Source organism: Acipenser ruthenus, chromosome 10 (genome assembly GCF_902713425.1).
Source record: "Acipenser ruthenus chromosome 10, fAciRut3.2 maternal haplotype, whole genome shotgun sequence".
NCBI lineage: Eukaryota > Metazoa > Chordata > Actinopteri > Acipenseriformes > Acipenseridae > Acipenser > Acipenser ruthenus.
In genome coordinates, this window is record NC_081198.1 from 21,705,282 (window position 1) to 21,984,099 (window position 278,818).

General features: G+C 48.1%; 55 non-coding genes and 35 pseudogenes across 55 annotated transcripts; all 90 read right to left on the reverse strand.

Moving 5' to 3' along the window:
• Positions 1 to 6,004: 6,004 nt before the first annotated feature.
• On the reverse strand, positions 6,005 to 6,195 carry LOC131738959 (U2 spliceosomal RNA). Its single transcript, XR_009330127.1, has one exon. It is a non-coding gene; the product is annotated as a U2 spliceosomal RNA (small nuclear RNA).
• Positions 6,196 to 6,795: 600 nt separating this feature from the next.
• On the reverse strand, positions 6,796 to 6,986 carry LOC131738960 (U2 spliceosomal RNA). The gene has a single exon (XR_009330128.1). It is a non-coding gene; the product is annotated as a U2 spliceosomal RNA (small nuclear RNA).
• A 599-nt stretch (positions 6,987 to 7,585) lies between these two features.
• Positions 7,586 to 7,772, reverse strand: LOC131738438 (U2 spliceosomal RNA). The gene has a single exon (XR_009329965.1). It is a non-coding gene; the product is annotated as a U2 spliceosomal RNA (small nuclear RNA).
• A 7,044-nt stretch (positions 7,773 to 14,816) lies between these two features.
• LOC131738335 (U2 spliceosomal RNA) lies at positions 14,817 to 15,007 on the reverse strand. The gene has a single exon (XR_009329899.1). It is a non-coding gene; the product is annotated as a U2 spliceosomal RNA (small nuclear RNA).
• Positions 15,008 to 15,610: 603 nt separating this feature from the next.
• On the reverse strand, positions 15,611 to 15,801 carry LOC131738961 (U2 spliceosomal RNA). Its single transcript, XR_009330129.1, has one exon. It is a non-coding gene; the product is annotated as a U2 spliceosomal RNA (small nuclear RNA).
• A 599-nt stretch (positions 15,802 to 16,400) lies between these two features.
• On the reverse strand, positions 16,401 to 16,570 carry LOC131738388 (U2 spliceosomal RNA; annotated as a pseudogene).
• Positions 16,571 to 23,614: 7,044 nt separating this feature from the next.
• On the reverse strand, positions 23,615 to 23,805 carry LOC131738963 (U2 spliceosomal RNA). Its single transcript, XR_009330131.1, has one exon. It is a non-coding gene; the product is annotated as a U2 spliceosomal RNA (small nuclear RNA).
• Positions 23,806 to 24,402: 597 nt separating this feature from the next.
• On the reverse strand, positions 24,403 to 24,593 carry LOC131738964 (U2 spliceosomal RNA). The gene has a single exon (XR_009330132.1). It is a non-coding gene; the product is annotated as a U2 spliceosomal RNA (small nuclear RNA).
• Positions 24,594 to 25,190: 597 nt separating this feature from the next.
• Positions 25,191 to 25,381, reverse strand: LOC131738298 (U2 spliceosomal RNA). Its single transcript, XR_009329862.1, has one exon. It is a non-coding gene; the product is annotated as a U2 spliceosomal RNA (small nuclear RNA).
• Positions 25,382 to 29,496: 4,115 nt separating this feature from the next.
• On the reverse strand, positions 29,497 to 29,651 carry LOC131738755 (U2 spliceosomal RNA; annotated as a pseudogene).
• A 7,031-nt stretch (positions 29,652 to 36,682) lies between these two features.
• On the reverse strand, positions 36,683 to 36,852 carry LOC131738418 (U2 spliceosomal RNA; annotated as a pseudogene).
• A 6,382-nt stretch (positions 36,853 to 43,234) lies between these two features.
• Positions 43,235 to 43,384, reverse strand: LOC131738773 (U2 spliceosomal RNA; annotated as a pseudogene).
• A 597-nt stretch (positions 43,385 to 43,981) lies between these two features.
• On the reverse strand, positions 43,982 to 44,172 carry LOC131738965 (U2 spliceosomal RNA). Its single transcript, XR_009330133.1, has one exon. It is a non-coding gene; the product is annotated as a U2 spliceosomal RNA (small nuclear RNA).
• A 600-nt stretch (positions 44,173 to 44,772) lies between these two features.
• On the reverse strand, positions 44,773 to 44,963 carry LOC131738966 (U2 spliceosomal RNA). The gene has a single exon (XR_009330134.1). It is a non-coding gene; the product is annotated as a U2 spliceosomal RNA (small nuclear RNA).
• A 583-nt stretch (positions 44,964 to 45,546) lies between these two features.
• Positions 45,547 to 45,679, reverse strand: LOC131738844 (U2 spliceosomal RNA; annotated as a pseudogene).
• Positions 45,680 to 54,114: 8,435 nt separating this feature from the next.
• On the reverse strand, positions 54,115 to 54,305 carry LOC131739266 (U2 spliceosomal RNA). Its single transcript, XR_009330434.1, has one exon. It is a non-coding gene; the product is annotated as a U2 spliceosomal RNA (small nuclear RNA).
• A 580-nt stretch (positions 54,306 to 54,885) lies between these two features.
• Positions 54,886 to 55,042, reverse strand: LOC131738605 (U2 spliceosomal RNA; annotated as a pseudogene).
• A 13,510-nt stretch (positions 55,043 to 68,552) lies between these two features.
• Positions 68,553 to 68,650, reverse strand: LOC131738586 (U2 spliceosomal RNA; annotated as a pseudogene).
• Positions 68,651 to 69,269: 619 nt separating this feature from the next.
• On the reverse strand, positions 69,270 to 69,460 carry LOC131738967 (U2 spliceosomal RNA). Its single transcript, XR_009330135.1, has one exon. It is a non-coding gene; the product is annotated as a U2 spliceosomal RNA (small nuclear RNA).
• Positions 69,461 to 70,034: 574 nt separating this feature from the next.
• LOC131738968 (U2 spliceosomal RNA) lies at positions 70,035 to 70,225 on the reverse strand. Its single transcript, XR_009330136.1, has one exon. It is a non-coding gene; the product is annotated as a U2 spliceosomal RNA (small nuclear RNA).
• Positions 70,226 to 70,809: 584 nt separating this feature from the next.
• On the reverse strand, positions 70,810 to 70,964 carry LOC131738645 (U2 spliceosomal RNA; annotated as a pseudogene).
• Positions 70,965 to 75,961: 4,997 nt separating this feature from the next.
• On the reverse strand, positions 75,962 to 76,064 carry LOC131738552 (U2 spliceosomal RNA; annotated as a pseudogene).
• A 584-nt stretch (positions 76,065 to 76,648) lies between these two features.
• Positions 76,649 to 76,839, reverse strand: LOC131738302 (U2 spliceosomal RNA). Its single transcript, XR_009329866.1, has one exon. It is a non-coding gene; the product is annotated as a U2 spliceosomal RNA (small nuclear RNA).
• Positions 76,840 to 77,429: 590 nt separating this feature from the next.
• LOC131738969 (U2 spliceosomal RNA) lies at positions 77,430 to 77,620 on the reverse strand. Its single transcript, XR_009330137.1, has one exon. It is a non-coding gene; the product is annotated as a U2 spliceosomal RNA (small nuclear RNA).
• Positions 77,621 to 78,184: 564 nt separating this feature from the next.
• LOC131738970 (U2 spliceosomal RNA) lies at positions 78,185 to 78,375 on the reverse strand. The gene has a single exon (XR_009330138.1). It is a non-coding gene; the product is annotated as a U2 spliceosomal RNA (small nuclear RNA).
• Positions 78,376 to 78,952: 577 nt separating this feature from the next.
• LOC131738358 (U2 spliceosomal RNA) lies at positions 78,953 to 79,135 on the reverse strand. The gene has a single exon (XR_009329919.1). It is a non-coding gene; the product is annotated as a U2 spliceosomal RNA (small nuclear RNA).
• A 13,823-nt stretch (positions 79,136 to 92,958) lies between these two features.
• Positions 92,959 to 93,149, reverse strand: LOC131739301 (U2 spliceosomal RNA). Its single transcript, XR_009330469.1, has one exon. It is a non-coding gene; the product is annotated as a U2 spliceosomal RNA (small nuclear RNA).
• A 590-nt stretch (positions 93,150 to 93,739) lies between these two features.
• Positions 93,740 to 93,930, reverse strand: LOC131738971 (U2 spliceosomal RNA). Its single transcript, XR_009330139.1, has one exon. It is a non-coding gene; the product is annotated as a U2 spliceosomal RNA (small nuclear RNA).
• Positions 93,931 to 94,524: 594 nt separating this feature from the next.
• LOC131738972 (U2 spliceosomal RNA) lies at positions 94,525 to 94,715 on the reverse strand. Its single transcript, XR_009330140.1, has one exon. It is a non-coding gene; the product is annotated as a U2 spliceosomal RNA (small nuclear RNA).
• A 4,115-nt stretch (positions 94,716 to 98,830) lies between these two features.
• On the reverse strand, positions 98,831 to 99,021 carry LOC131738282 (U2 spliceosomal RNA). The gene has a single exon (XR_009329846.1). It is a non-coding gene; the product is annotated as a U2 spliceosomal RNA (small nuclear RNA).
• Positions 99,022 to 99,619: 598 nt separating this feature from the next.
• LOC131738683 (U2 spliceosomal RNA) lies at positions 99,620 to 99,774 on the reverse strand (annotated as a pseudogene).
• Positions 99,775 to 106,831: 7,057 nt separating this feature from the next.
• Positions 106,832 to 106,986, reverse strand: LOC131738762 (U2 spliceosomal RNA; annotated as a pseudogene).
• Positions 106,987 to 116,441: 9,455 nt separating this feature from the next.
• On the reverse strand, positions 116,442 to 116,539 carry LOC131738560 (U2 spliceosomal RNA; annotated as a pseudogene).
• A 583-nt stretch (positions 116,540 to 117,122) lies between these two features.
• On the reverse strand, positions 117,123 to 117,335 carry LOC131738509 (U2 spliceosomal RNA; annotated as a pseudogene).
• A 5,931-nt stretch (positions 117,336 to 123,266) lies between these two features.
• Positions 123,267 to 123,469, reverse strand: LOC131738526 (U2 spliceosomal RNA; annotated as a pseudogene).
• Positions 123,470 to 129,073: 5,604 nt separating this feature from the next.
• On the reverse strand, positions 129,074 to 129,264 carry LOC131738974 (U2 spliceosomal RNA). Its single transcript, XR_009330142.1, has one exon. It is a non-coding gene; the product is annotated as a U2 spliceosomal RNA (small nuclear RNA).
• A 612-nt stretch (positions 129,265 to 129,876) lies between these two features.
• LOC131738975 (U2 spliceosomal RNA) lies at positions 129,877 to 130,067 on the reverse strand. Its single transcript, XR_009330143.1, has one exon. It is a non-coding gene; the product is annotated as a U2 spliceosomal RNA (small nuclear RNA).
• A 586-nt stretch (positions 130,068 to 130,653) lies between these two features.
• On the reverse strand, positions 130,654 to 130,844 carry LOC131738976 (U2 spliceosomal RNA). Its single transcript, XR_009330144.1, has one exon. It is a non-coding gene; the product is annotated as a U2 spliceosomal RNA (small nuclear RNA).
• Positions 130,845 to 131,438: 594 nt separating this feature from the next.
• Positions 131,439 to 131,629, reverse strand: LOC131738256 (U2 spliceosomal RNA). Its single transcript, XR_009329820.1, has one exon. It is a non-coding gene; the product is annotated as a U2 spliceosomal RNA (small nuclear RNA).
• Positions 131,630 to 132,216: 587 nt separating this feature from the next.
• LOC131738497 (U2 spliceosomal RNA) lies at positions 132,217 to 132,399 on the reverse strand. The gene has a single exon (XR_009329997.1). It is a non-coding gene; the product is annotated as a U2 spliceosomal RNA (small nuclear RNA).
• A 5,579-nt stretch (positions 132,400 to 137,978) lies between these two features.
• Positions 137,979 to 138,188, reverse strand: LOC131738515 (U2 spliceosomal RNA; annotated as a pseudogene).
• A 6,147-nt stretch (positions 138,189 to 144,335) lies between these two features.
• LOC131738977 (U2 spliceosomal RNA) lies at positions 144,336 to 144,526 on the reverse strand. The gene has a single exon (XR_009330145.1). It is a non-coding gene; the product is annotated as a U2 spliceosomal RNA (small nuclear RNA).
• Positions 144,527 to 145,109: 583 nt separating this feature from the next.
• On the reverse strand, positions 145,110 to 145,264 carry LOC131738609 (U2 spliceosomal RNA; annotated as a pseudogene).
• A 6,130-nt stretch (positions 145,265 to 151,394) lies between these two features.
• On the reverse strand, positions 151,395 to 151,586 carry LOC131738374 (U2 spliceosomal RNA). The gene has a single exon (XR_009329935.1). It is a non-coding gene; the product is annotated as a U2 spliceosomal RNA (small nuclear RNA).
• A 603-nt stretch (positions 151,587 to 152,189) lies between these two features.
• Positions 152,190 to 152,380, reverse strand: LOC131738978 (U2 spliceosomal RNA). The gene has a single exon (XR_009330146.1). It is a non-coding gene; the product is annotated as a U2 spliceosomal RNA (small nuclear RNA).
• Positions 152,381 to 152,979: 599 nt separating this feature from the next.
• Positions 152,980 to 153,134, reverse strand: LOC131738723 (U2 spliceosomal RNA; annotated as a pseudogene).
• Positions 153,135 to 159,446: 6,312 nt separating this feature from the next.
• Positions 159,447 to 159,547, reverse strand: LOC131738616 (U2 spliceosomal RNA; annotated as a pseudogene).
• A 599-nt stretch (positions 159,548 to 160,146) lies between these two features.
• Positions 160,147 to 160,302, reverse strand: LOC131738622 (U2 spliceosomal RNA; annotated as a pseudogene).
• Positions 160,303 to 170,942: 10,640 nt separating this feature from the next.
• On the reverse strand, positions 170,943 to 171,098 carry LOC131738623 (U2 spliceosomal RNA; annotated as a pseudogene).
• Positions 171,099 to 176,023: 4,925 nt separating this feature from the next.
• Positions 176,024 to 176,118, reverse strand: LOC131738556 (U2 spliceosomal RNA; annotated as a pseudogene).
• A 599-nt stretch (positions 176,119 to 176,717) lies between these two features.
• Positions 176,718 to 176,908, reverse strand: LOC131738979 (U2 spliceosomal RNA). Its single transcript, XR_009330147.1, has one exon. It is a non-coding gene; the product is annotated as a U2 spliceosomal RNA (small nuclear RNA).
• Positions 176,909 to 177,501: 593 nt separating this feature from the next.
• Positions 177,502 to 177,709, reverse strand: LOC131738495 (U2 spliceosomal RNA; annotated as a pseudogene).
• A 5,657-nt stretch (positions 177,710 to 183,366) lies between these two features.
• Positions 183,367 to 183,557, reverse strand: LOC131738896 (U2 spliceosomal RNA). Its single transcript, XR_009330064.1, has one exon. It is a non-coding gene; the product is annotated as a U2 spliceosomal RNA (small nuclear RNA).
• A 602-nt stretch (positions 183,558 to 184,159) lies between these two features.
• Positions 184,160 to 184,371, reverse strand: LOC131738473 (U2 spliceosomal RNA; annotated as a pseudogene).
• A 1,912-nt stretch (positions 184,372 to 186,283) lies between these two features.
• Positions 186,284 to 186,474, reverse strand: LOC131738980 (U2 spliceosomal RNA). The gene has a single exon (XR_009330148.1). It is a non-coding gene; the product is annotated as a U2 spliceosomal RNA (small nuclear RNA).
• Positions 186,475 to 187,074: 600 nt separating this feature from the next.
• On the reverse strand, positions 187,075 to 187,229 carry LOC131738724 (U2 spliceosomal RNA; annotated as a pseudogene).
• Positions 187,230 to 193,770: 6,541 nt separating this feature from the next.
• On the reverse strand, positions 193,771 to 193,976 carry LOC131738610 (U2 spliceosomal RNA; annotated as a pseudogene).
• A 598-nt stretch (positions 193,977 to 194,574) lies between these two features.
• On the reverse strand, positions 194,575 to 194,765 carry LOC131739038 (U2 spliceosomal RNA). The gene has a single exon (XR_009330206.1). It is a non-coding gene; the product is annotated as a U2 spliceosomal RNA (small nuclear RNA).
• A 603-nt stretch (positions 194,766 to 195,368) lies between these two features.
• On the reverse strand, positions 195,369 to 195,538 carry LOC131738423 (U2 spliceosomal RNA; annotated as a pseudogene).
• A 7,052-nt stretch (positions 195,539 to 202,590) lies between these two features.
• On the reverse strand, positions 202,591 to 202,781 carry LOC131738981 (U2 spliceosomal RNA). The gene has a single exon (XR_009330149.1). It is a non-coding gene; the product is annotated as a U2 spliceosomal RNA (small nuclear RNA).
• Positions 202,782 to 206,894: 4,113 nt separating this feature from the next.
• On the reverse strand, positions 206,895 to 207,085 carry LOC131738982 (U2 spliceosomal RNA). The gene has a single exon (XR_009330150.1). It is a non-coding gene; the product is annotated as a U2 spliceosomal RNA (small nuclear RNA).
• A 588-nt stretch (positions 207,086 to 207,673) lies between these two features.
• Positions 207,674 to 207,864, reverse strand: LOC131739236 (U2 spliceosomal RNA). The gene has a single exon (XR_009330403.1). It is a non-coding gene; the product is annotated as a U2 spliceosomal RNA (small nuclear RNA).
• Positions 207,865 to 215,396: 7,532 nt separating this feature from the next.
• Positions 215,397 to 215,587, reverse strand: LOC131738983 (U2 spliceosomal RNA). Its single transcript, XR_009330151.1, has one exon. It is a non-coding gene; the product is annotated as a U2 spliceosomal RNA (small nuclear RNA).
• A 611-nt stretch (positions 215,588 to 216,198) lies between these two features.
• On the reverse strand, positions 216,199 to 216,389 carry LOC131738985 (U2 spliceosomal RNA). Its single transcript, XR_009330153.1, has one exon. It is a non-coding gene; the product is annotated as a U2 spliceosomal RNA (small nuclear RNA).
• A 596-nt stretch (positions 216,390 to 216,985) lies between these two features.
• LOC131738466 (U2 spliceosomal RNA) lies at positions 216,986 to 217,188 on the reverse strand (annotated as a pseudogene).
• Positions 217,189 to 222,824: 5,636 nt separating this feature from the next.
• Positions 222,825 to 223,015, reverse strand: LOC131738986 (U2 spliceosomal RNA). Its single transcript, XR_009330154.1, has one exon. It is a non-coding gene; the product is annotated as a U2 spliceosomal RNA (small nuclear RNA).
• A 566-nt stretch (positions 223,016 to 223,581) lies between these two features.
• On the reverse strand, positions 223,582 to 223,772 carry LOC131738987 (U2 spliceosomal RNA). The gene has a single exon (XR_009330155.1). It is a non-coding gene; the product is annotated as a U2 spliceosomal RNA (small nuclear RNA).
• A 599-nt stretch (positions 223,773 to 224,371) lies between these two features.
• Positions 224,372 to 224,562, reverse strand: LOC131738988 (U2 spliceosomal RNA). The gene has a single exon (XR_009330156.1). It is a non-coding gene; the product is annotated as a U2 spliceosomal RNA (small nuclear RNA).
• Positions 224,563 to 225,164: 602 nt separating this feature from the next.
• LOC131738989 (U2 spliceosomal RNA) lies at positions 225,165 to 225,355 on the reverse strand. Its single transcript, XR_009330157.1, has one exon. It is a non-coding gene; the product is annotated as a U2 spliceosomal RNA (small nuclear RNA).
• A 587-nt stretch (positions 225,356 to 225,942) lies between these two features.
• On the reverse strand, positions 225,943 to 226,146 carry LOC131738491 (U2 spliceosomal RNA; annotated as a pseudogene).
• A 5,644-nt stretch (positions 226,147 to 231,790) lies between these two features.
• On the reverse strand, positions 231,791 to 231,981 carry LOC131738990 (U2 spliceosomal RNA). The gene has a single exon (XR_009330158.1). It is a non-coding gene; the product is annotated as a U2 spliceosomal RNA (small nuclear RNA).
• Positions 231,982 to 232,588: 607 nt separating this feature from the next.
• On the reverse strand, positions 232,589 to 232,779 carry LOC131738991 (U2 spliceosomal RNA). Its single transcript, XR_009330159.1, has one exon. It is a non-coding gene; the product is annotated as a U2 spliceosomal RNA (small nuclear RNA).
• A 607-nt stretch (positions 232,780 to 233,386) lies between these two features.
• Positions 233,387 to 233,577, reverse strand: LOC131738992 (U2 spliceosomal RNA). The gene has a single exon (XR_009330160.1). It is a non-coding gene; the product is annotated as a U2 spliceosomal RNA (small nuclear RNA).
• A 599-nt stretch (positions 233,578 to 234,176) lies between these two features.
• On the reverse strand, positions 234,177 to 234,367 carry LOC131738993 (U2 spliceosomal RNA). The gene has a single exon (XR_009330161.1). It is a non-coding gene; the product is annotated as a U2 spliceosomal RNA (small nuclear RNA).
• Positions 234,368 to 234,957: 590 nt separating this feature from the next.
• LOC131738994 (U2 spliceosomal RNA) lies at positions 234,958 to 235,148 on the reverse strand. The gene has a single exon (XR_009330162.1). It is a non-coding gene; the product is annotated as a U2 spliceosomal RNA (small nuclear RNA).
• Positions 235,149 to 235,734: 586 nt separating this feature from the next.
• LOC131738449 (U2 spliceosomal RNA) lies at positions 235,735 to 235,937 on the reverse strand (annotated as a pseudogene).
• A 2,209-nt stretch (positions 235,938 to 238,146) lies between these two features.
• On the reverse strand, positions 238,147 to 238,337 carry LOC131738996 (U2 spliceosomal RNA). Its single transcript, XR_009330164.1, has one exon. It is a non-coding gene; the product is annotated as a U2 spliceosomal RNA (small nuclear RNA).
• A 610-nt stretch (positions 238,338 to 238,947) lies between these two features.
• On the reverse strand, positions 238,948 to 239,073 carry LOC131738832 (U2 spliceosomal RNA; annotated as a pseudogene).
• A 6,626-nt stretch (positions 239,074 to 245,699) lies between these two features.
• On the reverse strand, positions 245,700 to 245,890 carry LOC131739260 (U2 spliceosomal RNA). Its single transcript, XR_009330428.1, has one exon. It is a non-coding gene; the product is annotated as a U2 spliceosomal RNA (small nuclear RNA).
• A 597-nt stretch (positions 245,891 to 246,487) lies between these two features.
• On the reverse strand, positions 246,488 to 246,678 carry LOC131739288 (U2 spliceosomal RNA). The gene has a single exon (XR_009330456.1). It is a non-coding gene; the product is annotated as a U2 spliceosomal RNA (small nuclear RNA).
• Positions 246,679 to 247,269: 591 nt separating this feature from the next.
• On the reverse strand, positions 247,270 to 247,460 carry LOC131738997 (U2 spliceosomal RNA). The gene has a single exon (XR_009330165.1). It is a non-coding gene; the product is annotated as a U2 spliceosomal RNA (small nuclear RNA).
• Positions 247,461 to 248,036: 576 nt separating this feature from the next.
• LOC131738359 (U2 spliceosomal RNA) lies at positions 248,037 to 248,219 on the reverse strand. The gene has a single exon (XR_009329920.1). It is a non-coding gene; the product is annotated as a U2 spliceosomal RNA (small nuclear RNA).
• Positions 248,220 to 255,291: 7,072 nt separating this feature from the next.
• On the reverse strand, positions 255,292 to 255,482 carry LOC131738253 (U2 spliceosomal RNA). Its single transcript, XR_009329817.1, has one exon. It is a non-coding gene; the product is annotated as a U2 spliceosomal RNA (small nuclear RNA).
• A 598-nt stretch (positions 255,483 to 256,080) lies between these two features.
• LOC131738725 (U2 spliceosomal RNA) lies at positions 256,081 to 256,235 on the reverse strand (annotated as a pseudogene).
• Positions 256,236 to 261,791: 5,556 nt separating this feature from the next.
• On the reverse strand, positions 261,792 to 261,888 carry LOC131738579 (U2 spliceosomal RNA; annotated as a pseudogene).
• A 7,548-nt stretch (positions 261,889 to 269,436) lies between these two features.
• On the reverse strand, positions 269,437 to 269,591 carry LOC131738685 (U2 spliceosomal RNA; annotated as a pseudogene).
• A 5,036-nt stretch (positions 269,592 to 274,627) lies between these two features.
• On the reverse strand, positions 274,628 to 274,724 carry LOC131738805 (U2 spliceosomal RNA; annotated as a pseudogene).
• A 611-nt stretch (positions 274,725 to 275,335) lies between these two features.
• On the reverse strand, positions 275,336 to 275,526 carry LOC131738275 (U2 spliceosomal RNA). The gene has a single exon (XR_009329839.1). It is a non-coding gene; the product is annotated as a U2 spliceosomal RNA (small nuclear RNA).
• Positions 275,527 to 276,122: 596 nt separating this feature from the next.
• On the reverse strand, positions 276,123 to 276,335 carry LOC131738519 (U2 spliceosomal RNA; annotated as a pseudogene).
• A 2,203-nt stretch (positions 276,336 to 278,538) lies between these two features.
• Positions 278,539 to 278,729, reverse strand: LOC131738998 (U2 spliceosomal RNA). The gene has a single exon (XR_009330166.1). It is a non-coding gene; the product is annotated as a U2 spliceosomal RNA (small nuclear RNA).
• Between the last annotated feature and the right edge of the window lie 89 nt (positions 278,730 to 278,818).

Genomic DNA, 278,818 nt, shown 5'->3' on the forward strand with positions numbered 1-278,818 from the left:
CCTCCTGAACATGAACGCTCGAGTGGGGAGTGCACTGTGGACGGTGTTCCATGCTATATCCTTCTGGACATTACTGAGGCAGCTGTGAGACACATTCTCCCAGATTTTTTGGCTTTGGGTGAGGGAGAAAGTAGCTACTTTTTCAATTTCCTGGGAACCGGCAAGATATTTAGTTACAGCCTTGTATTCCCAGGAGGCCAATTTTGCTTTATCTAAGCCCAATTTATATATAGTGTCCCTTAAGGTTCTATAATACAATGGGGGGTCCCAGGAGTACGGCACGGTGTTATCAATAGTGCAGAGGCCCAAGGCCCTGAGACAGGTGGCAAAATAGAAACGATTCATGTAACATACCTTCCTGTCCAGGGCCTGGATGTTCTTGATAGTTTGCGTGAGCCCCTGCACTCGGGTGAGCTGCACAACGTCCGGGACCCCCTTACCTCCCTTCTTGTCGGCTTTACTCAGGGTGGCTCGCTTTACCCTCTCCATCTTGCTGCCCCAGATAAAGCGGTGGATAATGCGGTCCACCACTTTTTTGGTGGTCCTGTCTGGGGGAAAGATTTTTCCTACATAAGAGAGGATGGGGAACAGTATAGACTTGGTTATTAATACTCTACCCGTCATTGTTAAGGATCTTGTGCTCCATCCGCCAATCTTTTTACGGACCTGGTTAATGGCCGCCGTCCAGCTCTGGGCCCCCGAGCTATTGTTCTCGAAAATGAGGCCCAGAATCTTGATTTTGTCCTTTTTGACAGGGTACATGTCCGACAGTTCCCTATCTACCTGCCAATTTTTAGACACGTAGACTTCGCTCTTGGACTTATTAATCACTGCCCCGGTCGCCGTGCAGTACTTCTCAAGGATATTACTAATCCGAGGTACCGACGATGTGTTGGTGCAAATGAGTGACACATCGTCCATATATGCTGTTGTTTTGACCTGGACCCCGTTGGATCCAGGCAGCTGGAAACCAGTTATATTGGTATCCCTACGAATTGCCTGCAGGAGGGGTTCAATGCACACGACATATAGCAGTGGGGATAGTGGGCAACCCTGTCTGACCCCTGACTGGATAGATATTTTACCAGTCAGGTGCCTGTTCACCAAGACTCGGGTACTAATGTTTGTATATATGGTTTTAACCCACTCCCTAAGTCCAGGAGCGAATTTCATCTGGTCCATCACTTTGTACATATATTCATGGCTTACCCTATCGAACGCCTTCTCCTGGTCAAGGTTGAACAGGCAGAGGGGATGGTTCCGTTCTCTAGAATAAGCCAGAATGTCCCTTGTTAACATTAAAATATCCGTGATGGACCTCCCTGGGACGCCACAAGCCTGGTCGGGGCCAATGACCAAAGGGAGGTGTACTTGTAGCCGGAGCATCAGAGCTTTGGCTAGTATCTTGTAATCCACGCAAAGGAGGCTGATTGGGCGCCAATTCCGTAGATCTTTAACTTCCCCTTTCTTATGAAGGAGAGTAATTACACTCTCCCGCATAGAAGGGCCCAACCGCTTCTCCCTGTAGACCGCTCTGTAGACCTCCGCTAAATGGACTTTTAGCATGTCCCAAAAAAGATGGTAATACTCACCCGGGATGCCATCTGGACCTGGCGTCTTACCGGTGTTCATGGTCTTAACCGCCTGGGTGAGCTCCTCCAGCGTGAGTTCTGGGTCCTTCTCCTCCTCCTCGTCGTCCCGCACTGAGTCAGGCTCCAACTGGCTCAGGAACCACTCTATCAGGGTGTCATCTGTAGCTTTGATGTTATATAGGTCCCTATAGAAGTTCTCTACCACTTTTTTCACTCCCTCACTATCCTCTACTATCCTCCCCCTGCTGTCGAGCATGGAGGACATCAAGTGCCGCTTCTCCCTCGTTTTCTGGAAGAAGAAGCGAGTACACTTTTCGTCTTCCTCCATTTTTTGCACTTTTGCATTGTGCATGACCTTTCGTTGTTCCTCCCTACAAAGCACTGAAAGATCTAGCTTGGTCTGGGCTATCTCGTCGCTTACAGGGAACCCCCGAAGCTGAAGCAGGCTCAGATGCTGGAGGGCAGCATTCAGGTGTTTATATTTGGCCCTCCTTTCTTTTGCTTTCCTCTTGCCTGCTGCTATGAAATAACCCTTAGTTCTGATTTTGACCATCTCCCACCACTCTATAGGGGAGTTGAATAGGTCACGCAAAGTGGTCCACTCAACAAGCCTGCTCTTATAGGCTGCAGCTATGGAGGGGTCATCGAGTAAGGAGGTGTTTAATTTCCAAACCCCTGACCCCATCTGGGAGGTCTGAGGGACCTGCAATGTTACCTGCAGGAGCCTATGGTCAGAGAAGAAGACGGCCTGGGTGTCTACTGCCGTCTTCGTAAGGGAGCTGGTATGCAGGACGAGATCTATACGGGAGAAGGAGGTCCCAGATGAGCTCACCCAGGTAAAGGGAGGCACCAGGTCCTTACCTGCATCACACAGGGAGAAATCAGATATTACGGAGGACAAAACTCTACTAGAGCGGTTGTTGCGTGGCCTGCTCCGGTCTACGTCCCTCAGAGCACAATTGAAGTCACCTGACACGATGACGGGTACGTTCCTCAGCAGGAGTGGACGCAGCTGTGGAAAAAATTGAACTCTTTTGTTTTGGTTAGTGGGTGCGTAGACATTGACCAGTCTGAGGGGAGTGTTGTTGTATGTCACATCCACGCTCAGAATTCTACCAGGTTCTACCTCCCTGCTGCTGCGGGAGGTAATAAATGGGTTTTTAAACAGGATACCTACTCCGTCGGCTCTGGCTATGTTGGAGCCCGACCAGAAGGAGTCCCCCAGGGTCCAACTCTCCTTCAGGTCCCTATAATCAGGGCTCGACGAAATACCACACTCCTGCAGAAAGATGAGATCTGCTTTCAAGTTAGCTAGATAGTTTAGTACATCAAATCTTTTTTGTGTCTCCCTGATGCTCCTGACATTAACAGACACACATATCAGGGCCATCAGGGTAGCTAACAAGAAAAGGAGTCGCTGCGTCCACCCCATAGCGACTATGATTGGGAGGTCGGGACACTCTTCCTACTCTTAGCTCTACGCTTGCTTCGAGGGGGCTTGGGCTTATTTGCAACTCCCATCACCCCTGAGAAGGTACTCACTGCTGCCTCGTCCAAGAAGGCACCGTCTTTATATGCACAGTACGTGGAGTTGTTGGGGCTATTCAACTCCCCACAAGGTAAGTCTGGTGGAACTTGCTCAGGGCCCCTCGGAACGTGTGGGTCAGCTTTGTCCTGGGGGGGGGGTTATGACAGACAGCATTCTTTGGCTGTTACCGTCTGTTGAATTGGAGCTGTTAGCAGACTTCTGGTTTACCGTGTCCAGGGGTATTCCCATGTCCTCCATTGCTGTATCTAGGAGGACCTCTAGGGGGCCCCTGGTTTTGCCCATACAAGGGAGGGGGTCAAGGATGCTTTGAAGGGAGGCCCTTCGCTTGAAGAGGGTCATTGCTACAGAGGTACTGCTGGTCAGGGAAGGTGTTGACCCCGACCTCTCCCTCGGTGCATTAGTGAACACCTCTTCTGCGAGGTGTGCTAGGGTTTGTGCCAACGACTGGGAAGGCTGGCTGGGGATGCCCTGGCTGGCTGCTACCTGCCCACTAGGTGGCAGTGTAGCCGTCCCACTCGCCTCCGTCTCTGCCTGCGAGGGCAAGACTGGGGACTTTGTGTGGACATTAGCTGGTTTTGGATCTATGGGGGCCACCTGCAACTTGCTGTCTTTGATCCTGATCTTCTTTCTTTCCCCCCTCGTCTCTACCCTTTCTTTTCCCCACCCTCTGCTGGTTCTTCACTCCCTTCCCCTCCTTCTCACTCTCACTTTCACTGTCGCTTTTGCTTTCCTCCCCCACGGACTCAATCCTTATGGCGTCATAACGAGAGCCGAGGGGGAGTGCTGGCGCTGAGAGGGCCCTACTCAGGGGGGGGCCGCTGCTGGGTCCGGGCTCCCTCCCTGACTCGTGTTCTGCATCAGAGGAGCTACTGGAGGAGCTAGTGGAGTGGCTGTTGTACTCTCTCTCTGGGCTGGGGGAAGGGGTCCTCGTAAAACGGGACATGTCTCGGGGGCGGGGGGGTGAGGGGGTGCTGGTGATGATGGTGGTGCTGGAGTCTGGGTCTTGGATACTGTTGGTGGTGATGTGGACTGATCTTTGTTACTTGCTCCCTCTTCCTGCTCAGGCCTAGGCTTGTTCATGTTTGCCTTGCTGGCTCTGGCCATGTTGGCATAGGAAGAGGGGCAGTCCTTAAACAGGTGCCCCTTCTTTCCACACAAATTGCACTGCCTCTCTTCTCTGCAGTGGCTGGTCTCGTGGGGGGCGCCGCAGTTCCTGCACTTGACTACAGTACACGCGGCCGCCAGGTGTCCTAATTCCCCACATTTCCTGCAGAGTTTTGGCATCCCATTATAGAATACCAGCCCTCTGTTGGGCCCTAACACTATGGAGTTTGGAATGTGGCGGACGCCTCCAATGCCCGATGGATCAACATTAAGGCGTACCAGCCACTTTCTGGCTCCTGTCCAAACCCCATCTTCATCTGTAATTTTCCTCCCTTCTGATGACACCCTCCCATAGCGGTTAAGCCATGTTGTAATATCATAGTCGCTAACAGCCTCATTGAAAAATTGGACAGTAACAACTTTCATTTCTCTGTCTGTCAGTGCATCCACACAAAATTCTTTGTATGGAGCGAGATATTTATTCTCCCCCCAAAAGGACCACATTTCTTGTAACTTTTGGGGGTTCCTAAAACTGACCTCAAACACTTCCTTAAGCCCTGGCAATTTCACCAAACAATTCAAGTCAGAAGGGGAAAAACCCATACCCCTCTGAAGAATGGTCCGGCTGAACTCCAGTCTCGTCAGTCCTGGTTCCGTTTCATCTTGCTTGTTTCTTGTGAAGCGCACCGCATTGTGCCTCCTGGTTTCCTGGGTTGGCCGGAACGCCATCCTTCAGCTGGCTCCTCCGATTGGGGTGGGAGAAGCCTCTGGACATCCGGGTTGTCTCTCTCTACGGAAAAGAGACAACGTAAGCAGCAAATCTGGGCAGTTGAAGGAACTATTACTTTAGTCCCTGAGGAGATGGTCGCCTCGCAAGAGGGACCCCCTCCCCAGGTGAACGGTGTCCTTCCCTGGCGGAGTAGGGGGCGCTGCTTGGCACCGAGACCACGTAGGAAGAATCGTGGCTGTGACGCCTCCTCGGGGTCCGGGGCCGCCCTCTGCTCCTCCCAGATGGCGCCCTCTGCTGGGCACCTGCTGCTCTCTCGGTCTGGATCTCGATTACAATCAAGGGCTGGGGATGAGGTCGTCTAGGTCATCAAAGGGTCCTCAAAGGTCGTCTGGATGGTAGGTCCTCCTTCTCTCTAACTCCAGGAACGTCTGGAAAAGCCGGAACCGCCTGAAAAAGAAAAAAACGGGAACCGCCTGAAAAAGAAAAAACTGCTCTCAACAGTCAACAAAATCTTGAAAGACCCTCGGCCTGGATTGGGCAAGCCAAAACCAGACTGAGCATTAGTCTTCCAAAAAGTTGCCGAGCTGAAGAAAGCCAGTCAAAAATAAAAAAAATTCTGTTCCTCCTCACCCGAACAAACCTCTCACAGACCCTCGGAGGGAGCGGGCAATGCCACTACCCTCTAAACCTTAGTCTTAGAAAGATTTATTCGAACTGAAGAGAAGCCAGAGTATATGGCTGGCTAAGAAGGACCTGGCATAGGGACATGTTCCACCACACTTGTCTGGTTAGCTGCATGCTCCCAGGAAACAAACTGCTGCTGTCTACATCATCACCACATGTGAATAAAAGAAAGAAAGACAGCAAGAAAGAAAGAGAGAAAGAAAGAGAAAGAAAGAAAGAGAGAAAGAAAAAAAAAGAAGTAAAACGGCGGGAAATCTTGCATCAACACTGGCACTCTCCCTCCAGCAGGGGTAGACAAAATGCTCACAGGAGAGATCCAGATCTGACTTTGACCAACGTTAGAGAAAGGTGTGCACCGTTCCCGGAGGTACTGCAATACCGGGCCGATGCGTGGAGTGGACGGAGCAAGCCCCTGTTCCATCTCCCGATTCCAAAAATCAATTTAATATATGGTCCCCTGATAGGGGACGTATCAGATATTAAACTGATAAGAACAGATACTACACTTGATCTTAGCCAAAAGGCCGAGAAGCGATGGCGACTTGGCCCTTGCCCGGGGCCCCCCAGCCCGGACAGCACAGGGGGATTCAAAGGTGGGTGCAAAATTCCAAGCACAAGCAGACCCCCAAAAAACGGGCTGCTGCTTCCAGAGGGGAAATGTGCAATTTAAGCAGGAGGAAACAAAACAAAGCAAAAACACACACATAACACCAAAAACAAAACATAAACTGGCGGAGTGCGTCTTACAAATAGTCATGCCAAGCTGCTATGCTGTGCAAGGTGCCTTGGGTAACTACAACTGTGCCTCGCTGGCTGGCTGGCTTGCTAAGAAGGTCCTGGCATAGGGACATGTTCCACCACACTTGTCTGGTTAGCTGCATGCTCCCAGGAAACAACCTGCTGCTGTCTACATCATCACCACATGTGAATAAAAGAAAGAAAGACAGCAAGAAAGAAAGAGAGAAAGAAAGAGAGAAAGAGAGAAAGAAAGAGAGAAAGAAAGAAAGAGAGAAAGAAGAAAAAAAAGAAGTAAAACGGCGGGAAAACTTGCATCAACACTGGCACTCTCCCTCCAGCAGGGGTAGACAAAATGCTCACAGGAGAGATCCAGATCTGACTTTGACCAACGTTAGAGAAAGGTGTGCACCGTTCCCGGAGGTACTGCAATACCGGGCCGATGCGTGGAGTGGACGGAGCAAGCCCCTGTTCCATCTCCCGATTCCAAAAATCAATTTAATATATGGTCCCCTGATAGGGGACGTATCAGATATTAAACTGATAAGAACAGATACTACACTTGATCTTAGCCAAAAGGCCGAGAAGCGATGGCGACTTGGCCCTTGCCCGGGGCCCCCCAGCCCGGACGGCACAGGGGGATTCAAAGGTGGGTGCAAAATTCCAAGCACAAGCAGACCCCCAAAAAACGGGCTGCTGCTTCCAGAGGGGAAATGTACAATTTAAGCAGGAGGAAACAAAACAAAGCAAAAACACACACATAACACCAAAAACAAAACATAAACTGGCGGAGTGCGTCTTACAAATAGTCATGCCAAGCTGCTATGCTGTGCAAGGTGCCTTGGGTAACTACAACTGTGCCTCGCTGGCTGGCTGGCTTGCTAAGAAGGTCCTGGCATAGGGACATGTTCCACCACACTTGTCTGGTTAGCTGCATGCTCCCAGGAAACAACCTGCTGCTGTCTACATCATCACCACATGTGAATAAAAGAAAGAAAGACAGCAAGAAAGAAAGAGAGAAAGAAAGAGAGAAAGAGAGAAAGAAAGAGAGAAAGAAAGAAAGAGAGAAAGAAAAAAAAAAGAAGTAAAACGGCGGGAAAACTTGCATCAACACTGGCACTCTCCCTCCAGCAGGGGTAGACAAAATGCTCACAGGAGAGATCCAGATCTGACTTTGACCAACGTTAGAGAAAGGTGTGCACCGTTCCCGGAGGTACTGCAATACCGGGCCGATGCGTGGAGTGGACAGAGCAAGCCCCTGTTCCATCTCCCGATTCCAAAAATCAATTTAATATATGGTCCCCTGATAGGGGACGTATCAGATATTAAACTGATAAGAACAGATACGAGAAAGAGAGAAAGAAAGAGAGAAAGAGATTTTACATTTTTTACATTTACACCCATTCGTTTTTTTCATTCATTTTACATTTCTTTTAAAGATGACATTCATGCATACAGACATACATTTTGTTTTAAAAGCATTTAAAATACATTTAAAAACACCAAGACAATTGTGCTTTGTACATGGTTAAAACATACACAGATTAAAATCAACATGAAAAAAACCTGTGCTGCTTTAAAAGTGACTGGAAAAAAAGAACCATCTATAAAAAACCAGTGTTTGTGAGGGCCGGGGAGTGCTCTCTAAAAAAGTTCAAAAGTGAACATAAAACTAGATCTAAAACAGGGACAGGGGAAAAGGGACAGTGTATAGAACAGTGAGTTAAAATTCTAAAATTTTAAAACACTTAAAATGTAACTTTTAATAGTTTACATTAAAAATCTTAAAGATACATAAAACAAAACAAAACAAAATCAAATAAAACATTCAACGTAAATCAAATAAAAGTCCATAAAACTGAAACAAAAAGACTACATAAAACCAGGGCACCGTTGAAAAAACGGTCATGCCAGCTAAAAAGGGCGGAATGCTGGCATGACAAAATAAATAAAAGGCTTAGCGGTGCCCCGTAGTCCCGCTCCTAGGAGCTAGCGGTTCCAGTTTTTTCCTTTATTCCATCTTCACGTCCTGAAGTCCGGCGATCCTCCACTCCGCGCAGGCCTTGTCCTTCCCGAGGGTCCGGATGTCCAGAATTACAAAGTCCTTGATAAGAGTTTGTGCCCTTCTGGTCGTGGTGATAGTGTCTAGCTCCTGCTTGTGATAGACACAGACGTTACGGCCTTCCCACAGGATCTGCTTGACAACATTGATGACACGCCAAACGCACTTAGCTGTGCTGGTATCGATTCCTCCCGCAGGCCCATAGAGCACAGTCTCAGCGGTCATCTTGGCCGTGTCAGCAAACCTGTTTAGGAAGACAGAGACAGAGAGCCAGACACTGCCAGCCACATCACACTCCCAGAAGATATGGGCTGGTGTTTCTCTCTTGCGGCACATTGCATAGGGGCATGTTTCTACTTGGGCTAGTCCCCTCCTGAACATGAACGCTCGAGTGGGGAATGCACTGTGGACGGTGTTCCATGCTATATCCTTCTGGACATTACTGAGGCAGCTGTGAGACACATTCTCCCAGATTTTTTGGCTTTGGGTGAGGGAGAAAGTAGCTACTTTTTCAATTTCCTGGGAAGCGGCAAGATATTTAGTTACAGCCTTGTATTCCCAGGAGGCCAATTTTGCTTTATCTAAGCCCAATTTATATATAGTGTCCCTTAAGGTTCTATAATACAATGGGGGGTCCCAGGAGTACGGCACGGTGTTATCAATAGTGCAGAGGCCCAAGGCCCTGAGACAGGTGGCAAAATAGAAACGATTCATGTAACATACCTTCCTGTCCAGGGCCTGGATGTTCTTGATAGTTTGCGTGAGCCCCTGCACTCGGGTGAGCTGCACAACGTCCGGGACCCCCTTACCTCCCTTCTTGTCGGCTTTACTCAGGGTGGCTCGCTTTACCCTCTCCATCTTGCTGCCCCAGATAAAGCGGTGGATAATGCGGTCCACCACTTTTTTGGTGGTCCTGTCTGGGGGAAAGATTTTTCCTACATAAGAGAGGATGGGGAACAGTATAGACTTTGTTATTAATACTCTACCCGTCATTGTTAAGGATCTTGTGCTCCATCCGCCAATCTTTTTACGGACCTGGTTAATGGCCGCCGTCCAGCTCTGGGCCCCCGAGCTATTGTTCTCGAAAATGAGGCCCAGAATCTTGATTTTGTCCTTTTTGACAGGGTACATGTCCGACAGTTCCCTATCTACCTGCCAATTTTTAGACACGTAGACTTCGCTCTTGGACTTATTAATCACTGCCCCGGTCGCCGTGCAGTACTTCTCAAGGATATTACTAATCCGAGGTACCGACGATGTGTTGGTGCAAATGAGTGACACATCGTCCATATATGCTGTTGTTTTGACCTGGACCCCGTTGGATCCAGGCAGCTGGAAACCAGTTATATTGGTATCCCTACGAATTGCCTGCAGGAGGGGTTCAATGCACACGACATATAGCAGTGGGGATAGTGGGCAACCCTGTCTGACCCCTGACTGGATAGATATTTTACCAGTCAGGTGCCTGTTCACCAAGACTCGGGTACTAATGTTTGTATAGATGGTTTTAACCCACTCCCTAAGTCCAGGAGCGAATTTCATCTGGTCCATCACTTTGTACATATATTCATGGCTTACCCTATCGAACGCCTTCTCCTGGTCAAGGTTGAACAGGCAGAGGGGATGGTTCCGTTCTCTAGAATAAGCCAGAATGTCCCTTGTTAACATTAAAATATCCGTGATGGACCTCCCTGGGACGCCACAAGCCTGGTCGGGGCCAATGACCAAAGGGAGGTGTACTTGTAGCCGGAGCATCAGAGCTTTGGCTAGTATCTTGTAATCCACGCAAAGGAGGCTGATTGGGCGCCAATTCCGTAGATCTTTAACTTCCCCTTTCTTATGAAGGAGAGTAATTACACTCTCCCGCATAGAAGGGCCCAACCGCTTCTCCCTGTAGACCGCTCTGTAGACCTCCGCTAAATGGACTTTTAGCATGTCCCAAAAAAGATGGTAATACTCACCCGGGATGCCATCTGGACCTGGCGTCTTACCGGTGTTCATGGTCTTAACCGCCTGGGTGAGCTCCTCCAGCGTGAGTTCTGGGTCCTTCTCCTCCTCCTCGTCGTCCCGCACTGAGTCAGGCTCCAACTGGCTCAGGAACCACTCTATCAGGGTGTCATCTGTAGCTTTGATGTTATATAGGTCCCTATAGAAGTTCTCTACCACTTTTTTCACTCCCTCACTATCCTCTACTATCCTCCCCCTGCTGTCGAGCATGGAGGACATCAAGTGCCGCTTCTCCCTCGTTTTCTGGAAGAAGAAGCGAGTACACTTTTCGTCTTCCTCCATTTTTTGCACTTTTGCATTGTGCATGACCTTTCGTTGTTCCTCCCTACAAAGCACTGAAAGATCTAGCTTGGTCTGGGCTATCTCGTCGCTTACAGGGAACCCCCGAAGCTGAAGCAGGCTCAGATGCTGGAGGGCAGCATTCAGGTGTTTATATTTGGCCCTCCTTTCTTTTGCTTTCCTCTTGCCTGCTGCTATGAAATAACCCTTAGTTCTGATTTTGACCATCTCCCACCACTCTATAGGGGAGTTGAATAGGTCACGCAAAGTGGTCCACTCAACAAGCCTGCTCTTATAGGCTGCAGCTATGGAGGGGTCATCGAGTAAGGAGGTGTTTAATTTCCAAACCCCTGACCCCATCTGGGAGGTCTGAGGGACCTGCAATGTTACCTGCAGGAGCCTATGGTCAGAGAAGAAGACGGCCTGGGTGTCTACTGCCGTCTTCGTAAGGGAGCTGGTATGCAGGACGAGATCTATACGGGAGAAGGAGGTCCCAGATGAGCTCACCCAGGTAAAGGGAGGCACCAGGTCCTTACCTGCATCACACAGGGAGAAATCAGATATTACGGAGGACAAAACTCTACTAGAGCGGTCGTTGCGTGGCCTGCTCCGGTCTACGTCCCTCAGAGCACAATTGAAGTCACCTGACACGATGACGGGTACGTTCCCCAGCAGGAGTGGACGCAGCTGTGGAAAAAATTGAACTCTTTCGTTTTGGTTAGTGGGTGCGTAGACATTGACCAGTCTGAGGGGAGTGTTGTTGTATGTCACATCCACGCTCAGAATTCTACCAGGTTCTACCTCCCTGCTGCTGCGGGAGGTAATAAATGGGTTTTTAAACAGGATACCTACTCCGTCGGCTCTGGCTATGTTGGAGCCCGACCAGAAGGAGTCCCCCAGGGTCCAACTCTCCTTCAGGTTCCTATAATCAGGGCTCGACGAAATACCACACTCCTGCAGAAAGATGAGATCTGCTTTCAAGTTAGCTAGATAGTTTAGTACATCAAATCTTTTTTGTGTCTCCCTGATGCTCCTGACATTAACAGACACACATATCAGGGCCATCAGGGTAGCTAACAAGAAAAGGAGTCGCTGCGTCCACCCCATAGCGACTATGATTGGGAGGTCGGGACACTCTTCCTACTCTTAGCTCTACGCTTGCTTCGAGGGGGCTTGGGCTTATTTGCAACTCCCATCACCCCTGAGAAGGTACTCACTGCTGCCTCGTCCAAGAAGGCACCGTCTTTATATGCACAGTACGTGGAGTTGTTGGGGCTATTCAACTCCCCACAAGGTAAGTCTGGTGGAACTTGCTCAGGGCCCCTCGGAACGTGTGGGTCAGCTTTGTCCTGGGGGGGGTTATGACAGACAGCATTCTTTGGCTGTTACCGTCTGTTGAATTGGAGCTGTTAGCAGACTTCTGGCTTACCGCGTCCAGGGGTATTCCCATGTCCTCCAGTGCTGTATCTAGGAGGACCTCTAGGGGGCCCCTGGTTTTGCCCATACAAGGGAGGGGGTCAAGGATGCTTTGAAGGGAGGCCCTTCGCTTGAAGAGGGTCATTGCTACCGAGGTACTGCTGGTCAGGGAAGGTGTTGACCCCGACCTCTCCCTCGGTGCATTAGTGAACACCTCTTCTGCGAGGTGTGCTAGGGTTTGTGCCAACGACTGGGAAGGCTGGCTGGGGATGCCCTGGCTGGCTGCTACCTGCCCACTAGGCGGCAGTGTAGCCGTCCCACTCGCCTCCGTCTCTGCCTGCGAGGGCAAGACTGGGGACTTTGTGTGGACATTAGCTGGTTTTGGATCTATGGGGGCCACCTGCAACTTGCTGTCTTTGATCCTGATCTTCTTTCTTTTCCCCCCCTCGTCTCTACCCTTTCTTTTCCCCACCCTCTGCTGGTTCTTCACTCCCTTCCCCTCCTTCTCACTCTCACTTTCACTGTCGCTTTCGCTTTCCTCCCCCACGGACTCAATCCTTATGGCGTCATAACGAGAGCCGAGGGGGAGTGCTGGCGCTGAGAGGGCCCTACTCAGGGGGGGGCCGCTGCTGGGTCCGGGCTCCCTCCCTGACTCGTGTTCTGCATCAGAGGAGCTACTGGAGGAGCTAGTGGAGTGGCTGTTGTACTCTCTCTCTGGGCTGGGGGAAGGGGTCCTCGTAAAACGGGACATGTCTCGGGGGCGGGGGGGTGAGGGGGTGCTGGTGATGATGGTGGTGCTGGAGTCTGGGTCTTGGATACTGTTGGTGGTGATGTGGACTGATCTTTGTTACTTGCTCCCTCTTCCTGCTCAGGCCTAGGCTTGTTCATGTTTGCCTTGCTGGCTCTGGCCATGTTGGCATAGGAAGAGGGGCAGTCCTTAAACAGGTGCCCCTTCTTTCCACACAAATTGCACTGCCTCTCTTCTCTGCAGTGGCTGGTCTCGTGGGGGGCGCCGCAGTTCCTGCACTTGACTACAGTACACGCGGCCGTCAGGTGTCCTAATTCCCCACATTTCCTGCAGAGTTTTGGCATCCCATTATAGAATACCAGCCCTCTGTTGGGCCCTAACACTATGGAGTTTGGAATGTGGCGGACGCCTCCAATGCCCGATGGATCAACATTAAGGCGTACCAGCCACTTTCTGGCTCCTGTCCAAACCCCATCTTCGTCTGTAATTTTCCTCCCTTCTGATGACACCCTCCCATAGCGGTTAAGCCATGTTGTAATATCATAGTCGCTAACAGCCTCATTGAAAAATTGGACAGTAACAACTTTCATTTCTCTGTCTGTCAGTGCATCCACACAAAATTCTTTGTATGGAGCGAGATATTTATTCTCCCCCCAAAAGGACCACATTTCTTGTAACTTTTGGGGGTTCCTAAAACTGACCTCAAACACTTCCTTAAGCCCTGGCAATTTCACCAAACAATTCAAGTCAGAAGGGGAAAAACCCATACCCCTCTGAAGAATGGTCCGGCTGAACTCCAGTCTCGTCAGTCCTGGTTCCGTTTCATCTTGCTTGTTTCTTGTGAAGCGCACCGCATTGTGCCTCCTGGTTTCCTGGGTTGGCCGGAACGCCATCCTTCAGCTGGCTCCTCCGATTGGGGTGGGAGAAGCCTCTGGACGTCCGGGTTGTCTCTCTCTACGGAAAAGAGACAACGTAAGCAGCAAATCTGGGCAGTTGAAGGAACTATTACTTTAGTCCCTGAGGAGATGGTCGCCTCTCAAGAGGGACCCCCTCCCCAGGTGAACGGTGTCCTTCCCTGGCGGAGTAGGGGGCGCTGCTTGGCACCGAGACCACGTAGGAAGAATCGTGGCTGTGACGCCTCCTCGGGGTCCGGGGCCGCCCTCTGCTCCTCCCAGATGGCGCCCTCTGCTGGGCGCCTGCTGCTCTCTCGGTCTGGATCTCGATTACAATCAAGGGCTGGGGATGAGGTCGTCTAGGTCATCAAAGGGTCCTCAAAGGTCGTCTGGATGGTAGGTCCTCCTTCTCTCTAACTCCAGGAACGTCTGGAAAAGCCGGAACCGCCTGAAAAAGAAAAAAACGGGAACCGCCTGAAAAAGAAAAAACTGCTCTCAACAGTCAACAAAATCTTGAAAGACCCTCGGCCTGGATTGGGCAAGCCAAAACCAGACTGAGCATTAGTCTTCCAAAAAGTTGCCGAGCTGAAGAAAGCCAGTCAAAAATAAAAAAAATTCTGTTCCTCCTCACCCGAACAAACCTCTCACAGACCCTCGGAGGGAGCGGGCAATGCCACTACCCTCTAAGCCTTAGTCTTAGAAAGATTTATTCGAACTGAAGAGAAGCCAGAGTATATGGCTGGCTAAGAAGGACCTGGCATAGGGACATGTTCCACCACACTTGTCTGGTTAGCTGCATGCTCCCAGGAAACAAACTGCTGCTGTCTACATCATCATCACATGTGAATAAAAGAAAGAAAGACAGCAAGAAAGAAAGAGAAAGAAAGAAAGAGAGAAAGAAAAAAAAGAAGTAAAACGGCGGGAAAACTTGCATCAACACTGGCACTCTCCCTCCAGCAGGGGTAGACAAAATGCTCACAGGAGAGATCCAGATCTGACTTTGACCAACGTTAGAGAAAGGTGTGCACCGTTCCCGGAGGTACTGCAATACCGGGCCGATGCGTGGAGTGGACGGAGCAAGCCCCTGTTCCATCTCCCGATTCCAAAAATCAATTTAATATATGGTCCAATGATAGGGGACGTATCAGATATTAAACTGATAAGAACAGATACTACACTTGATCTTAGCCAAAAGGCCGAGAAGCGATGGCGACTTGGCCCTTGCCCGGGGCCCCCCAGCCCGGACGGCACAGGGGGATTCAAAGGTGGGTGCAAAATTTCAAGCACAAGCAGACCCCAAAAAAACGGGCTGCTGCTTCCAGAGGGGAAATGTGCAATTTAAGCAGGAGAAAACAAAACAAAGCAAAAACACACACATAACACCAAAAACAAAACATAAACTGGCGGAGTGCGTCTTACAAATAGTCATGCCAAGCTGCTATGCTGTGCAAGGTGCCTTGGGTAACTACAACTGTGCCTCGCTGGCTGGCTGGCTTGCTAAGAAGGTCCTGGCATAGGGACATGTTCCACCACACTTGTCTGGTTAGCTGCATGCTCCCAGGAAACAAACTGCTGCTGTCTACATCATCACCACATGTGAATAAAAGAAAGAAAGACAGCAAGAAAGAAAGAGAGAAAGAAAGAGAGAAAGAGAGAAAGAAAGAGAGAAAGAAAGAAAGAGAGAGAGAAAGAAAAAAAAAAGAAGTAAAACGGCGGGAAAACTTGCATCAACACTGGCACTCTCCCTCCAGCAGGGGTAGACAAAATGCTCACAGGAGAGATCCAGATCTGACTTTGACCAACGTTAGAGAAAGGTGTGCACCGTTCCCGGAGGTACTGCAATACCGGGCCGATGCGTGGAGTGGACGGAGCAAGCCCCTGTTCCATCTCCCGATTCCAAAAATCAATTTAATATATGGTCCCCTGATAGGGGACGTATCAGATATTAAACTGATAAGAACAGATACTACACTTGATCTTAGCCAAAAGGCCGAGAAGCGATGGCGACTTGGCCCTTGCCCGGGGCCCCCCAGCCCGGACGGCACAGGGGGATTCAAAGGTGGGTGCAAAATTTCAAGCACAAGCAGACCCCCAAAACACGGGCTGCTGCTTCCAGAGGGGAAATGTGCAATTTAAGCAGGAGAAAACAAAACAAAGCAAAAACACACACATAACACCAAAAACAAAACATAAACTGGCGGAGTGCGTTTTACAAATAGTCATGCCAAGCTGCTATGCTGTGCAAGGTGCCTTGGGTAACTACAACTGTGCCTCGCTGGCTGGCTGGCTTGCTAAGAAGGTCCTGGCATAGGGACATGTTCCACCACACTTGTCTGGTTAGCTGCATGCTCCCAGGAAACAACCTGCTGCTGTCTACATCATCACCACATGTGAATAAAAGAAAGAAAGACAGCAAGAAAGAAAGAGAGAAAGAAAGAGAGAAAGAGAGAAAGAAAGAGAGAAAGAAAGAAAGAGAGAAAGAAAAAAAAAAGAAGTAAAACGGCGGGAAAACTTGCATCAACACTGGCACTCTCCCTCCAGCAGGGGTAGACAAAATGCTCACAGGAGAGATCCAGATCTGACTTTGACCAACGTTAGAGAAAGGTGTGCACCGTTCCCGGAGGTACTGCAATACCGGGCCGATGCGTGGAGTGGACGGAGCAAGCCCCTGTTCCATCTCCCGATTCCAAAAATCAATTTAATATATGGTCCCCTGATAGGGGACGTATCAGATATTAAACTGATAAGAACAGATACTCTTTTATTGAGATTTTACATTTTTTACATTTACACCCATTCGTTTTTTCATTCATTTTACATTTCTTTTAAAGATGACATTCATGCATACAGACATACATTTTGTTTTAAAAGCATTTAAAATACATTTAAAAACACCAAGACAATTGTGCTTTGTACATGGTTAAAACAGACACAGATTAAAATCAACATGAAAAAAACCTGTGCTGTTTTAAAAGTGACTGGAAAAAAAGAACCATCTATAAAAAACCAGTGCTTGTGAGGGCCGGGGAGTGCTCTCTAAAAAAGTTCAAAAGTGAACATAAACCTAGATCTAAAACAGGGACAGGGGAAAAGGGACAGTGTATAGAACAGTGAGTTAAAATTCTAAAATTTTAAAACACTTAAAATGTAACTTTTAATAGTTTACATTAAAAATCTTAAAGATACATAAAACAAAACAAAACAAAATCAAATAAAACATTCAACGTAAATCAAATAAAAGTCCATAAAACTGAAACAAAAAGACTACATAAAACCAGGGCACCGTTGAAAAAACGGTCATGCCAGCTAAAAAGGGCGGAATGCTGGCATGACAAAATAAATAAAAGGCTTAGCGGTGCCCCGTAGTCCCGCTCCTAGGAGCTAGCGGTTCCAGTTTTTTCCTTTATTCCATCTTCACGTCCTGAAGTCCGGCGATCCTCCACTCCGCGCAGGCCTTGTCCTTCCCGAGGGTCCGGATGTCCAGAATTACAAAGTCCTTGATAAGAGTTTGTGCCCTTCTGGTCGTGGTGATAGTGTCTAGCTCCTGCTTGTGATAGACACAGACGTTACGGCCTTCCCACAGGATCTGCTTGACAACATTGATGACACGCCAAACGCACTTAGCTGTGCTGGTATCGATTCCTCCCGCAGGCCCATAGAGCACAGTCTCAGCGGTCATCTTGGCCGTGTCAGCAAACCTGTTTAGGAAGACAGAGACAGAGAGCCAGACACTGCCAGCCACATCACACTCCCAGAAGATATGGGCTGGTGTTTCTCTCTTGCGGCACTTTGCATAGGGGCATGTTTCTACTTGGGCTAGTCCCCTCCTGAACATGAACGCTCGAGTGGGGAGTGCACTGTGGACGGTGTTCCATGCTATATCCTTCTGGACATTACTGAGGCAGCTGTGAGACACATTCTCCCAGATTTTTTGGCTTTGGGTGAGGGAGAAAGTAGCTACTTTTTCAATTTCCTGGGAACCGGCAAGATATTTAGTTACAGCCTTGTATTCCCAGGAGGCCAATTTTGCTTTATCTAAGCCCAATTTATATATAGTGTCCCTTAAGGTTCTATAATACAATGGGGGGTCCCAGGAGTACGGCACGGTGTTATCAATAGTGCAGAGGCCCAAGGCCCTGAGACAGGTGGCAAAATAGAAACGATTCATGTAACATACCTTCCTGTCCAGGGCCTGGATGTTCTTGATAGTTTGCGTGAGCCCCTGCACTCGGGTGAGCTGCACAACGTCCGGGACCCCCTTACCTCCCTTCTTGTCGGCTTTACTCAGGGTGGCTCGCTTTACCCTCTCCATCTTGCTGCCCCAGATAAAGCGGTGGATAATGCGGTCCACCACTTTTTTGGTGGTCCTGTCTGGGGGAAAGATTTTTCCTACATAAGAGAGGATGGGGAACAGTATAGACTTGGTTATTAATACTCTACCCGTCATTGTTAAGGATCTTGTGCTCCATCCGCCAATCTTTTTACGGACCTGGTTAATGGCCGCCGTCCAGCTCTGGGCCCCCGAGCTATTGTTCTCGAAAATGAGGCCCAGAATCTTGATTTTGTCCTTTTTGACAGAGTACATGTCCGACAGTTCCCTATCTACCTGCCAATTTTTAGACACGTAGACTTCGCTCTTGGACTTATTAATCACTGCCCCGGTCGCCGTGCAGTACTTCTCAAGGATATTACTAATCCGAGGTACCGACGATGTGTTGGTGCAAATGAGTGACACATCGTCCATATATGCTGTTGTTTTGACCTGGACCCCGTTGGATCCAGGCAGCTGGAAACCAGTTATATTGGTATCCCTACGAATTGCCTGCAGGAGGGGTTCAATGCACACGACATATAGCAGTGGGGATAGTGGGCAACCCTGTCTGACCCCTGACTGGATAGATATTTTACCAGTCAGGTGCCTGTTCACCAAGACTCGGGTACTAATGTTTGTATATATGGTTTTAACCCACTCCCTAAGTCCAGGAGCGAATTTCATCTGGTCCATCACTTTGTACATATATTCATGGCTTACCCTATCGAACGCCTTCTCCTGGTCAAGGTTGAACAGGCAGAGGGGATGGTTCCGTTCTCTAGAATAAGCCAGAATGTCCCTTGTTAACATTAAAATATCCGTGATGGACCTCCCTGGGACGCCACAAGCCTGGTCGGGGCCAATGACCAAAGGGAGGTGTACTTGTAGCCGGAGCATCAGAGCTTTGGCTAGTATCTTGTAATCCACGCAAAGGAGGCTGATTGGGCGCCAATTCCGTAGATCTTTAACTTCCCCTTTCTTATGAAGGAGAGTAATTACACTCTCCCGCATAGAAGGGCCCAACCGCTTCTCCCTGTAGACCGCTCTGTAGACCTCCGCTAAATGGACTTTTAGCATGTCCCAAAAAAGATGGTAATACTCACCCGGGATGCCATCTGGACCTGGCGTCTTACCGGTGTTCATGGTCTTAACCGCCTGGGTGAGCTCCTCCAGCGTGAGTTCTGGGTCCTTCTCCTCCTCCTCGTCGTCCCGCACTGAGTCAGGCTCCAACTGGCTCAGGAACCACTCTATCAGGGTGTCATCTGTAGCTTTGATGTTATATAGGTCCCTATAGAAGTTCTCTACCACTTTTTTCACTCCCTCACTATCCTCTACTATCCTCCCCCTGCTGTCGAGCATGGAGGACATCAAGTGCCGCTTCTCCCTCATTTTCTGGAAGAAGAAGCGAGTACACTTTTCGTCTTCCTCCATTTTTTGCACTTTTGCATTGTGCATGACCTTTCGTTGTTCCTCCCTACAAAGCACTGAAAGATCTAGCTTGGTCTGGGCTATCTCGTCGCTTACAGGGAACCCCCGAAGCTGAAGCAGGCTCAGATGCTGGAGGGCAGCATTCAGGTGTTTATATTTGGCCCTCCTTTCTTTTGCTTTCCTCTTGCCTGCTGCTATGAAATAACCCTTAGTTCTGATTTTGACCATCTCCCACCACTCTATAGGGGAGTTGAATAGGTCACGCAAAGTGGTCCACTCAACAAGCCTGCTCTTATAGGCTGCAGCTATGGAGGGGTCATCGAGTAAGGAGGTGTTTAATTTCCAAACCCCTGACCCCATCTGGGAGGTCTGAGGGACCTGCAATGTTACCTGCAGGAGCCTATGGTCAGAGAAGAAGACGGCCTGGGTGTCTACTGCCGTCTTCGTAAGGGAGCTGGTATGCAGGACGAGATCTATACGGGAGAAGGAGGTCCCAGATGAGCTCACCCAGGTAAAGTGAGGCACCAGGTCCTTACCTGCATCACACAGGGAGAAATCAGATATTACGGAGGACAAAACTCTACTAGAGCGGTCGTTGCGTGGCCTGCTCCGGTCTACGTCCCTCAGAGCACAATTGAAGTCACCTGACACGATGACGGGTACGTTCCCCAGCAGGAGTGGACGCAGCTGTGGAAAAAATTGAACTCTTTCGTTTTGGTTAGTGGGTGCGTAGACATTGACCAGTCTGAGGGGAGTGTTGTTGTATGTCACATCCACGCTCAGAATTCTACCAGGTTCTACCTCCCTGCTGCTGCGGGAGGTAATAAATGGGTTTTTAAACAGGATACCTACTCCGTCGGCTCTGGCTATGTTGGAGCCCGACCAGAAGGAGTCCCCCAGGGTCCAACTCTCCTTCAGGTCCCTATAATCAGGGCTCGACGAAATACCACACTCCTGCAGAAAGATGAGATCTGCTTTCAAGTTAGCTAGATAGTTTAGTACATCAAATCTTTTTTGTGTCTCCCTGATGCTCCTGACATTAACAGACACACATATCAGGGCCATCAGGGTAGCTAACAAGAAAAGGAGTCGCTGCGTCCACCCCATAGCGACTATGATTGGGAGGTCGGGACACTCTTCCTACTCTTAGCTCTACGCTTGCTTCGAGGGGGCTTGGGCTTATTTGCAACTCCCATCACCCCTGAGAAGGTACTCACTGCTGCCTCGTCCAAGAAGGCACCGTCTTTATATGCACAGTACGTGGAGTTGTTGGGGCTATTCAACTCCCCACAAGGTAAGTCTGGTGGAACTTGCTCAGGGCCCCTCGGAACGTGTGGGTCAGCTTTGTCCTGGGGGGGGGTTATGACAGACAGCATTCTTTGGCTGTTACCGTCTGTTGAATTGGAGCTGTTAGCAGACTTCTGGCTTACCGCGTCCAGGGGTATTCCCATGTCCTCCAGTGCTGTATCTAGGAGGACCTCTAGGGGGCCCCTGGTTTTGCCCATACAAGGGAGGGGGTCAAGGATGCTTTGAAGGGAGGCCCTTCGCTTGAAGAGGGTCATTGCTACCGAGGTACTGCTGGTCAGGGAAGGTGTTGACCCCGACCTCTCCCTCGGTGCATTAGTGAACACCTCTTCTGCGAGGTGTGCTAGGGTTTGTGCCAACGACTGGGAAGGCTGGCTGGGGATGCCCTGGCTGGCTGCTACCTGCCCACTAGGCGGCAGTGTAGCCGTCCCACTCGCCTCCGTCTCTGCCTGCGAGGGCAAGACTGGGGACTTTGTGTGGACATTAGCTGGTTTTGGATCTATGGGGGCCACCTGCAACTTGCTGTCTTTGATCCTGATCTTCTTTCTTTTCCCCCCCTCGTCTCTACCCTTTCTTTTCCCCACCCTCTGCTGGTTCTTCACTCCCTTCCCCTCCTTCTCACTCTCACTTTCACTGTCGCTTTCGCTTTCCTCCCCCACGGACTCAATCCTTATGGCGTCATAACGAGAGCCGAGGGGGAGTGCTGGCGCTGAGAGGGCCCTACTCAGGGGGGGGCCGCTGCTGGGTCCGGGCTCCCTCCCTGACTCGTGTTCTGCATCAGAGGAGCTACTGGAGGAGCTAGTGGAGTGGCTGTTGTACTCTCTCTCTGGGCTGGGGGAAGGGGTCCTCGTAAAACGGGACATGTCTCGGGGGCGGGGGGGTGAGGGGGTGCTGGTGATGATGGTGGTGCTGGAGTCTGGGTCTTGGATACTGTTGGTGGTGATGTGGACTGATCTTTGTTACTTGCTCCCTCTTCCTGCTCAGGCCTAGGCTTGTTCATGTTTGCCTTCATGGCTCTGGCCATGTTGGCATAGGAAGAGGGGCAGTCCTTAAACAGGTGCCCCTTCTTTCCACACAAATTGCACTGCCTCTCTTCTCTGCAGTGGCTGGTCTCGTGGGGGGCGCCGCAGTTCCTGCACTTGACTACAGTACACGCGGCCGTCAGGTGTCCTAATTCCCCACATTTCCTGCAGAGTTTTGGCATCCCATTATAGAATACCAGCCCTCTGTTGGGCCCTAACACTATGGAGTTTGGAATGTGGCGGACGCCTCCAATGCCCGATGGATCAACATTAAGGCGTACCAGCCACTTTCTGGCTCCTGTCCAAACCCCATCTTCGTCTGTAATTTTCCTCCCTTCTGATGACACCCTCCCATAGCGGTTAAGCCATGTTGTAATATCATAGTCGCTAACAGCCTCATTGAAAAATTGGACAGTAACAACTTTCATTTCTCTGTCTGTCAGTGCATCCACACAAAATTCTTTGTATGGAGCGAGATATTTATTCTCCCCCCAAAAGGACCACATTTCTTGTAACTTTTGGGGGTTCCTAAAACTGACCTCAAACACTTCCTTAAGCCCTGGCAATTTCACCAAACAATTCAAGTCAGAAGGGGAAAAACCCATACCCCTCTGAAGAATGGTCCGGCTGAACTCCAGTCTCGTCAGTCCTGGTTCCGTTTCATCTTGCTTGTTTCTTGTGAAGCGCACCGCATTGTGCCTCCTGGTTTCCTGGGTTGGCCAGAACGCCATCCTTCAGCTGGCTCCTCCGATTGGGGTGGGAGAAGCCTCTGGACGTCCGGGTTGTCTCTCTCTACGGAAAAGAGACAACGTAAGCAGCAAATCTGGGCAGTTGAAGGAACTATTACTTTAGTCCCTGAGGAGATGGTCGCCTCTCAAGAGGGACCCCCTCCCCAGGTGAACGGTGTCCTTCCCTGGCGGAGTAGGGGGCGCTGCTTGGCACCGAGACCACGTAGGAAGAATCGTGGCTGTGACGCCTCCTCGGGGTCCGGGGCCGCCCTCTGCTCCTCCCAGATGGCGCCCTCTGCTGGGCGCCTGCTGCTCTCTCGGTCTGGATCTCGATTACAATCAAGGGCTGGGGATGAGGTCGTCTAGGTCATCAAAGGGTCCTCAAAGGTCGTCTGGATGGTAGGTCCTCCTTCTCTCTAACTCCAGGAACGTCTGGAAAAGCCGGAACCGCCTGAAAAAGAAAAAAACGGGAACCGCCTGAAAAAGAAAAAACTGCTCTCAACAGTCAACAAAATCTTGAAAGACCCTCGGCCTGGATTGGGCAAGCCAAAACCAGACTGAGCATTAGTCTTCCAAAAAGTTGCCGAGCTGAAGAAAGCCAGTCAAAAATAAAAAAAATTCTGTTCCTCCTCACCCGAACAAACCTCTCACAGACCCTCGGAGGGAGCGGGCAATGCCACTACCCTCTAAGCCTTAGTCTTAGAAAGATTTATTCGAACTGAAGAGAAGCCAGAGTATATGGCTGGCTAAGAAGGACCTGGCATAGGGACATGTTCCACCACACTTGTCTGGTTAGCTGCATGCTCCCAGGAAACAAACTGCTGCTGTCTACATCATCATCACATGTGAATAAAAGAAAGAAAGACAGCAAGAAAGAAAGAGAAAGAAAGAAAGAGAGAAAGAAAAAAAAGAAGTAAAACGGCGGGAAAACTTGCATCAACACTGGCACTCTCCCTCCAGCAGGGGTAGACAAAATGCTCACAGGAGAGATCCAGATCTGACTTTGACCAACGTTAGAGAAAGGTGTGCACCGTTCCCGGAGGTACTGCAATACCGGGCCGATGCGTGGAGTGGACGGAGCAAGCCCCTGTTCCATCTCCCGATTCCAAAAATCAATTTAATATATGGTCCCCTGATAGGGGACGTATCAGATATTAAACTGATAAGAACAGATACTACACTTGATCTTAGCCAAAAGGCCGAGAAGCGATGGCGACTTGGCCCTTGCCCGGGGCCCCCCAGCCCGGACGGCACAGGGGGATTCAAAGGTGGGTGCAAAATTCCAAGCACAAGCAGACCCCCAAAAAACGGGCTGCTGCTTCCAGAGGGGAAATGTTCAATTTAAGCAGGAGAAAACAAAACAAAGCAAAAACACACACATAACACCAAAAACAAAACATAAACTGGCGGAGTGCGTCTTACAAATAGTCATGCCAAGCTGCTATGCTGTGCAAGGTGCCTTGGGTAACTACAACTGTGCCTCGCTGGCTGGCTGGCTTGCTAAGAAGGTCCTGGCATAGGGACATGTTCCACCACACTTGTCTGGTTAGCTGCATGCTCCCAGGAAACAACCTGCTGCTGTCTACATCATCACCACATGTGAATAAAAGAAAGAAAGACAGCAAGAAAGAAAGAGAGAAAGAAAGAGAGAAAGAGAGAAAGAAAGAGAGAAAGAAAGAAAGAGAGAAAGAAAAAAAAGAAGTAAAACGGCGGGAAAACTTGCATCAACACTGGCACTCTCCCTCCAGCAGGGGTAGACAAAATGCTCACAGGAGAGATCCAGATCTGACTTTGACCAACGTTAGAGAAAGGTGTGCACCGTTCCCGGAGGTACTGCAATACCGGGCCGATGCGTGGAGTGGACGGAGCAAGCCCCTGTTCCATCTCCCGATTCCAAAAATCAATTTAATATATGGTCCCCTGATAGGGGACGTATCAGATATTAAACTGATAAGAACAGATACTACACTTGATCTTAGCCAAAAGGCCGAGAAGCGATGGCAACTTGGCCCTTGCCCGGGGCCCCCCAGCCCGGACGGCACAGGGGGATTCAAAGGTGGGTGCAAAATTCCAAGCACAAGCAGACCCCCAAAAAACGGGCTGCTGCTTCCAGAGGGGAAATGTTCAATTTAAGCAGGAGAAAACAAAACAAAGCAAAAACACACACATAACACCAAAAACAAAACATAAACTGGCGGAGTGCGTCTTACAAATAGTCATGCCAAGCTGCTATGCTGTGCAAGGTGCCTTGGGTAACTACAACTGTGCCTCGCTGGCTGGCTGGCTTGCTAAGAAGGTCCTGGCATAGGGACATGTTCCACCACACTTGTCTGGTTAGCTGCATGCTCCCAGGAAACAACCTGCTGCTGTCTACATCATCACCACATGTGAATAAAAGAAAGAAAGACAGCAAGAAAGAAAGAGAGAAAGAAAGAGAGAAAGAGAGAAAGAAAGAGAGAAAGAAAGAAAGAGAGAAAGAAAAAAAAGAAGTAAAACGGCGGGAAAACTTGCATCAACACTGGCACTCTCCCTCCAGCAGGGGTAGACAAAATGCTCACAGGAGAGATCCAGATCTGACTTTGACCAACGTTAGAGAAAGGTGTGCACCGTTCCCGGAGGTACTGCAATACCGGGCCGATGCGTGGAGTGGACGGAGCAAGCCCCTGTTCCATCTCCCGATTCCAAAAATCAATTTAATATATGGTCCCCTGATAGGGGACGTATCAGATATTCAACTGATAAGAACAGATACTACACTTGATCTTAGCCAAAAGGCCGAGAAGCGATGGCGACTTGGCCCTTGCCCGGGGCCCCCCAGCCCGGACGGCACAGGGGGATTCAAAGGTGGGTGCAAAATTCCAAGCACAAGCAGAACCCCAAAAAACGGGCTGCTGCTTCCAGAGGGGAAATGTTCAATTTAAGCAGGAGGAAACAAAACAAAGCAAAAACACACACATAACACCAAAAACAAAACATAAACTGGCGGAGTGCGTCTTACAAATAGTCATGCCAAGCTGCTATGCTGTGCAAGGTGCCTTGGGTAACTACAACTGTGCCTCGCTGGCTGGCTGGCTTGCTAAGAAGGTCCTGGCATAGGGACATGTTCCACCACACTTGTCTGGTTAGCTGCATGCTCCCAGGAAACAACCTGCTGCTGTCTACATCATCACCACATGTGAATAAAAGAAAGAAAGACAGCAAGAAAGAAAGAGAGAAAGAAAGAGAGAAAGAGAGAAAGAAAGAGAGAAAGAAAGAAAGAGAGAAAGAAAAAAAAAGAAGTAAAACGGCGGGAAAACTTGCATCAACACTGGCACTCTCCCTCCAGCAGGGGTAGACAAAATGCTCACAGGAGAGATCCAGATCTGACTTTGACCAACGTTAGAGAAAGGTGTGCACCGTTCCACGTCGTTACGTGGCCTGCTCCGGTCTACGTCCCTCAGAGCACAATTGAAGTCACCTGACACGATGACGGGTACGTTCCCCAGCAGGAGTGGACGCAGCTGTGGAAAAAATTAAACTCTTTCGTTTTGGTTAGTGGGTGCGTAGACATTGACCAGTCTGAGGGGAGTGTTGTTGTATGTCACATCCACGCTCAGAATTCTACCAGGTTCTACCTCCCTGCTGCTGCGGGAGGTAATAAATGGGTTTTTAAACAGGATACCTACTCCGTCGGCTCTGGCTATGTTGGAGCCCGACCAGAAGGAGTCCCCCAGGGTCCAACTCTCCTTCAGGTCCCTATAATCAGGGCTCGACGAAATACCACACTCCTGCAGAAAGATGAGTTCTGCTTTCAAGTTAGCTAGATAGTTTAGTACATCAAATCTTTTTTGTGTCTCCCTGATGCTCCTGACATTAACAGACACACATATCAGGGCCATCAGGGTAGCTAACAAGAAAAGGAGTCGCTGCGTCCACCCCATAGCGACTATGATTGGGAGGTCGGGACACTCTTCCTACTCTTAGCTCTACGCTTGCTTCGAGGGGGCTTGGGCTTATTTGCAACTCCCATCACCCCTGAGAAGGTACTCACTGCTGCCTCGTCCAAGAAGGCACCGTCTTTATATGCACAGTACGTGGAGTTGTTGGGGCTATTCAACTCCCCACAAGGTAAGTCTGGTGGAACTTGCTCAGGGCCCCTCGGAACGTGTGGGTCAGCTTTGTCCTGGGGGGGGGTTATGACAGACAGCATTCTTTGGCTGTTACCGTCTGTTGAATTGGAGCTGTTAGCAGACTTCTGGCTTACCGCGTCCAGGGGTATTCCCATGTCCTCCAGTGCTGTATCTAGGAGGACCTCTAGGGGGCCCCTGGTTTTGCCCATACAAGGGAGGGGGTCAAGGATGCTTTGAAGGGAGGCCCTTCGCTTGAAGAGGGTCATTGCTACAGAGGTACTGCTGGTCAGGGAAGGTGTTGACCCCGACCTCTCCCTCGGTGCATTAGTGAACACCTCTTCTGCGAGGTGTGCTAGGGTTTGTGCCAACGACTGGGAAGGCTGGCTGGGGATGCCCTGGCTGGCTGCTACCTGCCCACTAGGCGGCAGTGTAGCCGTCCCACTCGCCTCCGTCTCTGCCTGCGAGGGCAAGACTGGGGACTTTGTGTGGACATTAGCTGGTTTTGGATCTATGGGGGCCACCTGCAACTTGCTGTCTTTGATCCTGATCTTCTTTCTTTTCCCCCCCTCGTCTCTACCCTTTCTTTTCCCCACCCTCTGCTGGTTCTTCACTCCCTTCCCCTCCTTCTCACTCTCACTTTCACTGTCGCTTTCGCTTTCCTCCCCCACGGACTCAATCCTTATGGCGTCATAACGAGAGCCGAGGGGGAGTGCTGGCGCTGAGAGGGCCCTACTCAGGGGGGGGCCGCTGCTGGGTCCGGGCTCCCTCCCTGCCTCGTGTTCTGCATCAGAGGAGCTACTGGAGGAGCTAGTGGAGTGGCTGTTGTACTCTCTCTCTGGGCTGGGGGAAGGGGTCCTCGTAAAACGGGACATGTCTCGGGGGCGGGGGGGTGAGGGGGGTGCTGGTGATGATGGTGGTGCTGGAGTCTGGGTCTTGGATACTGTTGGTGGTGATGTGGACTGATCTTTGTTACTTGCTCCCTCTTCCTGCTCAGGCCTAGGCTTGTTCATGTTTGCCTTGCTGGCTCTGGCCATGTTGGCATAGGAAGAGGGGCAGTCCTTAAACAGGTGCCCCTTCTTTCCACACAAATTGCACTGCCTCTCTTCTCTGCAGTGGCTGGTCTCGTGGGGGGCGCCGCAATTCCTGCACTTGACTACAGTACACGCGGCCGCCAGGTGTCCTAATTCCCCACATTTCCTGCAGAGTTTTGGCATCCCATTATAGAATACCAGCCCTCTGTTGGGCCCTAACACTATGGAGTTTGGAATGTGGCGGACGCCTCCAATGCCCGATGGATCAACATTAAGGCGTACCAGCCACTTTCTGGCTCCTGTCCAAACCCCATCTTCGTCTGTAATTTTCCTCCCTTCTGATGACACCCTCCCATAGCGGTTAAGCCATGTTGTAATATCATAGTCGCTAACAGCCTCATTGAAAAATTGGACAGTAACAACTTTCATTTATCTGTCTGTCAGTGCATCCACACAAAATTCTTTGTATGGAGCAAGATATTTATTCTCCCCCCAAAAGGACCACATTTCTTGTAACTTTTGGGGGTTCCTAAAACTGACCTCAAACACTTCCTTAAGCCCTGGCAATTTCACCAAACAATTCAAGTCAGAAGGGGAAAAACCCATACCCCTCTGAAGAATGGTCCGGCTGAACTCCAGTCTCGTCAGTCCTGGTTCCGTTTCATCTTGCTTGTTTCTTGTGAAGCGCACCGCATTGTGCCTCCTGGTTTCCTGGGTTGGCCGGAACGCCATCCTTCAGCTGGCTCCTCCGATTGGGGTGGGAGAAGCCTCTGGACGTCCGGGTTGTCTCTCTCTACGGAAAAGAGACAACGTAAGCAGCAAATCTGGGCAGTTGAAGGAACTATTACTTTAGTCCCTGAGGAGATGGTCGCCTCGCAAGAGGGACCCCCTCCCCAGGTGAACGGTGTCCTTCCCTGGCGGAGTAGGGGGCGCTGCTTGGCACCGAGACCACGTAGGAAGAATCGTGGCTGTGACGCCTCCTCGGGGTCCGGGGCCGCCCTCTGCTCCTCCCAGATGGCGCCCTCTGCTGGGCGCCTGCTGCTCTCTCGGTCTGGATCTCGATTACAATCAAGGGCTGGGGATGAGGTCGTCTAGGTCATCAAAGGGTCCTCAAAGGTCGTCTGGATGGTAGGTCCTCCTTCTCTCTAACTCCAGGAACGCCTGGAAAAGCCGGAACCGCCTGAAAAAGAAAAAAACGGGAACCGCCTGAAAAAGAAAAAATTGCTCTCAACAGTCAACAAAATCTTGAAAGACCCTCGGCCTGGATTGGGCAAGCCAAAACCAGACTGAGCATTAGTCTTCCAAAAAGTTGCCGAGCTGAAGAAAGCCAGTCAAAAATAAAAAAAATTCTGTTCCTCCTCACCCGAACAAACCTCTCACAGACCCTCGGAGGGAGCGGGCAATGCCACTACCCTCTAAGCCTTAGTCTTAGAAAGATTTATTCGAACTGTAGAGAAGCCAGAGTATATGGCTGGCTAAGAAGGACCTGGCATAGGGACATGTTCCACCACACTTGTCTGGTTAGTTGCATGCTCCCAGGAAACAAACTGCTGCTGTCTACATCATCACCACATGTGAATAAAAGAAAGAAAGACAGCAAGAAAGAAAGAGAGAAAGAAAGAGAAAGAAAGAAAGAGAGAAAGAAAAAAAAAGAAGTAAAACGGCGGGAAAACTTGCATCAACACTGGCACTCTCCCTCCAGCAGGGGTAGACAAAATGCTCACAGGAGAGATCCAGATCTGACTTTGACCAACGTTAGAGAAAGGTGTGCACCGTTCCCGGAGGAACTGCAATACCGGGCCGATGCGTGGAGTGGACGGAGCAAGCCCCTGTTCCATCTCCCGATTCCAAAAATCAATTTAATATATGGTCCCCTGATAGGGAACGTATCAGATATTAATACTCTTTTATTGAGATTTTACATTTTTTACATTTACACCCATTCGTTTTTTTCATTCATTTTACATTTCTTTTAAAGATGACATTCATGCATACAGACATACATTTTGTTTTAAAAGCATTTAAAATACATTTAAAAACACCAAGACAATTGTGCTTTGTACATGGTTAAAACAGACACAGATTAAAATCAACATGAAAAAAACCTGTGCTGTTTTAAAAGTGACTGGAAAAAAAGAACCATCTATAAAAAACCAGTGCTTGTGAGGGCCGGGGAGTGCTCTCTAAAAGGTTCAAAAGTGAACATAAAACTAGATCTAAAACAGGGACAGGGGAAAAGGGACAGTGTATAAAACAGTGAGTTAAAATTCTAAAATTTTAAAACACTTAAAATGTAACTTTTAATAGTTTACATTAAAAATCTTAAAGATACATAAAACAAAACAAAACAAAATCAAATAAAACATTCAACGTAAATCAAATAAAAGTCCATAAAACTGAAACAAAAGACTACATAAAACCAGGGCACCGTTGAAAAACGGTCATGCCAGCTAAAAAGGGCGGAATGCTGGCATGACAAAATAAATAAAAGGCTTAGCGGTGCCCCGTAGTCCCGCTCCTAGGAGCTAGCGGTTCCAGTTTTTTCCTTTATTCCATCTTCACGTCCTGAAGTCCGGCGATCCTCCACTCCGCGCAGGCCTTGTCCTTCCCGAGGGTCCGGATGTCCAGAATTACAAAGTCCTTGATAAGAGTTTGTGCCCTTCTGGTCGTGGTGATAGTGTCTAGCTCCTGCTTGTGATAGACACAGACGTTACGGCCTTCCCACAGGATCTGCTTGACAACATTGATGACACGCCAAACGCACTTAGCTGTGCTGGTAGTGATTCCTCCCGCAGGCCCATAGAGCACAGTCTCAGCGGTCATCTTGGCCGTGTCAGCAAACCTGTTTAGGAAGACAGAGACAGAGAGCCAGACACTGCCAGCCACATCACACTCCCAGAAGATATGGGCTGGTGTTTCTCTCTTGCGGCACTTTGCATAGGGGCATGTTTCTACTTGGGCTAGTCCCCTCCTGAACATGAACGCTCGAGTGGGGAGTGCACTGTGGACGGTGTTCCATGCTATATCCTTCTGGACATTACTGAGGCAGCTGTGAGACACATTCTCCCAGATTTTTTGGCTTTGGGTGAGGGAGAAAGTAGCTACTTTTTCAATTTCCTGGGAACCGGCAAGATATTTAGTTACAGCCTTGTATTCCCAGGAGGCCAATTTTGCTTTATCTAAGCCCAATTTATATATAGTGTCCCTTAAGGTTCTATAATACAATGGGGGGTCCCAGGAGTACGGCACGGTGTTATCAATAGTGCAGAGGCCCAAGGCCCTGAGACAGGTGGCAAAATAGAAACGATTCATGTAACATACCTTCCTGTCCAGGGCCTGGATGTTCTTGATAGTTTGCGTGAGCCCCTGCACTCGGGTGAGCTGCACAACGTCCGGGACCCCCTTACCTCCCTTCTTGTCGGCTTTACTCAGGGTGGCTCGTTTTACCCTCTCCATCTTGCTGCCCCAGATAAAGCGGTGGATAATGCGGTCCACCACTTTTTTGGTGGTCCTGTCTGGGGGAAAGATTTTTCCTACATAAGAGAGGATGGGGAACAGTATAGACTTGGTTATTAATACTCTACCCGTCATTGTTAAGGATCTTGTGCTCCATCCGCCAATCTTTTTACGGACCTGGTTAATGGCCGCCGTCCAGCTCTGGGCCCCCGAGCTATTGTTCTCGAAAATGAGGCCCAGAATCTTGATTTTGTCCTTTTTGACAGGGTACATGTCCGACAGTTCCCTATCTACCTGCCAATTTTTAGACACGTAGACTTCGCTCTTGGACTTATTAATCACTGCCCCGGTCGCCGTGCAGTACTTCCCAAGGATATTACTAATCCGAGGTACCGACGATGTGTTGGTGCAAATGAGTGACACATTGTCCATATATGCTGTTGTTTTGACCTGGACCCCGTTGGATCCAGGCAGCTGGAAACCAGTTATATTGGTATCCCTACGAATTGCCTGCAGGAGGGGTTCAATGCACACGACATATAGCAGTGGGGATAGTGGGCAACCCTGTCTGACCCCTGACTGGATAGATATTTTACCAGTCAGGTGCCTGTTCACCAAGACTCGGGTACTAATGTTTGTATAGATGGTTTTAACCCACCCCCTAAGTCCAGGAGCGAATTTCATCTGGTCCATCACTTTGTACATATATTCATGGCTTACCCTATCGAACGCCTTCTCCTGGTCAAGGTTGAACAGGCAGAGGGGATGGTTCCGTTCTCTAGAATAAGCCAGAATGTCCCTTGTTAACATTAAAATATCCGTGATGGACCTCCCTGGGACGCCACAAGCCTGGTCGGGGCCAATGACCAAAGGGAGGTGTACTTGTAGCCGGAGCATCAGAGCTTTGGCTAGTATCTTGTAATCCACGCAAAGGAGGCTGATTGGGCGCCAATTCCGTAGATCTTTAACTTCCCCTTTCTTATGAAGGAGAGTAATTACACTCTCCCGCATAGAAGGGCCCAACCGCTTCTCCCTGTAGACCGCTCTGTAGACCTCCGCTAAATGGACTTTTAGCGTGTCCCAAAAAAGATGGTAATACTCACCCGGGATGCCATCTGGACCTGGCGTCTTACCGGTGTTCATGGTCTTAACCGCCTGGGTGAGCTCCTCCAGCGTGAGTTCTGGGTCCTTCTCCTCCTCCTCGTCGTCCTGCACTGAGTCAGGCTCCAACTGGCTCAGGAACCACTCTATCAGGGTGTCATCTGTAGCTTTGATGTTATACAGGTCCCTATAGAAGTTCTCTACCACTTTTTTCACTCCCTCACTATCCTCTACTATCCTCCCCCTGCTGTCGAGCATGGAGGACATCAAGTGCCGCTTCTCCCTCGTTTTCTGGAAGAAGAAGCGAGTACACTTTTCATCTTCCTCCATTTTTTGCACTTTTGCATTGTGCATGACCTTTCGTTGTTCCTCCCTACAAAGCACTGAAAGATCTAGCTTGGTCTGGGCTATCTCGTCGCTTACAGGGAACCCCCGAAGCTGAAGCAGGCTCAGACGCTGGAGGGCAGCATTCAGGTATTTATATTTGGCTCTCCTTTCTTTTGCTTTCCTCTTGCCTGCTGCTATGAAATAACCCTTAGTTCTCATTTTGACCATCTCCCACCACTCTATAGGGGAGTTGAATAGGTCACGCAAAGTGGTCCACTCAACAAGCCTGCTCTTATAGGCTGCAGCTATGGAGGGGTCATCGAGTAAGGAGGTGTTTAATTTCCAGACCCCTGACCCCATCTGGGAGGTCTGAGGGACCTGCAATGTTACCTGCAGGAGCCTATGGTCAGAGAAGAAGACGGCCTGGGTGTCTACTGCCGTCTTCGTAAGGGAGCTGGTATGCAGGACGAGATCTATATGGGAGAAGGAGGTCCCAGATGAGCTCACCCAGGTAAAGGGAGGCACCAGGTCCTTACCTGCATCACACAGGGAGAAATCAGATATTATGGAGGACAAAACTCTACTAGAGCGGTCGTTGCGTGGCCTGCTCCGGTCTACGTCCCTCAGAGCACAATTGAAGTCACCTGACACGATGACAGGTACGTTCCCCAGCAGGAGTGGACGCAGCTGTGGAAAAAATTGAACTCTTTCGTTTTGGTTAGTGGGTGCGTAGACATTGACCAGTCTGAGGGGAGTGTTGTTGTATGTCACATCCACGCTCAGAATTCTACCAGGTTCTACCTCCCTGCTGCTGCGGGAGGTAATAAATGGGTTTTTAAACAGGATACCTACTCCGTCGGCTCTGGCTATGTTGGAGCCCGACCAGAAGGAGTCCCCCAGGGTCCAACTCTCCTTCAGGTCCCTATAATCAGGGCTCGACGAAATACCACACTCCTGCAGAAAGATGAGATCTGCTTTCAAGTTAGCTAGATAGTTTAGTACATCAAATCTTTTTTGTGTCTCCCTGATGCTCCTGACATTAACAGACACACATATCAGGGCCATCAGGGTAGCTAACAAGAAAAGGAGTCGCTGCGTCCACCCCATAGCGACTATGATTGGGAGGTCGGGACACTCTTCCTACTCTTAGCTCTACGCTTGCTTCGAGGGGGCTTGGGCTTATTTGCAACTCCCATCACCCCTGAGAAGGTACTCACTGCTGCCTCGTCCAAGAAGGCACCGTCTTTATATGCACAGTACGTGGAGTTGTTGGGGCTATTCAACTCCCCACAAGGTAAGTCTGGTGGAACTTGCTCAGGGCCCCTCGGAACGTGTGGGACAGCTTTGTCCTGGGGTGGGGTTATGACAGACAGCATTCTTTGGCTGTTACCGTCTGCTGAATTGGAGCTGTTAGCAGACTTCTGGCTTACCGCGTCCAGGGGTATTCCCATGTCCTCCAGTGCTGTATCTAGGAGGACCTCTAGGGGGCCCCTGGTTTTGCCCATACAAGGGAGGGGGTCAAGGATGCTTTGAAGGGAGGCCCTTCACTTGAAGAGGGTCATTGCTACCGAGGTACTGCTGGTCAGGGAAGGTGTTGACCCCGACCTCTCCCTCGGTGCATTAGTGAACACCTCTTCTGCGAGGTGTGCTAGGGTTTGTGCCAACGACTGGGAAGGCTGGCTGGGGATGCCCTGGCTGGCTGCTACCTGCCCACTAGACGGCAGTGTAGCCGTCCCACTCGCCTCCGTCTCTGCCTGCGAGGGCAAGACTGGGGACTTTGTGTGGACATTATCTGGTTTTGGATCTATGGGGGCCACCTGCAACTTGCTGTCTTTGATCTTGATCTTCTTTCTTTTCCCCCCATCGTCTCTACCCTTTCTTTTCCCCACCCTCTGCTGGTTCTTCATTCCCTTCCCCTCCTTTTCACTCTCACTTTCACTGTCGCTTTCGCTTTCCTCCCCCACGGACTCAATCCTTATGGCGTCATAACGAGAGCCGAGGGGGAGTGCTGGCGCTGAGAGGGCCCTACTCAGGGGGGGGCCGCTGCTGGGTCCGGGCTCCCTCCCTGCCTCGTGTTCTGTATCAGAGGAGCTACTGGAGGAGCTAGTGGAGTAGCTGTTGTACTCTCTCTCTGGGTTGGGAGAAGGGGTCCTCGTAAAACGGGACATGTCTCGGGGGCGGGGGGGTGAGTGGGGTGCTGGTGATGATGGTGGTGCTGGAGTCTGGGTTTTGGATACTGTTGGTGGTGATGTGGACTGATCTTTGTTATTTGTTCCCTCTTCCTGCTCAGGCCTAGGCTTGTTCGTATTTGCCTTGCTGGCTCTGGCCATGTTGGCATAGGAAGAGGGGCAGTCCTTAAACAGGTGCCCCTTCTTTCCACACAAATTGCACTGCCTCTCTTCTCTGCAGTGGCTGGTCTCGTGGGGGGCGCCGCAGTTCCTGCACTTGACTACAGTACATGCGGCCGCCAGGTGTCCTAATTCCCCACATTTCCTGCAGAGTTTTGGCATCCCATTATAGAATACCAGCCCTCTGTTGGGCCCTAACACTATGGAGTTTGGAATGTGGCGGACGCCTCCAATGCCCGATGGATCAACATTAAGGCGTACCAGCCACTTTCTGGCTCCTGTCCAAACCCCATCTTCGTCTGTAATTTTCCTCCCTTCTGATGACACCCTCCCATAGCGGTTAAGCCATGTTGTAATATCATAGTCGCTAACAGCCTCATTGAAAAATTGGACAGTAACAACTTTCATTTCTCTGTCTGTCAGTGCATCCACACAAAATTCTTTGTATGGAGCGAGATATTTATTCTCCCCCCAAAAGGACCACATTTCTTGTAACTTTTGGGGGTTCCTAAAACTGACCTCAAACACTTCCTTAAGCCCTGGCAATTTCACCAAACAATTCAAGTCAGAAGGGGAAAAACCCATACCCCTCTGAAGAATGGTCCGGCTGAACTCCAGTCTCGTCAGTCCTGGTTCCGTTTCATCTTGCTTGTTTCTTGTGAAGCGCACCACATTGTGCCTCCTGGTTTCCTGGGTTGGCCGGAACGCCATCCTTCAGCTGGCTCCTCCGATTGGGGTGGGAGAAGCCTCTGGACGTCCGGGTTGTCTCTCTCTACGGAAAAGAGACAACGTAAGCAGCAAATCTGGGCAGTTGAAGGAACTATTACTTTAGTCCCTGAGGAGATGGTCGCCTCGCAAGAGGGACCCCCTCCCCAGGTGAACGGTGTCCTTCCCTGGCGGAGTAGGGGGCGCTGCTTGGCACCGAGACCACGTAGGAAGAATCGTGGCTGTGACGCCTCCTCGGGGTCCGGGGCCGCCCTCTGCTCCTCCCAGATGGCGCCCTCTGCTGGGCGCCTGCTGCTCTCTCGGTCTGGATCTCGATTACAATCAAGGGCTGGGGATGAGGTCGTCTAGGTCATCAAAGGGTCCTCAAAGGTCGTCTGGATGGTAGGTCCTCCTTCTCTCTAACTCCAGGAACGTCTGGAAAAGCCGGAACCGCCTGAAAAAGAAAAAACTGCTCTCAACAGTCAACAAAATCTTGAAAGACCCTCGGCCTGGATTGGGCAAGCCAAAACCAGACTGAGCATTAGTCTTCCAAAAAGTTGCCGAGCTGAAGAAAGCCAGTCAAAAATAAAAAAAATTCTGTTCCTCCTCACCCGAACAAACCTCTCACAGACCCTCGGAGGGAGCGGGCAATGCCACTACCCTCTAAGCCTTAGTCTTAGAAAGATTTATTCGAACTGAAGAGAAGCCAGAGTATATGGCTGGCTAAGAAGGACCTGGCATAGGGACATGTTCCACCACACTTGTCTGGTTAGCTGCATGCTCCCAGGAAACAAACTGCTGCTGTCTACATCATCATCACATGTGAATAAAAGAAAGAAAGACAGCAAGAAAGAAAGAGAGAAAGAAAGAGAAAGAAAGAAAGAGAGAAAGAAAAAAAAAAGAAGTAAAACGTTGGGAAAACTTGCATCAACACTGGCACTCTCCCTCCAGCAGGGGTAGACAAAATGCTCACAGGAGAGATCCAGATCTGACTTTGACCAACGTTAGAGAAAGGTGTGCACCATTCCCGGAGGTACTGCAATACCGGGCCGATGCGTGGAGTGGACGGAGCAAGCCCCTGTTCCATCTCCCGATTCCAAAAATCAATTTAATATATGGTCCCCTGATAGGGGACGTATCAGATATTAAACTGATAAGAACAGATACTCTTTTATTGAGATTTTACATTTTTTACATTTACACCCATTCGTTTTTTCATTCATTTTACATTTCTTTTAAAGATGACATTCATGCATACAGACATACATTTTGTTTTAAAAGCATTTAAAATACATTTAAAAACACCAAGACAATTGTGCTTTGTACATGGTTAAAACAGACACAGATTAAAATCAACATGAAAAAAACCTGTGCTGTTTTAAAAGTGACTGGAAAAAAAGAACCATCTATAAAAAACCAGTGCTTGTGAGGGCCGGGGAGTGCTCTCTAAAAAAGTGAACATAAACCTAGATCTAAAACAGGGACAGGGGAAAAGGGACAGTGTATAAACAGTGAGTTAAAATTCTAAAATTTTAAAACACTTAAAATGTAACTTTTAATAGTTTACATTAAAAATCTTAAAGATACATAAAACAAAACAAAACAAAATCAAATAAAACATTCAAATTAAATCAAAGGTCCATAAAACTGAAACAAAAAGACTACATAAAACCAGGGCACCGTTGAAAAACGGTCATGCCAGCTAAAAAGGGCGGAATGCTGGCATGACAAAATAAATAAAAGGCTTAGCGGTGCCCCGTAGTCCCGCTCCTAGGAGCTAGCGGTTCCAGTTTTTTCCTTTATTCCATCTTCACGTCCTGAAGTCCGGCGATCCTCTACTCCGCGCAGGCCTTGTCCTTCCCAAGGGTCCGGATGTCCAGAATTACAAAGTCCTTGATAAGAGTTTGTGCCCTTCTGGTCGTGGTGATAGTGTCTAGCTCCTGCTTGTGATAGACACAGACGTTACGGCCTTCCCACAGGATCTGCTTGACAACATTGATGACACGCCAAACGCACTTAGCTGTGCTGGTAGTGATTCCTCCCGCAGGCCCATAGAGCACAGTCTCAGCGGTCATCTTGGCCGTGTCAGCAAACCTGTTTAGGAAGACAGAGACAGAGAGCCAGACACTGCCAGCCACATCACACTCCCAGAAGATATGGGCTGGTGTTTCTCTCTTGCGGCACTTTGCATAGGGGCATGTTTCTACTTGGGCTAGTCCCCTCCTGAACATGAACGCTCGAGTGGGGAGTGCACTGTGGACGGTGTTCCATGCTATATCCTTCTGGACATTACTGAGGCAGCTGTGAGACACATTCTCCCAGATTTTTTGGCTTTGGGTGAGGGAGAAAGTAGCTACTTTTTCAATTTCCTGGGAACCGGCAAGATATTTAGTTACAGCCTTGTATTCCCAGGAGGCCAATTTTGCTTTATCTAAGCCCAATTTATATATAGTGTCCCTTAAGGTTCTATAATACAATGGGGGGTCCCAGGAGTACGGCACGGTGTTATCAATAGTGCAGAGGCCCAAGGCCCTGAGACAGGTGGCAAAATAGAAACGATTCATGTAACATACCTTCCTGTCCAGGGCCTGGATGTTCTTGATAGTTTGCGTGAGCCCCTGCACTCGGGTGAGCTGCACAACGTCCGGGACCCCCTTACCTCCCTTCTTGTCGACTTTACTCAGAGTGGCTCGCTTTACCCTCTCCATCTTGCTGCCCCAGATAAAGCGGTGGATAATGTGGTCCACCACTTTTTTGGTGGTCCTGTCTGGGGGAAAGATTTTTCCTACATAAGAGAGGATGGGGAACAGTATAGACTTGGTTATTAGTACTCTACCCGTCATTGTTAAGGATCTTGTGCTCCATCCGCCAATCTTTTTACGGACCTGGTTAATGGCCGCCGTCCAGCTCTGGGCCCCCGAGCTATTGTTCTCGAAAATGAGGCCCAGAATCTTGATTTTGTCCTTTTTGACAGAGTACATGTCCGACAGTTCCCTATCTACCTGCCAATTTTTAGACACGTAGACTTCGCTCTTGGACTTATTAATCACTGCCCCGGTCGCCGTGCAGTACTTCTCAAGGATATTACTAATCCGAGGTACCGACGATGTGTTGGTGCAAATGAGTGACACATCGTCCATATATGCTGTTGTTTTGACCTGGACCCCGTTGGATCCAGGCAGCTGGAAACCAGTTATATTGGTATCCCTACGAATTGCCTGCAGGAGGGGTTCAATGCACACGACATATAGCAGTGGGGATAGTGGGCAACCCTGTCTGACCCCTGACTGGATAGATATTTTACCAGTCAGGTGCCTGTTCACCAAGACTCGGGTACTAATGTTTGTATATATGGTTTTAACCCACTCCCTAAGTCCAGGAGCGAATTTCATCTGGTCCATCACTTTGTACATATATTCATGGCTTACCCTATCGAACGCCTTCTCCTGGTCAAGGTTGAACAGGCAGAGGGGATGGTTCCGTTCTCTAGAATAAGCCAGAATGTCCCTTGTTAACATTAAAATATCCGTGATGGACCTCCCTGGGACGCCACAAGCCTGGTCAGGGCCAATGACCAAAGGGAGGTGTACTTGTAGCCGGAGCATCAGAGCTTTGGCTAGTATCTTGTAATCCACGCAAAGGAGGCTGATTGGGCGCCAATTCCGTAGATCTTTAACTTCCCCTTTCTTATGAAGGAGAGTAATTACACTCTCCCGCATAGAAGGGCCCAACCGCTTCTCCCTGTAGACCGCTCTGTAGACCTCCGCTAAATGGACTTTTAGCAGTCCCAAAAAAGATGGTAATACTCACCCGGGATGCCATCTGGACCTGGCGTCTTACCGGTGTTCATGGTCTTAACCGCCTGGGTGAGCTCCTCCAGCGTGAGTTCTGGGTCCTTCTCCTCCTCCTCGTCGTCCCGCACTGAGTCAGGCTCCAACTGGCTCAGGAACCACTCTATCAGGGTGTCATCTGTAGCTTTGATGTTATATAGGTCCCTATAGAAGTTCTCTACCACTTTTTTCACTCCCTCACTATCCTCTACTATCCTCCCCCTGCTGTCGAGCATGGAGGACATCAAGTGCCGCTTCTCCCTCGTTTTCTGGAAGAAGAAGCGAGTACACTTTTCGTCTTCCTCCATTTTTTGCACTTTTGCATTGTGCATGACCTTTCGTTGTTCCTCCCTACAAAGCACTGAAAGATCTAGCTTGGTCTGGGCTATCTCGTCGCTTACAGGGAACCCCCGAAGCTGAAGCAGGCTCAGATGCTGGAGGGCAGCATTCAGGTGTTTATATTTGGCCCTCCTTTCTTTTGCTTTCCTCTTGCCTGCTGCTATGAAATAACCCTTAGTTCTCATTTTGACCATCTCCCACCACTCTATAGGGGAGTTGAATAGGTCACGCAAAGTGGTCCACTCAACAAGCCTGCTCTTATAGGCTGCAGCTATGGAGGGGTCATCGAGTAAGGAGGTGTTTAATTTCCAGACCCCTGACCCCATCTGGGAGGTCTGAGGGACCTGCAATGTTACCTGCAGGAGCCTATGGTCAGAGAAGAAGACGGCCTGGGTGTCTACTGCCGTCTTCGTAAGGGAGCTGGTATGCAGGACGAGATCTATACGGGAGAAGGAGGTCCCAGATGAGCTCACCCAGGTAAAGGGAGGCACCAGGTCCTTACCTGCATCACACAGGGAGAAATCAAATATTACGGAGGACAAAACTCTACTAGAGCGGTCGTTGCGTGGCCTGCTCCGGTCTACGTCCCTCAGAGCACAATTGAAGTCACCTGACACGATGACGGGTACGTTCCCCAGCAGGAGTGGACGCAGCTGTGGAAAAAATTGAACTCTTTCGTTTTGGTTAGTGGGTGCGTAGACATTGACCAGTCTGAGGGGAGTGTTGTTGTATGTCACATCCACGCTCAGAATTCTACCAGGTTCTACCTCCCTGCTGCTGCGGGAGGTAATAAATGTGTTTTTAAACAGGATACCTACTCCGTCGGCTCTGGCTATGTTGGAGCCCGACCAGAAGGAGTCCCCCAGGGTCCAACTCTCCTTCAGGTCCCTATAATCAGGGCTCGACGAAATACCACACTCCTGCAGAAAGATGAGATCTGCTTTCAAGTTAGCTAGATAGTTTAGTACATCAAATCTTTTTTGTGTCTCCCTGATGCTCCTGACATTAACAGACACACATATCAGGGCCATCAGGGTAGCTAACAAGAAAAGGAGTCGCTGCGTCCACCCCATAGCGACTATGATTGGGAGGTCGGGACACTCTTCCTACTCTTAGCTCTACGCTTGCTTCGAGGGGGCTTGGGCTTATTTGCAACTCCCATCACCCCTGAGAAGGTACTCACTGCTGCCTCGTCCAAGAAGGCACCGTCTTTATATGCACAGTACGTAGAGTTGTTGGGGCTATTCAACTCCCCACAAGGTAAGTCTGGTGGAACTTGCTCAGGGCCCCTCGGAACATGTGGGTCAGCTTTGTCCTGGGGGGGGGTTATGACAGACAGCATTCTTTGGCTGTTACCGTCTGTTGAATTGGAGCTGTTAGCAGACTTCTGGCTTACCGCGTCCAGGGGTATTCCCATGTCCTCCAGTGCTGTATCTAGGAGGACCTCTAGGGGGCCCCTGGTTTTGCCCATACAAGGGAGGGGGTCAAGGATGCTTTGAAGGGAGGCCCTTCGCTTGAAGAGGGTCATTGCTACCGAGGTACTGCTGGTCAGGGAAGGTGTTGACCCCGACCTCTCCCTCGGTGCATTAGTGAACACCTCTTCTGCGAGGTGTGCTAGGGTTTGTGCCAACGACTGGGAAGGCTGGCTGGGGATGCCCTGGCTGGCTGCTACCTGCCCACTAGGCGGCAGTGTAGCCGTCCCACTCGCCTCCGTCTCTGCCTGCGAGGGCAAGACTGGGGACTTTGTGTGGACATTAGCTGGTTTTGGATCTATGGGGGCCACCTGCAACTTGCTGTCTTTGATCCTGATCTTCTTTCTTTTCCCCCCCTCGTCTCTACCCTTTCTTTTCCCCACCCTCTGCTGGTTCTTCACTCCCTTCCCCTCCTTCTCACTCTCACTTTCACTGTCGCTTTCGCTTTCCTCCCCCACGGACTCAATCCTTATGGCGTCATAACGAGAGCCGAGGGGGAGTGCTGGCGCTGAGAGGGCCCTACTCAGGGGGGGGCCGCTGCTGGGTCCGGGCTCCCTCCCTGCCTCGTGTTCTGCATCAGAGGAGCTACTGGAGGAGCTAGTGGAGTAGCTGTTGTACTCTCTCTCTGGGCTGGGGGAAGGGGTCCTCGTAAAACGGGACATGTCTCGGGGGCGGGGGGGTGAGGGGGGTGCTGGTGATGATGGTGGTGCTGGAGTCTGGGTCTTGAATACTGTTGGTGGTGATGTGGACTGATCTTTGTTACTTGCTCCCTCTTCCTGCTCAGGCCTAGGCTTGTTCGTACTTGCCTTGCTGGCTCTGGCCATGTTGGCATAGGAAGAGGGGCAGTCCTTAAACAGGTGCCCCTTCTTTCCACACAAATTGCACTGCCTCTCTTCTCTGCAGTGGCTGGTCTCGTGGGGGGCGCCGCAGTTCCTGCACTTGACTACAGTACATGCGGCCGCCAGGTGTCCTAATTCCCCACATTTCCTGCAGAGTTTTGGCATCCCATTATAGAATACCAGCCCTCTGTTGGGCCCTAACACTATGGAGTTTGGAATGTGGCGGACGCCTCCAATGCCCGATGGATCAACATTAAGGCGTACCAGCCACTTTCTGGCTCCTGTCCAAACCCCATCTTCGTCTGTAATTTTCCTCCCTTCTGATGACACCCTCCCATAGCGGTTAAGCCATGTTGTAATATCATAGTCGCTAACAGCCTCATTGAAAAATTGGACAGTAACAACTTTCATTTCTCTGTCTGTCAGTGCATCCACACAAAATTCTTTGTATGGAGCGAGATATTTATTCTCCCCCCAAAAGGACCACATTTCTTGTAACTTTTGGGGGTTCCTAAAACTGACCTCAAACACTTCCTTAAGCCCTGGCAATTTCACCAAACAATTCAAGTCAGAAGGGGAAAAACCCATACCCCTCTGAAGAATGGTCCGGCTGAACTCCAGTCTCGTCAGTCCTGGTTCCGTTTCATCTTGCTGGGTCCTTGTGAAGCGCACCGCATTGTGCCTCCTGGTCTCCTGGGTTGGCCGGAACGCCATCCTTCAGCTGGCTCCTCCGATTGGGGTGGGAGAAGCCTCTGGACGTCCGGGTTGTCTCTCTCTACGGAAAAGAAACAACGTAAGCAGCAAATCTGGGCAGTTGAAGGAACTATTACTTTAGTCCCTGAGGAGATGGTTGCCTCGCAAGAGGGACCCCCTCCCCAGGTGAACGGTGTCCTTCCCTGGCGGAGTAGGGGGCGCTGCTTGGCACCGAGACCACGTAGGAAGAATCGTGGCTGTGACGCCTCCTCGGGGTCCGGGGCCGCCCTCTGCTCCTCCCAGATGGCGCCCTCTGCTGGGCGCCTGCTGCTCTCTCGGTCTGGATCTCGATTACAATCAAGGGCTGGGGATGAGGTCGTCTAGGTCATCAAAGGGTCCTCAAAGGTCGTCTGGATGGTAGGTCCTCCTTCTCTCTAACTCCAGGAACGTCTGGAAAAGCCTGAAAAAGAAAAAAAACTGGTATTAAACTGATAAGAACAGATACTACACTTGATCTTAGCCAAAAGGCCGAGAAGCGATGGCGACTTGGCCCTTGCCCGGGGCCCCCCAGCCCGGACGGCACAGGGGGATTCATTGGTGGGTGCAAAATTCCAAGCACAAGCAGACCCCCAAAAAACGGGCTGCTGCTTCCAGAGGGGAAATGTGCAATTTAAGCAGGAGAAAACAAAACAAAGCAAAAACACACACATAACACCAAAAACAAAACATAAACTGGCGGAGTGCGTCTTACAAATAGTCATGCCAAGCTGCTATGCTGTGCAAGGTGCCTTGGGTAACTACAACTGTGCCTCGCTGGCTGGCTGGCTTGCTAAGAAGGTCCTGGCATAGGGACATGTTCCACCACACTTGTCTGGTTAGCTGCATGCTCCCAGGAAACAACCTGCTGCTGTCTACATCATCACCACATGTGAATAAAAGAAAGAAAGACAGCAAGAAAGAAAGAGAGAAAGAAAGAGAGAAAGAGAGAAAGAAAGAGAGAAAGAAAGAAAGAGAGAAAGAAAAAAAAGAAGTAAAACGGCGGGAAAACTTGCATGAACACTGGCACTCTCCCTCCAGCAGGGGTAGACAAAATGCTCACAGGAGAGATCCAGATCTGACTTTGACCAACGTTAGAGAAAGGTGTGCACCGTTCCCGGAGGTACTGCAATACCGGGCCGATGCGTGGAGTGGACGGAGCAAGCCCCTGTTCCATCTCCCGATTCCAAAAATCAATTTAATATATGGTCCCCTGATAGGGGACGTATCAGATATTAAACTGATAAGAACAGATACTACACTTGATCTTAGCCAAAAGGCCGAGAAGCGATGGCGACTTGGCCCTTGCCCGGGGCCCCCCAGCCCGGACGGCACAGGGGGATTCAAAAGGTGGGTGCAAAATTCCAAGCACAAGCAGACCCCCAAAAAACGGGCTGCTGCTTCCAGAGGGGAAATGTGCAATTTAAGCAGGAGAAAACAAAACAAAGCAAAAACACACACATAACACCAAAAACAAAACATAAACTGGCGGAGTGCGTCTTACAAATAGTCATGCCAAGCTGCAATGCTGTACAAGGTGCCTTGGGTAACTACAACTGTGCCTCGCTGGCTGGCTGGCTTGCTAAGAAGGTCCTGGCATAGGGACATGTTCCACCACACTTGTCTGGTTAGCTGCATGCTCCCAGGAAACAACCTGCTGCTGTCTACATCATCACCACATGTGAATAAAAGAAAGAAAGACAGCAAGAAAGAAAGAGAGAAAGAAAGAGAGAAAGAGAGAAAGAAAGAGAGAAAGAAAGAAAGAGAGAAAGAAAAAAAAAAGAAGTAAAACGGCGGGAAAACTTGCATCAACACTGGCACTCTCCCTCCAGCAGGGGTAGACAAAATGCTCACAGGAGAGATCCAGATCTGACTTTGACCAACGTTAGAGAAAGGTGTGCACCGTTCCCGGAGGTACTGCAATACCGGGCCGATGCGTGGAGTGGACGGAGCAAGCCCCTGTTCCATCTCCCGATTCCAAAAATCAATTTAATATATGGTCCCCTGATAGGGGACGTATCAGATATTAAACTGATAAGAACAGATACTACACTTGATCTTAGCCAAAAGGCCGAGAAGCGATGGCGACTTGGCCCTTGCCCGGGGCCCCCCAGCCCGGACGGCACAGGGGGATTCAAAGGTGGGTGCAAAATTTCAAGCACAAGCAGACCCCAAAAAAACGGGCTGCTGCTTCCAGAGGGGAAATGTGCAATTTAAGCAGGAGAAAACAAAACAAAGCAAAAACACACACATAACACCAAAAACAAAACATAAACTGGCGGAGTGCGTCTTACAAATAGTCATGCCAAGCTGCTATGCTGTGCAAGGTGCCTTGGGTAACTACAACTGTGCCTCGCTGGCTGGCTGGCTTGCTAAGAAGGTCCTGGCATAGGGACATGTTCCACCACACTTGTCTGGTTAGCTGCATGCTCCCAGGAAACAACCTGCTGCTGTCTACATCATCACCACATGTGAATAAAAGAAAGAAAGACAGCAAGAAAGAAAGAGAGAAAGAAAGAGAGAAAGAGAGAAAGAAAGAGAGAAAGAAAAATAAAAGAAGTAAAACGGCGGGAAAACTTGCATCAACACTGGCACTCTCCCTCCAGCAGGGGTAGACAAAATGCTCACAGGAGAGATCCAGATCTGACTTTGACCAACGTTAGAGAAAGGTGTGCACCGTTCCCGGAGGTACTGCAATACCGGGCCGATGCGTGGAGTGGACGGAGCAAGCCCCTGTTCCATCTCCCGATTCCAAAAATCAATTTAATATATGGTCCCCTGATACTCTTTTATTGAGATTTTACATTTTTTACATTTACACCCATTCGTTTTTTCATTCATTTTACATTTCTTTTAAAGATGACATTCATGCATACAGACATACATTTTGTTTTAAAAGCATTTAAAATACATTTAAAAACACCAAGACAATTGTGCTTTGTACATGGTTAAAACAGACACAGATTAAAATCAACATGAAAAAAACCTGTGCTGTTTTAAAAGTGACTGGAAAAAAAGAACCATCTATAAAAAACCAGTGCTTGTGAGGGCCGGGGAGTGCTCTCTAAAAAAGTGAACATAAACCTAGATCTAAAACAGGGACAGGGGAAAAGGGACAGTGTATAAACAGTGAGTTAAAATTCTAAAATTTTAAAACACTTAAAATGTAACTTTTAATAGTTTACATTAAAAATCTTAAAGATACATAAAACAAAACAAAACAAAATCAAATAAAACATTCAAATTAAATCAAAGGTCCATAAAACTGAAACAAAAAGACTACATAAAACCAGGGCACCGTTGAAAAACGGTCATGCCAGCTAAAAAGGGCGGAATGCTGGCATGACAAAATAAATAAAAGGCTTAGCGGTGCCCCGTAGTCCCGCTCCTAGGAGCTAGCGGTTCCAGTTTTTTCCCTTATTCCATCTTCACGTCCTGAAGTCCGGCGATCCTCCACTCCGCGCAGGCCTTGTCCTTCCCGAGGGTCCGGATGTCCAGAATTACAAAGTCCTTGATAAGAGTTTGTGCCCTTCTGGTCGTGGTGATAGTGTCTAGCTCCTGCTTGTGATAGACACAGACGTTACGGCCTTCCCACAGGATCTGCTTGACAACATTGATGACACGCCAAACGCACTTAGCTGTGCTGGTAGTGATTCCTCCCGCAGGCCCATAGAGCACAGTCTCAGCGGTCATCTTGGCCGTGTCAGCAAACCTGTTTAGGAAGACAGAGACAGAGAGCCAGACACTGCCAGCCACATCACACTCCCAGAAGATATGGGCTGGTGTTTCTCTCTTGCGGCACTTTGCATAGGGGCATGTTTCTACTTGGGCTAGTCCCCTCCTGAACATGAACGCTCGAGTGGGGAGTGCACTGTGGACGGTGTTCCATGCTATATCCTTCTGGACATTACTGAGGCAGCTGTGAGACACATTCTCCCAGATTTTTTGGCTTTGGGTGAGGGAGAAAGTAGCTACTTTTTCAATTTCCTGGGAACCGGCAAGATATTTAGTTACAGCCTTGTATTCCCAGGAGGCCAATTTTGCTTTATCTAAGCCCAATTTATATATAGTGTCCCTTAAGGTTCTATAATACAATGGGGGGTCCCAGGAGTACGGCACGGTGTTATCAATAGTGCAGAGGCCCAAGGCCCTGAGACAGGTGGCAAAATAGAAACGATTCATGTAACATACCTTCCTGTCCAGGGCCTGGATGTTCTTGATAGTTTGCGTGAGCCCCTGCACTCGGGTGAGCTGCACAACGTCCGGGACCCCCTTACCTCCCTTCTTGTCGACTTTACTCAGAGTGGCTCGCTTTACCCTCTCCATCTTGCTGCCCCAGATAAAGCGGTGGATAATGCGGTCCACCACTTTTTTGGTGGTCCTGTCTGGGGGAAAGATTTTTCCTACATAAGAGAGGATGGGGAACAGTATAGACTTGGTTATTAATACTCTACCCGTCATTGTTAAGGATCTTGTGCTCCATCCGCCAATCTTTTTACGGACCTGGTTAATGGCCGCCGTCCAGCTCTGGGCCCCCGAGCTATTGTTCTCGAAAATGAGGCCCAGAATCTTGATTTTGTCCTTTTTGACAGGGTACATGTCCGACAGTTCCCTATCTACCTGCCAATTTTTAGACACGTAGACTTCGCTCTTGGACTTATTAATCACTGCCCCGGTCGCCGTGCAGTACTTCTCAAGGATATTACTAATCCGAGGTACCGACGATGTGTTGGTGCAAATGAGTGACACATCGTCCATATATGCTGTTGTTTTGACCTGGACCCCGTTGGATCCAGGCAGCTGGAAACCAGTTATATTGGTATCCCTACGAATTGCCTGCAGGAGGGGTTCAATGCACACGACATATAGCAGTGGGGATAGTGGGCAACCCTGTCTGACCCCTGACTGGATAGATATTTTACCAGTCAGGTGCCTGTTCACCAAGACTCGGGTACTAATGTTTGTATATATGGTTTTAACCCACTCCCTAAGTCCAGGAGCGAATTTCATCTGGTCCATCACTTTGTACATATATTCATGGCTTACCCTATCGAACGCCTTCTCCTGGTCAAGGTTGAACAGGCAGAGGGGATGGTTCCGTTCTCTAGAATAAGCCAGAATGTCCCTTGTTAACATTAAAATATCCGTGATGGACCTCCCTGGGACGCCACAAGCCTGGTCGGGGCCAATGACCAAAGGGAGGTGTACTTGTAGCCGGAGCATCAGAGCTTTGGCTAGTATCTTGTAATCCACGCAAAGGAGGCTGATTGGGCGCCAATTCCGTAGATCTTTAACTTCCCCTTTCTTATGAAGGAGAGTAATTACACTCTCCCGCATAGAAGGGCCCAACCGCTTCTCCCTGTAGACCGCTCTGTAGACCTCCGCTAAATGGACTTTTAGCGTGTCCCAAAAAAGATGGTAATACTCACCCGGGATGCCATCTGGACCTGGCGTCTTACCGGTGTTCATGGTCTTAACCGCCTGGGTGAGCTCCTCCAGCGTGAGTTCTGGGTCCTTCTCCTCCTCCTCGTCGTCCCGCACTGAGTCAGGCTCCAACTGGCTCAGGAACCACTCTATCAGGGTGTCATCTGTAGCTTTGATGTTATATAGGTCCCTATAGAAGTTCTCTACCACTTTTTTCACTCCCTCACTATCCTCTGCTATCCTCCCCCTGCTGTCGAGCATGGAGGACATCAAGTGCCGCTTCTCCCTCGTTTTCTGGAAGAAGAAGCGAGTACACTTTTCGTCTTCCTCCATTTTTTGCACTTTTGAATTGTGCATGACCTTTCGTTGTTCCTCCCTACAAAGCACTGAAAGATCTAGCTTGGTCTGGGCTATCTCGTCACTTACAGGGAACCCCCGAAGCTGAAGCAGGCTCAGACGCTGGAGGGCAGCATTCAGGTATTTATATTTGGCCCTCCTTTCTTTTGCTTTCCTCTTGCCTGCTGCTATGAAATAACCCTTAGTTCTCATTTTGACCATCTCCCACCACTCTATAGGGGAGTTGAATAGGTCACGCAAAGTGGTCCACTCAACAAGCCTGCTCTTATAGGCTGCAGCTATGGAGGGGTCATCGAGTAAGGAGGTGTTTAATTTCCAGACCCCTGACCCCATCTGGGAGGTCTGAGGGACCTGCAATGTTACCTGCAGGAGCCTATGGTCAGAGAAGAAGACGGCCTGGGTGTCTACTGCCGTCTTCGTAAGGGAGCTGGTATGCAGGACGAGATCTATACGGGAGAAGGAGGTCCCAGATGAGCTCACCCAGGTAAAGGGAGGCACCAGGTCCTTACCTGCATCACACAGGGAGAAATCAAATATTACGGAGGACAAAACTCTACTAGAGCGGTCGTTGCGTGGCCTGCTCCGGTCTACGTCCCTCAGAGCACAATTGAAGTCACCTGACACGATGACGGGTACGTTCCCCAGCAGGAGTGGACGCAGCTGTGGAAAAAATTGAACTCTTTCGTTTTGGTTAGTGGGTGCATAGACATTGACCAGTCTGAGGGGAGTGTTGTTGTATGTCACATCCACGCTCAGAATTCTACCAGGTTCTAACTCCCTTCTGCTGCGGGAGGTAATAAATGGGTTTTTAAACAGGATACCTACTCCGTCGGCTCTGGCTATGTTGGAGCCCGACCAGAAGGAGTCCCCCAGGGTCCAACTCTCCTTCAGGTCCCTATAATCAGGGCTCGACGAAATACCACACTCCTGCAGAAAGATGAGATCTGCTTTCAAGTTAGCTAGATAGTTTAGTACATCAAATCTTTTTTGTGTCTCCCTGATGCTCCTGACATTAACAGACACACATATCAGGGCCATCAGGGTAGCTAACAAGAAAAGGAGTCGCTGCGTCCACCCCATAGCGACTATGATTGGGAGGTCGGGACACTCTTCCTACTCTTAGCTCTACGCTTGCTTCGAGGGGGCTTGGGCTTATTTGCAACTCCCATCACCCCTGAGAAGGTACTCACTGCTGCCTCGTCCAAGAAAGCACCGTCTTTATATGCACAGTATGTGGAGTTGTTGGGGCTATTCAACTCCCCACAAGGTAAGTCTGGTGGAACTTGCTCAGGGCCCCTCGGAACGTGTGGGTCAGCTTTGTCCTGGGGGGGGGTTATGACAGACAGCATTCTTTGGCTGTTACCGTCTGTTGAATTGGAGCTGTTAGCAGACTTCTGGCTTACCGCGTCCAGGGGTATTCCCATGTCCTCCAGTGCTGTATCTAGGAGGACCTCTAGGGGGCCCCTGGTTTTGCCCATACAAGGGAGGGGGTCAAGGATGCTTTGAAGGGAGGCCCTTCGCTTGAAGAGGGTCATTGCTACCGAGGTACTGCTGGTCAGGGAAGGTGTTGACCCCGACCTCTCCCTCGGTGCATTAGTGAACACCTCTTCTGCGAGGTGTGCTAGGGTTTGTGCCAACGACTGGGAAGGCTGGCTGGGGATGCCCTGGCTGGCTGCTACCTGCCCACTAGGCGGCAGTGTAGCCGTCCCACTCGCCTCCGTCTCTGCCTGCGAGGGCAAGACTGGGGACTTTGTGTGGACATTAGCTGGTTTTGGATCTATGGGGGCCACCTGCAACTTGCTGTCTTTGATCCTGATCTTCTTTCTTTTCCCCCCCTCGTCTCTACCCTTTCTTTTCCCCACCCTCTGCTGGTTCTTCACTCCCTTCCCCTCCTTCTCACTCTCACTTTCACTGTCGCTTTCGCTTTCCTCCCCCACGGACTCAATCCTTATGGCGTCATAACGAGAGCCGAGGGGGAGTGCTGGCGCTGAGAGGGCCCTACTCAGGGGGGGGCCGCTGCTGGGTCCGGGCTCCCTCCCTGCCTCGTGTTCTGCATCAGAGGAGCTACTGGAGGAGCTAGTGGAGTAGCTGTTGTACTCTCTCTCTGGGCTGGGGGAAGGGGTCCTCGTAAAACGGGACATGTCTCGGGGGCGGGGGGGTGATGGGGGTGCTGGTGATGATGGTGGTGCTGGAGTCTGGGTCTTGGATACTGTTGGTGGTGATGTGGACTGATCTTTGTTACTTGCTCCCTCTTCCTGCTCAGGCCTAGGCTTGTTCATGTTTGCCTTGCTGGCTCTGGCCATGTTGGCATAGGAAGAGGGGCAGTCCTTAAACAGGTGCCCCTTCTTTCCACACAAATTGCACTGCCTCTCTTCTCTGCAGTGGCTGGTCTCGTGGGGGGCGCCGCAGTTCCTGCACTTAACTACAGTACACGCGGCCGCCAGGTGTCCTAATTCCCCACATTTCCTGCAGAGTTTTGGCATCCCATTATAGAATACCAGCCCTCTGTTGGGCCCTAACACTATGGAGTTTGGAATGTGGCGGACGCCTCCAATGCCCGATGGATCAACATTAAGGCGTACCAGCCACTTTCTGGCTCCTGTCCAAACCTCATCTTCGTCTGTAATTTTCCTCCCTTCTGTACCCCCCTCTATTGACATCACTACCATATCATGGTCAGACCCCCAACATGGTAAAATCTTACACTCTTTAACCTTAATCTCTTGTGAAGTGAAAAAATAATCTAACCTGCTTTGATGCCCTCTAGTGTTCCTCCATGTGTACCCCACTCCATCTTTATACAACCCTCTATATGCATCCTTTAATTTATAATTTTGAGTTTCTTTTAACAGATATTTCCCTGTAAAATCCAGCTCAGCTCCCCTTTCTGTACTATCTACCGAAGTATTAAAATCACCTCCCAATATGACCTTTTTGTTAGTATCTAACAAAAACACAAAATCCTTGAAAAACTGTAATCTTTTGGTAGGATTGCATGGTGCATAGATGTTAATAAGCCTATATTTCTGCCCCCCATCATACCATCTACTACCATTAATCTTCCTGGTACCACTGTTAACACATTTTCAATAATCATTTCACTACCCTTCACCAGTACCCCCAATCCATCAGAGTGTACATTACCCACACTCCAAAATGAAACCCCCCCAGTCCAGTCCCTTGAGAACTTTTTGAAGTCCATTTCATCCCGAAGGTGACACTCTTGCAAAAAACAAATGTTAAAGGGCATCAATGCCAAAGACAAAAATATTGCAGCTCTTTTCTCCCTGTCCCTTAAACCCCTTACATTTAAAGTTACTACCTTGAAGTCCATCAAAAAGAATTAGGGTTTCTCTTCCATTCCCATAACTACAGCAACTTTAGCTACATCATCCTGCTCCAAAAAATCCATTGAATTCTGAGAATCCACATCTGACACTGCCACCTCCTGACCACAAGGGATAGTCTGTGAATCTGCACTATTATTACTGCTGCCATCATCCTCCTCCTCTGATGGTGTCAGCTCAGGTATCAAAGGAGAGCTTCCTGCTTCTGAAGGCTCAACCACAGAAGTTTCTTCCTCTTCGAGTACTTCATAGGAATTAGAAGTGTCCACCAAATAAATTTTGTTTTCACTTTCTGCTAGCTCCTTACACTTCCTTTTGTTTGTTCTTCTCTTTTCAACACTCCACTTTCCTTCTTCTATAGGGACGGAATGGCCCAGAAGCTGACTTCCCTCTGCTGCAATACCTTCCCTAGCCTGAGACTCCATTTCTTCCCCCCAGGATGCACCAGAAGATCTAGCCACTTTCCCAGGTAAGTTGTCAGGTAAGTTGACAGGTAAAACCTGATTTATTTCTTTGTTTGTATTAGATATTTCCTCTACCTCCGTTCTCGCGATTGCTGTGACCTCCATTGCAGCTTCTACACCTGCCACCTCCTCCGCTGCTGCCACAACCTCCTTATCAGTTAAGGAGGCTGCCGGACCCTCCTCTTGCTGTTTCTTGTTTTTATACCTCCACTCCCTCATAACATCCTCAACGGGAGGTAGGTTCTCAAAAACCCCTGCATAGGATCTTCTTTCTCTGCAGTCTCTCCTGACATGGCTTGCATCTCCACAATTGTGACATTTTTTTGAATTTTTGCATTCATAGGAAAAATGCCCTTTCTCTCCACAATTAAAACATCTCATCTCTTCACAGTTCTGCTCACTGTGACCATACTTTTGGCATTTCCTACAAAACTGGGGTTGACCTGAATATAGGATGTAGCCATTAACCCCCTCCACCCTACACTTTGCAGGAGGATGTAAAAAACCCTGATGTCCATTCGGATCTTCCCTCAGGAGCACACTATATTGTCTCTGCCCATTCCACACACCCAAACCATCTCTCCTATATCTTGGCCCAGAAAGAATATCTACATATTTCGTCAGAAACAAATTAACACTTTGATCAGACACATTCATGTCAAACAAGTTAATTGTTAAAACTCTGAATTTTTTTCTTTCCCTAGACTGAACTTTAAATTGCTTCAAAGGTTCCACATTTTCTTTTTCCTTACAGGCCTTTAATAGAGATTTAAAACTCGGCTCACCCATCATGGCGACATCAAAGAATTCTTCCTTCCCATTCCTCTGGATGCCAAGAATCTCCTCCAAATTGATGCTTAGCAACTCCATAATGATGGTGCGTATAAATTCTTCTCTTTCTGGCATTCCTTCATCTTCCTTTCCACTACAATCAAATCTTGCGGTGTTCTTCACTCCAGCCATGTTGTCTCTCCTCTATCCCTAGCTCGGCACTCTCAACAATCCAGAGCTGCGGTCAAGCCACTTGCTTTAGATCTGAGCCAAGAGGCCGAGAAGCGATGGCAACTAGGCCCTTGCCCAGGGCCCCCCAGCCTGGACGGCACAGGGGGATTCAAAGGTGGGTGCAAAATTCCAAGCACAAGCAGACCCCCAAAAAACGGGCTGCTGCTTCCAGAGGGGAAATGTGCAATTTAAGCAGGAGAAAACAAAACAAAGCAAAAACACACACATAACACCAAAAACAAAACATAAACTGGCGGAGTGCGTCTTACAAATAGTCATGCCAAGCTGCTATGCTGTGCAAGGTGCCTTGGGTAACTACAACTGTGCCTCGCTGGCTGGCTGGCTTGCTAAGAAGGTCCTGGCATAGGGACATGTTCCACCACACTTGTCTGGTTAGCTGCATGCTCCCAGGAAACAACCTGCTGCTGTCTACATCATCACCACATGTGAATAAAAGAAAGAAAGACAGCAAGAAAGAAAGAGAGAAAGAAAGAGAGAAAGAGAGAAAGAAAGAAAGAAAGAAAAAAAAAGAAGTAAAACGGCGGGAAAACTTGCATCAACACTGGCACTCTCCCTCCAGCAGGGGTAGACAAAATGCTCACAGGAGAGATCCAGATCTGACTTTGACCAACGTTAGAGAAAGGTGTGCACCGTTCCCGGAAAAACTGCAATACCGGGCCGATGCGTGGAGTGGACGGAGCAAGCCCCTGTTCCATCTCCCGATTCCAAAAATCAATTTAATATATGGTCCCCTGATAGGGGACGTATCAGATATTAAACTGATAAGAACAGATACTACACTTGATCTTAGCCAAAAGGCCGAGAAGCGATGGCGACTTGGCCCTTGCCCGGGGCCCCCCAGCCCGGACGGCACAGGGGGATTCAAAGGTGGGTGCAAAATTCCAAGCACAAGCAGACCCCCAAAAAACGGGCTGCTGCTTCCAGAGGGGAAATGTGCAATTTAAGCAGGAGAAAACAAAACAAAGCAAAAACACACACATAACACCAAAAACAAAACATAAACTGGCGGAGTGCGTCTTACAAATAGTCATGCCAAGCTGCTATGCTGTGCAAGGTGCCTTGGGTAACTACAACTGTGCCTCGCTGGCTGGCAGGCTTGCTAAGAAGGTCCTGGCATAGGGACATGTTCCACCACACTTGTCTGGTTAGCTGCATGCTCCCAGGAAACAACCTGCTGCTGTCTACATCATCACCACATGTGAATAAAAGAAAGAAAGACAGCGAGAAAGAAAGAGAGAAAGAGAGAAAGAAAGAGAGAAAGAGAGAAAGAAAAAAAAAAAGAAGTAAAACGGCGGGAAAACTTGCATCAACACTGGCACTCTCCCTCCAGCAGGGGTAGACAAAATGCTCACAGGAGAGATCCAGATCTGACTTTGACCAACGTTAGAGAAAGGTGTGCACCGTTCCCGGAGGTACTGCAATACCGGGCCGATGCGTGGAGTGGACGGAGCAAGCCCCTGTTCCATCTCCCGATTCCAAAAATCAATTTAATATATGGTCCCCTGATAGGGGACGTATCAGATATTAAAATACTCTTTTATTGAGATTTTACATTTTTTTTACATTTACACCCATTCGTTTTTTCATTCATTTTACATTTCTTTTAAAGATGACATTCATGCATACAGACATACATTTTGTTTTAAAAGCATTTAAAACACATTTAAAAACACCAAGACAATTGTGCTTTGTACATGGTTAAAACAGACACAGATTAAAATCAACATGAAAAAAACCTGTGCTGTTTTAAAAGTGACTGGAAAAAAAGAACCATCTATAAAAAACCAGTGCTTGTGAGGGCCGGGGAGTGCTCTCTAAAAGTTCAAAAGTGAACATAAAACTATATTACTAAAACAGGGACAGGGGAAAAGGGACAGTGTGTGGAACAGTGAGTTAAAATTCTAAAATTTTAAAACACTTAAAATGTAACTTTTAATAGTTTACATTAAAAATCTTAAAGATACATAAAACAAAACAAAACAAAATCAAATAAAACATTCAACATAAATCAAATAAAAGTCCATAAAACTGAAACAAAAAGACTACATAAAACCAGGGCACCGTTCAAAAACGGTCATGCCAGCTAAAAAGGGCGGAATGCTGGCATGACAAAATAAATAAAAGGCTTAGCGGTGCCCCGTAGTCCCGCTCCTAGGAGCTAGCGGTTCCAGTTTTTTCCTTTATTCCATCTTCACGTCCTGAAGTCCGGCGATCCTCCACTCCGCGCAGGCCTTGTCCTTCCCGAGGGTCCGGATGTCCAGAATTACAAAGTCCTTAATAAGAGTTTGTGCCCTTCTGGTCGTGGTGATAGTGTCTAGCTCCTGCTTGTGATAGACACAGACGTTACGGCCTTCCCACAGGATCTGCTTGACAACATTGATGACACGCCAAACGCACTTAGCTGTGCTGGTATCGATTCCTCCCGCAGGCCCATAGAGCACAGTCTCAGCGGTCATCTTGGCCGTGTCAGCAAACCTGTTTAGGAAGACAGAGACAGAGAGCCAGACACTGCCAGCCACATCACACTCCCAGAAGATATGGGCTGGTGTTTCTCTCTTGCGGCACTTTGCATAGGGGCATGTTTCTACTTGGGCTAGTCCCCTCCTGAACATGAACGCTCGAGTGGGGAGTGCACTGTGGACGGTGTTCCATGCTATATCCTTCTGGACATTACTGAGGCAGCTGTGAGACACATTCTCCCAGATTTTTTGGCTTTGGGTGAGGGAGAAAGTAGCTACTTTTTCAATTTCCTGGGAACCGGCAAGATATTTAGTTACAGCCTTGTATTCCCAGGAGGCCAATTTTGCTTTATCTAAGCCCAATTTATATATAGTGTCCCTTAAGGTTCTATAATACAATGGGGGGTCCCAGGAGTACGGCACGGTGTTATCAATAGTGCAGAGGCCCAAGGCCCTGAGACAGGTGGCAAAATAGAAACGATTCATGTAACATACCTTCCTGTCCAGGGCCTGGATGTTCTTGATAGTTTGCGTGAGCCCCTGCACTCGGGTGAGCTGCACAACGTCCGGGACCCCCTTACCTCCCTTCTTGTCGGCTTTACTCAGAGTGGCTCGCTTTACCCTCTCCATCTTGCTGCCCCAGATAAAGCGGTGGATAATGCGGTCCACCACTTTTTTGGTGGTCCTGTCTGGGGGAAAGATTTTTCCTACATAAGAGAGGATGGGGAACAGTATAGACTTGGTTATTAATACTCTACCCGTCATTGTTAAGGATCTTGTGCTCCATCCGCCAATCTTTTTACGGACCTGGTTAATGGCCGCCGTCCAGCTCTGGGCCCCCGAGCTATTGTTCTCGAAAATGAGGCCCAGAATCTTGATTTTGTCCTTTTTGACAGGGTACATGTCCGACAGTTCCCTATCTACCTGCCAATTTTTAGACACGTAGACTTCGCTCTTGGACTTATTAATCACTGCCCCGGTCGCCGTGCAGTACTTCTCAAGGATATTACTAATCCGAGGTACCGACGATGTGTTGGTGCAAATGAGTGACACATCGTCCATATATGCTGTTGTTTTGACCTGGACCCCATTGGATCCAGGCAGCTGGAAACCAGTTATATTGGTATCCCTACGAATTGCCTGCAGGAGGGGTTCAATGCACACGACATATAGCAGTGGGGATAGTGGGCAACCCTGTCTGACCCCTGACTGGATAGATATTTTACCAGTCAGGTGCCTGTTCACCAAGACTCGGGTACTAATGTTTGTATATATGGTTTTAACCCACTCCCTAAGTCCAGGAGCGAATTTCATCTGGTCCATCACTTTGTACATATATTCATGGCTTACCCTATCGAACGCCTTCTCCTGGTCAAGGTTGAACAGGCAGAGGGGATGGTTCCGTTCTCTAGAATAAGCCAGAATGTCCCTTGTTAACATTAAAATATCCGTGATGGACCTCCCTGGGACGCCACAAGCCTGGTCAGGGCCAATGACCAAAGGGAGGTGTACTTGTAGCCGGAGCATCAGAGCTTTGGCTAGTATCTTGTAATCCACGCAAAGGAGGCTGATTGGGCGCCAATTCCGTAGATCTTTAACTTCCCCTTTCTTATGAAGGAGAGTAATTACACTCTCCCGCATAGAAGGGCCCAACCGCTTCTCCCTGTAGACCGCTCTGTAGACCTCCGCTAAATGGACTTTTAGCGTGTCCCAAAAAAGATGGTAATACTCACCCGGGATGCCATCTGGACCTGGCGTCTTACCGGTGTTCATGGTCTTAACCGCCTGGGTGAGCTCCTCCAGCGTGAGTTCTGGGTCCTTCTCCTCCTCCTCCTCGTCCCGCACTGAGTCAGGCTCCAACTGGCTCAGGAACCACTCTATCAGGGTGTCATCTGTAGCTTTGATGTTATACAGGTCCCTATAGAAGTTCTCTACCACTTTTTTCACTCCCTCACTATCCTCTACTATCCTCCCCCTGCTGTCGAGCATGGAGGACATCAAGTGCCGCTTCTCCCTCGTTTTCTGGAAGAAGAAGCGAGTACACTTTTCGTCTTCCTCCATTTTTTGCACTTTTGCATTGTGCATGACCTTTCGTTGTTCCTCCCTACAAAGCACTGAAAGATCTAGCTTGGTCTGGGCTATCTCGTCACTTACAGGGAACCCCCGAAGCTGAAGCAGGCTCAGACGCTGGAGGGCAGCATTCAGGTATTTATATTTGGCCCTCCTTTCTTTTGCTTTCCTCTTGCCTGCTGCTATGAAATAACCCTTAGTTCTCATTTTGACCATCTCCCACCACTCTATAGGGGAGTTGAATAGGTCACGCAAAGTGGTCCACTCAACAAGCCTGCTCTTATAGGCTGCAGCTATGGAGGGGTCATCGAGTAAGGAGGTGTTTAATTTCCAGACCCCTGACCCCATCTGGGAGGTCTGAGGGACCTGCAATGTTACCTGCAGGAGCCTATGGTCAGAGAAGAAGACGGCCTGGGTGTCTACTGCCGTCTTCGTAAGGGAGCTGGTATGCAGGACGAGATCTATACGGGAGAAGGAGGTCCCAGATGAGCTCACCCAGGTAAAGGGAGGCACCAGGTCCTTACCTGCATCACACAGGGAGAAATCAGATATTACGGAGGACAAAACTCTACTAGAGCGGTCGTTGCGTGGCCTGCTCCGGTCTACGTCCCTCAGAGCACAATTGAAGTCACCTGACACGATGACGGGTACGTTCCCCAGCAGGAGTGGACGCAGCTGTGGAAAAAATTGAACTCTTTCGTTTTGGTTAGTGGGTGCGTAGACATTGACCAGTCTGAGGGGAGTGTTGTTGTATGTCACATCCACGCTCAGAGTTCTACCAGGTTCTACCTCCCTGCTGCTGCGGGAGGTAATAAATGGGTTTTTAAACAGGATACCTACTCCGTCGGCTCTGGCTATGTTGGAGCCCGACCAGAAGGAGTCCCCCAGGGTCCAACTCTCCTTCAGGTCCCTATAATCAGGGCTCGACGAAATACCACACTCCTGCAGAAAGATGAGATCTGCTTTCAAGTTAGCTAGATAGTTTAGTACATCAAATCTTTTTTGTGTCTCCCTGATGCTCCTGACATTAACAGACACACATATCAGGGCCATCAGGGTAGATAACAAGAAAAGGAGTCGCTGCGTCCACCCCATAGCGATTATGATTGGGAGGTCGGGACACTCTTCCTACTCTTAGCTCTACGCTTGCTTCGAGGGGGCTTGGGCTTATTTGCAACTCCCATCACCCCTGAGAAGGTACTCACTGCTGCCTCGTCCAAGAAGGCACCGTCTTTATATGCACAGTACGTGGAGTTGTTGGGGCTATTCAACTCCCCACAAGGTAAGTCTGGTGGAACTTGCTCAGGGCCCCTCGGAACGTGTGGGTCAGCTTTGTCCTGGGGGGGGGTTATGACAGACAGCATTCTTTGGCTGTTACCGTCTGTTGAATTGGAGCTGTTAGCAGACTTCTGGCTTACCGCGTCCAGGGGTATTCCCATGTCCTCCAGTGCTGTATCTAGGAGGACCTCTAGGGGGCCCCTGGTTTTGCCCATACAAGGGAGGGGGTCAAGGATGCTTTGAAGGGAGGCCCTTCGCTTGAAGAGGGTCATTGCTACCGAGGTACTGCTGGTCAGGGAAGGTGTTGACCCCGACCTCTCCCTCGGTGCATTAGTGAACACCTCTTCTGCGAGGTGTGCTAGGGTTTGTGCCAACGACTGGGAAGGCTGGCTGGGGATGCCCTGGCTGGCTGCTACCTGCCCACTAGGCGGCAGTGTAGCCGTCCCACTCGCCTCCGTCTCTGCCTGCGAGGGCAAGACTGGGGACTTTGTGTGGACATTAGCTGGTTTTGGATCTATGGGGGCCACCTGCAACTTGCTGTCTTTGATCCTGATCTTCTTTCTTTTCCCCCCCTCGTCTCTACCCTTTCTTTTCCCCACCCTCTGCTGGTTCTTCACTCCCTTCCCCTCCTTCTCACTCTCACTTTCACTGTCGCTTTCGCTTTCCTCCCCCACGGACTCAATCCTTATGGCGTCATAACGAGAGCCGAGGGGGAGTGCTGGCGCTGAGAGGGCCCTACTCAGGGGGGGGGCGCTGCTGGGTCCGGGCTCCCTCCCTGCCTCGTGTTCTGCATCAGAGGAGCTACTGGAGGAGCTAGTGGAGTAGCTGTTGTACTCTCTCTCTGGGCTGGGGGAAGGGGTCCTCGTAAAACGGGACATGTCTCGGGGGCGGTGGTGTGAGGGGGGTGCTGGTGATGATGGTGGTGCTGGAGTCTGGGTCATGGATACTGTTGGTGGTGATGTGGACTGATCTTTGTTGCTTGCTCCCTCTTCCTGCTCAGGCCTAGGCTTGTTTGTGTTTGCCTTGCTGGCTCTGGCCATGTTGGCATAGGAAGAGGGGCAGTCCTTAAACAGGTGCCCCTTCTTTCCACACAAATTGCACTGCCTCTCTTCTCTGCAGTGGCTGGTCTCGTGGGGGGCGCCGCAGTTCCTGCACTTGACTACAGTACACGCGGCCGCCAGGTGTCCTAATTCCCCACATTTCCTGCAGAGTTTTGGCATCCCATTATAGAATACCAGCCCTCTGTTGGGCCCTAACACTATGGAGTTTGGAATGTGGCGGACGCCTCCAATGCCCGATGGATCAACATTAAGGCGTACCAGCCACTTTCTGGCTCCTGTCCAAACCCCATCTTCATCTGTAATTTTCCTCCCTTCTGATGACACCCTCCCATAGCGGTTAAGCCATGTTGTAATATCATAGTCGCTAACAGCCTCATTGAAAAATTGGACAGTAACAACTTTCATTTCTCTGTCTGTCAGTGCATCCACACAAAATTCTTTGTATGGAGCGAGATATTTATTCTCCCCCCAAAAGGACCACATTTCTTGTAACTTTTGGGGGTTCCTAAAACTGACCTCAAACACTTCCTTAAGCCCTGGCAATTTCACCAAACAATTCAAGTCAGAAGGGGAAAAACCCATACCCCTCTGAAGAATGGTCCGGCTGAACTCCAGTCTCGTCAGTCCTGGTTCCGTTTCCTCTTGCTGGGTCCTTGTGAAGCGCACCGCATTGTGCCTCCTAGTCTCCTGGGTTGGCCGGAACGCCATCCTTCAGCTGGCTCCTCCGATTGGGGTGGGAGAAGCCTCTGGACGTCCGGGTTGTCTCTCTCTACGGAAAAGAAACAACGTAAGCAGCAAATCTGGGCAGTTGAAGGAACTATTACTTTAGTCCCTGAGGAGATGGTCGCCTCGCAAGAGGGACCCCCTCCCCAGGTGAACGGTGTCCTTCCCTGGCGGAGTAGGGGGCGCTGCTTGGCACCGAGACCACGTAGGAAGAATCGTGGCTGTGACGCCTCCTCGGGGTCCGGGGCCGCCCTCTGCTCCTCCCAGATGGCGCCCTCTGCTGGGCGCCTGCTGCTCTCTCGGTCTGGATCTCGATTACAATCAAGGGCTGGGGATGAGGTCGTCTAGGTCATCAAAGGGTCCTCAAAGGTCGTCTGGATGGTAGGTCCTCCTTCTCTCTAACTCCAGGAACGTCTGGAAAAGCCTGAAAAAGAAAAAAACTGGAACCGCCTGAAAAAGAAAAAACTGCTCTCAACAGTCAACAAAATCTTGAAAGACCCTCGGCCTGGATTGGGCAAGCCAAAACCAGACTGAGCATTAGTCTTCCAAAAAGTTGCCGAGCTGAAGAAAGCCAGTCAAAAAAAAAAAAAAAAAAAAAATTCTGTTCCTCCTCACCCGAACAAACCTCTCACAGACCCTCGGAGGGAGCGGGCAATGCCACTACCCTCTAAGCCTTAGTCTTAGAAAGATTTATTCGAACTGAAGAGAAGCCAGAGTGTCAGATATTAATACTCTTTTATTGAGATTTTACATTTTTTTACATTTACACCCATTCGTTTTTTCATTCATTTTACATTTCTTTTAAAGATGACATTCATGCATACAGACATACATTTTGTTTTAAAAGCATTTAAAATACATTTAAAAACACCAAGACAATTGTGCTTTGTACATGGTTAAAACAGACACAGATTAAAATCAACATGAAAAAAACCTGTGCTGTTTTAAAAGTGACTGGAAAAAAAGAACCATCTATAAAAAACCAGTGCTTGTGAGGGCCGGGGAGTGCTCTCTAAAAAGGTTCAAAAGTGAACATAAAACTAGATCTAAAACAGGGACAGGGGAAAAGGGACAGTGTATAAAACAGTGAGTTAAAATTCTAAAATTTTAAAACACTTAAAATGTAACTTTTAATAGTTTACATTAAAAATCTTAAAGATACATAAAACAAAACAAAACAAAATCAAATAAAACATTCAACGTAGATCAAATAAAAGTCCGTAAAACTGAAACAAAAAGACTACATAAAACCAGGGCACCGTTGAAAAATGGTCATGCCAGCTAAAAAGGGCGGAATGCTGGCATGACAAAATAAATAAAAGGCTTAGCGGTGCCCCGTAGTCCCGCTCCTAGGAGCTAGCGGTTCCAGTTTTTTCCTTTATTCCATCTTCACGTCCTGAAGTCCGGCGATCCTCCACTCCGCGCAGGCCTTGTCCTTCCCGAGGGTCCGGATGTCCAGAATTACAAAGTCCTTGATAAGAGTTTGTGCCCTTCTGGTCGTGGTGATAGTGTCTAGCTCCTGCTTGTGATAGACACAGACGTTACGGCCTTCCCACAGGATCTGCTTGACAACATTGATGACACGCCAAACGCACTTAGCTGTGCTGGTAGTGATTCCTCCCGCAGGCCCATAGAGCACAGTCTCAGCGGTCATCTTGGCCGTGTCAGCAAACCTGTTTAGGAAGACAGAGACAGAGAGCCAGACACTGCCAGCCACATCACACTCCCAGAAGATATGGGCTGGTGTTTCTCTCTTGCGGCACTTTGCATAGGGGCATGTTTCTACTTGGGCTAGTCCCCTCCTGAACATGAACGCTCGAGTGGGGAGTGCACTGTGGACGGTGTTCCATGCTATATCCTTCTGGACATTACTGAGGCAGCTGTGAGACACATTCTCCCAGATTTTTTGGCTTTGGGTGAGGGAGAAAGTAGCTACTTTTTCAATTTCCTGGGAACCGGCAAGATATTTAGTTACAGCCTTGTATTCCCAGGAGGCCAATTTTGCTTTATCTAAGCCCAATTTATATATAGTGTCCCTTAAGGTTCTATAATACAATGGGGGGTCCCAGGAGTACGGCACGGTGTTATCAATAGTGCAGAGGCCCAAGGCCCTGAGACAGGTGGCAAAATAGAAACGATTCATGTAACATACCTTCCTGTCCAGGGCCTGGATGTTCTTGATAGTTTGCGTGAGCCCCTGCACTCGGGTGAGCTGCACAACGTCCGGGACCCCCTTACCTCCCTTCTTGTCGGCTTTACTCAGGGTGGCTCGCTTTACCCTCTCCATCTTGCTGCCCCAGATAAAGCGGTGGATAATGCGGTCCACCACTTTTTTGGTGGTCCTGTCTGGGGGAAAGATTTTTCCTACATAAGAGAGGATGGGGAACAGTATAGACTTGGTTATTAATACTCTACCCGTCATTGTTAAGGATCTTGTGCTCCATCCGCCAATCTTTTTACGGACCTGGTTAATGGCCGCCGTCCAGCTCTGGGCCCCCGAGCTATTGTTCTCGAAAATGAGGCCCAGAATCTTGATTTTGTCCTTTTTGACAGGGTACATGTCCGACAGTTCCCTATCTACCTGCCAATTTTTAGACACGTAGACTTCGCTCTTGGACTTATTAATCACTGCCCCGGTCGCCGTGCAGTACTTCTCAAGGATATTACTAATCCGAGGTACCGACGATGTGTTGGTGCAAATGAGTGACACATCGTCCATATATGCTGTTGTTTTGACCTGGACCCCGTTGGATCCAGGCAGCTGGAAACCAGTTATATTGGTATCCCTACGAATTGCCTGCAGGAGGGGTTCAATGCACACGACATATAGCAGTGGGGATAGTGGGCAACCCTGTCTGACCCCTGACTGGATAGATATTTTACCAGTCAGGTGCCTGTTCACCAAGACTCGGGTACTAATGTTTGTATATATGGTTTTAACCCACTCCCTAAGTCCAGGAGCGAATTTCATCTGGTCCATCACTTTGTACATATATTCATGGCTTACCCTATCGAACGCCTTCTCCTGGTCAAGGTTGAACAGGCAGAGGGGATGGTTCCGTTCTCTAGAATAAGCCAGAATGTCCCTTGTTAACATTAAAATATCCGTGATGGACCTCCCTGGGACGCCACAAGCCTGGTCAGGGCCAATGACCAAAGGGAGGTGTACTTGTAGCCGGAGCATCAGAGCTTTGGCTAGTATCTTGTAATCCACGCAAAGGAGGCTGATTGGGCGCCAATTCCGTAGATCTTTAACTTCCCCTTTCTTATGAAGGAGAGTAATTACACTCTCCCGCATAGAAGGGCCCAACCGCTTCTCCCTGTAGACCGCTCTGTAGACCTCCGCTAAATGGACTTTTAGCGTGTCCCAAAAAAGATGGTAATACTCACCCGGGATGCCATCTGGACCTGGCGTCTTACCGGTGTTCATGGTCTTAACCGCCTGGGTGAGCTCCTCCAGCGTGAGTTCTGGGTCCTTCTCCTCCTCCTCCTCGTCCCGCACTGAGTCAGGCTCCAACTGGCTCAGGAACCACTCTATCAGGGTGTCATCTGTAGCTTTGATGTTATACAGGTCCCTATAGAAGTTCTCTACCACTTTTTTCACTCCCTCACTATCCTCTACTATCCTCCCCCTGCTGTCGAGCATGGAGGACATCAAGTGCCGCTTCTCCCTCGTTTTCTGGAAGAAGAAGCGAGTACACTTTTCGTCTTCCTCCATTTTTTGCACTTTTGCATTGTGCATGACCTTTCGTTGTTCCTCCCTACAAAGCACTGAAAGATCTAGCTTGGTCTGGGCTATCTCGTCGCTTACAGGGAACCCCCGAAGCTGGAGCAGGCTCAGACGCTGGAGGGCAGCATTCAGGTATTTATATTTGGCCCTCCTTTCTTTTGCTTTCCTCTTGCCTGCTGCTATGAAATAACCCTTAGTTCTCATTTTGACCATCTCCCACCACTCTATAGGGGAGTTGAATAGGTCACGCAAAGTGGTCCACTCAACAAGCCTGCTCTTATAGGCTGCAGCTATGGAGGGGTCATCGAGTAAGGAGGTGTTTAATTTCCAGACCCCTGACCCCATCTGGGAGGTCTGAGGGACCTGCAATGTTACCTGCAGGAGCCTATGGTCAGAGAAGAAGACGGCCTGGGTGTCTACTGCCGTCTTCGTAAGGGAGCTGGTATGCAGGACGAGATCTATACGGGAGAAGGAGGTCCCAGATGAGCTCACCCAGGTAAAGGGAGGCACCAGGTCCTTACCTGCATCACACAGGGAGAAATCAGATATTACGGAGGACAAAACTCTACTAGAGCGGTCGTTGCGTGGCCTGCTCCGGTCTACGTCCCTCAGAGCACAATTGAAGTCACCTGACACGATGACGGGTACGTTCCCCAGCAGGAGTGGACGCAGCTGTGGAAAAAATTGAACTCTTTCATTTTGGTTAGTGGGTGCGTAGACATTGACCAGTCTGAGGGGAGTGTTGTTGTATGTCACATCCACGCTCAGAATTCTACCAGGTTCTACCTCCCTGCTGCTGCGGGAGGTAATAAATGGGTTTTTAAACAGGATACCTACTCCGTCGGCTCTGGCTATGTTGGAGCCCGACCAGAAGGAGTCCCCCAGGGTCCAACTCTCCTTCAGGTCCCTATAATCAGGGCTCGACGAAATACCACACTCCTGCAGAAAGATGAGATCTGCTTTCAAGTTAGCTAGATAGTTTAGTACATCAAATCTTTTTTGTGTCTCCCTGATGCTCCTGACATTAACAGACACACATATCAGGGCCATCAGGGTAGCTAACAAGAAAAGGAGTCGCTGCGTCCACCCCATAGCGACTATGATTGGGAGGTCGGGACACTCTTCCTACTCTTAGCTCTACGCTTGCTTCGAGGGGGCTTGGGCTTATTTGCAACTCCCATCACCCCTGAGAAGGTACTCACTGCTGCCTCGTCCAAGAAGGCACCGTCTTTATATGCACAGTACGTGGAGTTGTTGGGGCTATTCAACTCCCCACAAGGTAAGTCTGGTGGAACTTGCTCAGGGCCCCTCGGAACGTGTGGGTCAGCTTTGTCCTGGGGGGGGGTTATGACGGACAGCATTCTTTGGCTGTTACCGTCTGTTGAATTGGAGCTGTTAGCAGACTTCTGGCTTACCGCGTCCAGGGGTATTCCCATGTCCTCCAGTGCTGTATCTAGGAGGACCTCTAGGGGGCCCCTGGTTTTGCCCATACAAGGGAGGGGGTCAAGGATGCTTTGAAGGGAGGCCCTTCGCTTGAAGAGGGTCATTGCTACCGAGGTACTGCTGGTCAGGGAAGGTGTTGACCCCGACCTCTCCCTCGGTGCATTAGTGAACACCTCTTCTGCGAGGTGTGCTAGGGTTTGTGCCAACGACTGGGAAGGCTGGCTGGGGATGCCCTGGCTGGCTGCTACCTGCCCACTAGGCGGCAGTGTAGCCGTCCCACTCGCCTCCGTCTCTGCCTGCGAGGGCAAGACTGGGGACTTTGTGTGGACATTAGCTAGTTTTGGATCTATGGGGGCCACCTGCAACTTGCTGTCTTTGATCCTGATCTTCTTTCTTTTCCCCCCCTCGTCTCTACCCTTTCTTTTCCCCACCCTCTGCTGGTTCTTCACTCCCTTCCCCTCCTTCTCACTCTCACTTTCACTGTCGCTTTCGCTTTCCTCCCCCACGGACTCAATCCTTATGGCGTCATAACGAGAGCCGAGGGGGAGTGCTGGCGCTGAGAGGGCCCTACTCAGGGGGGGGCCGCTGCTGGATCCGGGCTCCCTCCCTGCCTCGTGTTCTGCATCAGAGGAGCTACTGGAGGAGCTAGTGGAGTGGCTGTTGTACTCTCTCTCTGGGCTGGGGGAAGGGGTCCTCGTAAAACGGGACATGTCTCGGGGGCGGGGGGGTGAGGGGGGTGCTGGTGATGATGGTGGTGCTGGAGTCTGGGTCTTGGATACTGTTGGTGGTGATGTGGACTGATCTTTGTTACTTGCTCCCTCTTCCTGCTCAGGCCTAGGCTTGTTCGTATTTGCCTTGCTGGCTCTGGCCATGTTGGCATAGGAAGAGGGGCAGTCCTTAAACAGGTGCCCCTTCTTTCCACACAAATTGCACTGCCTCTCTTCTCTGCAGTGGCTGGTCTCGTGGGGGGCGCCGCAGTTCCTGCACTTGACTACAGTACACGCGGCCGCCAGGTGTCCTAATTCCCCACATTTCCTGCAGAGTTTTGGCATCCCATTATAGAATACCAGCCCTCTGTTGGGCCCTAACACTATGGAGTTTGGAATGTGGCGGACGCCTCCAATGCCCGATGGATCAACATTAAGGCGTACCAGCCACTTTCTGGCTCCTGTCCAAACCCCATCTTCGTCTGTAATTTTCCTCCCTTCTGATGACACCCTCCCATAGCGGTTAAGCCATGTTGTAATATCATAGTCGCTAACAGCCTCATTGAAAAATTGGACAGTAACAACTTTCATTTCTCTGTCTGTCAGAGCATCCACACAAAATTCTTTGTATGGAGCGAGATATTTATTCTCCCCCCAAAAGGACCACATTTCTTGTAACTTTTGGGGGTTCCTAAAACTGACCTCAAACACTTCCTTAAGCCCTGGCAATTTCACCAAACAATTCAAGTCAGAAGGGGAAAAACCCATACCCCTCTGAAGAATGGTCCGGCTGAACTCCAGTCTCGTCAGTCCTGGTTCCGTTTCCTCTTGCTGGGTCCTTGTGAAGCGCACCGCATTGTGCCTCCTGGTCTCCTGGGTTGGCCGGAACGCCATCCTTCAGCTGGCTCCTCCGATTGGGGTGGGAGAAGCCTCTGGACGTCCGGGTTGTCTCTCTCTACGAAAAAGAGACAACGTAAGCAGCAAATCTGGGCAGTTGAAGGAACTATTACTTTAGTCCCTGAGGAGATGGTCGCCTCGCAAGAGGGACCCCCTCCCCAGGTGAACGGTGTCCTTCCCTGGCGGAGTAGGGGGCGCTGCTTGGCACCGAGACCACGTAGGAAGAATCGTGGCTGTGACGCCTCCTCGGGGTCCGGGGCCGCCCTCTGCTCCTCCCAGATGGCGCCCTCTGCTGGGCGCCTGCTGCTCTCTCGGTCTGGATCTCGATTGCAATCAAGGGCTGGGGATGAGGTCGTCTAGGTCATCAAAGGGTCCTCAAAGGTCGTCTGGATGGTAGGTCCTCCTTCTCTCTAACTCCAGGAACGTCTGGAAAAGCCTGAAAAAGAAAAAAACTGGAACCGCCTGAAAAAGAAAAAACTGCTCTCAACAGTCAACAAAATCTTGAAAGACCCTCGGCCTGGATTGGGCAAGCCAAAACCAGACTGAGCATTAGTCTTCCAAAAAGTTGCCGAGCTGAAGAAAGCCAGTCAAAAATAAAAAAAAATTCTGTTCCTCCTCACCCAAACAAACCTCTCACAGACCCTCGGAGGGAGCGGGCAATGCCACTACCCTCTAAGCCTTAGTCTTAGAAAGATTTATTCGAACTGAAGAGAAGCCAGAGTGTCAGATATTAAACTGATAAGAACAGATACTACACTTGATCTTAGCCAAAAGGCCGAGAAGCGATGGCGACTTGGCCCTTGCCCGGGGCCCCCCAGCCCGGACAGCACAGGGGGATTCAAAGGTGGGTGCAAAATTCCAAGCACAAGCAGACCCCCAAAAAACGGGCTGCTGCTTCCAGAGGGGAAATGTGCAATTTAAGCAGGAGAAAACAAAGCAAAAACACACACATAACACCAAAAACAAAACATAAACTGGCGGAGTGCGTCTTACAAATAGTCATGCCAAGCTGCTATGCTGTGCAAGGTGCCTTGGGTAAATACAACTGTGCCTCGCTGGCTGGCTGGCTTGCTAAGAAGGTCCTGGCATAGGGACATGTTCCACCACACTTGTCTGGTTAGCTGCATGCTCCCAGGAAAGAACCTGCTGCTGTCTACATCATCACCACATGTGAATAAAAGAAAGAAAGACAGCAAGAAAGAAAGAGAGAAAGAAAGAGAGAAAGAGAGAAAGAAAGAGAGAAAGAAAGAGAGAAAGAAAGAGAGAAAGAAAGAAAGAGAGAAAGAAAAAAAAAAAAGAAGTAAAACGGCGGGAAAACTTGCATCACACTGGCACTCTCCCTCCAGCAGGGGTAGACAATATGCTCACAGGAGAGATCCAGATCTGACTTTGACCAACGTTAGAGAAAGGTGTGCACCGTTCCCGGAGGTACTGCAATACCGGGCCGATGCGTGGAGTGGACGGAGCAAGCCCCTGTTCCATCTCCCGATTCCAAAAATCAATTTAATATATGGTCCCCTGATAGGGGACGTATCAGATATTAAACTGATAAGAACAGATACTACACTTGATCTTAGCCAAAAGGCCGAGAAGCGATGGCGACTTGGCCCTTGCCCGGGGCCCCCCAGCCCGGACGGCACAGGGGGATTCAAAGGTGGGTGCAAAATTTCAAGCACAAGCAGACCCCAAAAAAACGGGCTGCTGCTTCCAGAGGGGAAATGTGCAATTTAAGCAGGAGAAAACAAAACAAAGCAAAAACACACACATAACACCAAAAACAAAACATAAACTGGCGGAGTGCGTCTTACAAATAGTCATGCCAAGCTGCTATGCTGTGCAAGGTGCCTTGGGTAACTACAACTGTGCCTCGCTGGCTGGCTGGCTTGCTAAGAAGGTCCTGGCATAGGGACATGTTCCACCACACTTGTCTGGTTAGCTGCATGCTCCCAGGAAACAAACTGCTGCTGTCTACATCATCACCATATGTGAATAAAAGAAAGAAAGACAGCAAGAAAGAAAGAGAGAAAGAAAGAGAGAAAGAAAGAGAGAAAGAAAAAAAAAAGAAGTAAAACGGCGGGAAAACTTGCATCACACTGGCACTCTCCCTCCAGCAGGGGTAGACAATATGCTCACAGGAGAGATCCAGATCTGACTTTGACCAACGTTAGAGAAAGGTGTGCACCGTTCCCGGAGGTACTGCAATACCGGGCCGATGCGTGGAGTGGACGGAGCAAGCCCCTGTTCCATCTCCCGATTCCAAAAATCAATTTAATATATGGTCCCCTGATAGGGGACGTATCAGATATTAAACTGATAAGAACAGATACTACACTTGATCTTAGCCAAAAGGCCGAGAAGCGATGGCGACTTGGCCCTTGCCCGGGGCCCCCCAGCCCGGACGGCACAGGGGGATTCAAAAGGTGGGTGCAAAATTTCAAGCACAAGCAGACCCCAAAAAAACGGGATGCTGCTTCCAGAGGGGAAATGTGCAATTTAAGCAGGAGAAAACAAAACAAAGCAAAAACACACACATAACACCAAAAACAAAACATAAACTGGCGGAGTGCGTCTTACAAATAGTCATGCCAAGCTGCTATGCTGTGCAAGGTGCCTTGGGTAACTACAACTGTGCCTCGCTGGCTGGCTGGCTTGCTAAGAAGGTCCTGGCATAGGGACATGTTCCACCACACTTGTCTGGTTAGCTGCATGCTCCCAGGAAACAACCTGCTGCTGTCTACATCATCACCACATGTGAATAAAAGAAAGAAAGACAGCAAGAAAGAAAGAGAGAAAGAAAGAGAGAAAGAGAGAAAGAAAGAGAGAAAGAAAAAAAAAATAAGTAAAACGGCGGGAAAACTTGCATCAACACTGGCACTCTCCCTCCAGCAGGGGTAGACAAAATGCTCACAGGAGAGATCCAGATCTGACTTTGACCAACGTTAGAGAAAGGTGTGCACCGTTCCCGGAGGTACTGCAATACCGGGCCGATGCGTGGAGTGGACGGAGCAAGCCCCTGTTCCATCTCCCGATTCCAAAAATCAATTTAATATATGGTCCCCTGATAGGGGACGTATCAGATATTAATACTCTTTTATTGAGATTTTACATTTTTTTTTACATTTACACCCATTCGTTTTTTCATTCATTTTACATTTCTTTTAAAGATGACATTCATGCATACAGACATACATTTTGTTTTAAAAGCATTTAAAATACATTTAAAAACACCAAGACAATTGTGCTTTGTACATGGTTAAAACAGACACAGATTAAAATCAACATGAAAAAAACCTGTGCTGCTTTAAAAGTGACTGGAAAAAAAGAACCATCTATAAAAAACCAGTGCTTGTGAGGGCCGGGGAGTGCTCTCTAAAAAGGTTCAAAAGTGAACATAAAACTATATTACTAAAACAGGGACAGGGGAAAAGGGACAGTGTATGAAACAGTGAGTTAAAATTCTAAAATTTTAAAACACTTAAAATGTAACTTTTAATAGTTTACATTAAAAATCTTTTAGATACATAAAACAAAACAAAACAAAATCAAATAAAACATTCAAAATAAATCAAATCAAAATCCATAAAACTGAAACAAAAAGACTACATAAAACCAGGGCACCGTTCAAAAACGGTCATGCCAGCTAAAAAGGGCGGAATGCTGGCATGACAAAATAAATAAAAGGCTTAGCGGTGCCCCGTAGTCCCGCTCCTAGGAGCTAGCGGTTCCAGTTTTTTCCTTTATTCCATCTTCACGTCCTGAAGTCCGGCGATCCTCCACTCCGCGCAGGCCTTGTCCTTCCCGAGGGTCCGGATGTCCAGAATTACAAAGTCCTTGATAAGAGTTTGTGCCCTTCTGGTCGTGGTGATAGTGTCTAGCTCCTGCTTGTGATAGACACAGACGTTACGGCCTTCCCACAGGATCTGCTTGACAACATTGATGACACGCCAAACGCACTTAGCTGTGCTGGTATCGATTCCTCCCGCAGGCCCATAGAGCACAGTCTCAGCGGTCATCTTGGCCGTGTCAGCAAACCTGTTTAGGAAGACAGAGACAGAGAGCCAGACACTGCCAGCCACATCACACTCCCAGAAGATATGGGCTGGTGTTTCTCTCTTGCGGCACTTTGCATAGGGGCATGTTTCTACTTGGGCTAGTCCCCTCCTGAACATGAACGCTCGAGTGGGGAGTGCACTGTGGACGGTGTTCCATGCTATATCCTTCTGGACATTACTGAGGCAGCTGTGAGACACATTCTCCCAGATTTTTTGGCTTTGGGTGAGGGAGAAAGTAGCTACTTTTTCAATTTCCTGGGAACCGGCAAGATATTTAGTTACAGCCTTGTATTCCCAGGAGGCCAATTTTGCTTTATCTAAGCCCAATTTATATATAGTGTCCCTTAAGGTTCTATAATACAATGGGGGGTCCCAGGAGTACGGCACGGTGTTATCAATAGTGCAGAGGCCCAAGGCCCTGAGACAGGTGGCAAAATAGAAACGATTCATGTAACATACCTTCCTGTCCAGGGCCTGGATGTTCTTGATAGTTTGCGTGAGCCCCTGCACTCGGGTGAGCTGCACAACGTCCGGGACCCCCTTACCTCCCTTCTTGTCGGCTTTACTCAGGGTGGCTCGCTTTACCCTCTCCATCTTGCTGCCCCAGATAAAGCGGTGGATAATGCGGTCCACCACTTTTTTGGTGGTCCTGTCTGGGGGAAAGATTTTTCCTACATAAGAGAGGATGGGGAACAGTATAGACTTGGTTATTAATACTCTACCCGTCATTGTTAAGGATCTTGTGCTCCATCCGCCAATCTTTTTACGGACCTGGTTAATGGCCGCCGTCCAGCTCTGGGCCCCCGAGCTATTGTTCTCGAAAATGAGGCCCAGAATCTTGATTTTGTCCTTTTTGACAGGGTACATGTCCGACAGTTCCCTATCTACCTGCCAATTTTTAGACACGTAGACTTCGCTCTTGGACTTATTAATCACTGCCCCGGTCGCCGTGCAGTACTTCTCAAGGATATTACTAATCCGAGGTACCGACGATGTGTTGGTGCAAATGAGTGACACATCGTCCATATATGCTGTTGTTTTGACCTGGACCCCGTTGGATCCAGGCAGCTGGAAACCAGTTATATTGGTATCCCTACGAATTGCCTGCAGGAGGGGTTCAATGCACACGACATATAGCAGTGGGGATAGTGGGCAACCCTGTCTGACCCCTGACTGGATAGATATTTTACCAGTCAGGTGCCTGTTCACCAAGACTCGGGTACTAATGTTTGTATAGATGGTTTTAACCCACTCCCTAAGTCCAGGAGCGAATTTCATCTGGTCCATCACTTTGTACATATATTCATGGCTTACCCTATCGAACGCCTTCTCCTGGTCAAGGTTGAACAGGCAGAGGGGATGGTTCCGTTCTCTAGAATAAGCCAGAATGTCCCTTGTTAACATTAAAATATCCGTGATGGACCTCCCTGGGACGCCACAAGCCTGGTCGGGGCCAATGACCAAAGGGAGGTGTACTTGTAGCCGGAGCATCAGAGCTTTGGCTAGTATCTTGTAATCCACGCAAAGGAGGCTGATTGGGCGCCAATTCCGTAGATCTTTAACTTCCCCTTTCTTATGAAGGAGAGTAATTACACTCTCCCGCATAGAAGGGCCCAACCGCTTCTCCCTGTAGACCGCTCTGTAGACCTCCGCTAAATGGACTTTTAGCGTGTCCCAAAAAAGATGGTAATACTCACCCGGGATGCCATCTGGACCTGGCGTCTTACCGGTGTTCATGGTCTTAACCGCCTGGGTGAGCTCCTCCAGCGTGAGTTCTGGGTCCTTCTCCTCCTCCTCGTCGTCCCGCACTGAGTCAGGCTCCAACTGGCTCAGGAACCACTCTATCAGGGTGTCATCTGTAGCTTTGATGTTATACAGGTCCCTATAGAAGTTCTCTACCACTTTTTTCACTCCCTCACTATCCTCTACTATCCTCCCCCTGCTGTCGAGCATGGAGGACATCAAGTGCCGCTTCTCCCTCGTTTTCTGGAAGAAGAAGCGAGTACACTTTTCGTCTTCCTCCATTTTTTGCACTTTTGCATTGTGCATGACCTTTCGTTGTTCCTCCCTACAAAGCACTGAAAGATCTAGCTTGGTCTGGGCTATCTCGTCGCTTACAGGGAACCCCCGAAGCTGAAGCAGGCTCAGACGCTGGAGGGCAGCATTCAGGTGTTTATATTTGGCCCTCCTTTCTTTTGCTTTCCTCTTGCCTGCTGCTATGAAATAACCCTTAGTTCTCATTTTGACCATCTCCCACCACTCTATAGGGGAGTTGAATAGGTCACGCAAAGTGGTCCACTCAACAAGCCTGCTCTTATAGGCTGCAGCTATGGAGGGGTCATCGAGTAAGGAAGTGTTTAATTTCCAAACCCCTGACCCCATCTGGGAGGTCTGAGGGACCTGCAATGTTACCTGCAGGAGCCTATGGTCAGAGAAGAAGACGGCCTGGGTGTCTACTGCCGTCTTCGTAAGGGAGCTGGTATGCAGGACGAGATCTATACGGGAGAAGGAGGTCCCAGATGAGCTCACCCAGGTAAAGGGAGGCACCAGGTCCTTACCTGCATCACACAGGGAGAAATCAAATATTACGGAGGACAAAACTCTACTAGAGCGGTCGTTGCGTGGCCTGCTCCGGTCTACGTCCCTCAGAGCACAATTGAAGTCACCTGACACGATGACGGGTACGTTCCCCAGCAGGAGTGGACGCAGCTGTGGAAAAAATTGAACTCTTTCGTTTTGGTTAGTGGGTGCGTAGACATTGACCAGTCTGAGGGGAGTGTTGTTGTATGTCACATCCACGCTCAGAATTCTACCAGGTTCTACCTCCCTGCTGCTGCGGGAGGTAATAAATGGGTTTTTAAACAGGATACCTACTCCGTCAGCTCTGGCTATGTTGGAGCCCGACCAGAAGGAGTCCCCCAGGGTCCAACTCTCCTTCAGGTCCCTATAATCAGGGCTCGACGAAATACCACACTCCTGCAGAAAGATGAGATCTGCTTTCAAGTTAGCTAGATAGTTTAGTACATCAAATCTTTTTTGTGTCTCCCTGATGCTCCTGACATTAACAGACACACATATCAGGGCCATCAGGGTAGCTAACAAGAAAAGGAGTCGCTGCGTCCACCCCATAGCGACTATGATTGGGAGGTCGGGACACTCTTCCTACTCTTAGCTCTACGCTTGCTTCGAGGGGGCTTGGGCTTATTTGCAACTCCCATCACCCCTGAGAAGGTACTCACTGCTGCCTCGTCCAAGAAGGCACCGTCTTTATATGCACAGTACGTGGAGTTGTTGGGGCTATTCAACTCCCCACAAGGTAAGTCTGGTGGAACTTGCTCAGGGCCCCTCGGAACGTGTGGGTCAGCTTTGTCCTGGGGGGGGGTTATGACAGACAGCATTCTTTGGCTGTTACCGTCTGTTGAGTTGGAGCTGTTAGCAGACTTCTGGCTTACCGCGTCCAGGGGTATTCCCATGTCCTCCAGTGCTGTATCTAGGAGGACCTCTAGGGGGCCCCTGGTTTTGCCCATACAAGGGAGGGGGTGCTTTGAAGGGAGGCCCTTCGCTTGAAGAGGGTCATTGCTACCGAGGTACTGCTGGTCAGGGAAGGTGTTGACCCCGACCTCTCCCTCGGTGCATTAGTGAACACCTCTTCTGCGAGGTGTGCTAGGGTTTGTGCCAACAACTGGGAAGGCTGGCTGGGGATGCCCTGGCTGGCTGCTACCTGCCCACTAGGCGGCAGTATAGCCGTCCCACTCGCCTCCGTCTCTGCCTGCGAGGGCAAGACTGGGGACTTTGTGTGGACATTAGCTGGTTTTGGATCTATGGGGGCCACCTGCAACTTGCTGTCTTTGATCCTGATCTTCTTTTTTTTCCCCCCCTCGTCTCTACCCTTTCTTTTCCCCACCCTCTGCTGGTTCTTCACTCCCTTCCCCTCCTTCTCACTCTCACTTTCACTGTCGCTTTCGCTTTCCTCCCCCACGGACTCAATCCTTATGGCGTCATAACGAGAGCCGAGGGGGAGTGCTGGCGCTGAGAGGGCCCTACTCAGGGGGGGGCCGCTGCTGGGTCCCCTGATAGGGGACGTATCAGATATTAAACTGATAAGAACAGATACTACACTTGATCTTAGCCAAAAGGCTGAGAAGCGATGGCGACTTGGCCCTTGCCCGGGGCCCCCCAGCCCGGACGGCACAGGGGGATTCAAAGGTGGGTGCAAAATTTCAAGCACAAGCAGACCCCAAAAAAACGGGCTGCTGCTTCCAGAGGGGAAATGTGCAATTTAAGCAGGAGAAAACAAAACAAAGCAAAAACACACACATAACACCAAAAACAAAACATAAACTGGCGGAGTGCGTCTTACAAATAGTCATGCCAAGCTGCTATGCTGTGCAAGGTGCCTTGGGTAACTACAACTGTGCCTCGCTGGCTGGCTGGCTTGCTAAGAAGGTCCTGGCATAGGGACATGTTCCACCACACTTGTATAGTTAGCTGCATGCTCCCAGGAAACAACCTGCTGCTGTCTACATCATCACCACATGTGAATAAAAGAAAGAAAGACAGCAAGAAAGAAAGAGAGAAAGAAAGAGAGAAAGAGAGAAAGAAAGAGAGAAAGAAAAAAAAAAAGAAGTAAAACGGCGGGAAAACTTGCATCAACACTGGCACTCTCCCTCCAGCAGGGGTAGACAAAATGCTCACAGGAGAGATCCAGATCTGACTTTGACCAACGTTAGAGAAAGGTGTGCACCGTTCCCGGAGGTACTGCAATACCGGGCCGATGCGTGGAGTGGACGGAGCAAGCCCCTGTTCCATCTCCCGATTCCAAAAATCAATTTAATATATGGTCCCCTGATAGGGGACGTATCAGATATTAAACTGATAAGAACAGATACTACACTTCATCTTAGCCAAAAGGCCGAGAAGCGATGGCGACTTGGCCCTTGCCCGGGGCCCCCCAGCCCGGACGGCACAGGGGGATTCAAAGGTGGGTGCAAAATTTCAAGCACAAGCAGACCCCAAAAAAACGGGCTGCTGCTTCCAGAGGGGAAATGTGCAATTTAAGCAGGAGAAAACAAAACAAAGCAAAAACACACACATAACACCAAAAACAAAACATAAACTGGCGGTGTGCGTCTTACAATTAGTCATGCCAAGCTGCTATGCTGTGCAAGGTGCCTTTGGTAACTACAACTGTGCCTCGCTGGCTGGCTGGCTTGCTAAGAAGGTCCTGGCATAGGGACATGTTCCACCACACTTGTCTGGTTAGCTGCATGCTCCCAGGAAACAACCTGCTGCTGTCTACATCATCACCACATGTGAATAAAAGAAAGAAAGACAGCAAGAAAGAAAGAGAGAAAGAAAGAGAGAAAGAGAGAAAGAAAGAGAGAAAGAAAGAAAGAAAAAAAAAGAAGTAAAACGGCGGGAAAACTTGCATCAACACTGGCACTCTCCCTCCAGCAGGGGTAGACAAAATGCTCACAGGAGAGATCCAGATCTGACTTTGACCAACGTTAGAGAAAGGTGTGCACCGTTCCCGGAGGTACTGCAATACCGGGCCGATGCGTGGAGTGGACGGAGCAAGCCCCTGTTCCATCTCCCGATTCCAAAAATCAATTTAATATATGGTCCCCTGATAGGGGACGTATCAGATATTAAACTGATAAGAACAGATACTACACTTGATCTTAGCCAAAAGGCCGAGAAGCGATGGCGACTTGGCCCTTGCCCGGGGCCCCCCAGCCCGGACGGCACAGGGGGATTCAAAGGTGGGTGCAAAATTTCAAGCACAAGCAGACCCCAAAAAAACGGGCTGCTGCTTCCAGAGGGGAAATGTGCAATTTAAGCAGGAGAAAACAAAACAAAGCAAAAACACACACATAACACCAAAAACAAAACATAAACTGGCGGAGTGCGTCTTACAAATAGTCATGCCAAGCTGCTATGCTGTGCAAGGTGCCTTGGGTAACTACAACTGTGCCTCGCTGGCTGGCTGGCTTGCTAAGAAGGTCCTGGCATAGGGACATGTTCCACCACACTTGTCTGGTTAGCTGCATGCTCCCAGGAAACAACCTGCTGCTGTCTACATCATCACCACATGTGAATAAAAGAAAGAAAGACAGCAAGAAAGAAAGAGAGAAAGAAAGAGAGAAAGAAAAAAAAAAAGAAGTAAAACGGCGGGAAAACTTGCATCAACACTGGCACTCTCCCTCCAGCAGGGGTAGACAAAATGCTCACAGGAGAGATCCAGATCTGACTTTGACCAACGTTAGAGAAAGGTGTGCACCGTTCCCGGAGGTACTGCAATACCGGGCCGATGCGTGGAGTGGACGGAGCAAGCCCCTGTTCCATCTCCCGATTCCAAAAATCAATTTAATATATGGTCCCCTGATAGGGGACGTATCAGATATTAAACTGATAAGAACAGATACTACACTTGATCTTAGCCAAAAGGCCGAGAAGCGATGGCGACTTGGCCCTTGCCCGGGGCCCCCCAGCCCGGACGGCACAGGGGGATTCAAAGGTGGGTGCAAAATTTCAAGCACAAGCAGACCCCCAAAAAACGGGCTGCTGCTTCCAGAGGGGAAATGTGCAATTTAAGCAGGAGAAAACAAAACAAAAACACACACATAACACCAAAAACAAAACATAAACTGGCGGAGTGCGTCTTACAAATAGTCATGCCAAGCTGCTATGCTGTGCAAGGTGCCTTGGGTAACTACAACTGTGCCTCGCTGGCTGGCTGGCTTGCTAAGAAGGTCCTGGCATAGGGACATGTTCCACCACACTTGTCTGGTTAGCTGCATGCTCCCAGGAAACAACCTGCTGCTGTCTACATCATCACCACATGTGAATAAAAGAAAGAAAGACAGCAAGAAAGAAAGAGAGAAAGAGAGAAAGAAAGAGAGAAAGAAAGAAAGAAAGAAAAAAAAAGAAGTAAAACGGCGGGAAAACTTGCATCAACACTGGCACTCTCCCTCCAGCAGGGGTAGACAAAATGCTCACAGGAGAGATCCAGATCTGACTTTGACCAACGTTAGAGAAAGGTGTGCACCGTTCCCGGAGGTACTGCAATACCGGGCCGATGCGTGGAGTGGACGGAGCAAGCCCCTGTTCCATCTCCCGATTCCAAAAATCAATTTAATATATGGTCCCCTGATAGGGGACGTATCAGATATTAAACTGATAAGAACAGATACTACACTTGATCTTAGCCAAAATACTCTTTTATTGAGATTTTACATTTTTTTACATTTACACCCATTCGTTTCATTCATTTTACATTTCTTTTAAAGATGACATTCATGCATACAGACATACATTTTGTTTTAAAAGCATTTAAAACACATTTAAAAACACCAAGACAATTGTGCTTTATACATGGTTAAAACAGACACAGATTAAAATCGACATGAAAAAAACCTGTGCTGCTTTAAAAGTGACTGGAAAAAAAGAACCATCTATAAAAAACCAGTGCTTGTGAGGGCCGGGGAGTGCTCTCTAAAAAAGTTCAAAAGTGAACATAAAACTATATTACTAAAACAGGGACAGGGGAAAAGGGACAGTGTATAAAACAGTGAGTTAAAATTCTAAAATTTTAAAACACTTAAAATGTAACTTTTAATAGTTTACATTAAAAAATCTTAAAGATACATAAAACAAAACAAAACAAAATCAAATAAAACATTCAACGTAAATCAAATAAAAGTCCATAAAACTGAAACAAAAGACTACATAAAACCAGGGCACCGTTGAAAAACGGTCATGCCAGCTAAAAAGGGCGGAATGCTGGCATGACAAAATAAATAAAAGGCTTAGCGGTGCCCCGTAGTCCCGCTCCTAGGAGCTAGCGGTTCCAGTTTTTTCCTTTATTCCATCTTCACGTCCTGAAGTCCGGCGATCCTCCACTCCGCGCAGGCCTTGTCCTTCCCGAGGGTCCGGATGTCCAGAATTACAAAGTCCTTGATAAGAGTTTGTGCCCTTCTGGTCGTGGTGATAGTGTCTAGCTCCTGCTTGTGATAGACACAGACGTTACGGCCTTCACACAGGATCTGCTTGACAACATTGATGACACGCCAAACGCACTTAGCTGTGCTGGTAGTGATTCCTCCCGCAGGCCCATAGAGCACAGTCTCAGCGGTCATCTTGGCCGTGTCAGCAAACCTGTTTAGGAAGACAGAGACAGAGAGCCAGACACTGCCAGCCACATCACACTCCCAGAAGATATGGGCTGGTGTTTCTCTCTTGCGGCACTTTGCATAGGGGCATGTTTCTACTTGGGCTAGTCCCCTCCTGAACATGAACGCTCGAGTGGGGAGTGCACTGTGGACGGTGTTCCATGCTATATCCTTCTGGACATTACTGAGGCAGCTGTGAGACACATTCTCCCAGATTTTTTGGCTTTGGGTGAGGGAGAAAGTAGCTACTTTTTCAATTTCCTGGGAACCGGCAAGATATTTAGTTACAGCCTTGTATTCCCAGGAGGCCAATTTTGCTTTATCTAAGCCCAATTTATATATAGTGTCCCTTAAGGTTCTATAATACAATGGGGGGTCCCAGGAGTACGGCACGGTGTTATCAATAGTGCAGAGGCCCAAGGCCCTGAGACAGGTGGCAAAATAGAAACGATTCATGTAACATACCTTCCTGTCCAGGGCCTGGATGTTCTTGATAGTTTGCGTGAGCCCCTGCACTCGGGTGAGCTGCACAACGTCCGGGACCCCCTTACCTCCCTTCTTGTCGGCTTTACTCAGAGTGGCTCGCTTTACCCTCTCCATCTTGCTGCCCCAGATAAAGCGGTGGATAATGCGGTCCACCACTTTTTTGGTGGTCCTGTCTGGGGGAAAGATTTTTCCTACATAAGAGAGGATGGGGAACAGTATAGACTTGGTTATTAATACTCTACCCGTCATTGTTAAGGATCTTGTGCTCCATCCGCCAATCTTTTTACGGACCTGGTTAATGGCCGCCGTCCAGCTCTGGGCCCCCGAGCTATTGTTCTCGAAAATGAGGCCCAGAATCTTGATTTTGTCCTTTTTGACAGGGTACATGTCCGACAGTTCCCTATCTACCTGCCAATTTTTAGACACGTAGACTTCGCTCTTGGACTTATTAATCACTGCCCCGGTCGCCGTGCAGTACTTCTCAAGGATATTACTAATCCGAGGTACCGACGATGTGTTGGTGCAAATGAGTGACACATCGTCCATATATGCTGTTGTTTTGACCTGGACCCCGTTGGATCCAGGCAGCTGGAAACCAGTTATATTGGTATCCCTACGAATTGCCTGCAGGAGGGGTTCAATGCACACGACATATAGCAGTGGGGATAGTGGGCAACCCTGTCTGACCCCTGACTGGATAGATATTTTACCAGTCAGGTGCCTGTTCACCAAGACTCGGGTACTAATGTTTGTATATATGGTTTTAACCCACTCCCTAAGTCCAGGAGCGAATTTCATCTGGTCCATCACTTTGTACATATATTCATGGCTTACCCTATCGAACGCCTTCTCCTGGTCAAGGTTGAACAGGCAGAGGGGATGGTTCCGTTCTCTAGAATAAGCCAGAATGTCCCTTGTTAACATTAAAATATCCGTGATGGACCTCCCTGGGACGCCACAAGCCTGGTCAGGGCCAATGACCAAAGGGAGGTGTACTTGTAGCCGGAGCATCAGAGCTTTGGCTAGTATCTTGTAATCCACGCAAAGGAGGCTGATTGGGCGCCAATTCCGTAGATCTTTAACTTCCCCTTTCTTATGAAGGAGAGTAATTACACTCTCCCGCATAGAAGGGCCCAACCGCTTCTCCCTGTAGACCGCTCTGTAGACCTCCGCTAAATGGACTTTTAGCGTGTCCCAAAAAAGATGGTAATACTCACCCGGGATGCCATCTGGACCTGGCGTCTTACCGGTGTTCATGGTCTTAACCGCCTGGGTGAGCTCCTCCAGCGTGAGTTCTGGGTCCTTCTCCTCCTCCTCCTCGTCCCGCACTGAGTCAGGCTCCAACTGGCTCAGGAACCACTCTATCAGGGTGTCATCTGTAGCTTTGATGTTATACAGGTCCCTATAGAAGTTCTCTACCACTTTTTTCACTCCCTCACTATCCTCTACTATCCTCCCCCTGCTGTCGAGCATGGAGGACATCAAGTGCCGCTTCTCCCTCGTTTTCTGGAAGAAGAAGCGAGTACACTTTTCGTCTTCCTCCATTTTTTGCACTTTTGCATTGTGCATGACCTTTCGTTGTTCCTCCCTACAAAGCACTGAAAGATCTAGCTTGGTCTGGGCTATCTCGTCGCTTACAGGGAACCCCCGAAGCTGAAGCAGGCTCAGACGCTGGAGGGCAGCATTCAGGTATTTATATTTGGCCCTCCTTTCTTTTGCTTTCCTCTTGCCTGCTGCTATGAAATAACCCTTAGTTCTCATTTTGACCATCTCCCACCACTCTATAGGGGAGTTGAATAGGTCACGCAAAGTGGTCCACTCAACAAGCCTGCTCTTATAGGCTGCAGCTATGGAGGGGTCATCGAGTAAGGAGGTGTTTAATTTCCAGACCCCTGACCCCATCTGGGAGGTCTGAGGGACCTGCAATGTTACCTGCAGGAGCCTATGGTCAGAGAAGAAGACGGCCTGGGTGTCTACTGCCGTCTTCGTAAGGGAGCTTGTATGTAGGACGAGATCTATACGGGAGAAGGAGGTCCCAGATGAGCTCACCCAGGTAAAGGGAGGCACCAGGTCCTTACCTGCATCACACAGGGAGAAATCAGATATTACGGAGGACAAAACTCTACTAGAGCGGTCGTTGCGTGGCCTGCTCCGGTCTACGTCCCTCAGAGCACAATTGAAGTCACCTGACACGATGACGGGTACGTTCCCCAGCAGGAGTGGACGCAGCTGTGGAAAAAATTGAACTCTTTCGTTTTGGTTAGTGGGTGCGTAGACATTGACCAGTCTGAGGGGAGTGTTGTTGTATGTCACATCCACGCTCAGAATTCTACCAGGTTCTACCTCCCTGCTGCTGCGGGAGGTAATAAATGGGTTTTTAAACAGGATACCTACTCCGTCGGCTCTGGCTATGTTGGAGCCCGACCAGAAGGAGTCCCCCAGGGTCCAACTCTCCTTCAGGTCCCTATAATCAGGGCTCGACGAAATACCACACTCCTGCAGAAAGATGAGATCTGCTTTCAAGTTAGCTAGATAGTTTAGTACATCAAATCTTTTTTGTGTCTCCCTGATGCTCCTGACATTAACAGACACACATATCAGGGCCATCAGGGTAGCTAACAAGAAAAGGAGTCGCTGCGTCCACCCCATAGCGACTATGATTGGGAGGTCGGGACACTCTTCCTACTCTTAGCTCTACGCTTGCTTCGAGGGGGCTTGGGCTTATTTGCAACTCCCATCACCCCTGAGAAGGTACTCACTGCTGCCTCGTCCAAGAAGGCACCGTCTTTATATGCACAGTACGTGGAGTTGTTGGGGCTATTCAACTCCCCACAAGGTAAGTCTGGTGGAACTTGCTCAGGGCCCCTCGGAACGTGTGGGTCAGCTTTGTCCTGGGGGGGTTATGACAGACAGCATTCTTTGGCTGTTACCGTCTGTTGAATTGGAGCTGTTAGCAGACTTCTGGCTTACCGCGTCCAGGGGTATTCCCATGTCCTCCAGTGCTGTATCTAGGAGGACCTCTAGGGGGCCCCTGGTTTTGCCCATACAAGGGAGGGGGTGCTTTGAAGGGAGGCCCTTCGCTTGAAGAGGGTCATTGCTACCGAGGTACTGCTGGTCAGGGAAGGTGTTGACCCCGACCTCTCCCTCGGTGCATTAGTGAACACCTCTTCTGCGAGGTGTGCTAGGGTTTGTGCCAACGACTGGGAAGGCTGGCTGGGGATGCCCTGGCTGGCTGCTACCTGCCCACTAGGCGGCAGTGTAGCCGTCCCACTCGCCTCCGTCTCTGCCTGCGAGGGCAAGACTGGGGACTTTGTGTGGACATTAGCTGGTTTTGGATCTATGGGGGCCACCTGCAACTTGCTGTCTTTGATCCTGATCTTCTTTCTTTTCCCCCCCTCGTCTCTACCCTTTCTTTTCCCCACCCTCTGCTGGTTCTTCACTCCCTTCCCCTCCTTCTCACTCTCACTTTCACTGTCGCTTTCGCTTTCCTCCCCCACGGACTCAATCCTTATGGCGTCATAACGAGAGCCGAGGGGGAGTGCTGGCGCTGAGAGGGCCCTACTCAGGGGGGGGCCGCTGCTGGGTCCGGGCTCCCTCCCTGCCTCGTGTTCTGCATCAGAGGAGCTACTGGAGGAGCTAGTGGAGTAGCTGTTGTACTCTCTCTCTGGGCTGGGGGAAGGGGTCCTCGTAAAACGGGACATGTCTCGGGGGCGGGGGGGTGAGGGGGGTGCTGGTGATGATGGTGGTGCTGGAGTCTGGGTCTTGGATACTGTTGGTGGTGATGTGGACTGATCTTTGTTACTTGCTCCCTCTTCCTGCTCAGGCCTAGGCTTGTTTGTGTTTGCCTTGCTGGCTCTGGCCATGTTGGCATAGGAAGAGGGGCAGTCCTTAAACAGGTGCCCCTTCTTTCCACACAAATTGCACTGCCTCTCTTCTCTGCAGTGGCTGGTCTCGTGGGGGGCGCCGCAGTTCCTGCACTTGACTACAGTACACGCGGCCGCCAGGTGTCCTAATTCCCCACATTTCCTGCAGAGTTTTGGCATCCCATTATAGAATACCAGCCCTCTGTTGGGCCCTAACACTATGGAGTTTGGAATGTGGCGGACGCCTCCAATGCCCGATGGATCAACATTAAGGCGTACCAGCCACTTTCTGGCTCCTGTCCAAACCCCATCTTCATCTGTAATTTTCCTCCCTTCTGATGACACCCTCCCATAGCGGTTAAGCCATGTTGTAATATCATAGTCGCTAACAGCCTCATTGAAAAATTGGACAGTAACAACTTTCATTTCTCTGTCTGTCAGTGCATCCACACAAAATTCTTTGTATGGAGCGAGATATTTATTCTCCCCCCAAAAGGACCACATTTCTTGTAACTTTTGGGGGTTCCTAAAACTGACCTCAAACACTTCCTTAAGCCCTGGCAATTTCACCAAACAATTCAAGTCAGAAGGGGAAAAACCCATACCCCTCTGAAGAATGGTCCGGCTGAACTCCAGTCTCGTCAGTCCTGGTTCCGTTTCCTCTTGCTGGGTCCTTGTGAAGCGCACCGCATTGTGCCTCCTAGTCTCCTGGGTTGGCCGGAACGCCATCCTTCAGCTGGCTCCTCCGATTGGGGTGGGAGAAGCCTCTGGACGTCCGGGTTGTCTCTCTCTACGGAAAAGAAACAACGTAAGCAGCAAATCTGGGCAGTTGAAGGAACTATTACTTTAGTCCCTGAGGAGATGGTCGCCTCGCAAGAGGGACCCCCTCCCCAGGTGAACGGTGTCCTTCCCTGGCGGAGTAGGGGGCGCTGCTTGGCACCGAGACCACGTAGGAAGAATCGTGGCTGTGACGCCTCCTCGGGGTCCGGGGCCGCCCTCTGCTCCTCCCAGATGGCGCCCTCTGCTGGGCGCCTGCTGCTCTCTCGGTCTGGATCTCGATTACAATCAAGGGCTGGGGATGAGGTCGTCTAGGTCATCAAAGGGTCCTCAAAGGTCGTCTGGATGGTAGGTCCTCCTTCTCTCTAACTCCAGGAACGTCTGGAAAAGCCTGAAAAAGAAAAAAACTGGAACCGCCTGAAAAAGAAAAAACTGCTCTCAACAGTCAACAAAATCTTGAAAGACCCTCGGCCTGGATTGGGCAAGCCAAAACCAGACTGAGCATTAGTCTTCCAAAAAGTTGCCGAGCTGAAGAAAGCCAGTCAAAAAAAAAAAAAAATTCTGTTCCTCCTCACCCGAACAAACCTCTCACAGACCCTCGGAGGGAGCGGGCAATGCCACTACCCTCTAAGCCTTAGTCTTAGAAAGATTTATTCGAACTGAAGAGAATACTCTTTTATTGAGATTTTACATTTTTTTACATTTACACCCATTCGTTTTTTCATTCATTTTACATTTCTTTTAAAGATGACATTCATGCATACAGACATACATTTTGTTTTAAAAGCATTTAAAATACATTTAAAAACACCAAGACAATTGTGCTTTGTACATGGTTAAAACAGACACAGATTAAAATCAACATGAAAAAAACCTGTGCTGTTTTAAAAGTGACTGGAAAAAAAGAACCATCTATAAAAAACCAGTGCTTGTGAGGGCCGGGGAGTGCTCTCTAAAAGGTTCAAAAGTGAACATAAAACTAGATCTAAAACAGGGACAGGGGAAAAGGGACAGTGTATAAAACAGTGAGTTAAAATTCTAAAATTTTAAAACACTTAAAATGTAACTTTTAATAGTTTACATTAAAAATCTTAAAGATACATAAAACAAAACAAAACAAAATCAAATAAAACATTCAACGTAAATCAAATAAAAGTCCATAAAACTGAAACAAAAGACTACATAAAACCAGGGCACCGTTGAAAAACGGTCATGCCAGCTAAAAAAAGGGCGGAATGCTGGCATGACAAAATAAATAAAAGGCTTAGCGGTGCCCCATAGTCCCGCTCCTAGGAGCTAGCGGTTCCAGTTTTTTCCTTTATTCCATCTTCACGTCCTGAAGTCCGGCGATCCTCCACTCCGCGCAGGCCTTGTCCTTCCCAAGGGTCCGGATGTCCAGAATTACAAAGTCCTTGATAAGAGTTTGTGCCCTTCTGGTCGTGGTGATAGTGTCTAGCTCCTGCTTGTGATAGACACAGACGTTACGGCCTTCCCACAGGATCTGCTTGACAACATTGATGACACGCCAAACGCACTTAGCTGTGCTGGTAGTGATTCCTCCCGCAGGCCCATAGAGCACAGTCTCAGCGGTCATCTTGGCCGTGTCAGCAAACCTGTTTAGGAAGACAGAGACAGAGAGCCAGACACTGCCAGCCACATCACACTCCCAGAAGATATGGGCTGGTGTTTCTCTCTTGCGGCACTTTGCATAGGGGCATGTTTCTACTTGGGCTAGTCCCCTCCTGAACATGAACGCTCGAGTGGGGAGTGCACTGTGGACGGTGTTCCATGCTATATCCTTCTGGACATTACTGAGGCAGCTGTGAGACACATTCTCCCAGATTTTTTGGCTTTGGGTGAGGGAGAAAGTAGCTACTTTTTCAATTTCCTGGGAACCGGCAAGATATTTAGTTACAGCCTTGTATTCCCAGGAGGCCAATTTTGCTTTATCTAAGCCCAATTTATATATAGTGTCCCTTAAGGTTCTATAATACAATGGGGGGTCCCAGGAGTACGGCACGGTGTTATCAATAGTGCAGAGGCCCAAGGCCCTGAGACAGGTGGCAAAATAGAAACGATTCATGTAACATACCTTCCTGTCCAGGGCCTGGATGTTCTTGATAGTTTGCGTGAGCCCCTGCACTCGGGTGAGCTGCACAACGTCCGGGACCCCCTTACCTCCCTTCTTGTCGGCTTTACTCAGAGTGGCTCGCTTTACCCTCTCCATCTTGCTGCCCCAGATAAAGCGGTGGATAATGCGGTCCACCACTTTTTTGGTGGTCCTGTCTGGGGGAAAGATTTTTCCTACATAAGAGAGGATGGGGAACAGTATAGACTTGGTTATTAATACTCTACCCGTCATTGTTAAGGATCTTGTGCTCCATCCGCCAATCTTTTTACGGACCTGGTTAATGGCCGCCGTCCAGCTCTGGGCCCCCGAGCTATTGTTCTCGAAAATGAGGCCCAGAATCTTGATTTTGTCCTTTTTGACAGGGTACATGTCCGACAGTTCCCTATCTACCTGCCAATTTTTAGACACGTAGACTTCGCTCTTGGACTTATTAATCACTGCCCCGGTCGCCGTGCAGTACTTCTCAAGGATATTACTAATCCGAGGTACCGACGATGTGTTGGTGCAAATGAGTGACACATCGTCCATATATGCTGTTGTTTTGACCTGGACCCCGTTGGATCCAGGCAGCTGGAAACCAGTTATATTGGTATCCCTACGAATTGCCTGCAGGAGGGGTTCAATGCACACGACATATAGCAGTGGGGATAGTGGGCAACCCTGTCTGACCCCTGACTGGATAGATATTTTACCAGTCAGGTGCCTGTTCACCAAGACTCGGGTACTAATGTTTGTATATATGGTTTTAACCCACTCCCTAAGTCCAGGAGCGAATTTCATCTGGTCCATCACTTTGTACATATATTCATGGCTTACCCTATCGAACGCCTTCTCCTGGTCAAGGTTGAACAGGCAGAGGGGATGGTTCCGTTCTCTAGAATAAGCCAGAATGTCCCTTGTTAACATTAAAATATCCGTGATGGACCTCCCTGGGACGCCACAAGCCTGGTCGGGGCCAATGACCAAAGGGAGGTGTACTTGTAGCCGGAGCATCAGAGCTTTGGCTAGTATCTTGTAATCCACGCAAAGGAGGCTGATTGGGCGCCAATTCCGTAGATCTTTAACTTCCCCTTTCTTATGAAGGAGAGTAATTACACTCTCCCGCATAGAAGGGCCCAACCGCTTCTCCCTGTAGACCGCTCTGTAGACCTCCGCTAAATGGACTTTTAGCGTGTCCCAAAAAAGATGGTAATACTCACCCGGGATGCCATCTGGACCTGGCGTCTTACCGGTGTTCATGGTCTTAACCGCCTGGGTGAGCTCCTCCAGCGTGAGTTCTGGGTCCTTCTCCTCCTCCTCCTCGTCCCGCACTGAGTCAGGCTCCAACTGGCTCAGGAACCACTCTATCAGGGTGTCATCTGTAGCTTTGATGTTATACAGGTCCCTATAGAAGTTCTCTACCACTTTTTTCACTCCCTCACTATCCTCTACTATCCTCCCCCTGCTGTCGAGCATGGAGGACATCAAGTGCCGCTTCTCCCTCGTTTTCTGGAAGAAGAAGCGAGTACACTTTTCGTCTTCCTCGATTTTTTGCACTTTTGCATTGTGCATGACCTTTCGTTGTTCCTCCCTACAAAGCACTGAAAGATCTAGCTTGGTCTGGGCTATCTCGTCGCTTACAGGGAACCCCCGAAGCTGAAGCAGGCTCAGACGCTGGAGGGCAGCATTCAGGTATTTATATTTGGCCCTCCTTTCTTTTGCTTTCCTCTTGCCTGCTGCTATGAAATAACCCTTAGTTCTCATTTTGACCATCTCCCACCACTCTATAGGGGAGTTGAATAGGTCACGCAAAGTGGTCCACTCAACAAGCCTGCTCTTATAGGCTGCAGCTATGGAGGGGTCATCGAGTAAGGAGGTGTTTAATTTCCAGACCCCTGACCCCATCTGGGAGGTCTGAGGGACCTGCAATGTTACCTGCAGGAGCCTATGGTCAGAGAAGAAGACGGCCTGGGTGTCTACTGCCGTCTTCGTAAGGGAGCTGGTATGCAGGACGAGATCTATACGGGAGAAGGAGGTCCCAGATGAGCTCACCCAGGTAAAGGGAGGCACCAGGTCCTTACCTGCATCACACAGGGAGAAATCAGATATTACGGAGGACAAAACTCTACTAGAGCGGTCGTTGCGTGGCCTGCTCCGGTCTACGTCCCTCAGAGCACAATTGAAGTCACCTGACACGATGACGGGTACGTTCCCCAGCAGGAGTGGACGCAGCTGTGGAAAAAATTGAACTCTTTCGTTTTGGTTAGTGGGTGCGTAGACATTGACCAGTCTGAGGGGAGTGTTGTTGTATGTCACATCCACGCTCAGAATTCTACCAGGTTCTACCTCCCTGCTGCTGCGGGAGGTAATAAATGGGTTTTTAAACAGGATACCTACTCCGTCGGCTCTGGCTATGTTGGAGCCCGACCAGAAGGAGTCCCCCAGGGTCCAACTCTCCTTCAGGTCCCTATAATCAGGGCTCGACGAAATACCACACTCCTGCAGAAAGATGAGATCTGCTTTCAAGTTAGCTAGATAGTTTAGTACATCAAATCTTTTTTGTGTCTCCCTGATGCTCCTGACATTAACAGACACACATATCAGGGCCGTCAGGGTAGCTAACAAGAAAAGGAGTCGCTGCGTCCACCCCATAGCGACTATGATTGGGAGGTCGGGACACTCTTCCTACTCTTAGCTCTACGCTTGCTTCGAGGGGGCTTGGGCTTATTTGCAACTCCCATCACCCCTGAGAAGGTACTCACTGCTGCCTCGTCCAAGAAGGCACCGTCTTTATATGCACAGTACGTGGAGTTGTTGGGGCTATTCAACTCCCCACAAGGTAAGTCTGGTGGAACTTGCTCAGGGCCCCTCGGAACGTGTGGGTCAGCTTTGTCCTGGGGGGGGTTATGACAGACAGCATTCTTTGGCTGTTACCGTCTGTTGAATTGGAGCTGTTAGCAGACTTCTGGCTTACCGCGTCCAGGGGTATTCCCATGTCCTCCAGTGCTGTATCTAGGAGGACCTCTAGGGGGCCCCTGGTTTTGCCCATACAAGGGAGGGGGTCAAGGATGCTTTGAAGGGAGGCCCTTCGCTTGAAGAGGGTCATTGCTACCGAGGTACTGCTGGTCAGGGAAGGTGTTGACCCCGACCTCTCCCTCGGTGCATTAGTGAACACCTCTTCTGCGAGGTGTGCTAGGGTATGTGCCAACAACTGGGAAGGCTGGCTGGGGATGCCCTGGCTGGCTGCTACCTGCCCACTAGGCGGCAGTGTAGCCGTCCCACTCGCCTCCGTCTCTGCCTGCGAGGGCAAGACTGGGGACTTTGTGTGGACATTAGCTGGTTTTGGATCTATGGGGGCCACCTGCAACTTGCTGTCTTTGATCCTGATCTTCTTTCTTTTCCCCCCCTCGTCTCTACCCTTTCTTTTCCCCACCCTCTGCTGGTTCTTCACTCCCTTCCCCTCCTTCTCACTCTCACTTTCACTGTCGCTTTCGCTTTCCTCCCCCACGGACTCAATCCTTATGGCGTCATAACGAGAGCCGAGGGGGAGTGCTGGCGCTGAGAGGGCCCTACTCAGGGGGGGGCCGCTGCTGGGTCCGGGCTCCCTCCCTGCCTCGTGTTCTGCATCAGAGGAGCTACTGGAGGAGCTAGTGGAGTGGCTGTTGTACTCTCTCTCTGGGCTGGGGGAAGGGGTCCTCGTAAAACGGGACATGTCTCGGGGGCGGGGGGGTGAGGGGGGTGCTGGTGATGATGGTGGTGCTGGAGTCTGGGTCTTGGATACTGTTGGTGGTGATGTGGACTGATCTTTGTTACTTGCTCCCTCTTCCTGCTCAGGCCTAGGCTTGTTCGTGTTTGCCTTGCTGGCTCTGGCCATGTTGGCATAGGAAGAGGGGCAGTCCTTAAACAGGTGCCCCTTCTTTCCACACAAATTGCACTGCCTCTCTTCTCTGCAGTGGCTGGTCTCGTGGGGGGCGCCGCAGTTCCTGCACTTGACTACAGTACACGCGGCCGCCAGGTGTCCTAATTCCCCACATTTCCTGCAGAGTTTTGGCATCCCATTATAGAATACCAGCCCTCTGTTGGGCCCTAACACTATGGAGTTTGGAATGTGGCGGACGCCTCCAATGCCCGATGGATCAACATTAAGGCGTACCAGCCACTTTCTGGCTCCTGTCCAAACCCCATCTTCATCTGTAATTTTCCTCCCTTCTGATGACACCCTCCCATAGCGGTTAAGCCATGTTGTAATATCATAGTCGCTAACAGCCTCATTGAAAAATTGGACAGTAACAACTTTCATTTCTCTGTCTGTCAGTGCATCCACACAAAATTCTTTGTATGGAGCGAGATATTTATTCTCCCCCCAAAAGGACCACATTTCTTGTAACTTTTGGGGGTTCCTAAAACTGACCTCAAACACTTCCTTAAGCCCTGGCAATTTCACCAAACAATTCAAGTCAGAAGGGGAAAAACCCATACCCCTCTGAAGAATGGTCCGGCTGAACTCCAGTCTCGTCAGTCCTGGTTCCGTTTCATCTTGCTTGTTTCTTTTGAAGCGCACCGCATTGTGCCTCCTGGTCTCCTGGGTTGGCCGGAACGCCATCCTTCAGCTGGCTCCTCCGATTGGGGTGGGAGAAGCCTCTGGACGTCCGGGTTGTCTCTCTCTACGGAAAAGAAACAACGTAAGCAGCAAATCTGGGCAGTTGAAGGAACTATTACTTTAGTCCCTGAGGAGATGGTCGCCTCGCAAGAGGGACCCCCTCCCCAGGTGAACGGTGTCCTTCCCTGGCGGAGTAGGGGGCGCTGCTTGGCACCGAGACCACGTAGGAAGAATCGTGGCTGTGACGCCTCCTCGGGGTCCGGGGCCGCCCTCTGCTCCTCCCAGATGGCACCCTCTGCTGGGCGCCTACTGCTCTCTCGGTCTGGATCTCGATTACAATCAAGGGCTGGGGATGAGGTCGTCTAGGTCATCAAAGGGTCCTCAAAGGTCGTCTGGATGGTAGGTCCTCCTTCTCTCTAACTCCAGGAACGTCTGGAAAAGCCTGAAAAAGAAAAAAACTGGAACCGCCTGAAAAAGAAAAAACTGCTCTCAACAGTCAACAAAATCTTGAAAGACCCTCGGCCTGGATTGGGCAAGCCAAAACCAGACTGAGCATTAGTCTTCCAAAAAGTTGCCGAGCTGAAGAAAGCCAGTCAAAAATAAAAAAAAAATTCTGTTCCTCCTCACCCGAACAAACCTCTCACAGACCCTCGGAGGGAGCGGGCAATGCCACTACCCTCTAAGCCTTAGTCTTAGAAAGATTTATTCGAACTGAAGAGAAGCCAGAGTATATGGCTGGCTAAGAAGGACCTGGCATAGGGACATGTTCCACCACACTTGTCTGGTTAGCTGCATGCTCCCAGGAAACAAACTGCTGCTGTCTACATCATCACCACATGTGAATAAAAGAAAGAAAGACAGCAAGAAAGAAAGAGAGAAAGAAAGAGAGAAAGAGAGAAAGAAAGAGAGAAAGAAAGAAAAAAAAAGAAGTAAAACGGCGGGAAAACTTGCATCAACACTGGCACTCTCCCTCCAGCAGGGGTAGACAAAATGCTCACAGGAGAGATCCAGATCTGACTTTGACCAACGTTAGAGAAAGGTGTGCACCGTTCCCGGAGGTACTGCAATACCGGGCCGATGCGTGGAGTGGACGGAGCAAGCCCCTGTTCCATCTCCCGATTCCAAAAATCAATTTAATATATGGTCCCCTGATAGGGGACGTATCAGATATTAAACTGATAAGAACAGATACTACACTTGATCTTAGCCAATAGGCCGAGAAGCGATGGCGACTTGGCCCATGCCCGGGGCCCCCCAGCCCGGACGGCACAGGGGGATTCAAAGGTGGGTGCAAAATTTCAAGCACAAGCAGACCCCAAAAAAACGGGCTGCTGCTTCCAGAGGGGAAATGTGCAATTTAAGCAGGAGAAAACAAAACAAAGCAAAAACACACACATAACACCAAAAACAAATCATAAACTGGCGGAGTGCGTCTTACAAATAGTCATGCCAAGCTGCTATGCTGTGCAAGGTGCCTTGGGTAACTACAACTGTGCCTCGCTGGCTGGCTGGCTTGCTAAGAAGGTCCTGGCATAGGGACATGTTCCACCACACTTGTCTGGTTAGCTGCATGCTCCCAGGAAACAACCTGCTGCTGTCTACATCATCACCACATGTGAATAAAAGAAAGAAAGACAGCAAGAAAGAAAGAGAGAAAGAAAGAGAGAAAGAGAGAAAGAAAGAGAGAAAGAAAGAAAGAAAAAAAAAGAAGTAAAACGGCGGGAAAACTTGCATCAACACTGGCACTCTCCCTCCAGCAGGGGTAGACAAAATGCTCACAGGAGAGATCCAGATCTGACTTTGACCAACGTTAGAGAAAGGTGTGCACCGTTCCCGGAGGTACTGCAATACCGGGCCGATGCGTGGAGTGGACGGAGCAAGCCCCTGTTCCATCTCCCGATTCCAAAAATCAATTTAATATATGGTCCCCTGATAGGGGACGTATCAGATATTAAACTGATAAGAACAGATACTACACTTGATCTTAGCCAAAAGGCCGAGAAGCGATGGCGACTTGGCCCTTGCCCGGGGCCCCCCAGCCCGGACGGCACAGGGGGATTCAAAGGTGGGTGCAAAATTTCAAGCACAAGCAGACCCCAAAAAAACGGGCTGCTGCTTCCAGAGGGGAAATGTGCAATTTAAGCAGGAGAAAACAAAACAAAGCAAAAACACACACATAACACCAAAAACAAAACATAAACTGGCGGAGTGCGTCTTACAAATAGTCATGCCAAGCTGCTATGCTGTGCAAGGTGCCTTGGGTAACTACAACTGTGCCTCGCTGGCTGGCTGGCTTGCTAAGAAGGTCCTGGCATAGGGACATGTTCCACCACACTTGTCTGGTTAGCTGCATGCTCCCAGGAAACAACCTGCTGCTGTCTACATCATCACCACATGTGAATAAAAGAAAGAAAGACAGCAAGAAAGAAAGAGAGAAAGAGAGAAAGAGAGAAAGAAAGAGAGAAAGAAAGAAAGAGAGAAAGAAAAAAAAAGAAGTAAAACGGCGGGAAAACTTGCATCAACACTGGCACTCTCCCTCCAGCAGGGGTAGACAAAATGCTCACAGGAGAGATCCAGATCTGACTTTGACCAACGTTAGAGAAAGGTGTGCACCGTTCCCGGAGGTACTGCAATACCGGGCCGATGCGTGGAGTGGACGGAGCAAGCCCCTGTTCCATCTCCCGATTCCAAAAATCAATTTAATATATGGTCCCCTGATAGGGGACGTATCAGATATTAAACTGATAAGAACAGATACTACACTTGATCTTAGCCAAAAGGCCGAGAAGCGATGGCGAATTGGCCCTTGCCCGGGGCCCCCCAGCCCGGACGGCACAGGGGGATTCAAAGGTGGGTGCAAAATTCCAAGCACAAGCAGACCCCCAAAAAACGGGCTGCTGCTTCCAGAGGGGAAATGTGCAATTTAAGCAGGAGGAAACAAAACAAAGCAAAAACACACACATAACACCAAAAACAAAACATAAACTGGCGGAGTGCGTCTTACAAATAGTCATGCCAAGCTGCTATGCTGTGCAAGGTGCCTTGGGTAACTACAACTGTGCCTCGCTGGCTGGCTGGCTTGCTAAGAAGGTCCTGGCATAGGGACATGTTCCACCACACTTGTCTGGTTAGCTGCATGCTCCCAGGAAACAACCTGCTGCTGTCTACATCATCACCACATGTGAATAAAAGAAAGAAAGACAGCAAGAAAGAAAGAGAGAAAGAAAGAGAGAAAGAGAGAAAGAAAGAGAGAAAGAAAGAAAGAGAGAAAGAAAAAAAAAGAAGTAAAACGGCGGGAAAACTTGCATCAACACTGGCACTCTCCCTCCAGCAGGGGTAGACAAAATGCTCACAGGAGAGATCCAGATCTGACTTTGACCAACGTTAGAGAAAGGTGTGCACCGTTCCACGTCGTTGCGTGGCCTGCTCCGGTCTACGTCCCTCAGAGCACAATTGAAGTCACCTGACACGATGACGGGTACGTTCCCCAGCAGGAGTGGACGCAGCTGTGGAAAAAATTGAACTCTTTCGTTTTGGTTAGTGGGTGCGTAGACATTGACCAGTCTGAGGGGAGTGTTGTTGTATGTCACATCCACGCTCAGAATTCTACCAGGTTCTACCTCCCTGCTGCTGCGGGAGGTAATAAATGGGTTTTTAAACAGGATACCTACTCCGTCGGCTCTGGCTATGTTGGAGCCCGACCAGAAGGAGTCCCCCAGGGTCCAACTCTCCTTCAGGTCCCTATAATCAGGGCTCGACGAAATACCACACTCCTGCAGAAAGATGAGATCTGCTTTCAAGTTAGCTAGATAGTTTAGTACATCAAATCTTTTTTGTGTCTCCCTGATGCTCCTGACATTAACAGACACACATATCAGGGCCATCAGGGTAGCTAACAAGAAAAGGAGTCGCTGCGTCCACCCCATAGCGACTATGATTGGGAGGTCGGGACACTCTTCCTACTCTTAGCTCTACGCTTGCTTCGAGGGGGCTTGGGCTTATTTGCAACTCCCATCACCCCTGAGAAGGTACTCACTGCTGCCTCGTCCAAGAAGGCACCGTCTTTATATGCACAGTACGTGGAGTTGTTGGGGCTATTCAACTCCCCACAAGGTAAGTCTGGTGGAACTTGCTCAGGGCCCCTCGGAACGTGTGGGTCAGCTTTGTCCTGGGGGGGGGGTTATGACAGACAGCATTCTTTGGCTGTTACCGTCTGTTGAATTGGAGCTGTTAGCAGACTTCTGGCTTACCGCGTCCAGGGGTATTCCCATGTCCTCCAGTGCTGTATCTAGGAGGACCTCTAGGGGGCCCCTGGTTTTGCCCATACAAGGGAGGGGGTCAAGGATGCTTTGAAGGGAGGCCCTTCGCTTGAAGAGGGTCATTGCTACAGAGGTACTGCTGGTCAGGGAAGGTGTTGACCCCGACCTCTCCCTCGGTGCATTAGTGAACACCTCTTCTGCGAGGTGTGCTAGGGTTTGTGCCAACGACTGGGAAGGCTGGCTGGGGATGCCCTGGCTGGCTGCTACCTGCCCACTAGGCGGCAGTGTAGCCGTCCCACTCGCCTCCGTCTCTGCCTGCGAGGGCAAGACTGGGGACTTTGTGTGGACATTAGCTGGTTTTGGATCTATGGGGGCCACCTGCAACTTGCTGTCTTTGATCCTGATCTTCTTTCTTTTCCCCCCCTCGTCTCTACCCTTTCTTTTCCCCACCCTCTGCTGGTTCTTCACTCCCTTCCCCTCCTTCTCACTCTCACTTTCACTGTCGCTTTTGCTTTCCTCCCCCACGGACTCAATCCTTATGGCGTCATAACGAGAGCCGAGGGGGAGTGCTGGCGCTGAGAGGGCCCTACTCAGGGGGGGGGCGCTGCTGGGTCCGGGCTCCCTCCCTGCCTCGTGTTCTGCATCAGAGGAGCTACTGGAGGAGCTAGTGGAGTGGCTGTTGTACTCTCTCTCTGGGCTGGGGGAAGGGGTCCTCGTAAAACGGGACATGTCTCGGGGGCGGGGGGGTGAGGGGGTGCTGGTGATGATGGTGGTGCTGGAGTCTGGGTCTTGGATACTGTTGGTGGTGATGTGGACTGATCTTTGTTACTTGCTCCCTCTTCCTGCTCAGGCCTAGGCTTGTTCATGTTTGCCTTGCTGGCTCTGGCCATGTTGGCATAGGAAGAGGGGCAGTCCTTAAACAGGTGCCCCTTCTTTCCACACAAATTGCACTGCCTCTCTTCTCTGCAGTGGCTGGTCTCGTGGGGGGCGCCGCAGTTCCTGCACTTGACTACAGTACACGCGGCCGTCAGGTGTCCTAATTCCCCACATTTCCTGCAGAGTTTTGGCATCCCATTATAGAATACCAGCCCTCTGTTGGGCCCTAACACTATGGAGTTTGGAATGTGGCGGACGCCTCCAATGCCCGATGGATCAACATTAAGGCGTACCAGCCACTTTCTGGCTCCTGTCCAAACCCCATCTTCATCTGTAATTTTCCTCCCTTCTGATGACACCCTCCCATAGCGGTTAAGCCATGTTGTAATATCATAGTCGCTAACAGCCTCATTGAAAAATTGGACAGTAACAACTTTCATTTCTCTGTCTGTCAGTGCATCCACACAAAATTCTTTGTATGGAGCGAGATATTTATTCTCCCCCCAAAAGGACCACATTTCTTGTAACTTTTGGGGGTTCCTAAAACTGACCTCAAACACTTCCTTAAGCCCTGGCAATTTCACCAAACAATTCAAGTCAGAAGGGGAAAAACCCATACCCCTCTGAAGAATGGTCCGGCTGAACTCCAGTCTCGTCAGTCCTGGTTCCGTTTCATCTTGCTTGTTTCTTGTGAAGCGCACCGCATTGTGCCTCCTGGTTTCCTGGGTTGGCCGGAACGCCATCCTTCAGCTGGCTCCTCCGATTGGGGTGGGAGAAGCCTCTGGACGTCCGGGTTGTCTCTCTCTACGGAAAAGAGACAACGTAAGCAGCAAATCTGGGCAGTTGAAGGAACTATTACTTTAGTCCCTGAGGAGATGGTCGCCTCGCAAGAGGGACCCCCTCCCCAGGTGAACGGTGTCCTTCCCTGGCGGAGTAGGGGGCGCTGCTTGGCACCGAGACCACGTAGGAAGAATCGTGGCTGTGACACCTCCTCGGGGTCCGGGGCCGCCCTCTGCTCCTCCCAGATGGCGCCCTCTGCTGGGCGCCTGCTGCTCTCTCGGTCTGGATCTCGATTACAATCAAGGGCTGGGGATGAGGTCGTCTAGGTCATCAAAGGGTCCTCAAAGGTCGTCTGGATGGTAGGTCCTCCTTCTCTCTAACTCCAGGAACGTCTGGAAAAGCCAGAACCGCCTGAAAAAGAAAAAAACGGGAACCGCCTGAAAAAGAAAAAACTACTCTCAACAGTCAACAAAATCTTGAAAGACCCTCGGCCTGGATTGGGCAAGCCAAAACCAGACTGAGCATTAGTCTTCCAAAAAGTTGCCGAGCTGAAGAAAGCCAGTCAAAAATAAAAAAAATTCTGTTCCTCCTCACCCGAACAAACCTCTCACAGACCCTCGGAGGGAGCGGGCAATGCCACTACCCTCTAAACCTTAGTCTTAGAAAGATTTATTCGAACTGAAGAGAAGCCAGAGTATATGGCTGGCTAAGAAGGACCTGGCATAGGGACATGTTCCACCACACTTGTCTGGTTAGCTGCATGCTCCCAGGAAACAAACTGCTGCTGTCTACATCATCATCACATGTGAATAAAAGAAAGAAAGACAGCAAGAAAGAAAGAGAGAAAGAAAGAGAAAGAAAGAAAGAGAGAAAGAAAAAAAAAGAAGTAAAACGGCGGGAAAACTTGCATCAACACTGGCACTCTCCCTCCAGCAGGGGTAGACAAAATGCTCACAGGAGAGATCCAGATCTGACTTTGACCAACGTTAGAGAAAGGTGTGCACCGTTCCCGGAGGTACTGCAATACCGGGCCGATGCGTGGAGTGGACGGAGCAAGCCCCTGTTCCATCTCCCGATTCCAAAAATCAATTATATATATGGTCCCCTGATAGGGGACGTATCAGATATTAAACTGATAAGAACAGATACTACACTTGATCTTAGCCAAAAGGCCGAGAAGCGATGGCGACTTGGCCCTTGCCCGGGGCCCCCCAGCCCGGACGGCACAGGGGGATTCAAAGGTGGGTGCAAAATTTCAAGCACAAGCAGACCCCAAAAAAACGGGCTGCTGCTTCCAGAGGGGAAATGTGCAATTTAAGCAGGAGAAAACAAAACAAAGCAAAAACACACACATAACACCAAAAACAAAACATAAACTGGCGGAGTGCGTCTTACAAATAGTCATGCCAAGCTGCTATGCTGTGCAAGGTGCCTTGGGTAACTACAACTGTGCCTCGCTGGCTGGCTGGCTTGCTAATTAGGTCCAGGCATAGGGACATGCTCCACCACACTTGTCTGGTTAGCTGCATGCTCCCAGGAAACAACCTGCTGCTGTCTACATCATCACCACATGTGAATAAAAGAAAGAAAGACAGCAAGAAAGAAAGAGAGAAAGAAAGAGAGAAAGAGAGAAAGAAAGAGAGAAAGAAAGAAAGAGAGAAAGAAAAAAAAAGAAGTAAAACGGCGGGAAAACTTGCATCAACACTGGCACTCTCCCTCCAGCAGGGGTAGACAAAATGCTCACAGGAGAGATCCAGATCTGACTTTGACCAACGTTAGAGAAAGGTGTGCACCGTTCCCGGAGGTACTGCAATACCGGGCCGATGCGTGGAGTGGACGGAGCAAGCCCCTGTTCCATCTCCCGATTCCAAAAATCAATTTAATATATGGTCCCCTGATAGGGGACGTATCAGATATTAATACTCTTTTATTGAGATTTTACATTTTTTACATTTACACCCATTCGTTTTTTTCATTCATTTTACATTTCTTTTAAAGATGACATTCATGCATACAGACATACATTTTGTTTTAAAAGCATTTAAAATACATTTAAAAACACCAAGACAATTGTGCTTTGTACATGGTTAAAACAGACACAGATTAAAATCAACATGAAAAAAACCTGTGCTGCTTTAAAAGTGACTGGAAAAAAAGAACCATCTATAAAAAACCAGTGTTTGTGAGGGCCGGGGAGTGCTCTCTAAAAAAGTTCAAAAGTGAACATAAAACTAGATCTAAAACAGGGACAGGGGAAAAGGGACAGTGTATAGAACAGTGAGTTAAAATTCTAAAATTTTAAAACACTTAAAATGTAACTTTTAATAGTTTACATTAAAAATCTTAAAGATACATAAAACAAAACAAAACAAAATCAAATAAAACATTCAACGTAAATCAAATAAAAGTCAATAAAACTGAAACAAAAAGACTACATAAAACCAGGGCACCGTTGAAAAAACGGTCATGCCAGCTAAAAAGGGCGGAATGCTGGCATGACAAAATAAATAAAAGGCTTAGCGGTGCCCCGTAGTCCCGCTCCTAGGAGCTAGCGGTTCCAGTTTTTTCCTTTATTCCATCTTCACGTCCTGAAGTCCGGCGATCCTCCACTCCGCGCAGGCCTTGTCCTTCCCGAGGGTCCGGATGTCCAGAATTACAAAGTCCTTGATAAGAGTTTGTGCCCTTCTGGTCGTGGTGATAGTGTCTAGCTCCTGCTTGTGATAGACACAGACGTTACAGCCTTCCCACAGGATCTGCTTGACAACATTGATGACACGCCAAACGCACTTAGCTGTGCTGGTATCGATTCCTCCCGCAGGCCCATAGAGCACAGTCTCAGCGGTCATCTTGGCCGTGTCAGCAAACCTGTTTAGGAAGACAGAGACAGAGAGCCAGACACTGCCAGCCACATCACACTCCCAGAAGATATGGGCTGGTGTTTCTCTCTTTCGGCACTTTGCATAGGGGCATGTTTCTACTTGGGCTAGTCCCCTCCTGAACATGAACGCTCGAGTGGGGAGTGCACTGTGGACGGTGTTCCATGCTATATCCTTCTGGACATTACTGAGGCAGCTGTGAGACACATTCTCCCAGATTTTTTGGCTTTGGGTGAGGGAGAAAGTAGCTACTTTTTCAATTTCCTGGGAACCGGCAAGATATTTAGTTACAGCCTTGTATTCCCAGGAGGCCAATTTTGCTTTATCTAAGCCCAATTTATATATAGTGTCCCTTAAGGTTCTATAATACAATGGGGGGTCCCAGGAGTACGGCACGGTGTTATCAATAGTGCAGAGGCCCAAGGCCCTGAGACAGGTGGCAAAATAGAAACGATTCATGTAACATACCTTCCTGTCCAGGGCCTGGATGTTCTTGATAGTTTGCGTGAGCCCCTGCACTCGGGTGAGCTGCACAACGTCCGGGACCCCCTTACCTCCCTTCTTGTCGGCTTTACTCAGGGTGGCTCGTTTTACCCTCTCCATCTTGCTGCCCCAGATAAAGCGGTGGATAATGCGGTCCACCACTTTTTTGGTGGTCCTGTCTGGGGGAAAGATTTTTCCTACATAAGAGAGGATGGGGAACAGTATAGACTTGGTTATTAATACTCTACCCGTCATTGTTAAGGATCTTGTGCTCCATCCGCCAATCTTTTTACGGACCTGGTTAATGGCCGCCGTCCAGCTCTGGGCCCCCGAGCTATTGTTCTCGAAAATGAGGCCCAGAATCTTGATTTTGTCCTTTTTGACAGGGTACATGTCCGACAGTTCCCTATCTACCTGCCAATTTTTAGACACGTAGACTTCGCTCTTGGACTTATTAATCACTGCCCTGGTCACCGTGCAGTACTTCCCAAGGATATTACTAATCCGAGGTACCGACGATGTGTTGGTGCAAATGAGTGACACATCGTCCATTTATGCTGTTGTTTTGACCTGGACCCCGTTGGATCCAGGCAGCTGGAAACCAGTTATATTGGTATCCCTACGAATTGCCTGCAGGAGGGGTTCAATGCACACGACATATAGCAGTGGGGATAGTGGGCAACCCTGTCTGACCCCTGACTGGATAGATATTTTACCAGTCAGGTGCCTGTTCACCAAGACTCGGGTACTAATGTTTGTATATATGGTTTTAACCCACTCCCTAAGTCCAGGAGCGAATTTCATCTGGTCCATCACTTTGTACATATATTCATGGCTTACCCTATCGAACGCCTTCTCCTGGTCAAGGTTGAACAGGCAGAGGGGATGGTTCCGTTCTCTAGAATAAGCCAGAATGTCCCTTGTTAACATTAAAATATCCGTGATGGACCTCCCTGGGACGCCACAAGCCTGGTCGGGGCCAATGACCAAAGGGAGGTGTACTTGTAGCCGGAGCATCAGAGCTTTGGCTAGTATCTTGTAATCCACGCAAAGGAGGCTGATTGGGCGCCAATTCCGTAGATCTTTAACTTCCCCTTTCTTATGAAGGAGAGTAATTACACTCTCCCGCATAGAAGGGCCCAACCGCTTCTCCCTGTAGACCGCTCTGTAGACCTCCGCTAAATGGACTTTTAGCATGTCCCAAAAAAGATGGTAATACTCACCCGGGATGCCATCTGGACCTGGCGTCTTACCGGTGTTCATGGTCTTAACCGCCTGGGTGAGCTCCTCCAGCGTGAGTTCTGGGTCCTTCTCCTCCTCCTCGTCGTCCCGCACTGAGTCAGGCTCCAACTGGCTCAGGAACCACTCTATCAGGGTGTCATCTGTAGCTTTGATGTTATATAGGTCCCTATAGAAGTTCTCTACCACTTTTTTCACTCCCTCACTATCCTCTACTATCCTCCCCCTGCTGTCGAGCATGGAGGACATCAAGTGCCGCTTCTCCCTCGTTTTCTGGAAGAAGAAGCGAGTACACTTTTCGTCTTCCTCCATTTTTTGCACTTTTGCATTGTGCATGACCTTTCGTTGTTCCTCCCTACAAAGCACTGAAAGATCTAGCTTGGTCTGGGCTATCTCGTCGCTTACAGGGAACCCCCGAAGCTGAAGCAGGCTCAGACGCTGGAGGGCAGCATTCAGGTGTTTATATTTGGCCCTCCTTTCTTTTGCTTTCCTCTTGCCTGCTGCTATGAAATAACCCTTAGTTCTGATTTTGACCATCTCCCACCACTCTATAGGGGAGTTGAATAGGTCACGCAAAGTGGTCCACTCAACAAGCCTGCTCTTATAGGCTGCAGCTATGGAGGGGTCATCGAGTAAGGAGGTGTTTAATTTCCAGACCCCTGACCCCATCTGGGAGGTCTGAGGGACCTGCAATGTTACCTGCAGGAGCCTATGGTCAGAGAAGAAGACGGCCTGGGTGTCTACTGCCGTCTTCGTAAGGGAGCTGGTATGCAGGACGAGATCTATACGGGAGAAGGAGGTCCCAGATGAGCTCACCCAGGTAAAGGGAGGCACCAGGTCCTTACCTGCATCACACAGGGAGAAATCAGATATTACGGAGGACAAAACTCTACTAGAGCGGTCGTTGCGTGGCCTGCTCCGGTCTACGTCCCTCAGAGCACAATTGAAGTCACCTGACACGATGACGGGTACGTTCCCCAGCAGGAGTGGACGCAGCTGTGGAAAAAATTGAACTCTTTCGTTTTGGTTAGTGGGTGCGTAGACATTGACCAGTCTGAGGGGAGTTTTGTTGTATGTCACATCCACGCTCAGAATTCTACCAGGTTCTACCTCCCTGCTGCTGCGGGAGGTAATAAATGGGTTTTTAAACAGGATACCTACTCCGTCGGCTCTGGCTATGTTGGAGCCCGACCAGAAGGAGTCCCCCAGGGTCCAACTCTCCTTCAGGTCCCTATAATCAGGGCTCGACGAAATACCACACTCCTGCAGAAAGATGAGATCTGCTTTCAAGTTAGCTAGATAGTTTAGTACATCAAATCTTTTTTGTGTCTCCCTGATGCTCCTGACATTAACAGACACACATATCAGGGCCATCAGGGTAGCTAACAAGAAAAGGAGTCGCTGCGTCCACCCCATAGCGACTATGATTGGGAGGTCGGGACACTCTTCCTACTCTTAGCTCTACGCTTGCTTCGAGGGGGCTTGGGCTTATTTGCAACTCCCATCACCCCTGAGAAGGTACTCACTGCTGCCTCGTCCAAGAAGGCACCGTCTTTATATGCACAGTACGTGGAGTTGTTGGGGCTATTCAACTCCCCACAAGGTAAGTCTGGTGGAACTTGCTCAGGGCCCCTCGGAACGTGTGGGTCAGCTTTGTCCTGGGGGGGTTATGACAGACAGCATTCTTTGGCTGTTACCGTCTGTTGAATTGGAGCTGTTAGCAGACTTCTGGCTTACCGCGTCCAGGGGTATTCCCATGTCCTCCAGTGCTGTATCTAGGAGGACCTCTAGGGGGCCCCTGGTTTTGCCCATACAAGGGAGGGGGTCAAGGATGCTTTGAAGGGAGGCCCTTCGCTTGAAGAGGGTCATTGCTACCGAGGTACTGCTGGTCAGGGAAGGTGTTGACCCCGACCTCTCCCTCGGTGCATTAGTGAACACCTCTTCTGCGAGGTGTGCTAGGGTTTGTGCCAACGACTGGGAAGGCTGGCTGGGGATGCCCTGGCTGGCTGCTACCTGCCCACTAGGCGGCAGTGTAGCCGTCCCACTCGCCTCCGTCTCTGCCTGCGAGGGCAAGACTGGGGACTTTGTGTGGACATTAGCTGGTTTTGGATCTATGGGGGCCAACTGCAACTTGCTGTCTTTGATCCTGATCTCCTTTCTTTCCCCCCCCTCGTCTCTACCCTTTCTTTTCCCCACCCTCTGCTGGTTCTTCACTCCCTTCCCCTCCTTCTCACTCTCACTTTCACTGTCGCTTTCGCTTTCCTCCCCCACGGACTCAATCCTTATGGCGTCATAACGAGAGCCGAGGGGGAGTGCTGGCGCTGAGAGGGCCCTACTCAGGGGGGGGCCGCTGCTGGGTCCGGGCTCCCTCCCTGCCTCGTGTTCTGCATCAGAGGAGCTACTGGAGGAGCTAGTGGAGTGGCTGTTGTACTCTCTCTCTGGGCTGGGGGAAGGGGTCCTCGTAAAACGGGACATGTCTCGGGGGCGGGGGGGTGAGGGGGGTGCTGGTGATGATGGTGGTGCTGGAGTCTGGGTCTTGGATACTGTTGGTGGTGATGTGGACTGATCTTTGTTACTTGCTCCCTCTTCCTGCTCAGGCCTAGGCTTGTTCATGTTTGCCTTGCTGGCTCTGGCCATGTTGGCATAGGAAGAGGGGCAGTCCTTAAACAGGTGCCCCTTATTTCCACACAAATTGCACTGCCTCTCTTCTCTGCAGTGGCTGGTCTCGTGGGGGGCGCCGCAGTTCCTGCACTTGACTACAGTACATGCGGCCGCCAGGTGTCCTAATTCCCCACATTTCCTGCAGAGTTTTGGCATCCCATTATAGAATACCAGCCCTCTGTTGGGCCCTAACACTATGGAGTTTGGAATGTGGCGGACGCCTCCAATGCCCGATGGATCAACATTAAGGCGTACCAGCCACTTTCTGGCTCCTGTCCAAACCCCATCTTCATCTGTAATTTTCCTCCCTTCTGATGACACCCTCCCATAGCGGTTAAGCCATGTTGTAATATCATAGTCGCTAACAGCCTCATTGAAAAATTGGACAGTAACAACTTTCATTTCTCTGTCTGTCAGTGCATCCACACAAAATTCTTTGTATGGAGCGAGATATTTATTCTCCCCCCAAAAGGACCACATTTCTTGTAACTTTTGGGGGTTCCTAAAACTGACCTCAAACACTTCCTTAAGCCCTGGCAATTTCACCAAACAATTCAAGTCAGAAGGGGAAAAACCCATACCCCTCTGAAGAATGGTCCGGCTGAACTCCAGTCTCGTCAGTCCTGGTTCCGTTTCATCTTGCTTGTTTCTTGTGAAGCGCACCGCATTGTGCCTCCTGGTTTCCTGGGTTGGCCGGAACGCCATCCTTCAGCTGGCTCCTCCGATTGGGGTGGGAGAAGCCTCTGGACGTCCGGGTTGTCTCTCTCTACGGAAAAGAGACAACGTAAGCAGCAAATCTGGGCAGTTGAAGGAACTATTACTTTAGTCCCTGAGGAGATGGTCGCCTCGCAAGAGGGACCCCCTCCCCAGGTGAACGGTGTCCTTCCCTGGCGGAGTAGGGGGCGCTGCTTGGCACCGAGACCACGTAGGAAGAATCGTGGCTGTGACGCCTCCTCGGGGTCCGGGGCCGCCCTCTGCTCCTCCCAGATGGCGCCCTCTGCTGGGCGCCTGCTGCTCTCTCGGTCTGGATCTCGATTACAATCAAGGGCTGGGGATGAGGTCGTCTAGGTCATCAAAGGGTCCTCAAAGGTCGTCTGGATGGTAGGTCCTCCTTCTCTCTAACTCCAGGAACGTCTGGAAAAGCCGGAACCGCCTGAAAAAGAAAAAAACGGGAACCGCCTGAAAAAGAAAAAACTGCTCTCAACAGTCAACAAAATCTTGAAAGACCCTCGGCCTGGATTGGGCAAGCCAAAACCAGACTGAGCATTAGTCTTCCAAAAAGTTGCCGAGCTGAAGAAAGCCAGTCAAAAATAAAAAAAATTCTGTTCCTCCTCACCCGAACAAACCTCTCACAGACCCTCGGAGGGAGCGGGTAATGCCACTACCCTCTAAGCCTTAGTCTTAGAAAGATTTATTCGAACTGTAGAGAAGCCAGAGTATATGGCTGGCTAAGAAGGACCTGGCATAGGGACATGTTCCACCACACTTGTCTGGTTAGCTGCATGCTCCCAGGAAACAAACTGCTGCTGTCTACATCATCACCACATGTGAATAAAAGAAAGAAAGACAGCAAGAAAGAAAGAGAGAAAGAAAGAGAAAGAAAGAAAGAGAAAAAGAAAAAAAAAGAAGTAAAACGGCGGGAAAACTTGCATCAACACTGGCACTCTCCCTCCAGCAGGGGTAGACAAAATGCTCACAGGAGAGATCCAGATCTGACTTTGACCAACGTTAGAGAAAGGTGTGCACCGTTCCCGGAGGAACTACAATACCGGGCCGATGCGTGGAGTGGACGGAGCAAGCCCCTGTTCCATCTCCCGATTCCAAAAATCAATTTAATATATGGTCCCCTGATAGGGGACGTATCAGATATTAATACTCTTTTATTGAGATTTTACATTTTTTACATTTACACCCATTCGTTTTTTTCATTCATTTTACATTTCTTTTAAAGATGACATTCATGCATACAGACATACATTTTGTTTTAAAAGCATTTAAAATACATTTAAAAACACCAAGACAATTGTGCTTTGTACATGGTTAAAACAGACACAGATTAAAATCAACATGAAAAAAACCTGTGCTGTTTTAAAAGTGACTGGAAAAAAAGAACCATCTATAAAAAACCAGTGCTTGTGAGGGCCGGGGAGTGCTCTCTAAAAGGTTCAAAAGTGAACATAAAACTAGATCTAAAACAGGGACAGGGGAAAAGGGACAGTGTATAAAACAGTGAGTTAAAATTCTAAAATTTTAAAACACTTAAAATGTAACTTTTAATAGTTTACATTAAAAATCTTAAAGATACATAAAACAAAACAAAACAAAATCAAATAAAACATTCAACGTAAATCAAATAAAAGTCCATAAAACTGAAACAAAAGACTACATAAAACCAGGGCACCGTTGAAAAACGGTCATGCCAGCTAAAAAGGGCGGAATGCTGGCATGACAAAATAAATAAAAGGCTTAGCGGTGCCCCGTAGTCCCGCTCCTAGGAGCTAGCGGTTCCAGTTTTTTCCTTTATTCCATCTTCACGTCCTGAAGTCCGGCGATCCTCCACTCCGCGCAGGCCTTGTCCTTCCCGAGGGTCCGGATGTCCAGAATTACAAAGTCCTTGATAAGAGTTTGTGCCCTTCTGGTCGTGGTGATAGTGTCTAGCTCCTGCTTGTGATAGACACAGACGTTACGGCCTTCCCACAGGATCTGCTTGACAACATTGATGACACGCCAAACGCACTTAGCTGTGCTGGTAGTGATTCCTCCCGCAGGCCCATAGAGCACAGTCTCAGCGGTCATCTTGGCCGTGTCAGCAAACCTGTTTAGGAAGACAGAGACAGAGAGCCAGACACTGCCAGCCACATCACATTCCCAGAAGATATGGGCTGGTGTTTCTCTCTTGCGGCACTTTGCATAGGGGCATGTTTCTACTTGGGCTAGTCCCCTCCTAAACATGAACGCTCGAGTGGGGAGTGCACTGTGGACGGTGTTCCATGCTATATCCTTCTGGACATTACTGAGGCAGCTGTGAGACACATTCTCCCAGATTTTTTGGCTTTGGGTGAGGGAGAAAGTAGCTACTTTTTCAATTTCCTGGGAACCGGCAAGATATTTAGTTACAGCCTTGTATTCCCAGGAGGCCAATTTTGCTTTATCTAAGCCCAATTTATATATAGTGTCCCTTAAGGTTCTATAATACAATGGGGGGTCCCAGGAGTACGGCACGGTGTTATCAATAGTGCAGAGGCCCAAGGCCCTGAGACAGGTGGCAAAATAGAAACGATTCATGTAACATACCTTCCTGTCCAGGGCCTGGATGTTCTTGATAGTTTGCGTGAGCCCCTGCACTCGGGTGAGCTGCACAACGTCCGGGACCCCCTTACCTCCCTTCTTGTCGGCTTTACTCAGGGTGGCTCGTTTTACCCTCTCCATCTTGCTGCCCCAGATAAAGCGGTGGATAATGCGGTCCACCACTTTTTTGGTGGTCCTGTCTGGGGGAAAGATTTTTCCTACATAAGAGAGGATGGGGAACAGTATAGACTTGGTTATTAATACTCTACCCGTCATTGTTAAGGATCTTGTGCTCCATCCGCCAATCTTTTTACGGACCTGGTTAATGGCCGCCGTCCAGCTCTGGGCCCCCGAGCTATTGTTCTCGAAAATGAGGCCCAGAATCTTGATTTTGTCCTTTTTGACAGGGTACATGTCCGACAGTTCCCTATCTACCTGCCAATTTTTAGACACGTAGACTTCGCTCTTGGACTTATTAATCACTGCCCTGGTCGCCGTGCAGTACTTCCCAAGGATATTACTAATCCGAGGTACCGACGATGTGTTGGTGCAAATGAGTGACACATCGTCCATATATGCTGTTGTTTTGACCTGGACCCCGTTGGATCCAGGCAGCTGGAAACCAGTTATATTGGTATCCCTACTAATTGCCTGCAGGAGGGGTTCAATGCACACGACATATAGCAGTGGGGATAGTGGGCAACCCTGTCTGACCCCTGACTGGATAGATATTTTACCAGTCAGGTGCCTGTTCACCAAGACTCGGGTACTAATGTTTGTATAGATGGTTTTAACCCACCCCCTAAGTCCAGGAGCGAATTTCATCTGGTCCATCACTTTGTACATATATTCATGGCTTACCCTATCGAACGCCTTCTCCTGGTCAAGGTTGAACAGGCAGAGGGGATGGTTCCGTTCTCTAGAATAAGCCAGAATGTCCCTTGTTAACATTAAAATATCCGTGATGGACCTCCCTGGGACGCCACAAGCCTGGTCGGGGCCAATGACCAAAGGGAGGTGTACTTGTAGCCGGAGCATCAGAGCTTTGGCTAGTATCTTGTAATCCACGCAAAGGAGGCTGATTGGGCGCCAATTCCGTAGATCTTTAACTTCCCCTTTCTTATGAAGGAGAGTAATTACACTCTCCCGCATAGAAGGGCCCAACCGCTTCTCCCTGTAGACCGCTCTGTAGACCTCCGCTAAATGGACTTTTAGCGTGTCCCAAAAAAGATGGTAATACTCACCCGGGATGCCATCTGGACCTGGCGTCTTACCGGTGTTCATGGTCTTAACCGCCTGGGTGAGCTCCTCCAGCGTGAGTTCTGGGTCCTTCTCCTCCTCCTCGTCGTCCTGCACTGAGTCAGGCTCCAACTGGCTCAGGAGCCACTCTATCAGGGTGTCATCTGTAGCTTTGATGTTATACAGGTCCCTATAGAAGTTCTCTACCACTTTTTTCACTCCCTCACTATCCTCTACTATCCTCCCCCTGCTGTCGAGCATGGAGGACATCAAGTGCCGCTTCTCCCTCGTTTTCTGGAAGAAGAAGCGAGTACACTTTTCGTCTTCCTCCATTTTTTGCACTTTTGCATTGTGCATGACCTTTCGTTGTTCCTCCCTACAAAGCACTGAAAGATCTAGCTTGGTCTGGGCTATCTCGTCGCTTACAGGGAACCCCCGAAGCTGAAGCAGGCTCAGACGCTGGAGGGCAGCATTCAGGTATTTATATTTGGCCCTCCTTTCTTTTGCTTTCCTCTTGCCTGCTGCTATGAAATAACCCTTAGTTCTGATTTTGACCATCTCCCACCACTCTATAGGGGAGTTGAATAGGTCACGCAAAGTGGTCCACTCAACAAGCCTGCTCTTATAGGCTGCAGCTATGGAGGGGTCATCGAGTAAGGAGGTGTTTAATTTCCAGACCCCTGACCCCATCTGGGAGGTCTGAGGGACCTGCAATGTTACCTGCAGGAGCCTATGGTCAGAGAAGAAGACGGCCTGGGTGTCTACTGCCGTCTTCGTAAGGGAGCTGGTATGCAGGACGAGATCTATACGGGAGAAGGAGGTCCCAGATGAGCTCACCCAGGTAAAGGGAGGCACCAGGTCCTTACCTGCATCACACAGGGAGAAATCAGATATTACGGAGGACAAAACTCTACTAGAGCGGTCGTTGCGTGGCCTGCTCCGGTCTACGTCCCTCAGAGCACAATTGAAGTCACCTGACACGATGACGGGTACGTTCCCCAGCAGGAGTGGACGCAGCTGTGGAAAAAATTGAACTCTTTCGTTTTGGTTAGTGGGTGCGTAGACATTGACCAGTCTGAGGGGAGTGTTGTTGTATGTCACATCCACGCTCAGAATTCTACCAGGTTCTACCTCCCTGCTGCTGCGGGAGGTAATAAATGGGTTTTTAAACAGGATACCTACTCCGTCGGCTCTGGCTATGTTGGAGCCCGACCAGAAGGAGTCCCCCAGGGTCCAACTCTCCTTCAGGTCCCTATAATCAGGGCTCGACGAAATACCACACTCCTGCAGAAAGATGAGATCTGCTTTCAAGTTAGCTAGATAGTTTAGTACATCAAATCTTTTTTGTGTCTCCCTGATGCTCCTGACATTAACAGACACACATATCAGGGCCATCAGGGTAGCTAACAAGAAAAGGAGTCGCTGCGTCCACCCCATAGCGACTATGATTGGGAGGTCGGGACACTCTTCCTACTCTTAGCTCTACGCTTGCTTCGAGGGGGCTTGGGCTTATTTGCAACTCCCATCACCCCTGAGAAGGTACTCACTGCTGCCTCGTCCAAGAAGGCACCGTCTTTATATGCACAGTACGTGGAGTTGTTGGGGCTATTCAACTCCCCACAAGGTAAGTCTGGTGGAACTTGCTCAGGGCCCCTCGGAACGTGTGGGTCAGCTTTGTCCTGGGGGGGGTTATGACAGACAGCATTCTTTGGCTGTTACCGTCTGTTGAGTTGGAGCTGTTAGCAGACTTCTGGCTTACCGCGTCCAGGGGTATTCCCATGTCCTCCAGTGCTGTATCTAGGAGGACCTCTAGGGGGCCCCTGGTTTTGCCCATACAAGGGAGGGGGTCAAGGATGCTTTGAAGGGAGGCCCTTCGCTTGAAGAGGGTCATTGCTACCGAGGTACTGCTGGTCAGGGAAGGTGTTGACCCCGACCTCTCCCTCGGTGCATTAGTGAACACCTCTTCTGCGAGGTGTGCTAGGGTTTGTGCCAACGACTGGGAAGGCTGGCTGGGGATGCCCTGGCTGGCTGCTACCTGCCCACTAGGCGGCAGTGTAGCCGTCCCACTCGCCTCCGTCTCTGCCTGCGAGGGCAAGACTGGGGACTTTGTGTGGACATTAGCTGGTTTTGGATCTATGGGGGCCACCTGCAACTTGCTGTCTTTGATCCTGATCTCCTTTCTTTCCCCCCCCTCGTCTCTACCCTTTCTTTTCCCCACCCTCTGCTGGTTCTTCACTCCCTTCCCCTCCTTCTCACTCTCACTTTCACTGTCGCTTTCGCTTTCCTCCCCCACGGACTCAATCCTTATGGCGTCATAACGAGAGCAGAGGGGGAGTGCTGGCGCTTGTCACGGCTGACCCCGAACCAGTTATTATGTGTAGTAAGAAATTGGATTCCTTTGCATGGAGAATTTCAGTGGCTAGAGTTCACGGCTCCTCGATTGATTCAGATTCAGTTGTATTAAGTCTGCCCACTAATAATGTAGAGCAAAATAGGTATTGTGGTGTTTGCAGAGCCGACCCGAGCTGAACCCAAGACAGAAGTGGAGTCCTGCTGGGAACGAGCTGAAACATTGGACATGGACTAGATGATTTAAAAATGAAATGTATTAATGAGATGATATGTGCTGTAACCATTTGTAATGTTTGAATAATCTTTAGTCTGTAACAAATACTGTAAAGTACTCTCTCTGTAAGACCGTATAACAGAATCTGGTACAACTTGATACACTGGCCGGCCTTGAGCAGTCTCTTATTAAAATTGGCACGATTCCCAGAATTTAGTGCTGAAATCTCTGTTAAGACTTTTCAGCTTGACTACAGAATAATGCTGTACTAATAGATGTATGTTAATATGCTTGTTTTAAATGGTATAGATTGCTGTGGTAACATATAATCATAGGTAGTGATAATTATTGTTAGTATGAAATACTATGAACAATTTTTATGTATAAGATCATATGATTCACTTTGCTTAATATGATAGCATACCTGAAGCTGTTTTCTATCAAGATGAGCATAGTTAAAAACGGAGTCCTAATTCAATGAAAAGAATTACTGTGTGCTTACATTCAAGAATTATAACTTCTGAATATAAAGGGAAAAGGAGTTAGGAGTATTCTTAAGGGAAAGAAAAAAACAGAAAAGGATTAAAAGACCTCGCTTTGAGTAGGTTTCTGTTTGTAATTCAGTTTTAAAATAAGTAGGTGAGTAAGAACAACCTAGAGTAAAAGCAGACTATAACTTAAGACAAATAAGCATTGTCAGAAGATACACCACAAATAGAGAGCAGAAAAATTGAATAAAATCCTATTGTAATATTGCGGATATACTGCTGCTAGCAGAAAGTAATAAGGTTAGCAGCCATACGCTATAAGAAGTAATGTACTAGTTTGACTCTGAAGTTAAAAGACGCAGCATAGAAAGATGTTGTGTTTAAAATACAAAATAAAAGGATTGAATAAATAATGAAGAATAAAAGCAGGAGATTTTAGGAGAGTAAACTCTATGTGACCTGTCTTCTTGAGCTCTCTATCAGCCTGCCCTTGGAGAAATTAATATTAGCTGCTGGAAGGCCTCTTTGGTGGGAAGAAGCCGGAATTTTTTTATCAGAAGGCTTATAGTATCAGGCCGGACTGCAAAAATAGGGAGTTAGAACGGATGGTCTTAGCACCTAAGATAGTTAGTTGCCGGGCGGAACAAGCACGTAAGATACAGGTGTAAGGAAAGTTCTAGGGAACATTAATCACTATTAAACTTGGCAAGAAAAGAGGTGTCTTCAGCAAGCTGGTTTTAGCCAGTATGTGTATAGCTGAAACATACAGGGTCATCTGAGTGTCAATTAAGTTCAAGCTACCAGGGGCCCATAGGAGAAAACATTACAGCTTTACAGCTCAGTAAAATAGTTAGGTTTTCCATAAGGAGAAAACTCTACATTAAAAAGATATAAGATGGAAGTTCCCTATAATACCTGCTAAACACACACCTGTAAGGAAAGAAGGAAATTAATTTGAGAGTGAGATGACATGAGGGAATATATTTTTGAAAGCCAAGTTCATGTAATCAATTATAATCATTATAACTATAACTGCTATATTATGATATAACTATTGGTGTTACATATATTCAAACACCACTCTTTTTATAATGCACCCATATTAAGTAGTGAATCAAGGTTGCAGGGATTTTGTGAACTCTGCTTCACCTAACTTTTCAGATGAAGGAGGGGGGCCAAGAATGAGTGGATGAGAACATGGGCTAGTGTTGATTTGTTGGCATATGACTTTAATTCAGTCTGAGGAGTTGGTTGAATTCTTTAGAGATTACTGTTTGCCAAGAGATAAGGAGTGTCCATATAGATTGATGACTGGATCTAATTGGGGCTTCCCATTGCTTTCAATAGGACGAAAATTGTATAAAAACCCTGGGCCGATCACACTGAGACCACCACACTCAAGCTTGGCAGAGCCACGTGGTCCATCCTTTGCAGATCTCTACAGAACAGTCCTTCTCTTTTGTTCACGCTACTCTTCCTTATAATAGGAGGTAAGCATATTAATGGTATTATTGTATCTCGCGTTTATTGGTTATATTGCTATGAGGTTTTGAAACAATGTTTTAGTATTAAGAGTGTTATATTGAATGTGCTAAAACATAGCAGTGGGTGCTTGTAGGCTTTGTGCTTAACCAGCCTGAGGGCTGCACTGAATACATATAATTGTATTATGTTATTGAAGTACTAAATGCTGAAGCTTGTAATCAACTTAGCATTGCTAATTATTGTTACATGTTTTCGGGTCTTGGTAGTATGCGCAAACTACTAAACCAATATTAAAGGCATTTTAATAAAACGAAGGAGCGCTGATGTTGCTCTGATTCGTAAAACTTTGAATAAATGAGTGATTTTCTTGATTAAATAAAAAGGTTTTAAGGACACACCGCTCGTCCAGTGCTCGAACATAAACCACTAGGAGTTTTAAACATCTCTGTCCTCCTTAACGTCTCCCCTGAGTTAAGAGTGTGTGCAGAGCGAATAATATAATAAAAGAGAACGTGAAAAGTGAAAACGTGACACGCTGAGAGGGCCCTACTCAGGGGGGGGCGCTGCTGGGTCCGGGCTCCCTCCCTGCCTCGTGTTCTGTATCAGAGGAGCTACTGGAGGAGCTAGTGGAGTAGCTGTTGTACTCTCTCTCTGGGCTGGGGGAAGGGGTCCTCGTAAAACGGGACATGTCTCGGGGGCGGGGGGGTGAGGGGGGTGCTGGTGATGATGGTGGTGCTGGAGTCTGGGTTTTGGATACTGTTGGTGGTGATGTGGACTGATCTTTGTTACTTGCTCCCTCTTCCTGCTCAGGCCTAGGCTTGTTCGTATTTGCCTTGCTGGCTCTGGCCATGTTGGCATAGGAAGAGGGGCAGTCCTTAAACAGGTGCCCCTTCTTTCCACACAAATTGCACTGCCTCTCTTCTCTGCAGTGGCTGGTCTCGTGGGGGGCGCCGCAGTTCCTGCACTTGACTACAGTACATGCGGCCGCCAGGTGTCCTAATTCCCCACATTTCCTGCAGAGTTTTGGCATCCCATTATAGAATACCAGCCCTCTGTTGGGCCCTAACACTATGGAGTTTGGAATGTGGCGGACGCCTCCAATGCCCGATGGATCAACATTGAGGCGTACCAGCCACTTTCTGGCTCCTGTCCAAACCCCATCTTCGTCTGTAATTTTCCTCCCTTCTGATGACACCCTCCCATAGCGGTTAAGCCATGTTGTAATATCATAGTCGCTAACAGCCTCATTGAAAAATTGGACAGTAACAACTTTCATTTCTCTGTCTGTCAGTGCATCCACACAAAATTCTTTGTATGGAGCGAGATATTTATTCTCCCCCCAAAAGGACCACATTTCTTGTAACTTTTGGGGGTTCCTAAAACTGACCTCAAACACTTCCTTAAGCCCTGGCAATTTCACCAAACAATTCAAGTCAGAAGGGGAAAAACCCATACCCCTCTGAAGAATGGTCCGGCTGAACTCCAGTCTCGTCAGTCCTGGTTCCGTTTCATCTTGCTTGTTTCTTGTGAAGCGCACCGCATTGTGCCTCCTGGTCTCCTGGGTTGGCCGGAACGCCATCCTTCAGCTGGCTCCTCCGATTGGGGTGGGAGAAGCCTCTGGACGTCCGGGTTGTCTCTCTCTACGGAAAAGAGACAACGTAAGCAGCAAATCTGGGCAGTTGAAGGAACTATTACTTTAGTCCCTGAGGAGATGGTCGCCTCGCAAGAGGGACCCCCTCCCCAGGTGAACGGTGTCCTTCCCTGGCGGAGTAGGGGGCGCTGCTTGGCACCGAGACCACGTAGGAAGAATCGTGGCTGTGACGCCTCTTCGGGGTCCGGGGCCGCCCTCTGCTCCTCCCAGATGGCGCCCTCTGCTGGGCGCCTGCTGCTCTCTCGGTCTGGATCTCGATTACAATCAAGGGCTGGGGATGAGGTCGTCTAGGTCATCAAAGGGTCCTCAAAGGTCGTCTGGATGGTAGGTCCTCCTTCTCTCGAACTCCAGGAACGTCTGGAAAAGCCGGAACCGCCTGAAAAAGAAAAAAACTGGAACCGCCTGAAAAAGAAAAAACTGCACTCAACAGTCAACAAAATCTTGAAAGACCCTCGGCTTGGATTGGGCAAGCCAAAACCAGACTGAGCATTAGTCTTCCAAAAAGTTGCCGAGCTGAAGAAAGCCAGTCAAAAATAAAACAAATTCTGTTCCTCCTCACTCGAACAAACCTCTCACAGACCCTCGGAGGGAGCGGGCAATGCCACTACCCTCTAAGCCTTAGTCTTAGAAAGATTTATTCGAACTGAAGAGAAGCCAGAGTATCAGATATTAAACTGATAAGAACAGATACTACACTTGATCTTAGCCAAAAGGCCGAGAAGCGATGGCGACTTGGCCCTTGCCCGGGGCCCCCCAGCCCGGACGGCACAGGGGGATTCAAAGGTGGGTGCAAAATTTCAAGCACAAGCAGACCCCCAAAAAACGGGCTGCTGCTTCCAGAAGGGAAATGTGCAATTTAAGCAGGAGAAAACAAAGCAAAAACACACACATAACACCAAAAACAAAACATAAACTGGTGGAGTGCGTCTTACAAATAGTCATGCCAAGCTGCTATGCTGTGCAAGGTGCCTTGGGTAACTACAACTGTGCCTCGCTGGCTGGCTGGCTTGCTAAGAAGGTCCTGGCATAGGGACATGTTCCACCACACTTGTCTGGTTAGCTGCATGCTCCCAGGAAACAAACTGCTGCTGTCTACATCATCACCACATGTGAATAAAAGAAAGAAAGACAGCAAGAAAGAAAGAGAGAAAGAAAGAGAGAAAGAGAGAAAGAAAGAAAGAGAGAAAGAAAAAAAAAAAGAAGTAAAACGGCGGGAAAACTTGCATCAACACTGGCACTCTCCCTCCAGCAGGGGTAGACAAAATGCTCACAGGAGAGATCCAGATCTGACTTTGACCAACGTTAGAGAAAGGTGTGCACCGTTCCCGGAGGTACTGCAATACCGGGCCGATGCGTGGAGTGGACGGAGCAAGCCCCTGTTCCATCTCCCGATTCCAAAAATCAATTTAATATATGGTCCCCTGATAGGGGACGTATCAGGTATTAAACTGATAAGAACAGATTTTTTTTTTTTTTTTTTATTTATTTTTACAATCAACACAATACACAATTACAAAACTAACACATACAATTCACAATAACAATAGTTAACAGGCACCTCTAAAACACGTTTGTACAAAAGAGTGCATGTCCTTAAATAAAGTCCTCATCCTGCCTTGACAAGCCCAGACACTCCAACCTAGCACCAGCACTGCCCGGCCACTTCTCCCACCGCCAGATCCTCTCTGCTTCTTCACGCCCCCTCCTGTTGACATCACGCAATACATAGTCCCGTATGGCCCTTTGGCCGATCTCATAGGTCACACGGCAGCTCAAGGTCTCAGATTTCAAGACCAGGATATTCCTTGCCTTCCACAGGGCCTCCTTAAAACAGTTCACCACACACCAGAGCTGCCATGAGCCTTCCTCCTTCTTCTTTGGGCCATACAAAACCAGCTGTTCCTCCAACAGGGTGCCTTCCATCCACACAGCCAACAGGGGGGACGCCTTTCTCCACAAGCGCCTGGCAGACTCGCACTCCCACAACAGATGGCACACCGATTCCTCCGCCCCACAGCCCTGAAAAGGACAGCTAGGGGTCTTGCACATCCCTCTGCCATGCATCACCGCTCTCACCGGCAACACCTCATGCATGATAAGCCAGGCCAGGTCTTTATGCTGGTTCATCAAAGCAGGATGGGCAGCATTCCACCACACCTTCTCTGGATCACCTACTGCAACCCTCTTTATAGGACATGTGGTCACACTCTCCTGCACAAAAGAAAGCAGTTTTCTTGGTTTTAAAAGCAGGTCTTTGTCAACCTTCCCCGTCAGTTTCCCCTTTAAGAACTCTTTAAACACTGCATACCCAAAGGGAGGATCAAAAACAATCGGGACAGTAAGGGGGATCTTTAAAATTCCTAGAAACCTTAAAAACGCCCCCATAAAAAACCTCACAAACAAAGCCCCTTGACACTCCCCTCTTAACACCAATTCAACATGCCTGCAAACTGCGTGAACATATAAAAACGTTTCCAATTCCGGAAGCCCTTTACCACCCTTTAATACCCCTTTACACACCACCTCTCTCTTCAAACGCTCCCACTTGGCACCCCAAAAAAACCGAAACATCTGCCTTTTTAAAACTGTGATAACAGCCCTGGGGGGTGGGAAGACCACTCCCACATACAGAAGCAAGGGGAGAATGACCGCCTTGACAATGAGCACCTTCCCCTCCAGTGTCAGGCTCCTCTGTGTCCACAGCCCCATTTTCTGGCCCACTTTCTTTGAGACCTCCACCCAATTGCTCAGACCAGATCCTGTGGCGTCCATCCTTATACCTAAAACTTTTATAAAATCAGTTTTCACGCATACCCCAACATCCGGTACCCCCTCCCATCCCCCAAACAACATGCACTCCGACTTCTCCTTATTCAACTTGGACCCGGAGGCCACACAAAAACACTCACACTGCCACAACACTCGTTTAATTGCTCTCTCACTCACACACAACACATTCACATCATCCATATACAAGACGCACTTTGCCTCAGCTCCTCCACCCCCCGGGATAGCCAGCCCCCTGATCACCTTGTCTTTACGGAGGGCCTGAGCCAAAGGTTCCATACAACAGATAAAAAGCAGGGGGGACAGCGGGCAGCCTTGTCTTACTCCACTCTTGATATCAATTTGACCGGATAGCTTCCCATTGATACTCACTCTACTCCCTATATTACTATAGAGGAGACTTACCCACTTAACAATTTGATCTGTAAACCCCATTTTTCTCAAAACCTGGAGCATAAACTCATGAGAGATCCTGTCGTATGCCTTTTCCAAGTCCAAATTCAAAAGGCATACCGGCACCTTACGGTCCTGTGCAAAAAAGACAGCATCTCTCAGTAAGATAAGGCTATCCGTAATCTTCCGCCCTGGAACGCCACAGGTCTGATCCGGATGGATCACCTCTTCTATCACCGTCCTCATTCTGCAAGTTAAAATCTTAGAAAAACATTTGTAATCCACATTTAAAAGGGTTAGAGGTCTCCAGTTTGCCAGTTCCTCTTTACAGTTCTTCTTAAAGACCAGCACTATAATCCCCTGTCTAAAGGATGCCGGCATCTCCTCCTTCAGCAAAGTCTCATTGAACACCCTGGTTAAGTCCGGCCCAACCAAGTTCCAACAGGTCTTGTAGAATTCTCTGGGCAGACCATCCCCGCCCGGCGTCTTCCCGTCCCTGAAAGACTCCATAGCAGCAGCAGCCTCCTCCAGGGAGATCACCCCGTTCAATACCTCACCCTGACACACCCTCCTCTCCAACCCCTCCAACATATCACTCACCATGCTCTCATCAATCACCTTCCTTTCATACAACTTGGTGTAAAACCTCTCAGCCACATCTATCATGCCCTCCGTCTCCTTCCTCACCACCCCACTCTCATCTCTCAACCCATACAACACCTTACTGCCACTCATCACTTTCTTAAAGAAGTACCTAGAGCACTTCTCGTTCTCCTCCAAATGCCGCACCTTACTCTCCACAATCACACTCTCGGTTCTCTTTACATGCAGCACTTTTAATTTGTTCTTAATCTCACACACATCACTCGCCACATTACACCCCATACTCCCCAATTCATACATCCTATTCAACTTCCTTTGCAACCGGCTCACCTTCTTTCTCTCCATTTTTGCCATCCACACCCCCACTTCCACAAAAAACTTTTTAATTTTATTTTTTATACACTCCCACCACTCACCCACTGAATCAAACATTTCTTTCAATGACTGCCACCCCTTGTACCTCCTCTCAAACTCACTCATAACATCCTTATTCTTTAACACACTCACATTTAACTTCCACACCCCTCTCCCCACCACACACACCCCTTCCAGTTTCACCTCCGCACACACCATCACATGGTCAGAATAAAACACAGGCACACACACACATGCCACCCACTCCACTTCCTTTGAAGAAAAAATAAAGTCAATCCTAGAAGCCCTCACACCCGTTGTATCCGACCACGTGTATCCCGATAGCCCTGGATACAACCTCCTAAACCCATCTACTAATTGAGCATCCTGCACAATACTCCCCAACATCTTAGAGGTTTTATCCAGCTTCACACCCTCACCCTTCCTATCACTCACGCTTAACACACAATTGAAGTCCCCTCCCCAAATCACAATCTTTGATGTTTTCACAAACACCCTCAGTTTCTCAAAGCACTCAACCCTTTCATGCTTATCTGGCGAGGCGTACACATTTATAACCCTCACCTCCTTCCCCATCCACTCCACATCCACTACCACAGCTCTCCCACACTCAACCACAGTTTTACTTTTAATCTCTATATTTTTATTTTTGAATAACACAGCCACACCTGCATTCTTACAACCATTTGCCCCTGACCACACCGATGCACCATACACCCACATACTCTCAAATTCCTTATAAGCTTCTCTAAAGGGGAGACCACACTCCTGTAACAGCAGCACATCTGCCTTTACACTACCCAAAGAATCTAAAATCATTTTGCACCTATCCTTACTCCTCACACTCCTCACATTAATAGTTGCTATGGACAACGCCATCACAACACTCAACCAAATTATTAGTGACCTTACCATTCTGAATTTGAAGACTCCTCACCCACTTCACCCGCAAAAACCTTCACCCCCATATTGTCTAAAAAGGAATCACTACCACCCTCCCCCGCTCTCCCCTCTCCCCCATACTCTTCTCTCAAGGACCCAACAGAGCTCGGCGACGAGCAGACCACCTCCGCTCTCCTGACCCCTCGTTTTTTTTTTTTCCTCCTTTCCACCACCCCCTCCGTCCTCACACCCCCATCCCCATCCGATTTCCTTTTACTTGGACCCTTCTCCTGATCCATCCCACTCTCACCCTCCTCCCCTTCTTCTAATACCTCCTCGCCCTCCCCTGCCCCATTCTTCCCTGAGCCCCCGGTATCTTGTGCCGCTCCCCCCCCCTGACTCCCTCCCCCCCACTCCCCCCTATTGATCTGCACCTCCACCACACTCCCTGTGTCACTATCCTCATACTCCCCTTCTGACTCTGATACTGCAAGGTCCCCGGCTAGCTTACTTCTCATCCCCCCTTCCCCCCCATGCTTACTCTCTCCCTCTCCCTGCTCACAACTCTCCATCCACTCCTCCCCTCCCCCATGCTCACTACCCTCCTCCTGCCCCACCCCTTCACCCTTCTCCCTACCCTTCCCCTCTTCCTCTCCCTCCCTCGCTTTCTCCTCCTTCCCTCTCTCCCTCTGTCCCTCCCTATCCTCTCTTTCTCTCTCCTCCCTCTCACTCTCCTCCCTCCCCCTAGTCCTATTTGCAAAAGAGTGGGGACAATTACTAAAAAAATGCTCTCCACTCCCACACAAATTACAAGTCCTTTTCATCTCACACTCACTCGCCACGTGCCCCTCCTTCTTACAAACAGTGCAAATGATTTTTGTGCACCCAGCTGCTAAGTGACCCATCGCCCCACACCTCCTACACAATTTAGGCTGCCCAAAATAATGCACATAGCCTCGGTTATTCCCCAAGGAGATCTCCGATGGTATAATCCCATATCCCTCATACCCACTCCTATCCCTCTTCAAACTTACACGCACCCTCCAGGCTCCTGTCCATACATTATCACTATCAGTTACCTTTACTGCTTCCTCCACTGAATTACAGTACCTTGCTAGCCATGTACATACATCCTTACCCTCCACCATCTCTGAACCCATTCTAACTATCACCACCCTTTTTGATGTGTCTGTCAGAACTGTCAGCTGAAACTTCTTCATCACCTCACTTTGAAGAGACTGTTCAAACAGCCCCTGGCACCTCTCCATAGACTCTCTCTTACAAAAACTAACATCCCATTCATTCCCCTTCCCCACAGAAATCAAACAGTTCAACTCTTCAGGCTTAAATCCCAATTCCTTCTGCAGAATTTGCCGTGAAAACTCAAGCCGGTTTAGTTCAATTTTCTCCACCCCAACCATATACTCGGCTTTAATGCCAATCCTCAAACAATTAAAGCGACGCTCCGAAAACTTCCGGAAAGCCATCTTGATCTACACTTTACAACCAAACAAGAAACACAGATATAATAGAACAAAAGGCCCAGATAAGGTGCCCTCAAAGGGTCCCCCTTACCTGAAAAAACAGCGAAATACTTACCGAAACAGCCCCAACAACTCTCTCCTCAATAGGACCTCAGCTACCAGCAAACAATATTGCCACCGTTTACCTTACCTTACCTTACCATACCGTACCGTACCGTACCTTACCTTACCTTACCTATCTCTTCTCCAATCAACTGCTGCGGACAAGCCACACACACTTGATCTTAGCCAAGAGGCCGAGAAGCGATGGCGACTTGGCCCTTGCCCGGGGCCCCCCAGCCCGGACGGCACAGGGGGATTCAAAGGTGGGTGCAAAATTCCAAGCACAAGCAGACCCCCAAAAAACGGGCTGCTGCTTCCAGAGGGGAAATGTGCAATTTAAGCAGGAGAAAACAAAACAAAGCAAAAACACACACATAACACCAAAAACAAAACATAAACTGGCGGAGTGCGTCTTACAAATAGTCATGCCAAGCTGCTATGCTGTGCAAGGTGCCTTGGGTAACTACAACTGTGCCTCGCTGGCTGGCTGGCTTGCTAAGAAGGTCCTGGCATAGGGACATGTTCCACCACACTTGACTGGTTAGCTGCATGCTCCCAGGAAACAAACTGCTGCTGTCTACATCATCACCACATGTGAATAAAAGAAAGAAAGACAGCAAGAAAGAAAGAGAGAAAGAAAGAAAGAAAGAGAGAAAGAAAGAGAGAAAGGAAGAGAGAAAGAAAGAGAGAAAGAAAGAAAGAGAGAAAGTAAAAAAAGAAGTAAAACGGCGGGAAAACTTGCATCAACACTGGCACTCTCCCTCCAGCAGGGGTAGACAAAATGCTCACAGGAGAGATCCAGATCTGACTTTGACCAACGTTAGAGAAAGGTGTGCACCGTTCCCGGAGGTACTGCAATACCGGGCCGATGCGTGGAGTGGACGGAGCAAGCCCCTGTTCCATCTCCCGATTCCAAAAATCAATTTAATATATGGTCCCTTGATAGGGGACGTATCAGATATTAAACTGATAAGAACAGATTTTTTTTTTTTTTTTTTTTCTTTTTTTTTTTTTACTGCTCAGAAATTAGTCTCACTATTTTCCCAGAAATTAACAGACCACATATCTTCATCACAGTTTTCCCAATTATTCATATTCACATTATTAAATTTTATTTACACAAATTTCCCTTCCCAGCCTCCCCCAACCTTGATTAAATGCTACCTCCCCCATCTTCCTGATTTCCAACTTACATTCTAATTTCACCCGTGATTTCGTTTCACAAACCAACTGTACTACCGACTTCCCTTGTTTCTTTTTTTTACACTGCTCATTCCTATCCCTCCACACAATTTCTTTCCCAATACTAATAATTCCCCAAATTACTCTCCCAACTTCACTCCCCATCCCTTCCAACCCTTCCCCCCATAATATAAATTCTGGACTTAAATCAAGATTTTCTTTAACTAACCTTAATAACTTTTTAATTTCTCCCCAAAAACCATTAACCAGATGACAACTCCAGAAGGCATGCCATACCGTCTCCTCCTGCGGACACCCCCTTGGACACCTGCCGTTGAGAATCTGACCTTCCCTACGCAATCTTTCTCTGACAGGTAACCTATCTAAGGCCACCAACCAATTCAAATCCTTTATTTCATTTGGCTGATTTTTTAATTGTATTGCCCCCCAATTAATTTTCCTAGCACCTGCCTTCCTCACCCCGATAGTAGCATTTTTTCTTTTAAAACTTTATACATTTTCTTATGCTCCTCTACCAAATCATCCTTGAGCACCTCTGGGTGTGCTCTTAAAAATAGTGACACCTTTTCATAGTGCCATGGTAACTGCTCAGCCTTTGGTCCCACATTATCCCATGACACTAAACCTTTAACTAAAAAAGCCCCCCAAAGTTTCATAAAATAATATGCCTTATGCCGTACCTTTTCCTTTAGTATTTTCACTATAAAACATACAAACAAAATCTCCAATTTCAAAGGAATAGACACTATACCCCTCCCCCCCTCTTCAATCTCCAAATACATGTGTTCCCTTTTAACCGGTTCATACCTGCCTCCCCAAATAAAGGAAAACACTAACCTTGTTAAAATCAATTTATACTTAGTTGGAACAGGAAAGACTAGGGCTAAGTAAATCAAACCTGATAAAACATCAGCCTTAACAACTAACCCCTTACCCGTAATACTAAGCCGCCTAGTTTTCCATAAGCCTATTTTTTTCCTCACCCTTTCAATTTTTTCCTCCCAATTCTTTCCAGCTGAATCGCTGTTATAAAATTTAACTCCTAGAATTTTTAGCCCATCATTGCAAATAGAAAACCCGTGCCTTATGTCTTTCCTGTTCCTCCAACTACCACAGTACATTATTGCAGATTTTCCCACATTAATTGCAGACCCTGTAGCTTCACAATATAACCCCAACACCTCTACTATCTTGTCCAAGCCCCTATCTGTGGTGAAAAAAACAGTAGTGTCATCTGCGTACTGAGCCACTTTGGCCCTCTCTCCACCTCCCCCAGGGATATGCACCCCTTCAATCCCTTTTTCTTGCCTTAACATCTCTGCAAAAGGTTCAATGAATAATACATATAACAATGGAGAAAGAGGACACCCTTGCCTAACCCCTCCTTTCTGCTTCACTGAGGCACCCAGAGTTCCATTAATTTTAACCTTACTACAAACATTATTGTATAACACCTTCACCCAGGCCACAAAATTATCCCCAAAATTCATTTTCTTTAACACTTTAAACAAAAAATTATGATTCACCCGATCAAAAGCTTTTTCTTGATCCAAACTTAAAATCCCCAAAGCCAAATCTCTATCTTCTGCCCAACTAATCAGATCCCTTATTAAAGATAAATTGTAAGACCCCGTCCTGCCTCTCACCCCACAAGTTTGGTCCTCACTCACCACAACTCCCATCACTTCCTTTAATCTGTTAGTTAATACCTTACTTAAAATTTTGTAGTCCACACATAATAATGTTATTGGTCTCCAGTTTCTAATGTCTCTCTTATCCCCCTTTTTATATATTAAGTGAATAATCCCTGTCTTCATTGACTCACTAAGCTCCTTTCTCTTAAAAATTTCCTTATACACCTCCACCAAATCCTTTTTAACTAAATCCCACAGTGAAACATAAAATTCTTTCGGAAGCCCATCCCCCCAGGGGTCTTATTCCCCTTCATAGCCAATAAAGCCCTCTCTACTTCTGCCACTTTAATTTCCCCCTCCAATTCAACCTTATCCTCCTCACCCAACTTTCTCCCTAATTTACTTAACAACACCTCACCCTTCTCCTCGTCCACAACTCTTTCAGCAAACATCTCCTTGTAAAAAGAACACACATGATCAAACACTTCCTCCTTTCTACTCACTACCTTCCCTTCACTAGTGACCACACCCTCCACCCATTCTCTTCTTTGTTTTTGTTTGACTGTCTGAAAAAAATATTTTGTTATTTTCTCATCTTTCTCTCGCTCCTCTTCTTTTGCTAAGAAGGCAAATTCTTTAACTCTATTCACATAATACTCCTTAATTTCCTTCTTTGCCTCTATAATTTCTTCTTCTACCATTAACCCCCTATTCCTTTCACCTATTAGCCTTTGTAACCTCCTATTTACCCTCCTCACCACTCTTCTCTCCTCCTCTCTCTTCTCCTTGGAGTACCGTCTGCAGAATTCTGCTAGATTAACTTTCAATTTCTCCCACCAAACTAAAATATTGCTAAACCCCCCCTTAAATTCTTGCCATAATTTATAGAATTCTCTCAAACTCTTCACAAATGTCTCGTCCTGTAGTAAACTAATATTAAATTTCCCAAACCCCTTCCCAATATTCACTGTACCCCCCTCTATTGACATCACTACCATATCATGGTCAGACCCCCAACATGGTAAAATCTTACACTCTTTAACCTTAATCTCTTGTGAAGTGAAAAAATAATCTAACCTGCTTTGATGCCCTCTAGTGTTCCTCCATGTGTACCCCACTCCATCTTTATACAACCCTCTATATGCATCCTTTAATTTATAATTTTGAGTTTCTTTTAACAGATATTTCCCTGTAAAATCCAGCTCAGCTCCCCTTTCTGTACTATCTACCGAAGTATTAAAATCACCTCCCAATATGACCTTTTTGTTAGTATCTAACAAAAACACAAAATCCTTGAAAAACTGTAATCTTTTGGTAGGATTGCATGGTGCATAGATGTTAATAAGCCTATATTTCTGCCCCCCATCATACCATCTACTACCATTAATCTCCCTGGTACCACTGTTAACACATTTTCAATAATCATTTCACTACCCTTCACCAGTACCCCCAATCCATCAGAGTGTACATTACCCACACTCCAAAATGAAACCCCCCCAGTCCAGTCCCTTGAGAACTTTTTGAAGTCCATTTCATCCCGAAGGTGACACTCTTGCAAAAAACAAATGTTAAAGGGCATCAATGCCAAAGACAAAAATATTGCAGCTCTTTTCTCCCTGTCCCTTAAACCCCTTACATTTAAAGTTACTACCTTGAAGTCCATCAAAAAGAATTAGGGTTTCTCTTCCATTCCCATAACTACAGCAACTTTAGCTACATCATCCTGCTCCAAAAAATCCATTGAATTCTGAGAATCCACATCTGACACTGCCACCTCCTGACCACAAGGGATAGTCTGTGAATCTGCACTATTATTACTGCTGCCATCATCCTCCTCCTCTGATGGTGTCAGCTCAGGTATCAAAGGAGAGCTTCCTGCTTCTGAAGGCTCAACCACAGAAGTTTCTTCCTCTTCGAGTACTTCATAGGAATTAGAAGTGTCCACCAAATAAATTTTGTTTTCACTTTCTGCTAGCTCCTTACACTTCCTTTTGTTTGTTCTTCTCTTTTCAACACTCCACTTTCCTTCTTCTATAGGGACGGAATGGCCCAGAAGCTGACTTCCCTCTGCTGCAATACCTTCCCTAGCCTGAGACTCCATTTCTTCCCCCCAGGATGCACCAGAAGATCTAGCCACTTTCCCAGGTAAGTTGTCAGGTAAGTTGACAGGTAAAACCTGATTTATTTCTTTGTTTGTATTAGATATTTCCTCTACCTCCGTTCTCGCGATTGCTGTGACCTCCATTGCAGCTTCTACACCTGCCACCTCCTCCGCTGCTGCCACAACCTCCTTATCAGTTAAGGAGGCTGCCGGACCCTCCTCTTGCTGTTTCTTGTTTTTATACCTCCACTCCCTCATAACATCCTCAACGGGAGGTAGGTTCTCAAAAACCCCTGCATAGGATCTTCTTTCTCTGCAGTCCCTCCTGACATGGCTTGCATCTCCACAATTGTGACATTTTTTTGAATTTTTGCATTCATAGGAAAAATGCCCTTTCTCTCCACAATTAAAACATCTCATCTCTTCACAGTTCTGCTCACTGTGACCATACTTTTGGCATTTCCTACAAAACTGGGGTTGACCTGAATATAGGATGTAGCCATTAACCCCCTCCACCCTACACTTTGCAGGAGGATGTAAAAAACCCTGATGTCCATTCGGATCTTCCCTCAGGAGCACACTATATTGTCTCTGCCCATTCCACACACCCAAACCATCTCTCCTATATCTTGGCCCAGAAAGAATATCTACATATTTCGTCAGAAACAAATTAACACTTTGATCAGACACATTCATGTCAAACAAGTTAATTGTTAAAACTCTGAATTTTTTTCTTTCCCTAGACTGAACTTTAAATTGCTTCAAAGGTTCCACATTTTCTTTTTCCTTACAGGCCTTTAATAGAGATTTAAAACTCGGCTCACCCATCATGGCGACATCAAAGAATTCTTCCTTCCCATTCCTCTGGATGCCAAGAATCTCCTCCAAATTGATGCTTAGCAACTCCATAATGATGGTGCGTATAAATTCTTCTCTTTCTGGCATTCCTTCATCTTCCTTTCCACTACAATCAAATCTTGCGGTGTTCTTCACTCCAGCCATGTTGTCTCTCCTCTATCCCTAGCTCGGCACTCTCAACAATCCAGAGCTGCGGTCAAGCCACTTGCTTTAGATCTGAGCCAAGAGGCCGAGAAGCGATGGCAACTAGGCCCTTGCCCAGGGCCCCCCAGCCTGGACGGCACAGGGGGATTCAAAGGTGGGTGCAAAATTCCAAGCACAAGCAGACCCCAAAAAAACGGGCTGCTGCTTCCAGAGGGGAAATGTGCAATTTAAGCAGGAGAAAACAAAACAAAGCAAAAACACACACATAACACCAAAAACAAAACATAAACTGGCGGAGTGCGTCTTACAAATAGTCATGCCAAGCTGCTATGCTGTGCAAGGTGCCTTGGGTAACTACAACTGTGCCTCGCTGGCTGGCTGGCTTGCTAAGAAGGTCCTGGCATAGGGACATGTTCCACCACACTTGTCTGGTTAGCTGCATGCTCCCAGGAAAAAAAAATCTGCTGCTGTCTACATCATCACCACATGTGAATAAAAGAAAGAAAGAAAGCAAGAAAGAAAGAGAAAGAAAGAGAGAAAGAAAGAAAGAGAGAAAGAAAGAAAGAGAGAAAGAAAAAAAAAAAGAAGTAAAACGGCGGGAAAACTTGCATCAACACTGGCACTCTCCCTCCAGCAGGGGTAGACAAAATGCTCACAGGAGAGATCCAGATCTGACTTTGACCAACGTTAGAGAAAGGTGTGCACCGTTCCCGGAGGTACTGCAATACCGGGCCGATGCGTGGAGTGGACGGAGCAAGCCCCTGTTCCATCTCCCGATTCCAAAAATCAATTTAATATATGGTCCCCTGATAGGGGACGTATCAGATATTAAACTGATAAGAACAGATACTACACTTGATCTTAGCCAAAAGGCCGAGAAGCGATGGCGACTTGGCCCTTGCCCGGGGCCCCCCAGCCCGGACGGCACAGGGGGATTCAAAGGTGGGTGCAAAATTCCAAGCACAAGCAGACCCCCAAAAAACGGGCTGCTGCTTCCAGAGGGGAAATGTGCAATTTAAGCAGGAGAAAACAAAACAAAGCAAAAACACACACATAACACCAAAAACAAAACATAAACTGGCGGAGTGCGTCTTACAAATAGTCATGCCAAGCTGCTATGCTGTGCAAGGTGCCTTGGGTAACTACAACTGTGCCTCGCTGGCTGGCTGGCTTGCTAAGAAGGTCCTGGCATAGGGACATGTTCCACCACACTTGTCTGGTTAGCTGCATGCTCCCAGGAAACAACCTGCTGCTGTCTACATCATCACCACATGTGAATAAAAGAAAGAAAGACAGCAAGAAAGAAAGAGAGAAAGAAAGGGAGAAAGAGAGAAAGAAAGAGAGAAAGAAAGAGAGAAAGAAAGAAAGAGAGAAAGAAAAAAAAAAAGAAGTAAAACGGCGGGAAAACTTGCATCAACACTGGCACTCTCCCTCCAGCAGGGGTAGACAAAATGCTCACAGGAGAGATCCAGATCTGACTTTGACCAACGTTAGAGAAAGGTGTGCACCGTTCCCGGAGGTACTGCAATACCGGGCCGATGCGTGGAGTGGACGGAGCAAGCCCCTGTTCCATCTCCCGATTCCAAAAATCAATTTAATATATGGTCCCCTGATAGGGGACGTATCAGATATTAAACTGATAAGAACAGATACTACACTTGATCTTAGCCAAAAGGCCGAGAAGCGATGGCGACTTGGCCCTTGCCCGGGGCCCCCCAGCCCGGACGGCACAGGGGGATTCAAAGGTGGGTGCAAAATTCCAAGCACAAGCAGACCCCCAAAAAACGGGCTGCTGCTTCCAGAGGGGAAATGTGCAATTTAAGCAGGAGGGAACAAAACAAAGCAAAAACACACACATAACACCAAAAACAAAACATAAACTGGCGGAGTGCGTCTTACAAATAGTCATGCCAAGCTGCTATGCTGTGCAAGGTGCCTTGGGTAACTACAACTGTGCCTCGCTGGCTGGCTGGCTTGCTAAGAAGGTCCTGGCATAGGGACATGTTCCACCACACTTGTCTGGTTAGCTGCATGCTCCCAGGAAACAACCTGCTGCTGTCTACATCATCACCACATGTGAATAAAAGAAAGAAAGACAGCAAGAAAGAAAGAGAGAAAGAAAGAGAGAAAGAGAGAAAGAAAGAAAGAGAGAAAGAAAAAAAAAGAAGTAAAACGGCGGGAAAACTTGCATCAACACTGGCACTCTCCCTCCAGCAGGGGTAGACAAAATGCTCACAGGAGAGATCCAGATCTGACTTTGACCAACGTTAGAGAAAGGTGTGCACCGTTCCCGGAGGTACTGCAATACCGGGCCGATGCGTGGAGTGGACGGAGCAAGCCCCTGTTCCATCTCCCGATTCCAAAAATCAATTTAATATATGGTCCCCTGATAGGGGACGTATCAGATATTAAACTGATAAGAACAGATACTACACTTGATCTTAGCCAAAAGGCCGAGAAGCGATGGCGACTTGGCCCTTGCCCGGGGCCCCCCAGCCCGGACGGCACAGGGGGATTCAAAGGTGGGTGCAAAATTCCAAGCACAAGCAGACCCCCAAAAAACGGGCTGCTGCTTCCAGAGGGGAAATGTGCAATTTAAGCAGGAGGGAACAAAACAAAGCAAAAACACACACATAACACCAAAAACAAAACATAAACTGGCGGAGTGCGTCTTACAAATAGTCATGCCAAGCTGCTATGCTGTGCAAGGTGCCTTGGGTAACTACAACTGTGCCTCGCTGGCTGGCTGGCTGGCTAAGAAGGAACTGGCATAGGGACATGTTCCACCACACTTGTCTGGTTAGCTGCATGCTCCCAGGAAACAAACTGCTGCTGTCTACATCATCACCACATGTGAATAAAAGAAAGACAGCAAGAAAGAAAGAGAGAAAGAAAGAGAGAAAGAGAGAAAGAAAGAGAGAAAGAAAGAAAGAGAGAAAGAAAAAAAAAGAAGTAAAACGGCGGGAAAACTTGCATCAACACTGGCACTCTCCCTCCAGCAGGGGTAGACAAAATGCTCACAGGAGAGATCCAGATCTGACTTTGACCAACGTTAGAGAAAGGTGTGCACTGTTCCCGGAGGTACTGCAATACCGGGCCGATGCGTGGAGTGGACGGAGCAAGCCCCTGTTCCATCTCCCGATTCCAAAAATCAATTTAATATATGGTCCCCTGATAGGGGACGTATCAGATATTAAACTGATAAGAACAGATACTACACTTGATCTTAGCCAAAAGGCCGAGAAGCGATGGCGACTTGGCCCTTGCCCGGGGCCCCCCAGCCCGGATGGCACAGGGGGATTCAAAGGTGGGTGCAAAATGTCAAGCACAAGCAGACCCCCAAAAAACGGGCTGCTGCTTCCAGAGGGGAAATGTGCAATTTAAGCAGGAGAAAACAAAACAAAGCAAAAACACACACATAACACCAAAAACAAAACATAAACTGGCGGAGTGCGTCTTACAAATAGTCATGCCAAGCTGCTATGCTGTGCAAGGTGCCTTGAGTAACTACAACTGTGCCTCGCTGGCTGGCTGGCTTGCTAAGAAGGTCCTGGCATAGGGACATGTTCCACCACACTTGTCTGGTTAGCTGCATGCTCCCAGGAAACAACCTGCTGCTGTCTACATCATCACCACATGTGAATAAAAGAAAGAAAGACAGCAAGAAAGAAAGAGAGAAAGAAAGAGAGAAAGAGAGAAAGAAAGAAAGAGAGAAAGAAAAAAAAAAGAAGTAAAACGGCGGGAAAACTTGCATCAACACTGGCACTCTCCCTCCAGCAGGGGTAGACAAAATGCTCACAGGAGAGATCCAGATCTGACTTTGACCAACGTTAGAGAAAGGTGTGCACCGTTCCCGGAGGTACTGCAATACCGGGCCGATGCGTGGAGTGGACGGAGCAAACCCCTGTTCCATCTCCCGATTCCAAAAATCAATTTAATATATGGTCCCCTGATAGGGGACGTATCAGATATTAAACTGATAAGAACAGTTTTTTTTTTGTTTTTTTTTATTAGAAAAATTCCACAAATTTATTATACAAACAATTTTCCAAATATATAGTCACATACATCAATAATTACAATATAAACAAACCCTTCCACCTTTCTCTTGCTGAATTATACCCCCATTTCAACACATCCCTTTTAACTCTACCCCTTATGTAACTACACACTCTTTCAATTATTACCTCCCCTTTTATCTCTATGTTATTTTTAATCAGTTTATTTCTACATTCCCATAATTCAAACTTAATTAAACTGAGAATTAACCATAACAGCCATTGTTGTTTTGTTTTTGTGGCACTCTTTACAAACCCTTTCAATATTACATCGTATGACAGCTTTGTTCCTGGTACCACCTTGTCTATGATCACTCTAGTTTTATTCCATACTGTTGCTGCAAATGGACATTCCCAAAACACATGTTCCTGTGTTTCTTCCACAAAACATGTTCCCCTAGGACAAAAAGCATTTCTGGTCAGTTTATGTCTGAATAACACCTCCCTTACAGCCATCCTTTTATGAAGCATCATCCAATTTAAATCTTTTAGGTTATTATCTAGCCCCTTTGGCTGAATATTTCCCCAAGTCTCAGGGGCCACTGAACTGTATTCTTTATTATAAAATACTTTCACCGATTCTTTATACAGTTCTTTATGCTCTGTGCGGATCTCTACCTCTTTACAGACTGGATTCTGCTTCAGCCACTTCACCGCATGTTGATAATGTCCTGGTAATTGCTCCGCTCTTGGTCCCATGTTATTTATTTTAACAAAATGTCTCATTGTAAATGAAAACCACAATCTAACAAAAAACTGAAAATTATGTTTAAATTCACCCTGCAAAGCTTTACATAAATTTGCCACAAATAAACAATCTAATTTCACAGGAATGTGAGGAACATCCCTCCCTCCTTTCTCCACAGCCTTATACATCTCCCCTCTCTTGATGTACTCATATTTCCCTCCCCACATAAACTCAAAAATCATACGAATAACACTTCTCCTATATCTTGGAGGCAACGGATATACATACGCTAGGTACAACAGAGAAGGTAACACGTCTGTTTTTAGAACCAACACCTTCCCCATATAGGTCAGTTTCCTTGCTTTCCACATATTTAACTTTTTATTCATTTTAACAATTTTGTCTGCCCAATTCTTTAAATCACTACCCCTTTGATAGAAATTAACCCCTAATATTTTAATCCCATCTGAAACTATGTTCAACCCCAAAGGTGTTTCCTTCCTGTTTTCCCAAGCTCCCAAGAACATGACATTTGTTTTACTCAAGTTTAACTTTGAACCCGATGCTAAAGAAAACAAGTCCATTAACTGAAATGCTCTCCTTATATCATTATCAGACTCTAAATATAAACTTGTGTCATCTGCATACTGTGCAATTTTTAATTCCACACCCCCACTCCCTGGAATAATTAACCCCTTCACCCCCTTATCTGCCCTCAGTGCTGCAGCGTAAGGTTCCATGAACAATACATAAAGTAAGGGGGATAGCGGACACCCCTGTCTCACCCCCGACCTTTGTTTAATTAGCTTCCCCAAGTGCCCATTCACATTGACTCTACTCACTACATCTTTATACATTATTCCTAAACATTTGATTAAATGACACCCAAAACCTAACCTCTCCAAAATTCTAAATAAAAACTGGTGGTTGACCCTATCAAATGCCTTTTCTTGATCAAGGCTCACTAAAATTAATGGAATATTCCTGTCCTGTACCCACCAAATTACATCTCTAGTCAATTGCAAATTCCATTGCGCTGATCTTCCCACTACCCCACATGTCTGGTCTTTATGTACAATGAAACCCATCACCCCCCTTAACCTATTAGTTACTGTCTTTGCTAAAATTTTATAATCCACATTTAATAAGGTCACAGGCCTCCAGTTTTTCAAATCCTTAATGTCCCCCTTTTTATATAATAAAGAAATAATCCCTTCCTTCATTGATTTTGACAATTCTCCTCTGTCAAACACTTCCTTTATTACCTCTTTAAACACTGGACCAATAATGTCCCAGAAAGCCCAATAAAACTCCCTTAGCAGTCCATCTGCCCCCGGCACTTTATTGTTTTTCATCTCATTTACAGCTGCTGTTAACTCGCTCAACTCAATAACCTTCTCCAATTCAATTTTACTCTCTTCTGGCACTCTAGATCCCAAATTATTTAAAAATGTATCTCCTGCTTTATCATCTATTTTCCTTTCTGAAAACAACTCCTCATAAAAATAACTTGCACTATCTACCATAGACTCATTATCCGATACCTCCCTTCCATCTTTATCTCTTAATCCCTCAATCATTCTTTTCTTTTGTTTCTCCCTCATAGGCTTGAAAAACTGATGACAACATTTTTCATTAGTCTCATAAAAGACTAGTTGGCTTCTAAACATGAATTTAGCAGCTCTGTTACTATAAATCGCCTTTAACCTCTCCTTACACAAACTATACTGCTCCCAATCCATATTCCCACCATTATTATCCTTCACCCGCATCTCCTCCAACCTCTTTTGTAAACCCAATATATCTTTCCTTTCCTCAAATGCTTTTGATTTACAATATCCCTGCGCAAACACCTTAACTTTTCGCTTCACATCCTCCCACCAATCAATCCAGGATTTGTAATAAGGTTTCAATTCCACCCACTCATTAAAATATAAAATAAATTGTTCCCTAAACTTTTTCTCTTCTAAAATTTTGCAATTCAATTTCCAATACCCGACACCAAATACTGGCCCGTTTAATATTACCCCTAAAGAAATCATATCATGATCTGAAAACCAAACAGGCAAAACAGAAAAATGTTCTAAAGTCAAATCATTGGTCACAAAGAAATAATCAATTCTACTCTTTGCACCCCTAGAATTTCTCCAGGTAAATCCTGGCTTTCCTTTATTTAACTTTTTATAAGAATCTATTAAATTAAAATTAGACAAAATCAACCGTAAATCCTTGCAACTAAAATCTTCTGATTGAACTGCATCTAAACAGACATTAAAGTCTCCCCCCACTATTACATGCCTATTTGTCATTAATACATCCCCCAAACCCCAAAATAATTCTTTTCGCTCTTTCCTTGTTGGAGGAGCATATACATTAATTAATCTTAACTTTTGTCCCCTCCCATCCACATCTGCTACTAGTACCCTCCCTGGCACCATAGAAAAAGAATCCTTCACTTCTAACCCTCTATCCTTAAACAAAATCCCCACCCCTGATGAGTGCACACCCCCCACACTCCATCTCGATTCCCCCTGATCCCATTCCCTTGAAAACCCCTTTATGTCCCCTTCATCTTTTAAATGTACTTCTTGCAAAAAACAAACTGAAAACTTAATATACTTGAAAGAATTTAACACAGATGCTCTTTTCTGATTATTCCTCAAGCCCCTAACATTAACTGAAATTAAATTAATTGAAGCCATTTATAATTTATATTATTAAAAATAAACCCTTTATTTAAGCTTGGCTTGTAGGTCCTACTCCTTCCTCTTGTATTGCAGGTAAAATAGGTACAGCCAATGTAGTCTCATTAAATTGTTGGAGTTGAGCATTGTCCAGAAATTCCTCAACATTAAAATCACTGCTTTGTAATCCTAAATCCGACCGACATGGGCTCGCTGGTGACAACAAAAAGCTTCTCAGTTCAGAACCTAACTCAGTCCCACTCTCTGTTGATTTACTCCTCAGTTCTGTATCTGAATCTGGCAGATTATGTAAGCCATCAAACCTGTTTCCATGCTCTATCCCCTCCCCTTCCTTTGCTTTCTTTCCTTTTGCTAGCTTTTGTTCAGCTGCCTTCCTCTCATTCCCAGAATTTTTTTTCCTTTTCCCACTTTTCTTGTCCACATCCATCCAGCCCTCCTCCTTGCTTGTTTCTTGGTTCAGCTCCATCTTTTCCTCTAACATTTCCCTACTCGCCTCAATCTCCTCCCGCTCAGCCTCTTGAAAAGTTTGCCGAGCTTCCTCTTGGCCAGGCACTCTGCTTAACTCTGACTGAACCCCACTGCCACTTGAAATCACCTTATCCACAGCCACATTTTCCTCCTGTGCTTCGCTTACATCAGCGGGACCACCCCTTAGCTCTCCCCCATCTTGCTGCTCATTTTCTGGTTCCTTTTCTTGGTCCTCTCTAATCACCTCTGCAAAGGACCTTTTCTTCTGTGGGCATTGTCTAAAGAGATGCTCATCAGATCCACAAATATTACATTTTTTAACAAACGGACAGTCCTTTGTTTCATGTCCCAACTCCTCGCAGTTCCTACAACGAATTTGATTACAATGCATTTCTGTGTGACCAAAGGACATGCATTTTCGGCAGTATAGCGGTTGGCCAGAATAAAACAAGTAGCCTCTGTTGGGCCCAATAGAAAAGTTTGCCGGAGGGTGCCTATACCCATCGAAACCCTTGGCGTCTTGCCTTAATAGCACTTTGAATTGTCTCTTGCCATTCCAGATTCCCAATAGATCTCTCTGATAAACTGCACTCACTAGTACATCACAGTATTTCCCCAGAAAAGATTCAATATCCCAGTCAGATGCATAAGGATTAAACATGTGGACTGTTATAACTCTGAAATTGCGATTCCATAATGATTCAGCAGCATAATCCTTCACAGGAGCTTTCATTGAGTACACTTTGTATCTATCCCAAAATGTCATAAAAAGATCTTCAGAGTGAAAAGTAACATCTACGAACCTTGCCGCTGAATTCATCTGGATACAAAAGAAATCCATAGCTTCGAATCCAAGGCTCGCCATCAAAATCTTCTCCACAAATTCAATTCTTCCTGGGAAATCCACTCCCATATCTCCTCTCCATCTCAACCGAACTGTGTTCCGTAGTCCAGCCCTCGAAGCCGACCGATTAGCAGATGTCTTGTCCATCCTCTCCTCCTCGTATCACTCTCTCGTATCACTCTCTGCGGTCATGCCACATGAAAACGATCTTAGCCAAGAGGCCGAGAAGCGATGGCGACTTGGCCCTTGCCCGGGGCCCCCCAGCCCGGACGGCACAGGGGGATTCAAAGGTGGGTGCAAAATTCCAAGCACAAGCAGACCCCCAAAAAACGGGCTGCTGCTTCCAGAGGGGAAATGTGCAATTTAAGCAGGAGGGAACAAAACAAAGCAAAAACACACACATAACACCAAAAACAAAACATAAACTGGCGGAGTGCGTCTTACAAATAGTCATGCCAAGCTGCTATGCTGTGCAAGGTGCCTTGGGTAACTACAACTGTGCCTCGCTGGCTGGCTGGCTGGCTGGCTAAGAAGGAACTGGCATAGGGACATGTTCCACCACACTTGTCTGGTTAGCTGCATGCTCCCAGGAAACAACCTGCTGCTGTCTACATCATCACCACATGTGAATAAAAGAAAGAAAGACAGCAAGAAAGAAAGAGAGAAAGAAAGAGAGAAAGAGAGAAAGAAAGAGAGAAAGAAAGAAAGAGAGAAAGAAAAAAAAAAGAAGTAAAACGGCGGGAAAACTTGCATCAACACTGGCACTCTCCCTCCAGCAGGGATAGACAAAATGCTCACAGGAGAGATCCAGATCTGACTTTGACCAACGTTAGAGAAAGGTGTGCACCGTTCCCGGAGGTACTGCAATACCGGGCCGATGCGTGGAGTGGACGGAGCAAGCCCCTGTTCCATCTCCCGATTCCAAAAATCAATTTAATATATGGTCCCCTGATAGGGGACGTATCAGATATTAAACTGATAAGAACATATTTTTTTTTTTTTTTTTTTTTTTAAGTTTTTATTTATTTTCCGTGGACAAAAATCATAAACATATAATCAAAAAACTCAATACAATACACATGAAAAAAACAATATCATATTACAGCCACGTCATAAAAACTTTCCAATAAAAACAAGGTCTGAAAGGACAATCAGATTAAAACAACTTCCATTTGAACAAGACAGTTTATGCGTCAAAAAACAACCCGCTTCACCCCCTATCATAAGACCATGAACCGGCACGAGTCCAAGTGGCAGGCACAGCCCAACAAGTGCTCCATCTCTCCCGGGCGATCTCTTCTCCTTCCCGCAGCGCATCCTGCATCTGATATTCTCTGAGCCTCTGACAAGCCAAAATCTTCACCTCCCCCGAGGTCAGCAGCTTTCCTTTAAAAACGAAAAGATTTCTTGCCTTCCACATGGCTTCTTTAAAACAGTTCAGTAAAACCCACAAGCATGTCCATTTTTCTTTCACTACAAACCCAGGCTTAACCCCGTGCAGCACCATTGCTTTTAAAATGTTTCTGTTGTTTAGAAACCCACTCAGGGTGTCTTCGGCCTCCCGCCAAACTTTTTTGGCTTGTCCACATCCCCAGAACAGATGCGCTGCGGTTTCTTCTGCCCCACAATCCTTAAAAGGACATCTAGGGGACTTCCCGAGGTTCCTGTGATACATAGTCGCCCGTACTGGGAGGATCTCGTGTACCGTCTGCCATGCCAAGTCCTTGTGCCGGTTCATGAGTCTCGGGTGAGCTACTTCCAGCCAAATCCCCTCCACAACCTGTGGGTTAAAAAAGAGACATTACACATTTTCTCTCTGTCTTGCACAAATTTCCGCACTTTACGGGGGTCCTGCCATACCTCTTTATCTAAAACAAAAAGTTCCTCTTTCTTTAAAAACAGTTTAATTTTATTATACAAAAAAGGAGCTTCCCATGATGTTGGCACAGTTAAAACAGGACAAAACATTTTAAAACCTCTTAGAATCGCTCCTAAGAAATATTTTACAAAATGTGCAGTTTTGTTTGACCCATAGAGACACAACCTCACATGGACAATTACAAAATGTAAAAGCAAGATCTTCGTGAGGTCAGGAACCCCCTTTCCTCCATTTTTTGCTGCCTTGTATACCACCTCCCTCTTTAACATCTCATTCTTCCTCCCCCAGAAGAAGCGCATCACACTGCGTGTCAGGGCACACAGGACATTCCTGGTTGGAGGGAACACTGCAGACAGGTAAACCAAGACAGGTAAAATAACAGATTTTAAAATTAAACACTTGCCTTCAAAAGTGAGTTCTCTGAGGCTCCACAGCCCCAGCTTTTGTGCAACCTTGGCAGTGACGCTGTCCCAATTCTGCACTCCAGACCCATGTTTATAGAATTTTACCCCTAAAATCTGAATAAAATCATTCTTTAAACACAACCCTATGCTGGGAACTCTGGCCCACTTCCCATACAGCATACACTCGCTTTTTCCCATGTTGACCTTGGATCCTGACGCCTTGCAGAACCCCTCGACCATTCCCACCGTTTTCTCCATTGAAAACTCATCTCGGCAAATAATCGACACGTCATCCATGTACAAAATACATTTCACTTGTTCTCCCCCACTCCCAGGTACGAACACTCCACAGGTCTGTTTATTCGCCCTAATGGCAATGGCTAAAGGTTCGATACAACATATAAACAGCAAAGGAGACAGTGGACAGCCTTGGCGCACTCCGCTTCGGATTTTAACTGGTTTAGACGTGCTCCCATTTACCAAAATAACACTTTGGATGTCTTCATACAAGACCTTAATCCAATTAACGAACCTGATTGGAAACCCCATTTTCAACAGTACACCAAACATGTACTTGTGCGCTATTCTATCATATGCCTTCTCTAAATCCAAATTCAGGATACTAAACGGGAACTCCCTCTCCCTGGCATAACAGATAGAGTCTCTCACGAGTATCAAGCTGTCCATTATCCTCCTACCTGGGACTGCACATACCTGGTCCTGATGGATGACTGTGTCGATCACCTGCCCCATCCTTCCAGTCAGGATCTTTGCCAGCAACTTATAGTCTGTGTTGAGGAGGCTGATCGGACGCCAGTTCTTCAAATCTTCCCGGTCTCCCTTCTTATAAAGCAAAGTGATGACGCTCCTCTTAAAAGAAGTGGCCATTTCCCCAGCATTAGAACTTTCTATAAAAACACTCAACAAATCATATTTTAAAACATTCCAAAAACACTTATAATATTCAGTGGGTAAGCCATCCTCCCCAGGCGTTTTCCCCATTTTGCTTGCTTTCAAAGCTCTATCCAGCTCTTCCAGAGAAAAGCTCTTTTCCAACCCCACCTTCTGTTCATTACTTAAAAATACATTAATGCCTTCAATCATTTCTTTACAATTCCTCTCCACCACCCTCTTTTCATCATACAAATTCTCATAAAAACTTTCCGCCACCTCACACATGCCTTTATTTCCATTCCTCACCACACCATCCTCCCCTTTTAACCCCTCCATCACCTGTTTTCTGTCAAATACTTTCTTAAAAAAGAACCTCGAACAGGTCTCTTCTTTCTCAATCCTCTCTATCTTGCTTTGCAGCATCACTGTCTCACTTTTTTTATACATGAAATGTTTTATTCTCTCCTTCACCCCCTTTATCTCTTCAGAGACTTCAAATCCTGCCCTCTCCTGCAAAAACAATCTCTGAAGCTTCTTTTCCAGCCATTTACATTTTTCTTTTGCTTTGCGTACTTTATCCCTGCCTTCATTTATAAAAAACAATTTGGTTCTCCTTTTAACAAAATCCCACCACTCACTCTTTTTCCCAAACAAAACCTGTAGAGACCTCCACCCTTTATACTTCTCTACATATTTCTCTCTTATTTTACTATCCTCTAATAATTTAACATTTAATTTCCACACTCCTTTTCCCTTTTCACTCACCCCTCCCAGATCCAATGTTGCCCTCACCATCACATGATCAGAGAAGAACATAGGCTCCAGTTTACAATCTTGACATTTCACCCCCTCAGAAATAAAGATCATATCGATCCTGGACTTACTTGTCCCCTGAGAGTTGCTCCAGGTAAAGCCCCCCTCAGGATGTATCATTTTATAACAATCTATCAACTTAAAGTCTTTAATTATTTTGTTCAATAACACAGATGTTTTATCCAATTTAAAATTTTCCTTCCCATCCTTCTTGTCACCCCCACTCCTCACACAATTCCAGTCCCCTCCCATCACTACCGGCATGGATGAACTAAGCTCCATCCTTACCAGTCCCAACAATTCAAGCCTCTGGTGTTTCTCCACAGGTGCATACACATTCACCAGCTTAATCTCTTGCTTATTACATACCACTCTCACCATAACAACCCTTCCATCCTGCAACACACTTTTCTCTTTAATTATACACTTATTATTTTTAAACAATATTGCCACTCCCGCATTCTTATTTTCATCTGTCCCCGACCACACTGATTCACCTTTCACCCACATGCTTTCCAACTCTCTATATTCTTTCTTAAACCCAATCCCACACTCTTGTAAAAAGAACACATCTGCATCAATACCTTCTAGATACTCTAAAACAGCCTTGCACCTGACCTTGCTCACCACACTCCTCACATTCACCGTTGCTATTATCAGCGCCATCGAGATCAGCAAAATGTGTAAAGACATATTCATAAAATTTTAGATGGTTCTATCCCCATGCTATCTGAGAGCCGCTGCACATTACCATCATCCAAAAAGGAAGTGCCCCCATGGTCTATTCCCCTCCCACCATACGACCTGTCACTCACTACCGAGGAGTCGGAGCCAGGAGAAACCGGGGTCTCCTGCCCAGCTTGCATACTGTCCTCCTTTTTTTCCTTTTTCCCCTTTTTCCCCACTTTCATACCACTTTTCACCTCTTCCCCTTTCTCCAACTTCCTTTTCCCTGAAGCTTTCTCCTGCTCCATTTTCTGCCCATCTATGTTCCCTCCCTCCTCTTCCTGCACCTCCTCCTCCTCCTCCTCCATCTCCTCTTCACTAGACTCCCCTCCTGTTCTACCCTCTACACCCCCCCCTCCATGTCTTTTTTGAGGCATCTGACCACACGGGATAGGGCCCTCTTCCTGGATATCTGAAGAACCTGCCTCCCCCCCACTCTTATTTGACCTTTCTCCGAACCCTTCGCTGTCCTCTTCAGACTCCGTAACCTCCAGATCTTCTGCCAATGAAGATCCCTGCTGCTCCTTCTGTTCTTCCCCCCGATCTATCTCCTCCCCCTCACCGCCCCTCTGCTCTCCTCCCCACTCTGCCTGTCTCTTCCACTCACCCTCTCCACTGTCCCTCACCCCTCCCCCCTGCTGCTCACCACTTTCCATCCTCTCCTCTCCCTCTTCCTGTTGTTCCTTCTCCTCCCTCTCAAACCTCTTATACTTCTCCTTCCAATACCCATCCCTCTCCTCCTCCTCCCTCTCCTCTCTCTCCTCCCTCTCATACCTCTCATACCTCTCCTTCCTCTCCCTCTCCCTCTCCTCCCTCGCCCTCTCTTCACCCCTCTTTGCTCTGTTAGCAAAAGAGGATGGACAGTGCATAAAAAGGTGTTCACTACTGTCACACAGACTGCACTTCCTTTTCTCCTGACACTCACTTGCCACGTGCCCCTCACCCTTACACACATAACACATAATTTTTGTGCACCCCGCCGCCAAGTGACCCATTACCCCACATTTTCGACATAATTTGGGTTGCCTGAAATAATGTATATATCCCCTATCCATCCCCAGTACTATTTCAGAGGGAATAGCTCTGAATCCCTCATACCCATTCGGATCTGGCCACAGACTTACACGGACTCTCCAAGCACCATTCCATACCTCATCACTATCCCTCACTTTCTCTGCACCCCCATACACTGTACAATACTTTCTTAGCCACACACACATCCTCTCCCTCCACAGCCTCTGACCCCATCCTCACAATCACCACCCTTCTCGCAACATCAGTCAAGGTTGTCACTTGGAACCTTTTCAAAAGTTGGTCATTTTTCCCCAAATTGAACAAACTGTGACATTTCTGCAAATCACTCACAGCCCTAAAACTGACATCCCAGGTGTTTCCCCTCCCCACAGTGATAATACAATTGAGCTGCTCTGGCTTAAACCCCAGTGTCTTCTGCAACACAACCCTAGAAAACTCAAGCCTGTTAAATGCTAGCTCATCTCCCTCTCCTCCCTCTTTCAAAGAAATCCTTATACAATTAAAACGACGTGCTGCAAACCTTGGGGACGCCATTTTAATTACAAACACTAACTCACAAAAAATTAAGGGTTTTTTTTTTGTTTTTTTTTAAATTTAGCCAAGGCCAAATTAAAGCAAAATATCAATAATAGAAAAATAAACAGCAGATAAGGTGCCCTCAAAGGGTCCCCCTTACCTGCTCCACAACCTGGCTCCTGGTCTTCCGCCTGCCCTGCTCCTCTCCTACCCAGACCACAGCTACCAGCAACCAATGTTGCTCCCGTTTACCTTACCGATACCGATACCTTACCGATCGCTTCCAAATCAAACTGCGGTCAAGCCACACACTTGATCTGAGCCAAGAGGCCGAGAAGCGATGGCGACTTGGCCCTTGCCCGGGGCCCCCCAGCCCGGACGGCACAGGGGGATTCAAAGGTGGGTGCAATATGTCAAGCACAAGCAGACCCCAAAAAAACGGGCTGCTGCTTCCAGAGGGGAAATGTGCAATTTAAGCAGGAGAAAACAAAACAAAGCAAAAACACACACATAACACCAAAAACAAAACATAAACTGGCGGAGTGCGTCTTACAAATAGTCATGCCAAGCTGCTATGCTGTGCAAGGTGCCTTGGGTAACTACAACTGTGCCTCGCTGGCTGGCTGGCTTGCTAAGAAGGTCCTGGCATAGGGACATGTTCCACCACACTTGTCTGGTTAGCTGCATGCTCCCAGGAAACAACCTGCTGCTGTCTACATCATCACCACATGTGAATAAAAGAAAGAAAGACAGCAAGAAAGAAAGAGAGAAAGAAAGAAAGAGAGAAAGAAAGAAAGAGAGAAAGAAAAAAAAAAAGAAGTAAAACGGCGGGAAAACTTGCATCAACACTGGCACTCTCCCTCCAGCAGGGGTAGACAAAATGCTCACAGGAGAGATCCAGATCTGACTTTGACCAACGTTAGAGAAAGGTGTGCACCGTTCCCGGAGGTACTGCAATACCGGGCCGATGCGTGGAGTGGACGGAGCAAGCCCCTGTTCCATCTCCCGATTCCAAAAATCAATTTAATATATGGTCCCCTGATAGGGGACGTATCAGATATTAAACTGATAAGAACAGATACTACACTTGATCTTAGCCAAAAGGCCGAGAAGCGATGGCGACTTGGCCCTTGCCCGGGGCCCCCCAGCCCGGACGGCACAGGGGGATTCAAAGGTGGGTGCAAAATTCCAAGCACAAGCAGACCCCCAAAAAACGGGCTGCTGCTTCCAGAGGGGAAATGTGCAATTTAAGCAGGAGAAAACAAAACAAAGCAAAAACACACACATAACACCAAAAACAAAACATAAACTGGCAGAGTGCGTCTTACAAATAGTCATGCCAAGCTGCTATGCTGTGCAAGGTGCCTTGGATAACTACAACTGTGCCTCGCTGGCTGGCTGGTTGCTAAGAAGGTCCTGGCATAGGGACATGTTCCACCACACTTGTCTGGTTAGCTGCATGCTCCCAGGAAACAACCTGCTGCTGTCTACATCATCACCACATGTGAATAAAAGAAAGAAAGACAGCAAGAAAGAAAGAGAGAAAGAAAGAGATAAAGAGAGAAAGAAAGAGAGAAAGAAAGAAAGAGAGAATTAAAACGGCGGGAAAACTTGCATCAACACTGGCACTCTCCCTCCAGCAGGGGTAGACAAAATGCTCACAGGAGAGATCCAGATCTGACTTTGACCAACGTTAGAGAAAGGTGTGCACCGTTCCCGGAGGTACTGCAATACCGGGCCGATGCGTGGAGTGGACGGAGCAAGCCCCTGTTCCATCTCCCGATTCCAAAAATCAATTTAATATATGGTCCCCTGATAGGGGACGTATCAGATATTAATACTCTTTTATAGAGATTTTACATTTTTTTCATTTACACCCATTCGTTTTTTCATTCATTTTACATTTCTTTTAAAGATGACATTCATGCATACAGACATACATTTTGTTTTAAAAGCATTTAAAATACATTTAAAAACACCAAGACAATTGTGCTTTGTACATGGTTAAAACAGACACAGATTAAAATCAACATGAAAAAAACCTGTGCTGTTTTAAAAGTGACTGGAAAAAAAGAACCATCTATAAAAAACCAGTGCTTGTGAGGGCCGGGGAGTGCTCTCTAAAAAGGTTCAAAAGTGAACATAAAACTATATTACTAAAACAGGGACAGGGGAAAAGGGACAGTGTATAAAACAGTGAGTTAAAATTCTAAAATTTTAAAACACTTAAAATGTAACTTTTAATAGTTTACATTAAAAATCTTAAAGATACATAAAACAAAACAAAACAAAATCAAATAAAACATTCAACGTAAATCAAATAAAAGTCCATAAAACTGAAACAAAAAGACTACATAAAACCAGGGCACCGTTGAAAAAACGGTCATGCCAGCTAAAAAGGGCAGAATGCTGGCATGACAAAATAAATAAAAGGCTTAGCGGTGCCCCGTAGTCCCGCTCCTAGGAGCTAGCGGTTCCGGTTTTTTCCTTTATTCCATCTTCACGTCCTGAAGTCCGGCGATCCTCCACTCCGCGCAGGCCTTGTCCTTCCCGAGGGTCCGGATGTCCAGAATTACAAAGTCCTTGATAAGAATTTGTGCCCTTCTGGTCGTGGTGATAGTGTCTAGCTCCTGCTTGTGATAGACACAGACGTTACGGCCTTCCCACAGGATCTGCTTGACAACATTGATGACACGCCAAACGCACTTAGCTGTGCTGGTAGTGATTCCTCCCGCAGGCCCATAGAGCACAGTCTCAGCGGTCATCTTGGCCGTGTCAGCAAACCTGTTTAGGAAGACAGAGACAGAGAGCCAGACACTGCCAGCCACATCACATTCCCAGAAGATATGGGCTGGTGTTTCTCTCTTGCGGCACTTTGCATAGGGGCATGTTTCTACTTGGGCTAGTCCCCTCCTGAACATGAACGCTCGAGTGGGGAGTGCACTGTGGACGGTGTTCCATGCTATATCCTTCTGGACATTACTGAGGCAGCTGTGAGACACATTCTCCCAGATTTTTTGGCTTTGGGTGAGGGAGAAAGTAGCTACTTTTTCAATTTCCTGGGAAGCGGCAAGATATTTAGTTACAGCCTTGTATTCCCAGGAGGCCAATTTTGCTTTATCTAAGCCCAATTTATATATAGTGTCCCTTAAGGTTCTATAATACAATGGGGGGTCCCAGGAGTACGGCACGGTGTTATCAATAGTGCAGAGGCCCAAGGCCCTGAGACAGGTGGCAAAATAGAAACGATTCATGTAACATACCTTCCTGTCCAGGGCCTGGATGTTCTTGATAGTTTGCGTGAGCCCCTGCACTCGGGTGAGCTGCACAACGTCCGGGACCCCCTTACCTCCCTTCTTGTCGGCTTTACTCAGGGTGGCTCGCTTTACCCTCTCCATCTTGCTGCCCCAGATAAAGCGGTGGATAATGCGGTCCACCACTTTTTTGGTGGTCCTGTCTGGGGGAAAGATTTTTCCTACATAAGAGAGGATGGGGAACAGTATAGACTTGGTTATTAATACTCTACCCGTCATTGTTAAGGATCTTGTGCTCCATCCGCCAATCTTTTTACGGACCTGGTTAATGGCCGCCGTCCAGCTCTGGGCCCCCGAGCTATTGTTCTCGAAAATGAGGCCCAGAATCTTGATTTTGTCCTTTTTGACAGGGTACATGTCCGACAGTTCCCTATCTACCTGCCAATTTTTAGACACGTAGACTTCGCTCTTGGACTTATTAATCACTGCCCCGGTCGCCGTGCAGTACTTCTCAAGGATATTACTAATCCGAGGTACCGACGATGTGTTGGTGCAAATGAGTGACACATCGTCCATATATGCTGTTGTTTTGACCTGGACCCCGTTGGATCCAGGCAGCTGGAAACCAGTTATATTGGTATCCCTACGAATTGCCTGCAGGAGGGGTTCAATGCACACGACATATAGCAGTGGGGATAGTGGGCAACCCTGTCTGACCCCTGACTGGATAGATATTTTACCAGTCAGGTGCCTGTTCACCAAGACTCGGGTACTAATGTTTGTATATATGGTTTTAACCCACTCCCTAAGTCCAGGAGCGAATTTCATCTGGTCCATCACTTTGTACATATATTCATGGCTTACCCTATTGAACGCCCTCTCCTGGTCAAGGTTGAACAGGCAGAGGGGATGGTTCCGTTCTCTAGAATAAGCCAGAATGTCCCTTGTTAACATTAAAATATCCGTGATGGACCTCCCTGGGACGCCACAAGCCTGGTCGGGGCCAATGACCAAAGGGAGGTGTACTTGTAGCCGGAGCATCAGAGCTTTGGCTAGTATCTTGTAATCCACGCAAAGGAGGCTGATTGGGCGCCAATTCCGTAGATCTTTAACTTCCCCTTTCTTATGAAGGAGAGTAATTACACTCTCCCGCATAGAAGGGCCCAACCGCTTCTCCCTGTAGACCGCTCTGTAGACCTCCGCTAAATGGACTTTTAGCGTGTCCCAAAAAAGATGGTAATACTCACCCGGGATGCCATCTGGACCTGGCGTCTTACCGGTGTTCATGGTCTTAACCGCCTGGGTGAGCTCCTCCAGCGTGAGTTCTGGGTCCTTCTCCTCCTCCTCATCGTCCCGCACTGAGTCAGGCTCCAACTGGCTCATAACCACTCTATCAGGGTGTCATCTGTAGCTTTGATGTTATACAGGTCCCTATAGAAGTTCTCTACCACTTTTTTCACTCCCTCATTATCCTCTACTATCCTCCCCCTGCTGTCGAGCATGGAGGACATCAAGTGCCGCTTCTCCCTCGTTTTCTGGAAGAAGCAGCTAGTACACTTTTCGTCTTCCTCCATTTTTTGCACTTTTGCATTGTGCATGACCTTTCGTTGTTCCTCCATACAAAGCACTGAAAGATCTAACTTGGTCTGGGCTATCTCGTCGCTTACAGGGAACCCCCGAAGCTGAAGCAGGCTCAGACGCTGGAGGGCAGCATTCAGGTATTTATATTTGGCCCTCCTTTCTTTTGCTTTCCTCTTGCCTGCTGCTATGAAATAACCCTTAGTTCTCATTTTGACCATCTCCCACCACTCTATAGGGGAGTTGAATAGGTCACGCAAAGTGGTCCACTCAACAAGCCCAGAATTCTACCAGGTTCTACCTCCCTGCTGCTGCGGGAGGTAATAAATGGGTTTTTAAACAGGATACCTACTCCGTCGGCTCTGGCTATGTTGGAGCCCGACCAGAAGGAGTCCCCCAGGGTCCAACTCTCCTTCAGGTCCCTATAATCAGGGCTCGACGAAATACCACACTCCTGCAGAAAGATGAGATCTGCTTTCAAGTTAGCTAGATAGTTTAGTACATCAAATCTTTTTTGTGTCTCCCTGATGCTCCTGACATTAACAGACACACATATCAGGGCCATCAGGGTAGCTAACAAGAAAAGGAGTCGCTGCGTCCACCCCATAGCGACTATGATTGGGAGGTCGGGACACTCTTCCTACTCTTAGCTCTACGCTTGCTTCGAGGGGGCTTGGGCTTATTTGCAACTCCCATCACCCCTGAGAAGGTACTCACTGCTGCCTCGTCCAAGAAGGCACCGTCTTTATATGCACAGTACGTGGAGTTGTTGGGGCTATTCAACTCCCCACAAGGTAAGTCTGGTGGAACTTGCTCAGGGCCCCTCGGAACGTGTGGGTCAGCTTTGTCCTGGGGGGGGGGTTATGACAGACAGCATTCTTTGGCTGTTACCGTCTGTTGAATTGGAGCTGTTAGCAGACTTCTGGCTTACCGCGTCCAGGGGTATTCCCATGTCCTCCAGTGCTGTATCTAGGAGGACCTCTAGGGGGCCCCTGGTTTTGCCCATACAAGGGAGGGGGTCAAGGATGCTTTGGAGGGAGGCCCTTCGCTTGAAGAGGGTCATTGCTACCGAGGTACTGCTGGTCAGGGAAGGTGTTGACCCCGACCTCTCCCTCGGTGCATTAGTGAACACCTCTTCTGCGAGGTGTGCTAGGGTTTGTGCCAACGACTGGGAAGGCTGGCTGGGGATGCCCTGGCTGGCTGCTACCTGCCCACTAGGCGGCAGTGTAGGCGTCCCACTCGCCTCCGTCTCTGCCTGCGAGGGCAAGACTGGGTACTTTGTGTGGACATTAGCTGGTTTTGGATCTATGGGGGCCACCTGCAACTTGCTGTCTTTAATCTTGATCTTCTTTCTTTTCCCCCCCTCATCTCTACCCTTTCTTTTCCCCACCCTCTGCTGGTTCTTCACTCCCTCCCCCTCCTTCTCACTCTCACTTTCACTGTCGCTTTCGCTTTCCTCCCCCACGGACTCAATCCTTATGGCGTCATAACGAGAGCCGAGGGGGAGTGCTGGCGCTGAGAGGGCCCTACTCAGGGGGGGCCGCTGTTGGGTCCGGGCTCCCTCCCTGCCTCGTGTTCTGTATCAGAGGAGCTACTGGAGGAGCTAGTGGAGTAGCTGTTGTACTCTCTCTCTGGGCTGGGGGAAGGGGTCCTCGTAAAACGGGACATGTCTCAGGGGCGGGGGGGTGAGGGGGGTGCTGGTGATGATGGTAGTGCTGGAGTCTGGGTTTTGGATACTGTTGGTGATGATGTGGACTGATCTTTGTTACTTGCTCCCTCTTCCTGCTCAGGCCTAGGCTTGTTAGTATTTGCCTTGCTGGCTCTGGCCATGTTGGCATAGGAAGAGGGGCAGTCCTTAAACAGGTGCCCCTTCTTTCCACACAAATTGCACTGCCTCTCTTCTCTGCAGTGGCTGGTCTCGTGGGGGGCGCCTCAGTTCCTGCACTTGACTACAGTACATGCGGCCGCCAGGTGTCCTAATTCCCTACATTTCCTGCAGAGTTTTGGCATCCCATTATAGAATACCAGCCATCTGTTGGGCCCTAACACTATGGAGTTTGGAATGTGGCGGACGCCTCCAATGCCCGATGGATCAACATTGAGGCGTACCAGCCACTTTCTGGCTCCTGTCCAAACCTCATCTTCATCTGTAATTTTCCTCCCTTCTGATGACACCCTCCCATAGCGGTTAAGCCATGTTGTAATATCATAGTCGCTAACAGCCTCATTGAAAAATTGGACAGTAACAACTTTCATTTCTCTGTCTGTCAGTGCATCCACACAAAATTCTTTGTATGGAGCGAGATATTTATTCTCCCCCCAAAAGGACCACATTTCTTGTAACTTTTGGGGGTTCCTAAAACTGACCTCCAACACTTCCTTAAGCCCTGGCAATTTCACCAAACAATTCAAGTCAGAAGGGGAAAAACCCATACCCCTCTGAAGAATGGTCCGGCTGAACTCCAGTCTCGTCAGTCCTGGTTCCGTTTCCTCTTGCTGGGTCCTTGTGAAGCGCACCGCATTGTGCCTCCTGGTCTCCTGGGTTGGCCGGAACGCCATCCTTCAGCTGGCTCCTCCGATTGGGGTGGGAGAAGCCTCTGGACGTCCGGGTTGTCTCTCTCTACGGAAAAGAAACAACGTAAGCAGCAAATCTGGGCAGTTGAAGGAACTATTACTTTAGTCCCTGAGGAGATGGTCGCCTCGCAAGAGGGACCCCCTCCCCAGGTGAACGGTGTCCTTCCCTGGCGGAGCAGGGGGCGCTGCAAGGCACCGAGACCACGTAGGAAGAATCGTGGCTGTGACGCCTCCTCGGGGTCCGGGGCCGCCCTCTGCTCCTCCCAGATGGCGCCCTCTGCTGGGCGCCTGCTGCTCTCTCGGTCTGGATCTCGATTACAATCAAGGGCTGGGGATGAGGTCGTCAAGGTCATCAAAGGGTCCTCAAAGGTCGTCTGGATGGTAGGTCCTCCTTCTCTCTAACTCCAGGAACGTCTGGAAAAGCCGGAACCGCCTGAAAAAGAAAAAAACTGGAACCGCCTGAAAAAGAAAAAACTGCTCTCAACAGTCAACAAAATCTTGAAAGACCCTCGGCCTGGATTGGGCAAGCCAAAACCAGACTGAGCACTAGTCTTCCAAAAAGTTGCCGAGCTGAAGAAAGCCAGTTAAAAAAAAAAAAAAAGGTACTGCAATACCGGGCCGATGCGTGGAGTGGACGGAGCAAGCCCCTGTTCCATCTCCCGATTCCAAAAATCAATTTAATATATGGTCCCCTGATAGGGGACATATCAGATATTAAACTGATAAGAACAGATACTACACTTGATCTTAGCCAAAAGGCCGAGAAGCGATGGCGACTTGGCCCTTGCCCAGGGCCCCCCAGCCCGGACGGCACAGGGGGATTCAAAGGTGGTTGCAAAATTCCAAGCACAAGCAGACCCCCAAAAAACGGGCTGCTGCTTCCAGAGGGGAAATGTGCAATTTAAGCAGGAGGAAACAAAACAAAGCAAAAACACACACATAACACCAAAAACAAAACATAAACTGGCGGAGTGCGTCTTACAAATAGTCATGCCAAGCTGCTATGCTGTGCAAGGTGCCTTGGGTAACTACAACTGTGCCTCGCTGGCTGGCTGGCTTGCTAAGAAGGTCCTGGCATAGGGACATGTTCCACCACACTTGTCTGGTTAGCTGCATGCTCCCAGGAAACAACCTGCTGCTGTCTACATCATCACCACATGTGAATAAAAGAAAGAAAGACAGCAAGAAAGAAAGAGAGAAAGAAAGAGAGAAAGAGAGAAAGAAAGAGAGAAAGAAAGAAAGAAAGAGAGAAAGAAAAAAAAAAGAAGTAAAACGGCGGGAAAACTTGCATCAACACTGGCACTCTCCCTCCAGCAGGGGTAGACAAAATGCTCACAGGAGAGATCCAGATCTGACTTTGACCAACGTTAGAGAAAGGTGTGCACCGTTCCCGGAGGTACTGCAATACCGGGCCGATGCGTGGAGTGGACGGAGCAAGCCCCTGTTCCATCTCCCGATTCCAAAAATCAATTTAATATATGGTCCCCTGATAGGGGACGTATCAGATATTAAACTGATAAGAACAGATACTACACTTGATCTTAGCCAAAAGGCCGAGAAGCGATGGTGACTTGGCCCTTGCCCGGGCCCCCCCAGCCCGGACGGCACAGGGGGATTCAAAGGTGGGTGCAAAATTCCAAGCACAAGCAGACCCCCAAAAAACGGGCTGCTGCTTCCAGAGGGGAAATGTGCAATTTAAGCAGGAGGAAACAAAACAAAGCAAAAACACACACATAACACCAAAAACAAAACATAAACTGGCGGAGTGCGTCTTACAAATAGTCATGCCAAGCTGCTATGCTGTGCAAGGTGCCTTGGGTAACTACAACTGTGCCTCGCTGGCTGGCTGGCTTGCTAAGAAGGTCCTGGCATAGGGACATGTTCCACCACACTTGTCTGGTTAGCTGCATGCTCCCAGGAAACAACTTGCTGCTGTCTACATCATCACCACATGTGAATAAAAGAAAGAAAGACAGCAAGAAAGAAAGAGAGAAAGAAAGAGAGAAAGAGAGAAAGAAAGAGAGAAAGAAAGAAAGAGAGAAAGAAAAAAAAAAGAAGTAAAACGGCGGGAAAACTTGCATCAACACTGGCACTCTCCCTCCAGCAGGGGTAGACAAAATGCTCACAGGAGAGATCCAGATCTGACTTTGACCAACGTTAGAGAAAGGTGTGCACCGTTCCCGGAGGTACTGCAATACCGGGCCGATGCGTGGAGTGGACGGAGCAAGCCCCTGTTCCATCTCCCGATTCCAAAAATCAATTTAATATATGGTCCCCTGATAGGGGACGTATCAGATATTAATACTCTTTTATTGAGATTTTACATTTTTTTACATTTACACCCATTCGTTTTTTCATTCATTTTACATTTCTTTTAAAGATGACATTCATGCATACAGACATACATTTTGTTTTAAAAGCATTTAAAATAGATTTAAAAATACCAAGACAATTGTGCTTTGTACATGGTTAAAACAGACACAGATTAAAATCAACATGACAAAAACCTGTGCTGTTTTAAAAGTGACTGGAAAAAAAGAACCATCTATAAAAAAACAGTGCTTGTGAGGGCCGGGGAGTGCTCTCTAAAAAGGTTCAAAAGTGAACATAAAACTAGATCTAAAACAGGGACAGGGGAAAAGGGACAGTGTGTAAAACAGTGAGTTAAAATTCTAAAATTTTAAAACACTTAAAATGTAACTTTTAATAGTTTACATTAAAAATCTTAAAGATACATAAAACAAAACAAAACAAAATCAAATAAAACATTCAAAATAAATCAAATAAAAGTCCATAAAACTGAAACAAAAAGACTACATAAAACCAGGGCACCGTTCAAAAACGGTCATGCCAGCTAAAAAGGGCGGAATGCTGGCATGACAAAATAAATAAAAGGCTTAGCGGTGCCCCGTAGTCCCGCTCCTAGGAGCTAGCGGTTCCAGTTTTTTCCTTTATTCCATCTTCACGTCCTGAAGTCCGGCGATCCTCCACTCCGCGCAGGCCTTGTCCTTCCCGAGGGTCCGGATGTCCAGAATTACAAAGTCCTTGATAAGAGTTTGTGCCCTTCTGGTCGTGGTGATAGTGTCTAGCTCCTGCTTGTGATAGACACAGACGTTACGGCCCTCCCACAGGATCTGCTTGACAACATTGATGACACGCCAAACGCACTTAGCTGTGCTGGTAGTGATTCCTCCCGCAGGCCCATAGAGCACAGTCTCAGCAGTCATCTTGGCCGTGTCAGCAAACCTGTTTAGGAAGACAGAGACAGAGAGCCAGACACTGCCAGCCACATCACACTCCCAGAAGATATGGGCTGGTGTTTCTCTCTTGCGGCACTTTGCATAGGGGCATGTTTCTACTTGGGCTAGTCCCCTCCTGAACATGAACGCTCGAGTGGGGAGTGCACTGTGGACGGTGTTCCATGCTATATCCTTCTGGACATTACTGAGGCAGCTGTGAGACACATTCTCCCAGATTTTTTGGCTTTGGGTGAGGGAGAAAGTAGCTACTTTTTCAATTTCCTGGGAAGCGGCAAGATATTTAGTTACAGCCTTGTATTCCCAGGAGGCCAATTTTGCTTTATCTAAGCCCAATTTATATATAGTGTCCCTTAAGGTTCTATAATACAATGGGGGGTCCCAGGAGTACGGCACGGTGTTATCAATAGTGCAGAGGCCCAAGGCCCTGAGACAGGTGGCAAAATAGAAACGATTCATGTAACATACCTTCCTGTCCAGGGCCTGGATGTTCTTGATAGTTTGCGTGAGCCCCTGCACTCGGGTGAGCTGCACAACGTCCGGGACCCCCTTACCTCCCTTCTTGTCGGCTTTACTCAGGGTGGCTCGCTTTACCCTCTCCATCTTGCTGCCCCAGATAAAGCGGTGGATAATGCGGTCCACCACTTTTTTGGTGGTCCTGTCTGGGGGAAAGATTTTTCCTACATAAGAGAGGATGGGGAACAGTATAGACTTGGTTATTAATACTCTACCCGTCATTGTTAAGGATCTTGTGCTCCATCCGCCAATCTTTTTACGGACCTGGTTAATGGCCGCCGTCCAGCTCTGGGCCCCCGAGCTATTGTTCTCGAAAATGAGGCCCAGAATCTTGATTTTGTCCTTTTTGACAGGGTACATGTCCGACAGTTCCCTATCTACCTGCCAATTTTTAGACACGTAGACTTCGCTCTTGGACTTATTAATCACTGCCCCGGTCGCCGTGCAGTACTTCTCAAGGATATTACTAATCCGAGGTACCGACGATGTGTTGGTGCAAATGAGTGACACATCGTCCATATATGCTGTTGTTTTGACCTGGACCCCGTTGGATCCAGGCAGCTGGAAACCAGTTATATTGGTATCCCTACGAATTGCCTGCAGGAGGGGTTCAATGCACACGACATATAGCAGTGGGGATAGTGGGCAACCCTGTCTGACCCCTGACTGGATAGATATTTTACCAGTCAGGTGCCTGTTCACCAAGACTCGGGTACTAATGTTTGTATATATGGTTTTAACCCACTCCCTAAGTCCAGGAGCGAATTTCATCTGGTCCATCACTTTGTACATATATTCATGGCTTACCCTATCGAACGCCTTCTCCTGGTCAAGGTTGAACAGGCAGAGGGGATGGTTCCGTTCTCTAGAATAAGCCAGAATGTCCCTTGTTAACATTAAAATATCCGTGATGGACCTCCCTGGGACGCCACAAGCCTGGTCGGGGCCAATGACCAAAGGGAGGTGTACTTGTAGCCGGAGCATCAGAGCTTTGGCTAGTATCTTGTAATCCACGCAAAGGAGGCTGATTGGGCGCCAATTCCGTAGATCTTTAACTTCCCCTTTCTTATGAAGGAGAGTAATTACACTCTCCCGCATAGAAGGGCCCAACCGCTTCTCCCTGTAGACCGCTCTGTAGACCTCCGCTAAATGGACTTTTAGCGTGTCCCAAAAAAGATGGTAATACTCACCCGGGATGCCATCTGGACCTGGCGTCTTACCGGTGTTCATGGTCTTAACCGCCTGGGTGAGCTCCTCCAGCGTGAGTTCTGGGTCCTTCTCCTCCTCCTCCTCCTCGTCCCGCACTGAGTCAGGCTCCAACTGGCTCAGGAACCACTCTATCAGGGTGTCATCTGTAGCTTTGATGTTATACAGGTCCCTATAGAAGTTCTCTACCACTTTTTTCACTCCCTCACTATCCTCTACTATCCTCCCCCTGCTGTCGAGCATGGAGGACATCAAGTGCCGCTTCTCCCTCGTTTTCTGGAAGAAGAAGCGAGTACACTTTTCGTCTTCCTCCATTTTTTGCACTTTTGCATTGTGCATGACCTTTCGTTGTTCCTCCCTACAAAGCACTGAAAGATCTAGCTTGGTCTGGGCTATCTCGTCGCTTACAGGGAACCCCCGAAGCTGAAGCAGGCTCAGACGCTGGAGGGCAGCATTCAGGTATTTATATTTGGCCCTCCTTTCTTTTGCTTTCCTCTTGCCTGCTGCTATGAAATAACCCTTAGTTCTCATTTTGACCATCTCCCACCACTCTATAGGGGAGTTGAATAGGTCACGCAAAGTGGTCCACTCAACAAGCCTGCTCTTATAGGCTGCAGCTATGGAGGGGTCATCGAGTAAGGAGGTGTTTAATTTCCAGACCCCTGACCCCATCTGGGAGGTCTGAGGGACCTGCAATGTTACCTGCAGGAGCCTATGGTCAGAGAAGAAGACGGCCTGGGTGTCTACTGCCGTCTTCGTAAGGGAGCTGGTATGCAGGACGAGATCTATACGGGAGAAGGAGGTCCCAGATGAGCTCACCCAGGTAAAGGGAGGCACCAGGTCCTTACCTGCATCACACAGGGAGAAATCAGATATTACAGAGGACAAAACTCTACTAGAGCGGTCGTTGCGTGGCCTGCTCCGGTCTACATCCCTCAGAGCACAATTGAAGTCACCTGACACGATGACGGGTACGTTCCCCAGCAGGAGTGGACGCAGCTGTGGAAAAAATTGAACTCTTTCGTTTTGGTTAGTGGGTGCGTAGACATTGACCAGTCTGAGGGGAGTGTTGTTGTATGTCACATCCACGCTCAGAATTCTACCAGGTTCTACCTCCCTGCTGCTGCGGGAGGTAATAAATGGGTTTTTAAACAGGATACCTACTCCGTCGGCTCTGGCTATGTTGGAGCCCGACCAGAAGGAGTCCCCCAGGGTCCAACTCTCCTTCAGGTCCCTATAATCAGGGCTCGACGAAATACCACACTCCTGCAGAAAGATGAGATCTGCTTTCAAGTTAGCTAGATAGTTTAGTACATCAAATCTTTTTTGTGTCTCCCTGATGCTCCTGACATTAACAGACACACATATCAGGGCCATCAGGGTAGCTAACAAGAAAAGGAGTCGCTGCGTCCACCCCATAGCGACTATGATTGGGAGGTCGGGACACTCTTCCTACTCTTAGCTCTACGCTTGCTTCGAGGGGGCTTGGGCTTATTTGCAACTCCCATCACCCCTGAGAAGGTACTCACTGCTGCCTCGTCCAAGAAGGCACCGTCTTTGTATGCACAGTACGTGGAGTTGTTTGGGCTATTCAACTCCCCACAAGGTAAGTCTGGTGGAACTTGCTCAGGGCCCCTCGGAACGTGTGGGTCAGCTTTGTCCTGGGGGGGGGTTATGACAGACAGCATTCTTTGGCTGTTACCGTCTGTTGAATTGGAGCTGTTAGCAGACTTCTGGCTTACCGCGTCCAGGGGTATTCCCATGTCCTCCAGTGCTGTATCTAGGAGGACCTCTAGGGGGCCCCTGGTTTTGCCCATACAAGGGAGGGGGTCAAGGATGCTTTGAAGGGAGGCCCTTTGCTTGAAGAGGGTCATTGCTACCGAGGTACTGCTGGTCAGGGAAGGTGTTGACCCCGACCTCTCCCTCGGTGCATTAGTGAACACCTCTTCTGCGAGGTGTGCTAGGGTTTGTGCCAACGACTGGGAAGGCTGGCTGGGGATGCCCTGGCTGGCTGCTACCTGCCCACTAGGCGGCAGTGTAGCCGTCCCACTCGCCTCCGTCTCTGCCTGCGAGGGCAAGACTGGGGACTTTGTGTGGACATTAGCTGGTTTTGGATCTATGGGGGCCACCTGCAACTTGCTGTCTTTGATCCTGATCTTCTTTCTTTTCCCCCCCTCGTCTCTACCCTTTCTTTTCCCCACCCTCTGCTGGTTCTTCACTCCCTTCCCCTCCTTCTCACTCTCACTTTCACTGTCGCTTTCGCTTTCCTCCCCCACGGACTCAATCCTTATGGCGTCATAACGAGAGCCGAGGGGGAGTGCTGGCGCTGAGAGGGCCCTACTCAGGGGGGGGGCCGCTGCTGGGTCCGGGCTCCCTCCCTGCCTCGTGTTCTGCATCAGAGGAGCTACTGGAGGAGCTAGTGGAGTAGCTGTTGTACTCTCTCTCTGGGCTGGGGGAAGGTGTCCTCGTAAAACGGGACATGTCTCGGGGGCGGGGGGGTGAGGGGGGTGCTGGTGATGATGGTGGTGCTGGAGTCTGGGTCTTGGATACTGTTGGTGGTGATGTGGACTGATCTTTGTTACTTGCTCCCTCTTCCTGCTCAGGCCTAGGCTTGTTCGTGTTTGCCTTGCTGGCTCTGGCCATGTTGGCATAGGAAGAGGGGCAGTCCTTAAACAGGTGCCCCTTCTTTCCACACAAATTGCACTGCCTCTCTTCTCTGCAGTGGCTGGTCTCGTGGGGGTCTCCGCAGTTCCTGCACTTGACTACAGTACACGCGGCCGTCAGGTGTCCTAATTCCCCACATTTCCTGCAGAGTTTTGGCATCCCATTATAGAATACCAGCCCTCTGTTGGGCCCTAACACTATGGAGTTTGGAATGTGGCGGACGCCTCCAATGCCCACTGGATCAACATTAAGGCGTACCAGCCACTTTCTGGCTCCTGTCCAAACCCCATCTTCATCTGTAATTTTCCTCCCTTCTGATGACACCCTCCCATAGCGGTTAAGCCATGTTGTAATATCATAGTCGCTAACAGCCTCATTGAAAAATTGGACAGTAACAACTTTCATTTCTCTGTCTGTCAGTGCATCCACACAAAATTCTTTGTATGGAGCGAGATATTTATTCTCCCCCCAAAAGGACCACATTTCTTGTAACTTTTGGGGGTTCCTAAAACTGACCTCAAACACTTCCTTAAGCCCTGGCAATTTCACCAAAGAATTCAAGTCAGAAGGGGAAAAACCCATACCACTCTGAAGAATGGTCTGGCTGAACTCCAGTCTCGTCAGTCCTGGTTCCGTTTCCTCTTGCTGGGTCCTTGTGAAGCGCACCGCATTGTGCCTCCTGGTCTCCTGGGTTGGCCGGAACGCCATCCTTCAGCTGGCTCCTCCGATTGGGGTGGGAGAAGCCTCTGGACGTCCGGGTTGTCTCTCTCTATGGAAAAGAGACAACGTAAGCAGCAAATCTGGGCAGTTGAAGGAACTATTACTTTAGTCCCTGAGGAGATAGTCGCCTCGCAAGAGGGACCCCCTCCCCAGGTGAACGGTGTCCTTCCCTGGCGGAGTAGGGGGCGCTGCTTGGCACCGAGACCACGTAGGAAGAATCGTGGCTGTGACGCCTCCTCGGGGTCCGGGGCCGCCCTCTGCTCCTCCCAGATGGCGCCCTCTGCTGGGATATTAAACTGATAAGAACAGATATTAAACTGATAAGAACAGATACTACACTTGATCTTAGCCAAAAGGCCGAGAAGCGATGGCGACTTGGCCCTTGCCCGGGGCCCCCCAGCCCGGACGGCACAGGGGGATTCAAAGGTGGGTGCAAAATTCCAAGCACAAGCAGACCCCCAAAAAACGGGCTGCTGCTTCCAGAGGGGAAATGTGCAATTTAAGCAGGAGAAAACTAAACAAAGCAAAAACACACACATAACACCAAAAACAAAACATAAACTGGCGGAGTGCGTCTTACAAATAGTCATGCCAAGCTGCTATGCTGTGCAAGGTGCCTTGGGTAACTACAACTGTGCCTCGCTGGCTGGCTGGCTTGCTAAGAAGGTCCTGGCATAGGGACATGTTCCACCACACTTGTCTGGTTAGCTGCATGCTCCCAGGAAACAACTTGCTGCTGTCTACATCATCACCACATGTGAATAAAAGAAAGAAAGACAGCAAGAAAGAAAGAGAGAAAGAAAGAGAGAAAGAGAGAAAGAAAGAGAGAAAGAAAGAAAGAGAGAAAGAAAAAAAAAAGAAGTAAAACGGCGGGAAAACTTGCATCAACACTGGCACTCTCCCTCCAGCAGGGGTAGACAAAATGCTCACAGGAGAGATCCAGATCTGACTTTGACCAACGTTAGAGAAAGGTGTGCACCGTTCCCGGAGGTACTGCAATACCGGGCCGATGCGTGGAGTGGACGGAGCAAGCCCCTGTTCCATCTCCCGATTCCAAAAATCAATTTAATATATGGTCCCCTGATAGGGGACGTATCAGATATTAAATACTCTTTTATTGAGATTTTACATTTTTTTACATTTACACCCATTCGTTTTTTCATTCATTTTACATTTCTTTTAAAGATGACATTCATGCATACAGACATACATTTTGTTTTAAAAGCATTTAAAATACATTTAAAAACACCAAGACAATTGTGCTTTGTACATGGTTAAAACAGACACAGATTAAAATCAACATGAAAAAAACCTGTGCTGTTTTAAAAGTGACTGGAAAAAAAGAACCATCTATAAAAAACCAGTGCTTGTGAGGGCCGGGGAGTGCTCTCTAAAAAAGTGAACATAAACCTAGATCTAAAACAGGGACAGGGGAAAAGGGACAGTGTATAAACAGTGAGTTAAAATTCTAAAATTTTAAAACACTTAAAATGTAACTTTTAATAGTTTACATTAAAAATCTTAAAGATACATAAAACAAAACAAAACAAAATCAAATAAAACATTCAAATTAAATCAAAGGTCCATAAAACTGAAACAAAAAGACTACATAAAACCAGGGCACCGTTGAAAAACGGTCATGCCAGCTAAAAAGGGCGGAATGCTGGCATGACAAAATAAATAAAAGGCTTAGCGGTGCCCCGTAGTCCCGCTCCTAGGAGCTAGCGGTTCCAGTTTTTTCCTTTATTCCATCTTCACGTCCTGAAGTCCGGCGATCCTCCACTCCGCGCAGGCCTTGTCCTTCCCGAGGGTCCGGATGTCCAGAATTACAAAGTCCTTGATAAGAGTTTGTGCCCTTCTGGTCATGGTGATAGTGTCTAGCTCCTGCTTGTGATAGACACAGACGTTACGGCCTTCCCACAGGATCTGCTTGACAACATTGATGACACGCCAAACGCACTTAGCTGTGCTGGTAGTGATTCCTCCCGCAGGCCCATAGAGCACAGTCTCAGCGGTCATCTTGGCCGTGTCAGCAAACCTGTTTAGGAAGACAGAGACAGAGAGCCAGACACTGCCAGCCACATCACATTCCCAGAAGATATGGGCTGGTGTTTCTCTCTTGCGGCACTTTGCATAGGGGCATGTTTCTACTTGGGCTAGTCCCCTCCTGAACATGAACGCTCGAGTGGGGAGTGCACTGTGGACGGTGTTCCATGCTATATCCTTCTGGACATTACTGAGGCAGCTGTGAGACACATTCTCCCAGATTTTTTGGCTTTGGGTGAGGGAGAAAGTAGCTACTTTTTCAATTTCCTGGGAACCGGCAAGATATTTAGTTACAGCCTTGTATTCCCAGGAGGCCAATTTTGCTTTATCTAAGCCCAATTTATATATAGTGTCCCTTAAGGTTCTATAATACAATGGGGGGTCCCAGGAGTACGGCACGGTGTTATCAATAGTGCAGAGGCCCAAGGCCCTGAGACAGGTGGCAAAATAGAAACGATTCATGTAACATACCTTCCTGTCCAGGGCCTGGATGTTCTTGATAGTTTGCGTGAGCCCCTGCACTCGGGTGAGCTGCACAACGTCCGGGACCCCCTTACCTCCCTTCTTGTCGGCTTTACTCAGGGTGGCTCGCTTTACCCTCTCCATCTTGCTGCCCCAGATAAAGCGGTGGATAATGCGGTCCACCACTTTTTTGGTGGTCCTGTCTGGGGGAAAGATTTTTCCTACATAAGAGAGGATGGGGAACAGTATAGACTTGGTTATTAATACTCTACCCGTCATTGTTAAGGATCTTGTGCTCCATCCGCCAATCTTTTTACGGACCTGGTTAATGGCCGCCGTCCAGCTCTGGGCCCCCGAGCTATTGTTCTCGAAAATGAGGCCCAGAATCTTGATTTTGTCCTTTTTGACAGGGTACATGTCCGACAGATCCCTATCTACCTGCCAATTTATAGACACGTAGACTTCGCTCTTGGACTTATTAATCACTGCCCCGGTCGCCGTGCAGTACTTCTCAAGGATATTACTAATCCGAGGTACCGACGATGTGTTGGTGCAAATGAGTGACACATCGTCCATATATGCTGTTGTTTTGACCTGGACCCCGTTGGATCCAGGCAGCTGGAAACCAGTTATATTGGTATCCCTACGAATTGCCTGCAGGAGGGGTTCAATGCACACGACATATAGCAGTGGGGATAGTGGGCAACCCTGTCTGACCCCTGACTGGATAGATATTTTACCAGTCAGGTGCCTGTTCACCAAGACTCGGGTACTAATGTTTGTATATATGGTTTTAACCCACTCCCTAAGTCTAGGAGCGAATTTCATCTGGTCCATCACTTTGTACATATATTCATGGCTTACCCTATCGAACGCCTTCTCCTGGTCAAGGTTGAACAGGCAGAGGGGATGGTTCCGTTCTCTAGAATAAGCCAGAATGTCCCTTGTTAACATTAAAATATCCGTGATGGACCTCCCTGGGACGCCACAAGCCTGGTCGGGGCCAATGACCAAAGGGAGGTGTACTTGTAGCCGGAGCATCAGAGCTTTGGCTAGTATCTTGTAATCCACGCAAAGGAGGCTGATTGGGCGCCAATTCCGTAGATCTTTAACTTCCCCTTTCTTATGAAGGAGAGTAATTACACTCTCCCGCATAGAAGGGCCCAACCGCTTCTCCCTGTAGACCGCTCTGTAGACCTCCGCTAAATGGACTTTTAGCGTGTCCCAAAAAAGATGGTAATACTCACCCGGGATGCCATCTGGACCTGGCGTCTTACCGGTGTTCATGGTCTTAACCGCCTGGGTGAGCTCCTCCAGCGTGAGTTCTGGGTCCTTCTCCTCCTCCTCCTCGTCCCGCACTGAGTCAGGCTCCAACTGGCTCAGGAACCACTCTATCAGGGTGTCATCTGTAGCTTTGATGTTATACAGGTCCCTATAGAAGTTCTCTACCACTTTTTTCACTCCCTCACTATCCTCTACTATCCTCCCCCTGCTGTCGAGCATGGAGGACATCAAGTGCCGCTTCTCCCTCGTTTTCTGGAAGAAGAAGCGAGTACACTTTTCGTCTTCCTCCATTTTTTGCACTTTTGCATTGTGCATGACCTTTCGTTGTTCCTCCCTACAAAGCACTGAAAGATCTAGCTTGGTCTGGGCTATCTCATCGCTTACAGGGAACCCCCGAAGCTGAAGCAGGCTCAGACGCTGGAGGGCAGCATTCAGGTGTTTATATTTGGCCCTCCTTTCTTTTGCTTTCCTCTTGCCTGCTGCTATGAAATAACCCTTAGTTCTCATTTTGACCATCTCCCACCACTCTATAGGGGAGTTGAATAGGTCACGCAAAGTGGTCCACTCAACAAGCCTGCTCTTATAGGCTGCAGCTATGGAGGGGTCATCGAGTAAGGAAGTGTTTAATTTCCAAACCCCTGACCCCATCTGGGAGGTCTGAGGGACCTGCAATGTTACCTGCAGGAGCCTATGGTCAGAGAAGAAGACGGCCTGGGTGTCTACTGCCGTCTTCGTAAGGGAGCTGGTATGCAGGACGAGATCTATACGGGAGAAGGAGGTCCCAGATGAGCTCACCCAGGTAAAGGGAGGCACCAGGTCCTTACCTGCATCACACAGGGAGAAATCAAATATTACGGAGGACAAAACTCTACTAGAGCGGTCGTTGCGTGGCCTGCTCCGGTCTACGTCCCTCAGAGCACAATTGAAGTCACCTGACACGATGACGGGTACGTTCCCCAGCAGGAGTGGACGCAGCTGTGGAAAAAATTGAACTCTTTCGTTTTGGTTAGTGGGTGCGTAGACATTGACCAGTCTGAGGGGAGTGTTGTTGTATGTCACATCCACGCTCAGAATTCTACCAGGTTCTACCTCCCTGCTGCTGCGGGAGGTAATAAATGGGTTTTTAAACAGGATACCTACTCCGTCGGCTCTGGCTATGTTGGAGCCCGACCAGAAGGAGTCCCCCAGGGTCCAACTCTCCTTCAGGTCCCTATAATCAGGGCTCGACGAAATACCACACTCCTGCAGAAACATGAGATCTGCTTTCAAGTTAGCTAGATAGTTTAGTACATCAAATCTTTTTTGTGTCTCCCTGATGCTCCTGACATTAACAGACACACATATCAGGGCCATCAGGGTAGCTAACAAGAAAAGGAGTCGCTGCATCCACCCCATAGCGACTATGATTGGGAGGTCGGGACACTCTTCCTACTCTTAGCTCTACGCTTGCTTCGAGGGGGCTTGGGCTTATTTGCAACTCCCATCACCCCTGAGAAGGTACTCACTGCTGCCTCGTCCAAGAAGGCACCGTCTTTATATGCACAGTACGTGGAGTTGTTGGGGCTATTCAACTCCCCACAAGGTAAGTCTGGTGGAACTTGCTCAGGGCCCCTCGGAACGTGTGGGTCAGCTTTGTCCTGGGGGGGGTTATGACAGACAGCATTCTTTGGCTGTTACCGTCTGTTGAATTGGAGCTGTTAGCAGACTTCTGGCTTACCGCGTCCAGGGGTATTCCCATGTCCTCCAGTGCTGTATCTAGGAGGACCTCTAGGGGGCCCCTGGTTTTGCCCATACAAGGGAGGGGGTCAAGGATGCTTTGAAGGGAGGCCCTTCGCTTGAAGAGGGTCATTGCTACCGAGGTACTGCTGGTCAGGGAAGGTGTTGACCCCGACCTCTCCCTCGGTGCATTAGTGAACACCTCTTCTGCGAGGTGTGCTAGGGTTTGTGCCAACGACTGGGAAGGCTGGCTGGGGATGCCCTGGCTGGCTGCTACCTGCCCACTAGGCGGCAGTGTAGCCGTCCCACTCGCCTCCGTCTCTGCCTGCGAGGGCAAGACTGGGGACTTTGTGTGGACATTAGCTGGTTTTGGATCTATGGGGGCCACCTGCAACTTGCTGTCTTTGATCCTGATCTTCTTTCTTTTCCCCCCCTCGTCTCTACCCTTTCTTTTCCCCACCCTCTGCTGGTTCTTCACTCCCTTCCCCTCCTTCTCACTCTCACTTTCACTGTCGCTTTCGCTTTCCTCCCCCACGGACTCAATCCTTATGGCGTCATAACGAGAGCCGAGGGGGAGTGCTGGCGCTGAGAGCATCAGCGTATCAGATATTAAACTGATAAGAACAGATTTTTTTTTTTTTTTTATAAGAACAGATTTTTTTATTAAATTCTCACAATAACTTTACATTTTACAGTAACAGTTACATAAAGCAATACAATCACCATTTACAACACAGAACAATTACCTTTATAACAACTTGCATGAGACAATTATTTACAAATACACCAATCCCTTCCATTTCTCTTTAGCTGCATTGAATCCCCACCTTAACACATCCCTTTTAACCCTTTCCCGAAGTTCCCCACTCACCCTATTTACAACCCCCAGTGCATTACACTTTGTATTTGATTTGACCAAAACTTTCCTTGATTCCCAAATTCCCTGTTTTACCAAACTAATAATTAACCAAACTAAGAATTGTGACTCTTGCAATACCCCCTTCAAAACAATTCCACCAACAATAGTGTTGTAAGACAAAATAACATTTAACAAAACCAAATTGAAAACCTTCCCCATTGTTGCCCAAACTCGCTGAGCATATAAACAGTCCCAGAACACGTGCCTTACAGTCTCCTCCGCCATGCACTTTGCTCTGGGACAAAATTTATTCCTTGTTAATTTGTGTCTGTACAATACTTCTCTCACTGGTAATCTCCCGTGAACCACGAGCCAATTTAAATCCTTCAGTCTATTGTCTAACCCCTTGGGCTGCACTCTGCCCCACACTTCTTTATTGACCCCTCCAACCACACATGACCCCCTCTCTTCTATAACTCCTTTATACAGCATTTTGTGATTTTTACATTTGTCCTCATTCTTAAAATCAGGATACTTCTTAACCAATTTCACTGCATGCCCATAATGGTCGGGCAGCGTTTCTGCCCTGGGCACATTATTTGACCATTCTACTATGTGCCTCATGGAAAACGAAAACCAAAGGGAAACAAAATATTGGAACTTGTGCACAACGACAGGGTTTAATGCAATACATAACATTGAAAAATAAATACAATCTAATTTAAGAGGGATGTCCGGTACACCCCTCCCTCCTTCTTCCACACTTCTATACATAACATCCCTCTTGATATACTCATACCTCCCTCCCCAAACAAAATCAAAAACCATTTTGGTTAATACTTTCCTAAACTTACAAGGTAGAGGAAACACGTAAGCTAAATACAATAGAGAGGGTAACACATCAGCCTTTAAAACCAAAACTTTCCCCAAAAAAGATAATTTCCTCAATTTCCATAACCCAAATTTCAACCTTAATTTTGCCAGCCTACCTGCCCAATTGTTTACCCCGCTCCCCCTGTGATAAAAAGAAATTCCCAACAGCTTTAACCCATCATTGCATCTCTGTAAACCACCCGGTGTATCCACCCTTTCAGCCCACGCCCCAAAAAACATTACAGAAGATTTATTTGTGTTTAATTTTGACCCTGAGGCCTGAGCATACAGTGCTATAATTTCAAATACTCTTTCCAGGCTCCTATCTGATGTCAGGAAAAGAGTGATGTCATCCGCATACTGGGAGATTTTAACAGAGACACCCCCACTCCCAGGTAACAAAAGCCCTTTCACTTCTTGGTCTCTTCTCACTGCCTCTGCAAAAGACTCCATAAAAAGAACGTATAAAAGTGGAGACAGTGGACAGCCCTGTCTTACCCCTGAACTTTGTGTAATCCAATCCCCCAAGTGGCCATTTACATTTACCCTACTACCCACCGCTGTGTACATAATTTTTAACCACCTCATAAAATTCTTCCCAAACCCCAGATGTGACAACACTCTAAACAAAAACCCATGGTTCACCCGATCAAACGCCTTCTCCTGATCCAGGCTCACCAACATTAGCGGTACCTTTCTATCCTCAGCCCAACTGATTGCATCTCTTGTGAGGAGGAGGTTCCAATGAATGGACCTCCCCACCACCCCACAAGTTTGGTCCTTATCAACAATAAAAGGCATTGCCTGTTTCAACCGCCCAGTCAGGACCTTTGCAATTAATTTATAATCGACTGACAACAGCGTGATTGGTCTCCAGTTTTTTAGGTCTTCCTCCTCTCCTTTTTTAAAAAGTAAAGAAATAATACCTTCCCTCATAGATTTACTTAGAGCCCCAGTGCGAAAAATCTCACCCACCACCTCTACAAACACCGGCCCAATCACATTCCAAAAAGTTACATAAAACTCCTTTGGGAGACCATCACCCCCTGGCACTTTCCTATCCGCCATTTGCTTTAGGGCTTCCTCCAATTCTGCAAGAGTGACCGGTCCCTCTATATCGTCCCTCACGTCCTCTGGCACCCTAACCTGTACAACTTCCAAAAAGGAGCCTCCCACCTCCACATTGACCTCCCTTTCAGAAAAAAGTTCTTTATAAAAACCATTAGCACAGTGCAACATGCCCGCTGTGTCCTGCACCGTGACACCATCCTTCCCCTCAACCCCCTAATCACTCTCTTTTTTTGTGCCTCCTTTACCTGCTTAAAAAAATAAGTGCTGCAGGTCTCATGTTTCTCTAAGAACTCCCCCTTACACCGAAACAAAAAAATGCTTGCCCTCTTCTCAAAAACTTTCCGTATCTGACCCTTAAGTTCCTGTGACTGATCAAAGTCAAAACTCCCTGTTGTGTTTCCCCTTGTATACAAATTCTCCAGTTTCCTCTGCAAATCCAAAAACCCTTTATTTTCCTTCCTGCACCTATACCTGCAATGCTTTTGAGCCAAAATCTTAATTTTGACTTTCACCCCCTCCCACCATTCCAAAACAGACTTTGAATATCTCATCAAATCAACCCACCCTTTAAAATGTAACAAAAATGTATCCCTAAAATATTTATCTCCCAGTAACTCACAATTCAATTTCCAAAACCCACCCCCAAATACTGGTCCCTTAAATTGGATAGTACACTGAATAGTATCATGGTCTGAAAACCACATTGGAGACACAATACAAGAATCCACACTTAACACTTTTGAAACAAAAAAATAATCTATACGGCTCCTGGCCCCCCTTGAGTTCCTCCAAGTAACCCCCTCAAGCTTGGGATTACACTTTCTAAACCCATCAACCAAACTAAATTGTAATAAAATACCCTTTAACATACCCCCAGTATAATCATGCCCACCCCCCTTATCTAGTGACACATTAAAATCCCCTCCCATAATAATGTGCCTATTTGTTACAAAGAGATCCTGCAAAACAAGAAAACATTCTTTTCTAGAAGCCATGTCGGTAGGTGCATATACATTAATCATTCTCAACTTTTGTCCCCTCCAGTTCACATCAATACTCAGAATGCGCCCTGGCACCACTGAAACAGACTGCACTACCTCCATCTCCTTGTCTTTTAATAAAACCCCCACCCCTGAAGAATGGACACCCCCCACACTCCACCTTGACTCCCCCATTCCCCATTCTTTACTGTATAAATCAATATCGGAGGCATCTTTCAAATGCACCTCCTGCAAAAAACAAAAGGAAAAATGCAAAGAACTCAAATAATTAAAAACCGATGCCCTCTTAATGTTATCCCTCAACCCTCTTGTGTTAATTGAAATACAGTTTAAGGACATAAACCCCAAAAAAAATTAATTAGAAAAGAAACCTCACTGTCCCATATTTGTGGATAATTGCAAAATCTCCTAGGAAGAACTCATGCTTCCTGTATCTACATATTCCTGTTCATTTTGTTCTCTTTGTAAAAATGTCCCCAACACGTATGGATTTGGGCTCAAAGGAGATAAACACACTGTTTCTGACTGACTATTTTCTCTTTCTCCCCCTGTGTCCGGCACCTGGGAGGGAGAAGACCCTTCACCCCCCGTAGCGACTGGAACTGGCAACTGTGAAGAACCGACACCCGACTCATCCTGTTTCCCCAGCACCTCGAAGCGGTTCATTACCGCCAGTTTCTTGGTTGTTTCCTGAGAAACCGAGAATTTACTTGCTGTTTCCTCCTTAGTCTTCTTTCTCTTCTTCTGTTTTTTCAGAACAAAGGGCTCTTCCTGTCCGCCGCGCTCTGCATCAGGAGTGTCCCCCCACTGCATCACCCCGTCTCCTTTCCGCTCTCCGCTGCTTAACAACTCCTGTTCACTGTGCTCTGTAACCTCTGCATCCGCCACCCCATCTCCCTCTTTTCCCTCCTGGCTACCGGGGATCGAAAAAGACTGCCCAGTGTCTTCCAACACCTCCTCCCTTGGTGGAATTGAGTCATCTACCTCCGACCTTCCCCGTCCCCTTGCAGCTTCGGAATAGGTCTGCTTGCGCTGGGGACAATTCCGGAACAAGTGATCCAAAGCTCCACATGCATTGCAGCACTTGGGCTTGTAACACCCGGACGCTGTGTGTCCCAGCTCACCACAGTTCCTGCATCTCTCCTGAGAGCAGTCCACTCCCAAGTGACCAAAACTCTGACACTTCCTGCAGAAACTGGGCTGCCCAGAGTAAAAAAGATATCCTCTGTCTGCCCCAATTGAAAAATTTGCTGGTGGATGATAAAATCCACCAAATCCAGATTCATCATCATTTAGCAGAACTTGGAACTGCCTCTTCCCTGTCCATATTCCAAATTCGTCCCTCAAGTACTTGGCCCCCGAGATCACCTTTGCATACCTGCATAAAAACAGTCCAACCGTGGAATCAGTCACATGAGGGTTGTACATATGTACGGTCACAACCCTGAAATTGTTCCGGCTCAGTGACTCCACTTTAAAATTGGAAAGTGGAGCATCGTCTTCCTTCTCCTTGCACCGCTGCAGAAATTCTTTAAAACTTGTCTCCCCGACCATGGTGACATCCACGTAATTCTCCGTCCCGTTCCGCTGAAGACACAAGATCATCTCAGGCTGTACTCCCAAGCAGTCGATGATGACGGTCTTTATAAAGACTTTCCTCTCTGGCATCTCTTCCCCGCTGTCTCTCCAAAACAATCTTGCCGAATTTTTCAGTCCAGCCCAAGAGGCTGACCGGGTTTGATTACCTCTCATCTTATCAGAAATAAAACCACCGGGTACTGCGGTCAAGCCACATATACCTGATCATTAGCCTATTTCAGACTTGATCTTAGCCAAAAGGCCGAGAAGCGATGGCGACTTGGCCCTTGCCCGGGGCCCCCCAGCCCGGACGGCACAGGGGGATTCAAAGGTGGGTGCAAAATTCCAAGCACAAGCAGACCCCCAAAAAACGGGCTGCTGCTTCCAGAGGGGAAATGTGCAATTTAAGCAGGAGAAAACTAAACAAAGCAAAAACACACACATAACACCAAAAACAAAACATAAACTGGCGGAGTGCGTCTTACAAATAGTCATGCCAAGCTGCTATGCTGTGCAAGGTGCCTTGGGTAACTACAACTGTGCCTCGCTGGCTGGCTGGCTTGCTAAGAAGGTCCTGGCATAGGGACATGTTCCACCACACTTGTCTGGTTAGCTGCATGCTCCCAGGAAACAACTTGCTGCTGTCTACATCATCACCACATGTGAATAAAAGAAAGAAAGACAGCAAGAAAGAAAGAGAGAAAGAAAGAGAGAAAGAGAGAAAGAAAGAGAGAAAGAAAGAAAGAGAGAAAGAAAAAAAAAAAGAAGTAAAACGGCGGGAAAACTTGCATCAACACTGGCACTCTCCCTCCAGCAGGGGTAGACAAAATGCTCACAGGAGAGATCCAGATCTGACTTTGACCAACGTTAGAGAAAGGTGTGCACCGTTCCCGGAGGTACTGCAATACCGGGCCGATGCGTGGAGTGGACGGAGCAAGCCCCTGTTCCATCTCCCGATTCCAAAAATCAATTTAATATATGGTCCCCTGATAGGGGACGTATCAGATATTAAATACTCTTTTATTGAGATTTTACATTTTTTTACATTTACACCCATTCGTTTTTTCATTCATTTTACATTTCTTTTAAAGATGACATTCATGCATACAGACATACATTTTGTTTTAAAAGCATTTAAAATACATTTAAAAACACCAAGACAATTGTGCTTTGTACATGGTTAAAACAGACACAGATTAAAATCAACATGAAAAAAACCTGTGCTGTTTTAAAAGTGACTGGAAAAAAAGAACCATCTATAAAAAACCAGTGCTTGTGAGGGCCGGGGAGTGCTCTCTAAAAAAGTGAACATAAACCTAGATCTAAAACAGGGACAGGGGAAAAGGGACAGTGTATAAACAGTGAGTTAAAATTCTAAAATTTTAAAACACTTAAAATGTAACTTTTAATAGTTTACATTAAAAATCTTAAAGATACATAAAACAAAACAAAACAAAATCAAATAAAACATTCAAATTAAATCAAAGGTCCATAAAACTGAAACAAAAAGACTACATAAAACCAGGGCACCGTTGAAAAACGGTCATGCCAGCTAAAAAGGGCGGAATGCTGGCATGACAAAATAAATAAAAGGCTTAGCGGTGCCCCGTAGTCCCGCTCCTAGGAGCTAGCGGTTCCAGTTTTTTCCTTTATTCCATCTTCACGTCCTGAAGTCCGGCGATCCTCCACTCCGCGCAGGCCTTGTCCTTCCCGAGGGTCCGGATGTCCAGAATTACAAAGTCCTTGATAAGAGTTTGTGCCCTTCTGGTCATGGTGATAGTGTCTAGCTCCTGCTTGTGATAGTCACAGACGTTACGGCCTTCCCACAGGATCTGCTTGACAACATTGATGACATGCCAAACGCACTTAGCTGTGCTGGTAGTGATTCCTCCCGCAGGCCCATAGAGCACAGTCTCAGCGGTCATCTTGGCCGTGTCAGCAAACCTGTTTAGGAAGACAGAGACAGAGAGCCAGACACTGCCAGCCACATCACACTCCCAGAAGATATGGGCTGGTGTTTCTCTCTTGCGGCACTTTGCATAGGGGCATGTTTCTACTTGGGCTAGTCCCCTCCTGAACATGAACGCTCGAGTGGGGAGTGCACTGTGGACGGTGTTCCATGCTATATCCTTCTGGACATTACTGAGGCAGCTGTGAGACACATTCTCCCAGATTTTTTGGCTTTGGGTGAGGGAGAAAGTAGCTACTTTTTCAATTTCCTGGGAAGCGGCAAGATATTTAGTTACAGCCTTGTATTCCCAGGAGGCCAATTTTGCTTTATCTAAGCCCAATTTATATATAGTGTCCCTTAAGGTTCTATAATACAATGGGGGGTCCCAGGAGTACGGCACGGTGTTATCAATAGTGCAGAGGCCCAAGGCCCTGAGACAGGTGGCAAAATAGAAACGATTCATGTAACATACCTTCCTGTCCAGGGCCTGGATGTTCTTGATAGTTTGCGTGAGCCCCTGCACTCGGGTGAGCTGCACAACGTCCGGGACCCCCTTACCTCCCTTCTTGTCGGCTTTACTCAGGGTGGCTCGCTTTACCCTCTCCATCTTGCTGCCCCAGATAAAGCGGTGGATAATGCGGTCCACCACTTTTTTGGTGGTCCTGTCTGGGGGAAAGATTTTTCCTACATAAGAGAGGATGGGGAACAGTATAGACTTGGTTATTAATACTCTACCCGTCATTGTTAAGGATCTTGTGCTCCATCCGCCAATCTTTTTACGGACCTGGTTAATGGCCGCCGTCCAGCTCTGGGCCCCCGAGCTATTGTTCTCGAAAATGAGGCCCAGAATCTTGATTTTGTCCTTTTTGACAGGGTACATGTCCGACAGTTCCCTATCTACCTGCCAATTTATAGACACGTAGACTTCGCTCTTGGACTTATTAATCACTGCCATGGTCGCCGTGCAGTACTTCTCAAGGATATTACTAATCCGAGGTACCGACGATGTGTTGGTGCAAATGAGTGACACATCGTCCATATATGCTGTTGTTTTGACCTGGACCCCGTTGGATCCAGGCAGCTGGAAACCAGTTATATTGGTATCCCTACGAATTGCCTGCAGGAGGGGTTCAATGCACACGACATATAGCAGTGGGGATAGTGGGCAACCCTGTCTGACCCCTGACTGGATAGATATTTTACCAGTCAGGTGCCTGTTCACCAAGACTCGGGTACTAATGTTTGTATATATGGTTTTAACCCACTCCCTAAGTCTAGGAGCGAATTTCATCTGGTCCATCACTTTGTACATATATTCATGGCTTACCCTATCGAACGCCTTCTCCTGGTCAAGGTTGAACAGGCAGAGGGGATGGTTCCGTTCTCTAGAATAAGCCAGAATGTCCCTTGTTAACATTAAAATATCCGTGATGGACCTCCCTGGGACGCCACAAGCCTGGTCGGGGCCAATGACCAAAGGGAGGTGTACTTGTAGCCGGAGCATCAGAGCTTTGGCTAGTATCTTGTAATCCACGCAAAGGAGGCTGATTGGGCGCCAATTCCGTAGATCTTTAACTTCCCCTTTCTTATGAAGGAGAGTAATTACACTCTCCCGCATAGAAGGGCCCAACCGCTTCTCCCTGTAGACCGCTCTGTAGACCTCCGCTAAATGGACTTTTAGCGTGTCCCAAAAAAGATGGTAATACTCACCCGGGATGCCATCTGGACCTGGCGTCTTACCGGTGTTCATGGTCTTAACCGCCTGGGTGAGCTCCTCCAGCGTGAGTTCTGGGTCCTTCTCCTCCTCCTCCTCGTCCCGCACTGAGTCAGGCTCCAACTGGCTCAGGAACCACTCTATCAGGGTGTCATCTGTAGCTTTGATGTTATACAGGTCCCTATAGAAGTTCTCTACCACTTTTTTCACTCCCTCACTATCCTCTACTATCCTCCCCCTGCTGTCGAGCATGGAGGACATCAAGTGCCGCTTCTCCCTCGTTTTCTGGAAGAAGAAGCGAGTACACTTTTCGTCTTCCTCCATTTTTTGCACTTTTGCATTGTGCATGACCTTTCGTTGTTCCTCCCTACAAAGCACTGAAAGATCTAGCTTGGTCTGGGCTATCTCATCGCTTACAGGGAACCCCCGAAGCTGAAGCAGGCTAAGACGCTGGAGGGCAGCATTCAGGTGTTTATATTTGGCCCTCCTTTCTTTTGCTTTCCTCTTGCCTGCTGCTATGAAATAACCCTTAGTTCTCATTTTGACCATCTCCCACCACTCTATAGGGGAGTTGAATAGGTCACGCAAAGTGGTCCACTCAACAAGCCTGCTCTTATAGGCTGCAGCTATGGAGGGGTCATCGAGTAAGGAAGTGTTTAATTTCCAAACCCCTGACCCCATCTGGGAGGTCTGAGGGACCTGCAATGTTACCTGCAGGAGCCTATGGTCAGAGAAGAAGACGGCCTGGGTGTCTACTGCCGTCTTCGTAAGGGAGCTGGTATGCAGGACGAGATCTATACGGGAGAAGGAGGTCCCAGATGAGCTCACCCAGGTAAAGGGAGGCACCAGGTCCTTACCTGCATCACACAGGGAGAAATCAAATATTACGGAGGACAAAACTCTACTAGAGCGGTCGTTGCGTGGCCTGCTCCGGTCTACGTCCCTCAGAGCACAATTGAAGTCACCTGACACGATGACGGGTACGTTCCCCAGCAGGAGTGGACGCAGCTGTGGAAAAAATTGAACTCTTTCGTTTTGGTTAGTGGGTGCGTAGACATTGACCAGTCTGAGGGGAGTGTTGTTGTATGTCACATCCACGCTCAGAATTCTACCAGGTTCTACCTCCCTGCTGCTGCGGGAGGTAATAAATGGGTTTTTAAACAGGATACCTACTCCGTCGGCTCTGGCTATGTTGGAGCCCGACCAGAAGGAGTCCCCCAGGGTCCAACTCTCCTTCAGGTCCCTATAATCAGGGCTCGACGAAATACCACACTCCTGCAGAAACATGAGATCTGCTTTCAAGTTAGCTAGATAGTTTAGTACATCAAATCTTTTTTGTGTCTCCCTGATGCTCCTGACATTAACAGACACACATATCAGGGCCATCAGGGTAGCTAACAAGAAAAGGAGTCGCTGCATCCACCCCATAGCGACTATGATTGGGAGGTCGGGACACTCTTCCTACTCTTAGCTCTACGCTTGCTTCGAGGGAGCTTGGGCTTATTTGCAACTCCCATCACCCCTGAGAAGGTACTCACTGCTGCCTCGTCCAAGAAGGCACCGTCTTTATATGCACAGTACGTGGAGTTGTTGGGGCTATTCAACTCCCCACAAGGTAAGTCTGGTGGAACTTGCTCAGGGCCCCTCGGAACGTGTGGGTCAGCTTTGTCCTGGGGGGGGTTATGACAGACAGCATTCTTTGGCTGTTACCGTCTGTTGAGTTGGAGCTGTTAGCAGACTTCTGGCTTACCGCGTCCAGGGGTATTCCCATGTCCTCCAGTGCTGTATCTAGGAGGACCTCTAGGGGGCCCCTGGTTTTGCCCATACAAGGGAGGGGGTCAAGGATGCTTTGAAGGGAGGCCCTTCGCTTGAAGAGGGTCATTGCTACCGAGGTACTGCTGGTCAGGGAAGGTGTTGACCCCGACCTCTCCCTCGGTGCATTAGTGAACACCTCTTCTGCGAGGTGTGCTAGGGTTTGTGCCAACGACTGGGAAGGCTGGCTGGGGATGCCCTGGCTGGCTGCTACCTGCCCACTAGGCGGCAGTGTAGCCGTCCCACTCGCCTCCGTCTCTGCCTGCGAGGGCAAGACTGGGGACTTTGTGTGGACATTAGCTGGTTTTGGATCTATGGGGGCCACCTGCAACTTGCTGTCTTTGATCCTGATCTTCTTTCTTTTCCCCCCCTCGTCTCTACCCTTTCTTTTCCCCTCCTTCTCACTCTCACTTTCACTGTCGCTTTCGCTTTCCTCCCCCACGGACTCAATCCTTATGGCGTCATAACGAGAGCCGAGGGGGAGTGCTGGCGCTGAGAGCATCAGCGTATCAGATATTAAACTGATAAGAACAGATACTACACTTGATCTTAGCCAAAAGGCCGAGAAGCGATGGCGACTTGGCCCTTGCCCGGGCCCCCCCAGCCCGGACGGCACAGAGGGATTCAAAGGTGGGTGCAAAATTCCAAGCACAAGCAGACCCCCAAAAAACGGGCTGCTGCTTCCAGAGGGGAAATGTGCAATTTAAGCAGGAGGAAACAAAACAAAGCAAAAACACACACATAACACCAAAAACAAAACATAAACTGGCGGAGTGCGTCTTACAAATAGTCATGCCAAGCTGCTATGCTGTGCAAGGTGCCTTGGGTAACTACAACTGTGCCTCGCTGGCTGGCTGGCTTGCTAAGAAGGTCCTGGCATAGGGACATGTTCCACCACACTTGTCTGGTTAGCTGCATGCTCCCAGGAAACAACCTGCTGCTGTCTACATCATCACCATATGTGAATAAAAGAAAGAAAGACAGCAAGAAAGAAAGAGAGAAAGAAAGAGAGAAAGAGAGAAAGAAAGAGAGAAAGAAAGAAAGAGAGAAAGAAAAAAAAAAGAAGTAAAACGGTGGGAAAACTTGCATCAACACTGGCACTCTCCCTCCAGCAGGGGTAGACAAAATGCTCACAGGAGAGATCCAGATCTGACTTTGACCAACGTTAGAGAAAGGTGTGCACCGTTCCCGGAGGTACTGCAATACCGGGCCGATGCGTGGAGTGGACGGAGCAAGCCCCTGTTCCATCTCCCGATTCCAAAAATCAATTTAATATATGGTCCCCTGATAGGGGACGTATCAGATATTAAACTGATAAGAACAGATACTACACTTGATCTTAGCCAAAAGGCCGAGAAGCGATGGAGTCTTGGCCCTTGCCCGGGGCCCCCCAGCCCGGACGGCACAGGGGGATTCAAAGGTGGGTGCAAAATTCCAAGCACAAGCAGACCCCCAAAAAACGGGCTGCTGCTTCCAGAGGGGAAATGTGCAACTTAAGCAGGAGAAAACAAAACAGCAAAAACACACACATAACACCAAAAACAAAACATAAACTGGCGGAGTGCGTCTTACAAATAGTCATGCCAAGCTGCTATGCTGTGCAAGGTGCCTTGGGTAACTACAACTGTGCCTCGCTGGCTGGCTGGCTTGCTAAGAAGGTCCTGGCATAGGGACATGTTCCACCACACTTGTCTGGTTAGCTGCATGCTCCCAGGAAACAACCTGCTGCTGTCTACATCATCACCACATGTGAATAAAAGAAAAAAAGACAGCAAGAAAGAAAGAGAGAAAGAAAGAGAGAAAGAGAGAAAGAAAGAGAGAAAGAAAGAGAGAAAGAAAAAAAAAAGAAGTAAAACGGTGGGAAAACTTGCATCAACACTGGCACTCTCCCTCCAGCAGGGGTAGACAAAATGCTCACAGGAGAGATCCAGATCTGACTTTGACCAACGTTAGAGAAAGGTGTGCACCGTTCCCGGAGGTACTGCAATACCGGGCCGATGCGTGGAGTGGACGGAGCAAGCCCCTGTTCCATCTCCCGATTCCAAAAATCAATTTAATATATGGTCCCCTGATAGGGGACGTATCAGATATTAAACTGATAAGAACAGATTTTTTTTTTTTTTTTTTTTTTTTTTTTATTCCTTTAATTCAACTCAAACACAATACAGGAAAAAAACACACTGTATGTTACAATTCAAGAACTGCTCTCCATTTTTTTTTTAACAAAATCTAACCCACACTTCCTTTCATCTTTTAACAAATAGTCCTTTAACAAAGACATTATTAATTTCTTACATGAACATACAGACAGACGTTTCCTTTTCATTATCAATACATTGCGAGCAGTCCACAATACATCTTTCAAACAGCAAGCTATTATCCAAGCACACATTCTATTCATTTCATCATAGGGCTGCTGAAGAATACCATAAAGAAGGAAATCACTTGTTAAAACTTCTTTTGGTAAAAACTTTTCAAATAAACACTGTACACTAAACAGCACCTGTTTAGAAAAAAAACATTCAATAAATAAATGAAACACAGTTTCTTCACATTTACATTCCTGTCGGGGACACACATTTACAGGAGTGAGACCTCGTGCATGAAAAAAAGCTCTAACAGGCAAACATCTGTGCACTGACATCCATGCTATGTCTTTCTGTCTGTTAATCAAAACTTTAGCGGACACATTCTCCCAAATTTTTACTACTGTCTGTTCCATGAACACTCCTATCGGAACTACTTCCTCATATCTATTAATCTTAGAAGTGACGATCCGGGGTTTCCAATCTTCCAATGATAAAGACTCCAGCTTGTTTTTGTAGACAAACTTCAACACTGTATTTAAATAAAAAGGAACCGACCAACTGTGTGGTAATGATAATGACAAAGAAACCCAGCCAAACTTTCTCAAAGAAGCATACATATAAAACCTCAGAAAGAAGAAACATTTAGAAGACTTGTAACGTGGGAGTAAACAAATCTGCAAAACATTACATACAAAAGTGCTCATAAGGATGGATACACAGTCCGGAACATTTTTACCCCCATTCTTTGCAGGCTTAAACATAATAGCCCGACTGAGCCTATCCATTTTAGACCCCCAAATAAAATGAAACACTGCCTTATTAATGGCCCTAATACAGGCATATAGCAAGGGCCACACTTGTGCAACATACAATAAAACAGGTAAAATCTCATTCCTGAGCACTAGAGCTTTACCTTCTAAGGTCAATACCCTTTGCTGCCACAAACCAAACTTTTGGTTGACCTTTGACAACCTCTCCTCCCATGATTTTAAAATAGCCCCTTCACCCCCAAACCAGATCCCCAAAATTTTTATAAAGTCTGTTTTCACAGAAAAGGGTATTGAAATACCACTAGACCACAACCCAAAAAACATAGCTTCACTTTTCTCAAAATTAATCCTTGCCCCAGAAGCTTGACCAAACCAATCACACACCTGGATTAATTTATCTATTGAAGGCTGATCTCTACAAAACACAGACACATCGTCCATATAAAGGACGCATTTAAGCTGAGTCCCCCCGCTTCCTGGAATCACAATGCCTTGAATACATTTATCAGCCCTTATAAACCCTGCAAACATCTCAATACAGCACACAAACAATAAGGGGGACAAAGGACACCCCTGTCGAACTCCCGATTTAACTAAAAAAGGGTCTGTTTTCCACCCGTTTACCAACACAGAGCTAAAAAGATCATTATATAATAACTTCACCCACTTACAGAACTGCTCACCAAAACCTAAACGTTCTAAGACTTTAAACATAAATGCATGCGATACACGATCATAAGCTTTCTCCTGGTCCAAAGAGACCAAAACAGATTCTACCTTACGGTCCTGTAAATAACTAATAGCATCCCTGACCAGACAAAGAGTATCTGAAATTTTACGACCAGGGATACCACACGTCTGGTCTGGATCCATCACTTCAGCAATTACCGTTTTTAATCTATTAGCCATTACCTTTGCTAAAAGCTTATAATCGACGCATAACAAAGTGATTGGACGCCAATTTTTTATGTCTAATCTATCCCCTTTCTTTTTATAAATCAGCGTAATCACACCTTCTCGAAGTGAAGCCGGCATTTTCCCATTATCCAAAATTCCATTATAAACTTCTAAAAGATCGGGCCCAATTACCTCCCACAGAGCCAAGTACAGCTCCACTGGCAGCCCATCACCACCAGGGGTCTTATTCTTTTTACAGGACTTAATCGCCTCCCCCAACTCTGACAGAGAAAGTGGCCTGCCCAAAAAAGTTTTAGAATCCTCCTCCAAGGTGTTGGGAATCTTGGAAAAAAACAACTCACATAAATCTGGATTAGATGATTTCTCAGAATACAAAGATGAATAAAAATCCCCAATAACATTTAGAATATCGGTCTTAGATTTCATCACATTCTGTTGGGAGTCATACACCTCAGAAACACTAGACACATTTGCATGGACCTTTTTAAAGAAAAATCTGCTACACATTTCATCTTTTTCTAGTATTTCGACCTTAGATCTAAACATTATCTTTTTGGCCTCTTCTTGAAAAAACTTCTTTAACTCAGCCTTGGCACCCTCTATTTCTTCCCTCACCTCCCAACCAGACTCCAACAAAACAAACAAAGATTGTAACCGGGCTTGAATTTTAACAAAGCCTCTCTTTTTTAATTTATTTAACTGTTTACTTTTTTTAATAAAAAAACTCTTAATTTTCATCTTCACATGTTCCCACCAATCCCCCAGACAGTCAAAACAGCATTTAAGTGACCTCCAATTTACAAGATACTCCTTTAGTTCTTTAACATTGCTCTCAGTCAAGAGTTCCACGTTTAACTTCCAAACCCCAAGCCCGAAGGAACAGGAGGAGGAAATATCAGCTGTAAAACATAAAGCTTTGTGATCTGAAAAGAAAACTGGTAAAGTAGAACAGCTCTGAACCTTAAACACAGGAGAAACAAAAAAGAAATCAATACGTGACGCTGAAGACCCGTCTGCTCGGGCCCAAGTAAACATCCCAGTCTGTTTACCCACATCCACCAATCTAGCAGACTTCACCATGTCACTTAAAAAAAGGGATGATTTATCCAGTTTAACACTAGATGAACCAGATCTACCATCTGAATCAATTACACAATTGAAATCCCCCACCAGAATAACAGGCTTAGAAACCACCAAATAGGGAGGAACCAACTGAAATAAATCATATCTTTCATTTTTACAGGGGGATGCATATACATTAATTAGCCTGGAAGGGAAATCCTTGTACAGAATATCAACTAATAATAGACGGCCAGGTACCACTTCTTTCCTTTCCAGAATGTTGAAATCTTTCCCCTTAAAAAGAACTGCCACCCCCGAGGATTTACAATCATTCCCCCCAGACCAGATGGAAGGCCCATAAGACCACCACTTAGACAGATTCCGAGCCCCATGAGGAATGGAACACTCCTGTAAAAAAAGACATCACAATTCTGAGAAGCCAAAAAAGAAAGAATAGAGACCAACCTAACAGTGCTTTTTACACTGCGAACATTAATGGACATATACTGTAGGCTGATCATTAAAAGGGGAAAAAAAACAAAAAACACCACAAAAACACAAAATATTAAGAGTCTGGCCTACCCGGGCCATCTTTAGGCATACCGGTGATGCTACAGAAAACCTCTACATTCCCGAAACACATGTCCTCCGAGTCCACGGAGGCAGGGGAGAAGGCATCAATTTCAAGACCTGGACTGGCACCTCCACCCGAGCCAACTGAAGAGTCAGAAGTCCCGAAGGACTCAAAAACCTGGGAACATCCTGGCACCCCCCTAGAGTCTGAGGACTCTGTAAAGTCTGAAATATCCACATTACCCACAACATCAGCAGAAACTGACACTCTGGAATCAGATCTGCTGATTTTTGTAGGCTGTTCGTCCTCCGAGACTATCTCCTTCCTCCTACTCTTCACTCTGGGATCACGAAGCACTGAAGAATACATCACCGTTGACTCCTGGGTCTCCATGATCTCACCCCACGAACTACAGTCACCAGCAACCCCCGGGGGTGCTCCAGCAACAGCAGCTGCAAGGACACGGGAAGCCTGGCTGAGATCAACATCCTTACCAGACACAACAGGACCAGTCTCAGCCACGACGCCAGCGGAATCTGCAACAGAAACAGAAACCACAGGGACCACGGCAGCAGCAGAAGCAACAGGAACCGCAACGGGGCCAGCCACTGGAGCAGCAGGAGGAGCAGCAGCAGGACCCGTAGACAGACTAGCAACCAGAGCAGTGCCCACAGCATTGGACACCTCTCTTGATATGGAAGTCCGAACAGCTAAACCAGAACAGGCAGCCTTTGGAACCTCCGAAGCCGAACGAGCAGCCTCCGCATAACTGCGAACCCTGGATGGACAGTTCTTAAAAACATGCTCCCGAGAACCACACAGATTACACTCCACAGGAGCCGCACATCCGGATGCTGTGTGTCCCTCTGTCTGGCATTTCCTGCAGAAATCAGCCACACAGGCCTCTGCGGTGTGCCCCTCCCTTCCGCACTTCCGACATCTTATCGGCTGACCCGGATAGTATAAATACCCCCTGTTCCCGCCAATTGAGAAAGAGGCTGGTGGATGTATCACCCCTCCTTCCACTGTACTGCAGGGCCGTAGCCTTACACGGAACTGTCTCTTAGCATTCCAAATCCCCAGTGTGTCTCTAATTTTGGAACCGGGGCTTAAAACATCACAAAACCTTTTCAAAAAGGTGGCAATGTCTGCATCTTGTACATAGGGGTTGTACATGTGAACAGTTAAGGGTCTAATTTCCCTCACAAACAGTGGCTCAATCACAAAATCCGACAAAGGAGCAGAGTTTTTACCTTCAAGACATCGCTTCCATACTATTGAGCAGGTACTTGCAGTTGCAAATGTCACGTCAAAAATCCCACGAGAGGTGACATCCTGGAGGCAGTAGATATCAGCAGTAGAACATCCAAGATTTTCCAGCACGATCTTTCTTGCGAAATCCGTCCTTCCCAGCACCGGCAGCATTCCATCTTTCTTCTTCAGGTTAAACCTCACCGTGTTCAGCAATCGCACCCCTTGGGCCGATGAATCTTCCGCCGTTGCCATCGCCTTCTCCTTCTTCACACAATCCTCTGCTGCGGTCACGCCACATACATTGGATCTGAGCCAAGAGGCCGAGAAGCGATGGCGACTTGGCCCTTGCCCGGGGCCCCCCAGCCCGGACGGCACAGGGGGATTCAAAGGTGGGTGCAAAATTCCAAGCACAAGCAGACCCCCAAAAAACGGGCTGCTGCTTCCAGAGGGGAAATGTGCAATTTAAGCAGGAGGAAACAAAACAAATCAAAAACACACACATAACACCAAAAACAAAACATAAACTGGCGGAGTGCGTCTTACAAATAGTCATGCCAAGCTGCTATGCTGTGCAAGGTGCCTTGGGTAACTACAACTGTGCCTCGCTGGCTGGCTGGCTGGCTGGCTAAGAAGGACCTGGCATAGGGACATGTTCCACCACACTTGTCTGGTTAGCTGCATGCTCCCAGGAAACAACCTGCTGCTGTCTACATCATCACCATATGTGAATAAAAGAAAGAAAGACAGCAAGAAAGAAAGAGAGAAAGAAAGAGAGAAAGAGAGAAAGAAAGAGAGAAAGAAAGAAAGAGAGAAAGAAAAAAAAAGAAGTAAAACGGCGGGAAAACTTGCATCAACACTGGCACTCTCCCTCCAGCAGGGGTAGACAAAATGCTCACAGGAGAGATCCAGATCTGACTTTGACCAACGTTAGAGAAAGGTGTGCACCGTTCCCGGAGGTACTGCAATACCGGGCCGATGCGTGGAGTGGACGGAGCAAGCCCCTATTCCATCTCCCGATTCCAAAAATCAATTTAATATATGGTCCCCTGATAGGGGACGTATCAGATATTAAACTGATAAGAACAGATACTACACTTGATCTTAGCCAAAAGGCCGAGAAGCGATGGCGACTTGGCCCTTGCCCGGGGCCCCCCAGCCCGGACGGCACAGGGGGATTCAAAGGTGGGTGCAAAATTTCAAGCACAAGCAGACCCCCAAAAAACGGGCTGCTGCTTCCAGAGGGGAAATGTGCAATTTAAGCAGGAGGAAACAAAACAAATCAAAAACACACACATAACACCAAAAACAAAACATAAACTGGCGGAGTGCGTCTTACAAATAGTCATGCCAAGCTGCTATGCTGTGCAAGGTGCCTTGGGTAACTACAACTGTGCCTCGCTGGCTGGCTGGCTGGCTGGCTAAGAAGGACCTGGCATAGGGACATGTTCCACCACACTTGTCTGGTTAGCTGCATGCTCCCAGGAAACAACCTGCTGCTGTCTACATCATCACCATATGTGAATAAAAGAAAGAAAGACAGCAAGAAAGAAAGAGAGAAAGAAAGAGAGAAAGAGAGAAAGAAAGAGAGAAAGAAAGAAAGAGAGAAAGAAAAAAAAAGAAGTAAAACGGCGGGAAAACTTGCATCAACACTGGCACTCTCCCTCCAGCAGGGGTAGACAAAATGCTCACAGGAGAGATCCAGATCTGACTTTGACCAACGTTAGAGAAAGGTGTGCACCGTTCCCGGAGGTACTGCAATACCGGGCCGATGCGTGGAGTGGACGGAGCAAGCCCCTATTCCATCTCCCGATTCCAAAAATCAATTTAATATATGGTCCCCTGATAGGGGACGTATCAGATATTAAACTGATAAGAACAGATTTTTTTTTTTTTTTTTTTTTTTTTTTTATAAATTTTAATCCAATACTCAAAAAAATACATCATCTTCTCAAAAATAATACATCAAAATCATATTCATCTCTAGTCAAATACTTATTTAAACAAAAAAGAAAACAAACTCAGTCCGGCTTCTTTTTCTTTTCTTTCTGATCTCCCCCTCTTGCTGCAGCAAAAAAAGACAAAGTCTCGGAATCAAGAACGACTTTTTCGCCGCTATCTGATTTCTCCTTTCCATCCTCTGCTTTCCTCTTCTTCTCTCGCACTCCTGTTGCACTATTAAGCTCCATCTCCTCATCTGTATCAACAGACTCAGAAGAGGATGAGATCTCACTTCCCCAGCTCTTCTTCTTACTCCCAGCACCCTCTGCAAGTTTCTCCTTTACATCTTGCGTAGCAGCTCCACCCCTTCCCTTTGTCTGCGAAGTAGCAGGATTTCCCGCCATTCCGCCTCCATTCTTTTTGGAACCTCCCCCAACATTTGCTCCTTTGTCTTTCTCTTTGTCTTTCTCTTGTCCTTTTTGCTCTTTCTGCTGTTCTTTCTTCCCTTCTTCCCCTCCGATCTTGCTTCCTCCAGCAGCCTGAGCATAGGTTTTAGCCCTAGCTCCTTTTGGACAATTCTTGTACTGGTGTCCTTTCCCCCTACACAAATTGCATCTTCCAGTCCACATTTTGCACTCTTTAGCAACATGTCCTCTAATTTTGCACAGAGTACAGGACATCCCCATGCACTCAGCTGCAACATGTTCTGGACTTGAACATCTAAAACACATCTTAGGCTGTCCCTCGTATGTCACTGTACCTGAGTAAGGCCCAATCCTAAAACCAGGCACCCTGTGTTCCACCACTCCTGCCAGTGAGGCATGAAGCCGAATCCAGTATCTCCATACTCCTCTCCAGATTCCATCAGCATCAAGCATCTTCTCAGGTTTCCCCTCTCTCATCTCAAATCTCATTTTCATCCGGGTTGTGATGTCTTCCTCCGGGATAAAGGGAGCAGACACCCTCACATAGGCCACTCTCCACTGCAGAAAAAAAAGAGGCTCCAGCCTGAACTTACAAACTGGTTCCAGCTCCTTCTTCTCATTAAAAACTTTCATCTTCTCCCAGCACAACGACTCTGAAACCAGCACCACATCAAACATGCCTCGTTCTTCAAAATCAACCAGGCAGAAGATGTCCTTCACCTCCAAGTTGAAGACAGAGAACAGGATCTCCCTGACGAATCTCTTCCTCATCCATTTCTCCTCCAAACTCTTCAGCTGGAATCGGAGGGTATTCTTCCCCCTCAAATTATCCTCTCCTTGCATTGTCGCAACAATGTCCGCAATCACCTTCCCACAATGCACTTGACCTGAGCCAAGAGGCCGAGAAGCGATGGCGACTTGGCCCTTGCCCGGGGCCCCCCAGCCCGGACGGCACAGGGGGATTCAAAGGTGGGTGCAAAATTCCAAGCACAAGCAGACCCCCAAAAAACGGGCTGCTGCTTCCAGAGGGGAAATGTGCAATTTAAGCAGGAGAAAACAAAACAGCAAAAACACACACATAACACCAAAAACAAAACATAAACTGGTGGAGTGCGTCTTACAAATAGTCATGCCAAGCTGCTATGCTGTGCAAGGTGCCTTGGGTAACTACAACTGTGCCTCGCTGGCTGGCTGGCTTGCTAAGAAGGTCCTGGCATAGGGACATGTTCCACCACACTTGTCTGGTTAGCTGCATGCTCCCAGGAAACAACCTGCTGCTGTCTACATCATCAACACATGTGAATAAAAGAAAGAAAGACAGCAAGAAAGAAAGAGAGAAAGAAAGAGAGAAAGAAAGAAAGAGAGAAAGAAAAAAAAAGAAGTAAAACGGCGGGAAAACTTGCATCAACACTGGCACTCTCCCTCCAGCAGGGGTAGACAAAATGCTCACAGGAGAGATCCAGATCTGACTTTGACCAATGTTAGAGAAAGGTGTGCACCGTTCCCGGAGGTACTGCAATACCGGGCCGATGCGTGGAGTGGACGGAGCAAGCCCCTGTTCCATCTCCCGATTCCAAAAATCAATTTAATATATGGTCCCCTGATAGGGGACGTATCAGATATTAAACTGATAAGAACAGATACTACACTTGATCTTAGCCAAAAGGCCGAGAAGCGATGGCGACTTGGCCCTTGCCCGGGGCCCCCCAGCCCGGACGGCACAGGGGGATTCAAAGGTGGGTGCAAAATTCCAAGCACAAGCAGACCCCCAAAAAACGGGCTGCTGCTTCCAGAGGGGAAATGTGCAATTTAAGCAGGAGAAAACAAAACAAAGCAAAAACACACACATAACACCAAAAACAAAACATAAACTGGCGGAGTGCGTCTTACAAATAGTCATGCCAAGCTGCTATGCTGTGCAAGGTGCCTTGGGTAACTACAACTGTGCCTCGCTGGCTGGCTGGCTTGCTAAGAAGGTCCTGGCATAGGGACATGTTCCACCACACTTGTCTGGTTAGCTGCATGCTCCCAGGAAACAACCTGCTGCTGTCTACATCATCACCACATGTGAATAAAAGAAAGAAAGACAGCAAGAAAGAAAGAGAGAAAGAAAGAGAGAAAGAGAGAAAGAAAGAGAGAAAGAAAGAAAGAGAGAAAGAAAGAAAAAAAGAAGTAAAACGGCGGGAAAACTTGCATCAACACTGGCACTCTCCCTCCAGCAGGGGTAGACAAAATGCTCACAGGAGAGATCCAGATCTGACTTTGACCAACGTTAGAGAAAGGTGTGCACCGTTCCCGGAGGTACTGCAATACCGGGCCGATGCGTGGAGTGGACGGAGCAAGCCCCTGTTCCATCTCCCGATTCCAAAAATCAATTTAATATATGGTCCCCTGATAGGGGACGTATCAGATATTAATACTCTTTTATTGAGATTTTACATTTTTTTACATTTACACCCATTCGTTTTTTCATTCATTTTACATTTCTTTTAAAGATGACATTCATGCATACAGACATACATTTTGTTTTAAAAGCATTTAAAACACATTTAAAAACACCAAGACAATTGTGCTTTGTACATGGTTAAAACAGACACAGATTAAAATCAACATGAAAAAAACCTGTGCTGTTTTAAAAGTGACTGGAAAAAAAGAACCATCTATAAAAAACCAGTGCTTGTGAGGGCCGGGGAGTGCTCTCTAAAAGTTCAAAAGTGAACATAAAACTATATTACTAAAACAGGGACAGGGGAAAAGGGACAGTGTGTGGAACAGTGAGTTAAAATTCTAAAATTTTAAAACACTTAAAATGTAACTTTTAATAGTTTACATTAAAAATCTTAAAGATACATAAAACAAAACAAAACAAAATCAAATAAAACATTCAACATAAATCAAATAAAAGTCCATAAAACTGAAACAAAAAGACTACATAAAACCAGGGCACCGTTGAAAAACGGTCATGCCAGCTAAAAAGGGCGGAATGCTGGCATGACAAAATAAATAAAAGGCTTAGCGGTGCCCCGTAGTCCCGCTCCTAGGAGCTAGCGGTTCCAGTTTTTTCCTTTATTCCATCTTCACGTCCTGAAGTCCGGCGATCCTCCACTCCGCGCAGGCCTTGTCCTTCCCGAGGGTCCGGATGTCCAGAATTACAAAGTCCTTGATAAGAGTTTGTGCCCTTCTGGTCGTGGTGATAGTGTCTAGCTCCTGCTTGTGATAGACACAGACGTTACGGCCTTCCCACAGGATCTGCTTGACAACATTGATGACACGCCAAACGCACTTAGCTGTGCTGGTAGTGATTCCTCCCGCAGGCCCATAGAGCACAGTCTCAGCGGTCATCTTGGCCGTGTCAGCAAACCTGTTTAGGAAGACAGAGACAGAGAGCCAGACACTGCCAGCCACATCACACTCCCAGAAGATATGGGCTGGTGTTTCTCTCTTGCGGCACTTTGCATAGGGGCATGTTTCTACTTGGGCTAGTCCCCTCCTGAACATGAACGCTCGAGTGGGGAGTGCACTGTGGACGGTGTTCCATGCTATATCCTTCTGGACATTACTGAGGCAGCTGTGAGACACATTCTCCCAGATTTTTTGGCTTTGGGTGAGGGAGAAAGTAGCTACTTTTTCAATTTCCTGGGAACCGGCAAGATATTTAGTTACAGCCTTGTATTCCCAGGAGGCCAATTTTGCTTTATCTAAGCCCAATTTATATATAGTGTCCCTTAAGGTTCTATAATACAATGGGGGGTCCCAGGAGTACGGCACGGTGTTATCAATAGTGCAGAGGCCCAAGGCCCTGAGACAGGTGGCAAAATAGAAACGATTCATGTAACATACCTTCCTGTCCAGGGCCTGGATGTTCTTGATAGTTTGCGTGAGCCCCTGCACTCGGGTGAGCTGCACAACGTCCGGGACCCCCTTACCTCCCTTCTTGTCGGCTTTACTCAGGGTGGCTCGTTTTACCCTCTCCATCTTGCTGCCCCAGATAAAGCGGTGGATAATGCGGTCCACCACTTTTTTGGTGGTCCTGTCTGGGGGAAAGATTTTTCCTACATAAGAGAGGATGGGGAACAGTATAGACTTGGTTATTAATACTCTACCCGTCATTGTTAAGGATCTTGTGCTCCATCCGCCAATCTTTTTACGGACCTGGTTAATGGCCGCCGTCCAGCTCTGGGCCCCCGAGCTATTGTTCTCGAAAATGAGGCCCAGAATCTTGATTTTGTCCTTTTTGACAGGGTACATGTCCGACAGTTCCCTATCTACCTGCCAATTTTTAGACACGTAGACTTCGCTCTTGGACTTGTTAATCACTGCCCCGGTCGCCGTGCAGTACTTCTCAAGGATATTACTAATCCGAGGTACCGACGATGTGTTGGTGCAAATGAGTGACACATCGTCCATATATGCTGTTGTTTTGACCTGGACCCCGTTGGATCCAGGCAGCTGGAAACCAGTTATATTGGTATCCCTACGAATTGCCTGCAGGAGGGGTTCAATGCACACGACATATAGCAGTGGGGATAGTGGGCAACCCTGTCTGACCCCTGACTGGATAGATATTTTACCAGTCAGGTGCCTGTTCACCAAGACTCGGGTACTAATGTTTGTATATATGGTTTTAACCCACTCCCTAAGTCCAGGAGCGAATTTCATCTGGTCCATCACTTTGTACATATATTCATGGCTTACCCTATCGAACGCCTTCTCCTGGTCAAGGTTGAACAGGCAGAGGGGATGGTTCCGTTCTCTAGAATAAGCCAGAATGTCCCTTGTTAACATTAAAATATCCGTGATGGACCTCCCTGGGACGCCACAAGCCTGGTCGGGGCCAATGACCAAAGGGAGGTGTACTTGTAGCCGGAGCATCAGAGCTTTGGCTAGTATCTTGTAATCCACGCAAAGGAGGCTGATTGGGCGCCAATTCCGTAGATCTTTAACTTCCCCTTTCTTATGAAGGAGAGTAATTACACTCTCCCGCATAGAAGGGCCCAACCGCTTCTCCCTGTAGACCGCTCTGTAGACCTCCGCTAAATGGACTTTTAGCGTGTCCCAAAAAAGATGGTAATACTCACCCGGGATGCCATCTGGACCTGGCGTCTTACCGGTGTTCATGGTCTTAACCGCCTGGGTGAGCTCCTCCAGCGTGAGTTCTGGGTCCTTCTCCTCCTCCTCCTCGTCCCGCACTGAGTCAGGCTCCAACTGGCTCAGGAACCACTCTATCAGGGTGTCATCTGTAGCTTTGATGTTATACAGGTCCCTATAGAAGTTCTCTACCACTTTTTTCACTCCCTCACTATCCTCTACTATCCTCCCCCTGCTGTCGAGCATGGAGGACATCAAGTGCCGCTTCTCCCTCGTTTTCTGGAAGAAGAAGCGAGTACACTTTTCGTCTTCCTCCATTTTTTGCACTTTTGCATTGTGCATGACCTTTCGTTGTTCCTCCCTACAAAGCACTGAAAGATCTAGCTTGGTCTGGGCTATCTCGTCGCTTACAGGGAACCCCCGAAGCTGAAGCAGGCTCAGACGCTGGAGGGCAGCATTCAGGTGTTTATATTTGGCCCTCCTTTCTTTTGCTTTCCTCTTGCCTGCTGCTATGAAATAACCCTTAGTTCTCATTTTGACCATCTCCCACCACTCTATAGGGGAGTTGAATAGGTCACGCAAAGTGGTCCACTCAACAAGCCTGCTCTTATAGGCTGCAGCTATGGAGGGGTCATCGAGTAAGGAGGTGTTTAATTTCCAGACCCCTGACCCCATCTGGGAGGTCTGAGGGACCTGCAATGTTACCTGCAGGAGCCTATGGTCAGAGAAGAAGACGGCCTGGGTGTCTACTGCCGTCTTCGTAAGGGAGCTGGTATGCAGGACGAGATCTATACGGGAGAAGGAGGTCCCAGATGAGCTCACCCAGGTAAAGGGAGGCACCAGGTCCTTACCTGCATCACACAGGGAGAAATCAGATATTACGGAGGACAAAACTCTACTAGAGCGGTCGTTGCGTGGCCTGCTCCGGTCTACGTCCCTCAGAGCACAATTGAAGTCACCTGACACGATGACGGGTACGTTCCCCAGCAGGAGTGGACGCAGCTGTGGAAAAAATTGAACTCTTTCGTTTTGGTTAGTGGGTGCGTAGACATTGACCAGTCTGAGGGGAGTGTTGTTGTATGTCACATCCACGCTCAGAATTCTACCAGGTTCTACCTCCCTGCTGCTGCGGGAGGTAATAAATGGGTTTTTAAACAGGATACCTACTCCGTCGGCTCTGGCTATGTTGGAGCCCGACCAGAAGGAGTCCCCCAGGGTCCAACTCTCCTTCAGGTCCCTATAATCAGGGCTTGACGAAATACCACACTCCTGCAGAAAGATGAGATCTGCTTTCAAGTTAGCTAGATAGTTTAGTACATCAAATCTTTTTTGTGTCTCCCTGATGCTCCTGACATTAACAGACACACATATCAGGGCCATCAGGGTAGCTAACAAGAAAAGGAGTCGCTGCGTCCACCCCATAGCAACTATGATTGGGAGGTCGGGACACTCTTCCTACTCTTAGCTCTACGCTTGCTTCGAGGGGGCTTGGGCTTATTTGCAACTCCCATCACCCCTGAGAAGGTACTCACTGCTGCCTCGTCCAAGAAGGCACCGTCTTTATATGCACAGTACGTGGAGTTGTTGGGGCTATTCAACTCCCCACAAGGTAAGTCTGGTGGAACTTGCTCAGGGCCCCTCGGAACGTGTGGGTCAGCTTTGTCCTGGGGGGGGGTTATGACAGACAGCATTCTTTGGCTGTTACCGTCTGTTGAATTGGAGCTGTTAGCAGACTTCTGGCTTACCGCGTCCAGGGGTATTCCCATGTCCTCCAGTGCTGTATCTAGGAGGACCTCTAGGGGGCCCCTGGTTTTGCCCATACAAGGGAGGGGGTCAAGGATGCTTTGAAGGGAGGCCCTTCGCTTGAAGAGGGTCATTGCTACCGAGGTACTGCTGGTCAGGGAAGGTGTTGACCCCGACCTCTCCCTCGGTGCATTAGTGAACACCTCTTCTGCGAGGTGTGCTAGGGTTTGTGCCAACGACTGGGAAGGCTGGCTGGGGATGCCCTGGCTGGCTGCTACCTGCCCACTAGGCGGCAGTGTAGCCGTCCCACTCGCCTCCGTCTCTGCCTGCGAGGGCAAGACTGGGGACTTTGTGTGGACATTAGCTGGTTTTGGATCTATGGGGGCCACCTGCAACTTGCCGTCTTTGATCCTGATCTTCTTTCTTTTCCCCCCCTCGTCTCTACCCTTTCTTTTCCCCACCCTCTGCTGGTTCTTCACTTCCTTCCCCTCCTTCTCACTCTCACTTTCACTGTCGCTTTCGCTTTCCTCCCCCACGGACTCAATCCTTATGGCGTCATAACGAGAGCCGAGGGGGAGTGCTGGCGCTGAGAGGGCCCTACTCAGGGGGGGGCCGCTGCTGGATCCGGGCTCCCTCCCTGCCTCGTGTTCTGCATCAGAGGAGCTACTGGAGGAGCTAGTGGAGTGGCTGTTGTACTCTCTCTCTGGGCTGGGGGAAGGGGTCCTCGTAAAACGGGACATGTCTCGGGGGCGGGGGGGTGAGGGGGGTGCTGGTGATGATGGTGGTGCTGGAGTCTGGGTCTTGGATACTGTTGGTGGTGATGTGGACTGATCTTTGTTACTTGCTCCCTCTTCCTGCTCAGGCCTAGGCTTGTTCGTATTTGCCTTGCTGGCTCTGGCCATGTTGGCATAGGAAGAGGGGCAGTCCTTAAACAGGTGCCCCTTCTTTCCACACAAATTGCACTGCCTCTCTTCTCTGCAGTGGCTGGTCTCGTGGGGGGCGCCGCAGTTCCTGCACTTGACTACAGTACACGCGGCCGCCAGGTGTCCTAATTCCCCACATTTCCTGCAGAGTTTTGGCATCCCATTATAGAATACCAGCCCTCTGTTGGGCCCTAACACTATGGAGTTTGGAATGTGGCGGACGCCTCCAATGCCCGATGGATCAACATTAAGGCGTACCAGCCACTTTCTGGCTCCTGTCCAAACCCCATCTTCGTCTGTAATTTTCCTCCCTTCTGATGACACCCTCCCATAGCGGTTAAGCCATGTTGTAATATCATAGTCGCTAACAGCCTCATTGAAAAATTGGACAGTAACAACTTTCATTTCTCTGTCTGTCAGAGCATCCACACAAAATTCTTTGTATGGAGCGAGATATTTATTCTCCCCCCAAAAGGACCACATTTCTTGTAACTTTTGGGGGTTCCTAAAACTGACCTCAAACACTTCCTTAAGCCCTGGCAATTTCACCAAACAATTCAAGTCAGAAGGGGAAAAACCCATACCCCTCTGAAGAATGGTCCGGCTGAACTCCAGTCTCGTCAGTCCTGGTTCCGTTTCCTCTTGCTGGGTCCTTGTGAAGCGCACCGCATTGTGCCTCCTGGTCTCCTGGGTTGGCCGGAACGCCATCCTTCAGCTGGCTCCTCCGATTGGGGTGGGAGAAGCCTCTGGACGTCCGGGTTGTCTCTCTCTACGAAAAAGAGACAACGTAAGCAGCAAATCTGGGCAGTTGAAGGAACTATTACTTTAGTCCCTGAGGAGATGGTCGCCTCGCAAGAGGGACCCCCTCCCCAGGTGAACGGTGTCCTTCCCTGGCGGAGTAGGGGGCGCTGCTTGGCACCGAGACCACGTAGGAAGAATCGTGGCTGTGACGCCTCCTCGGGGTCCGGGGCCGCCCTCTGCTCCTCCCAGATGGCGCCCTCTGCTGGGCGCCTGCTGCTCTCTCGGTCTGGATCTCGATTACAAACAAAGGCTGGGGATGAGGTCGTCTAGGTCATCAAAGGGTCCTCAAAGGTCGTCTGGATGGTAGGTCCTCCTTCTCTCTAACTCCAGGAACGTCTGGAAAAGCCGGAACTGCCTGAAAAAGAAAAAAACTGGAACCGCCTGTAAAAGAAAAAACTGCTCTCAACAGTCAACAAAATCTTGAAAGACCCTCGGCCTGGATTGGGCAAGCCAAAACCAGACTGAGCATTAGTCTTCCAAAAAGTTGCCGAGCTGAAGAAAGCCAGTCAAAAATAAAAAAAAATTCTGTTCCTCCTCACCCGAACAAACCTCTCACAGACCCTATCATATTAAACTGATAAGAACAGATACTACACTTGATCTTAGCCAAAAGGCCGAGAAGCGATGGCGACTTGGCCCTTGCCCGGGGCCCCCCAGCCCGGACGGCACAGGGGGATTCAAAGGTGGGTGCAAAATTTCAAGCACAAGCAGACCCCAAAAAAACGGGCTGCTGCTTCCAGAGGGGAAATGTGCAATTTAAACAGGAGAAAACAAAACAAAGCAAAAACACACACATAACACCAAAAACAAAACATAAACTGGCGGAGTGCGTCTTACAAATAGTCATGCCAAGCTGCTATGCTGTGCAAGGTGCCTTGGGTAACTACAACTGTGCCTCGCTGGCTGGCTGGCTTGCTAAGAAGGTCCTGGCATAGGGACATGTTCCACCACACTTGTCTGGTTAGCTGCATGCTCCCAGGAAACAAACTGCTGCTGTCTACATCATCACCACATGTGAATAAAAGAAAGAAAGACAGCAAGAAAGAAAGAGAGAAAGAAAGAGAGAAAGAGAGAAAGAAAGAGAGAAAGAAAGAAAGAGAGAAAGAAAAAAAAAGAAATAAAACGGCGGGAAAACTTGCATCAACACTGGCACTCTCCCTCCATCAGGGGTAGACAAAATGCTCACATGAGAGATCCAGATCTGACTTTGACCAACGTTAGAGAAAGGTGTGCACCGTTCCCGGAGGTACTGCAATACCGGGCCGATGCGTGGAGTGGATGGAGCAAGCCCCTGTTCCATCTCCCGATTCCAAAAATCAATTTAATATATGGTCCCCTGATAGGGGACGTATCAGATATTAAACTGATAAGAACAGATACTACACTTGATCTTAGCCAAAAGGCCGAGAAGCGATGGCGACTTGGCCCTTGCCCGGGGCCCCCCAGCCCGGACGGCACAGGGGGATTCAAAGGTAGGTGCAAAATTTCAAGCACAAGCAGACCCCAAAAAAACGGGCTGCTGCTTCCAGAGGGGAAATGTGCAATTTAAGCAGGAGAAAACAAAACAAAGCAAAAACACACACATAACACCAAAAACAAAACATAAACTGGAGGAGTGCGTCTTACAAATAGTCATGCCAAGCTGCTATGCTGTGCAAGGTGCCTTGGGTAACTACAACTGTGCCTCGCTGGCTGGCTGGCTTGCTAAGAAGGTCCTGGCATAGGGACATGTTCCACCACACTTGTCTGGTTAGCTGCATGCTCCCAGGAAACAAACTGCTGCTGTCTACATCATCACCACATGTGAATAAAAGAAAGAAAGACAGCAAGAAAGAAAGAGAGAAAGAAAGAGAGAAAGAGAGAAAGAAAGAGAGAAAGAAAGAAAGAGAGAGAGAAAGAAAAAAAAAAGAAGTAAAACAGCGGGAAAACTTGCATCAACACTGGCACTCTCCCTCCAGCAGGGGTAGACAAAATGCTCACAGGAGAGATCCAGATCTGACTTTGACCAACGTTAGAGAAAGGTGTGCACCGTTCCCGGAGGTACTGCAATACCGGGCCGATGCGTGGAGTGGACGGAGCAAGCCCCTGTTCCATCACCCGATTCCAAAAATCAATTTAATATATGGTCCCCTGATAGGGGACGTATCAGATATTAAACTGATAAGAACAGATACTCCTTTATTGAGATTTTACATTTTTTACATTTACACCCATTCGTTTTTTTCATTCATTTTACATTTCTTTTAAAGATGACATTCATGCATACAGACATACATTTTGTTTTAAAAGCATTTAAAATACATTTAAAAACACCAAGACAATTGTGCTTTGTACATGGTTAAAACAGACACAGATTAAAATCAACATGAAAAAAACCTGTGCTGCTTTAAAAGTGACTGGAAAAAAAGAACCATCTATAAAAAACCAGTGTTTGTGAGGGCCGGGGAGTGCTCTCTAAAAAAGTTCAAAAGTGAACATAAAACTAGATCTAAAACAGGGACAGGGGAAAAAGGACAGTGTATAGAACAGTGAGTTAAAATTCTAAAATTTTAAAACACTTAAAATGTAACTTTTAATAGTTTACATTAAAAATCTTAAAGATACATAAAACAAAACAAAATCAAATAAAACATTCAACGTAAATCAAATAAAAGTCCATAAAACTGAAACAAAAAGACTACATAAAACCAGGGCACAGTTGAAAAAACGGTCATGCCAGCTAAAAAGGGCGGAATGCTGGCATGACAAAATAAATAAAAGGCTTAGCGGTGCCCCGTAGTCCCGCTCCTAGGAGCTAGCGGTTCCAGTTTTTTCCTTTATTCCATCTTCACGTCCTGAAGTCCGGCGATCCTCCACTCCGCGCAGGCCTTGTCCTTCCCGAGGGTCCGGATGTCCAGAATTACAAAGTCCTTGATAAGAGTTTGTGCCCTTCTGGTCGTGGTGATAGTGTCTAGCTCCTGCTTGTGATAGACACAGACGTTACGGCCTTCCCACAGGATCTGCTTGACAACATTGATGACACGCCAAACGCACTTAGCTGTGCTGGTATCGATTCCTCCCGCAGGCCCATAGAGCACAGTCTCAGCGGTCATCTTGGCCGTGTCAGCAAACCTGTTTAGGAAGACAGAGACAGAGAGCCAGACACTGCCAGCCACATCACACTCCCAGAAGATATGGGCTGGTGTTTCTCTCTTGCTTCACTTTGCATAGGGGCATGTTTCTACTTGGGCTAGTCCCCTCCTGAACATGAACGCTCGAGTGGGGAGTGCACTGTGGACGGTGTTCCATGCTATATCCTTCTGGACATTACTGAGGCAGCTGTGAGACACATTCTCCCAGATTTTTTGGCTTTGGGTGAGGGAGAAAGTAGCTACTTTTTCAATTTCCTGGGAACCGGCAAGATATTTAGTTACAGCCTTGTATTCCCAGGAGGCCAATTTTGCTTTATCTAAGCCCAATTTATATATAGTGTCCCTTAAGGTTCTATAATACAATGGGGGGTCCCAGGAGTACGGCACGGTGTTATCAATAGTGCAGAGGCCCAAGGCCCTGAGACAGGTGGCAAAATAGAAATGATTCATGTAACATACCTTCCTGTCCAGGGCCTGGATGTTCTTGATAGTTTGCGTGAGCCCCTGCACTCGGGTGAGCTGCACAACGTCCGGGACCCCCTTACCTCCCTTCTTGTCGGCTTTACTCAGGGTGGCTCGCTTTACCCTCTCCATCTTGCTGCCCCAGATAAAGCGGTGGATAATGCGGTCCACCACTTTTTTGGTGGTCCTGTCTGGGGGAAAGATTTTTCCTACATAAGAGAGGATGGGGAACAGTATAGACTTGGTTATTAATACTCTACCCGTCATTGTTAAGGATCTTGTGCTCCATCCGCCAATCTTTTTACGGACCTGGTTAATGGCCGCCGTCCAGCTCTGGGCCCCCGAGCTATTGTTCTCGAAAATGAGGCCCAGAATCTTGATTTTGTCCTTTTTGACAGGGTACATGTCCGACAGTTCCCTATCTACCTGCCAATTTTTAGACACGTAGACTTCGCTCTTGGACTTATTAATCACTGCCCCGGTCGCCGTGCAGTACTTCTCAAGGATATTACTAATCCGAGGTACCGACGATGTGTTGGTGCAAATGAGTGACACATCGTCCATATATGCTGTTGTTTTGACCTGGACCCTGTTGGATCCAGGCAGCTGGAAACCAGTTATATTGGTATCCCTACGAATTGCCTGCAGGAGGGGTTCAATGCACACGACATATAGCAGTGGGGATAGTGGGCAACCCTGTCTGACCCCTGACTGGATAGATATTTTACCAGTCAGGTGCCTGTTCACCAAGACTCGGGTACTAATGTTTGTATATATGGTTTTAACCCACTCCATAAGTCCAGGAGCGAATTTCATCTGGTCCATCACTTTGTACATATATTCATGGCTTACCCTATCGAACGCCTTCTCCTGGTCAAGGTTGAACAGGCAGAGGGGATGGTTCCGTTCTCTAGAATAAGCCAGAATGTCCCTTGTTAACATTAAAATATCCGTGATGGACCTCCCTGGGACGCCACAAGCCTGGTCGGGGCCAATGACCAAAGGGAGGTGTACTTGTAGCCGGAGCATCAGAGCTTTGGCTAGTATCTTGTAATCCACGCAAAGGAGGCTGATTGGGCGCCAATTCCGTAGATCTTTAACTTCCCCTTTCTTATGAAGGAGAGTAATTACACTCTCCCGCATAGAAGGGCCCAACCGCTTCTCCCTGTAGACCGCTCTGTAGACCTCCGCTAAATGGACTTTTAGCATGTCCCAAAAAAGATGGTAATACTCACCCGGGATGCCATCTGGACCTGGCGTCTTACCGGTGTTCATGGTCTTAACCGCCTGGGTGAGCTCCTCCAGCGTGAGTTCTGGGTCCTTCTCCTCCTCCTCGTCGTCCCGCACTGAGTCAGGCTCCAACTGGCTCAGGAACCACTCTATCAGGGTGTCATCTGTAGCTTTGATGTTATATAGGTCCCTATAGAAGTTCTCTACCACTTTTTTCACTCCCTCACTATCCTCTACTATCCTCCCCCTGCTGTCGAGCATGGAGGACATCAAGTGCCGCTTCTCCCTCGTTTTCTGGAAGAAGAAGCGAGTACACTTTTCGTCTTCCTCCATTTTTTGCACTTTTGCATTGTGCATGACCTTTCGTTGTTCCTCCCTACAAAGCACTGAAAGATCTAGCTTGGTCTGGGCTATCTCGTCGCTTACAGGGAACCCCCGAAGCTGAAGCAGGCTCAGACGCTGGAGGGCAGCATTCAGGTGTTTATATTTGGCCCTCCTTTCTTTTGCTTTCCTCTTGCCTGCTGCTATGAAATAACCCTTAGTTCTGATTTTGACCATCTCCCACCACTCTATAGGGGAGTTGAATAGGTCACGCAAAGTGGTCCACTCAACAAGCCTGCTCTTATAGGCTGCAGCTATGGAGGGGTCATCGAGTAAGGAGGTGTTTAATTTCCAAACCCCTGACCCCATCTGGGAGGTCTGAGGGACCTGCAATGTTACCTGCAGGAGCCTATGGTCAGAGAAGAAGACGGCCTGGGTGTCTACTGCCGTCTTCGTAAGGGAGCTGGTATGCAGGACGAGATCTATACGGGAGAAGGAGGTCCCAGATGAGCTCACCCAGGTAAAGGGAGGCACCAGGTCCTTACCTGCATCACACAGGGAGAAATCAGATATTACGGAGGACAAAACTCTACTAGAGCGGTCGTTGCGTGGCCTGCTCCGGTCTACGTCCCTCAGAGCACAATTGAAGTCACCTGACACGATGACGGGTACGTTCCCCAGCAGGAGTGGACGCAGCTGTGGAAAAAATTGAACTCTTTCGTTTTGGTTAGTGGGTGCGTAGACATTGACCAGTCTGAGGGGAGTGTTGTTGTATGTCACATCCACGCTCAGAATTCTACCAGGTTCTACCTCCCTGCTGCTGCGGGAGGTAATAAATGTGTTTTTAAACAGGATACCTACTCCGTCGGCTCTGGCTATGTTGGAGCCCGACCAGAAGGAGTCCCCCAGGGTCCAACTCTCCTTCAGGTCCCTATAATCAGGGCTCGACGAAATACCACACTCCTGCAGAAAGATGAGATCTGCTTTCAAGTTAGCTAGATAGTTTAGTACATCAAATCTTTTTTGTGTCTCCCTGATGCTCCTGACATTAACAGACACACATATCAGGGCCATCAGGGTAGCTAACAAGAAAAGGAGTCGCTGCGTCCACCCCATAGCGACTATGATTGGGAGGTCGGGACACTCTTCCTACTCTTAGCTCTACGCTTGCTTCGAGGGGGCTTGGGCTTATTTGCAACTCCCATCACCCCTGAGAAGGTACTCACTGCTGCCTCGTCCAAGAAGGCACCGACTTTATATGCACAGTACGTGGAGTTGTTGGGGCTATTCAACTCCCCACAAGGTAAGTCTGGTGGAACTTGCTCAGGGCCCCTCGGAACGTGTGGGTCAGCTTTGTCCTGGGGGGGGTTATGACAGACAGCATTCTTTGGCTGTTACCGTCTGTTGAATTGGAGCTGTTAGCAGACTTCTGGCTTACCGCGTCCAGGGGTATTCCCATGTCCTCCAGTGCTGTATCTAGGAGGACCTCTAGGGGGCCCCTGGTTTTGCCCATACAAGGGAGGGGGTCAAGGATGCTTTGAAGGGAGGCCCTTCGCTTGAAGAGGGTCATTGCTACAGAGGTACTGCTGGTCAGGGAAGGTGTTGACCCCGACCTCTCCCTCGGTGCATTAGTGAACACCTCTTCTGCGAGGTGTGCTAGGGTTTGTGCCAACGACTGGGAAGGCTGGCTGGGGATGCCCTGGCTGGCTGCTACCTGCCCACTAGGCGGCAGTGTAGCCGTCCCACTCGCCTCCGTCTCTGCCTGCGAGGGCAAGACTGGGGACTTTGTGTGGACATTAGCTGGTTTTGGATCTATGGGGGCCACCTGCAACTTGCTGTCTTTGATCCTGATCTTCTTTCTTTTCCCCCCCTCGTCTCTACCCTTTCTTTTCCCCACCCTCTGCTGGTTCTTCACTCCCTTCCCCTCCTTCTCACTCTCACTTTCACTGTCGCTTTTGCTTTCCTCCCCCACGGACTCAATCCTTATGGCGTCATAACGAGAGCCGAGGGGGAGTGCTGGCGCTGAGAGGGCCCTACTCAGGGGGGGCCGCTGCTGGGTCCGGGCTCCCTCCCTGACTCGTGTTCTGCATCAGAGGAGCTACTGGAGGAGCTAGTGGAGTGGCTGTTGTACTCTCTCTCTGGGCTGGGGGAAGGGGTCCTCGTAAAACGGGACATGTCTCGGGGGCGGGGGGGTGAGGGGGTGCTGGTGATGATGGTGGTGCTGGAGTCTGGGTCTTGGATACTGTTGGTGGTGATGTGGACTGATCTTTGTTACTTGCTCCCTCTTCCTGCTCAGGCCTAGGCTTGTTCATGTTTGCCTTGCTGGCTCTGGCCATGTTGGCATAGGAAGAGGGCCAGTCCTTAAACAGGTGCCCCTTCTTTCCACACAAATTGCACTGCCTCTCTTCTCTGCAGTGGTTGGTCTCGTGGGGGGCGCCGCAGTTCCTGCACTTGACTACAGTACACGCGGCCGCCAGGTGTCCTAATTCCCCACATTTCCTGCAGAGTTTTGGCATCCCATTATAGAATACCAGCCCTCTGTTGGGCCCTAACACTATGGAGTTTGGAATGTGGCGGACGCCTCCAATGCCCGATGGATCAACATTAAGGCGTACCAGCCACTTTCTGGCTCCTGTCCAAACCCCATCTTCATCTGTAATTTTCCTCCCTTCTGATGACACCCTCCCATAGCGGTTAAGCCATGTTGTAATATCATAGTCGCTAACAGCCTCATTGAAAAATTGGACAGTAACAACTTTCATTTCTCTGTCTGTCAGTGCATCCACACAAAATTCTTTGTATGGAGCGAGATATTTATTCTCCCCCCAAAAGGACCACATTTCTTGTAACTTTTGGGGGTTCCTAAAACTGACCTCAAACACTTCCTTAAGCCCTGGCAATTTCACCAAACAATTCAAGTCAGAAGGGGAAAAACCCATACCCCTCTGAAGAATGGTCCGGCTGAACTCCAGTCTCGTCAGTCCTGGTTCCGTTTCATCTTGCTTGTTTCTTGTGAAGCGCACCGCATTGTGCCTCCTGGTTTCCTGGGTTGGCCGGAACGCCATCCTTCAGCTGGCTCCTCCGATTGGGGTGGGAGAAGCCTCTGGACGTCCGGGTTGTCTCTCTCTACGGAAAAGAGACAACGTAAGCAGCAAATCTGGGCAGTTGAAGGAACTATTACTTTAGTCCCTGAGGAGATGGTCGCCTCGCAAGAGGGACCCCCTCCCCAGGTGAACGGTGTCCTTCCCTGGCGGAGTAGGGGGCGCTGCTTGGCACCGAGACCACGTAGGAAGAATCGTGGCTGTGACGCCTCCTCGGGGTCCGGGGCCGCCCTCTGCTCCTCCCAGATGGCGCCCTCTGCTGGGCGCCTGCTGCTCTCTCGGTCTGGATCTCGATTACAATCAAGGGCTGGGGATGAGGTCGTCTAGGTCATCAAAGGGTCCTCAAAGGTCGTCTGGATGGTAGGTCCTCCTTCTCTCTAACTCCAGGAACGTCTGGAAAAGCCGGAACCGCCTGAAAAAGAAAAAAACGGGAACCGCCTGAAAAAGAAAAAACTGCTCTCAACAGTCAACAAAATCTTGAAAGACCCTCGGCCTGGATTGGGCAAGCCAAAACCAGACTGAGCATTAGTCTTCCAAAAAGTTGCCGAGCTGAAGAAAGCCAGTCAAAAATAAAAAAAATTCTGTTCCTCCTCACCTGAACAAACCTCTCACAGACCCTCGGAGGGAGCGGGCAATGCCACTACCCTCTAAGCCTTAGTCTTAGAAAGATTTATTCGAACTGAAGAGAAGCCAGAGTATATGGCTGGCTAAGAAGGACCTGGCATAGGGACATGTTCCACCACACTTGTCTGGTTAGCTGCATGCTCCCAGGAAACAAACTGCTGCTGTCTACATCATCACCACATGTGAATAAAAGAAAGAAAGACAGCAAGAAAGAAAGAGAGAAAGAAAGAGAAAGAAAGAAAGTGAGAAAGAAAAAAAAAAGAAGTAAAACGGCGGGAAAACTTGCATCAACACTGGCACTCTCCCTCCAGCAGGGGTAGACAAAATGCTCACAGGAGAGATCCAGATCTGACTTTGACCAACGTTAGAGAAAGGTGTGCACCGTTCCCGGAGGTACTGCAATACCGGGCCGATGCGTGGAGTGGACGGAGCAAGCCCCTGTTCCATCTCCCGATTCCAAAAATCAATTTAATATATGGTCCCCTGATAGGGGACGTATCAGATATTAAACTGATAAGAACAGATACTACACTTGATCTTAGCCAAAAGGCCGAGAAGCGATGGCGACTTGGCCCTTGCCCGGGGCCCCCCAGCCCGGACGGCACAGGGGGATTCAAAGGTGGGTGCAAAATTCCAAGCACAAGCAGACCCCCAAAAAACGGGCTGCTGCTTCCAGAGGGGAAATGTGCAATTTAAGCAGGAGGAAACAAAACAAAGCAAAAACACACACATAACACCAAAAACAAAACATAAACTGGAGGAGTGCGTCTTACAAATAGTCATGCCAAGCTGCTATGCTGTGCAAGGTGCCTTGGGTAACTACAACTGTGCCTCGCTGGCTGGCTGGCTTGCTAAGAAGGTCCTGGCATAGGGACATGTTCCACCACACTTGTCTGGTTAGCTGCATGCTCCCAGGAAACAACCTGCTGCTGTCTACATCATCACCACATGTGAATAAAAGAAAGAAAGACAGCAAGAAAGAAAGAGAGAAAGAAAGAGAGAAAGAGAGAAAGAAAGAGAGAAAGAAAGAAAGAGAGAAAGAAAAAAAAAGAAGTAAAACGGCGGGAAAACTTGCATCAACACTGGCACTCTCCCTCCAGCAGGGGTAGACAAAATGCTCACAGGAGAGATCCAGATCTGACTTTGACCAACGTTAGAGAAAGGTTTGCACCGTTCCACGTCGTTGCGTGGCCTGCTCCGGTCTACGTCCCTCAGAGCACAATTGAAGTCACCTGACACGATGACGGGTACGTTCCCCAGCAGGAGTGGACGCAGCTGTGGAAAAAATTGAACTCTTTCGTTTTGGTTAGTGGGTGCGTAGACATTGACCAGTCTGAGGGGAGTGTTGTTGTATGTCACATCCACGCTCAGAATTCTACCAGGTTCTACCTCCCTGCTGCTGCGGGAGGTAATAAATGGGTTTTTAAACAGGATACCTACTCCGTCGGCTCTGGCTATGTTGGAGCCCGACCAGAAGGAGTCCCCCAGGGTCCAACTCTCCTTCAGGTCCCTATAATCAGGGCTCGACGAAATACCACACTCCTGCAGAAAGATGAGATCTGCTTTCAAGTTAGCTAGATAGTTTAGTACATCAAATCTTTTTTGTGTCTCCCTGATGCTCCTGACATTAACAGACACACATATCAGGGCCATCAGGGTAGCTAACAAGAAAAGGAGTCGCTGCGTCCACCCCATAGCGACTATGATTGGGAGGTCGGGACACTCTTCCTACTCTTAGCTCTACGCTTGCTTCGAGGGGGCTTGGGCTTATTTGCAACTCCCATCACCCCTGAGAAGGTACTCACTGCTGCCTCGTCCAAGAAGGCACCGTCTTTATATGCACAGTACGTGGAGTTGTTGGGGCTATTCAACTCCCCACAAGGTAAGTCTGGTGGAACTTGCTCAGGGCCCCTCGGAACGTGTGGGTCAGCTTTGTCCTGGGGGGGGTTATGACAGACAGCATTCTTTGGCTGTTACCGTCTGTTGAATTGGAGCTGTTAGCAGACTTCTGGCTTACCGCGTCCAGGGGTATTCCCATGTCCTCCAGTGCTGTATCTAGGAGGACCTCTAGGGGGCCCCTGGTTTTGCCCATACAAGGGAGGGGGTCAAGGATGCTTTGAAGGGAGGCCCTTCGCTTGAAGAGGGTCATTGCTACAGAGGTACTGCTGGTCAGGGAAGGTGTTGACCCCGACCTCTCCCTCGGTGCATTAGTGAACACCTCTTCTGCGAGGTGTGCTAGGGTTTGTGCCAACGACTGGGAAGGCTGGCTGGGGATGCCCTGGCTGGCTGCTACCTGCCCACTAGGCGGCAGTGTAGCCGTCCCACTCGCCTCCGTCTCTGCCTGCGAGGGCAAGACTGGGGACTTTGTGTGGACATTAGCTGGTTTTGGATCTATGGGGGCCACCTGCAACTTGCTGTCTTTGATCCTGATCTTCTTTCTTTTCCCCCCCTCGTCTCTACCCTTTCTTTTCCCCACCCTCTGCTGGTTCTTCACTCCCTTCCCCTCCTTCTCACTCTCACTTTCACTGTCGCTTTTGCTTTCCTCCCCCACGGACTCAATCCTTATGGCGTCATAACGAGAGCCGAGGGGGAGTGCTGGCGCTGAGAGGGCCCTACTCAGGGGGGGGGCGCTGCTGGGTCCGGGCTCCCTCCCTGACTCGTGTTCTGCATCAGAGGAGCTACTGGAGGAGCTAGTGGAGTGGCTGTTGTACTCTCTCTCTGGGCTGGGGGAAGGGGTCCTCGTAAAATGGGACATGTCTCGGGGGCGGGGGGGTGAGGGGGTGCTGGTGATGATGGTGGTGCTGGAGTCTGGGTCTTGGATACTGTTGGTGGTGATGTGGACTGATCTTTGTTAATTGCTCCCTCTTCCTGCTCAGGCCTAGGCTTGTTCATGTTTGCCTTGCTGGCTCTGGCCATGTTGGCATAGGAAGAGGGCCAGTCCTTAAACAGGTGCCCCTTCTTTCCACACAAATTGCACTGCCTCTCTTCTCTGCAGTGGCTGGTCTCGTGGGGGGCGCCGCAGTTCCTGCACTTGACTACAGTACACGCGGCCGCCAGGTGTCCTAATTCCCCACATTTCCTGCAGAGTTTTGGCATCCCATTATAGAATACCAGCCCTCTGTTGGGCCCTAACACTATGGAGTTTGGAATGTGGCGGACGCCTCCAATGCCCGATGGATCAACATTAAGGCGTACCAGCCACTTTCTGGCTCCTGTCCAAACCCCATCTTCATCTGTAATTTTCCTCCCTTCTGATGACACCCTCCCATAGCGGTTAAGCCATGTTGTAATATCATAGTCGCTAACAGCCTCATTGAAAAATTGGACAGTAACAACTTTCATTTCTCTGTCTGTCAGTGCATCCACACAAAATTCTTTGTATGGAGCGAGATATTTATTCTCCCCCCAAAAGGACCACATTTCTTGTAACTTTTGGGGGTTCCTAAAACTGACCTCAAACACTTCCTTAAGCCCTGGCAATTTCACCAAACAATTCAAGGCAGAAGGGGAAAAACCCATACCCCTCTGAAGAATGGTCCGGCTGAACTCCAGTCTCGTCAGTCCTGGTTCCGTTTCATCTTGCTTGTTTCTTGTGAAGCGCACCGCATTGTGCCTCCTGGTTTCCTGGGTTGGCCGGAACGCCATCCTTCAGCTGGCTCCTCCGATTGGGGTGGGAGAAGCCTCTGGACGTCCGGGTTGTCTCTCTCTACGGAAAAGAGACAACGTAAGCAGCAAATCTGGGCAGTTGAAGGAACTATTACTTTAGTCCCTGAGGAGATGGTCGCCTTGCAAGAGGGACCCCCTCCCCAGGTGAACGGTGTCCTTCCCTGGCGGAGTAGGGGGCGCTGCTTGGCACCGAGACCACGTAGGAAGAATCGTGGCTGTGACGCCTCCTCGGGGTCCGGGGCCGCCCTCTGCTCCTCCCAGATGGCGCCCTCTGCTGGGCGCCTGCTGCTCTCTCGGTCTGGATCTCGATTACAATCAAGGGCTGGGGATGAGGTCGTCTAGGTCATCAAAGGGTCCTCAAAGGTCGTCTGGATGGTAGGTCCTCCTTCTCTCTAACTCCAGGAACGTCTGGAAAAGCCGGAACCGCCTGAAAAAGAAAAAAACGGGAACCGCCTGAAAAAGAAAAAACTGCTCTCAACAGTCAACAAAATCTTGAAAGACCCTCGGCCTGGATTGGGCAAGCCAAAACCAGACTGAGCATTAGTCTTCCAAAAAGTTGCCGAGCTGAAGAAAGCCAGTCAAAAATAAAAAAAATTCTGTTCCTCCTCACCCGAACAAACCTCTCACAGACCCTCGGAGGGAGCGGGCAATGCCACTACCCTCTAAGCCTTAGTCTTAGAAAGATTTATTCGAACTGAAGAGAAGCCAGAGTATATGGCTGGCTAAGAAGGACCTGGCATAGGGACATGTTCCACCACACTTGTCTGGTTAGCTGCATGCTCCCAGGAAACAAACTGCTGCTGTCTACATCATCATCACATGTGAATAAAAGAAAGAAAGACAGCAAGAAAGAAAGAGAGAAAGAAAGAGAAAGAAAGAAAGAGAGAAAGAAAAAAAAAGAAATAAAACGGCGGGAAAACTTGCATCAACACTGGCACTCTCCCTCCAGCAGGGGTAGACAAAATGCTCACATGAGAGATCCAGATCTGACTTTGACCAACGTTAGAGAAAGGTGTGCACCGTTCCCGGAGGTACTGCAATACCGGGCCGATGCGTGGAGTGGACGGAGCAAGCCCCTGTTCCATCTCCCGATTCCAAAAATCAATTTAATATATGGTCCCCTGATAGGGGACGTATCAGATATTAAACTGATAAGAACAGATACTACACTTGATCTTAGCCAAAAGGCCGAGAAGCGATGGCGACTTGGCCCTTGCCCGGGGCCCCCCAGCCCGGACGGCACAGGGGGATTCAAAGGTGGGTGCAAAATTTCAAGCACAAGCAGACCCCAAAAAAACGGGCTGCTGCTTCCAGAGGGGAAATGTGCAATTTAAGCAGGAGAAAACAAAACAAAGCAAAAACACACACATAACACCAAAAACAAAACATAAACTGGCGGAGTGCGTCCTACAAATAGTCATGCCAAGCTGCTATGCTGTGCAAGGTGCCTTGGGTAACTACAACTGTGCCTCGCTGGCTGGCTGGCTTGCTAAGAAGGTCCTGGCATAGGGACATGTTCCACCACACTTGTCTGGTTAGCTGCATGCTCCCAGGAAACAACCTGCTGCTGTCTACATCATCACCACATGTGAATAAAAGAAAGAAAGACAGCAAGAAAGAAAGAGAGAAAGAGAGAAAGAAAGAGAGAAAGAAAGAAAGAGAGAAAGAATAAAAAAAAGAAGTAAAACGGCGGGAAAACTTGCATCAACACTGGCACTCTCCCTCCAGCAGGGGTAGACAAAATGCTCACAGGAGAGATCCAGATCTGACTTTGACCAACGTTAGAGAAAGGTGTGCACCGTTCCCGGAGGTACTGCAATACCGGGCCGATGCGTGGAGTGGACGGAGCAAGCCCCTGTTCCATCTCCCGATTCCAAAAATCAATTTAATATATGGTCCCCTGATAGGGGACTTATCAGATATTAAACTGATAAGAACAGATACTACACTTGATCTTAGCCAAAAGGCCGAGAAGCGATGGCGACTTGGCCCTTGCCCGGGGCCCCCCAGCCCGGACGGCACAGGGGGATTCAAAGGTGGGTGCAAAATTCCAAGCACAAGCAGACCCCCAAAAAACGGGCTGCTGCTTCCAGAGGGGAAATGTGCAATTTAAGCAGGAGGAAACAAAACAAAGCAAAAACACACACATAACACCAAAAACAAAACATAAACTGGCGGAGTGCGTCTTACAAATAGTCATGCCAAGCTGCTATGCTGTGCAAGGTGCCTTGGGTAACTACAACTGTGCCTCGCTGGCTGGCTGGCTTGCTAAGAAGGTCCTGGCATAGGGACATGTTCCACCACACTTGTCTGGTTAGCTGCATGCTCCCAGGAAACAACCTGCTGCTGTCTACATCATCACCACATGTGAATAAAAGAAAGAAAGACAGCAAGAAAGAAAGAGAGAAAGAAAGAGAGAAAGAGAGAAAGAAAGAGAGAAAGAGATTTTACATTTTTTACATTTACACCCATTCGTTTTTTTCATTCATTTAACATTTCTTTTAAAGATGACATTCATGCATACAGACATACATTTTGTTTTAAAAGCATTTAAAATACATTTAAAAACACCAAGACAATTGTGCTTTGTACATGGTTAAAACAGACACAGATTAAAATCAACATGAAAAAAACCTGTGCTGCTTTAAAAGTGACTGGAAAAAAAGAACCATCTATAAAAAACCAGTGTTTGTGAGGGCCGGGGAGTGCTCTCTAAAAAAGTTCAAAAGTGAACATAAAACTAGATCTAAAACAGGGACAGGGGAAAAGGGACAGTGTATAGAACAGTGAGTTAAAATTCTAAAATTTTAAAACACTTAAAATGTAACTTTTAATAGTTTACATTAAAAATCTTAAAGATACATAAAACAAAACAAAACAAAATCAAATAAAACATTCAACGTAAATCAAATAAAAGTCCATAAAACTGAAACAAAAAGACTACATAAAACCAGGGCACCGTTGAAAAAACGGTCATGCCAGCTAAAAAGGGCGGAATGCTGGCATGACAAAATAAATAAAAGGCTTAGCGGTGCCCCGTAGTCCCGCTCCTAGGAGCTAGCAGTTCCAGTTTTTTCCTTTATTCCATCTTCACGTCCTGAAGTCCGGCGATCCTCCACTCCGCGCAGGCCTTGTCCTTCCCGAGGGTCCGGATGTCCAGAATTACAAAGTCCTTGATAAGAGTTTGTGCCCTTCTGGTCGTGGTGATAGTGTCTAGCTCCTGCTTGTGATAGACACAGACGTTACAGCCTTCCCACAGGATCTGCTTGACAACATTGATGACATGCCAAACGCACTTAGCTGTGCTGGTATCGATTCCTCCCGCAGGCCCATAGAGCACAGTCTCAGCGGTCATCTTGGCCGTGTCAGCAAACCTGTTTAGGAAGACAGAGACAGAGAGCCAGACACTGCCAGCCACATCACACTCCCAGAAGATATGGGCTGGTGTTTCTCTCTTGCGGCACTTTGCATAGGGGCATGTTTCTACTTGGGCTAGTCCCCTCCTGAACATGAACGCTCGAGTGGGGAGTGCACTGTGGACGGTGTTCCATGCTATATCCTTCTGGACATTACTGAGGCAGCTGTGAGACACATTCTCCCAGATTTTTTGGCTTTGGGTGAGGGAGAAAGTAGCTACTTTTTCAATTTCCTGGGAAGCGGCAAGATATTTAGTTACAGCCTTGTATTCCCAGGAGGCCAATTTTGCTTTATCTAAGCCCAATTTATATATAGTGTCCCTTAAGGTTCTATAATACAATGGGGGGTCCCAGGAGTACGGCACGGTGTTATCAATAGTGCAGAGGCCCAAGGCCCTGAGACAGGTGGCAAAATAGAAACGATTCATGTAACATACCTTCCTGTCCAGGGCCTGGATGTTCTTGATAGTTTGCGTGAGCCCCTGCACTCGGGTGAGCTGCACAACGTCCGGGACCCCCTTACCTCCCTTCTTGTCGGCTTTACTCAGGGTGGCTCGCTTTACCCTCTCCATCTTGCTGCCCCAGATAAAGCGGTGGATAATGCGGTCCACCACTTTTTTGGTGGTCCTGTCTGGGGGAAAGATTTTTCCTACATAAGAGAGGATGGGGAACAGTATAGACTTGGTTATTAATACTCTACCCGTCATTGTTAAGGATCTTGTGCTCCATCCGCCAATCTTTTTACGGACCTGGTTAATGGCCGCCGTCCAGCTCTGGGCCCCCGAGCTATTGTTCTCGAAAATGAGGCCCAGAATCTTGATTTTGTCCTTTTTGACAGGGTACATGTCCGACAGTTCCCTATCTACCTGCCAATTTTTAGACACGTAGACTTAGCTCTTGGACTTATTAATCACTGCCCCGGTCGCCGTGCAGTACTTCTCAAGGATATTACTAATCCGAGGTACCGACGATGTGTTGGTGCAAATGAGTGACACATCGTCCATATATGCTGTTGTTTTGACCTGGACCCCGTTGGATCCAGGCAGCTGGAAACCAGTTATATTGGTATCCCTACGAATTGCCTGCAGGAGGGGTTCAATGCACACGACATATAGCAGTGGGGATAGTGGGCAACCCTGTCTGACCCCTGACTGGATAGATATTTTACCAGTCAGGTGCCTGTTCACCAAGACTCGGGTACTAATGTTTGTATATATGGTTTTAACCCACTCCCTAAGTCCAGGAGCGAATTTCATCTGGTCCATCACTTTGTACATATATTCATGGCTTACCCTATCGAACGCCTTCTCCTGGTCAAGGTTGAACAGGCAGAGGGGATGGTTCCGTTCTCTAGAATAAGCCAGAATGTCCCTTGTTAACATTAAAATATCCGTGATGGACCTCCCTGGGACGCCACAAGCCTGGTCGGGGCCAATGACCAAAGGGAGGTGTACTTGTAGCCGGAGCATCAGAGCTTTGGCTAGTATCTTGTAATCCACGCAAAGGAGGCTGATTGGGCGCCAATTCCGTAGATCTTTAACTTCCCCTTTCTTATGAAGGAGAGTAATTACACTCTCCCGCATAGAAGGGCCCAACCGCTTCTCCCTGTAGACCGCTCTGTAGACCTCCGCTAAATGGACTTTTAGCGTGTCCCAAAAAAGATGGTAATACTCACCCGGGATGCCATCTGGACCTGGCGTCTTACCGGTGTTCATGGTCTTAACCGCCTGGGTGAGCTCCTCCAGCGTGAGTTCTGGGTCCTTCTCCTCCTCCTCCTCGTCCCGCACTGAGTCAGGCTCCAACTGGCTCAGGAACCACTCTATCAGGGTGTCATCTGTAGCTTTGATGTTATACAGGTCCCTATAGAAGTTCTCTACCACTTTTTTCACTCCCTCACTATCCTCTACTATCCTCCCCCTGCTGTCGAGCATGGAGGACATCAAGTGCCGCTTCTCCCTCGTTTTCTGGAAGAAGAAGCGAGTACACTTTTCGTCTTCCTCCATTTTTTGCACTTTTGCATTGTGCATGACCTTTCGTTGTTCCTCCCTACAAAGCACTGAAAGATCTAGCTTGGTCTGGGCTATCTCGTCGCTTACAGGGAAACCCCGAAGCTGAAGCAGGCTCAGACGCTGGAGGGCAGCATTCAGGTATTTATATTTGGCTCTCCTTTCTTTTGCTTTCCTCTTGCCTGCTGCTATGAAATAACCCTTAGTTCTGATTTTGACCATCTCCCACCACTCTATAGGGGAGTTGAATAGGTCACGCAAAGTGGTCCACTCAACAAGCCTGCTCTTATAGGCTGCAGCTATGGAGGGGTCATCGAGTAAGGAGGTGTTTAATTTCCAGACCCCTGACCCCATCTGGGAGGTCTGAGGGACCTGCAATGTTACCTGCAGGAGCCTATGGTCAGAGAAGAAGACGGCCTGGGTGTCTACTGCCGTCTTCGTAAGGGAGCTGGTATGCAGGACGAGATCTATACGGGAGAAGGAGGTCCCAGATGACCTCACCCAGGTAAAGGGAGGCACCAGGTCCTTACCTGCATCACACAGGGAGAAATCAGATATTACGGAGGACAAAACTCTACTAGAGCGGTCGTTGCGTGGCCTGCTCCGGTCTACGTCCCTCAGAGCACAATTGAAGTCACCTGACACGATGACGGGTACGTTCCCCAGCAGGAGTGGACGCAGCTGTGGAAAAAATTGAACTCTTTCGTTTTGGTTAGTGGGTGCGTAGACATTGACCAGTCTGAGGGGAGTGTTGTTGTATGTCACATCCACGCTCAGAATTCTACCAGGTTCTACCTCCCTGCTGCTGCGGGAGGTAATAAAAGGGTTTTTAAACAGGATACCTACTCCGTCGGCTCTGGCTATGTTGGAGCCCGACCAGAAGGAGTCCCCCAGGGTCCAACTCTCCTTCAGGTCCCTATAATCAGGGCTCGACGAAATACCACACTCCTGCAGAAAGATGAGATCTGCTTTCAAGTTAGCTAGATAGTTTAGTACATCAAATCTTTTTTGTGTCTCCCTGATGCTCCTGACATTAACAGACACACATATCAGGGCCATCAGGGTAGCTAACAAGAAAAGGAGTCGCTGCGTCCACCCCATAGCGACTATGATTGGGAGGTCAGGACACTCTTCCTACTCTTAGCTCTACGCTTGCTTCGAGGGGGCTTGGGCTTATTTGCAACTCCCATCACCCCTGAGAAGGTACTCACTGCTGCCTCGTCCAAGAAGGCACCGTCTTTATATGCACAGTACGTGGAGTTGTTGGGGCTATTCAACTCCCCACAAGGTAAGTCTGGTGGAACTTGCTCAGGGCCCCTCGGAACGTGTGGGTCAGCTTTGTCCTGGGGGGGGTTATGACAGACAGCATTCTTTGGCTGTTACCGTCTGTTGAATTGGAGCTGTTAGCAGACTTCTGGCTTACCGCGTCCAGGGGTATTCCCATGTCCTCCAGTGCTGTATCTAGGAGGACCTCTAGGGGGCCCCTGGTTTTGCCCATACAAGGGAGGGGGTCAAGGATGCTTTGAAGGGAGGCCCTTCGCTTGAAGAGGGTCATTGCTACCGAGGTACTGCTGGTCAGGGAAGGTGTTGACCCCGACCTCTCCCTCGGTGCATTAGTGAACACCTCTTCTGCGAGGTGTGCTAGGGTTTGTGCCAACGACTGGGAAGGCTGGCTGGGGATGCCCTGGCTGGCTGCTACCTGCCCACTAGGCGGCAGTGTAGCCGTCCCACTCGCCTCCGTCTCTGCCTGCGAGGGCAAGACTGGGGACTTTGTGTGGACATTAGCTGGTTTTGGATCTATGGGGGCCACCTGCAACTTGCTGTCTTTGATCCTGATCTTCTTTCTTTTCCCCCCCTCGTCTCTACCCTTTCTTTTCCCCACCCTCTGCTGGTTCTTCACTCCCTTCCCCTCCTTCTCACTCTCACTTTCACTGTCGCTTTCGCTTTCCTCCCCCACGGACTCAATCCTTATGGCGTCATAACGAGAGCCGAGGGGGAGTGCTGGCGCTGAGAGGGCCCTACTCAGGGGGGGGCCGCTGCTGGGTCCGGGCTCCCTCCCTGACTCGTGTTCTGCATCAGAGGAGCTACTGGAGGAGCTAGTGGAGTGGCTGTTGTACTCTCTCTCTGGGCTGGGGGAAGGGGTCCTCGTAAAACGGGACATGTCTCGGGGGCGGGGGGGTGAGGGGGTGCTGGTGATGATGGTGGTGCTGGAGTCTGGGTCTTGGATACTGTTGGTGGTGATGTGGACTGATCTTTGTTACTTGCTCCCTCTTCCTGCTCAGGCCTAGGCTTGTTCATGTTTGCCTTGCTGGCTCTGGCCATGTTGGCATAGGAAGAGGGGCAGTCCTTAAACAGGTGCCCCTTATTTCCACACAAATTGCACTGCCTCTCTTCTCTGCAGTGGCTGGTCTCGTGGGGGGCGCCGCAGTTCCTGCACTTGACTACAGTACACGCGGCCGTCAGGTGTCCTAATTCCCCACATTTCCTGCAGAGTTTTGGCATCCCATTATAGAATACCAGCCCTCTGTTGGGCCCTAACACTATGGAGTTTGGAATGTGGCGGACGCCTCCAATGCCCGATGGATCAACATTAAGGCGTACCAGCCACTTTCTGGCTCCTGTCCAAACCCCATCTTCATCTGTAATTTTCCTCCCTTCTGATGACACCCTCCCATAGCGGTTAAGCCATGTTGTAATATCATAGTCGCTAACAGCCTCATTGAAAAATTGGACAGTAACAACTTTCATTTCTCTGTCTGTCAGTGCATCCACACAAAATTCTTTGTATGGAGCGAGATATTTATTCTCCCCCCAAAAGGACCACATTTCTTGTAACTTTTGGGGGTTCCTAAAACTGACCTCAAACACTTCCTTAAGCCCTGGCAATTTCACCAAACAATTCAAGTCAGAAGGGGAAAAACCCATACCCCTCTGAAGAATGGTCCGGCTGAACTCCAGTCTCGTCAGTCCTGGTTCCGTTTCATCTTGCTTGTTTCTTGTGAAGCGCACCGCATTGTGCCTCCTGGTTTCCTGGGTTGGCCGGAACGCCATCCTTCAGCTGGCTCCTCCGATTGGGGTGGGAGAAGCCTCTGGACGTCCGGGTTGTCTCTCTCTACGGAAAAGAGACAACGTAAGCAGCAAATCTGGGCAGTTGAAGGAACTATTACTTTAGTCCCTGAGGAGATGGTCGCCTCGCAAGAGGGACCCCCTCCCCAGGTGAACGGTGTCCTTCCCTGGCGGAGTAGGGGGCGCTGCTTGGCACCGAGACCACGTAGGAAGAATCGTGGCTGTGACGCCTCCTCGGGGTCCGGGGCCGCCCTCTGCTCCTCCCAGATGGCGCCCTCTGCTGGGCGCCTGCTGCTCTCTCGGTCTGGATCTCGATTACAATCAAGGGCTGGGGATGAGGTCGTCTAGGTCATCAAAGGGTCCTCAAAGGTTGTCTGGATGGTAGGTCCTCCTTCTCTCTAACTCCAGGAACGTCTGGAAAAGCCGGAACCGCCTGAAAAAGAAAAAAACGGGAACCGCCTGAAAAAGAAAAAACTGCTCTCAACAGTCAACAAAATCTCGGCCTGGATTGGGCAAGCCAAAACCAGACTGAGCATTAGTCTTCCAAAAAGTTGCCGAGCTGAAGAAAGCCAGTCAAAAATAAAAAAAATTCTGTTCCTCCTCACCCGAACAAACCTCTCACAGACCCTCGGAGGGAGCGGGCAATGCCACTACCCTCTAAGCCTTAGTCTTAGAAAGATTTATTCGAACTGTAGAGAAGCCAGAGTATATGGCTGGCTAAGAAGGACCTGGCATAGGGACATGTTCCACCACACTTGTCTGGTTAGCTGCATGCTCCCAGGAAACAAACTGCTGCTGTCTACATCATCACCACATGTGAATAAAAGAAAGAAAGACAGCAAGAAAGAGAGAAAGAAAGAGAGAAAGAGAGAAAGAAAGAGAGAAAGAAAGAAAGAGAGAAAGAAAAAAAAAAGAAGTAAAACGGCGGGAAAACTTGCATCAACACTGGCACTCTCCCTCCAGCAGGGGTAGACAAAATGCTCACAGGAGAGATCCAGATCTGACTTTGACCAACGTTAGAGAAAGGTGTGCACCGTTCCCGGAGGTACTGCAATACCGGGCCGATGCGTGGAGTGGACGGAGCAAGCCCCTGTTCCATCTCCCGATTCCAAAAATCAATTTAATATATGGTCCCCTGATAGGGGACGTATCAGATATTAAACTGATAAGAACAGATACTACACTTGATCTTAGCCAAAAGGCCGAGAAGCGATGGCGACTTGGCCCTTGCCCGGGGCCCCCCAGCCCGGACGGCACAGGGGGATTCAAAGGTGGGTACAAAATTTCAAGCACAAGCAGACCCCCAAAAAACGGGCTGCTGCTTCCAGAGGGGAAATGTGCAATTTAAGCAGGAGAAAACAAAACAAAGCAAAAACACACACATAACACCAAAAACAAAACATAAACTGGCGGAGTGCGTCTTACAAATAGTCATGCCAAGCTGCTATGCTGTGCAAGGTGCCTTGGGTAACTACAACTGTGCCTCGCTGGCTGGCTGGCTAAGAAGGACCTGGCATAGGGACATGTTCCACCACACTTGTCTGGTTAGCTGCATGCTCCCAGGAAACAACCTGCTGCTGTCTACATCATCACCACATGTGAATAAAAGAAAGAAAGACAGCAAGAAAGAAAGAGAGAAAGAAAGAGAGAAAGAGAGAAAGAAAGAGAGAAAGAAAGAAAGAGAGAAAGAAAGAAAGAGAGAAAGAAAAAAAAAAGAAGTAAAACGGCGGGAAAACTTGCATCAACACTGGCACTCTCCCTCCAGCAGGGGTAGACAAAATGCTCACAGGAGAGATCCAGATCTGACTTTGACCAACGTTAGAGAAAGGTGTGCACCGTTCCCGGAGGTACTGCAATACCGGGCCGATGCGTGGAGTGGACGGAGCAAGCCCCTGTTCCATCTCCCGATTCCAAAAATCAATTTAATATATGGTCCCCTGATAGGGGACGTATCAGATATTAAACTGATAAGAACAGATACTACACTTGATCTTAGCCAAAAGGCCGAGAAGCGATGGCGACTTGGCCCTTGCCCGGGGCCCCCCAGCCCGGACGGCACAGGGGGATTCAAAGGTGGGTGCAAAATTCCAAGCACAAGCAGACCCCCAAAAAACGGGCTGCTGCTTCCAGAGGGGAAATGTGCAATTTAAGCAGGAGGAAACAAAACAAAGCAAAAACACACACATAACACCAAAAACAAAACATAAACTGGCGGAGTGCGTCTTACAAATAGTCATGCCAAGCTGCTATGCTGTGCAAGGTGCCTTGGGTAACTACAACTGTGCCTCACTGGCTGGCTGGCTTGCTAAGAAGGTCCTGGCATAGGAACATGTTCCACCACACTTGTCTGGTTAGCTGCATGCTCCCAGGAAACAACCTGCTGCTGTCTACATCATCACCACATGTGAATAAAAGAAAGAAAGACAGCAAGAAAGAAAGAGAGAAAGAAAGAGAGAAAGAGAGAAAGAAAGAGAGAAAGAAAGAAAGAGAAAGAAAAAAAAAGAAGTAAAACGGCGGGAAAACTTGCATCAACACTGGCACTCTCCCTCCAGCAGGGGTAGACAAAATGCTAACAGGAGAGATCCAGATCTGACTTTGACCAACGTTAGAGAAAGGTGTGCACCGTTCCCGGAGGTACTGCAATACCGGGCCGATGCGTGGAGTGGACGGAGCAAGCCCCTGTTCCATCTCCCGATTCCAAAAATCAATTTAATATATGGTCCCCTGATAGGGGACGTATCAGATATTAAACTGATAAGAACAGATTTTTTTTTTTTTTTTTTTTTTTTATTATTTATTTCACACAAACAAATATACAGAACATCCAATCAAACAAATTCACAAAAGAAAATACATGACAATATACAGAGTATTCACCCCGCAAAATAAACTCTAAAATCCATCCCATACATAACCCATGTCACACCTAACCCCTTCTCTTATTTACAAAAATCTTACTACAAATACACCAAACCCTTCCATTTTTCTTTTGCAGCATTAAACCCCCACCTTAACACATCCCTTTTTACCCTACCCCTCAAATCCCGACATACCTTATTCACCACCCCCAGTACTTTCCATTTCGTATTTGATTTAACTAAAACATTTCTTGCATCCCAGATACTCTGTTTCACTAAACTAATAACTAACCACAATAAAAACCCTATCTCCTTCTTTATCCCTTTATAATCCAATCCCTCCACCACAATACTATATGACAAAGCAAAATCTAACAAAATCAAATCAAACACCTCCTCTATTCGTGCCCAAACCCTTTTAACAAAAAAACAGTCCCAGAACACATGACTCAAAGTCTCTTCCACCCTACACTTGATTCTAGGACAGAACTTATTCTTTGTTAATTTGTGTCTATGTAAAATTTCCCTTACAGGTAACCTCCCGTGCACCACTAACCAATTTAAATCCTTTAACCTATTATCTAAACCTTTCGGCTGCACCCTTCCCCACACCTCTTTTGTGACCCCCCCAACCAACTCCAAACCCTCCCCCTCAATGAGATTATTATACAGAAGTTTGTGCTGTGTACATAATTTCTCCGTTTTACAAATTGGATGTTTCTTTAAAAAAACAACTGCACACTGATAGTGCTCTGGCAATACCTCTGCCTTTGGTCTATTATTCGACCAGACAACAATATTTCTCATAGTAAAAGAAAACCATAATGAAACAAAATACTGACATTTATGAAAAACCACTGGATTCAAAGCAATACATAAAGATGAAAAAAAAATACAGTCCAATTTAAGAGGGATGTTAGGAACATCCCTCCCCCATCCTCCACCCTCCTATACATGATATCCCTCTTGATGTATTCATATTTCCCCCCCCAAACAAAATCAAAAACCATTTTAACCAAAATCTTTCTGAATTTATATGGTAAAGGAAAAATGTAAGATAAATACAATAAAAATGGAAGAACATCACTTTTTAGCACCAACACTTTCCCCAAAAAAGTTAACTTCCTACACTTCCATAATCCTATTTTCACCCTTAACCTTACCAATTTATCCACCCAATTCTTAACCCCACTCCCCTTGTGATAGAAAGAAATCCCTAATAACTTTAACCCCTCAGTGCATAACTGTCAACCCCCTGGTACATCAGACCTATCCCTCCAGGCCCCAAGAAACATGACTGATGATTTATCCATGTTCAATTTTGATCCTGATGCTAAGGCAAACTGTGCAAGAACCTGAAGAACTCTTTCCAAACTTCTGTCTGATGTCAAAAAAAGAGTTGTGTCATCCGCATACTGCGAGATCTTAACAGAGACACCCCCACTCCCTGGTAACAACAACCCCTCAATCCCATCATCCACTCTCACCGCCTCCGCAAAAGGTTCCATATACAAAACATACAACAGAGGAGACAGTGGACACCCCTGCCTCACCCCTGAAACTTGTGAAATGAATTCCCCCAGATGCCCATTGATATTCACCCTACTACCCACCTCAGTGTACAAAATTTTTAACCACCTCAGAAACTTTTCCCCAAACCCAAAATGTGCCAAAACTCTAAACAAAAAACCCTGGTGCACCCGATCAAACGCCTTCTCCTGATCCAGGCTCACCAACATTAGAGGTACCCTCCTATCCTCAGCCCAACTAATTGCATCCCTTGTTAACATCAGATTCCAATGAACCGATCTACCCACCACCCCACATGTCTGATCCTGACTTACAATTAACGGCATTGTTTGTTTTAACCTCTCAGTCATAACCTTTGCGATTATTTTATAATCCACCGTTAACAAAGTGACTGGTCTCCAGTTCTTCAGGTCCATCTCATCCCCTTTTTTAAACAATAAAGAAATCACACCATTCCTCATAGATTTTGACAACCTCCCTGTGCGAAAAACTTCCCCCACCACCATTAATAATACTGGCCCAATTACCTCCCAAAAAGTGACATAAAATTCTTTAGGGAGACCGTCTCCCCCTGGTACTTTCCTATCTGCCATTTTATTAAGCGCACTTTCCAACTCAGCAACAGTGACCGGTCTCTCCAAACTCTCTCTCACCTCATCAGACAACCTGACATGCACTTTATCCAAAAAAGAGGCAGCAACATCCTCATTAACCTCTTTTTCTGAAAACAATTCTTTATAAAAATTACTAGCACAGTCTAGCATGCCCTCTGTATCCACCACCGTGACCCCATCTTTCCCCTTTAAACCCCTGATCACCCTCTTTTTTTGTTCACCCTTCACCTGTTTAAAAAAATATGAACTGCATGTCTCATGTTTTTCTAAAAAATCCCCCTTACACCTAAACAAAAAAAAACTCGCCCTTTTTTCCCACACCACCCTCATCTTATCCTTAAGTTCCCTTGCCTTGTCAAAATCAAAATTACCCCCTGTGTTTCCCCTTATATACACCCCCTCCAAATCCTTCTGTAACCCCAAAACCGCTCTCTGCTCCTTCCTCCTTCTATTCCTGCAGAATTGTTGAGTAAGTATCTTAATTTTTCCCTTTACCCCCTCCCACCAAACTAGAACAGAATCACAATAACACAACATTTCAACCCATCCCTTAAAATGAAATACAAAAAGCTCCCTAAACGCTTTATCTTCTAATACCTCACAATTAAATTTCCAAAACCCGCCACCAAACACCGGTGTTATGAAACTAATAATACATTTTAAACTATCGTGATCTGAAAACCATAATGGAGATGTATTGCAAAAACTAACAGACAACACATTTGAAACAAAAAAATAATCTAATCTACTTTTTGCCCCCCTTGAATTTCTCCATGTGATCCCTTCCAACCCTGGATTACATTTTTTAAAACTATCCACCAAACTAAAAAGTACTATAATACCTTTTAACACCCCCACTGTATAATCGTGCACATTCCCCTTATCTAATGATACATTAAAATCCCCTCCCAAAACTATGTGTCTATTTGTCACAAGGAGATCCTTTATGGCAACAAAACAGTCCTTTCTAGAAACCAAATCAGTAGGTGCATATACATTAATCAGTCTCAGCTTTTGACCTCTCCAGTTCACATTCACACACAGAATGCGCCCTGGTAGAACTGAAATGCATTGCACTACCTCCATCTCCTTGTCCTTTAATAACACCCCTACCCCAGATGAATGCACCCCCCCCACACTCCACCTTGACTCCCCTCCCCCCCAGTCTTTTGTATACAAAGCAATATCAGAAGCATCCCTTAAATGAACCTCTTGCAAAAAACAAAAAGAAAATGACAAAGAATTTAAATAAAGAAACACAGAAACTCGCTTATTATAACCCCTCAAACCTCTTACATTCATAGAAATAAAAGATAAAGACATAATACACTAAAAAAGAAATGAAAAACAAAAACAAAAATAAACCATCATTCACAAGTGAGAAAACCACAAAAAAAACCCTCAAACCATTAGTCCCAAAAAGTCTAGCCCTAGAAAGGGCCCATACCTTCTGTATCCACATAACTCCTCTCATTTTGCTCCTCTGGCAACCCCATGCCTGAGTCATAAGGACCTGGACTCACTGGTGAAAGACATAAGACTGCCGACTGCAGCACCTCGTCCTCCAAACCAGTGTCCGGTATCATGGAAGATGATGAAGAAACCGATCCAAATACCTCCTCTGCAGTCCCTGACTCCACTAAACTTAACTGCTGGGAAGAAACAGCCTCTAAGTCCTTTGGTACCTCCATGCGCTGTACGCCCACTATCTTCTTTGGAGTCCCCTCTAAACCAGCAGACGCTGTCTCATTCTCCACTTCTTTGTTCCTCTTCCTCCCCTTTCCCCTTCCTTTTCCTTTTCCCTGAACCAAAATCTGCTCCGTCGTATCAGTCACGCCATCAGGGGTATCTCCCCACGACACCCCTTCCATTTCTTCTTCACCACCTTTTACCTTATCACCTTCTGCTGCCCCTCCGTCAGGCACAGCAATATGCCTCATCTCCTTCAACACTTTTTCAATTGGAGGCATGTCATCCACCACTTCCAAGCCATCTGTCTCACGGCCCCATGCAACATCAGCATATGTCTGCTTCTGCTTAGGACAATTTTTAAACAAATGCCCTTCTTCTCCACAGACATTACAGCTCTTATTTTTCCGACAGTCTTTTGAAACATGTCCCAGTTCTCCACAGTTCCTGCATCTCTCTTGTGTACACCCGACCTCTATATGGCCAAAACTGGAACATTTTCTGCAGAACAGGGGCTGCCGTGAATAAAACAGATAACCCCTATCTGCTCCAATAAAGAAATTTGCGGGGGGATGACGGAACCCATCATACCCTCCCTCCTCTTGCCGAAGCAGCACCTGAAACTGTCTCTTCCCGTTCCAAATTTTAAAGCCGTCTCTAAGTAATTTTGCCCGGAAATCACATCCACATACCTGGACAGGAAAGCACTTATGGCTAAATCCGACACGTACGGATTGTACATATGTACTGTTATAATCCGGAAATTTGTTTTAGCCAAGGACTCCACGGAAAAAAATGATAAAGGCTCTTGATCCTCTTTAGCATTACAAGTATCAAGAAGATACTGAAAGGCTTGTGCGCTATGCAAAGTGACGTCCAAAAATTTAGATGTTCCATTCCTTTGTAAACAAAAGATTTCTTCCGGCTCAAAATTCAAAACTCCCAGCAATACTTCTCGAATAAATTGTTCTCTATCCAGCATCTCCTCCTCCGCTCTTCCCTTCCACAAAAATCTCGCAGTATTCCTAAGCCCAGCCCGACCAGCTGACTTAAATGGATTGTTGTAGGCCATCCTGCACACCGCCTTCTCTTTCTCCTAGTGAACAAATGCTGCGGTCATGCCACACACACTTGATCTGAGCCAAGAGGCCGAGAAGCGATGGCGACTTGGCCCTTGCCCGGGGCCCCCCAGCCCGGACGGCACAGGGGGATTCAAAGGTGGGTGCAAAATTTCAAGCACAAGCAGACCCCAAAAAAACGGGCTGCTGCTTCCAGAGGGGAAATGTGCAATTTAAGCAGGAGAAAACAAAACAAAGCAAAAACACACACATAACACCAAAAACAAAACATAAACTGGTGGAGTGCGTCTTACAAATAGTCATGCCAAGCTGCTATGCTGTGCAAGGTGCCTTGGGTAACTACAACTGTGCCTCGCTGGCTGGCTGGCTTGCTAAGAAGGTCCTGGCATAGGGACATGTTCCACCACACTTGTCTGGTTAGCTGCATGCTCCCAGGAAACAACCTGCTGCTGCCTACATCATCACCACATGTGAATAAAAGAAAGAAAGACAGCAAGAAAGAAAGAGAGAAAGAAAGAGAGAAAGAGAGAAAGAAAGAGAGAAAGAAAGAAAGAGAGAAAGAAAAAAAAAAGAAGTAAAATGGCGGGAAAACTTGCATCAACACTGGCACTCTCCCTCCAGCAGGGGTAGACAAAATGCTAACTAGAGAGATCCAGATCTGACTTTGACCAACGTTAGAGAAAGGTGTGCACCGTTCCCGGAGGTACTGCAATACCGGGCCGATGCGTGGAGTGGACGGAGCAAGCCCCTGTTCCATCTCCCGATTCCAAAAATCAATTTAATATATGGTCCCCTGATAGGGGACGTATCAGATATTAAACTGATAAGAACAGATACTACACTTGATCTTAGCCAAAAGGCCGAGAAGCGATGGCGACTTGGCCCTTGCCCGGGGCCCCCCAGCCCGGACGGCACAGGGGGATTCAAAGGTGGGTGCAAAATTCCAAGCACAAGCAGACCCCCAAAAAACGGGCTGCTGCTTCCAGAGGGGAAATGTGCAATTTAAGCAGGAGAAAACAAAACAAAGCAAAAACACACACATAACACCAAAAACAAAACATAAACTGGCGGAGTGCGTCTTACAAATAGTCATGCCAAGCTGCTATGCTGTGCAAGGTGCCTTGGGTAACTACAACTGTGCCTCGCTGGCTGGCTGGCTTGCTAAGAGGTCCTGGCATAGGGACATGTTCCACCACACTTGCATGCTCCCAGGAAACAACCTGCTGCTGTCTACATCATCACCACATGTGAATAAAAGAAAGAAAGACAGCAAGAAAGAAAGAGAGAAAGAAAGAGAGAAAGAAAGAAAGAGAGAAAGAAAAAAAAAAGAAGTAAAACGGCGGGAAAACTTGCATCAACACTGGCACTCTCCCTCCAGCAGGGGTAGACAAAATGCTCACAGGAGAGATCCAGATCTGACTTTGACCAACGTTAGAGAAAGGTGTGCACCGTTCCCGGAGGTACTGCAATACCGGGCCGATGCGTGGAGTGGACGGAGCAAGCCCCTGTTCCATCTCCCGATTCCAAAAATCAATTTAATATATGGTCCCCTGATAGGGGACGTATCAGATATTAAACTGATAAGAACAGATACTACACTTGATCTTAGCCAAAAGGCCGAGAAGCGATGGCGACTTGGCCCTTGCCCGGGGCCCCCCAGCCCGGACGGCACAGGGGGATTCAAAGGTGGGTGCAAAATTTCAAGCACAAGCAGACCCCAAAAAAACGGGCTGCTGCTTCCAGAGGGGAAATGTGCAATTTAAGCAGGAGAAAACAAAACAAAGCAAAAACACACACATAACACCAAAAACAAAACATAAACTGGCGGAGTGCGTCTTACAAATAGTCATGCCAAGCTGCTATGCTGTGCAAGGTGCCTTGGGTAACTACAACTGTGCCTCGCTGGCTGGCTGGCTTGCTAAGAAGGTCCTGGCATAGGGACATGTTCCACCACACTTGTCTGGTTAGCTGCATGCTCCCAGGAAACAACCTGCTGCTGTCTACATCATCACCACATGTGAATAAAAGAAAGAAAGACAGCAAGAAAGAAAGAGAGAAAGAAAGAGAGAAAGAGAGAAAGAAAGAGAGAAAGAAAGAAAGAGAGAAAGAAAAAAAAAAGAAGTAAAACGGCGGGAAAACTTGCATCAACACTGGCACTCTCCCTCCAGCAGGGGTAGACAAAATGCTCACAGGAGAGATCCAGATCTGACTTTGACCAACGTTAGAGAAAGGTGTGCACCGTTCCCGGAGGTACTGCAATACCGGGCCGATGCGTGGAGTGGACGGAGCAAGCCCCTGTTCCATCTCCCGATTCCAAAAATCAATTTAATATATGGTCCCCTGATAGGGGACGTATCAGATATTAAACTGATAAGAACAGATACTACACTTGATCTTAGCCAAAAGGCCGAGAAGCGATGGCGACTTGGCCCTTGCCCGGGGCCCCCCAGCCCCGACGGCACAGGGGGATTCAAAGGTGGGTGCAAAATTCCAAGCACAAGCAGACCCCCAAAAAACGGGCTGCTGCTTCCAGAGGTGAAATGTGCAATTTAAGCAGGAGAAAACAAAACAAAGCAAAAACACACACATAACACCAAAAACAAAACATAAACTGGCGGAGTGCGTCTTACAAATAGTCATGCCAAGCTGCTATGCTGTGCAAGGTGCCTTGGGTAACTACAACTGTGCCTCGCTGGCTGGCTGGCTGGCTTGCTAAGAGGTCCTGGCATAGGGACATGTTCCACCACACTTGTCTGGTTAGCTGCATGCTCCCAGGAAACAACCTGCTGCTGTCTACATCATCACCACATGTGAATAAAAGAAAGAAAGACAGCAAGAAAGAAAGAGAGAAAGAAAGAGAGAAAGAGAGAAAGAAAGAGAGAAAGAAAGAAAGAGAGAAAGAAAAAAAAAAGAAGTAAAACGGCGGGAAAACTTGCATCAACACTGGCACTCTCCCTCCAGCAGGGGTAGACAAAATGCTCACAGGAGAGATCCAGATCTGACTTTGACCAACGTTAGAGAAAGGTGTGCACCGTTCCCGGAGGTACTGCAATACCGGGCCGATGCGTGGAGTGGACGGAGCAAGCCCCTGTTCCATCTCCCGATTCCAAAAATCAATTTAATATATGGTCCCCTGATAGGGGACGTATCAGATATTAAACTGATAAGAACAGATACTACACTTGATCTTAGCCAAAAGGCCGAGAAGCGATGGCGACTTGGCCCTTGCCCGGGGCCCCCCAGCCCGGACGGCACAGGGGGATTCAAAGGTGGGTGCAAAATTCCAAGCACAAGCAGACCCCCAAAAAACGGGCTGCTGCTTCCAGAGGGGAAATGTGCAATTTAAGCAGGAGGAAACAAAACAGCAAAAACACACACATAACACCAAAAACAAAACATAAACTGGCGGAGTGCGTCTTACAAATAGTCATGCCAAGCTGCTATGCTGTGCAAGGTGCCTTGGGTAACTACAACTGTGCCTCGCTGGCTGGCTGGCTTGCTAAGAAGGTCCTGGCATAGGGACATGTTCCACCACACTTGTCTGGTTAGCTGCATGCTCCCAGGAAACAACCTGCTGCTGTCTACATCATCACCACATGTGAATAAAAGAAAGAAAGACAGCAAGAAAGAAAGAGAGAAAGAAAGAGAGAAAGAGAGAAAGAAAGAAAGAGAGAAAGAAAAAAAAAAAAGAAGTAAAACGGCGGGAAAACTTGCATCAACACTGGCACTCTCCCTCCAGCAGGGGTAGACAAAATGCTCACAGGAGAGATCCAGATCTGACTTTGACCAACGTTAGAGAAAGGTGTGCACCGTTCCCGGAGGTACTGCAATACCGGGCCGATGCGTGGAGTGGACGGAGCAAGCCCCTGTTCCATCTCCCGATTCCAAAAATCAATTTAATATATGGTCCCCTGATAGGGGACGTATCAGATATTAAACTGATAAGAACAGATTTTTTTTTTTTTTTTTTTTTTTTATTCCTTTAATTCAACTCAAACACAATACAGGAAAAAAACACACTGTATGTTACAATTCAAGAACTGCTCTCCATTTTTTTTTAACAAAATCTAACCCACACTTCCTTTCATCTTTTAACAAATAGTCCTTTAACAAAGACATTATTAATTTCTTACATGACCATACAGACAGACGTTTCCTTTTCATTATCAATACATTGCGAGCAGTCCACAATACATCTTTCAAACAGCAAGCTATTATCCAAGCACACATTCTATTCATTTCATCATAGGGCTGCTGAAGAATACCATAAAGAAGGAAATCACTTGTTAAAACTTCTTTTGGTAAAAACTTTTCAAATAAACACTGTACACTAAACAGCACCTGTTTAGAAAAAAAACATTCAATAAATAAATGAAACACAGTTTCTTCACATTTACATTCCTGTCGGGGACACACATTTACAGGAGTGAGACCTCGTGCATGAAAAAAAGCTCTAACAGGCAAACATCTGTGCACTGACATCCATGCTATGTCTTTCTGTCTGTTAATCAAAACTTTAGCGGACACATTCTCCCAAATTTTTACTACTGTCTGTTCCATGAACACTCCTATCGGAACTACTTCCTCATATCTATTAATCTTAGAAGTGACGATCCGGGGTTTCCAATCTTCCAATGATAAAGACTCCAGCTTGTTTTTGTAGACAAACTTCAACACTGTATTTAAATAAAAAGGAACCGACCAACTGTGTGGTAATGATAATGACAAAGAAACCCAGCCAAACTTTCTCAAAGAAGCATACATATAAAACCTCAGAAAGAAGAAACATTTAGTAGACTTGTAACGTGGGAGTAAACAAATCTGCAAAACATTACATACAAAAGTGCTCATAAGGATGGATACACAGTCCGGAACATTTTTACCCCCATTCTTTGCAGGCTTAAACATAATAGCCCGACTGAGCCTATCCATTTTAGACCCCCAAATAAAATGAAACACTGCCTTATTAATGGCCCTAATACAGGCATATAGCAAGGGCCACACTTGTGCAACATACAATAAAACAGGTAAAATCTCATTCCTGAGCACTAGAGCTTTACCTTCTAAGGTCAATACCCTTTGCTGCCACAAACCAAACTTTTGGTTGACCTTTGACAACCTCTCCTCCCATGATTTTAAAATAGCCCCTTCACCCCCAAACCAGATCCCCAAAATTTTTATAAAGTCTGTTTTCACAGAAAAGGGTATTGAAATACCACTAGACCACAACCCAAAAAACATAGCTTCACTTTTCTCAAAATTAATCCTTGCCCCAGAAGCTTGACCAAACCAATCACACACCTGGATTAATTTATCTATTGAAGGCTGATCTCTACAAAACACAGACACATCGTCCATATAAAGGACGCATTTAAGCTGAGTCCCCCCGCTTCCTGGAATCACAATGCCTTGAATACATTTATCAGCCCTTATAAACCCTGCAAACATCTCAATACAGCACACAAACAATAAGGGGGACAAAGGACACCCCTGTCGAACTCCCGATTTAACTAAAAAAGGGTCTGTTTTCCACCCGTTTACCAACACAGAGCTAAAAAGATCATTATATAATAACTTCACACACTTACAGAACTGCTCACCAAAACCTAAACGTTCTAAGACTTTAAACATAAATGCATGCGATACACGATCATAAGCTTTCTCCTGGTCCAAAGAGACCAAAACAGATTCTACCTTACGGTCCTGTAAATAACTAATAGCATCCCTGACCAGACAAAGAGTATCTGAAATTTTACGACCAGGGATACCACACGTCTGGTCTGGATCCATCACTTCAGCAATTACCGTTTTTAATCTATTAGCCATTACCTTTGCTAAAAGCTTATAATCGACGCATAACAAAGTGATTGGACGCCAATTTTTTATGTCTAATCTATCCCCTTTCTTTTTATAAATCAGCGTAATCACACCTTCTCGAAGAGAAACCGGCATTTTCCCATTATCCAAAATTCCATTATAAACTTCTAAAAGATCGGGCCCAATTACCTCCCACAGAGCCAAGTACAGCTCCACTGGCAGCCCATCACCACCAGGGGTCTTATTCTTTTTACAGGACTTAATCGCCTCCCCCAACTCTGACAGAGAAAGTGGCCTGCCCAAAAAAGTTTTAGAATCCTCCTCCAAGGTGTTGGGAATCTTGGAAAAAAACAACTCACATAAATCTGGATTAGATGATTTCTCAGAATACAAAGATGAATAAAAATCCCCAATAACATTTAGAATATCGGTCTTAGATTTCATCACATTCTGTTGGGAGTCATACACCTCAGAAACACTAGACACATTTGCATGGACCTTTTTAAAGAAAAATCTGCTACACATTTCATCTTTTTCTAGTATTTCGACCTTAGATCTAAACATTATCTTTTTGGCCTCTTCTTGAAAAAACTTCTTTAACTCAGCCTTGGCACCCTCTATTTCTTCCCTCACCTCCCAACCAGACTCCAACAAAACAAACAAAGATTGTAACCGGGCTTGAATTTTAACAAAGCCTCTCTTTTTTAATTTATTTAACTGTTTACTTTTTTTAATAAAAAAACTCTTAATTTTCATCTTCACATGTTCCCACCAATCCCCCAGACAGTCAAAACAGCATTTAAGTGACCTCCAATTTACAAGATACTCCTTTAGTTCTTTAACATTGCTCTCAGTCAAGAGTTCCACGTTTAACTTCCAAACCCCAAGCCCGAAGGAACAGGAGGAGGAAATATCAGCTGTAAAACATAAAGCTTTGTGATCTGAAAAGAAAACTGGTAAAGTAGAACAGCTCTGAACCTTAAACACAGGAGAAACAAAAAAGAAATCAATACGTGACGCTGAAGACCCGTCTGCTCGGGCCCAAGTAAACATCCCAGTCTGTTTACCCACATCCACCAATCTAGCAGACTTCACCATGTCACTTAAAAAAAGGGATGATTTATCCAGTTTAACACTAGATGAACCAGATCTACCATCTGAATCAATTACACAATTGAAATCCCCCACCAGAATAACAGGCTTAGAAACCACCAAATAGGGAGGAACCAACTGAAATAAATCATATCTTTCATTTTTACAGGGGGATGCATATACATTAATTAGCCTGGAAGGGAAATCCTTGTACAGAATATCAACTAATAATAGACGGCCAGGTACCACTTCTTTCCTTTCCAGAATGTTGAAATCTTTCCCCTTAAAAAGAACTGCCACCCCCGAGGATTTACAATCATTCCCCCCAGACCAGATGGAAGGCCCATAAGACCACCACTTAGACAGATTCCGAGCCCCATGAGGAATGGAACACTCCTGTAAAAAAAAGACATCACAATTCTGAGAAGCCAAAAAAGAAAGAATAGAGACCAACCTAACAGTGCTTTTTACACTGCGAACATTAATGGACATATACTGTAGGCTGATCATTAAAAGGGGAAAAAAAACAAAAAACACCACAAAAACACAAAATATTAAGAGTCTGGCCTACCCGGGCCATCTTTAGGCATACCGGTGATGCTACAGAAAACCTCTACATTCCCGAAACACATGTCCTCCGAGTCCACGGAGGCAGGGGAGAAGGCATCAATTTCAAGACCTGGACTGGCACCTCCACCCGAGCCAACTGAAGAGTCAGAAGTCCCGAAGGACTCAAAAACCTGGGAACATCCTGGCACCCCCCTAGAGTCTGAGGACTCTGTAAAGTCTGAAATATCCACATTACCCACAACATCAGCAGAAACTGACACTCTGGAATCAGATCTGCTGATTTTTGTAGGCTGTTCGTCCTCCGAGACTATCTCCTTCCTCCTACTCTTCACTCTGGGATCACGAAGCACTGAAGAATACATCACCGTTGACTCCTGGGTCTCCATGATCTCACCCCACGAACTACAGTCACCAGCAACCCCCGGGGGTGCTCCAGCAACAGCAGCTGCAAGGACACGGGAAGCCTGGCTGAGATCAACATCCTTACCAGACACAACAGGACCAGTCTCAGCCACGACGCCAGCGGAATCTGCAACAGAAACAGAAACCACAGGGACCACGGCAGCAGCAGAAGCAACAGGAACCGCAACGGGGCCAGCCACTGGAGCAGCAGGAGGAGCAGCAGCAGGACCCGTAGACAGACTAGCAACCGGAGCAGTGCCCACAGCATCGGACACCTCTCTTGATATGGAAGTCCGAACAGCTAAACCAGAACAGGCAGCCTTTGGAACCTCCAAAGCCGAACGAGCAGCATCCGCATAACTGCGAACCCTGGATGGACAGTTCTTAAAAACATGCTCCCGAGAACCACACAGATTACACTCCACAGGAGCCGCACATCCGGATGCTGTGTGTCCCTCTGTCTGGCATTTCCTGCAGAAATCAGCCACACAGGCCTCTGCGGTGTGCCCCTCCCTTCCGCACTTCCGACATCTTATCGGCTGACCCGGATAGTATAAATACCCCCTGTTCCCGCCAATTGAGAAAGAGGCTGGTGGATGTATCACCCCTCCTTCCACTGTACTGCAGGGCCGTAGCCTTACACGGAACTGTCTCTTAGCATTCCAAATCCCCAGTGTGTCTCTAATTTTGGAACCGGGGCTTAAAACATCACAAAACCTTTTCAAAAAGGTGGCAATGTCTGCATCTTGTACATAGGGGTTGTACATGTGAACAGTTAAAGGTCTAATTTCCCTCACAAACAGTGGCTCAATCACAAAATCCGACAAAGGAGCAGAGTTTTTACCTTCAAGACATCGCTTCCATACTATTGAGCAGGTACTTGCAGTTGCAAATGTCACGTCAAAAATCCCACGAGAGGTGACATCCTGGAGGCAGTAGATATCAGCAGTAGAACATCTAAGATTTTCCAGCACGATCTTTCTTGCGAAATCCGTCCTTCCCAGCACCGGCAGCATTCCATCTTTCTTCTTCAGGTTAAACCTCACCGTGTTCAGCAATCGCACCCCTTGGGCCGATGAATCTTCCGCCGTTGCCATCGCCTTCTCCTTCTTCACACAATCCTCTGCTGCGGTCACGCCACATACATTGGATCTGAGCCAAGAGGCCGAGAAGCGATGGCGACTTGGCCCTTGCCCGGGGCCCCCCAGCCCGGACGGCACAGGGGGATTCAAAGGTGGGTGCAAAATTCCAAGCACAAGCAGACCCCCAAAAAACGGGCTGCTGCTTCCAGAGGGGAAATGTGCAATTTAAGCAGGAGAAAACAAAACAAAGCAAAAACACACACATAACACCAAAAACAAAACATAAACTGGCGGAGTGCGTCTTACAAATAGTCATGCCAAGCTGCTATGCTGTGCAAGGTGCCTTGGGTAACTACAACTGTGCCTCGCTGGCTGGCTGGCTTGCTAAGAAGGTCCTGGCATAGGGACATGTTCCACCACACTTGTCTGGTTAGCTGCATGCTCCCAGGAAACAACCTGCTGCTGTCTACATCATCACCACATGTGAATAAAAGAAAGAAAGACAGCAAGAAAGAAAGAGAGAAAGAAAGAGAGAAAGAGAGAAAGAAAGAGAGAAAGAAAGAAAAAAAAAAAAGAAGTAAAACGGCGGGAAAACTTGCATCAACACTGGCACTCTCCCTCCAGCAGGGGTAGACAAAATGCTCACAGGAGAGATCCAGATCTGACTTTGACCAACGTTAGAGAAAGGTGTGCACCGTTCCCGGAGGTACTGCAATACCGGGCCGATGCGTGGAGTGGACGGAGCAAGCCCCTGTTCCATCTCCCGATTCCAAAAATCAATTTAATATATGGTCCCCTGATAGGGGACGTATCAGATATTAAACTGATAAGAACAGATACTACACTTGATCTTAGCCAAAAGGCCGAGAAGCGATGGCGACTTGGCCCTTGCCCGGGGCCCCCCAGCCCGGACGGCACAGGGGGATTCAAAGGTGGGTGCAAAATTTCAAGCACAAGCAGACCCCAAAAAAACGGGCTGCTGCTTCCAGAGGGGAAATGTGCAATTTAAGCAGGAGAAAACAAAACAAAGCAAAAACACACACATAACACCAAAAACAAAACATAAACTGGCGGAGTGCGTCTTACAAATAGTCATGCCAAGCTGCTATGCTGTGCAAGGTGCCTTGGGTAACTACAACTGTGCCTCGCTGGCTGGCTGGCTTGCTAAGAAGGTCCTGGCATAGGGACATGTTCCACCACACTTGTCTGGTTAGCTGCATGCTCCCAGGAAACAACCTGCTGCTGTCTACATCATCACCACATGTGAATAAAAGAAAGAAAGACAGCAAGAAAGAAAGAGAGAAAGAAAGAGAGAAAGAGAGAAAGAAAGAGAGAAAGAAAGAAAGAAAGAAAGAGAGAAAGAAAAAAAAAAGAAGTAAAACGGCGGGAAAACTTGCATCAACACTGGCACTCTCCCTCCAGCAGGGGTAGACAAAATGCTCACAGGAGAGATCCAGATCTGACTTTGACCAACGTTAGAGAAAGGTGTGCACCGTTCCCGGAGGTACTGCAATACCGGGCCGATGCGTGGAGTGGACGGAGCAAGCCCCTGTTCCATCTCCCGATTCCAAAAATCAATTTAATATATGGTCCCCTGATAGGGGACGTATCAGATATTAAACTGATAAGAACAGATACTACACTTGATCTTAGCCAAAAGGCCGAGAAGCGATGGCGACTTGGCCCTTGCCCGGGGCCCCCCAGCCCGGACGGCACAGGGGGATTCAAAGGTGGGTGCAAAATTTCAAGCACAAGCAGACCCCAAAAAAACGGGCTGCTGCTTCCAGAGGGGAAATGTGCAATTTAAGCAGGAGAAAACAAAACAAAGCAAAAACACACACATAACACCAAAAACAAAACATAAACTGGCGGAGTGCGTCTTACAAATAGTCATGCCAAGCTGCTATGCTGTGCAAGGTGCCTTGGGTAACTACAACTGTGCCTCGCTGGCTGGCTGGCTTGCTAAGAAGGTCCTGGCATAGGGACATGTTCCACCACACTTGTCTGGTTAGCTGCATGCTCCCAGGAAACAACCTGCTGCTGTCTACATCATCACCACATGTGAATAAAAGAAAGAAAGACAGCAAGAAAGAAAGAGAGAAAGAAAGAGAGAAAGAGAGAAAGAAAGAGAGAAAGAAAGAAAGAAAGAAAGAGAGAAAGAAAAAAAAAAGAAGTAAAACGGCGGGAAAACTTGCATCAACACTGGCACTCTCCCTCCAGCAGGGGTAGACAAAATGCTCACAGGAGAGATCCAGATCTGACTTTGACCAACGTTAGAGAAAGGTGTGCACCGTTCCCGGAGGTACTGCAATACCGGGCCGATGCGTGGAGTGGACGGAGCAAGCCCCTGTTCCATCTCCCGATTCCAAAAATCAATTTAATATATGGTCCCCTGATAGGGGACGTATCAGATATTAAACTGATAAGAACAGATACTACACTTGATCTTAGCCAAAAGGCCGAGAAGCGATGGCGACTTGGCCCTTGCCCGGGGCCCCCCAGCCCGGACGGCACAGGGGGATTCAAAGGTGGGTGCAAAATTTCAAGCACAAGCAGACCCCAAAAAAACGGGCTGCTGCTTCCAGAGGGGAAATGTGCAATTTAAGCAGGAGAAAACAAAACAAAGCAAAAACACACACATAACACCAAAAACAAAACATAAACTGGCGGAGTGCGTCTTACAAATAGTCATGCCAAGCTGCTATGCTGTGCAAGGTGCCTTGGGTAACTACAACTGTGCCTCGCTGGCTGGCTGGCTTGCTAAGAAGGTCCTGGCATAGGGACATGTTCCACCACACTTGTCTGGTTAGCTGCATGCTCCCAGGAAACAACCTGCTGCTGCCTACATCATCACCACATGTGAATAAAAGAAAGAAAGACAGCAAGAAAGAAAGAGAGAAAGAAAGAGAGAAAGAGAGAAAGAAAGAGAGAAAGAAAGAAAGAGAGAAAGAAAAAAAAAAGAAGTAAAACGGCGGGAAAACTTGCATCAACACTGGCACTCTCCCTCCAGCAGGGGTAGACAAAATGCTAACTAGAGAGATCCAGATCTGACTTTGACCAACGTTAGAGAAAGGTGTGCACCGTTCCCGGAGGTACTGCAATACCGGGCCGATGCGTGGAGTGGACGGAGCAAGCCCCTGTTCCATCTCCCGATTCCAAAAATCAATTTAATATATGGTCCCCTGATAGGGGACGTATCAGATATTAAACTGATAAGAACAGATACTACACTTGATCTTAGCCAAAAGGCCGAGAAGCGATGGCGACTTGGCCCTTGCCCGGGGCCCCCCAGCCCGGACGGCACAGGGGGATTCAAAGGTGGGTGCAAAATTCCAAGCACAAGCAGACCCCCAAAAAACGGGCTGCTGCTTCCAGAGGTGAAATGTGCAATTTAAGCAGGAGAAAACAAAACAAAGCAAAAACACACACATAACACCAAAAACAAAACATAAACTGGCGGAGTGCGTCTTACAAATAGTCATGCCAAGCTGCTATGCTGTGCAAGGTGCCTTGGGTAACTACAACTGTGCCTCGCTGGCTGGCTGGCTGGCTTGCTAAGAGGTCCTGGCATAGGGACATGTTCCACCACACTTGCATGCTCCCAGGAAACAACCTGCTGCTGTCTACATCATCACCACATGTGAATAAAAGAAAGAAAGACAGCAAGAAAGAAAGAGAGAAAGAAAGAGAGAAAGAGAGAAAGAAAGAGAGAAAGAAAGAAAGAGAGAAAGAAAAAAAAAAGAAGTAAAACGGCGGGAAAACTTGCATCAACACTGGCACTCTCCCTCCAGCAGGGGTAGACAAAATGCTCACAGGAGAGATCCAGATCTGACTTTGACCAACGTTAGAGAAAGGTGTGCACCGTTCCCGGAGGTACTGCAATACCGGGCCGATGCGTGGAGTGGACGGAGCAAGCCCCTGTTCCATCTCCCGATTCCAAAAATCAATTTAATATATGGTCCCCTGATAGGGGACGTATCAGATATTAAACTGATAAGAACAGATACTACACTTGATCTTAGCCAAAAGGCCGAGAAGCGATGGCGACTTGGCCCTTGCCCGGGGCCCCCCAGCCCGGACGGCACAGGGGGATTCAAAGGTGGGTGCAAAATTCCAAGCACAAGCAGACCCCCAAAAAACGGGCTGCTGCTTCCAGAGGGGAAATGTGCAATTTAAGCAGGAGGAAACAAAACAGCAAAAACACACACATAACACCAAAAACAAAACATAAACTGGCGGAGTGCGTCTTACAAATAGTCATGCCAAGCTGCTATGCTGTGCAAGGTGCCTTGGGTAACTACAACTGTGCCTCGCTGGCTGGCTGGCTTGCTAAGAAGGTCCTGGCATAGGGACATGTTCCACCACACTTGTCTGGTTAGCTGCATGCTCCCAGGAAACAACCTGCTGCTGTCTACATCATCACCACATGTGAATAAAAGAAAGAAAGACAGCAAGAAAGAAAGAGAGAAAGAAAGAGAGAAAGAGAGAAAGAAAGAAAGAGAGAAAGAAAAAAAAAAAGAAGTAAAACGGCGGGAAAACTTGCATCAACACTGGCACTCTCCCTCCAGCAGGGGTAGACAAAATGCTCACAGGAGAGATCCAGATCTGACTTTGACCAACGTTAGAGAAAGGTGTGCACCGTTCCCGGAGGTACTGCAATACCGGGCCGATGCGTGGAGTGGACGGAGCAAGCCCCTGTTCCATCTCCCGATTCCAAAAATCAATTTAATATATGGTCCCCTGATAGGGGACGTATCAGATATTAAACTGATAAGAACAGATTTTTTTTTTTTTTTTTTTTATAAATTTTAATCAAATACTCAAAAAAAATACATCAATTTCTCACAAATAATACATCAAAATCAAATACTCAAAAACACGTCAATTTCTCAAAAACAATACTCAAAAAAACCTCAATTTCTCAAAAACGATACATCAAAATCATCATCATATTCAACTCAAACTCGAACTAAAGCTTTTTCTCATTTTCCAACTCAATCCTTTTTTTGGCTTTCTTTAAAGCCTCTTCCGCCTTCCACCGTGCATGCAACAATACTCTTTGTCTCTCCTCCTCATATCTTCTCCACTCTTGTTCAGAAATCCTGCCCTTCCTCATCCTCTCCTTCCACGCCAACAACTCCGCAAACTCCTTAGCACAAAACATCTTCATTATATATTCTTCTGAAGACATTCCTTCCTCCCTTCCACTGTCCATGGTTTCTGACTCTCCTTTCTTTTTTCTTTTCTCCTCCTCTTCCTCCACACTCTTTGCCCAACTTGAGCTTGCTGTTGCCCCTTCCTCATCCACTTTCCTCTTTCTCTGAACACCCTCCACCCCCTCCATGGAATCATCCACGGAGGAGCCGGAACCTTCCGAGGACTTCTGTTGGCTGTTCTGCATACTGCTGCCTCTCTTTTTCTCCGCCTCCCTGTTCGGCTCTCCTCCCCTTTCTTTTGTCCCTTCTGAACCAGAGTTTCCCGCCATTCCGCCCCCTTCTTTGGAAGCTCCACCCCCAACACTTTCTCCTTTATTCTTCTCATTGTCCTTTTCCTCTGGTTTTTCCCCTTTCTCTGTCTTCTTTTGCTTTGCTTCTTCTTTTTCCTTTCCTCCGTGTCCCGCCGCCTGAGCATAACTCCTCGCACTCTCAGGGCAATCTCTGTAGACATGCTCCTTGGAGCCACAGAGATTGCATATAGTCCCACTGGGGCAATCCCTGGATACATGGCCTATTTGGCTACAGTTCTTACAAACTACCTCCTCACAATCTGCTGCAAGATGACCTCCTCTGTTACATTTGTAACACACCTTTGGCTGTCCTCTGTAAAACACAGTCCCCCTCACCGATCCAATCATCAGGTCAGGTCGGATGTGAATCATCCTCCCCTCCCTGACGTGCAGTTTAGCCATATATTTCCACACTCCATTCCAAATCCTCTCACTGTCCATCATTTTAACAGGTAACTCACTCTTAAGTTCCAGGCTCCTCTTCAACCTCGTAGAGATGTCCTCCACCGGCAGAAAAGGGCAGGCCATTGAAACAAAAACTGTTCTCCAGTCCATAAGAAACATAGGCTCAATGTTAAAAACACTGGCCGGCAGCTTCTCCTTGTTGTCCTCAAAGGTCTTCACTGCCTTCCAACAATCCTCTTCTTTATTCAAGGTCAGGTCGAAACTCCCTTTTGCAACACTGTCCTTCAAACACAATACATCTTCAGCCTTCAGTTTAAATAGACCAAACACGATCTCCAAAACAAATTTCCGTCTCCCCCACAGCCCTGTCAGATTCTTCAACTGGAGCCTCAGGGTGTTCCTTGCTCTTGGACCTTCTTCTTCCATCTCGTCAGTAATATTCCTTCCAGCTCACGCTTTCCAGATCGATTACCTTCGCCTTCTCAAAGACACTTGATCGGAGCCAAGAGGCCGAGAAGCGATGGCGACTTGGCCCTTGCCCGGGGCCCCCCAGCCCGGACGGCACAGGGGGATTCAAAGGTGGGTGCAAAATTTCAAGCACAAGCAGACCCCAAAAAAACGGGCTGCTGCTTCCAGAGGGGAAATGTGCAATTTAAGCAGGAGAAAACAAAACAAAGCAAAAACACACACATAACACCAAAAACAAAACATAAACTGGCGGAGTGCGTCTTACAAATAGTCATGCCAAGCTGCTATGCTGTGCAAGGTGCCTTGGGTAACTACAACTGTGCCTCGCTGGCTGGCTGGCTTGCTAAGAAGGTCCTGGCATAGGGACATGTTCCACCACACTTGTCTGGTTAGCTGCATGCTCCCAGGAAACAACCTGCTGCTGTCTACATCATCACCACATGTGAATAAAAGAAAGAAAGACAGCAAGAAAGAAAGAGAGAAAGAAAGAGAGAAAGAGAGAAAGAAAGAGAGAAAGAAAGAAAGAAAGAAAGAGAGAAAGAAAAAAAAAAGAAGTAAAACGGCGGGAAAACTTGCATCAACACTGGCACTCTCCCTCCAGCAGGGGTAGACAAAATGCTCACAGGAGAGATCCAGATCTGACTTTGACCAACGTTAGAGAAAGGTGTGCACCGTTCCCGGAGGTACTGCAATACCGGGCCGATGCGTGGAGTGGACGGAGCAAGCCCCTGTTCCATCTCCCGATTCCAAAAATCAATTTAATATATGGTCCCCTGATAGGGGACGTATCAGATATTAAACTGATAAGAACAGATACTACACTTGATCTTAGCCAAAAGGCCGAGAAGCGATGGCGACTTGGCCCTTGCCCGGGGCCCCCCAGCCCGGACGGCACAGGGGGATTCAAAGGTGGGTGCAAAATTTCAAGCACAAGCAGACCCCAAAAAAACGGGCTGCTGCTTCCAGAGGGGAAATGTGCAATTTAAGCAGGAGAAAACAAAACAAAGCAAAAACACACACATAACACCAAAAACAAAACATAAACTGGCGGAGTGCGTCTTACAAATAGTCATGCCAAGCTGCTATGCTGTGCAAGGTGCCTTGGGTAACTACAACTGTGCCTCGCTGGCTGGCTGGCTTGCTAAGAAGGTCCTGGCATAGGGACATGTTCCACCACACTTGTCTGGTTAGCTGCATGCTCCCAGGAAACAAACTGCTGCTGTCTACATCATCACCACATGTGAATAAAAGAAAGAAAGACAGCAAGAAAGAAAGAGAGAAAGAAAGAGAGAAAGAAAGAGAGAAAGAGAGAAAGAAAGAGAGAAAGAAAGAAAGAGAGAAAGAAAAAAAAAGAAGTAAAACGGCGGGAAAACTTGCATCAACACTGGCACTCTCCCTCCAGCAGGGGTAGACAAAATGCTCACAGGAGAGATCCAGATCTGACTTTGACCAACGTTAGAGAAAGGTGTGCACCGTTCCCGGAGGTACTGCAATACCGGGCCGATGCGTGGAGTGGACGGAGCAAGCCCCTGTTCCATCTCCCGATTCCAAAAATCAATTTAATATATGGTCCCCTGATACCATATATTAAATTGTGACCGGGTCTTCCTCGTGTCACGCGTGTGGGTAGCCGCTGTTCAAGCATACAGAGAGACAGAGGTGGTGTTGTTGAAAACGCCGGCACAGGCGCGCAGGTTTTATTCACAAACAAACAAACAGAAAACAAAAGTAAAATAAAGATGGTCATGTGACGTTACCAGCGATGGTAACGCACAGAGGACCAGTACTTCAAGCTGTACAAAAAGTGCAAAATAAAACACACTCCCACAAACTATAAATCAAAGGTGCCGTGAAAACGGCAGGCCTTGCAGCAGCCCTGAGCCATCTCCCGCGGATGTTTTTAACCTGACGGACACTCGATCAAGACCCGCCCACCTGCTGATTGAGGTCCAGCCCAGCCAATCACCTGCTGCCCTTCCCCTCAACCAAGCCTAGCAGGCAGCAAGTCTCAATCGAGCGTCCGTCTGTAAACAATAATTCAATTAAACAAATCAGCTCCCAAAATGACACAAAATAAACCCATTTCCCCATCCAAATGATACCAACACTAAATACACACGTGCAGGGCACTCGCCCTGCTACATACCTCCCTCCTTAGGATGAACCCTAAGGGTTCATCCGACAACACCATTATTTAATATTACGATCATCACATTACAAGTTTACACTAACCGACATATTACAAAACCCACGCAGCCTAAACAAAAACAAAAACAAAAAAAAATACTTTTTATATCTACTCCCCATCCCCCCCAATTTTTTTTTTTTTTTTTTTTTTTTAATATACTATTCTAACACATATGGGCGGGTGGGAGGGAACATTAGAGCCCAGTCAGCCTCAACCAACCACCAAACAACTAACTGGCTCCAATGTTAAATCACAATTATAACTATACTTTATCACTCACTATTATTTACCATCATTATTATTTATCAGTATTCCCATCACCATAAGTATCACTATAAATTTAACCATAATCCTTATCACTATCACCTTCACCATACACATCACCAGTTCACTCTTAGTATAATTTATCATCATTATTATCACTATTTAACTATCATCGTTTAACCTTCATTTATCATTCCTATAATTACCATTACTAACATCACTACAATAATCATCTCACATTATCAATAACTAACTATCATTTATCCAATAAATCATTTAACAATAATCAACTAACATTTATAACTATTCCCCAACACTTATTCTCACCCCTGGGCTTCTATGCGGGGGCGCCCATTCAACCCCGCTTACCCCCTAAACCCAGTGTCCCTTCACGGGGCTCCTCTTCGAAAGATTGCCCCGCCTCCTTCTGAGACGATCTCCCACGAACGACAGGTCCTCCTTCGCTGACGCTTGGCAGGCAGTTCCTCCCGCTGGCTTCCCGGGCAGGCAGTCTCTCTGGCTCCTCCCTCGCCAGCTTCCAGGACCGGAACTCCTCCTTCTGCAGCTCTCGGGGACGGACCCTCCTTGGCCTCTCTGGCGTTCGGGATCTCTCAGCTCCATTAAGGACAGCGGCTCCATCCATCTCCTTCAGCAGCCCCTCAGGGTTACCTGCGGTCTGCCCTTGTGCCCCCCAAAAAATTTCAGGGGTTTGCTCCTCCTGTCTCTCTGTAGCCATCCAGCCTTGCTTCGGCAGGATGCAGCGGAATCCCCTTCCGACACCATATGTGACAGGGTCTTCCTCGTGTCACGCGTGTGGGTAGCCGCTGTTCAAGCATACAGAGAGACAGAGTTGGTGTTGTTGAAAACGCCGGCACAGGCGCGCAGGTTTTATTCACAAACAAACAAACAGAAAACAAAAGTAAAATAAAGATGGTCATGTGACGTTACCAGCGATGGTAACGCACAGAGGACCAGTACTTCAAGCTGTACAAAAAGTGCAAAATAAAACACACTCCCACAAACTATAAATCAAGGGTGCCGTGAAAACGGCAGGCCTTGCAGCAGCCCTGAGCCATCTCCCGCGGATGTTTTTAACCTGACGGACACTCGATCAAGACCCGCCCACCTGCTGATTGAGGTCCAGCCCAGCCAATCACCTGCTGCCCTTCCCCTCAACCAAGCCTAGCAGGCAGCAAGTCTCAATCGAGCGTCCGTCTGTAAACAATAATTCAATTAAACAAATCAGCTCCCAAAATGACACAAAATAAACCCATTTCCCCATCCAAATGATACCAACACTAAATACACACGTGCAGGGCACTCACCCTGCTACAGATGGTAATACTCACCCGGGATGCCATCTGGACCTGGCGTCTTACCGGTGTTCATGGTCTTAACCGCCTGGGTGAGCTCCTCCAGCGTGAGTTCTGGGTCCTTCTCCTCCTCCTCGTCGTCCCGCACTGAGTCAGGCTCCAACTGGCTCAGGAACCACTCTATCAGGGTGTCATCTGTAGCTTTGATGTTATATAGGTCCCTATAGAAGTTCTCTACCACTTTTTTCACTCCCTCACTATCCTCTACTATCCTCCCCCTGCTGTCGAGCATGGAGGACATCAAGTGCCGCTTCTCCCTCGTTTTCTGGAAGAAGAAGCGAGTACACTTTTCGTCTTCCTCCATTTTTTGCACTTTTGCATTGTGCATGACCTTTCGTTGTTCCTCCCTACAAAGCACTGAAAGATCTAGCTTGGTCTGGGCTATCTCGTCGCTTACAGGGAACCCCCGAAGCTGAAGCAGGCTCAGATGCTGGAGGGCAGCATTCAGGTGTTTATATTTGGCCCTCCTTTCTTTTGCTTTCCTCTTGCCTGCTGCTATGAAATAACCCTTAGTTCTGATTTTGACCATCTCCCACCACTCTATAGGGGAGTTGAATAGGTCACGCAAAGTGGTCCACTCAACAAGCCTGCTCTTATAGGCTGCAGCTATGGAGGGGTCATCGAGTAAGGAGGTGTTTAATTTCCAAACCCCTGACCCCATCTGGGAGGTCTGAGGGACCTGCAATGTTACCTGCAGGAGCCTATGGTCAGAGAAGAAGACGGCCTGGGTGTCTACTGCCGTCTTCGTAAGGGAGCTGGTATGCAGGACGAGATCTATACGGGAGAAGGAGGTCCCAGATGAGCTCACCCAGGTAAAGGGAGGCACCAGGTCCTTACCTGCATCACACAGGGAGAAATCAGATATTACGGAGGACAAAACTCTACTAGAGCGGTCGTTGCGTGGCCTGCTCCGGTCTACGTCCCTCAGAGCACAATTGAAGTCACCTGACACGATGACGGGTACGTTCCCCAGCAGGAGTGGACGCAGCTGTGGAAAAAATTGAACTCTTTCGTTTTGGTTAGTGGGTGCGTAGACATTGACCAGTCTGAGGGGAGTGTTGTTGTATGTCACATCCACGCTCAGAATTCTACCAGGTTCTACCTCCCTGCTGCTGCGGGAGGTAATAAATGGGTTTTTAAACAGGATACCTACTCCGTCGGCTCTGGCTATGTTGGAGCCCGACCAGAAGGAGTCCCCCAGGGTCCAACTCTCCTTCAGGTCCCTATAATCAGGGCTCGACGAAATACCACACTCCTGCAGAAAGATGAGATCTGCTTTCAAGTTAGCTAGATAGTTTAGTACATCAAATCTTTTTTGTGTCTCCCTGATGCTCCTGACATTAACAGACACACATATCAGGGCCATCAGGGTAGCTAACAAGAAAAGGAGTCGCTGCGTCCACCCCATAGCGACTATGATTGGGAGGTCGGGACACTCTTCCTACTCTTAGCTCTACGCTTGCTTCGAGGGGGCTTGGGCTTATTTGCAACTCCCATCACCCCTGAGAAGGTACTCACTGCTGCCTCGTCCAAGAAGGCACCGTCTTTATATGCACAGTACGTGGAGTTGTTGGGGCTATTCAACTCCCCACAAGGTAAGTCTGGTGGAACTTGCTCAGGGCCCCTCGGAACGTGTGGGTCAGCTTTGTCCTGGGGGGGGGTTATGACAGACAGCATTCTTTGGCTGTTACCGTCTGTTGAATTGGAGCTGTTAGCAGACTTCTGGCTTACCGCGTCCAGGGGTATTCCCATGTCCTCCAGTGCTGTATCTAGGAGGACCTCTAGGGGGCCCCTGGTTTTGCCCATACAAGGGAGGGGGTCAAGGATGCTTTGAAGGGAGGCCCTTCGCTTGAAGAGGGTCATTGCTACAGAGGTACTGCTGGTCAGGGAAGGTGTTGACCCCGACCTCTCCCTCGGTGCATTAGTGAACACCTCTTCTGCGAGGTGTGCTAGGGTTTGTGCCAACGACTGGGAAGGCTGGCTGGGGATGCCCTGGCTGGCTGCTACCTGCCCACTAGGCGGCAGTGTAGCCGTCCCACTCGCCTCCGTCTCTGCCTGCAAGGGCAAGACTGGGGACTTTGTGTGGACATTAGCTGGTTTTGGATCTATGGGGGCCACCTGCAACTTGCTGTCTTTGATCCTGATCTTCTTTCTTTTCCCCCCCTCGTCTCTACCCTTTCTTTTCCCCACCCTCTGCTGGTTCTTCACTCCCTTCCCCTCCTTCTCACTCTCACTTTCACTGTCGCTTTTGCTTTCCTCCCCCACGGACTCAATCCTTATGGCGTCATAACGAGAGCCGAGGGGGAGTGCTGGTGCTGAGAGGGCCCTACTCAGGGGGGGGCCGCTGCTGGGTCCGGGCTCCCTCCCTGACTCGTGTTCTGCATCAGAGGAGCTACTGGAGGAGCTAGTGGAGTGGCTGTTGTACTCTCTCTCTGGGCTGGGGGAAGGGGTCCTCGTAAAACGGGACATGTCTCGGGGGCGGGGGGGTGAGGGGGTGCTGGTGATGATGGTGGTGCTGGAGTCTGGGTCTTGGATACTGTTGGTGGTGATGTGGACTGATCTTTGTTACTTGCTCCCTCTTCCTGCTCAGGCCTAGGCTTGTTCATGTTTGCCTTGCTGGCTCTGGCCATGTTGGCATAGGAAGAGGGGCAGTCCTTAAACAGGTGCCCCTTCTTTCCACACAAATTGCACTGCCTCTCTTCTCTGCAGTGGCTGGTCTCGTGGGGGGCGCCGCAGTTCCTGCACTTGACTACAGTACACGCGGCCGCCAGGTGTCCTAATTCCCCACATTTCCTGCAGAGTTTTGGCATCCCATTATAGAATACCAGCCCTCTGTTGGGCCCTAACACTATGGAGTTTGGAATGTGGCGGACGCCTCCAATGCCCGATGGATCAACATTAAGGCGTACCAGCCACTTTCTGGCTCCTGTCCAAACCCCATCTTCATCTGTAATTTTCCTCCCTTCTGATGACACCCTCCCATAGCGGTTAAGCCATGTTGTAATATCATAGTCGCTAACAGCCTCATTGAAAAATTGGACAGTAACAACTTTCATTTCTCTGTCTGTCAGTGCATCCACACAAAATTCTTTGTATGGAGCGAGATATTTATTCTCCCCCCAAAAGGACCACATTTCTTGTAACTTTTGGGGGTTCCTAAAACTGACCTCAAACACTTCCTTAAGCCCTGGCAATTTCACCAAACAATTCAAGTCAGAAGGGGAAAAACCCATACCCCTCTGAAGAATGGTCCGGCTGAACTCCAGTCTCGTCAGTCCTGGTTCCGTTTCATCTTGCTTGTTTCTTGTGAAGCGCACCGCATTGTGCCTCCTGGTTTCCTGGGTTGGCCGGAACGCCATCCTTCAGCTGGCTCCTCCGATTGGGGTGGGAGAAGCCTCTGGACGTCCGGGTTGTCTCTCTCTACGGAAAAGAGACAACGTAAGCAGCAAATCTGGGCAGTTGAAGGAACTATTACTTTAGTCCCTGAGGAGATGGTCGCCTCGCAAGAGGGACCCCCTCCCCAGGTGAACGGTGTCCTTCCCTGGCGGAGTAGGGGGCGCTGCTTGGCACCGAGACCACGTAGGAAGAATCGTGGCTGTGACGCCTCCTCGGGGTCCGGGGCCGCCCTCTGCTCCTCCCAGATGGCGCCCTCTGCTGGGCGCCTGCTGCTCTCTCGGTCTGGATCTCGATTACAATCAAGGGCTGGGGATGAGGTCGTCTAGGTCATCAAAGGGTCCTCAAAGGTCGTCTGGATGGTAGGTCCTCCTTCTCTCTAACTCCAGGAACGTCTGGAAAAGCCGGAACCGCCTGAAAAAGAAAAAAACGGGAACCGCCTGAAAAAGAAAAAACTGCTCTCAACAGTCAACAAAATCTTGAAAGACCCTCGGCCTGGATTGGGCAAGCCAAAACCAGACTGAGCATTAGTCTTCCAAAAAGTTGCCGAGCTGAAGAAAGCCAGTCAAAAATAAAAAAAATTCTGTTCCTCCTCACCCGAACAAACCTCTCACAGACCCTCGGAGGGAGCGGGCAATGCCACTACCCTCTAAACCTTAGTCTTAGAAAGATTTATTCGAACTGAAGAGAAGCCAGAGTATATGGCTGGCTAAGAAGGACCTGGCATAGGGACATGTTCCACCACACTTGTCTGGTTAGCTGCATGCTCCCAGGAAACAAACTGCTGCTGTCTACATCATCACCACATGTGAATAAAAGAAAGAAAGACAGCAAGAAAGAAAGAGAGAAAGAAAAAGAAAGAAAGAAAGAGAGAAAGAAAAAAAAAGAAGTAAAACGGCGGGAAAACTTGCATCAACACTGGCACTCTCCCTCCAGCAGGGGTAGACAAAATGCTCACAGGAGAGATCCAGATCTGACTTTGACCAACGTTAGAGAAAGGTGTGCACCGTTCCCGGAGGTACTGCAATACCGGGCCAATGCGTGGAGTGGACGGAGCAAGCCCCTGTTCCATCTCCCGATTCCAAAAATCAATTTAATATATGGTCCCCTGATAGGGGACGTATCAGATATTAAACTGATAAGAACAGATACTACACTTGATCTTAGCCAAAAGGCCGAGAAGCGATGGCGACTTGGCCCTTGCCCGGGGCCCCCCAGCCCGGACGGCACAGGGGGATTCAAAGGTGGGTGCAAAATTTCAAGCACAAGCAGACCCCAAAAAAACGGGCTGCTGCTTCCAGAGGGGAAATGTGCAATTTAAGCAGGAGAAAACAAAACAAAGCAAAAACACACACATAACACCAAAAACAAAACATAAACTGGCGGAGTGCGTCTTACAAATAGTCATGCCAAGCTGCTATGCTGTGCAAGGTGCCTTGGGTAACTACAACTGTGCCTCGCTGGCTGGCTGGCTTGCTAAGAAGGTCCTGGCATAGGGACATGTTCCACCACACTTGTCTGGTTAGCTGCATGCTCCCAGGAAAAAACCTGCTGCTGTCTACATCATCACCACATGTGAATAAAAGAAAGAAAGACAGCAAGAAAGAAAGAGAGAAAGAAAGAGAGAAAGAGAGAAAGAAAGAGAGAAAGAAAGAAAGAGAGAAAGAAAAAAAAGAAGTAAAACGGCGGGAAAACTTGCATCAACACTGGCACTCTCCCTCCAGCAGGGGTAGACAAAATGCTCACAGGAGAGATCCAGATCTGACTTTGACCAACGTTAGAGAAAGGTGTGCACCGTTCCCGGAGGTACTGCAATACCGGGCCGATGCGTGGAGTGGACAGAGCAAGCCCCTGTTCCATCTCCCGATTCCAAAAATCAATTTAATATATGGTCCCCTGATAGGGGACGTATCAGATATTAAACTGATAAGAACAGATACTACACTTGATCTTAGCCAAAAGGCCGAGAAGCGATGGCGAATTGGCCCTTGCCCGCGGCCCCCCAGCCCGGACGGCACAGGGGGATTCAAAGGTGGGTGCAAAATTCCAAGCACAAGCAGACCCCCAAAAAACGGGCTGCTGCTTCCAGAGGGGAAATGTGCAATTTAAGCAGGAGGAAACAAAACAAAGCAAAAACACACACATAACACCAAAAACAAAACATAAACTGGCGGAGTGCGTCTTACAAATAGTCATGCCAAGCTGCTATGCTGTGCAAGGTGCCTTGGGTAACTACAACTGTGCCTCGCTGGCTGGCTGGCTTGCTAAGAAGGTCCTGGCATAGGGACATGTTCCACCACACTTGTCTGGTTAGCTGCATGCTCCCAGGAAACAACCTGCTGCTGTCTACATCATCACCTCATGTGAATAAAAGAAAGAAAGACAGCAAGAAAGAAAGAGAGAAAGAAAGAGAGAAAGAGAGAAAGAAAGAGAGAAAGAGAGAAAGAAAAAAAAAAGAAGTAAAACGGCGGGAAAACTTGCATCAACACTGGCACTCTCCCTCCAGCAGGGGTAGACAAAATGCTCACAGGAGAGATCCAGATCTGACTTTGACCAACGTTAGAGAAAGGTGTGCACCGTTCCCGGAGGTACTGCAATACCGGGCCGATGCGTGGAGTGGACGGAGCAAGCCCCTGTTCCATCTCCCGATTCCAAAAATCAATTTAATATATGGTCCCCTGATAGGGGACGTATCAGATATTAAACTGATAAGAACAGATACTACACTTGATCTTAGCCAAAAGGCCGAGAAGCGATGGCGACTTGGCCCTTGCCCGGGGCCCCCCAGCCCGGACGGCACAGGGGGATTCAAAGGTGGGTGCAAAATTCCAAGCACAAGCAGACCCCCAAAAAACGGGCTGCTGCTTCCAGAGGGGAAATGTGCAATTTAAGCAGGAGGAAACAAAACAAAGCAAAAACACACACATAACACCAAAAACAAAACATAAACTGGCGGAGTGCGTCTTACAAATATTCATGCCAAGCTGCTATGCTGTGCAAGGTGCCTTGGGTAACTACAACTGTGCCTCGCTGGCTGGCTGGCTGGCTGGCTAAGAAGGACCTGGCATAGGGACATGTTCCACCACACTTGTCTGGTTAGCTGCATGCTCCCAGGAAACAAACTGCTGCTGTCTACATCATCACCACATGTGAATAAAAGAAAGAAAGAAAGCAAGAAAGAAAGAGAAAGAAAGAGAGAAAGAAAGAAAGAGAGAAAAAAAAAGAAGTAAAACGGTGGGAAAACTTGCATCAACACTGGCACTCTCCCTCCAGCAGGGGTAGACAAAATGCTCACAGGAGAGATCCAGATCTGACTTTGACCAACGTTAGAGAAAGGTGTGCACCGTTCCCGGAGGTACTGCAATACCGGGCCGATGCGTGGAGTGGACGGAGCAAGCCCCTGTTCCATCTCCCGATTCCAAAAATCAATTTAATATATGGTCCCCTGATAGGGGACGTATCAGATATTAAACTGATAAGAACAGATACTACACTTGATCTTAGCCAAAATACTCTTTTATTGAGATTTTACATTTTTTACATTTACACCCATTCGTTTTTTTCATTCATTTTACATTTCTTTTAAAGATGACATTCATGCATACAGACATACATTTTGTTTTAAAAGCATTTAAAACACATTTAAAAACACCAAGACAATTGTGCTTTGTACATGGTTAAAACAGACACAGATTAAAATCAAACATGAAAAAAACCTGTGCTGTTTTAAAAGTGACTGGAAAAAAAGAACCATCTATAAAAAACCAGTGCTTGTGAGGGCCGGGGAGTGCTCTCTAAAAAGGTTCAAAAGTGAACATAAAACTATATTACTAAAACAGGGACAGGGGAAAAGGGACAGTGTGTGAAACAGTGAGTTAAAATTCTAAAATTTTAAAACACTTAAAATGTAACTTTTAATAGTTAACATTAAAAATCTTTTAGATACATAAAACAAAACAAAACAAAATCAAATAAAACATTCAAAATAAATCAAATCAAAATCCATAAAACTGAAACAAAAAGACTACATAAAACCAGGGCACCGTTGAAAAACGGTCATGCCAGCTAAAAAGGGCGGAATGCTGGCATGACAAAATAAATAAAAGGCTTAGCGGTGCCCCGTAGTCCCGCTCCTAGGAGCTAGCGGTTCCAGTTTTTTCCCTTATTCCATCTTCACGTCCTGAAGTCCGGCGATCCTCCACTCCGCGCAGGCCTTGTCCTTCCCGAGGGTCCGGATGTCCAGAATTACAAAGTCCTTGATAAGAGTTTGTGCCCTTCTGGTCGTGGTGATAGTGTCTAGCTCCTGCTTGTGATAGACACAGACGTTACGGCCTTCCCACAGGATCTGCTTGACAACATTGATGACACGCCAAACGCACTTAGCTGTGCTGGTAGTGATTCCTCCCGCAGGCCCATAGAGCACAGTCTCAGCGGTCATCTTGGCCGTGTCAGCAAACCTGTTTAGGAAGACAGAGACAGAGAGCCAGACACTGCCAGCCACATCACACTCCCAGAAGATATGGGCTGGTGTTTCTCTCTTGTGGCACTTTGCATAGGGGCATGTTTCTACTTGGGCTAGTCCCCTCCTGAACATGAACGCTCGAGTGGGGAGTGCACTGTGGACGGTGTTCCATGCTATATCCTTCTGGACATTACTGAGGCAGCTGTGAGACACATTCTCCCAGATTTTTTGGCTTTGGGTGAGGGAGAAAGTAGCTACTTTTTCAATTTCCTGGGAACCGGCAAGATATTTAGTTACAGCCTTGTATTCCCAGGAGGCCAATTTTGCTTTATCTAAGCCCAATTTATATATAGTGTCCCTTAAGGTTCTATAATACAATGGGGGGTCCCAGGAGTACGGCACGGTGTTATCAATAGTGCAGAGGCCCAAGGCCCTGAGACAGGTGGCAAAATAGAAATGATTCATGTAACATACCTTCCTGTCCAGGGCCTGGATGTTCTTGATAGTTTGCGTGAGCCCCTGCACTCGGGTGAGCTGCACAACGTCCGGGACCCCCTTACCTCCCTTCTTGTCGGCTTTACTCAGGGTGGCTCGCTTTACCCTCTCCATCTTGCTGCCCCAGATAAAGCGGTGGATAATGCGGTCCACCACTTTTTTGGTGGTCCTGTCTGGGGGAAAGATTTTTCCTACATAAGAGAGGATGGGGAACAGTATAGACTTGGTTATTAATACTCTACCCGTCATTGTTAAGGATCTTGTGCTCCATCCGCCAATCTTTTTACGGACCTGGTTAATGGCCGCCGTCCAGCTCTGGGCCCCCGAGCTATTGTTCTCGAAAATGAGGCCCAGAATCTTGATTTTGTCCTTTTTGACAGGGTACATGTCCGACAGTTCCCTATCTACCTGCCAATTTTTAGACACGTAGACTTCGCTCTTGGACTTATTAATCACTGCCCCGGTCGCCGTGCAGTACTTCTCAAGGATATTACTTATCCGAGGTACCGACGATGTGTTGGTGCAAATGAGTGACACATCGTCCATATATGCTGTTGTTTTGACCTGGACCCCGTTGGATCCAGGCAGCTGGAAACCAGTTATATTGGTATCCCTACGAATTGCCTGCAGGAGGGGTTCAATGCACACGACATATAGCAGTGGGGATAGTGGGCAACCCTGTCTGACCCCTGACTGGATAGATATTTTACCAGTCAGGTGCCTGTTCACCAAGACTCGGGTACTAATGTTTGTATATATGGTTTTAACCCACTCCCTAAGTCCAGGAGCGAATTTCATCTGGTCCATCACTTTGTACATATATTCATGGCTTACCCTATCGAACGCCTTCTCCTGGTCAAGGTTGAACAGGCAGAGGGGATGGTTCCGTTCTCTAGAATAAGCCAGAATGTCCCTTGTTAACATTAAAATATCCGTGATGGACCTCCCTGGGACGCCACAAGCCTGGTCGGGGCCAATGACCAAAGGGAGGTGTACTTGTAGCCGGAGCATCAGAGCTTTGGCTAGTATCTTGTAATCCACGCAAAGGAGGCTGATTGGGCGCCAATTCCGTAGATCTTTAACTTCCCCTTTCTTATGAAGGAGAGTAATTACACTCTCCCGCATAGAAGGGCCCAACCGCTTCTCCCTGTAGACCGCTCTGTAGACCTCCGCTAAATGGACTTTTAGCATGTCCCAAAAAAGATGGTAATACTCACCCGGGATGCCATCTGGACCTGGCGTCTTACCGGTGTTCATGGTCTTAACCGCCTGGGTGAGCTCCTCCAGCGTGAGTTCTGGGTCCTTCTCCTCCTCCTCGTCGTCCCGCACTGAGTCAGGCTCCAACTGGCTCAGGAACCACTCTATCAGGGTGTCATCTGTAGCTTTGATGTTATATAGGTCCCTATAGAAGTTCTCTACCACTTTTTTCACTCCCTCACTATCCTCTACTATCCTCCCCCTGCTGTCGAGCATGGAGGACATCAAGTGCCGCTTCTCCCTCGTTTTCTGGAAGAAGAAGCGAGTACACTTTTCGTCTTCCTCCATTTTTTGCACTTTTGCATTGTGCATGACCTTTCGTTGTTCCTCCCTACAAAGCACTGAAAGATCTAGCTTGGTCTGGGCTATCTCGTCGCTTACAGGGAACCCCCGAAGCTGAAGCAGGCTCAGATGCTGGAGGGCAGCATTCAGGTGTTTATATTTGGCCCTCCTTTCTTTTGCTTTCCTCTTGCCTGCTGCTATGAAATAACCCTTAGTTCTGATTTTGACCATCTCCCACCACTCTATAGGGGAGTTGAATAGGTCACGCAAAGTGGTCCACTCAACAAGCCTGCTCTTATAGGCTGCAGCTATGGAGGGGTCATCGAGTAAGGAGGTGTTTAATTTCCAAACCCCTGACCCCATCTGGGAGGTCTGAGGGACCTGCAATGTTACCTGCAGGAGCCTATGGTCAGAGAAGAAGATGGCCTGGGTGTCTACTGCCGTCTTCGTAAGGGAGCTGGTATGCAGGACGAGATCTATACGGGAGAAGGAGGTCCCAGATGAGCTCACCCAGGTAAAGGGAGGCACCAGGTCCTTACATGCATCACACAGGGAGAAATCAGATATTACGGAGGACAAAACTCTACTAGAGCGGTCGTTGCGTGGCCTGCTCCGGTCTACGTCCCTCAGAGCACAATTGAAGTCACCTGACACGATGACGGGTACGTTCCCCAGCAGGAGTGGACGCAGCTGTGGAAAAAATTGAACTCTTTCGTTTTGGTTAGTGGGTGCGTAGACATTGACCAGTCTGAGGGGAGTGTTGTTGTATGTCACATCCACGCTCAGAATTCTACCAGGTTCTACCTCCCTGCTGCTGCGGGAGGTAATAAATGGGTTTTTAAACAGGATACCTACTCCGTCGGCTCTGGCTATGTTGGAGCCCGACCAGAAGGAGTCCCCCAGGGTCCAACTCTCCTTCAGGTCCCTATAATCAGGGCTCGACGAAATACCACACTCCTGCAGAAAGATGAGATCTGCTTTCAAGTTAGCTAGATAGTTTAGTACATCAAATCTTTTTTGTGTCTCCCTGATGCTCCTGACATTAACAGACACACATATCAGGGCCATCAGGGTAGCTAACAAGAAAAGGAGTCGCTGCGTCCACCCCATAGCGACTATGATTGGGAGGTCGGGACACTCTTCCTACTCTTAGCTCTACGCTTGCTTCGAGGGGGCTTGGGCTTATTTGCAACTCCCATCACCCCTGAGAAGGTACTCACTGCTGCCTCGTCCAAGAAGGCACCATCTTTATATGCACAGTACGTGGAGTTGTTGGGGCTATTCAACTCCCCACAAGGTAAGTCTGGTGGAACTTGCTCAGGGCCCCTCGGAACGTGTGGGTCAGCTTTGTCCTGGGGGGGGGTTATGACAGACAGCATTCTTTGGCTGTTACCGTCTGTTGAATTGGAGCTGTTAGCAGACTTCTGGCTTACCGCGTCCAGGGGTATTCCCATGTCCTCCAGTGCTGTATCTAGGAGGACCTCTAGGGGGCCCCTGGTTTTGCCCATACAAGGGAGGGGGTCAAGGATGCTTTGAAGGGAGGCCCTTCGCTTGAAGAGGGTCATTGCTACAGAGGTACTGCTGGTCAGGGAAGGTGTTGACCCCGACCTCTCCCTCGGTGCATTAGTGAACACCTCTTCTGCGAGGTGTGCTAGGGTTTGTGCCAACGACTGGGAAGGCTGGCTGGGGATGCCCTGGCTGGCTGCTACCTGCCCACTAGGCGGCAGTGTAGCCGTCCCACTCGCCTCCGTCTCTGCCTGCGAGGGCAAGACTGGGGACTTTGTGTGGACATTAGCTGGTTTTGGATCTATGGGGGCCACCTGCAACTTGCTGTCTTTGATCTTGATCTTCTTTCTTTTCCCCCCCTCGTCTCTACCCTTTCTTTTCCCCACCCTCTGCTGGTTCTTCACTCCCTTCCCCTCCTTCTCACTCTCACTTTCACTGTCGCTTTTGCTTTCCTCCCCCACGGACTCAATCCTTATGGCGTCATAACGAGAGCCGAGGGGGAGTGCTGGCGCTGAGAGGGCCCTACTCAGGGGGGGGCCGCTGCTGGGTCCGGGCTCCCTCCCTGACTCGTGTTCTGCATCAGAGGAGCTACAGGAGGAGCTAGTGGAGTGGCTGTTGTACTCTCTCTCTGGGCTGGGGGAAGGGGTCCTCGTAAAACGGGACATGTCTCGGGGGCGGGGGGGTGAGGGGGTGCTGGTGATGATGGTGGTGCTGGAGTCTGGGTCTTGGATACTGTTGGTGGTGATGTGGACTGATCTTTGTTACTTGCTCCCTCTTCCTGCTCAGGCCTAGGCTTGTTCATGTTTGCCTTGCTGGCTCTGGCCATGTTGGCATAGGAAGAGGGGCAGTCCTTAAACAGGTGCCCCTTATTTCCACACAAATTGCACTGCCTCTCTTCTCTGCAGTGGCTGGTCTCGTGGGGGGCGCCGCAGTTCCTGCACTTGACTACAGTACACGCGGCCGTCAGGTGTCCTAATTCCCCACATTTCCTGCAGAGTTTTGGCATCCCATTATAGAATACCAGCCCTCTGTTGGGCCCTAACACTATGGAGTTTGGAATGTGGCGGACGCCTCCAATGCCCGATGGATCAACATTAAGGCGTACCAGCCACTTTCTGGCTCCTGTCCAAACCCCATCTTCATCTGTAATTTTCCTCCCTTCTGATGACACCCTCCCATAGCGGTTAAGCCATGTTGTAATATCATAGTCGCTAACAGCCTCATTGAAAAATTGGACAGTAACAACTTTCATTTCTCTGTCTGTCAGTGCATCCACACAAAATTCTTTGTATGGAGCGAGATATTTATTCTCCCCCCAAAAGGACCACATTTCTTGTAACTTTTGGGGGTTCCTAAAACTGACCTCAAACACTTCCTTAAGCCCTGGCAATTTCACCAAACAATTCAAGTCAGAAGGGGAAAAACCCATACCCCTCTGAAGAATGGTCCGGCTGAACTCCAGTCTCGTCAGTCCTGGTTCCGTTTCATCTTGCTTGTTTCTTGTGAAGCGCACCGCATTGTGCCTCCTGGTTTCCTGGGTTGGCCGGAACGCCATCCTTCAGCTGGCTCCTCCGATTGGGGTGGGAGAAGCCTCTGGACGTCCGGGTTGTCTCTCTCTACGGAAAAGAGACAACGTAAGCAGCAAATCTGGGCAGTTGAAGGAACTATTACTTTAGTCCCTGAGGAGATGGTCGCCTCGCAAGAGGGACCCCCTCCCCAGGTGAACGGTGTCCTTCCCTGGCGGAGTAGGGGGCGCTGCTTGGCACCGAGACCACGTAGGAAGAATCGTGGCTGTGACGCCTCCTCGGGGTCCGGGGCCGCCCTCTGCTCCTCCCAGATGGCGCCCTCTGCTGGGCGCCTGCTGCTCTCTCGGTCTGGATCTCGATTACAATCAAGGGCTGGGGATGAGGTCGTCTAGGTCATCAAAGGGTCCTCAAAGGTTGTCTGGATGGTAGGTCCTCCTTCTCTCTAACTCCAGGAACGTCTGGAAAAGCCGGAACCGCCTGAAAAAGAAAAAAACGGGAACCGCCTGAAAAAGAAAAAACTGCTCTCAACAGTCAACAAAATCTTGAAAGACCCTCGGCCTGGATTGGGCAAGCCAAAACCAGACTGAGCATTAGTCTTCCAAAAAGTTGCCGAGCTGAAGAAAGCCAGTCAAAAATAAAAAAAATTCTGTTCCTCCTCACCCGAACAAACCTCTCACAGACCCTCGGAGGGAGCGGGCAATGCCACTACCCTCTAAGCCTTAGTCTTAGAAAGATTTATTCGAACTGAAGAGAAGCCAGAGTATATGGCTGGCTAAGAAGGACCTGGCATAGGGACATGTTCCACCACACTTGTCTGGTTAGCTGCATGCTCCCAGGAAACAAACTGCTGCTGTCTACATCATCACCACATGTGAATAAAAGAAAGAAAGACAGCAAGAAAGAAAGAGAGAAAGAAAGAGAAAGAAAGAAAGAGAGAAAGAAAAAAAAAAGAAGTAAAACGGCGGGAAAACTTGCATCAACACTGGCACTCTCCCTCCAGCAGGGGTAGACAAAATGCTCACAGGAGAGATCCAGATCTGACTTTGACCAACGTTAGAGAAAGGTGTGCACCGTTCCCGGAGGTACTGCAATACCGGGCCGATGCGTGGAGTGATCGGAGCAAGCCCCTGTTCCATCTCCCGATTCCAAAAATCAATTTAATATATGGTCCCCTGATAGGGGACGTATCAGATATTAAACTGATAAGAACAGATACTACACTTGATCTTAGCCAAAAGGCCAAGAAGCGATGGCGACTTGGCCCTTGCCCAGGGCCCCCCAGCCCGGACGGCACAGGGGGATTCATTGGTGGGTGCAAAATTCCAAGCACAAGCAGACCCCCAAAAAACGGGCTGCTGCTTCGAGAGGGGAAATGTGCAATTTAAGCAGGAGGAAACAAAACAAAGCAAAAACACACACATAACACCAAAAACAAAACATAAACTGGCGGAGTGCGTCTTACAAATAGTCATGCCAAGCTGCTATGCTGTGCAAGGTGCCTTGGGTAACTACAACTGTGCCTCGCTGGCTGGCTGGCTTGCTAAGAAGGTCCTGGCATAGGGACATGTTCCACCACACTTGTCTGGTTAGCTGCATGCTCCCAGGAAACAACCTGCTGCTGTCTACATCATCACCACATGTGAATAAAAGAAAGAAAGACAGCAAGAAAGAAAGAGAGAAAGAAAGAGAGAAAGAGAGAAAGAAAGAGAGAAAGAAAGAAAGAGAGAAAGAAAAAAAAAGAAGTAAAACGGCGGGAAAACTTGCATCAACACTGGCACTCTCCCTCCAGCAGGGGTAGACAAAATGCTCACAGGAGAGATCCAGATCTGACTTTGACCAACGTTAGAGAAAGGTGTGCACCGTTCCCGGAGGTACTGCAATACCGGGCCGATGCGTGGAGTGGACGGAGCAAGCCCCTGTTCCATCTCCCGATTCCAAAAATCAATTTAATATATGGTCCCCTGATAGGGGACGTATCAGATATTAATACTCTTTTATTGAGATTTTACATTTTTTTACATTTACACCCATTCGTTTTTTCATTCATTTTACATTTCTTTTAAAGATGACATTCATGCATACAGACATACATTTTGTTTTAAAAGCATTTAAAACACATTTAAAAACACCAAGACAATTGTGCTTTGTACATGGTTAAAACAGACACAGATTAAAATCAACATGAAAAAAACCTGTGCTGTTTTAAAAGTGACTGGAAAAAAAAGAACCATCTATAAAAAACCAGTGCTTGTGAGGGCCGGGGAGTGCTCTCTAAAAGTTCAAAAGTGAACATAAAACTATATTACTAAAACAGGGACAGGGGAAAAGGGACAGTGTGTGGAACAGTGAGTTAAAATTCTAAAATTTTAAAACACTTAAAATGTAACTTTTAATAGTTTACATTAAAAATCTTAAAGATACATAAAACAAAACAAAACAAAATCAAATAAAACATTCAACGTAAATCAAATAAAAGTCCATAAAACTGAAACAAAAAGACTACATAAAACCAGGGCACCGTTCAAAAACGGTCATGCCAGCTAAAAAGGGCGGAATGCTGGCATGACAAAATAAATAAAAGGCTTAGCGGTGCCCCGTAGTCCCGCTCCTAGGAGCTAGCGGTTCCAGTTTTTTCCTTTATTCCATCTTCACGTCCTGAAGTCCGGCGATCCTCCACTCCGCGCAGGCCTTGTCCTTCCCGAGGGTCCGGATGTCCAGAATTACAAAGTCCTTGATAAGAGTTTGTGCCCTTCTGGTCGTGGTGATAGTGTCTAGCTCCTGCTTGTGATAGACACAGACGTTACGGCCTTCCCACAGGATCTGCTTGACAACATTGATGACACGCCAAACGCACTTAGCTGTGCTGGTAGTGATTCCTCCCGCAGGCCCATAGAGCACAGTCTCAGCGGTCATCTTGGCCGTGTCAGCAAACCTGTTTAGGAAGACAGAGACAGAGAGCCAGACACTGCCAGCCACATCACACTCCCAGAAGATATGGGCTGGTGTTTCTCTCTTGCGGCACTTTGCATAGGGGCATGTTTCTACTTGGGCTAGTCCCCTCCTGAACATGAACGCTCGAGTGGGGAGTGCACTGTGGACGGTGTTCCATGCTATATCCTTCTGGACATTACTGAGGCAGCTGTGAGACACATTCTCCCAGATTTTTTGGCTTTGGGTGAGGGAGAAAGTAGCTACTTTTTCAATTTCCTGGGAACCGGCAAGATATTTGGTTACAGCCTTGTATTCCCAGGAGGCCAATTTTGCTTTATCTAAGCCCAATTTATATATAGTGTCCCTTAAGGTTCTATAATACAATGGGGGGTCCCAGGAGTACGGCACGGTGTTATCAATAGTGCAGAGGCCCAAGGCCCTGAGACAGGTGGCAAAATAGAAACGATTCATGTAACATACCTTCCTGTCCAGGGCCTGGATGTTCTTGATAGTTTGCGTGAGCCCCTGCACTCGGGTGAGCTGCACCACGTCCGGGACCCCCTTACCTCCCTTCTTGTCGGCTTTACTCAGGGTGGCTCGCTTTACCCTCTCCATCTTGCTGCCCCAGATAAAGCGGTGGATAATGCGGTCCACCACTTTTTTGGTGGTCCTGTCTGGGGGAAAGATTTTTCCTACATAAGAGAGGATGGGGAACAGTATAGACTTGGTTATTAATACTCTACCCGTCATTGTTAAGGATCTTGTGCTCCATCCGCCAATCTTTTTACGGACCTGGTTAATGGCCGCCGTCCAGCTCTGGGCCCCCGAGCTATTGTTCTCGAAAATGAGGCCCAGAATCTTGATTTTGTCCTTTTTGACAGGGTACATGTCCGACAGTTCCCTATCTACCTGCCAATTTTTAGACACGTAGACTTCGCTCTTGGACTTATTAATCACTGCCCCAGTCGCCGTGCAGTACTTCTCAAGGATATTACTAATCCGAGGTACCGACGATGTGTTGGTGCAAATGAGTGACACATCGTCCATATATGCTGTTGTTTTGACCTGGACCCCGTTGGATCCAGGCAGCTGGAAACCAGTTATATTGGTATCCCTACGAATTGCCTGCAGGAGGGGTTCAATGCACACGACATATAGCAGTGGGGATAGTGGGCAACCCTGTCTGACCCCTGACTGGATAGATATTTTACCAGTCAGGTGCCTGTTCACCAAGACTCGGGTACTAATGTTTGTATATATGGTTTTAACCCACTCCCTAAGTCCAGGAGCGAATTTCATCTGGTCCATCACTTTGTACATATATTCATGGCTTACCCTATCGAACGCCTTCTCCTGGTCAAGGTTGAACAGGCAGAGGGGATGGTTCCGTTCTCTAGAATAAGCCAGAATGTCCCTTGTTAACATTAAAATATCCGTGATGGACCTCCCTGGGACGCCACAAGCCTGGTCAGGGCCAATGACCAAAGGGAGGTGTACTTGTAGCCGGAGCATCAGAGCTTTGGCTAGTATCTTGTAATCCACGCAAAGGAGGCTGATTGGGCGCCAATTCCGTAGATCTTTAACTTCCCCTTTCTTATGAAGGAGAGTAATTACACTCTCCCGCATAGAAGGGCCCAACCGCTTCTCCCTGTAGACCGCTCTGTAGACCTCCGCTAAATGGACTTTTAGCGTGTCCCAAAAAAGATGGTAATACTCACCCGGGATGCCATCTGGACCTGGCGTCTTACCGGTGTTCATGGTCTTAACCGCCTGGGTGAGCTCCTCCAGCGTGAGTTCTGGGTCCTTCTCCTCCTCCTCCTCGTCCCGCACTGAGTCAGGCTCCAACTGGCTCAGGAACCACTCTATCAGGGTGTCATCTGTAGCTTTGATGTTATACAGGTCCCTATAGAAGTTCTCTACCACTTTTTTCACTCCCTCACTATCCTCTACTATCCTCCCCCTGCTGTCGAGCATGGAGGACATCAAGTGCCGCTTCTCCCTCGTTTTCTGGAAGAAGAAGCGAGTACACTTTTCGTCTTCCTCCATTTTTTGCACTTTTGCATTGTGCATGACCTTTCGTTGTTCCTCCCTACAAAGCACTGAAAGATCTAGCTTGGTCTGGGCTATCTCGTCACTTACAGGGAACCCCCGAAGCTGAAGCAGGCTCAGACGCTGGAGGGCAGCATTCAGGTATTTATATTTGGCTCTCCTTTCTTTTGCTTTCCTCTTGCCTGCTGCTATGAAATAACCCTTAGTTCTCATTTTGACCATCTCCCACCACTCTATAGGGGAGTTGAATAGGTCACGCAAAGTGGTCCACTCAACAAGCCTGCTCTTATAGGCTGCAGCTATGGAGGGGTCATCGAGTAAGGAGGTGTTTAATTTCCAGACCCCTGACCCCATCTGGGAGGTCTGAGGGACCTGCAATGTTACCTGCAGGAGCCTATGGTCGGAGAAGAAGACGGCCTGGGTGTCTACTGCCGTCTTCGTAAGGGAGCTGGTATGCAGGACGAGATCTATACGGGAGAAGGAGGTCCCAGATGAGCTCACCCAGGTAAAGGGAGGCACCAGGTCCTTACCTGCATCACACAGGGAGAAATCAAATATTACGGAGGACAAAACTCTACTAGAGCGGTCGTTGCGTGGCCTGCTCCGGTCTACGTCCCTCAGAGCACAATTGAAGTCACCTGACACGATGACGGGTACGTTCCCCAGCAGGAGTGTACGCAGCTGTGGAAAAAATTGAACTCTTTCGTTTTGGTTAGTGGGTGCGTAGACATTGACCAGTCTGAGGGGAGTGTTGTTGTATGTCACATCCACGCTCAGAATTCTACCAGGTTCTACCTCCCTGCTGCTGCGGGAGGTAATAAATGGGTTTTTAAACAGGATACCTACTCCGTCGGCTCTGGCTATGTTGGAGCCCGACCAGAAGGAGTCCCCCAGGGTCCAACTCTCCTTCAGGTCCCTATAATCAGGGCTCGACGAAATACCACACTCCTGCAGAAAGATGAGATCTGCTTTCAAGTTAGCTAGATAGTTTAGTACATCAAATCTTTTTTGTGTCTCCCTGATGCTCCTGACATTAACAGACACACATATCAGGGCCATCAGGGTAGCTAACAAGAAAAGGAGTCGCTGCGTCCACCCCATAGCGACTATGATTGGGAGGTCGGGACACTCTTCCTACTCTTAGCTCTACGCTTGCTTCGAGGGGGCTTGGGCTTATTTGCAACTCCCATCACCCCTGAGAAGGTACTCACTGCTGCCTCGTCCAAGAAGGCACCGTCTTTATATGCACAGTACGTGGAGTTGTTGGGGCTATTCAACTCCCCACAAGGTAAGTCTGGTGGAACTTGCTCAGGGCCCCTCGGAACGTGTGGGTCAGCTTTGTCCTGGGGGGGGGTTATGACAGACAGCATTCTTTGGCTGTTACCGTCTGTTGAATTGGAGCTGTTAGCAGACTTCTGGCTTACCGCGTCCAGGGGTATTCCCATGTCCTCCAGTGCTGTATCTAGGAGGACCTCTAGGGGGCCCCTGGTTTTGCCCATACAAGGGAGGGGGTCAAGGATGCTTTGAAGGGAGGCCCTTCGCTTGAAGAGGGTCATTGCTACCGAGGTACTGCTGGTCAGGGAAGGTGTTGACCCCGACCTCTCCCTCGGTGCATTAGTGAACACCTCTTCTGCGAGGTGTGCTAGGGTATGTGCCAACAACTGGGAAGGCTGGCTGGGGATGCCCTGGCTGGCTGCTACCTGCCCACTAGGCGGCAGTGTAGCCGTCCCACTCGCCTCCGTCTCTGCCTGCGAGGGCAAGACTGGGGACTTTGTGTGGACATTAGCTGGTTTTGGATCTATGGGGGCCACCTGCAACTTGCTGTCTTTGATCCTGATCTTCTTTCTTTTCCCCCCCTCGTCTCTACCCTTTCTTTTCCCCACCCTCTGCTGGTTCTTCACTCCCTTCCCCTCCTTCTCACTCTCACTTTCACTGTCGCTTTCGCTTTCCTCCCCCACGGACTCAATCCTTATGGCGTCATAACGAGAGCCGAGGGGGAGTGCTGGCGCTGAGAGGGCCCTACTCAGGTGGGGGGCGCTGCTGGGTCCGGGCTCCCTCCCTGCCTCGTGTTCTGCATCAGAGGAGCTACTGGAGGAGCTAGTGGAGTGGCTGTTGTACTCTCTCTCTGGGCTGGGGGAAGGGGTCCTCGTAAAACGGGACATGTCTCGGGGGCGGGGGGGTGAGGGGGGTGCTGGTGATGATGGTGGTGCTGGAGTCTGGGTCTTGGATACTGTTGGTGGTGATGTGGACTGATCTTTGTTACTTGCTCCCTCTTCCTGCTCAGGCCTAGGCTTGTTCATGTTTGCCTTGCTGGCTCTGGCCATGTTGGCATAGGAAGAGGGGCAGTCCTTAAACAGGTGCCCCTTCTTTCCACACAAATTGCACTGCCTCTCTTCTCTGCAGTGGCTGGTCTCGTGGGGGGCGCCGCAGTTCCTGCACTTGACTACAGTACACGCGGCCGCCAGGTGTCCTAATTCCCCACATTTCCTGCAGAGTTTTGGCATCCCATTATAGAATACCAGCCCTCTGTTGGGCCCTAACACTATGGAGTTTGGAATGTGGCGGACGCCTCCAATGCCCGATGGATCAACATTAAGGCGTACCAGCCACGTATCAGATATTAAACTGATAAGAACAGATACTACACTTGATCTTAGCCAAAAGGCCGAGAAGCGATGGCGACTTGGCCCTTGCCCGGGGCCCCCCAGCCCGGACGGCACAGGGGGATTCAAAGGTGGGTGCAAAATTCCAAGCACAAGCAGACCCCCAAAAAACGGGCTGCTGCTTCCAGAGGGGAAATGTGCAATTTAAGCAGGAGGAAGCAAAACAAAGCAAAAACACACACATAACACCAAAAACAAAACATAAACTGGCGGAGTGCGTCTTACAAATAGTCATGCCAAGCTGCTATGCTGTGCAAGGTGCCTTGGGTAACTACAACTGTGCCTCGCTGGCTGGCTGGCTTGCTAAGAAGGTCCTGGCATAGGGACATGTTCCACCACACTTGTCTGGTTAGCTGCATGCTCCCAGGAAACAAACTGCTGCTGTCTACATCATCACCACATGTGAATAAAAGAAAGAAAGACAGCAAGAAAGAAAGAGAGAAAGAAAGAGAGAAAGAGAGAAAGAAAGAGAGAAAGAGATTTTACATTTTTTACATTTACACCCATTCGTTTTTTTCATTCATTTTACATTTCTTTTAAAGATGACATTCATGCATACAGACATACATTTTGTTTTAAAAGCATTTAAAATACATTTAAAAACACCAAGACAATTGTGCTTTGTACATGGTTAAAACAGACACAGATTAAAATCAACATGAAAAAAACCTGTGCTGCTTTAAAAGTGACTGGAAAAAAAGAACCATCTATAAAAAACCAGTGTTTGTGAGGGCCGGGGAGTGCTCTCTAAAAAAGTTCAAAAGTGAACATAAAACTAGATCTAAAACAGGGACAGGGGAAAAGGGACAGTGTATAGAACAGTGAGTTAAAATTCTAAAATTTTAAAACACTTAAAATGTAACTTTTAATAGTTTACATTAAAAATCTTAAAGATACATAAAACAAAACAAAACAAAATCAAATAAAACATTCAACGTAAATCTAATAAAAGTCAATAAAACTGAAACAAAAAGACTACATAAAACCAGGGCACCGTTGAAAAAACGGTCATGCCAGCTAAAAAGGGCGGAATGCTGGCATGACAAAATAAATAAAAGGCTTAGCGGTGCCCCGTAGTCCAGCTCCTAGGAGCTAGCGGTTCCAGTTTTTTCCTTTATTCCATCTTCACGTCCTGAAGTCCGGCGATCCTCCACTCCGCGCAGGCCTTGTCCTTCCCGAGGGTCCGGATGTCCAGAATTACAAAGTCCTTGATAAGAGTTTGTGCCCTTCTGGTCGTGGTGATAGTGTCTAGCTCCTGCTTGTGATAGACACAGACGTTACGGCCTTCCCACAGGATCTGCTTGACAACATTGATGACACGCCAAACGCACTTAGCTGTGCTGGTATCGATTCCTCACGCAGGCCCATAGAGCACAGTCTCAGCGGTCATCTTGGCCGTGTCAGCAAACCTGTTTAGGAAGACAGAGACAGAGAGCCAGACACTGCCAGCCACATCACACTCCCAGAAGATATGGGCTGGTGTTTCTCTCTTGCGGCACTTTGCATAGGGGCATGTTTCTACTTGGGCTAGTCCCCTCCTGAACATGAACGCTCGAGTGGGGAGTGCACTGTGGACGGTGTTCCATGCTATATCCTTCTGGACATTACTGAGGCAGCTGTGAGACACATTCTCCCAGATTTTTTGGCTTTGGGTGAGGGAGAAAGTAGCTACTTTTTCAATTTCCTGGGAACCGGCAAGATATTTAGTTACAGCCTTGTATTCCCAGGAGGCCAATTTTGCTTTATCTAAGCCCAATTTATATATAGTGTCCCTTAAGGTTCTATAATACAATGGGGGGTCCCAGGAGTACGGCACGGTGTTATCAATAGTGCAGAGGCCCAAGGCCCTGAGACAGGTGGCAAAATAGAAACGATTCATGTAACATACCTTCCTGTCCAGGGCCTGGATGTTCTTGATAGTTTGCGTGAGCCCCTGCACTCGGGTGAGCTGCACAACGTCCGGGACCCCCTTACCTCCCTTCTTGTCGGCTTTACTCAGGGTGGCTCGCTTTACCCTCTCCATCTTGCTGCCCCAGATAAAGCGGTGGATAATGCGGTCCACCACTTTTTTGGTGGTCCTGTCTGGGGGAAAGATTTTTCCTACATAAGAGAGGATGGGGAACAGTATAGACTTGGTTATTAATACTCTACCCGTCATTGTTAAGGATCTTGTGCTCCATCCGCCAATCTTTTTACGGACCTGGTTAATGGCCGCCGTCCAGCTCTGGGCCCCCGAGCTATTGTTCTCGAAAATGAGGCCCAGAATCTTGATTTTGTCCTTTTTGACAGGGTACATGTCCGACAGTTCCCTATCTACCTGCCAATTTTTAGACACGTAGACTTCGCTCTTGGACTTATTAATCACTGCCCCGGTCGCCGTGCAGTACTTCTCAAGGATATTACTAATCCGAGGTACCGACGATGTGTTGGTGCAAATGAGTGACACATCGTCCATATATGCTGTTGTTTTGACCTGGACCCCGTTGGATCCAGGCAGCTGGAAACCAGTTATATTGGTATCCCTACGAATTGCCTGCAGGAGGGGTTCAATGCACACGACATATAGCAGTGGGGATAGTGGGCAACCCTGTCTGACCCCTGACTGGATAGATATTTTACCAGTCAGGTGCCTGTTCACCAAGACTCGGGTACTAATGTTTGTATATATGGTTTTAACCCACTCCCTAAGTCCAGGAGCGAATTTCATCTGGTCCATCACTTTGTACATATATTCATGGCTTACCCTATCGAACGCCTTCTCCTGGTCAAGGTTGAACAGGCAGAGGGGATGGTTCCGTTCTCTAGAATAAGCCAGAATGTCCCTTGTTAACATTAAAATATCCGTGATGGACCTCCCTGGGACGCCACAAGCCTGGTCGGGGCCAATGACCAAAGGGAGGTGTACTTGTAGCCGGAGCATCAGAGCTTTGGCTAGTATCTTGTAATCCACGCAAAGGAGGCTGATTGGGCGCCAATTCCGTAGATCTTTAACTTCCCCTTTCTTATGAAGGAGAGTAATTACACTCTCCCGCATAGAAGGGCCCAACCGCTTCTCCCTGTAGACCGCTCTGTAGACCTCCGCTAAATGGACTTTTAGCATGTCCCAAAAAAGATGGTAATACTCACCCGGGATGCCATCTGGACCTGGCGTCTTACCAGTGTTCATGGTCTTAACCGCCTGGATGAGCTCCTCCAGCGTGAGTTCTGGGTCCTTCTCCTCCTCCTCCTCGTCCCGCACTGAGTCAGGCTCCAACTGGCTCAGGAACCACTCTATCAGGGTGTCATCTGTAGCTTTGATGTTATATAGGTCCCTATAGAAGTTCTCTACCACTTTTTTCACTCCCTCACTATCCTCTACTATCCTCCCCCTGCTGTCGAGCATGGAGGACATCAAGTGCCGCTTCTCCCTCGTTTTCTGGAAGAAGAAGCGAGTACACTTTTCGTCTTCCTCCATTTTTTGCACTTTTGCATTGTGCATGACCTTTCGTTGTTCCTCCCTACAAAGCACTGAAAGATCTAGCTTGGTCTGGGCTATCTCGTCGCTTACAGGGAACCCCCGAAGCTGAAGCAGGCTCAGATGCTGGAGGGCAGCATTCAGGTGTTTATATTTGGCCCTCCTTTCTTTTGCTTTCCTCTTGCCTGCTGCTATGAAATAACCCTTAGTTCTGATTTTGACCATCTCCCACCACTCTATAGGGGAGTTGAATAGGTCACGCAAAGTGGTCCACTCAACAAGCCTGCTCTTATAGGCTGCAGCTATGGAGGGGTCATCGAGTAAGGAGGTGTTTAATTTCCAAACCCCTGACCCCATCTGGGAGGTCTGAGGGACCTGCAATGTTACCTGCAGGAGCCTATGGTCAGAGAAGAAGACGGCCTGGGTGTCTACTGCCGTCTTCGTAAGGGAGCTGGTATGCAGGACGAGATCTATACGGGAGAAGGAGGTCCCAGATGAGCTCACCCAGGTAAAGGGAGGCACCAGGTCCTTACCTGCATCACACAGGGAGAAATCAGATATTACAGAGGACAAAACTCTACTAGAGCGGTCGTTGCGTGGCCTGCTCCGGTCTACGTCCCTCAGAGCACAATTGAAGTCACCTGACACGATGACGGGTACGTTCCACAGCAGGAGTGGACGCAGCTGTGGAAAAAATTGAACTCTTTCGTTTTGGTTAGTGGGTGCGTAGACATTGACCAGTCTGAGGGGAGTGTTGTTGTATGTCACATCCACGCTCAGAATTCTACCAGGTTCTACCTCCCTGCTGCTGCGGGAGGTAATAAATGGGTTTTTAAACAGGATACCTACTCCGTCGGCTCTGGCTATGTTGGAGCCCGACCAGAAGGAGTCCCCCAGGGTCCAACTCTCCTTCAGGTCCCTATAATCAGGGCTCGACGAAATACCACACTCCTGCAGAAAGATGAGATCTGCTTTCAAGTTAGCTAGATAGTTTAGTACATCAAATCTTTTTTGTGTCTCCCTGATGCTCCTGACATTAACAGACACACATATCAGGGCCATCAGGGTAGCTAACAAGAAAAGGAGTCGCTGCGTCCACCCCATAGCGACTATGATTGGGAGGTCGGGACACTCTTCCTACTCTTAGCTCTACGCTTGCTTCGAGGGGGCTTGGGCTTATTTGCAACTCCCATCACCCCTGAGAAGGTACTCACTGCTGCCTCGTCCAAGAAGGCACCGTCTTTATATGCACAGTACGTGGAGTTGTTGGGGCTATTCAACTCCCCACAAGGTAAGTCTGGTGGAACTTGCTCAGGGCCCCTCGGAACGTGTGGGTCAGCTTTGTCCTGGGGGGGGGGTTATGACAGACAGCATTCTTTGGCTGTTACCGTCTGTTGAATTGGAGCTGTTAGCAGACTTCTGGCTTACCGCGTCCAGGGGTATTCCCATGTCCTCCAGTGCTGTATCTAGGAGGACCTCTAGGGGGCCCCTGGTTTTGCCCATACAAGGGAGGGGGTCAAGGATGCTTTGAAGGGAGGCCCTTCGCTTGAAGAGGGTCATTGCTACCGAGGTACTGCTGGTCAGGGAAGGTGTTGACCCCGACCTCTCCCTCAGTGCATTAGTGAACACCTCTTCTGCGAGGTGTGCTAGGGTTTGTGCCAACGACTGGGAAGGCTGGCTGGGGATGCCCTGGCTGGCTGCTACCTGCCCACTAGACGGCAGTGTAGCCGTCCCACTCGCCTCCGTCTCTGCCTGCGAGGGCAAGACTGGGGACTTTGTGTGGACATTAGCTGGTTTTGGATCTATGGGGGCCACCTGCAACTTGCTGTCTTTGATCCTGATCTTCTTTCTTTTCCCCCCCTCGTCTCTACCCTTTCTTTTCCCCACCCTCTGCTGGTTCTTCACTCCCTTCCCCTCCTTCTCACTCTCACTTTCACTGTCGCTTTTGCTTTCCTCCCCCACGGACTCAATCATTATGGCGTCATAACGAGAGCCGAGGGGGAGTGCTGGCGCTGAGAGGGCCCTACTCAGGGGGGGGCCGCTGCTGGGTCCGGGCTCCCTCCCTGACTCGTGTTCTGCATCAGAGGAGCTACTGGAGGAGCTAGTGGAGTGGCTGTTGTACTCTCTCTCTGGGCTGGGGGAAGGGGTCCTCGTAAAACGGGACATGTCTCGGGGGCGGGGGGGTGAGGGGGTGCTGGTGATGATGGTGGTGCTGGAGTCTGGGTCTTGGATACTGTTGGTGGTGATGTGGACTGATCTTTGTTACTTGCTCCCTCTTCCTGCTCAGGCCTAGGCTTGTTCATGTTTGCCTTGCTGGCTCTGGCCATGTTGGCATAGGAAGAGGGGCAGTCCTTAAACAGGTGCCCCTTCTTTCCACACAAATTGCACTGCCTCTCTTCTCTGCAGTGGCTGGTCTCGTGGGGGGCGCCGCAGTTCCTGCACTTGACTACAGTACACGCGGCCGTCAGGTGTCCTAATTCCCCACATTTCCTGCAGAGTTTTGGCATCCCATTATAGAATACCAGCCCTCTGTTGGGCCCTAACACTATGGAGTTTGGAATGTGGCGGACGCCTCCAATGCCCGATGGATCAACATTAAGGCGTACCAGCCACTTTCTGGCTCCTGTCCAAACCCCATCTTCATCTGTAATTTTCCTCCCTTCTGATGACACCCTCCCATAGCGGTTAAGCCATGTTGTAATATCATAGTCGCTAACAGCCTCATTGAAAAATTGGACAGTAACAACTTTCATTTCTCTGTCTGTCAGTGCATCCACACAAAATTCTTTGTATGGAGCGAGATATTTATTCTCCCCCCAAAAGGACCACATTTCTTGTAACTTTTGGGGGTTCCTAAAACTGACCTCAAACACTTCCTTAAGCCCTGGCAATTTCACCAAACAATTCAAGTCAGAAGGGGAAAAACCCATACCCCTCTGAAGAATGGTCCGGCTGAACTCCAGTCTCGTCAGTCCTGGTTCCGTTTCATCTTGCTTGTTTCTTGTGAAGCGCACCGCATTGTGCCTCCTGGTTTCCTGGGTTGGCCGGAACGCCATCCTTCAGCTGGCTCCTCCGATTGGGGTGGGAGAAGCCTCTGGACGTCCGGGTTGTCTCTCTCTACGGAAAAGAGACAACGTAAGCAGCAAATCTGGGCAGTTGAAGGAACTATTACTTTAGTCCCTGAGGAGATGGTCGCCTCGCAAGAGGGACCCCCTCCCCAGGTGAACGGTGTCCTTCCCTGGCGGAGTAGGGGGCGCTGCTTGGCACCGAGACCACGTAGGAAGAATCGTGGCTGTGACGCCTCCTCGGGGTCCGGGGCCGCCCTCTGCTCCTCCCAGATGGCGCCCTCTGCTGGGCGCCTGCTGCTCTCTCGGTCTGGATCTCGATTACAATCAAGGGCTGGGGATGAGGTCGTCTAGGTCATCAAAGGGTCCTCAAAGGTCGTCTGGATGGTAGGTCCTCCTTCTCTCTAACTCCAGGAACGTCTGGAAAAGCCGGAACCGCCTGAAAAAGAAAAAAACGGGAACCGCCTGAAAAAGAAAAAACTGCTCTCAACAGTCAACAAAATCTTGAAAGACCCTCGGCCTGGATTGGGCAAGCCAAAACCAGACTGAGCATTAGTCTTCCAAAAAGTTGCCGAGCTGAAGAAAGCCAGTCAAAAATAAAAAAAATTCTGTTCCTCCTCACCCGAACAAACCTCTCACAGACCCTCGGAGGGAGCGGGCAATGCCACTACCCTCTAAGCCTTAGTCTTAGAAAGATTTATTCGAACTGTAGAGAAGCCAGAGTATATGGCTGGCTAAGAAGGACCTGGCATAGGGACATGTTCCACCACACTTGTCTGGTTAGCTGCATGCTCCCAGGAAACAACCTGCTGCTGTCTACATCATCACCACATGTGAATAAAAGAAAGAAAGACAGCAAGAAAGAAAGAGAGAAAGAAAGAGAGAAAGAGAGAAAGAAAGAGAGAAAGAAAGAAAGAGAGAAAGATAAAAAAAGAAGTAAAACGGCGGGAAAACTTGCATCAACACTGGCACTCTCCCTCCAGCAGGGGTAGACAAAATGCTCACAGGAGAGATCCAGATCTGACTTTGACCAACGTTAGAGAAAGGTGTGCACCGTTCCCGGAGGTACTGCAATACCGGGCCGATGCGTGGAGTGGACGGAGCAAGCCCCTGTTCCATCTCCCGATTCCAAAAATCAATTTAATATATGGTCCCCTGATAGGGGACGTATCAGATATTAATACTCTTTTATTGAGATTTTACATTTTTTACATTTACACCCATTCGTTTTTTTCATTCATTTTACATTTCTTTTAAAGATGACATTCATGCATACAGACATACATTTTGTTTTAAAAGCATTTAAAATACATTTAAAAACACCAAGACAATTGTGCTTTGTACATGGTTAAAACAGACACAGATTAAAATCAACATGAAAAAAACCTGTGCTGTTTTAAAAGTGACTGGAAAAAAAGAACCATCTATAAAAAACCAGTGCTTGTGAGGGCCGGGGAGTGCTCTCTAAAAGGTTCAAAAGTGAACATAAAACTAGATCTAAAACAGGGACAGGGGAAAAGGGACAGTGTATAAAACAGTGAGTTAAAATTCTAAAATTTTAAAACACTTAAAATGTAACTTTTAATAGTTTACATTAAAAATCTTAAAGATACATAAAACAAAACAAAACAAAATCAAATAAAACATTCAACGTAAATCAAATAAAAGTCCATAAAACTGAAACAAAAGACTACATAAAACCAGGGCACCGTTGAAAAACGGTCATGCCAGCTAAAAAGGGCGGAATGCTGGCATGACAAAATAAATAAAAGGCTTAGCGGTGCCCCGTAGTCCCGCTCCTAGGAGCTAGCGGTTCCAGTTTTTTCCTTTATTCCATCTTCACGTCCTGAAGTCCGGCGATCATCCACTCCGCGCAGGCCTTGTCCTTCCCGAGGGTCCGGATGTCCAGAATTACAAAGTCCTTGATAAGAGTTTGTGCCCTTCTGGTCGTGGTGATAGTGTCTAGCTCCTGCTTGTGATAGACACAGACGTTACGGCCTTCCCACAGGATCTGCTTGACAACATTGATGACACGCCAAACGCACTTAGCTGTGCTGGTAGTGATTCCTCCCGCAGGCCCATAGAGCACAGTCTCAGCGGTCATCTTGGCCGTGTCAGCAAACCTGTTTAGGAAGACAGAGACAGAGAGCCAGACACTGCCAGCCACATCACATTCCCAGAAGATATGGGCTGGTGTTTCTCTCTTGCGGCACTTTGCATAGGGGCATGTTTCTACTTGGGCTAGTCCCCTCCTGAACATGAACGCTCGAGTGGGGAGTGCACTGTGGACGGTGTTCCATGCTATATCCTTCTGGACATTACTGAGGCAGCTGTGAGACACATTCTCCCAGATTTTTTGGCTTTGGGTGAGGGAGAAAGTAGCTACTTTTTCAATTTCCTGGGAACCGGCAAGATATTTAGTTACAGCCTTGTATTCCCAGGAGGCCAATTTTGCTTTATCTAAGCCCAATTTATATATAGTGTCCCTTAAGGTTCTATAATACAATGGGGGGTCCCAGGAGTACGGCACGGTGTTATCAATAGTGCAGAGGCCCAAGGCCCTGAGACAGGTGGCAAAATAGAAACGATTCATGTAACATACCTTCCTGTCCAGGGCCTGGATGTTCTTGATAGTTTGCGTGAGCCCCTGCACTCGGGTGAGCTGCACAACGTCCGGGACCCCCTTACCTCCCTTCTTGTCGGCTTTACTCAGGGTGGCTCGTTTTACCCTCTCCATCTTGCTGCCCCAGATAAAGCGGTGGATAATGCGGTCCACCACTTTTTTGGTGGTCCTGTCTGGGGGAAAGATTTTTCCTACATAAGAGAGGATGGGGAACAGTATAGACTTGGTTATTAATACTCTACCCGTCATTGTTAAGGATCTTGTGCTCCATCCGCCAATCTTTTTACGGACCTGGTTAATGGCCGCCGTCCAGCTCTGGGCCCCCGAGCTATTGTTCTCGAAAATGAGGCCCAGAATCTTGATTTTGTCCTTTTTGACAGGGTACATGTCCGACAGTTCCCTATCTACCTGCCAATTTTTAGACACGTAGACTTCGCTCTTGGACTTATTAATCACTGCCCTGGTCGCCGTGCAGTACTTCCCAAGGATATTACTAATCCGAGGTACCGACGATGTGTTGGTGCAAATGAGTGACACATCGTCCATATATGCTGTTGTTTTGACCTGGACCCCGTTGGATCCAGGCAGCTGGAAACCAGTTATATTGGTATCCCTACTAATTGCCTGCAGGAGGGGTTCAATGCACACGACATATAGCAGTGGGGATAGTGGGCAACCCTGTCTGACCCCTGACTGGATAGATATTTTACCAGTCAGGTGCCTGTTCACCAAGACTCGGGTACTAATGTTTGTATAGATGGTTTTAACCCACCCCCTAAGTCCAGGAGCGAATTTCATCTGGTCCATCACTTTGTACATATATTCATGGCTTACCCTATCGAACGCCTTCTCCTGGTCAAGGTTGAACAGGCAGAGGGGATGGTTCCGTTCTCTAGAATAAGCCAGAATGTCCCTTGTTAACATTAAAATATCCGTGATGGACCTCCCTGGGACGCCACAAGCCTGGTCGGGGCCAATGACCAAAGGGAGGTGTACTTGTAGCCGGAGCATCAGAGCTTTGGCTAGTATCTTGTAATCCACGCAAAGGAGGCTGATTGGGCGCCAATTCCGTAGATCTTTAACTTCCCCTTTCTTATGAAGGAGAGTAATTACACTCTCCCGCATAGAAGGGCCCAACCGCTTCTCCCTGTAGACCGCTCTGTAGACCTCCGCTAAATGGACTTTTAGCGTGTCCCAAAAAAGATGGTAATACTCACCCGGGATGCCATCTGGACCTGGCGTCTTACCGGTGTTCATGGTCTTAACCGCCTGGGTGAGCTCCTCCAGCGTGAGTTCTGGGTCCTTCTCCTCCTCCTCGTCGTCCTGCACTGAGTCAGGCTCCAACTGGCTCAGGAGCCACTCTATCAGGGTGTCATCTGTAGCTTTGATGTTATACAGGTCCCTATAGAAGTTCTCTACCACTTTTTTCACTCCCTCACTATCCTCTACTATCCTCCCCCTGCTGTCGAGCATGGAGGACATCAAGTGCCGCTTCTCCCTCGTTTTCTGGAAGAAGAAGCGAGTACACTTTTCGTCTTCCTCCATTTTTTGCACTTTTGCATTGTGCATGACCTTTCGTTGTTCCTCCCTACAAAGCACTGAAAGATCTAGCTTGGTCTGGGCTATCTCGTCGCTTACAGGGAACCCCCGAAGCTGAAGCAGGCTCAGACGCTGGAGGGCAGCATTCAGGTATTTATATTTGGCCCTCCTTTCTTTTGCTTTCCTCTTGCCTGCTGCTATGAAATAACCCTTAGCTCTGATTTTGACCATCTCCCACCACTCTATAGGGGAGTTGAATAGGTCACGCAAAGTGGTCCACTCAACAAGCCTGCTCTTATAGGCTGCAGCTATGGAGGGGTCATCGAGTAAGGAGGTGTTTAATTTCCAGACCCCTGACCCCATCTGGGAGGTCTGAGGGACCTGCAATGTTACCTGCAGGAGCCTATGGTCAGAGAAGAAGACGGCCTGGGTGTCTACTGCCGTCTTCGTAAGGGAGCTGGTATGCAGGACGAGATCTATACGGGAGAAGGAGGTCCCAGATGAGCTCACCCAGGTAAAGGGAGGCACCAGGTCCTTACCTGCATCACACAGGGAGAAATCAGATATTATGGAGGACAAAACTCTACTAGAGCGGTCGTTGCGTGGCCTGCTCCGGTCTACGTCCCTCAGAGCACAATTGAAGTCACCTGACACGATGACGGGTACGTTCCCCAGCAGGAGTGGACGCAGCTGTGGAAAAAATTGAACTCTTTCGTTTTGGTTAGTGGGTGCGTAGACATTGACCAGTCTGAGGGGAGTGTTGTTGTATGTCACATCCACGCTCAGAATTCTACCAGGTTCTACCTCCCTGCTGCTGCGGGAGGTAATAAATGGGTTTTTAAACAGGATACCTACTCCGTCGGCTCTGGCTATGTTGGAGCCCGACCAGAAGGAGTCCCCCAGGGTCCAACTCTCCTTCAGGTCCCTATAATCAGGGCTCGACGAAATACCACACTCCTGCAGAAAGATGAGATCTGCTTTCAAGTTAGCTAGATAGTTTAGTACATCAAATCTTTTTTGTGTCTCCCTGATGCTCCTGACATTAACAGACACACATATCAGGGCCATCAGGGTAGCTAACAAGAAAAGGAGTCGCTGCGTCCACCCCATAGCGACTATGATTGGGAGGTCGGGACACTCTTCCTACTCTTAGCTCTACGCTTGCTTCGAGGGGGCTTGGGCTTATTTGCAACTCCCATCACCCCTGAGAAGGTACTCACTGCTGCCTCGTCCAAGAAGGCACCGTCTTTATATGCACAGTACGTGGAGTTGTTGGGGCTATTCAACTCCCCACAAGGTAAGTCTGGTGGAACTTGCTCAGGGCCCCTCGGAACGTGTGGGTCAGCTTTGTCCTGGGGGGGGTTATGACAGACAGCATTCTTTGGCTGTTACCGTCTGTTGAGTTGGAGCTGTTAGCAGACTTCTGGCTTACCGCGTCCAGGGGTATTCCCATGTCCTCCAGTGCTGTATCTAGGAGGACCTCTAGGGGGCCCCTGGTTTTGCCCATACAAGGGAGGGGGTCAAGGATGCTTTGAAGGGAGGCCCTTCGCTTGAAGAGGGTCATTGCTACCGAGGTACTGCTGGTCAGGGAAGGTGTTGACCCCGACCTCTCCCTCGGTGCATTAGTGAACACCTCTTCTGCGAGGTGTGCTAGGGTTTGTGCCAACGACTGGGAAGGCTGGCTGGGGATGCCCTGGCTGGCTGCTACCTGCCCACTAGGCGGCAGTGTAGCCGTCCCACTCGCCTCCGTCTCTGCCTGCGAGGGCAAGACTGGGGACTTTGTGTGGACATTAGCTGGTTTTGGATTTATGGGGGCCACCTGCAACTTGCTGTCTTTGATCCTGATCTTCTTTCTTTTCCCCCCCTCGTCTCTACCCTTTCTTTTCCCCACCCTCTGCTGGTTCTTCACTCCCTTCCCCTCCTTCTCACTCTCACTTTCACTGTCGCTTTTGCTTTCCTCCCCCACGGACTCAATCCTTATGGCGTCATAACGAGAGCCGAGGGGGAGTGCTGGCGCTGAGAGGGCCCTACTCAGGGGGGGGCCGCTGCTGGGTCCGGGCTCCCTCCCTGCCTCGTGTTCTGCATCAGAGGAGCTACTGGAGGAGCTAGATATTAAACTGATAAGAACAGATACTACACTTGATCTTAGCCAAAAGGCCGAGAAGCGATGGCGACTTGGCCCTTGCCCGGGGCCCCCCAGCCCGGACGGCACAGGGGGATTCAAAGGTGGGTGCAAAATTTCAAGCACAAGCAGACCCCCAAAAAACGGGCTGCTGCTTCCAGAGGGGAAATGTGCAATTTAAGCAGGAGAAAACAAAACAAAGCAAAAACACACACATAACACCAAAAACAAAACATAAACTGGCGGAGTGCGTCTTACAAATAGTCATGCCAAGCTGCTATGCTGTGCAAGGTGCCTTGGGTAACTACAACTGTGCCTCGCTGGCTGGCTGGCTAAGAAGGACCTGGCATAGGGACATGTTCCACCACACTTGTCTGGTTAGCTGCATGCTCCCAGGAAACAACCTGCTGCTGTCTACATCATCACCACATGTGAATAAAAGAAAGAAAGACAGCAAGAAAGAAAGAGAGAAAGAAAGAGAGAAAGAGAGAAAGAAAGAGAGAAAGAAAGAAAGAGAGAAAGAAAGAAAGAGAGAAAGAAAAAAAAAAGAAGTAAAACGGCGGGAAAACTTGCATCAACACTGGCACTCTCCCTCCAGCAGGGGTAGACAAAATGCTCACAGGAGAGATCCAGATCTGACTTTGACCAACGTTAGAGAAAGGTGTGCACCGTTCCCGGAGGTACTGCAATACCGGGCCGATGCGTGGAGTGGACGGAGCAAGCCCCTGTTCCATCTCCCGATTCCAAAAATCAATTTAATATATGGTCCCCTGATAGGGGACGTATCAGATATTAAACTGATAAGAACAGATACTACACTTGATCTTAGCTAAAAGGCCGAGAAGCGATGGCGACTTGGCCCTTGCCCGGGGCCCCCCAGCCCGGACGGCACAGGGGGATTCAAAGGTGGGTGCAAAATTCCAAGCACAAGCAGACCCCCAAAAAACGGGCTGCTGCTTCCAGAGGGGAAATGTGCAATTTAAGCAGGAGGAAACAAAACAAAGCAAAAACACACACATAACACCAAAAACAAAACATAAACTGGCGGAGTGCGTCTTACAAATAGTCATGCCAAGCTGCTATGCTGTGCAAGGTGCCTTGGGTAACTACAACTGTGCCTCGCTGGCTGGCTGGCTTGCTAAGAAGGTCCTGGCATAGGGACATGTTCCACCACACTTGTCTGGTTAGCTGCATGCTCCCAGGAAACAACCTGCTGCTGTCTACATCATCACCACATGTGAATAAAAGAAAGAAAGACAGCAAGAAAGAAAGAGAGAAAGAAAGAGAGAAAGAGAGAAAGAAAGAGAGAAAGAAAGAAAGAGAAAGAAAAAAAAAGAAGTAAAACGGCGGGAAAACTTGCATCAACACTGGCACTCTCCCTCCAGCAGGGGTAGACAAAATGCTAACAGGAGAGATCCAGATCTGACTTTGACCAACGTTAGAGAAAGGTGTGCACCGTTCCCAGAGGTACTGCAATACCGGGCCGATGTGTGGAGTGGACGGAGCAAGCCCCTGTTCCATCTCCCGATTCCAAAAATCAATTTAATATATGGTCCCCTGATAGGGGACGTATCAGATATTAAACTGATAAGAACAGATTTTTTTTTTTTTTTTTTTTTTTTTTTTTTATAAATTTTAATCAAATACTCAAAAAAAATACATCAATTTCTCACAAATAATACATCAAAATCAAATACTCAAAAACACGTCAATTTCTCAAAAACAATACTCAAAAAAACCTCAATTTCTCAAAAACGATAGATCAAAATCATCATCATATTCAACTCAAACTCGAACTAAAGCTTTTTCTCATTTTCCAACTCAATCCTTTTTTTGGCTTTCTTTAAAGCCTCTTCCGCCTTCCACCGTGCATGCAACAATACTCTTTGTCTCTCCTCCTCATATCTTCTCCACTCTTGTTCAGAAATCCTGCCCTTCCTCATCCTCTCCTTCCACGCCAACAACTCCGCAAACTCCTTAGCACAAAACATCTTCATTATATATTCTTCTGAAGACATTCCTTCCTCCCTTCCACTGTCCATGGTTTCTGACTCTCCTTTCTTTTTTCTTTTCTCCTCCTCTTCCTCCACACTCTTTGCCCAACTTGAGCTTGCTGTTGCCCCTTCCTCATCCACTTTCCTCTTTCTCTGAACACCCTCCACCCCCTCCATGGAATCATCCACGGAGGAGCCGGAACCTTCCGAGGACTTCTGTTGGCTGTTCTGCATACTGCTGCCTCTCTTTTTCTCCGCCTCCCTGTTCGGCTCTCCTCCCCTTTCTTTTGTCCCTTCTGAACCAGAGTTTCCCGCCATTCCGCCCCCTTCTTTGGAAGCTCCACCCCCAACACTTTCTCCTTTATTCTTCTCATTGTCCTTTTCCTCTGGTTTTTCCCCTTTCTCTGTCTTCTTTTGCTTTGCTTCTTCTTTTTCCTTTCCTCCGTGTCCCGCCGCCTGAGCATAACTCCTCGCACTCTCAGGGCAATCTCTGTAGACATGCTCCTTGGAGCCACAGAGATTGCATATAGTCCCACTGGGGCAATCCCTGGATACATGGCCTATTTGGCTACAGTTCTTACAAACTACCTCCTCACAATCTGCTGCAAGATGACCTCCTCTGTTACATTTGTAACACACCTTTGGCTGTCCTCTGTAAAACACAGTCCCCCTCACCGATCCAATCATCAGGTCAGGTCGGATGTGAATCATCCTCCCCTCCCTGACGTGCAGTTTAGCCATATATTTCCACACTCCATTCCAAATCCTCTCACTGTCCATCATTTTAACAGGTAACTCACTCTTAAGTTCCAGGCTCCTCTTCAACCTCGTAGAGATGTCCTCCACCGGCAGAAAAGGGCAGGCCATTGAAACAAAAACTGTTCTCCAGTCCATAAGAAACATAGGCTCAATGTTAAAAACACTGGCCGGCAGCTTCTCCTTGTTGTCCTCAAAGGTCTTCACTGCCTTCCAACAATCCTCTTCTTTATTCAAGGTCAGGTCGAAACTCCCTTTTGCAACACTGTCCTTCAAACACAATACATCTTCAGCCTTCAGTTTAAATAGACCAAACACGATCTCCAAAACAAATTTCCGTCTCCCCCACAGCCCTGTCAGATTCTTCAACTGGAGCCTCAGGGTGTTCCTTGCTCTTGGACCTTCTTCTTCCATCTCGTCAGTAATATTCCTTCCAGCTCACGCTTTCCAGATCGATTACCTTCGCCTTCTCAAAGACACTTGATCGGAGCCAAGAGGCCGAGAAGCGATGGCGACTTGGCCCTTGCCCGGGGCCCCCCAGCCCGGACGGCACAGGGGGATTCAAAGGTGGGTGCAAAATTTCAAGCACAAGCAGACCCCCAAAAAAAATGGGCTGCTGCTTCCAGAGGGGAAATGTGCAATTTAAGCAGGAGAAAACAAAACAAAGCAAAAACACACACATAACACCAAAAACAAAACATAAACTGGCGGAGTGCGTCTTACAAATAGTCATGCCAAGCTGCTATGCTGTGCAAGGTGCCTTGGGTAACTACAACTGTGCCTCGCTGGCTGGCTGGCTTGCTAAGAAGGTCCTGGCATAGGGACATGTTCCACCACACTTGTCTGGTTAGCTGCATGCTCCCAGGAAACAACCTGCTGCTGTCTACATCATCACCACATGTGAATAAAAGAAAGAAAGACAGCAAGAAAGAAAGAGAGAAAGAAAGAGAGAAAGAGAGAAAGAAAGAGAGAAAGAAAGAAAGAGAGAAAGAAAAAAAAAAGAAGTAAAACGGCGGGAAAACTTGCATCAACACTGGCACTCTCCCTCCAGCAGGGGTAGACAAAATGCTCACAGGAGAGATCCAGATCTGACTTTGACCAACGTTAGAGAAAGGTGTGCACCGTTCCCGGAGGTACTGCAATACCGGGCCGATGCGTGGAGTGGACGGAGCAAGCCCCTGTTCCATCTCCCGATTCCAAAAATCAATTTAATATATGGTCCCCTGATAGGGGACGTATCAGATATTAAACTGATAAGAACAGATACTACACTTGATCTTAGCCAAAAGGCCGAGAAGCGATGGCGACTTGGCCCTTGCCCGGGGCCCCCCAGCCCGGACGGCACAGGGGGATTCAAAGGTGGGTGCAAAATTCCAAGCACAAGCAGACCC